Raw genomic sequence first — 288,358 nt, 5'->3', positions numbered from 1 at the left:
TTAGCATTACTGATGCTTTGGGAAATATTTGCCCAGGGAAGTCATCTTCATTGTTTTTAAAACCATTTTCTGAATTTCCTCTTCCCCCTGACTGCATGGAAATTGTTCAGCAGCGGGATCAGTCTCAGTGTTGGGATAGGCAGATGTAGATTCTTTCACCACGACACACAGGGTGCCTTTTAAGAGCCTTGCTTTTCACCTCATCTCCTGCAGAGAAGTGAAAAGGTAATTGCTCCGAATGCTTAACTATCACCTTGTTACGATTCCCTTTCAGCAGTGCGTCATTTTTTATTTTTGTTCTTTTTTTTTTTTTTTTTTTGGGAGGGGGGGGGTGCAGAAACGCAGAACGCAGGAAGTCGAGGAGGTGGTGCATAGTCGGAAATCGTTTTAAGACCCTTGGGATGCAGCAGATGCCTTTAACATTAGGATGATCTCAGAGCTTCTCCTATCCTGCTATTTTCTGATGGTACTATTGCAGAGAGCTGCAGGTCCGTTCAGTGTGTGTGTGTCTTTAGGATATTAAATAGTAAAGGATGGGGATTAATAATGGAACCTGACAGCTCATCTCCGGCTTCTATCTGCCTGACTGTCCCCCCAATCTTGGCTTCCATTCCCTCCCTACCTCTTTTTCCTGCCGCTCAGTTTCTAATCCGCTGCGTTTCTTTCTGGATGTGACCCTCCTTTGTGCTTCCCTCCAGCTCTTTTCTCTCTGTCTCCCCTTCTCCGGCTCTCTCCCTCCCTTCCCCTCTCTCTCAGGGCCCTCGGTCTTTCAGGGTCATGTCAGGAGAGTAGAAGAGCACGTTGGTGTCATCGTCGTCGTCATCGCTGAGGTCGGCCAGGTCAGCCTGTGTGTAGCGCACCGCCCCGGGGTGGTACTCTCCGATTCGAGTCCTGTCACACAGCCGCGACTGCAGAGCCAGCTACAGCACAAACACCAACAAACACACACACATAGAGTTCAGAATTAATTGATTAATTGTTGTCACTCTTCATGTTTACAACCGAGCGCCACACTGTGAACAGCTTCCACTGGAAAATGTCTGAGGCACAGAAACATCCTCATCCTATAGTGTGAGTGTTGTCATAGGATGTTTTATACTGATTTTGGCAGACAACTTTGCAATCATAAACCTGCCATTTGATCGATGTCTGAGTGTTTCAGCGCAGGAACAGATGTTTGTCTGTGGATTTTATGACGTGCGATTCAATTAGTATTGTATTCTTGCTCAGTTGTGTGGTAACTGAAGAAGAAAAATATTAATAGGGAACAAGTAAATCATGACTCCAACTCTGTTAAACCAGTATAGATGATCAAAGCAAATAAGGTGAGATAACACTGGCTTTAGCTGAACAGTGAGTGACAAGGATGGGATGAAGAATACTTTGACATACTACTGTGGAAAATAGTGTCTTTATATGTTAACAGCACTTATTTAAAAAAGAAAAAAAAAAAGCCGGTTTTGTGTAGACGTGGTCTGAGACGGAAATGATATGACGATATGGGGATTGGGAGCAGCTTTCGCCTGCATGCACACTCGCATACACAGAACACAGAAGGAGGAGTGAGAGGTGAGCTCATTGCAGAGCCACAGGCGGTTCAGCTGTATGGCTAGAATGCAGATCAATATCAGGGAAGGAGCGAGCGCAAAAGAGGGGGAGAGGGAGTGAGAAAGAGAGTACACAGGTGGGAGGGAGACGCTACACAAAGAAGAGCTGCAGAAATAATGTAAGAGAGATAAATGCCAGAGATGCTGTAAGAGGGTACAGGCAACAGAAGAGGCAGGAGAACAGACACACACAGAGATAGAGAAAGAGATAGGCAGAGAGAGGGAGGAGAACAATTGTCAAAGCCAGCCGCAGAGAAAGAAAAACAACTGAGGACACGATAAAGCAAAAGATACAAGGCAGGGATGTGGTAGGAACGCTTACAAGCATAAACGAAACACGGGGGAAATTGGGTTTCACTTGGGTTTTCATGCATGTAGTAGCCATTATAGTGTAAAATCATTATTCTGTGAGTGGTCTGAAGAGGTTAGTTGGTGTTAACACCTTAAGTTTCAAACCAAACATTATACAAAAAAGTCCAAAAGTCACTTTTTTTTGCACAGCAAAAAGTGGCATCTATCATAGGTACTTTAAGATCAGTTTGGATTCTTGGTGTCAACATTCAATTCCAGATGCTTAAAAAAAAAAAAAAAAAAAAAAAAAAAAAGATACATTTCTCAGCAAAGGCAGCATGACGTGTGGATAGGGTGACCTGGTGTCCACTTTTATGTGTGACTCCACAGCTTTCTTATCTCATCCTTCAAATCCCACATGTTGAGAAAACACCCTCTCTTTAGACTGATTTTGATAGGAATACATGAGTGCATCCAAGCAGTTTGTTGTGATGCGGTCACTCTACCTCTACAGCCACAGAAGTCATTTTTGTGAGGAAACAGCCCCAGACTGATCCACAGCAAGTTAAAGTAGTTTAGTATGTTGGCTGGTCAACTCATACCTTATACAGTATCTTTTATTTGCAAATTGCTGTTAAGTAACTAAATCTAAAGCTTTTTTATGGTCAGCATATTTGACAAATCTAAACATAGAACATTCAAAACAATTAAAATAATACAATTTTTGTTCATTTACATTAAAAGTAAAATATAATATATCAAACAATAGCCCTATTTCCAAGGCAGGAACTTTTATCATTTACCTGGGACTTTGAAAAGCCATGGTGCATTTACACTGGAATTATAGGGATAAAAACTTTCCCTTAAACCCAAACTTTGTAGTACAGGGGTAGGACTTTTCTGATTCTCAGGAATTCTTCAGGGGCAGGGCTGTGTGCTGAAGAATACTGATTGGTGGAACAGACTTGCAGCATTCCACCATTTTTAAGCCAATGTGTGGCTGCAAACTTGTTTAATTTCTACAAGTTCCATTTCAGTGTAGTAAAACATGAGGAAATACTTGAGCATCTTTTATCCTGGTGTCATATATTTGTGTCATACAATAATGATATGAGGTTATTGGTCCCTGTTTATGGTGTCATCATTTGGCCTTTTTCCCAGAACTTTGCAAACCACACAGATCACACAAATTTCTTTTAACCAAGTAAATAAATTCCTGGAAGTAAAAGTTCCTAGAAATGTTGATGGAAAATGAGCTGTGGAGACATGTTTTACAATGCAAATAACATAAACCATAAAGATGAAAAACTAAACAAATAAAACAAAGCGTTAAATGGAAGAACTAAAAGATTACCAGGAAATAGTAGTCTGAACATTAGTATTAACTGTAAAGCACAAACTACAAACATTTGCAGATAAGGTGCAACCTCTTCACTGTCAAATACCACCATGACCTGAAAAGGGCTGCACTGTCCAACAGCTTCATTGCATTTCTACACCCAAATGTATTTGAGCCACCAGGTCCAGAATGCAACTTGGCAGCATATTTAAGCTCCATTTTACCAAGTTAGCAATATATATTTATAACTAGCATGACATAGCTAAATAAAGTTAGGTTTTCAATAAATAACACAAAAATACCAGAAAAAGTCATCACCTGGATGTCAAGCAAATAGTACAGATCTTCCATTGGATATTTACCGCAGCGATTAATGTGTTTTTTAACAAGTTCTTTAACTCTAAATGAGGCAGTGAGCACTTCTCATTTTCTACATCAACCATTAGTTTGATCGAGAGCATAAAGATTGAACTGTGTTTCAATGGAAAAAGGTCATGTGGTCTAATGAGTCCAGACCGACCCTGTCCAGAGTAATGGTGCAAAGTGAGAGGAGAGGTAGATGAAGTGATTATCCATCATGCCTAGTGCCTACAGTACAAGCCTGTGGGGGCAGTGTTATTGTTGGAGGTTGCTTCAGTTGGGACAGGTATTAGCTGAGCAATATTATGTCGAAAAACTGTTCGAAATAAATGTTGTGGCATTGCAGGAACTTGTCAAAATGTTGCCACAAATACATGCATGCGTAGGACTTTTTTTGTCCAGGCTTTGTATTTTGTTACGTCTCTCAGAGTGTTAGGTACATGGTGTAGTAACTCGTAATCAAGCAGGGGAACACTGATACAAGTGAGTGTTTTCTTTTTTTTCCTCTCTTTTTTTAAAATCATAGTGTTTTTGGAGGGGTCACACTCCAGTGCATCGTGGAGCTATGCTTTCTATCCTACCCAAAAAGGACGAAAAATTGCTATGTGATTAGATGTCTAGCTCCACAGGTCAATACTAGTAACTATTTTTAATGTATAATATAGAAACAAATCTTTGAATTTTCTTTATGGACCTTTAAAAAAAAGATCATTTCTAGCATCTGTGAATCTATCAAATTGATAAAATAATTTTGACTTTACAGTCCTCTCGCCTTCCCTAGAAAGAAGAACTTCTAATTTCTTCTGCTGTAGTCACTTTATGCAGCAGATCACTTCACAGGGAGTATAGCGCGGAGGGATGATTACTGTGAGCCAACAAGTTTTTCAGGGCACATTTGGAATGTGAGGGTGTGCTAAGACAGACTTGAAAAAAATCTGAACCTCTCTTCTAAATGCATGTAAACACACTGCAGAGCAGGAAAAAAGGAAGAGGCAGACAGCGAGTAAGAGAGAAGAGAGAGACGGTAGCAGAGAAGGCACTATTGGTTGTGGTGGGGGCGGTGGGCTCGTGTCTGGTACGAAAACGCAGATTCGTTGCGTTGAAGGAGGAATGTTTTGACGCTGTCACAACCCTCCCCACCATCCACAACCTCCTTCGCTTCTCTTACCCCTCCTCCTCCCCCACCAATCTCACACCTGATGTGTGGGGGCTGCTGGGAGTCGCATGCCAAGATGAATAACAACCGGCTGTTAGTCACGATAGAGCACGAACACACACGCCGCCTGCCTGTCTCTCTCTCTCTCTCTCGTATTCCTTCTCTCTTTTTCTCTCTCTCTGACACACAAACAGCATTTTCTCTGTGATTTACGAACACACTGAGATTCCATTTCACCCCTCTGTCTCACTCTCCCCACTCACTGCAACATCCAACATTGACATTTGGGTTGAAGGTCATACCACACATTCCACTCGTCCACGTTGTGCACATGACCTGCTATCAGCGTAGTAGGCGATACCGACTAGGTGACAGCACATGTGAATTTGTGTACACGAGAAGTTGTAGAACGGAGAATTCCAGGTGGTTCTGTATTAGCACTGGCTCAGATACTGTCAATGTTTGTAGATGGAGACAAATCTGTGGAGAACAGTATTGATTGTGGTGTTCACTGAAATGTAACAATGAGGTTTGTGGTTCAAATGCAAAAAACATCATGCCTCTGGTAATCTTATCATCTTACATTTCCCTAACAGCTGAATTTGAGAATGAGATGGAAAATAATCATCATCATACATTTGAGAGGCAATTTTTGGTTTTCTGGTTTTGTGTTTGAAGTGGATCACACTAAATAGACAAACCCTTATTTTAAAGGATGAAGTTGTCAACACAGGCTGCATGACAGGCATAACATACTCTATTGCCGTGTTTCCACTGCGTGGTGCCGGCTTGACTCGACTCGGCCTTTTTGCGTTTCCATTACGAAAAAGGACCTGGAATCTGGTACCCGGTACTAGTTTTTTGGTATCACCTCCGTCGAGGTTCCAAGCGATACTAAACCGTGATATATAACACAGCAGACCACTGATTGGCCAGACAGTTTTCTCTGTGACCCGCCATTTTACCAAAAAACAGATGCGGAAGTTGACAGTAAATATAGCGGTACATTAATCCACATGATAACAGCCCAAAACTACACCATGGTCGGTCGAGGAGATTCGGTCTTTGTGGCTGACGTAAAAATTCAGATGAGACAACACGCAACAAGCGAGTTTATCAGCAACTCTCTGAGCAGACGACATGGAAATAACACGCCGCATCGCTATGACGTCCAGGTACTGTAAAGTCAGTAGTATCCTGTAATGGAAACGCTCTACAGGAATACCGAGCCGAGCCGAGTCGAGCTGGTTCCACATAGTGGAAACGTGGCATATGTGCAACTTGTTAATATTCTCTTTAAACATATACCTTTAACTGTACTGAATGTGTAACAAGGCATAAGCAGAGTAAATTGGTTCTGAAGATAAATTATTTTTAATAAAATATAAAATTCCTGCCTTGCACAACCATTAATGGTTTGTCCAAACTTATATCACATATGCAGTGAAGGATGAAGGAACTTATTAAAAAGTATTGGTTCCAGTGATTTCTGGTGACAAACATTCTGTCTTGATTTTGAGACTATTTTCACAAGGTACTGTATTTGGGGACAGACAGGATCATAGATTGTAAAACAAGAAGTAGACATAGTTACTATGACATTACTTGTTGGTTTTTAGACTGAATGAAGCCCTGAGTTTGCATCTTGGCCATCACCATTGTTTTTGTAACCAGAAGTGACCATATATGGACAAAATGATGGAGCTGGGGAAGCTAATGCTGTGCTAATGCACAAAAACAGAGCAAACATTTATTGGTAAGGCTGGATTTTCTACAATACTAATCAAATGGGGGTTTTTTTTCCTCTTCTTTTAATAATGAAAGAGTGACCAACAGGGTAATCACATGGATGTCAATACTGGACAGTTTTTATAATACTAGCTTTAAATTAAACAAGAAGTGGTACATGCTGTCACAGAATTCCTATCTTTGTTTAATCATCTCAAAGATGGTTAAGAACAAGACCGTTGATTGGAAATATTCCTGTTTCAGTGTCATGAGGGTTTTTTCACTGTCCCACCCCCTTAAGAGTCATGAGATGGATTCTGCTCCATTCATTCCAATTTTAAAGGTCACTGCAATCATACATAAAAATTGTGCAACTCTTATATTTTTGTATTTTGACCATATTAATCAGCTTCCATCTACACAATGCCACACTTATTTAGGAGACAGGATGTGAACAGAATCATGTCAAGCATACCCTGCACTGTGTTTGTAAATGGTGAGTCTTTGGTCATCTTAAGCCAGCAACTCCTTTCACTCAGCAGGCATTAAATACCTGAGACATCCTTGACTCAGAGTCATCATTGTTGGTTAAATATGACAAGTGGAATAATTCCATCATCTGTCAATTATTTCGGTACAGTTACTGCTTTACTTTATGATCGTGGTCAGATGAATAATCATGGAAACTTTTAATTCAAGACACAATGTAACATGATCAGTAGTGGGTGTAGGGGTGTCATATTTTTTTTTAACTTAACACACAAAAGTGTATTTTAAATAACTAACTCGACTTCAGAACCTTCATTTTTAAAGTCCTGCTCCTGCTGTGGTTTTGTATAATCCAAGAATATAATGGTCTGATTGCCAAAAACACTTCTACAAACCTATAGCTCTTCTGACCAGCCTCCTCAGTCCTTGATGTGCATTTTAGAGAATTGAGACATCCTTCAAAATGGTACACCGAGATTGTTTTCTGAGTCACAATCAACAATTGAGAAGTCAAGGAGGTGAAAAGTAGGGAATTTAAAAGACCTTACGGTGTCTAGGCTTCACCTCTCTGAACCTTGGGTTATTAGCATTGCACTCACAATTCTAGCAGGTATATTTCAGTCTGAGTGTCAACTCTAAGAGTGCATGGTTCGTCCTCTCTAATCAAAAGAATTTGGTGTAAAGTGTTTTGCTGCTGTGCTTTGCTGATGCAGGATAGCTTCTGTAAAGAAAAGGGCATTGCCAAATCTCTGCCACTGGTCACTTATCTACCATAGCGCAGTATCACTGTATGCCCAAACATAAGCTCCTTTTCCCATCAACATTCTCAGAAACTTTTATTACCTGGAAATTATTTACCTAGGTAAAAGAATTCCTGGTAATTGTGTGTGGTTTGTATTTCCACTGCATCTCAAAGTTTCCGGAAACTTATTCAAATCAAGTCGCAAACCTCGAAGTCCCATTGAATGTCAGTTGAATGAATTCGGCAAATACATTTGATGAGCTCCAGGCTCTTTTGAGCACTATTATTGAATACACTCTTTAATGTATTCAGAAGAACAGACTAATTACAATGCACAATAATGTAGTCCACTGGGAGTGGGCCGAATACACTGTAGGAGTGAGCAGAATACGCTCAAATGAGTGTATGTGGCAAATGGACTTTGTCACCCGTCCACTTCTTGTAGCTTCTTTTCAACTACATTTTCCCAAAGATCAAAACACAAGTGAAGCTTGTAGAAATGGAATAATAAGTTTGCAGCTACACACTGGCTTAAACATGATGGGTGAACGTAAGTACAGAATGCTCCAAGTGTGTTCCACCAATCACGGTTCATTAGCACACAGCCCCGCCCTTCAAGAATTCAGGGAATCTGAAAAGTCATTTCCACCTACTGGGAACTATTTTCAGGGAAAGTTTGAGGGTGAGGGAAGGTTTTTTTTTTTTTTACCTAATTTTGTTGGAAATGTGCCAAGGGTTTTCAAAATCCTGGGAGAAGTTCCTAGGATGGAAAAGAGGCTATGTAGTGGTTCTCCAGTTGTTGGCAGCAAATATTCAAAGCTTCACAATTATATAAAATAGAATTTTAAGGGAAAGTGAAGCATAATGTAGACTGTCTTCACACTACCCTTCATTATTCACATGCTTGTGTTCATTCTAGTGCTGCAGTGCCCTCACTTGCAACAGTTTCAACAACCGCACATACATTTGACATAATGTAACAACGTGAATGGCAAAGATAATAAAACAGAACAATGTAACATGGCAAACTGAGCACAGCAGTTTCAGTAATGTCATCTGTGGGGGCTGTCACACTGCGTACCTGAGTCCGTATCCGCGTACATTGGGCGCCAAAGTCCACTTAATTTTATCAGTGTGAATGCAAATGTTCCATACTCAAGTACCGTACTCGAGTCCAACTGAGGAGGTAGTCCTGAGTATGGACTGTGTGGACTCCAGTACAGTATGTTGCAGTGTGAAAGCAATCTGTGCCTGAGAACGGGCGTGACCTAATCACCACTCTGACAATGGAAATGACCTAATCACCACGAGACCATAAATGGTGCTCCTGTTGTCTCCTGAAAAAGCCTCGAATCTGCGCAGCACGGGCTCACCTTATCGACCAAACCACTCTGTGATATATCAGGGACAATGAAGGTCGCTCTTCTTCATTTTGCCTCAAACAGGCTAACAGATAGACAAGCACTGCCGCCATTGTAGACAAATGAACAGAACGGTCGCTCGGTTGATGGTGTAAGGTTTTGTCTTCTTCTGACTTCCACGCTTGTTGGATAGTGACAGAATTCCTTCCACACCGCCACCTACTGTTTTGGCCCTGTAGCAACCACTTGTACTCGGGCACAGGCCGCAGTACGCGCTTGTGAACGCAACATCTGAGGGAAAGGTGTGAATGTATTCAAGTATGGTACAGACTTGGGTACGCAGTGAGAAAGCACCCTCTGACACTGGAGATCCAGACTCGCCATGGGTCAGACATTCACTCTCAGACATCTGCAGTTGAACCTCACTTCACAGCATCAACAAACACTTCATAGAAATTTCTGCAGGTTAAGGAGAACAAACTACTTTTAGCACTGACAGGCTCTAAAGAAAGGGTATGAAAACAGGCTGAAATAAACCTGTTCGCCTAGCCACAGTAATGCTGTGCTAGCAGGCTAAAGATCACCCTCCCATTTTAACAAAAACATGGTGTGTGTATGTGACAGGATGCCACTCTTTTTTAATTTATAAGTAAGCTGACAGAGATTGCAAATTAGTGACTTCTACATGACTACCTTATTGTTCACCACAGTACAATAAAAAAAATCCAAATGTTTGAGTATCAAAACTCTACACCCTCTGAACAAGTATTCAAATAGTCAAAAATTCAGGTCCAACCCTAGTCAAAATGAAAAAAAAAATATTTTGTGAAATGTGAGACACGAGGTAAACAACAGAGTATAATATGAAAAGACAGGCATTTCCCTATCATCACACTCTTATTCCAAAATACCAATTTAGAATAGAAATAAGTTGACAAAGGTGAAAATAAAACTGTGATTTTACAGTTCAATAGTAGAACATTTAGTTCTCACTTAGTTGTGCATTTTGCTGTTCTTACACTAAACTGGCAGCAGTAAAGGCAGTCTGCACCTTCTCTGTTTTCCCTCTGACTGAAAAAGATCAAACATTAACAACAGTATGTACATTTACCCTTCAGTCCAACATGTAAGTTGACTGTTTTAACTCCATTTCTGTGTTGTTGACAATGACAACCTTATGGGAAATCAGTGTTGCCTCTTAAATTTCAGACTGATTAATGTAAACTCAAAAAGAAATCCAAACTATTACATTGTTTCATTGTTAAAATGGGAGGGTCGTCTTCAGCTGTTTTCACTCAGTGTCAAGGTTTCATTAGTCTGACAAAAAGGTGATGACCACACAAAATGATGACCTCAATTACATGCAAAGTAAAATACAACACAGAACAAAGCAACACCACAAAATTTATTTACTCGAGAGATTCTTTGGAATCTGTCAACATTCTTGTTCAGGTAGCCCACTTTAACCTGCAGGAGTTTGTGCAATATATTTTTGCTGCTGCAAAGTTATGATGTTGTAAGAGATATGGTGGGAATAGAGTGATAAAGAAATGTCCTATTCTGTTTGTAAAACTGAAACCTTAATATCACCTAATTATAAGTGGTTTAACTTATTCTGCAACATAATTAAGAGTACGCAGAAAATTAATCATGCAATTTATGTTTTGTTCAAACTAAACAGAATTTGTTATATATGTGAGCAGCAAATACCTGAATCTCAAATAGGCCCATATATGTAAATTTATATGTCCTACTATCTACATACATGTTCACATGACCATATACCACAATTTCCATGGTGAATAAACATGTGAAATGCTTATTGTTCCGAGCTACAGTTTATGAATGCTGCTGTCCACTGGCATTTATCAAAACATAGAAATATACATGTTTCAATCTCGCTGTTGTCAAGCACATGGTTACCAAACACAGTCCTGGAAATGGATGGCAGCAGATAGTCTATTCGCTAGCTCATCAACTTAACATTGCATCCACTATTCTTGCATCATGATCTATTTATGCAGTTCTCTCAAATACCAGCAGTTATGACCAAAAAAGTTTTTGAGTTTGCAATGACCTTGACCTTTGGCCACTAAAATATAATCAGTTCATTCTTGAGTCTGAGTGAAAATTTGTGCCAAATTAGAAGGAAAAAAAATCCCTCAAGGTATTTCTGTCATATCATGCTCATAAGTACATCTAACCTCAGTGAGAAACATCGTGTCAGAGAAGTGTATTCTGTTGAATAATGGAAAGAAAAGATGCCACAGCAAAGCTGACCTTTTGAATATCAAATGCCATCCAATCATTTTATCCAATTACATATTTGTGTAGCTTTGTATTCTTATGTGCAAAAAATATTTTGTTAGGTTTTGTTGCTTGACCTTTTGCTTCAGTTTATCCTTACTGTCATGTGGACATTTGTGCCAAACTTGATGAAATTCCTTCAAGGCAATCCAGAGACACTGTGCTCATAAGAATGACAAACACTAGATTAGAGTGACCTTGACTTTGACCCTTTGTCAAATTCTGTATCATTCTGTCAAACCATTCAGAAATGTTACGGGTTAAACATAATGAGGATCAATTAACCAGCAGACATACTTTCTTACAGAAATATAGCATGGATACAACTACAAACTTGAAGAGTTTACCGTTGTCCTGTTTCTGTAATTTGCTCAAGGTATTTATTTCTACTTTTGTCCCCATAGTATAGTTCAATTTCCTTCTTCTACAAAACTGAATATATTACAGCTTAATGCCAACTCACTTTGACATGATAATGAGACTAAAGTTAGTTATCACAGTGTGTTAAAGAGTGAACGTCATGAATTATTCAATAGTATGTATTATTTTTATTGTCTTAGACAAGATCACAGACGTAATTTTGAATCTTCTGATGTGACCAATAAATTTAAGACCCATCCAATGTGAATTTTAAGGCTTAACATAATAATCTGGTTTTAAATGTATTATAAGATTTTTAAGCATTGTTACTGCATATGCAAATGTAGGAGTCTCCCTGACAGAAAGTAACATTTGGGATGGAGAGTATTTCGATGATTTGTGCAATGTGATTTCTTAAGGCTTGAAGCTGTCAATTTACTGCCAATTGTGCCATTATTTAATGCTGGAATAACCACATTTGTGCAAGACATGGCTCTGATATTTGCATATGGAGGAGGCACTGCCAAGAACGGTGAGCATATCAGAACATGTCAACTGCAGAACTTGCTTTGTCCATGGTGCTGAGGTCATAAATGGGAAGTGTGCCTTACCAAATGGCCAGGAGGCCTTCCAAGAAGTCAAACTAAGGTTTAACAAGAACCAGAAGTTCATTCAAATGCATCTACTATCTTTGCATCCTGATCTGAAATCTTGAGTTATGGCCTAGAACATGTTTTGTCAGATCACAGTTACATTAACCTTTAAACAACAAAATATATTCCATTCATCATTGAGTTCAGGTGAACATTTGTACCGAATTTGAAGAACTTTCTTGAAGGTTTTCCTGACACACAGCATTCATAAAAACAACCAGATATAAAATCGCCACAACCTTGACCTTTGACCGATGGAAGTAATTAAGTAATGTTTAAGAAATTTTAAGACTCTCTGCCCAGCCATTCCTGAGATAAAAAGTTTTTAAATATAATGGGACCACAATGGTTGACATCCTTTCATTTACATAAGTGCCAGAAGGTTTCATGTCATCTGTGATATGGTAATGCTATGCTAATGCTATGCTAATTCTGTGGTATGGTATGGTATGGTATGGTATGGTGTGAAAAACCAATACAATACCAACCATACAGAATAAAACAAATCATGTACTCAGGTTTGATCACAAATACAAGTCATGAATTGTGAGAGTCAGTATTCACAGCTGTGGAAACCTAAACATGTGACTTATGCATGCACCTCATTGGCGATATGCAATCCATTTTTCATTTTTCTATGGAACATGCTTTTCTTCTTACTGCATTCCTACTGCAAAATGTATGCTTTTGTTTGCCAGATTACAAGTAATAAACTGTGCTAGTATTGTTAAAATCCCCTCATCTTCATTTGCCAATATACAGTTTGATGCCGCACTAAACTTTACTAATATCGGCAAACTGTGTTGGTCATTACTGATGTGAAGTAGCTGTGATTGTGTGTCTAACTGTTCACATTGTTAAGAGATCAGCCGCTAAACTTGTCATTCCTGAGGACAACTTTTTGGATACACTAAATTGCTCAGATTAGTCAGTCTATCTACAGAGGAAGTTCAATGAATGTCTATGAAACCCAGGTTTTTTTTTCAATCCAGTACCTAGTGGCTGTCAGAGGCATTCCACTTAAAACACTTCCATACTGGCCTAATTTTCAAGCTGAAGTTGTTGCCTCGTTAAGCATCAAAGAGTGAGGATGACCTTTGACCTTTTAGATATATGCCCTGTCCACACTAATGAGGATATTTTGCGAAAGTGATATTTTTTGAGAAATTTTATGAGCGCTTTCTAATCTGGTGATTATTAAAAAGGCCTGTTTGTGTGCATCCAAGTGGACAAGGAAATGGAAGAGAAAACATTGTGTAGTGAACATACACATGAACAAACACATCAAATACACATGTATAAGTTAGTCTACTACCTACAGGAGATCAAGTTGATCACAGATATCATTGGGAGACAGACAGTACCAGATATGTACTGGGGTTGTAGCAAAATCTGTATCATCTAAAGAATACAGAATACAAGAATTTGGCATTTCAAACAAGCACTTGTGGTAACTTAAGTTTGTAACATAACTTGTCGTAGCTGCTCAAGTTCATGACAGATAAAAGCTGCTGTGTCTGCTGAGTCCAATATTACCTGTGGTGTCTACAGTTTAAAGCCCGTAAGAAACAACTGGTTTATCTGAGCTTTTACACCAGTCTGGAGTCATTTCTGTGTTGTAGCATATACAGAAATATTTTGTTAAATGTAGATTATGTGGACAGAATGTTTTTAAGAATGGAGGGGATAATATCTGTATTTGCACGAACAAGTCCTGTCATCATTTTACCCAAAACCTTGTCATATTTCCCATATGAATACTTAAGTATGGCCAAAAAGTGGCTTTGTGCTGTCTCAGTGATCAAAGAAAAAAAGTCATTCCTAAAAAAAAAAGTCATGAATATTCTTTGATATTTTTTAGCTTCCAAAAGCCTCTCAGAGAGATACTGAACATTGCATAATAAATAAAACATGCATGAAATAGAAAAAAAACATTGTAGGATAATATAACAGAAGTCAATTACTGACTTCAGCCACACGTGATTCTTTTAGAAAAGAAATGTATAGGATTGCTGTCTATGTGTGTCGCTTTTTGATAAACAAAGACATATTTATTACTTGAAAATAAGTGATGAACACAACCTCTATGAAAAGGAAATATCTAAAATGGTTATAGATGTATGGGCAGGTACTGTACCTGCATGCCTGTGGGGCTCAGTAGGCTCCACCAGTCCCTGTCCAGGCCAAACACAAAAGCGTTGGCCAAGCCGTGGAGTGGCGCAGACATGACGTGCAACAGGGTGAGAGAAAACGATGGATTCAGGGGGTAGAAGGCATTGTGAAGCCTGGTGGGAGACAGAAAGAGAGAGAGACATAAGCGTTGAGTTCATCTATAAAAAAGTTGTAAATAAAGAGACAACCTGCAGGAGAGCTTCAGAGGTGAGAATGGAGTAATTGAAGGAGAAGTCAGAGGGAGAAGAGACACAGCGACGAGAAAAACGGGAAAGTCCTGGAGTGAGAGGCTGACAGACACCGAAACAGAAAGAGGGAAAGAGAAGGAGAGGACAAGTGAGTGACAGGGTGAGAACGAGAGGTAATGAGAGCGAGCGAGTGGCGGAGGCAGAAAAAGAGGGAAAGAGAGAGAGGAAAAGGGGAGGGCGAAAGAGCGAGTGAGCTTTATATCAGCGTTTAAGAGCCCATTAGGCAGCGTGAGACGGCTGGGCTGACACATTCTTGGCTGCTGCTTCGACAGCACGCAGCACTTTACAAGGACAGGGAGAAGTGTAGCGCTCAACTCCCTTCCTCTCTTTCTCTCCCCTTTCTCTCATCTCAGTTTTCTGCGTCTCCTGACCACAATTTTACCATCCCATCATCTCCTTTGTTTTCATTCCATGCACGTTTCCTACACACTGCCCACCCTCCCTCCAATATCTCTCCCGTTTCTTTGCATTCAGTTTCATCTGTCTGGATATCTCATTTTCATCTCGACTCATGAGGGTGATCCTCTATTCTTTTCTTTTCAATTCCCTGTGTCTGTGTCTCTGGGAGCCTGGGGCATGACTAGGAGGAGAACCTGATATTGTGTAGTATAGCTGCGAACTAATGGCTGCCTCTGAGAATGATGCTGCTCAGCCATTAACCCTGGATTAACCCTGTATTAGTGCTGCTCGCCGGGTTAGCCCGCCGCTAATGTCTTTTATTGATCTATTAGCAAGAGAATCAAACCGCGCACGCCTTGCAGCATTTTCCATGTGCTCCGTTCCTGGATTGGCCGAGCAGTGTGATCTAAGTGGCCATGGTGGTTGACCTTAGGGTCAGGAAAGTCATCCCCAAGCTGCTTGTGTCCCACAAGGGCAGAAGATGCAAACCAATCCATTTGATGCAAAGAGCCACTTTCACATTGAGGTCGTAAGGAGATGCTGCATTTACTCAACTTTACATGAGTGACTGTTAGACAATGAGGCAGGTCAGTAGCTGTAAGCACATTTTAAAGCATTGCACTAGAAAAGGCTGACAGAAATGACTAATTTACAAGCACTTGCTCACTTTTGCAAAAATGCTTTATACTCACGAGGTGTTTTTGTGCCCATTTCAAGAAAGGTTGGCTGCATTTAATGGAAGTGATGGAGAGAAAAAAAAACTTAGTGAACGTTTAACTCACATGACCAATCTGTTCTTGCCGCTTTTAGAATACTGAAATGGTTTCCAGCATCTACCTATAAAGCGTGTAAACACATGGCTGCTGGTAGCAACAGCTTCGTGTGGACTGATGAGAAAACCAAATTATTCCTCAGTCTCAAGCATGAAAAAACATCACCACCATTTTATATGGAAAGCAGACACCAAATGCCACAATCCACCCCTACTTTTTTTACTCTGTTTATTACAGTGTAACATTGCCAATAGCCACACCTTCTGATGACACTACAGAGCTTAATTTACCAGCTGACAGAAAATGATTAATGTGCTTTTTCTTTTTCTGTGACATTTCAAATATTTTCTTCAAATTTGCTTGACATTACATGGAAATATAGGCAGCATCAGGTTATATAGAGTGATGGTAACTATGCTAAAATAAAAAGCGCTGACATGATATTTTGAACTATTCTTGACATTAATCACTACACAACTGTCTCACCAATAACAATGTTGTCACTGGTACTGGCACCTTGTTCATATCTAAATGCACTCTTTAATAATCAATCAATATTCAACTGTTTCACATTTACTGAGCAGAAAGTGAACCACAAAGCTAAAGCCGAGTGCTATGGTAAATATTAAAAAATATCACATTAACAAGAGTATTTTACAGAGTTTATGTTTTGTTTTTTGCAATTAGCTGTCATATATTTAGCACACAATGATAAATAGCAATAAATGAAGAGTATGTCTTAAAAATACTTGTCTGCCCATATATACACAGAAAGCTTTACTCACTTGTGCTTGTTTCTCATGAAAATACTGGTCACAAATACATATTATCAGAGCATTCTTAAAACCTAGAAAAATATCAGTGTAAATGAATGATGAAGGACTGAATTCCTAGTCCAAAGTCTGTGTAAGAATGCATTCAGTAAAAGTTTATGAAAGGCTTCGTCATTCCAAGACGATTTCCTCCAGAGTTGCAGTCGTTTAAGTTTTAAATTCTCTTTTTGTTTGTGTCACTCTGCCATGGTTCAGCACAAAAAAGAGGGAATTCTGTACTAAAAAGAGCACATTTGACAGATCCCTGCTTGATTTGTCTCTCAGCCTGCTGAAGCCACATGTCAGCATTATTACACAGAATAAGTGCTGTGGATTTTGTCGTTATGACTAACACTGAAATAACTTCGATCTCGTTACTGCATTTTAGGGTAATGTTTGTACATATTTGTCTTAAGTACATCTGAAACTGACAGGCTGCTGTCAAGAATGACTCTGTCTGACTTTAAGGTGATGGTAAAGCTGGTGCCATTTTTCACAAGTATTTATATCTATCTATTTTTCTCTCCAACATGTTTACAATTGTCACAGTGTGCCCACATGACATGAACACTCAATTGTCGACGCCAACTCTGCTTCATCTGAACTTTTATTCAAAGCTCTTCTAGGAATGTCCACAATAATGTGACTTTTAGTTATCAACACTGAGACACTTATTCTTTCTCACACAAAGCCACAAAGATTATGCACAATTTTTTATTTTTTTTTTAACTTCTAGACAGAACTGCAGGTGAACGGCACAGAAGATGATTATGGAGATTCTCCCACAAATCTGCTTATAATCCTCTCTTATCCTCTTTTGCAGCACGAGGTTGCAAGGTTTATTTGCTATTAATCTGTTTCCATTTACCTTCAAACTACCCTCTGAAAAACTGTGACAGGAGAGACACCAAAGGTCAGTTTGGCCAAGTGTTGGAGACAAACCTGTAATAGAAACCTACCCACTGTAAGTCATACGGCTAAGGGTATCAACTAAATGTCTAAATGCAGTTTAAAATAAAACCAATGGTGCGGCTAGCGGAGCGTACAGTGCCGTGTCCTGGTGCTTGTCAAAGTAAGGACCATTTTAGAGCGGCGCTGCCTGTTTTCTGGGTTAGCCTACTGCTGTATCTCCGAGGACCAGACCAGCTGCTGCTCACATTCATTTCACTTCCCATTAAAGGTGAAATAAATCAGGAGTCCCCACACAACCTCCTTAGAGATGCAGGAAAAACACACACAGACATACACATGAAGGAAGTTAGACACATACAAACATACATAAACACACACACCCCTGCCGTTGTGTGCACAGAGGTGTGTACCTACAGTATAACCTAGGTCATATGCATTGAAGATGTCAGGTGGAGAGGAAATGCAGCGGATGTGTGTGCGCTTGTCTGTGTGTGTGTGTCTGTGTGTGTGCTTCTCTGACAGCGCAGCGGTGAGAGTGAGCGAGTCTGTGTAAAGGGGGGCTATTTCTGGCGTCTCATTTTTTTTCCTGCTGCTGCAAAGAAACGCGATCGGCGTCCGGGAAACGAGAGCTGGCAGCAAGCAATCATCTGCCTGCCACACACACACACACACACACGCACACACACACACACACTCACACACACACACAGCACCTCGCAGCGCCGAGCAACACGCGCCATGGCAACGGAACAGCCGCAATTAGAGGCGAAGAGCCTTTCCCCTCCATCGAGGGAGAGACGGAAAGCGAAATGAAAGGAAGAAAGAAAGAGCAGGCGAGAGAGAGAGGAAGAGAGACAGGAAGGTGGGGGGGCCGGCAGAGACGAGTGTCAGAGAAACAGCACTGCACAGGAAGGAGAGAGGGAGAGTGGAAGAGGAAAGGAGAGCACGATAAAGAGGTGAGAATGTGCAAGAGTGAGGCTGTGAAGGGGAATGAGGGCCGAGAGCAATGGAGGGGGTGGAGAGAGGAGGGGAAAGGCTGAAGGAGTGAGGCTGAATGGAAAAGACTAAAAAGCAGAGGAGGCTGAGTGCGAGGAGGAGGAGGAGAGATATCCAAAAAGACAGATTGCAAGACATGAGCGAGACAAACAAAAGAGATTACTTGTGAGAGAAACCAAGATAAGAGGGAAAAAAAAGGCAAGGAGGTTAGAGAGAAAGAGAGAAAGGAGAAAGAGAAGCCGGAGAGAGATGGAGATACGGGTGGAGGCGTGTAGAGGGGGGAGGTAGGCTGTTTCTCCTGTGTGAGCCAGGCTAATGAAAGATGAATGAGGGAGGCAGTGGTGGGAAGGAGAGTGTGGCTGCGGGCGATGCCTGGCTGAGTTACTGGGTGTGTGTGTTTGTCGGGGTTCGTGTGTGTAGCGTAGTCAGACGAGTCTCGCAGTTGGCTGGCTGGTGTTGGACAACAGGGATGATATTGTGTGTACTGTATGACTCAGGAGCAAATGGTCAAGAACAATAGACACCAAAACAGACAGTTATGCAGCTTTAAGTCTTAACACTTTAAGTCTGCTACCACCTGTAAGCAAGTAGTCAATCGTTAGTACTCGCACAGCGTCTCTGAGCCCTGCTTACTTATTCAGACCTTCCATCTATCATGCTGTCAGTCACTCTTTGAAGCATCCCTCTCTTACCCTCCAGATTCGGAACAAAATCCCTCATCCGCTGCCTCTCCCCATCTCTTCCAATATCCTTCCCTGCCAGTCTATACCACTTTCCAGCCATCAATACTCAATGCACTTTCTCCATCACCGGTCCTCCGTTGGAGTTCACCTATTTGTATCTGTCCTCGGCTGAGGGTGAAACGTGTGTTCAAGCTCAAATGGTTACCACACATCCTTCCCAAGAGTGGAGGACAGCCAGACAGAGAAGTCATCCTGACCCCGATCGTACTTCCTTCTCTCTTCGACTGACTGCCTGACATTTTTTTTCCTTTTTCCGCCAGACAAATCACACGCTTCACAGTGCCAAACCAAGGCCCAACGGCTGCCCTAGTGCTGCTGCTGACAGCAAATCTAAACTTCTCTCCATCTAAAAGGAGTAACTCTGCCAAAAGGAGCATAATGCTTTAACTTAGTGCAAGATCAAGTGTGATTCACAACTTTGTTCAACTCCCATGTTTTTTCACTGTCCAAATACACGACAAAGGAAAATTACTAATCTCATCTCTTTTATATGGAAACAATCTAGCTACAAAAAAATCAATCAAACAATGGTGCACTACCCATGAAATGGAGTAAACTTGGCAAACTATACATTTTCAGATTGTTTTTAGGCCTTGAATACACTGAATATGAAGGTTGCAAAACTGACTTTCAACAAAGTCATTTCACACAGACGCCACAAAACCATCATCTAGAAACAGCCATAGTTGTTAAAGTCTACTTAGACTTCATAATATAATAGTACTTGATAGTATTTTTTTCCAAAACGAAGTAAGCAGTGATTCCACTTTCTACTCAAAATTCTCTAAAATGCATTAACAGATCATGATAGCTTTAACTCTTAACAATAAGAAAAGAGTTTTAAACTAAACCTTCAAGAAAAGACAGAAAAACAGTGATTAAATGGAGAAAAATCACACTGGTGGAGAGCTTGGTTAACAAGGTTCTACTGTGCGAGTGTGACTGCCTTTAAGTCAGCAGACAGAGGACAATGACTGTCTTTGTTCAGTGACAACATGTGATCAGCAGACTACAGAAAATGCGCAAAAAGGGTCTAATAATTGTGGGATATTTGCAGGAATATATTGTAGTCTGTGGGTTCGGATATTGGAAAACTCTTTCCACTGAGTGTAACAATATCTTTATAAATCATTAGCTGCATTGTGCTCATATGTCTCTACACTACAATTGAAAACTGCAACATAATCTACTTTGATCACAGGGTCAACACAGGGATAAACTGTCACAGCTAGGGGTATGACTCCCATTATGCACACACACACACACACACACACACACACACACATACACAGATGGCACATATTCAAGCACAACAACAAAAAACAACAATTTCTTGTCAACATCTATGTGCGAATATTTCTCTGAATATTTTTTGCAATCAGACTGAAACATACAAAGAGGCATGGGGTGAGGAAATGACAAACACACACTCACAAATATGTAAGAAAAGTGCATTCGCACACCTGAACGGATTCACACATACACACTAAGAGACAAAGAGGCACACACAGACCCTGGGGACAAAAGCGGCTAACGTTCACCAACAGAATAAAACCCAAACAAAGAGACATCCTGTTTCCTGGAACACAACACCACTCAACCCTCTGTGCTGGGAGCAGCCGGTAAACACACACGCGCAAAAATCTGTTCATTGTACATTTCAGCGCATGTGTTTCACTGTGCCTGATTCATGTACCGGCGTGTGTCTGAGAGTCCAGCGATGCCACTGGCTGTGCCTTTGAGTGTTTGCGCACGTGAGCTTATCCTAGCGAGCGGCCGTGGCTCCATATATGTGCGTGCATGTGTGTGTGTGTGTATATATGCTGTCTACATACGTGTTTGTGTGTTAGTGAGAGAGAGAGAGGAGCGAGAGAGGGAGAGAGCAGATGATAGAGTAGGCTTTAGCGATTCCCTGGAGTGTGAGGCAGCGTTTACGGCACTCTCAGAGCAGCCAGAGTGATGAATATTTAAAGACGTGCCTGAAAGAGCAGAGGGAGGGGGAGCAGGGTGCGTGCGTGCATGTATGTGATTGCATGCACCCGTGAATGTGTGCACATGCATTCGTGTGTGTGAGGGAGGTTATCTCCTATCTCCTTCAGCATTTGTGTGTAAATGCATGTATAATGTTGTATGTATATGCCTATATGTGCCTGTAGTTTTTACATCTATAGAAGACTATATGGGCTCATAAGGCATATACATTTATAAAGGAATTTACAGAACAGTTTACAGTTTATTTGCCTATATATTTTGGGTTAATGTGTCTGTACGGGCAAGTAGATACTACATATGCAAGTGTGGGGTATGTCATATTTGCATATTTATTTGAATACATGCAAACACATGTATGTTATTGTTAGGGCTGTTCAATATTACAATGTATATGGTGTGCCGATAGAAAACTGGTGCATATCATGCTCCATCATGTATCTTGCTGTGTTAAAAATCACACTCTGCACTGCAATATTTGGACATCATTTGGATGGTACTAGGTGTTCCACACAGCATGCAGTTGCATGAAAGCAAAACAATCAAACATGGAGGAGAGAAAATGTGATGCAGAAAGTTATTTTCCAATTTACCTCTTTATATTTTAGACATTAATATTTCAGAAATTGTTACGAGGTTAACTGAAAATGTCCACAAAGGTACTAAGTAAAAGGAAAACATTTTCAAATGCAAGTTCCTCTATTTCTGACCATAATAAGAAGTCTTTCCATGTGGTCTTTTATTTTTGTTCAACTTAACTGACTGGACAGAAAACGTGTTTCAAAGTGATGTGTACCATTATGTGGATATGAAATTACCTTTTAGAGATCGGACATTTATACAAACTATGGGTATTGGCTGAAGCTGGCTCCAGTTGTGGACAATGGCTGGTATTAGGTTTCTCTGTTACAAATACTGACTTTTAGGGGAAATACTAGCTCAAAAGATAGAACTCACTCCCACCTAAAGATTCTCTGCGGTTAGTTTGATGTTCAGTTGCACTCTTATTGATTGATGTTCAGATGTTACTTCCAGCGTTTAACCAGGTTGTAAGAAAGAAACAAAGTTCAGCCCCTTCCAGTTGTGTTCCATAGGAGGTTATTTCACAAAGAAAAACCGCATTGATGGCAAAGGGAAGGGGAAATAATTATGCCATCATTTACACATATGTTTGTCAGATTGTAAGCAGTGGCAGCTGGTGAAATTATTTTTTGGTGGCGTGCAGTATGCAAGTCAGTTTTTGGATGCACTATAACCATAAATCACCACTAGGATACACCAAAGCACATGCACCATTATTTTGAAATAATAATTTAAATTAACATAAAAATACACAGTATGTGTTTTCAGTTATTTATTTTTTATATGTAAATTTCACCTCTCTATCCTTCAACCATGCATATTTTTCCATGACTCTATTGGTAAACTTATGCATGTCCCTGAAAAGTGTCTTTTCCACTGATACTATGAACAATGCATTTAGACCAAGGGTGAAGGTAGTGCTGGTAGATTGCATGGGATTAAAAAAATTGAAGTTAGCCTACGGACTAAGTGACTTTGATATTGTGCTTCTGCCAGGAATCAAATGCTGGTCTACCACATCATCATCAGTAGTTTTACCCATTAAGCTATCCAGACATGAGGCAAAGTACTAGTAGTATGACTGACTGACCTATCTGCTGATACACAGTGATATATAGTGGACGTACATTCATTCGGTCATTTTAGAAGTAGCTCGCAAGCACCCCTGGTTTAGACGATCTTGTATGACATTGCATTTCTGAGGAGGGTCTTGATTCTTTTCGGGATGTGAAGTTTACTCCTGTGGGTGGTGCTTGAGCAAACAATTTTTGTGGCCCATGGCTCTCCTATCTCTTGTATTGAGGAGTTCTACTGCATACATCCATTTATAACGAGTCTATGGAAAAGGGAAAATGCAGTTTATACACAATACTCACGGGCTGTATCAAGTCTAGCTTGTTAATTTAAATATTCACGTTTTTATAAAATCATTTTATGTGATTCCTATCATCATCTTCTTCATATGAGACAGGTGGGGCGGGGCCCTAGCGCCCTCTATTGACGAGCTGCCACTGTTTGAAAGATAACTTTACAAGTCAAGAAAGTCGCAGTCTATTGCAGAAGTATTTACATATCAAGCTGTGATATGAACATATAAAGACTATACACTTCAAAAACAGAGGTGATGTCTTTGTAACTTTCTCTCTCTACAATATGGTTAGACTCACTGCAGATGTCTCTGCAGCTTCACCACTACCAGACTTGTAGTGATTTTCCCCTGTTTTTTTTTTTTAAACTTAATTTTTATAAAATTTTCTCTTTTTTTTTCAGTACAGTACAATTACACATTCAATTACACAGTTCAATTAATTTCTTTTCCCCCTACACAGCTGCAAATATATTCTCATACACCTCCACAGACACATATAATGAAATTTAAGAAAGCAGTAATAATTATAGCAAACAATGATTACTTCAAAAAACAAAAAAAATATAAATAAATAAATAAATAAAAATAAAAAAGGCTGTAGATATAGATCTTCGACAGAGGTAGATTGACAGCACTTTGATAACATGGAGTGTTCTTGCAACACCAGTAAATATTATTGCAGTAGTAAAGGTAACATAGGTTCCCATCTTTTAGTAAATATGGTTTTCTGAAGCCGGAGCAGGTGTGTGATCTGCTCCATCTGGTAAATATCCCAAACTTTTTGAATCCATGTATTATATGAGGGAGGTTCTGGTTTCATCCAGCTGATGGTTATAGACTTTAAGGCAGCGGTGAATAATATATTCAAAAGGTATTTATCTGCTTTTCTATCCAGACCTTCAGGTATTACTCCCAAAACTGCCACTGTGAAGCTTTGTGGGATGTTCATTTTAAAAACCTCCTTCACGGCATTGAACACCTCCCTCCAAAACACACTTAACTTAGGACAAACCCAAAATATATGAGTGTGATTAGCTCTATGGGCTCCGCAGTTCCTCCAGCATGAGCTGGGATGTTGGGGATCCATTTTAGACATTATTTCTGGTGTTCTGAAATATCTAATGATTATTTTCCATTTGAATTCCCTCCATGTATTAGAATTTGTAACCAGATGTGCCTCCGTACATACATCGCGCCAGTCATCCTCAGATATGTCCACGTTCGCCTCTGCCTCCCATCTCCCTCTTATCTGCGAGGAGTTATTTTGATTCATAAATAAGAAAATATTATACAATTTAGAAATTACTTTCTTTTCTCCATCACCAGTTTGTAACTCTATCAGATACTTTTCTAGGGGTGAAGGTTTTGCGAATTTATCCCATTCCTTGTGAGTCATCAGAAAAGTTCTAAGTTGCAAATACCTAAAAAAATTTGAACTGGGGAGATCAAAGTCATCTTTCAACTGCTCAAATGTCTTAAATATCCCACCATCAAACAGCTGATGCAGGTAAATCAATCTCTTTTCTGACCATTTTTTAAAGCTGTTGTCTAGATTATTGGGTGTAAAAGACTTCATGTAGCCAATATTTATCAAAGGTGAAATTAACTTTGGGAGCTTAAATGCACACTATTTTCCCCTGTTTTAATAACTTTTTCAGTAACCTCTTGAAGAATATGGTGAAATATGCCATTTTGGTGTTGGATACATGTATCACTTGTGACGAGAGATGCAGTCCACAAAGCCGTTTCACACAAAACTAGATACTAATTTACTATCCTTATAATAAACTACAACTTTCTTGACAAATAAAATGGCATAATTTCAAATAGACAACGACCACTGTTTATGTTTTAGCCAAAGTTAAGTCCCAGTGAGCACACCAGAAGGGGCTGGACTGTGGCTGAGAGATAAATGCTGTACTAGCGCACTGACCCGTGGGGAACCATGGATTCTAGATCCTGGACTTCATCACTGTCAATGTCGAGGGTGGGAAGTAAAAAGGGGCAGGGGGTGTTTTTAACATCCACATCCTGACCCTGAGGAACAGTATCCCGGGGACCACATCCCGAGACATAGGGGCAATATCCTGGTCCCCCAGCACGGATTTTTGTTGTGTATTCATGCATGCCGTACCGCATTTGTCCAGTAGTCACCGCCAAAAGCGTTCACGTGATTCTGAGCATAGCAATGTGACTGCAAGGCTATTGTATTCCAAAATTACTAATATCTCCCAAAATACTGTTGCTATCAACTTGCCGTTATTGTTAGTCTCTTCCTTGACCAAAAATACACAAGTACGCCAAACTACAGCAGTCAGCTCTTTCTGGATTTTGCATGATGCCCGAGACACATACACACACATGCACACACACAAACAAACACACATACAGAGTCCACTTCCCTTTTAGATTATTATGTATTCAGTGTCAAAACATTTAGAAGGAGAGGTGAAGAGAACATCGACTGAATAATCAGATACTGTCTTTTCCCTGCTCCAAATTATTGTTATTATACCACCCTTTAAAAATCCACCATATGCCCTCCTCTATTATCCACATCTGGGTATGAGATTTTGGTTATAGCAAACAGACCAAATCGCTGTGTTCATGTAGTTGTTAGCCCATTCCACTACCATGGAAGGGTTCCTCAAATCATCTCCAACACACTAGTGAATCAAGAGATTGTATTTGTGTCCAACATACCTGCCCTGTGTGTGATTGCACCTTTTACAGCCCTGTACGCCAGTTTTCTGTCTAAATTGGGGTGAACAGCAAAGCATAACTGCTGCTCAACAGGAGACGAATGGCTGAAGGGCTCTCTGTTTCCAGTTACACACTGATCAACGCCTGAGGCACACACATGCACACACATAAAAGCATTGGTGACACATAGACAGTAGACATGGTCATATATATCCACCCAATTATTATCAGGGCCAAACAGACACGTGTGGTCATGGTATCACATAGAAGATCTGTGTGTTCAAAAAGCATGACACTCAAAACCACAGACACCTTTGATTTATGGAGATTTGTCTGATCTGAGAGTGAAAAAAGGAAGCAAATAAAGAAATGAGAACATAAGAACTGAAGAGTCATTCTTTGTGCTTATCTAATGTGGTAACATAGAGTGTATGGAATTATTTTTGAAATAAATGATTTACATTTCAGTTCCCTGTCATGGTGACTGGGAGATTGGGAAATCACTCCTGCATAGATTGCTGATTGAAGCAGCATGAAAAAGGATCAATCAGATTTGCCTCCAAATCTGAAAAATCACTCATATCTACATACTATAGAAGAAAGTTCAAAACTTATTTTAGTAAACAGGCCACCGCTGCCACTCTCATAGAGTAAATTGAATGTGAAAAGACAGACAAATAAAAAGGCTTGCAGACAAACAAAGATGAGAGTTGGAACCTTGCATACTGCCTTTGAGCATCTGAGGAGTTAACTTGTTCAAGTAAACAAAATACACCACAAAAGATATTAGGGTATACAGTACAAACCACATAGCAGCCTACACACACAGAGGCACGGAGACGCACATCCATGTGTACTGAATGCGATATATTCCGAGAAGCGAGGAACGGAAGGCAGGGAGTGTAGGAAGTAAAGAGAAAGCAGGAATAAGAGAGCAGGCGAAAGAGAGAGAAAAAGAAAGAGCGTATCCTGGGATGCAGAATGCCGAATACAGTGAGATAAGAGTTAATATATCCCCCCTCCTCCTTTCCTCCTGTTTGGCTCTCTCTTTCTTCCTCCCTCCATCCATCCCTCCCTCCCTCCCTCCTCCTCCTCCTCCTCCTCCGCCTCCTCCCCGTTCTCTTTGAGGGATGAATAATAACTGCTGCTCTGAGATTTCCTCCCTCGTTTTTCAAAGCGCAGAACGGAGATGGGGAAGGTCTGCCTGGCCCGGGTTGCGCGTGCAAGCGTGAGCGCACACACAAATGCAGACGCACAGTGAAGTACACACAGACGCACGCACACACACAGACACAGACACAGACACACACACACACACACACACACTGTCTTGTTCTTGCTGCTTGCCTGGAGCAGGGAAATCAGATCTCCTCCAGAGAAAGGCGGGGGGGCTAAGACGCTGTAGGGAGCCCATACAAAAATCCCCTGCAAGCACATATAGGCCTATACACACCACAAAACCCACACGCAGTATTGAGGGAAACCAAGAATAACTATGAGGATGCAAGCTGCCTCCTGGAGCGACAGGGTGAACTCAAGGTTACAGACACATCACCAGTTCAAGTCCCGCTGCCAATCCATCCATGCTGATGCAGCCCTGGGCAGAGTATGTAACCCCAATTGCTCAAAGACAACTACTGCCTTGGGCCTCTCAAAGCTGGAGGTTAGGGCCTCAAAACAAAGCCCTGAAGATGAACAGAAAGAAAATTAATGGGGATGCCACTTTCTCCCCTTGCTTGGTGTCAAAAGGGGATGGCAGGGGTTTGGTTTAGGCAAAAAGTCCTGGTAACAGATGAGCATGCTGTCCAGGAGGAGCACTTGCACATCAAGCTGCGACGCGCCACTGAAATCAGCAGCTAGGTTCCGAGGAGAGGGCTTATTTATGCAAACAGGCGTACAAGCGCGCACAGTAGGAATCTAGACAAGCCTTGTAAACAAACACACACCCACACCATAAAGCACACAGGGGAGGCGATGTGAGAAGCAGACTGTGAAAACTCTAGTCGTGCCCGGGCAGTGCTTTCACACACACACACACACACACACACACACACACATAAACACACATTCACACAAAGAGCTGAGACTGAAGGGGGCAGAGAGAGGGAGGAAAAGAAGAAAAAAGAAGGGGAAGGTAGAGGAAATAAGGGATGAGCGCGAAGGTGCGAGTGTCTAGAGCTACTTTTCTGCTGCCAAATGAGGGCAAGTGAATGAGTGACAGCGTAAAACGATGTGGGGGAGGGAAAGAGAGAGAGAGAGAGAGAGAGAGAGAGAGAGAGAGAGAGGACATGTACGGTGAAATGATGTATAACTCCTCTCTGCGTGCTCATTCATTCATTCATGTGTGTGCGAGCGCAAGCGAGTCAAAGTAGAAGCGCTTTCCCATTTCAATTCGCAACAGCTGGTGTCGAATTAACACATTTACCAGTGCGCATTTGGAACAGATTAAAATTGCGTGTGGCGTGTGAATGTGTGTGTGCACGTTTATGAGTGTGCGACGGCAGATGAGGGCCAAAACAAGAGTGTGTTTGTGTGTGGGAGTGTCTGTGTATTAACGCAATGGATCGGGGCAGAGAGAAATGGCAGAGAGAGAGCGCGAGAAAGAAAGAGAGAGAGAGAGAAGCAGAGAGGGGTGCAGAGTGAGCGAGCAAGCAAGAGAGAGAGAGAGAAAGAGAGAGCGCGCGCTCTACCCGTCGGCTTTAGTTGCTGCCCTGGGCCGTCTCTCTAAGCCCTGTTTAGGAGGCTTTGGAGCTCAGATAGAAATAATCCCCCACTCAGACACACACACACGCTAGGCATGCACACACAAACTAAACACACACACACAAACACAACAGGACAAGCAATTGCACACAGTGAAGTCGAGGCGGACAAACAAGGGTGCATACACGCGCACAGAAGCACACTCACAGGTTCGCGCGCACATATAGCAACAAGCAGCGACAGCACATTCGCCTTGACACGAAACCAACCACCCGCCCACACACATATACACACGCACACACACACTCTAACACGTACGGAAAACACACGCACTAAAGGCTGTCTGCCGCGCGCTGCTTCCGCACGGCAGAGCACAGCGACATCAGCACGGCACCGTGACAAACACTTTACACACTCCAGCACTCAGCAGAGGGGAGGGAAGGAAGGAAGGAGGGAGAGATGGAGAAAGAGGGGAGTATAGAAAAAGGCGGAGGAGGATATGAGCCAAGCAGTGGGAGGGAGGGAGGGAGGGGAAGGGGGAAGGGGGAAGGGGGAGGGGGAGACAGAGAGAGAGAGAGAGAGAGAGAGAGAGGGAGGGGAGGCTAACAAATTAATAGGAGCCGGAGATATATACAGCCAGCGCTGCTGAACGGGGGAGGAGGAGGAGGAGGTGGAGGAAGACGACGAGAGAGCAATTCATTCCCGTTTTCTCCTCGTTCGCTCTCTGGTGAAAGGCAGAACGGAGTGGAGCGAGGGAGCGAAAGCGTGTTTGCTCATAAGAGGGAGAGAGAGTGCTTTGTGTGGCAAAGAAGAGAAAGGAGAGGAGGAGGAAGAGGAGGTGAAGGAGTGACATGAAATCAGAGAAGAAGAAAAAAAAGACAGGGAGCAAAGAAAAGAGGAAATAAGGGGGATATCACAAAGACATGTTAAGCGGAAATGAGAAAAAGTGAAAGGGAAGGGAGGAAAGAAGGAAGGAGGAGGGGAGTGGGGGGGATTGGACTGGAGAGACTGCTGGGGGGGGCGGTTTGGGGTTAGCACAGGACGTAGTTTGTCATCTTCATCAGCCGACAGCAGGGGCACAGGAGGGAGGATGGAATAGATGGAGAGGTGAGAGAGGAGGAGGAGAGGGCACGAGGGCCAGCAGGGGAGGTGAAGGGGGGGATGGGCAGTGTTTGAGCGCAGCCTTTGAGAGACGTTGACCCTGTAATTGACCTGTGTCTCCGCCTACATTGCCGTGGCGACAAGCAGAGCCGCCGCAGCTAATCACTTAGTAACCCTGACCTGTCAATCACACGTGGAGGTGGAGGGAGGAGGGGGAAGGGATGGAGAGGTAGAAAATGAAAGAAAGTGGGAAACGGGGGGGGGGGGGGGGGGGGACTGACTGAGGGAGGACGGGAAGCGAGTGAAGGAGTAATAACAGCACAGGGGTTATCATTTACTGGACCACCCGCCTCCTCCCACAAACCCTCAGCCGGCGAAGCCCTCGTTTTAAAAAAGCCAATAAAATGCTCTATACTTCTAGCACACACACCCGCAATCTCCTTTAGTGTGTGCGCTTCTACTGGGAGAGCGAATCTTTCTGAGAGTTCAGATAAGAGAAGGAGAGAGAGGACGACGGGGAAAAGTAAAGGGGGGAGACGGGTGACGGGCTCAGGAGAGATAAGATAGAAAACTGAAGCCAACATGCAAATAAGACAACAGTTTAACTTGATGTGCGTATGATGTTTGAGTGTTTGTGCATATGTGAGTCTGCTAGTTACCTGTTGATCAGCGGGAAGATAGACACCAGCAGGTAAACTGAAGGATACCACTTCAACGGCTTGATCTCCTCTGCTAAAGAAACCTGGGGGAGGAAGAAAAAAAAAAGTGACTACTGACCAAATGTAAAATGCTTCACACTTTTTGTCTCAAAATTGCACACACACTCACACACATAACCACACACACACACACACGGTGTCTTAACTGGAACATCAGTGCACTGAGGCAAACAACACTGGCCAATTAAAACCTAATAAAATATTAACCTGCTGATAATACGCAATATCCACACAGATATGAAAAAGAAAACGGGGTTCCAATTAAACTGGAAGCCAATACTCTGCTGTAATGTGAATAGGGTGAATTCAATATCTCATGGACAAGCAGGCAGGCGGGCAGGAAGACAGAGAGATGCAGCAGAGGCTAAAAGAGGAAGGGGGGAAGAGCCTGGCGGTGGAGAGCTTTTACAAGCCGTTATCTAATTCCCAGGAGAGGAGGACTCTTGCGTCCGGAAGAGGCTGAGAAGCGCGGCCCCTGGATCGATTTTCTGCGCTGTGCTGTTTTCTTCCCCCCTCCTCCCCGAGGCTAGCACGCAGTAGCCGAGCCAGCGCGAAGCCTCCCTCTCCCTCGCACACTCACACATACACATACACATACACGCAGTCCAGGCCGAAAGGCAGACCCACAAGCTTTGGTCTCTACCCCCACATGCTGGAAATTAATTACTCACCAGAAAGACCCTGAGGCGTGCGAGCCCTAACGCAGGCATTTTAAACAATTCAAATGAAAATCACAAGAGCCCCCCGGTGGTATTTTATCTCTGTATGTGTATGTGGAGGTGTGTGTGTGTGTGTGTGTGTGTATGGGGGGGGGGGGGGGGTTTGAAAACAAGAGCCAAGTTTCCACAGCGTATGGTGACTGTAGGTGATCAAGTGAATGGAGACTGGCCACATTTCCATGTTCTGTTCTATTACCCACAGGCATACATTCAGCTTAGCCGATTAATGTCTGTTATAATGGGAAGCTCTGACATCATTCACCATGTCAAGATCTGCCTTTTGTCATTTAAAGTGTTGTGTTTGTGTGTATCAACCGACAGACTCTGAATGGGAACGGCCGGAGACTTGCAAGTGTCTGAGCTGGTATTTGTTATTTCTTCCAGAAAAAAAAAAGCCAAATATATATTCCGGATCAAAATTGAGGTGAGGTGTGGAGGTAGGCATTTGAGGAATTTCAGTGAACAAGAGACAGGATGTGGAATAGTGGAGGAGGAGAGAGGGGAGGAGGAGGAGGAGGAGGGGGGAGGAGGAAGAGTCTCGTGTTTTTAATCACAGTCCTCCTGTGTCAGAGGCCCCTGCGCTGCTCGAGAAGCAGAGGGGAATGAAACCGTAATTATGTGCAGCGAGCCTGGCGGTCCCGACGTTAATGACGCACACTAGATTACAGATGGTTATCGGGAGCGAGCCATTCCCTCCGCTAGCCTTGCTCTCAGTAGTCTCGCAGTAAGCAGACCCTAAAAGTAATCACACAAGGATTCAAAACTCCACTTTGACGATAAGTAAAGAATTTAAGTAGATTTTTACAGAAGAGAATTTAAGAATTAAAATATAAAAACACAGAATATAATAGTAATAAAATGAAGTCTTAACTATAAGAGATCAAATCAACGCTTGAGGAAATCTAACAAGACGATATATCATTACATTGACATATTACATTAGACACTGGAGTCTCTGTGTTTTATCGCTTCACAGGTTTTCCCAGGATCATCACAGGTTTTCCCTGGATCCTCTCTGGACCTGCTGCTGTGGTCCTGCCTCTCTCCTCCTTCATCGTCACATTCACTTATCCATATAGTTATGATAGTGTTTATTATATAGTTCCATAGATGTTCTAGTTCAGTTATCTGTGCATCAACTGCCTCCATGTATCTCACCCTACCTCCCCCTCTCCCCCAGTCTCTCTCTATCTCTGTTGCTCTCTCTTTTCTCCTCCTTTACTCTCTCTCTTTAACCCCAACTGGTCAAGGCAGACGGCCATCCTTCACAAGTCTGGGTCTGCTCCAGGTTTCTGCCTGTTAAAGGGAAGTTTTTCCTCGCCACTGTCACCAGTCACAAGTGTTTACTCCTGGAGGATTCTGTTGAGTTTCTGTAAATTGGGTTAGAGTCTGGTTTTGACCAGCTCTCTATATAAAGTGCCATGAGATAACTTTTGTTATGATTTGGCACTATATAAATAAAATTTGATTGATTGATTGAGTATGTATTATTGTTCTTACGTGCTAATTCTAAAGTAAAGAACAAATTTTCTATTTCAAATTGGCAGGCAACATGAACAAGTAGCTCTAGTAAAGACAAAAAACTTGACCTTGTGTTGAGATAAAAAAAAAAAAAAAAAGTAGCACCCCAGAGTAAATTAAAAGTACTGTAATATGTTAAAGTTTTATGGGAAAAAAACTTGACAACCTAATTTCAAATCTCAGACTTCAAATCCAAAAGCATCCTCTAATGAATTCAGAAGTACCGCTGTCTATTTAGGACCTGCCAAAAGATCTGATATGTGTTATGTTGAAGCCATGTGTTCTGCCTGACAACCCTTAAGAGAAAACTGAACTGTCCATGTGTGTACTCATACTAACGTCTTCGGGATGTTGGCTACATACAAAAGTAAAATTAGGTGAGCAAATGAGGATACACACATACACACCCACACAGTTATCACTCACCAGGACGCAACGCACAGGCGCACACACATATAAACAGACACACAAGTTGACACGTCCCATTCTACCTCAAGGCAAAGCTTGTGCGGATCAGAAAACAAACACCCTGAGAAGATAACGAACAAGCAACACTGTTTGCTCAGCCAGCTTTGTTGCTACCCGACAGGACTGAGCTGCTGTGTGTGCAGTTGTGTAAATGTGTTAAAAAAGTGTGTGCATGTGACTTAAACAAGCTATTTTGAATATCCTCTTGCTGACCTGTACTGCTGTAAGACCTTGGGGTGCTTGTGTGTTCATGCGTGACCACAAACAAATCACTCAAGATGCACGCACACACAGACACACTCGCAGATGTGTCACAACCATGTGACTGACGGCCCTGATAACTGCCAGCGCTTGTTATATACGTCATTGCTCCAGCCAGATCCACTCTCACACACAGACACAGGGGGGGGGGGCTGTGGTAGACTGAGTCGGAAAGAAAAAAAGATCAAGAATAGCGAACGCAAGAAACAACATGTGTGAGCGCAGAACATGAGACGGGGCCATGTATGTGTGTGTGTGTGTGTGTGTGTGTGTGTGACACAGTAACACAGAACATGTGAGGCAAAGGGAGGGGGAAGAGGTGGTGAAGTGAATGGAAATCACAGGAGCCAGCGGTCTTCAGGCTCCCAGCAGGAGTCGCTTTCTCTAGTTTACACCTGCTGGTACACACTCATACACACACAATCTAATACACACATGAACCAACGCTCACTGGCTTGGCAAGCACAATTGGGGAGACTGTTGTTGTTGTTTTAAAGCATCGCAGCGCGTGCATAAACTCTCATAAATATTCATGTCCATGAACCTGGCTTGCTGCTTTATTCATGCTGGGTATGAGTACAAGAGTGAGAGAGACAGAGGGAGGGAGGGAGGGAGGGAAGGAGGAAAAGAGGGAAAGAATTAGAGGAAAAAATACAGGATGAAAAATTAAAGGCAGAAAGAAAAACAGATGGAAAGACAAGACAACAGAGTCTGATATAATAAAAAAAAAATAGCACTGCTGGCTTATTTAGAGGCTGCGTTATATACAGCAATTAGCACACATGAGCAGTGTGTGTGTGTGTGTGTGTGTGTGTGTGTGTGTATGTGTGTGTGTTGCTGCCACATATACACACGTGTTAGGGTTACGCTGGTTCAGTGTGCAGTAATTATAGTTGCCACTTAGGGGCAGCATCTACATAACCTTAACCCTAACCTGCCCTCCCCACCACACCCTGCTAGTGTGAACCTGAGCCTGCAGGTGGAGGTGGAGGTGGAGGGAGGAGGACCTCAAAGCAGGACAATGAGGGCCTGTTGCTATTAAACTGAAATATGAAAGTGTCTTGACCATCACTGTAGACTCTGCATTGTTGGTGATTTTAGGCTGTCCAGTTTAATTTGGCAATGGTGATGTGTGCTGCATGGGCAGGTAAGGGTTTTGTCTCTCCTGGATATAACCAACAGATCAATTAAAACAAAATAAAAGTAGAAACATGAAGAAGCTTTCAATCAGCGAAGACAAGAAACATTGCTCAGTGCTAACACTTTCAATGGAATCCATTAAGTGATTTACAAGGATAGGCCACTGATTTGACATCACGCTGCCAGAAAGACACCAAAGCATGGGTTAAATATTCCAATTTCTAGTTTTATTGTGGATTAAACACGGAAAATCCTAGACATTGTAAACAGAGACTAGAGTTTGTGTCCTGATTACCGTCAAGGGCTTTGGTGACGAAAAGAATGTGGTTTGGTTTTAGGGCTGCACGATTAATCATTAAAAGATCGCAATCTCGATTCACGAATGTATGCGATCTCATTTCTAAACACAGATGATCTTTAAGCATTTTATTTCATGGCCTTCACTACAAACAAATGTCCACAATTGCAGAACCGCCGCCGCCTAATCCCTCAACCAATGGTAAACCATCTTTACAACACATGAGCCTGCTGCTGTCGGCTGCAGTTGAGTGAAGAAAGAGTGAATTACAGCGGAGGAACGTCTGCGGTAAAGAGAGTGAAATGGATGAAAACCCCAGCGGTGGTGGTGAGTCACCCACCTGAGCTTGTGCCCAACTAAGGTTCACATTCAGCGGTGTTAATCTCATGTCGGTCTTCTTTTCTGTCGTCCAGATCCAAGTGTGTTTTCATTTTCACTTCTCTGACTTCTGCGCTGCTGTTGTTATTCTCCTTTTCTTTTCTTTGTCGGTGAGGAGAACTCAGCCTTTAACCAAGAATCAAAAGTCTCACCCTCTCTAAAAATTTTATATTAAAAATATTCCATTGTGCCGCCTGGGAAGTTTTTTTGTGCTGCAAACTTTCACAGATCAGCTGACATCGCTTAGCAACCGTAAGTGCAGCGTTTCTGCTGGTAAGGTTTATCCATGCCGCCACACCAAATATTTCATACAAAACAAAATCATCACCGTCGTGTATTATGCATATGTATAATATATAATAGGCCAGGACAGAAGGGTGGGGAAAAGGTAAATGAACATAAAGTTTCACTTTCACTTCTGCAGGGGCACAGACTGCACTGCCCCCTTCCCATTGTACCTATTGTACATGTAGGATGGAAACCGATGCATGCGGGTAACCATCTGAAACGCACACGCGTGCAACCCCCCCCTCCATCCGAACTGCGCACATGCACCAAGTCCCACCACCACCACTGACCAAAACGCACACGTGTGCACCCCCCGCCAAACCATGCACGTGCCCCCCCCATTACACACAGCCACACCTACAGATCAATTCCACAGCAAACACTGCATAAGTGACCGGACTACTTGCAGAGTGATAGGAAAGATGCGAATCAGAAGTAAAAGAACCCATTTTCCTTGACAGCAGTGCAATAAACATTTTCTGAAAAAAATCGTGCCAGAGAATCGTGATCTCATTTCTAAGCAAAAGAATCGTGATTCACATTTTTGCCAGAATCATGGAGCCCTATTTGGTTTGGTTTCACATTTTAGCAGACATTTTATAAATTACACCAAGCCTTATTATCTTTCCCTTAAACTAACAAAGTGCTGTCAATGCCTTTATTTATTATTTTATTATTATGCCTTATAAACCATAACAAACATTGATAAGAACGTAATTTATGAGCAATGAAGAGTGGTTAAAATGCTATAATACCAAACTGTTGATATGAGGTATGTATTTATGGTTTGCAGAAATGTACAACATTTTACCAGGACACATTTTTCACAATTTAATTGTTTTTTCATTGTCAGATTCCTCCTGCACACACCATTCAAACTCCATTTCTATGATTAGATTTTTGCTATAAATGTATGATCTCCCAGGCCAAGCCAAGACACTGACTTTCAGAGCATTAATTTTTATACTACTGAGAGCTCTCCATAGAACCGTATATGACACTTGTTTGGCATAGCTGTTTAATACTATATTACTATCAATATCTATTTAACTGACATTAACAGGCAGAATTGTTAGCATCCCCCTTTGAAATTATATCAATTTTACAAAAAAAGTTGTATTATTTCCACATTTTTCCTCATGTATTTACTCCTTTGGAAAACACAGGTATCATTGCTACCAGATAAACTAACATATATCACTTTTATGCACACACAAAAAGCAAACACAGTAGGTCAGTGCTCACTGCTGTTGACACCTATCCAACTTGAATGTTGAGCAAATCCTGCACACACTCTAATCCTCATGCACTGTGTATATATGTGTGTAGAGAAATGTGATGGACAGACAGGCCATTTACCTTTCGCCTTTCCCGTTCTGGGTTGAATGTTCCCAACCATGACTGCATCTGTGTAGAAAGACACATATGGAAAGAAAAGGTCAAGGCAGTTACTCTGGAAAAATAAGAAACAAACATTATTTCAATCAGTTGGCTTTTTCTTAGAAAGGTGCACTCTTGTGTCTAAAGGTCTGTGCCTGCAGTGACAAGCTGGTAAAAAATATTTCACACCAAAAATAAAATCCTTACACCTTCTCACTTGTCCCTGCAAACTGTCTAATTCATGATGATGCTTAAAGGCATAGGGAAGCACTTTACCGGCTCTCTGCATCTCATAGGAGGGTAGTGATCAGCTTCAGTACACAATATGACGTGAGTTAAAAAAAAAAAGAACAAAAAAAAAAAATAAAGAAGTGTTGGGGGCACTGAATAGGTTTTATTTTTGAAGTGATGAAGAAAAATGAAAAAGTGGAACAAACATGGCAGATCTGAGATCTCCAGAGAGAAGTGGGAATACTTTTTGCTCTTCCCCTCTCTCCTCTCTCAGGGGAATGCAGGGAAAATGTCAACAGACACAAGCTGAAGCCCACACACACACCCATACACCCATGCACAAGACTGGGATTTGTAATGCTGGGACAAGGTTGGGAGGCCATAGGAACCCAGAAGGTTTATATAATCTGAAAGAAATCACTAGAGGCCCAGTGTGAGCTTCGCACTAAGGACAAAGAGGCAGCACGAATGATACGCAGCTCTTCTGTTCAGCTATTTATTAACTCTATGTTGCCATGGTTTCTCTGTGCTGACGTAATTGTCATTGTAAATCTGTGTGACCATGGCGTGTTTGTGTAGTGCAGGAAAATTAAACAGATCGCCATTTGGTCATTAGACCGAGCTCAGTCCAGCAGCCTTTGGCAGCACCACTATCCATCAAAATTAACAATCACTGATTATAGGTGGCAATATCATTAGGCTATGACCAGGTGCATAAACAGGACTGTTGTCACAATCTCTTTTAAGCACCAAAATGCAGCAATTCAGGGAGTGTTAACTCAACAAGGTGAGGCTTAAGATGGAAAAATGGGCATGTCCAAATCGTCTACCTAAAACAAACACACCACTACACTCCCAAAGCTCTCTGTCTATTAACTTTCTAAACAATATAGGAGTACAAGTTCACACTGTCAAGAATACATGGATGTTTTTGGAAATAATGCTAGCGTACATGACTTTAGAATGATGGGCTCTCCCTCTTCAGTGTGTTTGGATGAAGAAACTTCTCTGTCCAGTTTAAGACCAACCTCTCCTCTCTTTCACTCTTTTTTTTATCCCCTTCTCTTTTGCATCGCCACCTACCCTGCTTTCAAAGCCTTTGAAATTCTTTCAAGTGAGACAGCCTGCAGCTGAAAAGAGATAAGGCTTGAGCTCTTCATAAATATGATAGAGAAAGCAAAACGTCAGTGAAGGGGGGAGAGAGACATTGAGGCAGAAAGAGGGGGGTGGGAGGGGTGAAAATGAGTAGCAATGGAGACAGATAGAGAAAGACAGACAGATGGAGGCGGAAAGGAAAAGAGGAGTAGGAGGAAAATGAGAAGGGTTGAAAACAGACGTAAAGAGAGAGACAGGAGGAAGGAGGAGAGACAGCTCAATACTGTGAGCTGAATGAGTTATGAGATGCAGGTTGCAATCCAGCTCCGTTCATTTATTCTCTTTATCACATTCATGATAAAGAGCTGTGTAGTCTATTTTCCTTTCCTTTCCCTTCAGCTACCTGGTGTCTCTTTCTAGTGTCGTCTGTCTGCAGCCCGGGAATCTGCAAAATCTGTCTCACTGTCCCATCACTCAAGCAAAAATCTAAAAAAAAATGAAGACCGACATTTACAATGACACTTGAGCCTTTTGTCTATTTTGTCCCTTAGTCTCAGTTTTATTTGATGAATCACATCAGAAACTCTCATATTTTTATTCAGAGCCCTTCCTCTGGTGCTCTGTAGCTATTGTACGATGTCACTGGATCAGAGAAATGGTAGTTATGTCAGCTTTGTGGAATGTCGCCTCTGGCTCCTAATGCACCCTTACAATGAAAACATTCTGAATTGTGAGCCAACAATGTTTAATCGATTGACTGAATGAAAGGTGGAGCAAATGAATCACACATGAATTAAAAGAATTTGAGGAGACACATGCACATTTTGTCACCTAAATTTAAGTTCATTACAACTTCAAGCTTATTTTTTATACTTTTCATGGCCATTATTTTTATAGTGTCGGGAATGTGGCAGGTTCTCTAAAAAGCAATAAGAGCATTTCAGAGATTTTCAACAAATCCCCAGTTTAGCGAAATTTATTGAAAAGGAAAACAGAGGCAAACTGTAGAGTCACCCACTTCAAGAATGACCTTGCATACTTGACGTAGTTGTGTACAAAGCGCTGTCTACATATGACCTTGGATATCTTTTAGCTTGTTTATAATCGGTCGGAATGTCATTGACAAATGAGGTTGTGTTAACTGCGGATATTATGATGTTATATTTTCATCAAATTGCAAACGGAAATGATAGCCACAATAACATCATCTTAGTTTTATTGATTACTTTGATTTTATTCTATTATACTGTATTTGTATACAGTGTATCTCCTATTACTGTAAAAGATTAATGAATGAACAAACAGTGCATTTTTTTAATCCTCTCAAATACAGTTTGGGACAAACTGTACAGAGTCTCAAGGTAGACACGTGAACATCTCAACAACAATCCTACCTGACATTTGGATTTAACTACAACGTACTCACCCTCTTATTGGCCACACAGATGATCCTGGCATAGCAGCAGATCATCAGAAAGATAAGGCTGAAGAGAGGCACATACCATCTGCAAAACACACATGTGAGGTATTAAAACACTCCAAATATAGAATGACAAAAGAAACCTTAACCTAACTTCCTGTTTTTCTTTTGTAGTACAAATTAAATGGGCGTCATTACTTCAATATTTAACTGTTATTACATAAAAATATATCAGATTTAATAAAATTGTGGTAAATATGTATGAAATCACACAGTCTGATGGAGTCATAAATACATACTAGATGTCTAAAACAAGATCAGAGCTACCCAAATATTTGATTTTAAATTACTAATTAATTTTATAAGACTATAATCTGATGTTTCTGCTTCTGCTTTAGAAAACTGTATTACCACAAAGTTATCATTACCTGACTAAACTGTAAACTGTACCTATGTTTTTGTCTGCACATACACTGGAAGAAAACAAAAGATTACAGTACAAAATCAAAACACCGGAAACAACATCACATTCCTATGAGACTGGACAGTTGACAACTATGAATGGCACATAGAAGAATGTCATGTTATGAATGATATGTATTCTGAACAAATAACACAGACCAAGGCAACTGAAGTGATGGGTGTCTTTATTATGGCACTCCTGTGTTATGCAACCTCTTGGGAGGTGATGTAAGCTCAGAGGAGTTTCAGCCTCTCCCCTTTAATCACAGAACAGGCCTTTGTCTTGCACTGATAGACAGGTTCCTGGCCACCACTTCTGTGTTCAGCCTCAGTAACTCTGAGCTGTCTCCGCCATGCTGCGCAACACCCTGCCTTTCTAAGTCTTCTGGAGCACCTGGCACAGGCTGCGAGGCATAGGTCAAACGCAAAGAGGTAAACATAGTGGATCATGCAGAGAGAGAACAGCAAGAGAGACAACTACAGAGGTCTCGTCTTGACCTAGACTGAAAAACATGAATGAAAAAAAGAAGGGAGATGCAAACGATTCAGAAAGTTCAAGATTCTTGTTTAGGGTATTTGAGGTCAGGAATCGAACTCAGGTCACTGTGGTGAGACCAGGTGAGCCATAGGGGTGCCCCAGAATTAAGAATTTTGATAAAAGGCCTTCGACAAAGTTTAAATGGCATGTATAAGAAGAAAGTCTGAATTGCTATAAACACACAAATACACACAATTTCTAAGGAAAATGGATGCAAAATATCTCATGTATATTTTCACTATATGCACTATTGTCCTCATGTACTGCAGTACTGGTTTTTATACTTGCACTGTTGCTCTGTGTTGTTATCCTTTATTCTATATATACCTCCACCTGTCTGTCCGTGCGCAAGATAACTCAAAAAGTTATGGACGGATTTGGATGAAAATTTCAGGAAATGTTGATACTGGCACAAGGAACAAATGATTAAATTTTGGTGGCAACTTTTTTTTTTGGGGGGGGGGCACTGATCTACCTTGGTGGAGGTCTGCGCTCTCCGAGTGCTTTTCTAGTTTTATATATATTCTTATTCTATAACATGTGAGCGCTAACATTAAGCCGGGGTCTTATTCCTTGTTTGTGTGCACAAACTTGGTCAATAGAACTGTCCTGTGTTTCTCTTTTTATGTTTTTATGTTATATGCCTGTAGTGAAGAACATTAAGTCTGCCTTGTGCATGAAATGTGCTCTATAAATAAAGCTGAATTAAATAAATTGAATTGAATGATCCTGATTCTGAAATGTGACATCCAACACTATGCCTGAGATTTAGCTTACATTGCTAAAACTGCAATATTTAGTGATATTAAGTGCTTGGCCTAGTTTAACTTCATCTACACTTATTACGAAAGCCTCCAGGCAGAAGGGTTCAACAAAACATCACTGTACATTAACAAATGTAATGTTTTATTGGCAGGGGAATTGGATGTGGTAGATGTGTTATAAAGCTGGAAACTAGGAAAGGAAGCTTTATATATATCATGTTCTTTCACATCTTGCGGCTAACGTCAATGTACAAAGAATAGCCTCTTTTAATATGCAAATATGGGTGTGGATGTGTGCGCCTGTGACCACACAGGTCCAATAATGGCATGGGACTATGATGAAAGCGTTTCAGGGGAGACCTGCACGAGCGTCACCTTGGTGTGATTTAATAACCCGCTCTCCGGAATAAACAGCGTCCAATTACGCCAGCGCACGTCCTGTTAATGATGGAGAGACAGGATGGGGGTGGGTGGATGGCGGAGAGGGGAAAGGAGGGGGTGGCCTTTTTAACGATAGCGTGGGGGGCTGCGAGGAGGAGAGAATGACGGGCGGCAGCTACAAAGTGCTCTAATTAGCATGATAATGATCTGCCATTAGAGTCCGCTGTGCTCTACAGCTGAGCACTACCCGGAGAGTGAGTGCGAGCAAGACGGGAGCAAAAGAACGAGAGAGAGAGAGCGCGAAAGAGAGAGAGAGAGCGAGAGAGAGAGAGAGAGAGACGATGAAACAGAAGCCGCAAGTAAGATTCAGAGTGGGCAGGGGATGATAAAACTGAAGACAGGAATAGAGGTGAGCATGGAGGTGTAGATGGATGATGAAGGATTGCAGGTCAAGACAAGAAAGAGCAGAAAGAAGAGAGAAGCAGTGGGTGATTAAAAGACAGGGAGAGGGATAAGGTCACAGTAAGATGTAAAGGAATAGCTGAGAGAGAGAGAGTAGCAGGTAGTCTGACAAAGTAAAGACAGAAAAACAGATAACCACAGAGGGGCTCTGTCAGTTTTGGGGTAGGGTTAAGGCTGAAACTGGGTGAAAAGAAAGATCATCACAGACATGCACAGATTCAATCAGCTGGCCTAAGCCTGGCCTTCCCTCCAGTGCTGCTCTGAAGTGAAGGATGAGGCTCGGATGAAAGAAGCCTTAATTGAAGAGCTCGGTAGAAGATGAGAGTGCAGTAGAGACCCATCTGTGCCAGTCACTGTTCAAATGCAGCTGTCAACTTTGACCTATAAGATCCTACAGCTGAGTGAAAGATCACGATCTACCTGCTCAACCGCTCGCACGGGAAAGACAAACTGAGACAAAAAAACAGGAAGGGTGAGAACAGTAATGGCTCAGCTTCTACAGATACACTGGTTAAATGCTAAAAGTAAATTAGATTTATACTGGATTGTGCCAACACAGATTATTCTTTAAACTCTACCATTATGTTGTATCAAACATTTAAACATGCTAAAAACCTAGATTCAATGTAATTGAATAATGTAATGTACAAAAACTTTAAAAGGTGATCCAGTTGCAGCTTTAAACTTATATTTGTGCAAAATAAGTTAAGGGACAGATTCAACCCAACTGAGTTTTATGATGCGGCAGAATTTCTCTCAAGACACCTTCTCATAAAGGAAACTGTTATGAAGTTGCCAGAGTTGCTGCGAGGCAGCCTTTTTGTATTACTTACTGTGCTGTTGTCTGATTTAGTCTTCTATTATCTGGCCACATAGGTCCATTAATTTGACCAAAAAGTTTTTGCACAAAGGAGGATAAATTAGAGTTTCAGTGCTGAGCCATCATGAGTGGGCTAACCTACTTTTAAGCCTCTTTGCAAACAATGCACAGAGCAGATAAGGTTTCGCTCTCTTTTATACGTACAAGGTCCTGACAGCGCAATTTTTCTATTTATTTATGCTTTAGACTCAATTGAATTTCTCTTTAATTAAGTAAAGTTTAATTTACTGTGTTAACACGCTAATGTAAAACAGATTGAAATTTGATCTTTTTTAACATAGAAACCACAGAACTGAAATTAAAATGCAGATGTAATGCTGCCGCTGGATGAAAAGTTAGTTTCACCAAAGTGTCACAAAGTCTACAACAATTATTCTCCTTTATCCTCAAGACATCTCACTACAAAACAAAAATGTCGCCAAAGCTGCTAAGCTTCATCCTCTGGGGATCATGAACATCTGTACAAATGGCGATCCAGTCAGCAGATTTTCAGATAATTGAAACTGGACAAAGAACAGAAAAAAAGTAACTGGACAAAAGCGGAGATGGCTCACCCAAATTACCATCTCTAGAGACATACTGCGAGCCGGACTGAAAATACCCTGGTGATCATGTGCTTTCGATTGAAAAAGTAATTTTCGAAGTATTTCATTGCTATGGGATATAATACACACCGACGAGGCCAGCTAAGAGCGGTGACTCAGCTAAGCTTGAGTGCTTCCAATTGCTGACTCAAGCCCTGAAATTCTGCACCTCCGTCACACAGCGCTGTCCTCTGCTTTTCATTCTCCTTCCTCTTTCATCCCCTTTCACACCCTCCTCCTCTGAGCCTCCCCCACCTCCTCTGTCCTGCCCGCGCGCTTCGCTGAACTCTGATGAAGACACACTACGAGGCGTGGGCAGAGACAAGGGCAATCTATTTCTCTCTCTCTCCTCTCCTTTCCGTCAGGCTACGCTGCTCGTCTTTCCTTCTCCTGCTGAGTAATTCTCGGGCTCTCTAACCGTAGCCCGTATGTCTTGTCTCCCACCTTTTCCACTTTTCACCTGGAACACTAAAACCTCTGCCCTCCCATGCCTTTTTCCCTGCCAGCTGTCAGCAGGGTGTGTATGTTTGAGCGTACGCGTTTCTTTCTTGACGCTTGCTGCCTTGGCCTCTAATCTCTCGTCTGGTTTGATATAATTAGAGCTAATGAAGATTCCCTGATCCTCTGAGCGGCTCGTCCCTCTGGGCCACGACGGCGTGGAAAACTAGAAAGAGCCAAGGAGCAGAAGAGCTCTGATAAAAGAGACACAGGCTCGTTTAGCACAGCTGATAGCTATGTGTTGTTCTGCATGTGTGTGCGACTGGTTGTCTGCGAGAGTCTGTCTGAGTGTGTGCAGGCTTATTTGTTTAGAAAGATTGATTCCCTGCTGATGCTGCGAGCAGCAACGCGATTACCTTGGCTCATAGCAAAATGTTGTGTGCATGTGCGCGTGTGTTTGTGTATGTGTGTGCCTGGGATTGGCAGAGCCCTTGCAGACTTAGGGCCAGTTGCAGAAAGCAGTAGACAGGCATAATCCTTCATAGCCATCCTAAACACTTAAATACACAGTGTAGCAACTCCCCTAAATCTGACAAGGCAGAGGCAGACATGAGTACACTCATGTGTGCGTACTTCACACACACACAAATCTTGGCCTTGCACCAAGTGGGAAAAAACCCTCCAGGCTCCCCTGACATGCAACCCTTCACATTTCCCCGCAGAGACAGCCCTCCTCCCTCTTCCTCCTCCCCATCTCCCCCAGTGGGAGAAGCTTTGATGGCAGCGCTGAAAGGGTCTACTTACATCCCAAATCTCCAGGCTACGTGATCGTCTGTGATCCAGCTGGGGGAAGAGAGAGAGAGAGAGAGCGCGATGAGGGGGTTACAAAGGAAAGGGAGAGCGTGAGCGGAAGAGAGACTTGTGTGACTGCAGAGGGGAAAAGCTGTGCAGCTGTAGCTATTAATAAGCCGAGAGTGGAAAGAGAGAGCCGAGCCCGGAGATTAAGGCTCTGTCCCAATTCTCCTTCTACCGCCTCCTCTACTCGGCCTTCTCCTCACCCCCTTAACTACCCTCCAAACAAATAAAGTCTTTCCTTTTCTCCATAAGAACTGGAGTGTCTGAGGGGGTGTTTTTACTGTCTAAAGATTTGCTGATAATTACCAATTTTTATCACATAAAATCTTACGAGGGAAAGAGCCTGTCTAAGCACTGGAACGTGGCCAGAGCTACGGACCTCTATGAAAAAGAAGACATTTAACAGAATATACACTGTCACTGGCTGACACAGCAAAGAATTATACTACAGATGGATGGAACGGTGGGCTGTACTTACCACCAGAATCCTGCTGGTCCGTAGTAGCCCTTGAGCAGCGGTAAAGAGGCCATGACCAGAGGCACCCCCCATGCAGTCACATGATACAACCTGATAAAAGGGAGACATTTATTTCATTATGAGCGTCGAGACCAGTGAGCTTTACCCCTGAGAAAAAAACCCTATAACTAAATCAATTCTTTTCTTCTTCAGTTCATTCTAACTGTTGGCACTCACATCAGGGTCATTTTTCAGGTGCAGACAAATGCCTACACAGCCAGACTGCCAATTACTCAAGGTAATATAAACCATAATTAGCCTCGCTGTTGTGGAAGAGATGATTTGCAGAGATGATGTCTGCATCAAACCACAAACAGGGCAATATGCACACAGCAGGTGCTATAGTGACGTTCAATTTGAGGAAAGTTCAGGGTAAGTTTGGTAGCAAAAAAATATATGTTTATGACTTTTATGTATGTAAATGTGAGTGCATACAAGTTTTTGTGTAGTTGTGTGGACAGAGTCTGTTTCTATTGTTTTCTTTTCTTTTTTTTTGTGGTGAGCAAATTCCAGCCAGGATTCCCACCTTTATTTGTCATGAGGTTAAACATTTGTCTTAGGGTTAAGGTTACAACTACAACCATAACTACTGTATACCTCACCTGTGTGATAATAGCAGATCCAGCTCATTTTAATTTCAATACCCAAAAAAAAAACAAGTTAGGTCTACCATACAACCTGAATAAGAGGTATGTTTGAGATATATCTGAAGCCTCTCTGCAGCAGTGGGATAACTAAAGATTCAGCGCCAAGCCAATTTTTCATAAATGAGATAAGCAGTTCTCATTAAAAACAGACAGTGAAAAGATCTGCTGATTGTTATTGGGGTTTTCCATAGGTTTGGGAGGGTTTGCTGCATTTTCCTATAATTTTGACTACTATCAACACAATATTTATTTTTATTTTGAAAAAAGGAAAACATTTACTGATGAAGAAAAGCAATTCCCTGAAATATGCCTTTACATTTTTATGTGAAATAAAAGAATAAATGAGCGAAAAACACTGCAAAAAACTCTCACTGTAGCTTTTTCCCTTTTTCTTTGGCCTAGGTGCTATGTATAGAATTATATTTGTGCCAGTTTCTTGAGCGAGCAACGATAGATTCTGAGCACACAATTAGAGATTTTGAGCACATAAAAATATATTTTGCGAGCACATCAATTATATTTCAAAAAGAAATTACGCTTGAGCAAACAAAAATCGATATCGTGCTCCATAAATGCGTTTGCATGTTAGTTTTACTCATAACGTTCTCTCACAAATTCTTTCCGTGGCGCACAAACAGACCGCTGCGCTCGCTCGCTTTCCCCTTCCCTCTCTCGCTCAACCTCCCTCTCCCTGCGCGCTCAGGTTGTCGTGTCCGCACGCTCAACTTGACACACACGCTACAATTGTGCCACAAAACCAACCAATCAGAGAGCTTGCAGAAGTACACTCTGATTGGCTGTTCACTCTCCAATTAGCTCACTAGTTACATTTACACGAAAAAAACAGCGCTCGATGAGACAGACACGGACCGGAAGAGGAGGAATTGATTCTACACAAACTTCGGTCAGTATTTATTATTATGATTATTGTCTCATGTCATACCACTACTTTGTTTAGTTTTTGTACTATAGTGCCATAACGTTAGGACTGCATTGTCTGGGTTTACATTATATCTATTTATTTGTATAAGTTTGTGTAGAATCAATTCCTCCTCTTCTGGTCCGTGTCTGTCTCATTGAGCGCTTTTTTTTCAGGTAAATGTAACTCGCGAGCTAATTGGAGAATGAACAGCCAATCAGAGTGTACTTCCGCAAGCTCTCCGATTGGTTGGTTTTGTGGCACAATTGTAACGTGTGTGTCAAGTTGAGTGTGCGGACACGACAACCTGAGCGCGCAGGGAGAGGGAGGTTGAGCGAGAGAGGGAAGGGGAAAGCGAGCGAGCGCAGCGGTCTGTTTGTGCGCCATGGAAAGAATTTGTGAGAGAACATTATGAGTAAAACTAACATGCAAACGCATTTATGGAGCACAATATCGATTTTTGTTTGCTCAAGCGTAATTTCTTCTTGAAATATAATTGATGTGCTCGCAAAATATATTTTTATGTGCTCAAAATCTCTAATTGTGTGCTCAGAATCTATCGTTGCTCGCTCAAGAAACTGGCACAAATATAATTCCATAGCTATGAACAAACAATTAGGGGTTACACCTAAAAGTTTACATAACTGACACCATAGTCTAAATGTCCAAGCTATGACTGTATATGTCAGTCCTGAAAAAAATAATCATTCACAGGAGAAACTAACTTCAATGAGCATATCTTTTACAATTGAGCACATGCATCATAAACTTTTTTCGCATAAACTAAATATAAATTTATAATAAAACTGAACCACACTGATGGTTATTGTGAAATGTAACGTCTAGTAAAAGAGGTTTGTGGTAGTAGAAGTTGTGTAAGCTAGTGGTGATGACACAGTGAAACAAAGAAGTGCAGTGAGGTTCATTGCAACTCGTAAATGGAATGCTTATTCTCTTAATTCCAGTTTGTTTTGTGTTTTTCTTTATCATTTATACTTATTTAAAATAGGTAAAGTTTAAGTTTTAGCAAATTTATGTGAGACTGACTTTTGTAATGATGTTCATTGTTAAACAATAATAACGACAATAATGATACTTCTCACGCTATTATATTTGTATATGATGCCATTATTATGGCATACATTTTTCTTTTGTCTCCAGGGTTACTTTTGTTTACATTAGCAGCATTTTATTGTTTTACTTTTGCTTATGTCAAACATATTGCTGCTTCAACTTTCACTCAGGACCAAATTTCAACCTAAAAATGTGAAAGAAATACTGGATTTGATGTTTGTCATCATAATTATCAATATCAACTAGAGAAAAAAAAGTCAATTCTGACACACTGTTAACTATATGAGTAACTTTTCTGACTATTTATTCCCTAGCGAATGATTCAAAATCATATTGGAGGGATTATTCCAGAAAAATGTGTTATATAAACTCGGCAACTGCTGAAAACATTACTACAACAAAAGATTTTCATACCACTTATCAATATCATTTGTAAACGAAGAAAAAGAGATAATAGATAAAAACATGTACGTAGAGTCTCTGATTTTGTGATTTTGTGCTTGTTTTATTCATTTTTTAAAACATCAAATCAAAATAAGGAAAACGAGAATAATTTGAGTTATTGTTTACAAGATGATAACATTGTAAAAGATGGTTATTTTTGGTTTTAAACTTCAGACAAACACTTCATAACATCAGAAATACAGAAGCTGAACATTGAAAACTATTCTAATTGTAAAAAAAAAAAAAAAGGAAATAAATAAATAAACCCTAAATATTCAGGAATATAATTACATAAAAACAACAAAACATAGAAATGTTTTGTGGTTTATTAGGCAGGTAAGCACAATAAACCCAAAAGACAAAAAGTGTGTGTCAGGAGAACAATAATCATTGCAATATGAAATTATATCATGATATTATATAAAATTCTATGATGATATTCATAACTGTTATTTTATCACCAAATTCTAGTGTTCCATATCAATATCAGAATTTCCTGTCGTGAATCCTCACACAGACATGACTGTGTATGTGTGGTAGACAGATGAGATGTGTGCTCTAGTTTCTTTAGGTGTGGGCGTCGATACTTTATAGACCGTACAGCATCGGCCAGTCAATAGAGTGGAAGTCCTGCCCCTGACTTGTTCCAAGTGCGGTCAATCGAGCTGTGGCGACACAGCTGACAAACACTTAATTCCTCACAAGTCTTGCACCACACACAGACACACACGCACACACACACACACACACACACACACACACACCCACCCACACACACACTCTTTTATTCTGCCTTTCAGCGGGGTGCGCTATATACAACTGCTGCACCCATCTGATGGACAGCAGCATAAGAGGATGCCAGAGGCGGTGGTGAAAGAGGGATGGCAGGTAGGTGACACAGGATATGTATAGATCCCAAACTTAGAGAGAGACAGAGAGTTAATCGAATATAAGAGAAAGCATCAAGGAAGGAAAAAAACAAGGGGAAGAAAGGACAAAAAAGGTACATAAGGCAGAGGTGCAAAAAAAACAAAAGCAATTGCAACCAAGCAAGTAAAAGCGCAAGAGTGAGAGAGAGAGAACAGAGGGAGTGAGAGACAGACACAAAGACGGAGAGAGAGAGAGAGAGAGAGAAGGGAGGAGAGAGAGAGAGAGGGAGAGAGAGAGAGAGAGAGAGAGAGAGAGAGAGAGAGAGAGGATATGGTTGTGGGAGGGGAGATACAAGCGGTGAAATCAGTGCTGCCAGTCTGTAGCGTGACGATTGGTGGAGGAGGGAGGGGGATGGGGGGAGCTTGTCAGGAAATCAATGCTGAGAGCTCAGAGACCCACAGCCAGCCTCACACACACAGGCAGACGAGGGGCACACACACACACCACACACTGGCGGCGCTTTGAGAGGGAGATGACGAGGTCCGAAGCAGCGCTCAACATGGGCTTAATGAGGCACAGCAGGACCGCTATGCGCTCTGCATCTCACACACCTGCACACACTCACGCGCACATGCGAGCCCATATAGAAATTTCTCTGGAGGCTCAATCTCATTTCTCACCTCCATCTTCAGCCTCTCTGCTATCTCCCTGCCCATAACAGATTCAGTACACCTGAAGCCGCCTTCAAACACACATAAAGATGCACGCACACACACACAGTTCCCATCCTCTCTTGCATCCACTTCAATCACTCTTAGATCATCCAGCCTCCATTCTCCGTCTCCTCTGGCGATTTGTTCATTCATAAACCATCACACGGCGCCGTCATTATGTCTATGTGTGTGGAAGAGAGAGGATGGGAGGTTAGGGGGGCTGATGGGTAATTGTGCATGCATGCAAAGACACATACCCGCCTGCCTAAACACATACAGCTTATCTATCCACAGTCAATACATGACAGCCCTCCTGACGCTCTGCCTTCGCTTTGGTCTAGCCTATTAAGCACTGTGCTATTTTCTCCTTCGCACACTGTCTGACCAGCTACACACAGAAAACAAAGACATATCCTCCTCCCATCTCAGTCCCCCTGGACTCATGAGAGGTGTGCAGCTGATAAGGCTCTGGAGCAAACGGATTTTGGCCCCCTAGCAAGCATCTTCCTTGCACCCATAAAACTGTCTTTTTCTGAGTTATACCACCATTTTATCGTCTGGCTTATTGCTAATCAATGCAGGGAAACTCCCATGGGGGGGGGGCACCATCTTCTTTTACCACCCCACACCCTCACATTCAGAAGGGTAGGATGGGTGTGCACACCTAAGCACATCTACAGGATACAACCGTGAACAATCAACTTGACTTAGCAAACAGAGTTGCCACTAACTTGTTAAAGCTGCTACTTTTTTCCGCCCACAGACACATTCATTTTTTTTTTTTTTTTAAGAATGTGTGTTTGTGTCACAAAGCTTTGCGCTAGGCATGGAAAATGAGAAAATATCTCACACGCACACAGGCAAATTCACACTCGCTCTGTGGAGAGTGCTCATGGGAGTTTGAGCGACAGAAACATAGAGCCACAAAGCGTGAAGATGGGTGCATACACACACACACACAAAAACACACACTTAACGGCTGACACTCACTCCCTTTTCAATTAGAGCGTCGGCTGGCTGGAACAGAAAAGGAGGAGGAGGGGGGAAGGAGGGGCTGTCAATGCTCTGCGGGGAGACACATGCTCTGGCAGACCAAACACATGCGCGCACACACTCACACAGAGGGGAACTGGCCATAACAAAACAAGACACACACATTCAAAGGAAGGCGCAAGACGCATAGACAAACAAACATTGACCTGTGTGCACACACTAGGGACGGTCAGTCTCCAACTCACATCTCATATCTATTCGTGCTTATTTCTCTAACCAGGTTGAGGTACAGGTTCAGAGTGATGAGGCAAACCCAGGCCAAGGCACTCCAGTCTGCAGAGACATACACACACAGAAAAACAACAAGGTCAAATTACAGCACAGCTCCTCACCACACAAAGTGCACCTGCCAGAACACACACGTATGTATTGGTGCTTGTGTATGTGCATGCATGAGTTCCACTTTTTGATAAATGAGGGCCCATTCTGCAGTAATATGAGGGAAACCTGTGGCTTAGGGTGATGGATGAGAGGGGGGAGCTCAGAGAGAGATAATGATGAACTGTGGAAAAGCAGAGGGAGATAACGCAAGAGTGGGGGTGAGAGAGGAGATGGAGGAAAAGTGTGGCACAGAGATGGAGGGGGGCAAATAGAGTGGACTAAGGAGAGTGTGAGGAAAGTGAAAAGAAAAGAAGAAATGAAACTAGGAGCGGGCAGAGGGGAGAAATTACGCTATTTCACACAGACAACAAAAAGAATCTGGAAAGCTCACTTCCCCCTTTATGCCTTTGCATTCAACCCTTTTCCCTTGTGTGTGAGTGTGTCTGTGTGTGTGTTTTCGTTGACAGGACAGGCAGGCCAGGTCGTTGTAATGATGGATTCTTTGAACTACATACTCAGTTTACTCAGTTTCACACAACACCCCCCACCACCACCACTACCACCAACCTCTAACACACAAGCACTCAAGAGGCCTTTAGGAATGGCATGCAGTGACTAAGAAAAAAGCAGATTGGCTATCCAAGCTGTCATCACAATAAATCACCATCATTGTGAAGGCAAGTGCATCTTACATAACCAAATGGCGGCTAAAGCTTTGGCTGAACTTGACAATCAACAGTTTAGCTTTGCCACCTGTCCTGACACAGAGCCTGCTACCATCCTTCCCTCGTTTGAAACATATTTCATAAAATTTTATTGGTGGGAGTTAAAAGCAGAGCTGTGCTATGTGGTCCCACTAGACTTGACACTTTGCAACAGAACAAAATGCCTGTTCGGCTGGCGTTTATGTGCAGCCATTTGTCCTCAGCTTGAAAACCCTCATGATAAACTGAGGAGGCATGCCACCGACCCTGCAGCACTAAGTCACTCCCTGTTACCGGGTATTCTTCTGTGTGTGATTATGTGCAACGTGTGTCTACCTGTGAGACCAATAACCCAACCTTTGAAAAATGTCAGATCCTAATGCTAGTCAAAACTGGAATTAGCATAAAGCAATGCCAACTCATCCTGAATCACAAGGACAACCATCACACTCCACTGACTAAAAACCTACAGGTCATATGCAGTATTTACATTTCAGAAAATCACCACCTCATACCTCAGTTTCAAATTTGAGCATAAAAATCCCCAAAACCTCAAATTTCATGAAAAACTTTTTATGCTTTAGGAGAGGTAGAAAGGTCTGAGTGTGTGCAGAAATAAGGAAACAATAGATGGAAAACAACAATGAAATGGAACAGTATTTGAAGAGACCTAGAATGAATATTTGTCTCTTTCACAGGAAATATGAGAAAAAGTTTGAAACAATCATATAGGTTCCAAACCAGCAGATTGGTTTGGTCTAGGAGGCAACAGCTGTCAGACACCTGAAAGTACCCAGACTTTAAATCTATCAGCCCCTCAACCACTGGATAAGGATTCATAAGAAATACTACTTTGAGCAGGCAATCTTTCAGAGGACAATTTTTGTAGAATGTCTAAATATTTGTATAACAATTGGGGATGGAGGCGTGCATTAATGCAAATCTTCTTTTTCAGATTTTCTGGAAATTCAGTTAAAATTTGCATGGTTCTAAGAGTATAACCATAGACTCATGTGTGGTGATCTGTGCATGTGTGTGTGAATACTGCCCTTGATATCTATAACCAATGCTAAGTAAAAGTGCTTTTAAGGAATTTCTGGACCAGACACATTGGTAAAGTCTGCCAAATAAAAATGATTAAATAAAAACAGTAGAATGGGCTCCTGTTCATACATTCAAGTATACAAATACCACATGAGAGAAATACAATTAACATAATATTACCATAGATTTCATATAAGATATGGAAAAAATAAACAGCAAATTAAAGCTTAAATCACTACCAATATCTGCCTACGGGTACTCAACAGGTACAGAGATTTTATATGAGTCTGAAACTGCTTTCTCACCCAAGAAATGACTAATTTAAAATGTAAAATGAATATTTGTCACAAAGCCCATGTCTCATGTGAAAACAACTCCCATGCTGTATTTTCTGGGCTTTGAGAGAGAAATGGTGCTACAAGCTGGAACATTCACTGTCAAGGGACATTTTTAAGCCAGAAAGTAAACTTCCACATTGATATAAGAGATCTTCAGCAGATGTCTTTGTTGGATCTCTGCTCTTTGAGTGAATGCTTACTTGTCTCTATTGTAAAAACCATTAAAAAAAAAAAAAACAAAACAGTGTTCCAGTGAGTAATTAACACTCTTTTGCCTTACCAAAGTATGTTAGCCACCAGGCCTGGAAGTCACACAGAGATCCCTCTGGATGGGACTCACCCTAATGAAAGCATAAAGAAAAGCATGGAGAAACATCTTAGCTGATGCAGAAAAGACAATATATGCGTGCTGAGTGAAAAAGAGTGAGTAACTCACCATGACATATGCTACGCTGTCAAAGAAAGCAGCTACAGTGAGGCTGAGAATCATTTTCTGTATAAGGAAAAGACCAATCAAAGACAATACAATCATATTAATATAGAGAGAAAGAGAAATTATTGATCAAATAATCACTGCCTGCTTGGCATACTGCTTCCCTTGCGGGGACTAATCACAGAGGACTGTCTCCTCTAATTCCTTGTAACTCACTGTATCTTACAAGGAAACTAGAAAAGCACTAAAAGAGCACAGACTTCCACCATGACCACCAGTCCACTATTCTTCTCATCATACAACATTATTAAACCACAAGTTATGCCCTTTCTTTTCTTTCGTTTTGTCAATTGCTGTTCAACCAAATATGACCAAAGTAAAATGAAAGGTTCCAAACTTTGTGTGAATACATGTCATAGTCTTGGGGTCTTCAAAGGGGCTATTCTGTTTGAATGGAGTCCTATGAGAGAAATGGCTCAGCACCCTGATAACAATAGGATGTGATGATCTCTAACATATAGGCTGCACATTTATGATACCACCTTAAAAAACCTAAAACTAACGAAATATTTATTTTGTGAGACAACAAAGAGCTACGTCTACCTTAGATGTTGTGACAGACCTCCTACAGTCTGTCGTGTAGCTGACTGCTTGTGTACTTTTATGCCTCTTTTCTTGTATTTTACCATTGAAACTTAACTTAAAAATCCAAACTAGTCACAAATCTGTACCTCCATAGCTGAGAACTTGGCTCTGCTATACCAAAAGACAAGCTGTTTTAGATATTACGAGAACATGTGATGTCAGAGGCCTGATACCAGTGGCTCACAGTGATACAAATGAACAAAGCTTAAGCTACCTTGCAGTGGAATAGCTGTTATACTTTCATCAATGGTGAAAAAGCTGACATTGGAGTCTGAATAACTGAGGATATAAGGAAAAACATTTTCAGCCCATTGACAGATGAACAGAAGTCAAAAAAGGACAAGAGAAAAGCATAGGAAAATGGGAGTGACCACATAACTTCCTTAGAATTAGTGATGAATCAATAATGTGTGCACCAGCAGCCAGTCTTACACTTGACTTTGCACGTACTGGCTGTTACAAATTCTGGCAGCCATAAAGAGACCAACACAGATACACACAAACGCACAGACGCACAGTGCCTTATCTAATTGTGTCCAGCAATGACCCTGCCGAGGCTACACGAGAAGAGTAGGGGGGGAGGGGGAAGGGAATGGAAGGAGAAGGGGAGGAACTGGAGACAGAAAAAGAGCGTAGGAGGGCCAGAGAGCACTAAAGACTATTGACTGATGGATAAGCTTTGCAAAGGGATAGAGGTAAGGAGAAGGTTTATGTGGTGTAAGAGGAAAAAGGAGGAAGAGGAGAAGGAAGACGACAAGCAGGAGGAGGTTAGGCACTCTGTGACCCAGTCCAGAGGTAATAGGATCCATCAGTCCCACGTTAAGCTGTCATTTTCTTCAGATTAGGAGGATAATGTGAAGCGCAACCTGACAGACCTGCTCGACGGCCTTCAAGCACATAAGCATTCAAAAGCTGCACTCACGCAAACATCATACACAAGCACTAATGTACCTCAGAAAATTCAAACTCTAAGAAGATCTATGAAAAATTACTTCAGTGGAAGAAAAAAAACAAAAGAAAAGGCTCTAAATCAACATTATTTATATATGAAATACAATACAAAAAAAAGCACAAAGAGGAAGACATTACCACAGCAGAACCATGAGCCAATTAACTCTACAATTGATTAATCTGTGCACTTAATTGCATTCAATTATGCCAAGATTTGCCATGGTTAATTGAACATTTTTCCAGTGGCAATGAAGCAAACAGAAATGCGCAAAAAATTAAAAGACTGAGTGCAGATTTACCTGAGCCAAAGAATGATACCTGCGAAGCAGCCAGATCACAAACAGCATAAAAAGGCTGAAAAAAAGAAATGAAAGACCACAGTGAGATGCTTCATGCTAATTACAGGGGCAACAATTTGAGCAGGACAGGCCAATTGCCACCCTAATGATGATGTACTTTGGTGCATGAAAATACATCATTACTTCACACTTATCCCCGCAGGCTGTCTGATAACCTTTACTGTAACTGCTGAGTCTTTAGCTTGTAGTCAGATCACTGACCATAAAAGCAATGTATGTTCAGACTGATTAAACTTGCAGCAGAAAATCTACTAAAGAGCATCTTTCGTTAAGTGTCCTGCCAAGAAAACCAAATACAGCAAAAGGGTGAAGCCATCATTTTAAGCAGCCTGAGATACAGAATATACCCAGACAATCCCTCAGGAAAAAGAAATACAGAAAAATAGGGACAATGGCTTCTTTGACATACAGATGTTGCCGTTTCTGAAAAGTGCTGAAGTACTAATATTAATCACAACTTATTAAAAGTTTATCATTACAAACTGAGTTCCATAGTCAGGTGCATCACATCATCACTTCAGCATTATGTCATTGCACAAACATGGAAACAAAACAAAAACAGGTAGAGTATAAGCACAAGACCACAATATAGTGCAAACCAATACAAAAAAACCACAAACCACAACCTCAACACACCTCTTGACACAGTGTCAAAACCAGCTGAACACTGTATTATTCTACAATTAGAATCAAAGCTGAATGACATTACACAGATAAATATATATATTGTATCTATTATACCCATGGCCCACCTCTTGATACTATTTTTGCAGCAAAGAAGAATGTCTTATGGGTGCAACATGTAGCCCAATATGTTACTTGCTAACTATGTTGCTAACTGTTATTACTCAGACATTACATTCTGTAACACAGACTATAGATCTCTCAAATATTGCTAGCTCACTGACAATTTGCTGTTAATCCTGTTGGTCTGGAATACAAGTCAAGCATAAAAAACATTGATACTAAGATAAATGGAAAAAATATTTACCATCCTACTAAGGAGAAGGTTCCTGTGGCTCGCTTTACTGTTAGTATCACCACCTGTAAATCCAAAAAACAAAATTATCTATAGAATCTGATATTAATATAAATATTTTTTACTTCTACATTGTTACACAGTGACCTGTGTGACTACCTATGCTTTGTAAACAGTGTTATTACTATAAACATAATTTGGACTGTCTCATGGTGAGTCAATGTTTGTGTATTTGTGCACATAAAAATATTGTACTAAAACACAATGACAAGCACCTAAGATATGTATGAATGTCACCTCCACATGCATTTGACCCATTTAAATGTACCATAAAACACAGGGGCCTTTTCAACGACAGCTAAGTGAAATAAAATACTAACTGGAAGTGTTGATGGAGTTACAACCAGACACACAGCATACTTCCATGAACGGAAACTAGACTGAGTGCAACTCAGACAGAAACCAGAGAGGAAAAGAGTACGGAATGAAAAGAATGAAATGTGCACTGCAGGTTTAGGAGCAATGAAGGGGCCTGCAGCACAGAGCAGGGTGTACCCTTACAATCAGATGAGGCCTTCTGCACGTATTGTCAAACACCTGTTTCCTCGGAGCTGTCACAACAAACCCTGTTAACGTGATCAGCTGCATATACCATTGAAAGCACACAGCTTTTGCTCTATACAGCGTAAAAAAAACAGGGACATCTAACACCCAAACAAACATGAAATGTAAATGTCATGGTTCAAGTTACATTTTTTAACATCTTTTAGACTGGAAAAGTTGAAAATGTTTGAATTACGGACACACTGGACTAGTTATTGTTTTGATTATACTTGCATGAAGGCCCTAAACACTGAACTGTGGCTGCTGTAAGTCCATATTGGAGTTCAGTGACAATTGTATAGTACAATCATGAAGATGAGTAAGATAAATCAATACAGATTATTTTAGTTTTTCTTTTGTTTAATAACTACTTCACTTAAAAGGAGAAAGAACGCTGTTGAGTATATGCCTGGGTTCACATAGTTAAAGAGAGTGGAATAAAGAAGGTTTTTGACCATGTATTAGACTTTCTTTGGATGTAATTATAGACTACTAAAATGTTTCTTGTAAAATAACGTTTGGACTTATTTGGATTCTTACCCCTTATATGTCTATAAAATGGCTTAGATTAATCTGATACTTATCAGACTTTGTTAGGAATCACATCTTCACTAGTGTTTTAATAACTTTTTTAACAAGTTTATTGTTCAGACGAACATAAATTGAGATGGAGATTGTCAGTGTTGACCATTTGTTACTAGGTTAGTCAGAAAATAAATAGGACAATATGATATATTGCTTGCCATTAGCAAATATTTGACACTGATGCAAAGATTTTTGCTTTAGGCAGGACAGCATTTCACCTGCATTCCCCCCTGATACAGCTGTGTAATGTGATCAAACGATATCCTGGACCGTCACTCTGTTAGTATGCAAATCACCATTAATCTTGACCTTAAAAATGCACCAAAAATAGAGCTTCTGAAGGGAATGTGTTCTCACTTAGATCAGAAGCAGCAAACATCCTAAGACTAGAATTTATTTAATTTCCTTTACCCTTGTGAAGTAAATGATAATTAGTTCTGTATACATAGGTAGAGCTTATGTCAAGAGCATGTCAATCCCTTCAACACTAACAATTAAGATCATGTTTGGTATTACAGCTTATTTGTTACAGGACTTTTGGTAAATAAGAGCCTATTCCACTACTGTAGAAATGTTCCCGGTGGTGTTCAACAGCAGATGAGGGCTAATGTACTTTTACCTCAACTATTCCATGACAAAAATATGTAGTTCAATTAATGTATTAACAATAGCTGAAGACATTTATCCCAAAGTGATATTTTATTGTAGAAGCACTGAATGAGAATACTACTCCAAAATAAGGAAATCTTAAGAAAAACACCAATTTATACATTTTAATGGGTCATGCAGGGTAATAAACGGACAAATGAAATCTGCACTGACATTGTTATTTGAATTGTCCTATTTAATGTTGTAGCTCTTCTTACTGTTTGAATTGTGGTGATGTGTTTTTGGATTTCAGGATTGTGTTTAATTTTTACATAAATGTCTGGTGGTGTTCATTTTGATATGTCAGCCCAGCTGTGAACTGGCAACATGTCCATAGTGTACTCCTCCTTCCCCCGAAACTTCCTTTTGTTTTCCGTCTTACTGGATCTTGACGGAATGCTGGAAATGTATTTTGAAGTGTTTTCATATTCAACTTGTCCATATTTCAACAAACACTGATGTGTTTAACATATTCTAAGTATAAATAAGGGTTTAACACTGCAAATAACCATTTGGTTTCTTTTCTCTCAGGACCAACAATTACTGTTTAAGTTATTATTTCATTGTGGATATTGACTGAGATGAACATTTCTGATAACATATTTGGTCATATCCCCTAGCCGTAGATGATATTCTAGTAGTTATCCAATTATTACTGATTTAATAAGTCAAAAGTGCACAAAGCATTAGTTATTTTCCATTACAAATATTTGTTTGTGTATATTCTCATAATTCTTCCTGTTCCAGTCCTATAGGCTAAAATACTTCAGTTAGCCACATAAAAACTGTCCCTTTTATAATATCACTGACCAAAACAGACCCAGTCTACATACAGATCTGAAGTTCAACCCTGAAATAACGGCTTATATCAGCAAACGAAAAACTGGATCATGAGCAAAAAATACGCACCTCAGCGGGCGCCAGTCATCTTATCAGATAAAACTAATAAAGGTAACCTGTCTATCAGCGGATAAGGGAGCACAGAGGGTTTATACAGGAGCCAGTGCCTGATAACAAATATGTTAACGGCTAACTATATAAACTATATCAGGACGAGTACCCAGTATGTAGGACTGACAACTTATATATTATTATCTGGAACGATGCCTGTGGTTGGCATCCACTTATCCATAACCTAATTAGTATATCAGCAACTAAATAATCTATTGGAATTAAATTATTGCAATTTTTCATGCAAAAATTCGTCATAAGCTAACAGTGACACGTAATGTAGCTAGCTGCTATAAACGCTAAAATTAGAGTTACGCTGATGGTGGCTACTTACGCATCGATAGTCTTCTGAATGTTCGTTAAAAAATACACAACGGGAATCATTATTCGTTGTCTTTATGTTTTGACTATCCATTTCAATTAAGAAGGATGTATTAATCTATTTGTATATGTTTTGTTTTCTTACAGCTTTGCTTGTATTTCCTGGTTGTACCGTGCGCGTAAAGGGACAAAAGAGTATGAGCGCTAACGTACGCAGTTAAAATTTGGATTCAGTGTCTCCTGAATGTTGGAAAACTTCCAAATCCCACATTGAAACAACATTTCAGAATGCTACTGTGTACTCTTGTTACTCTGTTACTTATCTAATCTAATTACAGTTAGATTACTTAGATTGCTTAAATTCCTACCACTCCCTCAGAAAACGAGATGCACGTGAATGATGACACCTGGCAAACATGTTGTTAGTGATAAAAGATGACGATATATTTATCTTAGATGCTGTGAGCATTTCCTGTGAAATGCAGCAACTAATGTCACCTTTGTCCTAAATGTCAAAGCCATGACTGCCCTTCTGTAAAGAGTTCAAGTGAGGCAAAAGGGAATTTTACTGTTTAGGATATTTAGGACACTTAACCCAGTTTGAAAAATGTCTCCTCTGTTCATTTCATTTCAATTTATTCCGTGTTTTAGAGATGGACAACACATATATTTGGACACTTTAAATACAGCATGCAATAAAAAAAAACAAAAAAAACAACAACTCTGATATTAACATTATAATTTTGTAAAACAGCCTCATTATATTAAACACAATTAAATGGAGGTATCTGCTCTGCTAGAGAGACTGGAACTTTAAAGAGAGACTTTTCACTTTCCTGCTATTGTTTTTCAACAGAAAAGAGTCAACTTCAGTGATAAGAATCTGCTGCACCTTTGAATGCATTGTACTTTTAAAGCTTTCATAGCTCTGTGTGTGTGTGTGTGTGTGTGTGTGTGTGTGTGTGTGTGTGTGTGTGTGTGTGAGAGAGAGAGAGCGAGCAGGAATGAGTGGGTGTGTTGCACCTATTGTGACACTGAAACTCTGCCGCATTCATTTCCCTCAATGGCCTTTAAAGGCTGTCAGTAACTTACTAATGAAATAGATTTCTGTTTTCATTTCTCCACTTAACAAGGCAGTACATAAATAACACATTCACACAAATACTAGTTGTCCCCTCCAAAATATATTCAAATGTCAACATAAATTAAAAATTAAAGGCAAACTTGCTTGCCTGTAACTTTCAAGTGCATCCGCAGGACACATTAAATATTAAATGTGAAAAGCTGACTGAAATTAAATTGGAAATCCATGTTTTTAGTTGATAATTACTGCAGATAGTTCAGAAAATCACAGGTGAAACAAAACTAACAAAAACATCAGTGACAGAAGAAGCCCTCAGATCATTTATTTAAGTAAAAGTAATAATTGCTGGGAAAATAGTACAGTGTCCGAAACCTTAAGTATATTTATTATCAGCAGAATGTAGTCATTGTGCTTCAGTCCCTGCTAGTGTTTTACTATTGTTTCTGGATTCATAGGACTGTTGCATTATGTTGTATTTTACTACTCTAGATCTTAAAGGGTGAGCTCATTTAGTTACTTTATATACTGTTTGTAGGTTAATCTACAGAAATACATTATATTCTACATTCTACAAGATCATAATGTTGGGAGCATCAATGTCCTGTTCATAAAAAAAATACTTTTTATAGGTTTTTATAGGTAAAACAGCCCTGTGTCTATCTTTGAGGACCTAGAAACAAGACCTTTTTCTAGTTAATCCTAGAGCGATAGTTAAGATGTTTTATCTTAACCCATAAAGTCCCAGTGCTACTTATCTGGCAGTACCAAAATAGTTTTTTCCTCTATATCTGCCTTTTCTTAAGTGATCTATCACCATTTATTATGATATTATCCTCTGCATTTTGCATTTTTTCAGTGTAAATCAGGTATTTTTCTATATTTCATATACTGATCGTGCATGTTTATAAAAACTCAGATTAAAGTTGTGATTTATTATATCAGGAACAGAGAAAACTGAAGAAAATGTGACTTTTTCAAGAAAATATATCATTAATTGAACATAAACCAGGTGTGTTCATCCACTGTCATTGATCCAACTCCATGGGTTTTACTGGTGAATCAATGTTATAGAAGATGACGGTGTTTCCACGTTCACTACGGAGCCTCTGAACGTCCAAATGGATCATATCTGATGACCATGAAAAGATGACAAACTGTATTTTACAACAATTATTTATTAGATTAGTGGATCAACAGGTATTATACATTTTAGATCAGTGGATGATGTTGGTCACTGGTGGGTGTTTTGGTCTTTATGGGTTAAAATAAAGAAATGTATCAACATATAAGGAGCATTTCATCCTTCATTCCAAATCAACACATTTGGAGGTGAGTGGTTTTCAGTGGACAGTAGGGGGATGAAAAACTCTAATATGAAATGCTCTCAGATAAATGTAATGGTGTAAAAATACAAAATTTTCCTGTGACATGAACTTGAGTAGAAGTAGCTATAAATCTGCATGAAATGGAAATACTCAAGTAAAATACAAGCACCACATATCTGGACGTGAGTGAATTATATTCAAGTAATGATGTAAAGGTCATGTTTTTCAGCTTCACACTCTGTAGTTTTGGAGCTGAGATGACTTGAAGTGTTGTTATTTGAAGCAAACAAACAGGACACATTCCACAACTTTATCTTCAAATCCATCTGTATAATTTTGTCATTTTCAGGCGATTGTGTTTAAATGATAATGTTTCTTACAGTGCATTTTTGTCCACTTTTTATTACCAATGATTCCAATAACACTGCAGTGTTTGAAGCTATCTTTGTCATTCAACAGGGAGTAATGCACAGACAAATTATCAATAAAATGAAATGAACTGGTTCTAAAATGTAAAATCTAGGGATTTTAAGTGCAGCAAATGTGCAGTTAACTAAAATAAAACACTTGAACAGCATCCAGTCGACATGAAGAGGCCAGCAGTTGGTAATCATTACAACACAATTTTCACTGACGGATAACATTTGTATTCAAAGCTGTGGAAAAGACAGACAAAAAAAATGTTATTTCCATCTTAATGCTTTTGTGTTTTGACAATTTTTATATTCCTGTCCTATATTTCAGCAGAATCCTTACAATGACAAACTGACTCCAGACTGTCTGACACTCATATAAAGCATGCTTTTGACTGACTTACTACTGAATGGAACTTCAAATGAAAACTACAAAGTAGGTAACAGTCTGTTTTGCAGTGCACTTAAGAGAGTAGCAAAAAAAACAAACCACTGATTCATAAATGTTTTATAGATATGGATCAGGGTTTTTCTGTTTCTTGTGTGATCTGAAGCCCATAAAGAGACAGTGCTACTTTTGTGGCAGTCCCCAAATGTTTTTTTTTTTCTCTATTTTTAACTTTTCTTAAGTGACTTATCACCATTTATTTAATATTATGGTCAGTATTTTGCATCCTTAAGTGAAAATCAGGTCTTTTCCTACATTTAATTTACTGATCATGATTGATGGCCGTAGAAGCTCAAATTAAAGTTGAGGGTTATTATATCAAAAACTGACAAAACAGAGGAAAAAGTGACTTTTCTGGTAAAATATATCATTAACTGTACATAAAAACAAGAGTCTCCATCCACTGTCATTTATCAAACTCCATTGGTTTTACTGATGAATCAATGTTGTAGAAGATGACGACATTTCCACATTCACTATGGAGCCTCTGGATGTCCAAATGGGTCATATCTGATGACCATGAAAAGATGACAAACTGCATTTTACACCAATTATTTCCATGTATTAATAGGATTAATGGATCAACAGGTATTTAACATTTTATATCAGTAAATAATTTTGGTCACCAGTGTATGTTTGGGTAAGGGATGTAACGATTACCGATATAATGATAAGCCACTGTAAAAATGGCCAACGGTTAGTATTACCGTTTAAATTCTAATTATCATGATAACCGTGTTTGATCACCTCACTTTTCCAGAGAAAACACCTATGTAAAGATCTGCTTTTATGTCAAATATTTGAGTATTGTTTTAATTTATTACAATTTTAATTTTCTATACCTAATATTTGGAACCAATATTCACTTCTAAAGTCTTTGAAAAGGTTCGTTAAGCATCTTTATGTTATTTATGCAATAAATTATATACATTTTTCAAATCGGACTTTATATTTTTTTTGTGTTTTTTGTCCTTTTGTGTTGAATTAGTAGGTTAAAAAGTGAAAAAAAATAATAGGCAGATGAAATAGATGAAGTTGTGCTGAAAAAATATAGTAAACATTTCTGTATATAGTAAATAAAGGAAAAATCAAAAGTACTGAAAAACGGCCAAAATAGGCTCAGACCACTGAGGGTTAATATTTGAATGTTTCTGCCAACAGAAGGTACATTGTGCCAATTATTTTATTTAGGGTTTTTTTTGTTGTTGTTTTTTTTTCAAAATACAACTTGGTTAAATTATTTCCGTGTGTGTATCATTACTTTTTTAACATTTTGAGTACAATTATAACAATACCGCGATAATAATGATAACCGTGGTAATTTTGGTCACAGTAACCGTGATATGAAATTTTCGTATCATTACATCCCTAGTTTGGGTCTTTAATTGTTAATATGCATTTTTTTAAAAACGGAAATGAGAAAAAACATGAAATTCATATAAAAGTTTATTTTAGAAACAAAGTTTGTACAAAAGTGGTACAGGAGAAGAGTGAATACAAAAGCATTTACTTATTTTACAAAAGGACATTTTCAATGATTGCTTAATAGTAGCAAAAATGAAAAAAGGAACAATATATCTCATGGAAACCATCATTATTCTTAATGCAAAAGAATTCTCAGTAGATTCCAGTTCATCGACCATGTAGGACCTGAGGAGATCACAGGCAGCTATACTCAGCATCCGCCTCCTTCTCATTCAGGCACAGTTTAAAGACACACACACACACATCAGATCAGTGGAAGCACTGGTCATACACAGACAGATTGATGTGAACACACTGACTTCATTAGCATTAGACAAATGTAGCTCAATCTTTAGTCAGTATTGCTTTCAGAGAGCTGGTTCAAAACAACATGTCTAGTATTTCATGCACTTCCTTTTTTTCCCCCCAGCTTTGAAATAACATTCGGCTCTTACAATATGAGGTAATAAATAATATCTTAAATAAATCTTTAAATACGTTTCATCTGTGTATCATAAAAGATGAATGCATGATGTGTACAACACCCTGGAGTGCAAACATACAGTGTGAGATTTGGTGTTAAGTACGCAAAATGCTTTCTTCAAGATCAACACATCTACAATCAGAGTAGACCAACACCTTGTAGGCCAGCACACAGAAAAAGCTGCCTTTTCTGTACCATTCATGAAGCTTAGTGAGAAATCGGTTTAAAAAGTCCAACAACAACAACAACAACAACAACAACAACAACAACAACAACAATAAAAAGAGTTTTCAGTTTCATGGGCACAGACTTTTACTGCCCCCATCCTCCAATTCCAATCTCCTGTTTGTAGCGTTTGGTGACACAGTTGGCCTGTTGCGTCAGTTTGGAGAGCACCCCTTGCAACCCGGTCAGATGGTACTGAAACTGCTTCTCCAAATCCTCATCTTCCTCGTATTCTTCCTCAGAGGATGATGATGATGCAGAAGATGTGGATGCAGAGGAGTTTTTGCGGCTGATCTTCATGCTCTCTTTGCGCCTCTCGTCAGCGGCTGCGCACCTGACGCCCCACTCGATGTCCCTGCGGATGGACTTGAGCAGCTGGTAGTAGCTGTACACGTCTCCCTCGTCTTCATATGATCTCAGAGGCAACGACGCTTTGTCCTCATCCAATGGGACGTCCCGCAACAGACTGGGCACCATGATGGTCTGGTCCATGTTGTTGACGGCGCCGATGAAGCGGTTCATGGCGTTGAAGAGGTTGTTTTTCTGGGTGGGGGTTTCTGGCAGCTGCATCATCATTTTTGGCAAGAGTTTGTCTGACGTGAGAGCAGAAATCCGAGTTTCTTGTCAAGCGTAGCGGAGTGTTTTTTTCCCTCTCTCTTCCCTTCGTGCCCTGCTTTAATTCTGCGCTGATCGGCTTAGAGAAGCGGTGGTTTGTCTGGAATTCTGCACAGAAGGGATTGGCTGTCCTCTAGAGTCAGGCTTGTTGCGCACGGTTCTTGAGTTCCCCTTTGGAGATGTTTCTGTTGCTGTTGCTTTTCCTTGTTTGCCGGATGACGGTTGGGTCCCTTTTATAAATCCCATTCAAGGTTGGGACGTGGTTTGAGGCGGTCCTAAAACCTGTTTGTCAAGTTGTTTCAGTGCACTTGTAACTGGACCCAAACGACCTGAAATAGCACACAGCAAGGCAGAGATGTTTGGCACATATTCTAGAAGAGGAGTGGCTTCAAGATGACAGCAAGGTATGTGATTTGAGATGTCAAAGCAGATCTGTCTACAAAGTCTACATCCATAATCTGTTCATCTTTTTTTAAATTTTTTTTTATTGCGCAATATGCCCAACACTGTATGCTGCGCGCAATTACGCACAACAGTTGCTGCTTTACCCAAAGGTGACTTACCAACCATGCATCGTGTTTGCCCCTCAGCTGGTGGGTCTTACCTCCTGGTGACAGACGTGACTGACATTACATCACCATATCCCACATACTATTCCAATGAGACAGGGTAGACACAGACACGCACGTAGGCTGTGGCAGTTATACATATTCATTAGCCCAGCCATCAGCCCACTGCATGGCCTTCCTGTTAAACCAATCCCATGTCGATATGCATTTCCTGGAGGTGGAATTAGTCAAGGTTGAACCAATAACTATGTTGCTGTTGCCGCCCGCAAAGAGCAAACAGAACAAACACATGGTGGAACTTCTTTTTTTTGCTCTTTCATTATTCCTGTCGCCTGTAATTTTATCTAATGACCTTTGTTGTCTCACCTCTAAATGTACATAAGGAAATATACTCTTTCATTTATCAGGTCATTTTGAAAGCTATGGAGAATATCATGGTAGTATTAGTCAGTTCTGGAATGTCTGTACTGTAAAAATATGAGGTTTTGCAACTTCTTACAGTAACAGTATCTCAGAGGTACATTTTACTCCATACCTTTGTCAGAAAGCTCAACTTTAAGTTCTCATTGCCGTAATGTTCACTGACAACCTTCTCCATCTGTAATCTCTTCTTATGAATATTTATGATAAATTAAAGGATTAAGTGTTCATTTATACGTTGAGAAGATTTTCCAACTTCTTAAGCCAAATAAACTCTTAAAGAACCTCATGGATTAGCTGGAAAATGCATTGTTACAAAGCTTAGCACAAGCCTGTCTTCTGAGTTAACATTTTAGACACATGGATACATGGACATGACATAAGTTCGACCCCCCCCCATCAGAAACATGGAACGTACACATTAATGTACTGGTAGAATAAATATAAAAACATAAGAGACAAACACTGACAAGTACCATTTTGTTGTGCAATGGCTGCCTTTACTTTTAACAAATGTTTACTTTAATTGTAGTATATTTGCAGGGAAAAAGTTCCATACTTTTACTTGAATATGATTTTGAGGGCAGTGCTTTTCCTCACTGGGGAGTATTTTCACAGCAATGTTACATTACTCAATAAAAGAATCTACTTTTCCAACATCTAGATCAGGTAAATGTGAGGTGACATTCAGAAGGAACTGACATGAGGAAATGAGCATTCCCAACCTAAACTGCTGCAGTTCACCAAATATGCATATTTACATTGACTGTAAGGGGAATAGATTAAAAAAAAAAAAAAAAAAAAAAGTTACTATACTGAGTAAGTAGACTACATGGAACAGGTTACATATCCATGAAAAGAGGTGATGACACGTACATCCAGCTGCTAAAAGGTGTGCAGGATCCCAAAAAACAGTGGATGAAAAAATAAGATAACGTCCACACAACCTGTGAGCTCCCAGGAAGATATTTATTCACCACAGAAGTGACGTTTTAGGCATCGGCCCTTCATCAGACAAGGGACAGGTCATGACACAGCTGTTTATATAGAGTACTAATTGCAAAATCACGTGACAGGTAATGCAAATTATCTCATGTTAACAGTTTTAAATAGGTGTAAGCGTCTACAGGTTCATAATAATTCACTCAAGTACAATAATCAAATTTCTTTAAATTAATATGAATACAATGATCAAGATACTTTAAATTCAAACAAATTCATAGTAATACAATAAGCAAGTTTCTTTAAATTCATACAAGTTCATGTAACTACAATGATCAAGTTTTTTGTTAAGTTTCTTCTTTGGAGCTCACAGGTTGTGTGGACCTTATCTTCTTTTTTCATCCACATGTTACAAATCCACTCTTATTACCAAACCCATAATAGCATTCCCTACATATGATCTTCAACTGGATAACTGTAGTTTAAATCAGTTACTTTAGACAGGTTTTTCAGATTACACTTAAATCCAAACAGTTGCACCAGCCACTTTGCAGCAATGTTGCTGGAGAGCTGATTTCCTTCACTCTGCTATCTATAGCTGTTCATAAACAGGGGGACTCCCTCAACAGCCCTGCTTTAAAAATAGTCCACCTTTACCAAACGTCACGTACACAAGCATGATGAACTGTTCAGTCTGTAAATTGAGCTTACAGTAAACACTTCCAGTCAGACAGATGAAACATGTTTTTCTTTGTGTCCATCATAAACAACACGACAAAAACAACTGATTCATGAAAATGAAGGTCACTGTTAAGGTTTTACCCATAAAGACCCTGTGCTACTTTTATGGCACTTATATGGCATTTAACCTTTCTCAAGTGATTTATCACCATTTATTGTAATATTATCTTCTTTATTTGACATTTTTCAGCAAAAATCGGGTATTTTCCAATATTTAATTCAATAACCATGTAGAAGTTCATTAAAGCTCACATTAAAGTTATTATGGTTATTATATCAAAAACAGAAAAAACTGAAGAAAAAGGGACTCTTTCAGCAAAATCTATCAATAACTGAACATAAAATAAGTGTGTCCGTCAACTGTTATTGATCAAACTCAATGGGTTTTACTGGTGAATCACTGTTGTTGAAAATGATGATGTTTCCATATTCACTACAGAGCCTGTGAACGTCCAAATGGGTCATATCTGATGACCATGAAAAGATGACAAACTATTTTACACCAATTATTTACATGTATTGATAGGATTAGTGGATCAGCAGGTGTTAAACATTTTACATCAGTAGTGGATTTTGGTGGATGTTTGGATCTTTTTTGGTTAAGGGATAGGCTTGCAGGAATGAAATGAGGAAGGGAGGAGGCTGGCACAGAAATGTGATCTGATTGATACTATGTACCCAGGTAGACACACCAATGGGCACAGCGTGTTCTATAGATACAACAAAATGAATCACTGTTCAAAAAATTGTTGCTCAGCAAGAATGAGGAGAATGTGAACATGGATAGCAAAACCTGTTAAGTAGGTTTGTCCTCTCGCTCTCTCTGCCCATCCCACTTCCGACTGTTCTGGATAAGTCTCGTTTCACATACCTGCATGTTAGTAGCGTACCTCCCACTCCTGAAGTGGTGGAAAAAGTTCTTGAACAACAGTGTAAATTAACTTCACCACACAAATCACTGGAAGGAATTTTGATGATGTTATACAATGTACTTAATCATAAACAATGAATCATTTTAGATTTTCCACATTCTAATTAATGAACTTGGACTTAAAGTTTAACATTTCCTGTGATGGGAGTGTAAAGGCTGGTCAAATTTTAATTATTGAAATTAAGTATGACTTTGTTATTTTAATATGCCTTTTTACTTTTCACCTCTGCCTGAAGTGCGGACTTTGTTTTATCTATATCCCCTCAACCCCAAATGTGCCTTGTAAGCATAGCCGCACAAGCACAAATGGACTCATCTTATCACCCTTCTGATGATTAGCTGATCACAGACCTGGTAAAAAAAAAGCAGGTCAGCAGAGCAGATGTGCACCACTGCTGAGCAGGGATCAGATAGGAACCAGAGCTTGCTCTGCTCTCTCAACAGGGCTGTCAATCATGCCCCCACCTTACTGACACCCCTTATTCTACCGTGAAAAGGCTTTTCACTTGTCAGAGGACGCACTATGCCTGAATGCAACAATGAAACCCAGATCAGTTCAGAAGGGTTTCTCGATTGTGTGTCATGTCAGAAGCTGTGCATCCACCGATTACTGCGGGTGTCATCATCATCCTACAAGCTTCAAAGAGTCAGAAAGGAGGAACAGGTGGTGGGAATGGGAGGGGAGGAGAAGGGAGGGGTATGGTATCGCACTATAAGAACAGGCATCTTGAGTAGGAACTCTGGTACTTGTCATCACAACTGTATGTTACTGAAAAGTGTGAGCCAGATGTGTGTGAGTATACAGCAACGGAGCTGGAGGCAAAGCAGAAACAGCAATTACAACAACAACAGCAGCATGAACAAGAGAGACAACCGCTCCAATCACAAATGGACTGGAGATGTGAGATAAGCCTAATGTATGATTCTGAGCCTGCATATATCTGTGTTTTTGTTTCAGTGGTAGAGGTAAAGCCCATCATAAATGTACCACAAAGACGTCATGCTTCTCAGAATTTTAAAGAGTTGTAAATCCAACACTTGAATATCTGCAAATAAAAATTAAACATGGTGAGTATAACTTGGCTTCTTTTGTTTTATTTCCCCTAAAACACACTTTTTCATGCTATTTTTCTGTGTGCTTGAATGTAGTTTTGTTTGTGGAAAATGAAAGTCAGACTAAATATTGATTTTAAGAGGCGACACTCTGTGGAAAGATTAAAATGCAGGAACACTTTATCTCCATCATGAAATTCTTTGCTACTCAAAACAAACCAAATTGGTGCAATGAAGCTAAAATGTGCCAATAGTTTTATCTATGTAAACACTCTTTTATATTCTCTCATAAAATAGGAGATCATATCAATATATTAACTTTAAAATATATATAATTTCATTTGTTTTATGATATATTTTACTTCAGATTTTAAAAATGGCATTGGGCCAATAAACATGCAGGAAATTTTAGGATGTCAAAATCATTCTATTCAGGGGTCACATATAGCCCAATATGATCTCAGGTGGACCAGACCAATAAAATAATAGCACAATAACTTAGAAATAATGACAACTCCACATTTTTTGATTTGTTTAAGTGTAAAAAAGTTAAATTACATGAAAATGTTTGCATTTACAAACTATCCTTTCATAGAAAAATTGTTTAACCATGACAAATATGAACAATCTGAAACAGTTTAAAGGTGCGGGAGACTTCCATGACCAATTTTTCATGAAATCTGTAAAACCTCAGTCATATCCTCAGTATCATGAATCTGTAAGTCTCTCTGTGATTATTCACCTGAATCTCTTGCATTGGGGTGAACAATTTCAAAGTGCCATCCACCATAAACAAACCATGTGTTTACAAACAGAGCCCGTAGGTAACTTGGGCATCTTCAGAATTTTGTCGCGACGTGCACTGTGGGAAGCGAAGGCTCGCTCTGCTGCCTGACAGCGGCAGTGCGACCATATGATATTATATAGATGAAACAAACACATCACGGAAACGTCTGAAACGCGGAAACGGCTGGAGGAATATGCATAGTCTGAAGGGAGCTCCTGCCGTTTCTGCCTCATGTCTGTAACAGCTGCTGCTGCCAGACAGCGGAGCGAACCAGCGTTTCCCACAATGCACATCGTGACAAAATTCTGAAGATGCCCGAGTTACCTCCCGGCTCTGGATGTAAACATATGGTTTGTTTATGGTGGATGGCACTTCGAAATTGTTCACTGTAATGCAAGAGATTCAGGTGAGTAATCACCAAAAGACTTACAGATTCGTGGTACTTAGGCTATGACTGAGGTTTTACAGATTTGATGAAAAATTGGTCACGGAAGTCTCCAGCACCTTTAAGAGAAGTATGTACAATTTTGACAAGATTATTCCAGTTATTAAACGTTTTGTGCATTTGTATAATGTGTAAATGATAAACTGAGGCATAATATTGTTACAATTGCACTTAAATTTCAAGTTGCTCATAATTGTCAGATAGATAGATAGATAGATAGATAGATAGATAGATAGATAGATAGATAGATGTACCTTATTTATCCCAAACTGGGAAATGACAGTGTAGCAGCTGCATGACACACATTTAATAACAATATAAAACCACAGCAAACATGAGTAAAGATAAATATAACATAAGAGCAAACACTATACACTGTACACTATAAATTATAAATATAACTAACAGATGTAAATTTTACTTATTTCACTCCAAAACAGAGAACGTTTGGAGTTGATATTATTTATGGGTTATTATATTATTAATTTACTGGTCGTATTGGGCTTTATGGGGCCCCTGAACTAAAATGACTTTGGCATCCCCGTCATAGAGTTTCACCAATTTATTTATAATAAAATAAATATGATAAAATTATAGCTGCATGTGATATAGCCTATTATAAACTCTTTGTTAGCTGTTGCGCGTGAACTAATGGTGGTATAGCTAAAGACACGTACGGATTTTCTTCCAATCTTTTTTCTGATCGCAGTAGAATTCATGTAAATTCACTAATCCTGATTCATGGTGTGTGTTTTTAGAATTCCTAATTTGATTGGCTGCACTTGAACGCGTCCGTGCGCCTCTAAATCCGACTGTGTGTGTCTGTGTGAGTGAGTGAGTAATAGCGCTTCCCTGGTGGATGACTCCCTCCAGCCTAGAACCCATTAAGCGTATTCAGGAGGAGGAGAGGAGGAGGAGGAGATGAGGAGGAGGAGGAAGAGGCAGGGCGCCGGAGCCAACGGCACGCACGCTCCATTAGCGGACCCACTGCCGCGCCGCTCTGTCGGTAATTTGCGTAACGAGATTGCAGCGAGCCCGGTTAGTGAGGTTTCCCAGAGTAACGGCCTCTCTTCCCGTCTCCCCGTCGCTCTTTCCGGCCTTGTTTTCAATGTCGGCATCGGCGCAGGACGACGGGCGGACGGAGAAACAGACAGAGACGCGGTCACACCGACGTCTCTTACATGAGGTCTCGCGGCGCCGTGTCCGTCCGCAGCGCCCGCGTTACGTTTTCCGCCGGTAGTCAAGCGCCATCATGCGGTGGAAGCCGGTACTGAACGTTGCGCTGTCAAAACATCTGATGGTGTGGTTGTTTTACAATAAAAATGCAACGAATAAAAAAGAAAATAAGGGCAAGGCAAGGCAAGTTTATTTGTATAGCACATTTCAGCAACAGGGCAATTCAAGGTGCTTCACACAGGACATTGAAATACAACAACAGGGAAAAAGAAACACATTTAAAACATTAAAAGGTGATTAAAAACAGCAAGTAAGAAAACAAGACATAAAATCAAAAATAAAATAAAATTAAAAATAAAAATAAAAAACAAAAGAAAAGAAAATAAAAACATACACATTAAAGTAAGAATTGCAGTGCAGAGTTTCGAAAGAGAATATAAAGTTTAAAAAGTCAAAAGCCTTTTAGTCAAAGGCAGCAGTGAACAGGTGAGTCTTTAACCTTGACTTAAAAGAACTCAGACTCTCAGCAGACCTGATATTTTCTGGTAGGGAGGGAGAAACTGCTCAGAACTATTAGTCAACTAATCCAGGAGTGTCAAAGTGATTTTAGTTTAGTTACATTTATATTTATGCTTTTGGCAGACGTTTTTTTCCAAAGCGACTTACAGGGGAAAACCAATCAAATCACTCAATCAATCAAATTTTATTTATATAGCGCCAGATCACAACAAAAGTTATCTCATGACACTTTATATATAGAGTTGGTCAAAAGCAGACTCTAAGCCACAGGTGTCAAACATACAGCCCGGGGGCCAAATCCAATCCACCAAAGGGTCCAGTCCAGCTCCTGGGATGAATTTGTGAAATGCAAAAATTACACTGAAGATGTTAACAATCCTTTTAGTTCAGGTTCCACATTCAGACCAATTCAATCTAAAAGGGGCAGGACCAGTAAAATACTATCATAAGAACATAGAAATAATGACAACTCCAAATGTTTCTCTTTGTAAATGTAAATATTTTCATGTATTTACACTAAAACAAAGTATAATTTTGCAAAAAAATGCAAATAACCTGAACAAATATGAACAACCTGAAATGTCTTAAGAGAAGTAAGTACAATTTTAACAAAATTCTGCCTGTTATTAAATGTTTTGTGTATTTGTAGATCCGCTTTGATCTAAGTTATAATGTACATGTGGAAATGATAAACTGAGGCAGAATATCATTAAAATTACACTTATTTTTTCAGTTTCCTCATGTTATTCACATCTTTATACACTGTAAATTTACTCTTTTCACTCTAAAACAGAGAAAAGTTTGGAGTTGCCATTATTTATATATTATAATGTTATTATGTCACTGGTTTGGCCCACTGCAGATCAAATTTAGCTGAACCTGTCCCCTGAACTAAAATGAGTTTGACACCCCAGCTCTAAGCCAATTTACAGAAACCCAACAGAAGTTACATACCCAGATAGCAAATATTTTGGCAGTATTATGGCATACATTTGGCATTTTTGGCTTTCTTTTGGCATTATGAAAACCTTTAGGTTTAACTGTGGTATGATTAAGGTTATCCATAATAGATATGGAGGCACCAGCAACATATGGCTGAGTTATGGCATATGTGTGCTTAACTAAAAGACTGGGCAAAGAGCAGGATCAAGTATAGGGATGGTATGGCATGTTTATGGCAAGACAGAAGACTGACTAAAGAGCAGCAACATCTTATTCCATATATGGATGTTTTTTGGTTGTGTTTTGGCAAATTTCTGTAAAGCCAAAACACTGCGCAAAGAGCGGGAATTTCTACTCAGAAGAAAACCACACTTCATTTTAAAAGCATGATCAACACAAATTTTGGGTGAATTTTGGCCTCCTTTTGGCCTCTCTTTGGGTCAGTTTTGGCTACATTTTGGCTGGATTATGAGGATTTGGGGCTTTTCTGGGACAATTATGGCTATATTTTGGAAGTCCGCAATTAGTTTTGGGCGAATTTTGGCTTCCTTCTGGTTTGATTTTGGCTTGCCTATTTTGGGCCATTTAGGGCTCATACGTCCGCCCAGAACTTTGCCAAAATGGCATGCCAGTTTTGGGCCAGATTTAAGCCATAATGATTTTGCTATCTGGGCAACTAATCTGGGAGTATCAAAATTATTTCAATTTAGTTACATACAGTTCAACATGATCCCAAATTAGGTCAGACCAGTAGAATAATAGCAGAATAACCCATAATGTCAGCTCTAAACGTTTCACTATGATTTAGAGCACAGGTGTCAAACTCATTTTATTTCAGGGGCCAGATTCAGCTAAATTTAATCTGCAGTGGGCCGAACCAGTAAAATAATAACATAATAATACATAAATAATGTCAACTCCAAACTTTTCTCTATGTTTTAGAGCAAAAAAAGTTAATTTACATTATGAACAGGTTTACATCTACAAACTCTCCTTTCAAAAGATGTGAATAACATGAACAAACTGGAAAAAAATAAGTGTAATTTTAACAGTATTCTGCCTCAGTTTATCATTTACACATGTACATTATAATTTACAGGTCACTAGTGGATCTACAAATACGCAAAACATTTAATAACAGACAGAATATTGTTAAAATTATACTTGCTTCTCTTAAGACATTTCAGGTTATTCGCATTTTTTGCAAAATTATACTTTGTTTTGTTGTAAATACATGAAAATATTTACATTTACAAAGAGAAACGTTTGAAGTTGTCATTATTTATATGTTATTATGACAGTATTTTACTGGTCTGACCCACATGAAATTGAATTGGTCTGAATGTGGAACCTGAACTAAAAGAATTGTTAATATCTTAGTGTAATTTTTGCATTTCACAAATTCATCTCAAGGGCCGGATTGGACCCTTTGGCGGGCCGGATTTGGCCCCCGGGCCGCATGTTTGACACCTGTGTTTTAGAGTAAAAATGCAACGAATAAAAAGAAAATAAGGGAGGGGGAAATGGCTCAGAACTATTAGCCAACTAATCCAGGAGTGTCAAAGTGATTTTAGTTTAGTTCCATACAGTTCAACATGATCCTAAATTAGGTCAGACCAGTAGAATAATAGCAGAACAACCCATAATGTCAGCTCCAAAGGCTTCACTATGATTTAGAGCACAGGTGTCAAACATGTGGCACAGGAGCCAAATCTGGCCCACCAAAGGGTCCAATCTGGCCCCTGGGATGAATTACACTGAAGATATTAACAATCAATGGTGTAAAAATAATTTTAATTCAGGTTCCACATACAGACCAATTAGATCTAAATTGGGTCAGATCAGTAAAATGGTATCATAATAACCTATAAATAATGACAACTGCAGATTTTATCTTTGTTTCAGTGAAAAAAAAGTAAAATTACATGAAAATGTTTACATTAATAAACTATCATTTTACAAAAAATGTGAATTACCTCAACAAATATGAACAACTTGAAATGTCTGAAGAGAAGTAAATGCAATTTTACCAATATTTTGCCTGGTACTAAATGTTTTGTGTATTTGTAATTGTAATGTAAGTTGTGTACATGATAAACTGATAAACTGAGGCAGAATATTGTTAAAATTCCACTTGTTTTTCTTAACACATTTCAAGTTGTTCATGTTATTCAGATTTTTAAGGAAACATTGTAGATGTAGATGTAAACATTATCATAATGTCATTTTACTTTTTTCACTGTTATTATTTTACTGGTCCGGCCCACTTGAGATCATATTGGGGTGAATGTGGCCCCTGAACTAAAGTGAGTTTGACACCCCTGGTTTAGAGTGACAAAAAAAACAAAAAACAATATAAAAATCTACAAACTATAGCCTACTTCAAAAAATGTGAATAACACAAATAATCTGACATTTAAGTGCAATTTTAAAAATATTATGCCTCACCTTATCACTTACACAACTTGCAGGTCACAGTGAACCTACAAAGGCACAACACATTCAAGACCAGGCATAATATTGTTAAAATTGCACTTACTTTGCCAAAGACATTTCAGGTTGTTCATATTTGTTCAGGTTATCCACATTTTTTGTTTGTAAATGCAAACATTTTCATGTGATTTTACTCTTTTAAAATAAAACAAAGAGGGAAAAAAATGGAATTGTCATTATTTATAGGCTATTATGATAATATTTTACTGGCGCGACCCACTTGAGATTGAATTGGGCTTTATGTGGCTCTTGAATAAAATCATTTTGACATCCTTGACTGTTAATATCTGTGGTGTAATTTTTGTATTTCACAAATTCATCCCATGGACAGGATTGGACCCTATGGTTTTGGCCCGAGGGCTGTATGTTTGACACCCCTGAACTAATCTGATTATTTCCCTTTACACTATGACAGTATCATTATACACAACACATGGTTTTACAGTAGTTTTTATCCCTGCCATGGTGAGATTAATGGCAAAAACAAAATAATCTCTGCAAAAACCCCTCATAAAATATCATGTGTAATATTTGTGTCTGTTTACAGTCTCCACAACTCAGTTGCAGCATTTTTAATTAATATATATTTTTTCTATTAATATTATTTTATACATTCTACATTCTATACAGTATTTTTAAGTACTTTTTCAGAGAATTTCCCTTGGCTTTTAACCTTTTTACCTGACTCCAAGAGACCCTGCACAACAAAGAAAAACCTTGAATCTCAAATCTTGACAGGCTTTATCTGCTTTACCCAATTAAAAATGGATTTCTGACAGGGTTAAACTTGTAGTATTGTGCTTTACGTTTGCTGAAAAAAAAGTGCCAGCTGTTACTTTCAGAGGCCAGGTTGTGATCATTGAATTAGCATAGCGTTTCTGGTTTCTGGACGCTTTCGGTTGCCAGATAATTGGCCACTTGGTATTGTCTATTCAGCGCTCAAAGCTGCCATCGTACTTCATCTTTTCTTAAGCAGAAGTGGACCAATGGGACTCCTCTCCTTCCTATTGTTCTGACAACACACACCTTTAGAGGCTGGATCAGGTGGATTTTATGTTTTTATATAACAGTAGCAATACAACCAAACTTAAGCTCAGCCTGCACTTTGTTATTATTCACTATAGAATCCATTGGTTCAGTAATTTTAGACATACTAGAAGCTAAAACATACATGTGGATATTTCTAATTTGAGTAAGTCTACCTCTTTTGTCTCTTGGATGTTGGAATAGAAAATGCCTGTAGATGCACTTCACTATTCACATAAAGTTTTCTCGATATCTAACATTTCCTAACTAATTTATCAGATTACAATTTGCATCTTAAATTTTTTCAGTGCAAAGCAGGTATGTTCTAGCCGACATTTAATTGACAGTGATCAGAGTAAATTCAAAGGTTTATAGCTGAAAAAAAACAAAAAAAACCCCCAGCAAAATATATCATTTACTGAATGGAAAAACATGTGTCTACAACCACTGCCGTTTGGCATGAATCATTGACGGTGTTTCTGTGTTCACTATGGAGCCTCTGAACGTCCAAATGAGTCATATCTGATGCCATGGAAAAGCTGAGAAACTGCATTTTACCTGAAATATTTCAATATCTTCCTACATTTAGTGGTTCAAAAGTGATTGGGAGTGTTTTAGGTCTTCGAAGATTAATATGTTTTATGTATATGCATGTTAAAGGACAGAGCAGTGGAGTCACTTAGATGACTTTAACAATGTCATCTGGGTTTCTTTGTTTTTGGCTTCTCTGAGCTGCTTCCAGGCGCCCCGACATGTGGTGCTCTGTTAATTGGCACCTTTTAAAAAAAGCATGTCTATTTCTGGATCGACAAGCCCCTTGTTTTCAGTTGTCCCACACCAAATTAATAAAGAACTCAGCAGCATACCTCACATGAATTTCCCTGCCCTGCATTCACTGCTACTTCATGTCTATATTTAGAAGTACACCCTACAACACACATCTTCATCCATACCATTAAGGCTATTGTCAACATGCCTTGGAATACCTTTTCTAAAGTTATTCCGCCATGCTGTTTTAAGCCCTCCACATTGCAAACAATTTAAAATATACATACTAATGGGTGTGACTGTATATCTGCATATCTAAAGCACAATTACACCAAACAAAAGTGTTATTCTGTATATTTATTGATAATAAGACCACTGATGGTGACTTAGTCAATAGTAGACAGCATGGTACAGTTTCTTTTTGAGAGTCTGGTGACCCCATGTGTAAGCTGGATGATATTACAATTTAGTATTTACAGGACAATATCAGTTTGGGGAGCAAAAGTAAGTGTCAGGGTGTTGAAAACATACATTCACCAAATAAATTTACAGCTTCAAAAAGCATTATATTTCTAAAAGCCACAACCAAATACTGACCAAAATTGAATAAAACAAGAGCCACAAAATCATGTTCGCTTTCACACACACTCACGCACACACTTGCTCATACAAGGGATTAACAAACTTAAAAAGACAGTAGAATAAAGAAAAAAACTTGATGAATGCCAACCAAACCAGAATAAATATACAGCTAAATTGAAACAGTTACAAATTGCACATTACTCTCAACAGAACATTGGCCACAACTATTTTCCAGTGCGAGTTTCCTATAAACTATTGAACAAATACAGATTAACAGCACAATGTGCAGAATCATAACTGTGACACAACATTTATACTGATTAGTGTATTAGAATGAGAAACATTACATCATATAAATTACATATCCAATACATATCTACAGATGAAGATGATGTCATGTTGATGCACTACAGAAATTACTGTAAATACTACATGAACACTGTTAGAGTCCTGTGCATCTCTAAATGTTGACTGTGCTTCTCTCACTGTAGCCAACAGTTGATATTGTTTTCCGTTAGATTAGAACAATTTACGTCCCAAGTAATTTTTTCCTAGAGCACCACTTTTCTGACTGCTTCTGATAAGAACTTTCAACTTTAATACACTCTGCATTCTTGTGACTCATGTAACAACACCAAACAGATGTCAGGAACACATGTATCACTGCTGCACATTGTCCTGTGGGGTTAAGATGCTCTTAATTCTGACATTGCTGTATTTGGTATCTTGACTAACCAGACAGGCAGTAGAGCACTGAGTGTTTTAGTATCTGGTGATGGAAAATGACTAAACATCAAGGTATCAGTATGCTGCAAATGGTTTACTCCAATTGCTTGACAGCCTTCACTCCTTTGAACTGAAAATTCTTATTTTCCCAACAAGCATGCTCATTTTACACAATGCTGTGCATAGTGTAGACTTGAGAACTCATGTTAAGTCGTTAATTTGGATTTTTCCCCCCTCAAATTTGTTGACAGTTGTGTCACTTTCTACATGTGTGACTAATTGCATCATGAAGTATAAGTAGTTACATAGACAACCAAATATTTTTTTTGCTTTTAAAGGGACCTGTATCCAGTGTTCCTGCTTTAAAATATTCCACAGTTACTTTAAATTATCACTGAGTGTTTAGAGAAGAAGTTAAGTCAAAGATGTCATGGGCAATTACTGTCGATATGAACCAAATTTACTCACAGCTGCGGCTCGATGTGACCACTAGAGAGAGTAGCGAGTCACTCTGGTGGTCTCTGGTGGTGTTGGTAACTAATTCCACTAATGAATTGAGGATGCCAACTGGTTAAAAACAACTTTCATAGTTAAAGAAAGTGTAAATAATCATAGCATGGCTGATGTTTTCACCACTAGGCACAAGCTGCCAAATACAAAAATGAAGTTTGTTGACGACACCTCAACTGTCATCTTCTTTTAGTGTAGCGACTGCCAACACATACTGTGGTTTTACTGTGGCTGTTTCCTGTGTAAAACCAGAGCTAACAGAGGTATTAACCATACAGTCTGTGGAGGCTTAGTGTCAATTCACTGATTGTAGCCGTGGGTGTGTTGTATTTCCCCTCGTACCTTGTACTTCCCCTAGTTTAGAATATCATTTCTGCACTGAACTCCTTTAAACCTGTTGAGAACTTTTGTGCAAACTCCTGCACACAGTGTGAAGCATATTGACACCTCAACGGTAACTGAGGCTTAAATCAGGGCCTGCTAGTGTACAATGCAGCAAAGTTGTTCTATATCTGACCTTAAAGTGGAAACAAGAAAAAGTGGACCATTATTATTTAAGAGGAATTTGGAATTGGTTTTAAAACTTTATAAGCTTTTAACTAGTGAATTACAGTTTTAGCTGATCTGGCATTGAGTTAAATTAAATATTTCATACAAAAAATACCATGCCTTGTCAATAGGTAAAAATAATCTTTCCCTTTCTTTTCAACTGATAGTTTCCTTATTTCTCAAAAAGAACTTAAGATTTCATCCTCAGTACACATAATCAGTTCACAAAATATCACAACCATAGGAATATACAATGGTGAGCAATAGCAAAGTCAAATGCAAAACTAAAACTATCTATTAAAGTATTACTTTCAAGCTTTAGTCATGTCATTCTGTACAAAGATGTGCAGTGACCTTCTGTTGATGGTCAGTGGAGCATGCTGCAACCAACTGTTAAGCTAAGTTGCTCCCAATCACCTATCTGACTCCAGTGCAGCGGTTAATTCAGAAAACTGCTTACTGTAAGCTGTGCTGATCTCAGATATGTGATTAGGAGCGACTTCTACATTATGCAGCAGTGTAATGTGTAGTATAGAAAGCTTTGACGCAACAGCAGTGAGCCAAGGAATGGTGCTTTACAGTAAGATACATTAAGATATTACATTAAGATCACAGGCAGAGAGACGGAGGGAGGTAAATTCCAATTTTGACATGTGGTACTGTTGTGGGAATTTACTCTAGTTGGGTCAAGGCTCTTTGTCTTTTCTTCTCTTCATCTCCCTAAAGAAAAAAAACAAGACAAACCAAATAAAGACGAAATCAGTTTTGAATGATTAAGACAATCTGTGTATGTGTGTATGTGTGTGTGCGTTTTCGACTGTCTCTCACCTGCCACATCACATCAGCTACACCATCTCATACTGATTGGCTGTGATGATCCTGGACAGACAGCAGGCCAACAACATGCCAATGAGCTGAAAGAAAAACAGCATGGGGTTTTCTCTTATTTCATTTATAAGTCAGTGGTTCTCTCACAATCCTGTTCAACCAACATAATCTCCTGTTGTAAAATGGTAACTCCCCCTCAGCTAACACTGAGCCAGGCTTTGAAAATGATAACACGACGATAACAGAAGGGGAAGAGAATACTGACTGAAGTAGTCCTGGAAGTCAGTCAATATATACTGGTGAAAAAAGGCCAAAAAACCCCTCAAAATCTGGATTTAACTAAATTATTTGGTTTTGCATCAGATAATTACAGCAGTGATGAATATGTTCCAGATGCAACATGTTCTGTAACCCTTACTGATGCAGTAGCTTCTTGTTTCTTTAACTCTGTAAAACCTGGCCCACTAAAACTAGAAACAAAATTCGTATTTTTTAGGATTTAAATGTTTCTTAGCCCTTTTTAACATAATCCAAACAAAACTTTTACCATATGTTTTTGTTTATGATATATCTTTTGTATTGCATTCAATACATTGGGCGCTTTTGGCAACTTTTTGTTCAACAATGTTAACTTTAGATACAAAAATAACTTTTACTAGAAACATTTTGAAAATACAGAACATCACAGGAAGTTTTTTTTGCTTTTTTACATAAAAGTTTTTACAGCCTTTTTTAAAATTTCCCTTGAATAGCACTGTAATTTCAATATTTTTAAATTTTCAACCAAATAACCATATACATGTTCTTAACGTAACTTTTTGAAAATTACCAAAGACATTCCTTCAAAATGTGTGATGAATGATTTAACATTAACAGCCATGTTGAAAAGGTTAAAAAAAATTAATACATTCTTTCCACTGGCTGCAGTGGGATGATAATTCACCAGGGGGGCAGAAAACATGTATCGACTCACATACAACAAGTTTTTTAGGGAAAGCATTGATCTTGTTGATAAGACAAAGGTCTCAGAACCTGGTGTAGCAAATATGATACAAATAGTTTTATAGGGTTAACAACCATCAGTTTGATAGAAAGCATAAAGATTGGACTGTGTCTCAGTGGAAAAAGGTTATGTGGTCTGAGTCCATCTTGACCCTGTGGCCACATTAGGGTGATAAGAGAGGCAGAAGAAGTGATTACCCATCATGCCTAGTGCCTACAGTACAAGCCTGTGGGGGCAGTGTTATGATCTGGGATTGATTCAGTTTGTCAAGTGTAGGTTCAGCAATGTTAGGTGTCCATAAAATGAGGTCACCTGATGACCTGAATATAGTTTGGATTGGCCACCACAAATTACATTCTAAAACAGGACATGACATCCCTTTGTTCTAGAACAGAACATGACATAAGTACATTATAGAATGTACTTATGTCATGCTCTGTGGACCTGAAGCCCATTGAGAATCTTTGGGATGTGATGGAGAAGACTTTACACAGTGGTCTGACTCTTCCATCATCAATACAAGATCTTGGCCTAAAACTAATGCATCTATGGGTGTAAATAAATGTTGTGACATATATCGTGAATTCATGGTATGAGTAAAGCTAAATGTGGCCCAATGAGTTATTGTGTGTCACTTTTTTGGGGTGATGCAGTGCAATACTGACATAAAATGTATACTGCACCAGTATAAAAAGAATCTAAACATCAAAAAAAGTAATGGGTGTAAAAATATTTTAAAAATACCTCCTGCCAATGACCCATTACGAAACCTAGTGATGCCAAAAATATTTACCACCACACTTTTTTTAGATGTGTCATTCACAAAATTGTACTTTTTAAAGTCTTACCTGTGAGAAGGCAATCCCAAACGTCACTCCCGCAATAATAGCCATGTTGGTTTCCATGAATGAAGTGACAAGCTCATAGCATCCCTGAAACACAGGGGGCAGGTTAGTTCTCAGAAGGGACAGGGAGAGGTTATATGTACAGATTAAGGGCAAGATGGATGTTTTGGAGAGAATCTGAGTCAAATATTAGTGTATGGAGAAGGAAAATAGCACATGAGGACATGTTAGTTGTCAGTACAGCTATTTATTCACTGTGACTATTCATGTACTTGTGCAAAAGACAGGCAAGAAACAGACAAACTTTCCAGCACACTGACCTGGTGATAAACCTTGCTTGGGGCAACAGTTGCATTGTGGAGGTCCTCTGGTCTGCAGTCAGATGAGTCAAAGCAGCAGCTCTCAGGAATACCTTTGGTTGTGTAATACACGCTGGCAAACCAACTGGTGTAGTTATACACTCCACAGCAACGCAGCTAAACATGAACATACAAGTGGGCATTAGGGAAATTAAAAAATAATGCAGAGGTTATTCATTTTTTTAAACTGTCAACCAATCCAACAGGACTAAGACCGACAATTTTTAGGTTAAGATAAGATAAGATAAGATACAACTTTATTTATCCCACCATGGGGAAATTTCAGTTAGACAGGTAGAAAAACCACATGTGTGAAAATGAAAAATATAAAGAGAACTAGAAGCACTCGGAGAGCGCAGACCTCCGCCAAGGCTGATCAGTGGCCCCCCCCCCGTGGGCCCCCCCACCCCCTATCACCACCAAAATTTAATCATTTCTTCCTTATCCCATTTCCAACAAACCCTGAAAATTTCATCCAAATCTGTCCATAACTTTTTGAGTTATGTTGCACACTAATGATCAGTGGCCCCCCCTCGTGGGCCCCCCCACCCCCGATCACCACCAAAATTTAATCATTTCTTCCTCATCCCATTTCCAACAAACCCTGAAAATTTCATCCAAATCTGTCCATAACTTTTTGAGTTATGTTGCACACTAACGGACAGACAAACAAACAAACAGACAGACAAACAAACAAACAAACCCTGGCAAAAACATAACCTCCTTGGCGGAGGTAAAAATAAGAAATTTGGTATTTACATAAGTATTTATAGAAATAAAGAATTTGAATTAAAAAATAAACATTAAATATTGTTTATATATTTAAGTCTCTTCCTGACTTAACTACACTGCCACACTAAGCCGTAAGCCTGTTTATTCTTACTCGGCACAGAAACGTTGGCCTTGTATTGGTCCATTTTTTGGAAAGTAATGGGATTAGACAGCTGGACATTTTTATAGCATACACTTCTCAAACAGGAGTAAATAATGAATTTGTTAAGGAATATTTTCAGTTGCAGCTTAATACATGTTTGCACAATGTGAGACTGAGTCAAAATAAACCACAGTTCATTTTATCCAATAGTATGGCTCACTGATGTGCTTTTAATATTTTTTGGACAACACTACAGATTAGCAACGGTGCATCAGGTTTTGGCTGCAAAGGAAATGCTTGTTAGTAGATGAAAACATTACTGGTTTTGTTCTCTCTGGGGATTGGCTGACAATAAGAAAACTGCACAGTGTATAAATATGGATAATGGTTGTTGCCTACGTTATCCTTTGCATTCTTTCTCGGTGTGTTCAAACATTTACCTTGCGCTGTAAGTTGTCAACAGCGAGGCTAGCTTCATCCTCAGCATTGTAGTTCAGGACTGCATCAGTGTATGTCCTGTGAAAGGTTCCCTTTATCTGCAGCATACAAATATGCACTGAAAATCATACATGCAAACTTTCCAAGGTCAATCTATGCAAATTTGTTATTGGACTTTAAATGGTTGTTTTGTGGTGAACTGTGCACAGACCTCATGGCGAAACACAAATCCAGAGATCCCAGCCACCAACTCAGCGAGGAACACCAGGGACAGAAACATGGCATACTACAAAGAACAGAGGAAGAGGAAAGAGATTTGGATAGTTTACATTGTAACACTGTTTTATGTGTGCATCATTTGCTTACACTTGCACACACACATACACTCAAACACACACACTTGACTGCCATTAACTGAACAAAGTGCCCTGCGGCATCTACTGGATTTCTGATCCTCTCAACTGAACAGAGGTCGGCCATTATTCCTTTTATCATGTGACCTGAGGCAAATTAATCAGCATCTATAACACTCCTGTCACTCCCAGCTGTAACTGAACACCACAACCTCAAACACACAGTCCCTCACCAGCTTCAGCATCCATGGGCTTCCTCTGCAGGTGGCGAAGCATCCAAACAGACCAAAAACAATGATGACGGTCCCGGTGCCGATGAGGACATACGGAGCATTGGTGGAGTTATCAGCTATCAGAGAGATGTACGGGCCCAGCATCAACTTCCCCCATACTCCAACTGCCAGCAGGATAGCTCCTGTTATCTAGAGGGTGGGGATTGCACAGGTGAAGGTAACAGAGAGAGTGCAGGAAACAGAATGAAAGGAGGGGACAAGCCTTTATCTTTGCAATTCTGCAATATTACAATAGCTGTATTTTTTCAGCGTGGTGAGGGGGAGGAGGCGAAAGAAGATCAAGGTGGAACAAGAAAGGAGAGCAATTAGAGTAAGGAGGAGGAGACGGGAGACAGAAGACACAAATTTATCTGGAGTATGGGATAGCGATCACCTGCTCTATGAATATGGGTGCACTCACACACACAGAAAGAGAGGAAAAGAAAGGGGACAAATCAAAGAAGCTCTTTGATCCGAGGCGAGACGCTTCCTCCTGTTGCGCCTCTCTTAGCATTTCAAATGAAGGCTGGAGATAAAAGAGTGTGTTGTACGAGGCAGCTGAAACGGCGTGTGTCTCAGCTGGGTATGTCTTACTGGCATCTGAAAGCGAGCAGGGTGTGGAACGGCTGCTGATGATCTGTTGCTAGTGAGGGCCAACTTTCCACATGGACCCCTTTCCTTCCAATAAGAGGCTGTTTGCCGTACTGCTGTACAGGCCTCTGACTAGAGAGGAAGCCGTCTGCACACAGTGTCTTTGTGCAGCCTAAAACTTTTGAACCAGTCATTTTTTGTCTTTTTCTTCTTAGTCAACAATATCCTGAAGCCTACGGTATATCTCATACAAGGCTACATAAAAATGACATTGACAGAATTCAGCTCATAAACAGATTTCAGGACATAAACGCAGGCTGCCATGGTCTCTGTGACTGTAGCCCATAACTCTGTGAGTTAATGACTCTTTTAACAACATTTACACTTTGCCCTGTTGACAGGGTGTGCACAGAATAATTGGGCAAAGGTTTTATGCCTTGACAAATCACCAGCCTCTGGCCTGCCTGTCTTTGGACTGCTGTAAAGCTGGTTAAAGTACTTAAACAATGTCATATAGAGTTCTAAAGACTTAACCACTGTGGAGAAGATCATAAAAAAGAGAGATTGAGACCAGTGACTAGATTTCCATATCAGTTCAATACTGTAGCATGCAATACGTTTTAGCTCAGGGGGAGATGACAGTAAACAGACACAATGGTTTAGTTCTATTAATAGCACAAAACACAAAATATACATTTAAAACTATTGTGCTACTTTATTTAACACATACTTGTGGCTACCATTATGTAAATGGAGCCTGTAAAATTTCATTATTTCTCCTTAAAAACCACAAAGACTGGTGCAATCTTTACAAATTCACTGAAACTAACAAGCAAGAAAATAAGTAACATGTACCGTATTGAATAGCTATTTCTTGATCATTTGGGGGCAGTGAAAACAAACAGTAAACACAAACTGACATATTACGCCCATAACAATATGACACAGTAAACATACTAGCAACAAAATTCCTGCTTCCACACTAACCAGACATGAAGGAGTGTTTGCTTTCAACTAGATCCCTAACTGGGTTTATTTAAAGGCTGTGGAATATGATGATATAAACTGAATATATAAAGCTGTTCATATTATTATTATTGTTTAACATTATGTTCATGTATTTCATTGTCGCAAATCTCTTTTAACAGCAATGTATTAATCACCTGGACCACCCTTTGCTTTCTACACAACATAATAACAAGAGGGACATACACAGGTAACACCAAGATAATAAAATTGAACAGTATAATTGCAAACAGCAGAAGGACTGTGACCAGCCGAGACAAGACAATGAACTCTGACGTATGAAAAGAGCTAAATATCACATGGATGGAGTTTTTGTGCATAAAGTCTGGCACAAACCACAAAGACTCTGCATAATATACAGACTTAAAAGACCACTGAACACTTTTACCACCAACACCTAGCCCACAGATAAATCAGAATCAGAATACTTTATTAATCCCGGGGGAAGTTATTGCGTGTTACAGTTGCTCCATGCAAGTATAATTAAAGTACCAGGAAAAAAACCCACACACGCGCTAGAGATGTAACAATATGAAAATTTCATGTCATGGTTATTGTGACCAAAATTATCACAGTTATCATTATTATCGCGGCATTGTTGAAATGTGCTCAAAATGTTCAAAAAGCACAATACAAATAATTTAACCACGTTGTATGTTGAAAAAAAACAAAAAAACAAACCCAAACACCCCCCCCCCAAACTACTAAAATAACATGCACAATGTACATTCTATTGGCAGAAACATTAAAATATTAGCGTGTAAACATCAAACATAGAAATGTGCTTTAAAGATGGCACCTTATGGCCATAAGAGATATCTGCATACGGGGTGGGAATTGATAAGATTTTATCAATATCAATGCCATTGTCAATTCGGCTTACCAGTCCAATTCCTTATCAATTCTCCTATTGATTCCTGAGTGTTTTTTTGAGTGGGAAAAAAAGGAGTTGGACAGGTCATAGTGGAGCTTATTTGACCATTTTCAATATCAAATCATTCACAATGCCACATTGAGCGGAGCGCGTATGTGCATTCGGACCGAAATGAGGAGTATCACCGTGAGTTTTAAAAGTGCTGTAATCAAACACAGTTTTAATGATAAGTACAATTGAAACAGTGTGTGTGCGTGTGCGGTACAGTGGTACATTTGGGTGGTATCACTCTCTCACTGAACGTGCTCCTGTGACTGACCAACACATCATGGAGTGGGTGCGTGGAATTGTCCAGTATTGTCTTGATCTTGGACATTTACCAAAAAACAAACTATAAAAGTACAGTCTAGTGCTCATAACAAACCCCATGCTCTGATACTATAACAGGCTTTTGTTTGGTCACTTTATTAAGTACAATTGAAGTACTGGTCCTTATCTCACCTTTTCTGTACATTAACTCAAAACCCAAAAGCAATTTGGAAGTCATCAAAACTAACAGAAATTACTTTTCCTGCATGTAATTTGTTCAGTTCATCCCATTGGACATATTTCGGAAGTTATGTTTAGGTTTTTAGGCATTATTCTTCATTATCTGTTGGAGCTTTTCTAAACTTTTGTACACAAATGTGGTGACAGTAATTGATCAAAAGGATTTGACATTATATTGGCTATTTGTATTGCAAAATGTCTTTTTTTATTTTCTTACTCCCTAACCCTAACCCTCACCTAAGCCCTCTGAAAACCAAACAAAAAGTCTTTAGGCTAATATTTTAGATTTTGTTACATGGTTGCTTGAAAAACAGTATAAGCAAATTATCAAATGACCATGTTTGATCAATAAACGATGTACTGTAAGTCAAATTGCAACAAATCTTTGTGAGTAATCACATTATATGACCTATTTATCAGCGTATCCTTATCTGGATAAAGATAATTTAAAATAAAATAGAAAAATGACAGAAAGAAATGAAAAAAACATCAGTATCACCTATAAGCCAAATTGTAATTTTAAGTACTGGCCCAGAAGCAGTGTATCCCTAATAAATCACTTACTGGCAAAAATGAGCAAATGAACAGAAAAAAGATATTTGCAGTAATTTTCACAATTAATCATCTACAAAAAAAAAATTCAGAATAGCAAAAGCCCTGTGGGCAATATAAAAACATAATGCCCGACAACAGCTGTTTGCCTGAACAGAGGCAAATTCTGAGAATAATCATTAACAATGATATTTCTGAGGTTCACATTAAATTTTAGCCAATAAAACTCACAATTTAGACCTAGTTATCCATAGCAAAACAACTAATACAGTATCACTTACTTATATCTCCATTGTATAGAGACAGCAAATCAAATAATTGACAAAACAGAATGCACAATTAACATAATGTAATGTTTAGTGCAGTGGGCAGGATCTCTCCTTTTCATCTGTTGCAGTTAAAGTGAAGGACGCAGCGTTTGATTCCTCAGTAATGGCACATACTATTAACACCAATTCCAAAAGCAAGAGCAGACTGTCATTCCAGAGAACAGTCCTCTCGATGACGATGTACTCACTGTTTATGGCCTACATCAGTGACAAAATGTCTCTCCGCCTTAGAGCTGCTGTTGCATACAAATACATAATCAACTTGTCAATGCTAAGTGTTCATTTTAAAGCCAACAGGGAAATCAAGTCTAAGGAAGAGGTGGAGGAGGGGAGGAGGGGTTTATCTAGACTGTGTGTCTGTTACTGAATTCCAAACAGCTTCGGGCCCCCTTCTTCTGCTCCGTGGTGCTGAGCAGCCCCCCTACACGTTTTGTTTGAAATTCAATGCCAGGACAAGCCACCCTGGTTACAGCGCAGGGTTTAAAACAGGTCAGCCCTCTTCCCTCCTCCCATACTCTAATAAAGAAACAGAAGGTCCGATGATAAAATATGCTGGCAAGGACATGACACAGCCTCCACCACCTGCTCTGCATTTAACCATCCCGCGTTTTTAGTATGATGATACCACCATTCACTCTTTATACAGACATTATTGAACAAGCTGATGACAGTGAGGCCAGGGCCTGACATCGAGGCAGCTCCGTCACTTCACCAACTCCCTCTCTCTGCTTCACCCTCCAGGCTGAGCAGCAGCACTAGCGCTATGAGCCGCTTCTGCACTTCAGACATCTGAAACCTGATGCTGTAGATGTAAGGGAGTGCGAAGAGACCATCCAATCCTGACTAAATATAAAAGTTCATATCCCCTAACACCGACACATGGGGCACGGTGCTGGGAGTCACACAGGTCAGCTTTTCTACATGGATATACTCAGCTGAAAGGCTGGTTTCAGTTCTGTAAAGTTTGGGGGATTGTTAAGAAGCTAAGAAACTAAGAAGCAGTGATGAAGCTGGTTTCACTTCCTTCTGTTCAGGGTGAGAGAGGGTAGAGGAGAGAGAGAACTCATCATATTATAAGCAGATAAATTCCTTTAACATACTACCCACTACTTATCTGGCTGGACAACTGTCTTAATGGACAACACTGGACTACAATTTTTTTTTTTTTTTTTTTTTTTTTTTAGAAATGATGTGCCTTGGAGACTAAATGTGTTAAATCTAACACACTTTAATAAGATTAATTGGGAAACAAATGACAAAAGTGCTGGTTAACTGATGTTTTAAATGTATATGATAAAGTGTTATTACAAATACATATTGGTTTATGTACATTTATACAGTAGATACAAATCTTCTGCTAGAAAGAACTTGTAAAGTGAATGAATTGTAATGTGCAGAAGTAGATCTGGTAGCTCTAAGACAAAAATTTCTTTTAAGTAATACCCATTTGCTCATTAATTCTCAGATTTTCAATTCTGACCCAAGACTGTATCTTGGAAACTACAGCCAACAAGCCTTTTTTACTTATTTTTTAGTTTATTAATGACTCAAACCTGGGGACATTTTACTTATAGACCAGTGAAATCAGTTAGAGCTGAACCTTAACCCATGGAATATATTCACACTTTGGCGAGAACACTACTAAACTGGCACTACTTGTGACTTCTATATACAAGTTTGCATTAACTAATGTGTTGTTTCAGATCCAAAAAGAATGGTTTGCACTTTGATATGAGTGAATTCAACTGGTAATCGCAATGTAAACAAATGCACATCCAACACCAATGATAGTTAGACTCCATCACTCCTTGAATTAATCCCAAAGAAATTCATCGGATAATAACTTCCTGAATCCTGAAGACAAGAAGCAATACTTGCAATGCAAACATGTGGAGAATGAGTGCACTTTTGTAGATTTACATAAATTAAAATACAGCTTTGGGCCAACAATCATCATCAATCTCATTACTAGTACTATAAATGAGATTGGTTTTATTATAGCAGGCTCAGTATAACAAAACACCACCATAAAGGACAGACTAAAAATATATCAACACAAGTGTAGTCTCAGTTTACTGCACATTTAAGCCAATGGCAGGCATTTACTGCAGCAGGCTATTCTCTATATTGTTTATTTATTGTGTATTATCCTAATAAGCAGCTAGAAATAGGGGCGTGAGGTCTGTGGAAACGAGCCTAAATGCAGTATAGGTGGTAAAATGTGTTGTAAAGGGGCCTTATCAAAGCAAAGCAGGCCTGTATGTGTGTTGTGTTGGAACAAACACGAGTGAAATGGTTGCGGTGATGTTAACATCCATCCACCGCGCTAACAACCATGATGCTATGTGCGCTATGTACTGATACCACTAACGCCCCAGAGCCAAAAATAAAACCTATATATGAAGCTACGGAGCAGCAGGAGGCAAATGTACGACTAAAATGTAAAAGAGGTGGCGTAAACCTGACTCTGTGGATGATTTCTGCTCAAATAACGGCGTGATTTCGTCGATGATGCTGCGTCCGTCCACCCTTTTATCAGCGCGCGCAACAAAAAAAACACAGCGTTATGTAAAAAAAAAACAACAACCAAAAAATAAAAAAAATTAAACACAAATACTGAATATTTACGTACCCAAAATACGAAGGAATACACGATGAGGAGGGTTTTAAGGCAGGTGATGACCGGTTTGGTCTCCATTCTGTACCGTGCGATGTGGACCCAGTGTGATGATAACGGCAGTGGAAAAAAACGTCTCTCCCAAGTGTCGCGTTGTGACCGCGCGCTGATGCAGCCACGCAGCGTCACTGAGGAAAAGCATCCGCCACAGAGCAGGTTGCACCGTGGGCGACGGGAGGGTTTTATTTAGCAGCATATGACTGTGCATACGCCTGATACATAAGATCTACCCGATAATCTTACACTGTTTGGTGTGGGGTTATACTGGCTGGGAATGGGTTGGGTCTGTGCAGCTTTATGGTACATATAGTAGGAGCTATTTGTCGGTTTAGTTTTTTGTTTACAGTTAATTTACCTATTTTTGTTTACTAATTTAGTTTTTGTTTTTTGTTTTTTTTTGCTAATTGTTTATTTTGATTTGTTTATTTTTTGTTTGTTTAATATTTCTTGATTTTTGTTTAATATTTCTTGATTTTTTTTAATGGTTATTACTTTCATTCTTTTTTTTTTTTTTAATTTTTTTTTTTTTTTAGACTTGCTTTTATGTGATGTTTGTCCCTTTTAATTTTAATTTTAAATTTTAATTAAAAAAAAAAATTGAATCTTATCCTGTTTGATTGTTGGTTTATATTCTCATACATGATGTTTTATCTCACGCCTTTATTTTTGCATTGATTTAACAGCATCATGTTACGTTATTCCTGCCCTCTTTATTCCGATTCATTTAATTTATTCGAAGTGTCATGTTTCTGCATTGTTGTACACGTCTCTCCTATTGTGTTGCTTCTGTTTTAGTGTTTTTACTTACATCTTGTATCCTGCTGTTGTGCCCTTCACTTGTTTGTCAAAAGCACTTTGTAAACTTTGTTTTTAAAAGGTGCTATATAAATAAAGCTATTGTTATTGTTATTATTATTATTATTATTATTATTATTATTATTTGGTATTTAGCACCTTTTTGTTTTGGGTTTTCTTATTGGTTTAGACCAGGGGTGTCAAACTCATTTTAGTTCAGGGGCCACATTCAGGTAAATTAGATCTGAACTGGGCCGAACCAGTAAAATAATAACATAGTTATATATAAATAATGTCAACTCCAAACTTTTCTCTGTGTTTTAGAGCAAAAAAAGTACATTTACATTATGAAAAGGTTTACATCTGCAAAGTATCTTTTCAAAAGATGTGAATAACATGAACAAACTGAAAAAATAAGTGTAATTTTAACAATATTATCATTTCCACGTTATAACTTACAGATCACAGTGGCTCTACAAATACACAAAACATTTAGTAACAGACAGAATATTGTTAAAATAGTATTTACTTCTCTTAAGACATTTCAGGTTGTTCATATTTGTTCAGGTTATTCACATTTTTTGCAAAGTTATACTTTGTTTTAGTGTAAATACATGAAAATATTTACATTTACAAAGAGAAAAATTTAGAGTTGTCATTATTTATACGTTATTATGATAGTATTTGACTGAATCCTGCCCACTTGAGATTGAATTGTTCTGAAAGTGGAACCTGAACTAAAAGGATTGTTAATATTTTAATGTAATTTTTGCATTTCACAAATTCATCCCAAGGGCCGGACTGGACCCTTTGGCGGGCCGGATTTTGCCCCCGGGCCGCATATTTGACACCTGTGGTTTAGACCGTGGGCATTGTGTTTTGACTGTTAAACCACAAACCCATGGTGCACCTAGGGGTTATTTGAGTTATTTGAGTCTTAAGTTCAGTCACCTTTAAGTTGATTTAATTTTGATGACAAATAGCCGCTACATGGGTGGCTCACACAGGAGGTTATACTGCAAGAAAGGTACTCACTCTTTATCGGAAAAGTGACTATTTTTGGTCATTTCAAAGTCAATTTTAATTATATAGCATATTTGAAAACAACAGACGTTGACCAAAGTGCTGTGCAGATTCAAAGCAGGAATAGAAATAAAAAACCAAAACAAAACAGATAATAAAATTCACATAAGTAACATAGAATAAAATGAAGTAAAAAAATTTTTTAAAAATGCCAAAATGTTCATTTTCAGTCCGGTTTAAAAGACAAAGAATAAAAATGGGTTTTTAAATGACAAGACAGTGACAGCAACAGTTACAGTGAGGACAATGAGGCAACAATCTCAGGTCCAATGTGGTCTACAGGGTCTGTAAGGTCCACCTGTGCATGAACAGTCTGTGTTTGGTACCATGAAGTAATGGTACTAATGTAAGTAATGATGTTCAAAGGGATAATGTGTATGTTGACAGGTGTCTGGATCACCATTTGTGTTCTTGTAATGCTCTAAAAGTGAGGTTCTAATGTTCTAAAATACATGTTCCTTTCACCTTACATGTGTTTTTTTTTTTTTATTTTCTAGTCTATCTATCTATCTATCTATCTATCTATCTATCTATCTATCTATCTATCTATCTATCTATCTATCTATCTATCTATCTATCTATCTATCTATCTATCTATCTATCTATCTATCTATCTGTCTGTCTGTCTGTCTGTCTGTCTGTCTGTCTGTCTGTCTGTCCGTCCGTCCGTCCGTCCGTCCGTCCGTCCGTCCGTCCGTCCGTCCGTCCGTCCGTCCGTCCATCTATCTATCTATCTATCTATCTATCTATCTATCTATCTATCTATCTATCTATCTATCTATCTATCTATCTATCTGTCTGTCTGTCTGTCTGTCTGTCTGTCTGTCTGTCTGTCTGTCTGTCTGTCTATCTGACAGGGACAATGCAGTTAAACATTGTTACAGGCTTGCAGCTGATGTGATGCATAGAGTTTATAGCTATTGCTAATTTTCAACTCTTGTCCCTGCTGGACTTTTCTACAGTACTACAGTACACGATATATTGTAAACAAACAAACAAACAAACAAACAAACAAACAAAACAGAAAAACCAAACACTGTTCTATATAAAAACCCTATTAAATTGTCCATTATTACTGCAGTACATTTACATATAAAACATTTATTCACTCACTCACCTACATATAATACACACAATTTACAATTATGGTAAAGTAAAATAAAGTAAAATAAACTTTATTGTCCCCTGGGGGAAATTCATCTTGGGCACAGTGCTACATTGCTTCACAGACAAGATAAAAAACATCATCACATGGACACATTATAACAAAGACAGTTAGTCTGTCATATAAAACAGACATGGACAACACGTGACAATCACAACACAGAACATATAAAGTGGTTTAAAACAAACAAACAGAAGCAAAGTAGCACGAGCCCGGGTCGCTACAGAGCAGCGCCAACAACCACACTTTTGGTACACTTTCGTTTTTTCTTTAGCCATGATTTAGTTCTGATGGTGAACATTTTAAACTCAGGAGTGGATTTTATTTCAAGTGGCAGTGAGTTCCAGAGTTCAAAGCTCTTACAGGAGAAAACTGACTGTCCTAATATTGTTCTGCAGAATGGGATTTTGCAGTTTTGGTTTGAGGAGCTTCTGGTAGCTCTACTGCTGTTTTGTCTCTCAATAAATCAGTAGAGTGGCTCAGGTGCTAAGTTGTTTATACACTTCAAAATTAACTTGAGAAAACATACGTCACTAAAGCTTTCAGAGCTTAGTAGATTATATTTTTCAGAATGTGGCAAGAATGATGCTGGATTGTTTTTTTTTAATCCATCATTTCTAGGGCTTGATTACATATAATAATCAAGCTTGGGGCTTGATTATACCTCTTGGATATTTTATTTATTTTTTGCCACTTATGGGCAAGGAACCAAATATGGTGACTTTATTGAACTTAATTTTCTACATGACAATACAAATTTTTGAAAAATTTCCCAAAAGTCTTGTTATATCCTCCAATAACACACTACAGTTGAAATTTTGAATTTCAGAGTATTTCTATGAGTGAACTATAAAGGGTTAAGAAAGTTTTTAAAAAGCCTGGTTTCTGGAAAAATAACCTTATCAAGCATGCTTTGCATTAGAAATTTTATATTCATTTATTAATATTGCACAGATCACACATGGATCAGTGTTAAGTTAAAGCCCACACTGCAAGAAAGAAATGATAAGGAATTAAAGTCTTGTTTCTAGAAAATTACTTTTTCAAACATGTTTTTCAGTAGAAAACTCATATTAGCCTGGTCTTACTAAAATAGTTCAGCTTAATACTGCTCAGATCACACAGGGATCAGTAGCATACACTAGAGGAAAGGCATTTAAGACATTAAAAAGCCTTGTTTCAGGAAAAATAACCTTGTCAAGCATGTTTAGTATTAGAAAACTAACAAATTTAGTAATAAACTCGCTAATACTGCACAGATCACCCATGGATCAGTGTTATGTTAAAGCCCATACTGCAAGAAATTAAACAGCAGTGTTTTAGGAAACATAACTCCATCAAAGATGTTTTGCATTGGAATAATAATGTCAACCATGCCTTACTGATACTGCACAGATTGTTTATGGATCTGTACTGCAAGAAAGGTATTTAAGTAAAAAAAACTGTTTTTGTTAGGAAAAAAAAACAAACTTTGTCAAGCATGTTTTGCATTAGAAAACTAATGTCAGCTTTTTCTTAAGATATTCCCTAAAATATTCCAGCTTTACACTGCATAGGTTGTATTTAGTTAAAGCCTACTTTGCAAGAAAGGAAATTTTAAAGCATAAAAACCCTTACCTCTATAAAAACATCCATGTCAAGCATGCTTTGCATTAGAAAACTAATATCAACTTTGTCTAATACGGCACAGATCACCTATTATTCAGTACTGAGTTAAAGGTCACACTGCAAGAAAGGAAATTTGAGTAAAAAGCCTTGTTTCTGGAAAAATAACCTTGTCAAGTATGTTCAACATTAGAATAATAACATCACCTTTTTCTTACTAAGATATTAGAGTGAATATTGTGTGACACTGTCTCATCTATAAATGTATTTTAGGTCTGTCTTCAAATCTGCATCTGTTAAAAATACACAGGTAGTTACAGTCTTCAGTCTCATGATTTATTTCTTCTGTTTGTTCCAAAGGATCCGAAATTAACTGTGAAAATAAGTACGTCTGGTTGCTACCCTGTAACCTTTTTAATTATGTTGCGTCTTATCTTAGCTAAGACACTGTGGTAAGAAAAAAACTTTTAATCTTAATGAGTCTTTCCTGGTTAAATTAAATAAATACATTCCACCAGCAAATTCAAATGGTTTACATAACAACCTTGCATATCATTACCAATTGCACAGCTTTTATTTTTAAGAATATTGAGTCTATATCCCCACCAATGTCTTGTAATTGCAATTGGTTCAAAAGTGGGCCTTTTTTTTCTATTATTAAGTCTATTAAGGGCTTTCCGTTGCTACAGTTTTATTCTAGTTTTCAGACATCTAAGAAACCCATTGGCAGGTTTTTAATTTAATGACCTACCAGACAATTTGGTCATATTTCAAAATATTTGGTAATGCTCAGTTGAGCTGTTTAAACATAAAGTTGAATAGAAAGCAAAATTAGGCAGATATCATGTAAAACTGCATGAACAACAAATACATTAACCTTCTTTTTTTTGTTCTGTTCCCTGACATATTTATCATACAGTAAATCTGACAATAGTTGACAGTGAATTTTAACTTCAGGCAGTTTTATTCGTACCTGATGTAGCTGAAACCAACCATATTGACAATTAAAGTATCACTACAGAAGTCGCAGTAAAAAGTTTCTGATCCTAAATGAAAATACTCAAGTACCTCAAAACTGTACTTAGGTATAGTACTTGAGTAAATTTATTAAGTTACATTAAGCCTCTCAGTAATGCTGTTCTTTAATAATTTAAAGATACAATATAATCACAACTGAAATAAACTTTTATGCATGTAAAAAATAGGAATGAAAGCAAAAAGTGAAATATCACATGCAACCGTAACACCTTAACCATATCCTGAATACACAACATATAATCAGAACAACAATCTCTTCCTGTATCATTTATTTTGCAAATAAAACATGGATTGTTATTTCCCATGAGCACATTCACCAGTAGACAGTACACCAGGAAACATAATGTACAAGGATGCATGAATGTATGTGCAGTTTTAGGGAATATTGATTCTAATGTAAAAGAATTATAAAACACAATATTTTTTTACATAACAAAATGCTTTATTCAGATGAACCATATAAGACTGCGATATTGAACTACAAATGCATTAAATTACTGGGAAAACACATTTCAGAAGCAGATTTCAGTGTAAAACAGAACAGTACAAATAAAACACAGTGCAGTTGTTTTCACTGTAGGGAAACAAAGAGCAATTAATCAATTACTTGTCAATAACTGAATTAATTGACAACTGTTTTAGATCAACAATCAGTTTGAGCCATTTATTTAAGAAATATAAGTGGAAAAACTCCCAGATTACATCTTCTTAAAAAAGAATATTTCTTTCATTCTACTGAAAATCTTTGGGTTTGGACCAAACAAGACACTTGAGGAAATTATTTTAGGCTTTGAGCAACACTTTTCTACCATTTTCTGATATTTTATAGAACAATTACTTTTGATTGATTGAAAACAATAATTTCTACACTGAAAATAATCATCAGTTGCTGCCAAACTTGACAATAAAGCCACCAATGATAAAATCCCTTTAAGATATAAAGGCCAAACAGTCAAAAGGGCTGTGTGCCTTCAAGTAAGGAATTAGCTTTGTTTATTTTATGCTTTACCTGATAACCTACACACATATGAATACATTTTAAGTGTCAAATCATCATCTGTCTGACTAGGGGGGGCAATGATGTGTAAATATACAACAGTGCAATAGGAGGGGAAACAGCGATGCAAGATAAGACGGTGCATCTCGCAAACCACTGACAATAACATTCATAAAGGGAGATACACTCTGTCTACACTCTGCATCACCATGTACATATCAAGGCACAGTCAGTACACAAGGTCAGAATGATACAACAACATCCTGATGTATATATGATGTTACCTCAAACATTTCCAAATGCACACAGACAAATCTGAACATCTTTTTGCAGAGTCACCTTTGAATGTTGCTTTTATAACAGATCTATACAGGTAGAGTACAGAGGAGTACAGTCATTGTCTTATTCTTTGCTAAACAAAATTGTAGGGTGTGGGGGTGTGGTAGAGTGGGTCATCCAATAACCGAAGGGTTGGCAGTTCGAATCCCGCTCTGCCCTAGTCATGTGCTGTTGTGTCCTTGAGCAAGACACTTCACCCTCCTTGCCTCCAGTGCTGCTACTCACACTGGTGTATGAATGTATATGAATGTTCGGTGGTGGTCGGAGGGGCCGTAGGCGCGAATTGGCAGCCACAATTTTAGCCACACTAAAATTGTAGTTTACCACCACCAGAGGGAGAATGTGAGAGTGAATGAATAATGGATCCACTGTACGCGCTTTGAGTATTCATTCATAGAAAAGCGCTATGTAAATCTAATCCATTATTATTATTATTATTATTATTATTATTATTATTGTGTGCTCTCAATTTACCGGTCAATCTACATTCCTACCCTCACCTATGGTCATGAGCTTTGGGTCATGACCGAAAGGACAAGATCCTGGATACAAGCGATCGAAATGAGTTTCCTCTGCAGGGTGGCTGGGCGCACCCTTAGGGATAGGGTGAGGAGCTCAGCCACCAGGGAGGAACTCAGAGTAGAGCCGCTGCTCCTCCACATCGAGAGGGGCCAGCTGAGTTGGCTTGGGCATCTGTTTCGGATGCCTCCTGGACGCCTCCCTGGGGAGGTGTTCCGGGCATGTCCCACCGGGAGGAGACCTTGGGGAAGACCTAGGACACGTTGGAGAGACTATGTCTCTCGGCTGGCCTGGGAACGCCTCGGGGTCCCCCCGGAAGAGCTGGAGGAGGTGTCTGGGGAGAGGGAAGTCTGGGCATCCCTTCTTAGACTGTTGCCCCCGCGACCCGGCCCCGGATAAGCGGTGGATAATGGATGGATGGATGGATTATTGTGTGCTGTCACTTACATTAAATTTACCACAAGCGTAACTGAAAAAGGTCATGATGAATATGTGCTAAAATGCAGTTCACAGCAAAAAAAAAAAAACAAAAAACAAACACTGATCTGAACTGATGTTGAGCCATTTTTATACCGTAAAGGTCATGTAAAACCTGTCAAGGAATGATGGTCATATCAAAATAATCATTCAATAGCTTGACCAAAAAAAAAAAAAAAAAAAAAACAGGGATTTTTCTAGAGCTTTTAACCATACCAGTCTTCACTACACACAATTTGCTCAGTTGTCATGAATATTGTATTTTTATTTTATTCAGGCCTTATTCATGTTGGTTTACTGCAGCGTTTAGGAGGGCTTGTTCTAAATAAAAGAAGTAACTTTACTGTCATAGTTGTAAGATAATTGCGCATTGCCTAATGTTATTTGAAAAATATTGGCTCAGGGAGCGGTCTTGTTGAGTTTATATGTATTGTTCAAGCAAAAATATAAGTTATTTTTCATTTCCACAACAAATTATTCTAGGAAAAGCATAAAGTATTGTTACGATATTGATGTTTCTTTCAATAAAAGTTATAATTGCACCACAGTTAGAATGTTGTTGGGGTTGAGGGGGGCCTGGAGATTTTTAATCCTCCAAAGGTGGGCCCCACAGAAAAAGACTGAGAACCACTGGTTTACAGTTAGACTGTGAGCTTCTATTTCTACAAATTTGTCATTATTACAACTGAGCAAACTTAGACTTGTTATATAGTTGAAAACTAGAGAGTGAACCCCTATTGGAATTGTGCAGAACTTATACCTTCAAAGTCATGTATAAACAGTCACACTTTACATTTGATGAACCTGAGTTTCGTAGAATAATTGAGTTAAAATGATATGTTAGTTTGGGTACTGAATGAATATATTCTAAATATCACTGGGAATGTGCACTGAAGGAACCTTTTAGCTTTGATTTGCCTTTGCACACTGACATTGATAATCTATGCGAAAAGGCAAAAAAAAAAAAAAAAAAAAAAAAAAAAAAAAAAATACAGAACTAGTCAAAAAAACACAGAAAAACGTCCAGGAAGAACAGATTCCGTACAGATTCAGCGTGTTTCTCTTCTCACTCAACACACCGCACCATCTCTGCCTGAAGGTAAACTGAGTCAATAGTCCGAATAATGAAGAAAGTGATAAAATCCAATAATATAGATCTTCATCATTCTGCCTACACTGTAAATGCACTGGGACTGTTAAGCAGGTGAGAATTTAGAGTGACAATTAAATTATTATGAGATCAACATCTCATCAAGGCCACTCTTTGTTTCTTTAATGAACAATCCACAAACCTGGTGGCCACTTCCAGCTTGACTACATTTTTCTGTCTAAACATAAGTTAAATTGCAAACACATATTTAAACCAACAACAACAAAAAATAACACAAACAAATGAGCCGTCGCTACATACAGTAACACAGACGATGTGGTTCTTCAAGTGTGATCAGTCAGTAGTAAATACATCAGCTCCTGGGAGGAATATGATAAAAGTGCTCAAACATACAATTTACATTTTAAGACAATATGTAAGTGTGACTAGTGCGCTTTTCTACCCGTGTCTGTATGTCAGGCTACTTCTTATATTAAAAGTTCAATGTAGGAGAAGGGGTCATCCCATTCTTTACTCAGCAGCTGAATGACTGATGGTCAGGGTAACTAGCAAGGGGATATGGAAAGGATGGTGCAAAGTCAACAGTCCAGTATCATCTCATTCCTTTTGAGATGCATACTCCATCCTCTCCAAGCGTACCTTTAAACATCCTGTTCCACGTGAGCTTACGCTGTCTCTATACGGACCCAAATTCTGCCATCCAGGCTTCGTATTTTTCCAAATCAGCAGCAGAGACAGACTTTGAGATCTTCTTGAGTGTGAGGGTGAAGTCCTCCATGGTCACAGGCATCTGCAGCTCATCTTTAGACAGAGCTCGGATCTCCTCGGGGCTCAGGCCTTGGATACGACGACGCATAGCCATCATCGATGCATCCCTGATGTAAAAACACAGGCAGGTATGTATACAGTGTATATTTACTTCCATTTTCCTGTTTGAATATATGCAAATTTTGTATTTTTCTGCTTTATTAGTGTACTCTGTTTATATTATTTATTGCTTTATCTCGTCACACTAACTTTCCTTTCTTGCTAGTGTTTTTTCCACAGTGTTTTTATGTGCAACTGAGCTATTGTGACCAAGTAATTTCCCTCGTGGCTAAATAAAGTTTGTTTAAGTCTAAGAGAGGGTTAAGGCAAACTTACTTTCTAACAAAGTACTCACACGTACACACAAATGGATAACTATGCTCCCTAAATTCTACAATCCATAATATTTCAGCCGGGTTTCGAAGCCAAAAGGCACACACACATATTCAAGGACCTTCAAACAACGCAAAGAGAGATGAGAAGAGAAGGCCTGAGTAAAACAAAATACCTGCCATCCCCAACACAACTATGGGAGAAACATTACTCAGACCAAGGACGAGACAACAAAGAGAAAAGTGTTCTGTCAAATGTTAATGTTCATCCTTCAGCACATAAACATATTGTGATGCACACTTTGTATCCATCACCGCTGCATTGCATTTAACTAGACCTGCTGAGTGTTCCCTTGGTAACAATAAAACTCAAAGCCTGTCCCCTGGTCCAAGAACATCAATATTTTCAAGATCAATTTGAATATGCATCGAAGGTTGTGTAAAAGCCCGATAAATACACATATTGGCGTGTGTTTGCGAAGTGAGAGCACTGATGAGACAAACTGCGGTGAGAGTGCATCCAAGGACAACAATAGACGGCCTAGAAGAAAACATTTCGAACAAATATGCAGTGTTCTGACAGTCATTTTATCTGATGTAAAAAAATCCCCTGCATAAATCTGCATGTACAGGGTCTGAATCTGTTTATGCATCTGGTTTAACAGTATAATCACTTTCACAATAACCTCTGCTCCTGATTTCCTTTTTTTTAAGCACACCTTTTCTACTGAGCAGATAACTTCTACCACACGGAACAGTGATGCCTGTGACATTCACATTTTTTGTACATCAGGTTCACTTTCTAATGCAAACACTTGTAAAGGTCCATCTCTCACACATACACATACATATACACTTACACATACACTAAAAAATTACAATGTCTATGGTTAATATGATTTAAATGGCAGTTTAACAAAACCTGCAGCTATTTACATTTGCATATCATTTGTGTAACAGTTGTATCCCCACTTCATATTTACAAAGGGATGTATGTTTTAATAAGAGTTACACATCCAGTAGCAGTGTCAACACATTACAATTTCTGTGCTTTTAAAACTGCCAGTGTGTAAAGCAAGGAAGTGGTTGGATTTTATAAGAAAGCAGGCTATGGTGTTTCATGAAGGCGACAGACTGATAATCCATTTTTCACTGATGATATGTCACAACTTGACATGTCACAGTAGGAAAACATCTACTAATGAAATTACGTTCTATTGCATTGCTCTTGCGTCAAAGTCAGGTAGTGTTATGTATGCTGACGTTCACACTGACATAATGACTTTAAAATGAGACTTAGGAAACAACAAAGACATTGTTATTAGTGACGTGTGGCTTTTTATGTGACTACGACAAGCCAAGTCCTTCCTCTATAACAGTATATCTGAAGGTTTCCTTTTTTTCTTTTTTGATTTTTATGAAATCAGGAAACGGGCCCCGAGGACCATGACCAGGGATGAGGGATCCTATGTCTTATCCCACAACTGGGAGGCTGTCCTCTGTGGGATGCCAGGCAGCAGGAGACATAATTGTCCCCTGTTGTCTGGCAAACCTGGATAAAACAGCTGACAACGACACGTCACAGTAACATCAAGGGACCCTTCTGAGGAAGGCTACAGGTTGTAGCTGAAACATGTCAAGGTAAAAAAAAAAAAAAAAAAAAAAAAACCAACTTTTTCTATTTGTCTGACAAAAAAGAAAACCTTTATATTTTCAGTAGACTGTATGAACCTAAACGGACTAAGGGTATATCTGGTGGGATTTTGGTCTGTCCCACGAAAAACATGGCAAAACTGAGCTATGATTTTGCTGTTTTTAATTTCTTAACAGTCAATAGGAATTCAATAATAAATGATGTAATTAAAGTGACACATTTGTTTTGCTAAAAACCCTAACCTCAAACTTTATTTGCAAAATTTGCGTCCCAACTTGACCTCATTCCCAGTGTCACAAATGGGTCCACATTCTCCTCCCATCTCTCAGTTTTGGATTATTTTATGTAAACAGAAGAGCTGTAGTTTATTAAATCACAATTGCAGCATTAGCTTCTGGAATTATAAACGTAAATGCAAAAGGCTACGATTTAATTGTCCAGTTTGTCTGTGGTGATAGTTTGCATTCAGTGACACAGAGAAAAATCTAAGTCAAAGTTTTTTTGGTTTTTTTTAGCAAGTTTTTTAAAAATATTTTTATATTGGTTTATATGATGTTTGTACAACATAAACCAGTATTGTGATTTGCAGCTGCATATTGTCCATATTAATGGTAGTATGACGTTTTATGATGCAGTCATAGTACATAGGAATACCACTTAGCAACAGCACAACCATCTGTTTCGTGTCATTGTTTACACCTGCAGCAGAACGGGTGACACGTGCTGATGATGTTTTACTCTTGTAGTCTGACTTGCGTTGTAGCCTGAGATTGGGTAGGTATTATCATTACAGAGTCTGCATACACGTTGCACCCAGATTTAATAGATCCATGTTTCACAGTGTAGCTGAAAATAAACTGCTGAAATCTCACAGTCTGTAGGAATTACACGCACCTGCAGACGTTGGTGATGTCAGCTCCAGAGTAACCCTCTATCTTTTCGGCAATGAGGTCCAGGTCCACGTCAGCAGCCAGCTCCACCTCCCTCAGGTTGATCTTTAGAAGCTCTACTCGACCAGAAGCTGCTCTCAACACACACACGCAATAGCATTAATTAGGTGTCAGAATGAAACATCTGAGATTTGTTTAGTCGCAGTATAAGAGTACAAAAACACTCCGTAGTACAAATCGAAGTTAATTAAACTTGTGTAATGTGCATCCTATGTGATAAGTAGATTAGAGGTGGGCACCTGTGGGCAGGGGGATGTAGATACGTTTCTCTAGGCGTCGCCGTAATGCCTCGTCAATGTCCCAGGGGAAGTTGGTGGCAGCGAGGACCATTACCATCTTAGAAGGGTCATCATTCTCCAGGGCTCCTCCCACACCTGGTTGAGAAACAAACACATTGAGCATAGTATTCACAGAATAAACAGTTTAGGAAAAAATTAGCTTTGGACCCCGAAGAAAACCTCTAGAATGTGATCAAGAGGAAGATGGATGGTCACGAGGCATCCAATGAAGCCGAGCTGCTTATATTTTTGTTCCAGCAGTGGCACAAAGCAGCCAACAGTAAGAAAGACTGGTGTTGGCTGTGTCACAACGGGGGGAAAAGAAAGGACTCAAATGCTCGGTACTGAAGGGAAAAAAATAACAAGTTTATTTAGCAAAATATAAAAAAAAGAAAACCAGACAACGAAAAACCTAACACAAAAAACTAAAGCAAAAACAGAGTCCAAAAAAACATACAAAACCTGGGGTCAGAGTCCGTGGATGAATATGGAAAATTGTCCGGGTTATGGAGAGGATAAGGAGAAATGGACCAGCGCTGCATGGCTGCAAACCTAATCCTTAAATAGGCCAGTGGAAATTGGCTGCAGCCACGCAGCGCCAGCAGGTGAGTCTAATGATAATAATGATTATGACAAGGAGGAGCTGAGGGTCACAGGCACAGATCCTGACAGGCTGCTTTATAAAAGGCTGAGAGAGAACACGCCAAGACGCATGAAAGCTGTGACTGAAAATCTGAATTATACTACCAAATATTGATTTATAATTCGTCCTGAAATTAAACATTAGTATTGTGTTGTTTAAAAATAAATCGAAACTTTAAGTCTGCAAATGAATGCTGTGTGTCCTTGTTTTTATTCTGAATTACAGAGAAATGTTATACTTCCCAGATATAAAAAAAACAAAAAAAACACATACCTATAAGTAGTAACCCTCCATTAATGACAGATACTATTTACACAAGCATTTTTAAATTCTAGATCTCTAAAGTTGAAAAAGTCCTGAGTTTATAGCTATTCAGGCTGATTATTGTCAAGAATAACAGAGGGACACTCCTACACGTTTCATGTTTCTTGACCGAATCATTTTTTTAATTACTTTCATTTCTTGCATAAAATCCAGAAGCATCATCTTCATCTTCACACTTACAAACTCTACTCACCATCCATTTGAATCAACAGTTCTGATTTGACCCTGCGGCTGGCTTCGTGTTCATCAGATGTCCCTCTTCTCCCACAGATGGAGTCGATCTCATCTATGAAGATCGTTGTTGGTGCGTAAAACCGGGCCTGAAGAAAACAGTGGTTTAGAAACTTGTTATCAGGCCTCTACGTTAACATACTAATTTTATCTTTATATTGTTGGATTTTTGTAGACAGCTCACAAAAACATACACACCATTTCAAACAGCAGACGGACAAGTTTTTCAGACTCGCCCCTGTATTTGGATGTGAGCGTGGAGGAGGACACGTTGAAGAAAGTAGTCCCACATTCTGTGGCCACAGCTTTGGCTAACATGGTCTTCCCTGTGCCTGGAGGACCCACCATCAATACACCCTAAGAAAAAGGTTACACACTGTTAACAAAAGCACATGCAGACTTCTACACTGATAAAAGCTGCATGAAGACACAAAGATTAAGAAATGTATGCAACACAACAAACAGTGTTGTGTCAAAAGTATCGCTGACTTCTGAAGTGATGTAGTTAATGCTAAGAAGATCACATGATCGAACACATCGACACTAATTAGACACTGAGCACGAGCAGATGTGATGTGACTGGAATGGTACATTTGTAGTTCAATACTTATCTTGTAACTAATTAATAAATCCTTTGTTTTATCTGGTAATCTATTACAATTCAATAAATACCACAATTATACATGCATACATTAGATAAATGTGAAGCACTGTGCTGTTTTAATAACCGATGAAACATTGACCCTCACATGGTGGTGGGCCTGAGGGGAAAAGGCCTCACATGATGATGTTCAGCACAAGCTGGTACTGAGGAGCAACCCCAACTGGTCACTGAACAGAGCCACACTGAACTCATTTCAGCAAATACAAACAACAGCTATCAGAGGGTGGCATATCCCATGGCCACCAGAAAACTGAAAATTTGTTGGACAATGGACAAAAATAGGATGAGGACCCATGCCAACACATATCTGAAACTGTAGAAAGTTTGATGAAAACATTATTGAATGGTTATATCATTTGTTAGGGAATATGTTCAAGAAACTAAATGATGATGAACAGACAGACACTCATGCTGACTGCCGTCATTCATTTAATAAAAGGTATCTTTAAAAAAAAAAAAAAACTAACTGAAACTAATTTGGTATTCAATGTATCAATTCAATTATCAGTCCCACCAGGATTTCGCGGGTTTTTTTTTTTTGACTGTTGCAGCCTAAAATGCCTGATTTTACGGATGCTTTTCCAAAAAATTGTGGTGAAAGTTATGATTATTTGAGGCTTTTATTAAAGTCACAGGAACATGGGCATTTGCAACTCCTTTTTGAGTTTTTAGCCTTAAAAAGCACCAGGAAGCAATGATTTTAAACAAAACAGGCTTTTTTTCATTCATTCATTTATTTGTTTTGAGAAGCTAATGAGAGAATAGCGTCACAGGACGTCAGCCAATGAGAGCGCACCGTCACAGAACGCCAGCCAATAAGAACGCAGCGTCACGGAACGCAAGCAAATGAGAGCGCAGCGTCACGGAAGGCCAGCTAATAAGAGTGTAGTGTCACAGAACATCAGCCAATGAGAGCGCAGCATCACAGAACGTCAGCCAATGAGAGCACAGCGTCACGGAATATCAGCCAATGAGAGCGCAGCATCACAGAAAGTCAGCCAATGAGAGCACAGCGTCACAGAACGTCAGCCAATGAGGTCGCAGCGACACAGAACAACCAATCAGAGCGCAGTGTCACAGAACATCAGTCAATGAGACCGCAGCGTCACAAAACGCCAGCCAATGACAGCGAAGCGTCACAGAACGCCAGCCAATCACAGTGAAGCCTCACAGAACGCCAGCCAATCAGACCGCAGAGTCACAGAACGCCAGCTAATGAGAGCGAAGTGTCACAGAATGCCAGCCAATCAGAGCACAGAGTCACAGAACACCAGCCAATCACAGCGAAGCCTCACAGAACGCCAGCCAATCAGAGCCCAGCGTCACAGAACGCCAGCCAATGAGAGCGCAGCGTCACAGAACGCCAGCCAATCAGATTGGAGTGTCACAGAACGCTAGCCAATGAGAGCGCAGCGTCACAGAACGCCAGCCAATCAGATTGGAGCGTCACAGAACGCCAGCCAATGAGAGTGCAGCGTCACAGAACACCAGGCAATGAGAGCGAAGAGTCACGGAACGCCAGCCAATCAGAGCGCTGCGTCACAGAACGCCAGCCAATGAGAGCGCAGCGTCACAGAACGCCAGCCAATCAGATTGGAGCGTCACAGAACGCCAGCCAATCAGACCGCTGCGTCACAGAACGCCAGCCAATCAGAGCGCAGCGTCACAGAACGCCAGCCAATCAGAGCGCAGCGTCACAGAACGCCAGCCAATCCGACCGGAGCGTCACAGAACGCCAGCCAATGAGAGCGCAGCATCACAGAACATCAGCCAATGAGAGCGCAGCGTCACAGAACGCCAGCCAATGAGAGCGCAGCGTCACAGAACGCCAGCCAATCAGAGCGCTGCGTCACAGAACGCCAGCCAATCAGAGCGTAGCGTCACAGAACGCCAGCCAATCAGACCGGAGCGTCACAGAACGCCAGCCAGTCAGAGCACTGCATCACAGAACGCCAGCCAATGAGAGTGTACCGTCACAGAATGCCAGCCAATCAGAGCGCAGCGTCACAGAACGCCAGCCAATGAGAGCGAAGTGTCACAGAACGCCAGCCAATCAGAGCGCTGCGTCACAGAACGCCAGCCAATCAGACTGCAGCGTCACAGAACGCCAGCCTATCAGAGCGCAGCATCACAGAACGCCAGCCAATCAGAGCACTGCGTCACAGAACGCTAGCCAATCAGAGGGCAGTGTCACAGAACGCCAGCCAATCAGACCGGTGCATCACAGAGTGTCAGCCAATCAGAGTGCAGCATCACAGAACACCAGCCAATCAGAGCGCAGCGTCACAGAACGTCAGCCAATCAGAGCGCAGCGTCACAGAACGCCAACCAATCAGAGCGCAGGGTCATAGAATTAGAGGTCGACCGATTATCGAAATGTACAATATCTTAAAATGTATCATTATGTGGGTATGAATTTAATGATACAGGGATATGAGATTTTTGGCATATCACACAGCCCTTGCTAGTTCCTTGCAACAATATAGGCAGTTAGAGAGATTCAACAATTGTTTTTACTTTACTATGTGATTTTTTTTTTTTTTTTTAAAAAAAGGACAAGTACATTTGTGTGTGTGCACACACCTTCCAGGGGCGACGAATGCCCTTGAAGAAGTCAGGCATCCACATGGGTAACACGACTGCTTCTCTCAGCAGCTTCTTAGCATCTTCCAGATCAGCAATGTCATCCCTGCAATTCACCCAGAGATTTCAGTCAGCAATCTGAAGAAAAACGGCCCCAGCAGCAAAATAATATAATGTGTGTGCCGCCATACCAGTGTACATTAGGGTTCCGGGATACAATATCTCTCTCCAGTGAGTCTACCAGGTCACTGTCGTATCCTGTGCCATCAAACTTTTTCTGCTCTACATCCCCTGGTGTCTCTCCAGACCCTTTCTTTGTTTGCTGAAAGAAGACGGAAACATAATTTAACCCCCCCCCCCAAAAAAACGTGCTTTGACAGAAATAAGATATGCCTTTATTAGTCCCACAAGGAGAAATTCCAGGAATAGAATATCACAGAATAGCTGAGAGCGCTGACTGCTCATGGTCAGTACTGTCACCCACCAGTCTCCTACTACTGTCTGACCTTATCATCTTTGGCCTTGGTCCCTCGGGCATCTTTATATCCCGGCCGTTCACTTTTAGGGTTGCCCTGACCACGGCTAACAGGCCCCGCCCCTCGATGTTGCATAGCAGGGGAGTCCTTCTTCTGCTGCTGCTTCACGGCACTATTAGGACGTTTCACTGCAACAGGATTTCTACAGACAAACATACACAGAGTAGGTGATGGCAGGATGTGACTGCAAACACAGCTGTCAAGAGAGTTAAATTAAGCTCACATCAGCTCTGCCTGTGCTCTGTGATTGGATTTGTCCACTTCATATTAGCATGATTAGCCGCAGTGTGTTGCTACATGTAACAGAATATGCAAAATGTCTCACAACACAACCAGCTGAGCCCCAGAATTTCATAATGTTAATAAATAATAATGGCTGGCCCCTGAGCAGGCAGCTGATAGGAAGTATATCCAAACAAGTTATAGAGCAACTGTCAAGATCTAGTAGATGTGCAGTATATGACCATAATAATTTTAAAATCAATACAACTATAACAACAATGTCTTTAATCTTACATTTATTTAGATAAATGACAGCACGCACAGAAATCCACAGGGTAAAAAAGGACAGTCTCTTGAAGAACCTCGATACTGCTTGAACAAACTTGAACCTACACTTTACATTCAATTACAGAATAGCAAAAGACTGCAGTTCAAAAGTCCATGGTGGATATGAGACATGCAACATGAAAGTCACAACATTTCTTTTAGGTTCTTGTATTTTTTGCACTGCTTCAAATTTGCATGGTTGGGTTTAAAAGTACACATACTTAATAAATGTGGTAGCACCTGCCCCATAAAATATAGCAATATATAGTGTTAATAAGTTCAGTCTGAGTATAACAACTTGAGCTGGGTTGTAACATAATATCATCCACATTCATCACAAAATAACTATTTCACCAAATTTTGAAGCTCTAGATAAAAGCCTAAAATGGGCCTTCAGTACAGGAAGTGGTGACTGTTTAGCTCTCGCATGCTCAAAAATGTTGCAAATGACTGGTTTGCAATCTCAATGACTGGAATAGCTGATACATGTACTGTTTGGTAATTCTCCATTTTTGTGTTCTTATCTAACCTATGCAAAATAACTCTAAAGCTGACTGTTCACTTGTGTTTGAATTGTCCAAAAGTACCAAACCAAGTGTAAACAGGCTCAGATAGGCTGTTCCACATACATAAACACACATACCTGTGTTCTGCTGGTGTGGGAGGGGGCCACACTGCTGGGTCCTCAACTTTCTCCTCTAACTGAGGGGTAAGGATATCGACTGGCTTCTCTGACTTAAAGCTCTCAAGTGTTCCCATGATTCCCTTGACCTGCTCATACTCCTCAGTCAGCTCCTGTCTGACCTGGTCATAAACAGTTGAACCAAAGCAGAGAAATGTGTAGATGTCAGAGGTACAGTATAATAACACACTGTGAAGGGAATAATAACAGTCAAGGATCCTGGGCATTATTTTGGCCTTACCTGTTGCCACTTGACTTTAAGTGCAGGGTCTCTGAGGGACTGACAATGCTTATGAATCTGCTGAATGACACCTTGGTAGTACACGATGGAGGAGTCATAGTTCCCCAGCAGAGCATACTCACGGCCCTTCTTGGCATTGTCACATATGTCTGCCAGATTCATGTTGAATAACAGCTACAATATGCAGAAAGAAACATCAGCACAGTTTGAAAATGGTTGATAGCAGTAGAATGTACAAAAGTACAAATCTGAGCAACTTCTACATCAGGGGTCTCAAACTCATCTTCTTTCAGGGGTCACATTCAGCCTGATTTGATCTCCAGTGGGCCGGATCAGTAAAATAATAACATAATAACCTATAAATAATAACAACTCCAAATTTTTGTCTTTGTTCTAGTGCAAAAAAACCCCATTAATTTATGAAAATACTTACTTTTATAAATTATTCAAACAAACAAAAAAAAAAGATGTGAATTACCTGAAAAAAACAGAAATTTCTCAAGAAAAATAAATGCAATTTTTTTTTACAATATTCTGCCTCAATTTATCATTTCTACATGTGCATTATGGAACCGAACTACAAAGACACTAAACACTTAGTAACAGGCAGAAAATAGTTAAAATTGTACTTAATTTTCTTTAGACATTTCAGGTTGTTCATATTTGATCAGGTTGTTCACATTTTATTGTTACAGGATAGTTTCTAAATGTAAATATTTTCATAATTTAATGTTATTTTTTGCACTACAACAAAGACAAAAATTTAAAGTTGTCATTATTTATAGATACCATATAATATTTTTTTCACATCAAACCAAGAAGAAAATATGGAGTTATTATTTCTTGTAGGTTATTACGTTATTATTTTACTGAAGCTCATATTGGTATGTATGTGGAACCTGAACTAAAATGAGTTCTACAGCCTTGACTGTGGAATTTTTGCACTTTGCAAATTCATCCCAGGGACCGCATTGAACCTTTGGAGGGCCACATTTGGCCCCCGGGGCGCATGTTTGAGACCCCTGTTCTACATTATTTTAGGGTACTTTATATTTGTTCTTCATTATCTCTCAGAGGCAAATATTGTACTTTTCACTTCATAACATTTGTCTGACAGCATTAAAAGCTAGTTACTTATAAACTTTAACACTACGGATAACACAACAAGCACATAGTCAAACATTAAACCAGTCATCCCCAACATTTTTGAATGATGAAGTTTTATAAGACCCAGTCTGTAGTCAAACACAACATAAAAATTATACTTCCTCCCCACAAATACAACAGTATTCTTTAGTCTTTCTCAAATTGTCCAGTGTTCCTGCAGATGAAACTAGATATAAAGTAGTTCAAGTTAAATCTAAGTCCAACATGCTGCTCACATTGATGTTTTCATTCTAATAATCCAATGTCACATAGGTCTGACTCACAGCCAGACCAAAATACATTCACTCCATATTGCTGTACATGCAGGATTTGACTGCATTTTAAAAATCTGGATCAGAACTTCACCAGTTAGAGCAGTCTCTTTATTGTCATCCTTATAATTACATGATAGTGCAGCAGCTCCCTTCATGTCACCTGTTTACCAGTGAATGAATGTAATGACAACCCGGCTAACTAACCGGCAGTTTAGTAACGCTAAGCTACTATCAGAAACTATGATTTACAATGAACATATTCATCCCATAATTACCATTACAAAACACAGTTTAAGCCGCCGTTCACCTTCATTCAACTCGTTTCTACTCGTGTGCTGTTCCTTGCTAGCTTGCTAGCTAGGCCACAGACTGAAAACAAAACGAGTCGCATGGCAAATAAATAAGGTAAACGCTACTTAATCCTCCCAGCACGTTATACAAGCAGACAGACACACAGCATACGTCTAGAATCCTAATTCTTTTAACTACATACCCCATATGAAAATAAGTCATATACCTGCATGTAAAGCTCTTGTTAATGTAGATTAATAGAAGCAGAAGTCTGTATTGGGAGCAGTGTTACCATGGCCGCGGAGAGACGCCGTGTGAGGAATACAAAGAGCTTGATTTACCGCGGTGCCTTCAGGAACGCACCGGACAATAGTAATTTCCTCAATCGAGTACATGTCCCACGTCGCAAATCGAGGCGCAAGACAGACGATAATATTTAACCCCTGTAAAACGTGCTTTTATTACTTAGAGGTTGAATTATTGGATTAATGTTTAATATTCAACACCAATCGCTTTCACCAAACCCCTTTGACTACATTTTCTCTAATTTACACAGTTTTGTTAACACACCATAACAACTACAGTAATACAAAGGCTACCCACTAGTCGGCACTAAATCTGATTTAATGGTACAAATTTGGAACATTCACATACATGTACCATCAGATAGAGTGTATTATTTTTTGCCTTTAATAGAAGATATGCCATTAAATTATCACTGTCATGTATTTTTCGATAGAACATATTATTGAATATATTATATATTATGTAATTAGCACAGGCATTACTATTAATACTACAACATATACATAAGATAGATAGATAGATAGATAGATAGATAGATAGATAGATAGATAGATAGATAGATAGATAGATAGATAGATAGATAGATAGATAGATAGATAGATAGATAGATAGATAGATAGATACTTTATTGATCCCGAGGGAAATTCAAGTATTCAGCAGCTTTACATACAGCACAAGTGGACAAAAAACAAACAGACCAGAACACAACACAACAGTGGGTTAGTAGCCAGGTTGACATTAAGTTTAGTATATATACTCTAAAAGACACTTGCTAAAGAACTACTCTAAAAGGGCTTCCTGTACAATACTGCAAATAAAGACTTCTGATTTTATTTACATATTTCAGGGCACTGATATAAAGTGAAACAGTTATATAAAGTGTAGCAGTGATATAAAGTGAAACAGTGATTTAAGTGTAACAGTTATTTAAGTGATCTGCGGTGGTTTGAGAAATAGGTGTAGTCCAATTACGTAAGGTGCTTGGATATTTTAAAGTCTCATTAGATCAATCCTAATGTGGTCATGACTGAGACAGAGACCCCCCCGACCACTCAGTGATGAGTTGTACAGTCATATATGTATATATACATATATATATATATATATATATATATATGTGTGTGTGTGTGTGTGTGTATGTATATATAGATATATATACACATACACACACACACTATTACCTAAACGTTTTAGTTCCAATTTGAAAGTATGTGATACATTATGAAACAGAATCAAAATACAACGAGCCCTAGGAGAAACTGGCTTTGTGACAGCTGCTCCAGTCAAGATCAAAAATATAAAATATGTGCATGCAAAATAACAATAAAATAGACCAAAGATAACATAATATAAAAATAAACTAAATAGTAGTAGTTCTGTCTGACCGGTTAACAGTCTTATCCAAAAAGACCCAGGCAAATGTTAGAAAGGAATGCCAATGGTGCTTTTACACTGACCATATGACAACAAAATACATGCCACCAGAACATCCAAAAATACATAACACAGATAAGAAAATCTTTTTATTGAGTTTGAGGTGTACAGACATCTCTGTACTGTTAGATGCAGTTTGCATTGTAACAGACATGCAACAAGGCTGTCATTTAGAAGTGTTTTCATCTCACACGATCATTTAACATTAGCTAATAGTCACTAAGGTACTTTTCAAGTAAATTATCTTGATTTAAAGACAAGAATTGCAATTTGTCCCCAATGACAGCTTAATGTTTTCAATGATTCTTTTTGTTTGACTACAGTCCCTCCAAAGAACCGTGAATGTGAGTATACTAACATGAAGCTCATTATATTCATATGTTATTTTACTTTAAGATACACATTCAGTAACAGCACCAAAATGAATGCATAAGAAAAGATATTTAAATAACACAGCATAACTCTTTTCTTCACAGTTTCAATTTAGCTCATTGGTCCCTGTACTTATTTTGAATGTCTCTGTTTTCACTTTTACTGTTTGCATGAATACTTCAGATAAACTGCAGTGCTGCTTGATGTCTGATTGCATATGATTTGTCTGTTGACTAAAGTGCCCTCTTTAATGCTTTAATATTTTTTATTTAAAGTGATTTTATGTGCATTTTGAGCTACAAATACTTGGCATAAACTCATATCCATTCATGCACATCACTGAAATGTTGCTTTACCATTTTGCAAACTTGGAAGACCCATACTGTCAAGCTACAGTATAATGCCTTAACACAGGCAAGACAGGGTGCATGGTAAGTGTCTGGAAGCTTTGCTCAACTTTCCTCAGCATTATTATTACATATGAAGGTGGTGAGGACCTTCACAAATAGTCTGTGTGTAACCTCAGCATTGACAGGTCTCGTTCTCTCTCTGGTTCCACATTTGTCCAACATCACTCACACTGGGCTGCTTTAGCCGCAACGTTTTGTGGCTCTTCAGTCTATAAGCCAAAGTCAGAAAAATAGCGTCAACGTGTTCCTTCTCTGTGGGGTCCTTGGCTGAAGTCTCAAACAGTGGGAAGTTATAGCTGTCAGCTACACACTGGGCAGTCGATGTGGGCACCTCCCGGCGGTCCCTCAGATCACACTTGTTTCCCACCAAGATGCGGGGCACCAGGGGCCCCACAGAGTGACGGCTGCACTCCTCAATCCATTCAGGGATGCTCTCGAAGGAGGAGAGGCTGGTCACATCATAGACAAAGATGACAGCGTGGACACTGCGATAGTAGTGCTCCACCATGCTCTTCCTGAAGCGCTCCTGACCTGCAGTGTCCCAGATCTGCAGCTGACAACACAAAAATTGAAATACCTAAATCATTTTGTTTCAAATAATACCATGAATTAGACCAGGGGTGTCAAATATGCGGCCAGCGGACCAAACCCGACCCTCCAAAGGGTCCAATCCAACCTGTGGGATGAATTTGTGAAATGCAAAAATTACACAGAAGATATAAACAATCAAAGGTGTCAAATCCTTTTATTCAGGGGGTCACATACAACCCAATTTGAACTCCAGTGTCAGACCAGTAAAACCATAATCATCATAATCATAATAACCTATAAATACATTTTTATCTTTGTTTTAGTGTAAAAACTTAAAATTACATGAAAATGTTTACATTTACAAACTCATCTTTCACAAAAAATGTGAATAACCGGAACAAATATGAACATCCTGAAATGTCTACTGAGAAGTACAATTTTAACACTATTATGACTGTTACTAAATATTTTGTCCCACTGTGATCTGTAAGTTGTAATGCACATATGTCAATGAGAAGTTGAGGCATAATACTGTTAAAATTGCACTTATTTTTCTAAAGAACTTTGTTCAGGTTATTTATATTTTTCAAAGGATAATTTGTAGACGTAAACATATAATTTTGTTTGTTTTTTTTAAACTAAAATAGAGAAAAAACTTGGAGTTGTCATAATTTAAAGGTTATTTTGCCATTACTTTACTGGTCCAGCCCACTTGAGCTCATATTGAGCTGTATGTGGCCCCTGAGTTAAAATGACTTTGACACCCCAGGAATAGACATTTGATGACTCTAACTTCTTGTTACTAAGATGTGGAATTCCACTATTTATCTTGTGTACCTTGAAATATATGTAACCCAGAACATCAGTGTTTAGAGGATTTAATGCGGTGCTAACTTTTACTAGTGTCGCCTTTATGTTTGTATTGGACGCCATCATCACTTCCATCCAGTTCATGCACACATCGTAGCTCACAGATAAAGCTGCAGTAAAAGGCAGTGTTTGTGCAGTTCTTGTCTCCTCTTACCTTTATACTCTCTCCATCCAGCTCCAGCGTCCTCTCTCTGAAGTCGACCCCGATGGTCGCCTCCGGGTTTTTCAGGAAAGTACCTCCACAGAATCTGTAAGTCAGACATGTCTTTCCCACATTTGAGTCTCCTATGACTATTATCTTGAAAATACGGGCTTGTGCAGTCGCATAATCGTGATGCGACGACAGCTCTAAGGAATCATTTAGGCTGAAAACTGTGTCAAATTCCTCCCCAGGTTTGTTGTGTATTGCCATCGCTCATCTTCTCGCGGTCTCGACGTGAACTGTGCTCAAACATCGCGAGAACGAGTCTACCAACAGATGTCACTGTAAAGGGCCTTTATGGTAGTTCAGTCTTTAGCCTTGTTTTGTTTCACTGTTGTTGAATAAAACGTGTTAGTAAGCCAGTTGTGAAATGTAATCAACTACATTTACTCAAGTGCTTTACATGTTCATATAGTTTATATGCCTTTATCCATTTATTTCAAATGAACTTCTCCTACATAAGTCTGATATTTTTGGTTGCTTCCTATATAAGTAGTTTTTCCATCTCATTCATTTCTAGTGAAAAAGACATATCTACATTTGTGTTGATTTTAAGGTTGATGTGATAAATTCAGGCATTACATTTTCTGTATGGGTTAGGAAAATTGACCTACTTGTTAAGACACTATGACACCCTACCCCCCTCCATCTTTGGTTTAGCTGGAAAACAGATTGTTACAAAGCTGAAAATAGAGCTGTTTATCTGCTGTAAACTACCAAACAGTTGTGAAGTGGTTCTCCTGAGGTCAACTTGAAACATCTACAGCTGCAAAATGCCACATACACAGTAATGCAGCGGTAATATTTAATCCAAAAAATGTCATATAAAGCAGTAACACATCAGGGGCCATTGTGTTACACAATGACACCATTGCATAACTTCAGTCATTTCAAAAACAATAATTATTTTACCTACAGTTTTACATAATTACTTTGTGATTATTTTTACAGTGTGATTTTAATAGTTATCAAAAAGGCTGAACACCTACCATTGAAAGCTTTTACCACAATTTTACCTCACAATTTAAATTCATATTAAATAGGAATAATTAAATATACACTTATATTGTAAAAAAAAATATTAATTTTGTATTGTACACTTGGTGCTATGCACAAACACATTCCAAAGAAAAAAATACACAAGCACTTTATGCCAGACACATCAAAGTTTATTTTTATTTTTTGACACATACACCGAAAACAGCATCATAACTGAGACCCTGTGTGCCTACCCCTCTTCTCACGTTTCCAAAAATATGTTGTAACACTATCGATCATGTCAAACGTGCCACTGAGAGAAAAGTCAGAACTACACCATTACCAGTTTCTACTAGTTAAAAGTAATGCGGTCTTATACAACAGCAGAACACATTCATGAAGACTATGTTCAGTTTATAGTAAAACTTGCTTAAGACAGGTTTTGGTTCAGCTTGATTTGCTTTGGAAGCTGCAGATTGTGTTATCGAACTCTACCAAGAAATGTTTGCTCAGCGGATAAACTGGTAAGTGAATGTATGGGATGTTTGAGAAGACAATGGCTTTGCAAAACTATTACTACATGCAGACAAAATGTCCTCCCAATAAAAACAATTTATCACTACCAAACAATACTTAAAACCATTTTTTAAAAATTGTAATAATCTTTAGTTTTTAAAAAAATAAGGAAAACACACATACACACAAACTTTTCAAATAAAATCCATAAAATGTAGAATTTGTCACCACAACTGTTTAATTTTTCTACATCTCAGACAAAAAAAGTCTATTATGGCATTCAGGCTTTTGCCGAAGCCTAATCCTGAGTCAGTTTACAGTACATTGGCTTCTATATTTCATACAGTAGGTTTCACAACATCACTCATGTGTGATGTCTTGATGTGCATCAAAAACATTGTATAGCCCTGTAAATGACCAGTTGTAAGTCATAAACATGAGGCACTTAAGCTGCCTGATGTCCCAAAAGTCACAGTCAAAAATTCAACACCAAACATAAGCCAGTAAGCTCATGCAGTCACATCAAACACACAATTTTGATAAATGTTTGTGGCAAACACATCTTAAAGCATTTAAAAGGTGAATTGACAGGTCAATGTTCATTTTCTAAATGTAGGGAGAAATGCACAGCCAGTAATGTCTTGTCATTTTAGTGACCCACAGCACGCTGTGCTACATTTGGAGTAGGGTAGAAGAATAGAGGATTTTTAACATCAGGATTCCCATAAAATTTGACGCCGTGATGTTAGAGTGAAAATGTGTCTGAATCTGATCTGAATACAGATGCATTTGCATATCATCATAGTGGAGGTTTGGCAACTTACAGCCAAAACAAAAGAAATTATGCAAGTAAAAGAGTCAGTGCTCTCCTGCTTTACTGGCACTAACCTCAAGACTAAGTTTACTCCATGTTCTGAATTTTCCGATGTGTTTCCGGCTGTGAATGACCATGGCCTTCAACTTCATACCACTGTCTCCTAAATATTCATCATATGACTGTTGCTAGCATCTATTAGAGTTTTCTATATCTGATGTTTGAACTCATTATGTCAACAAAAATACAAATGGAACTAGTGACAGTAATGATGGCTCAGTTCTGCATATTATTGCAAAGCACAAAAAATGGTTTTAGTAACAAATGTATTTGGCAGATTTGGGAACGGCTGCCTTTTCCAGTAGTTGTGGAAAAACTAAAAGTCTTGATAACCTTGACTCTCTTTTTTTCCCCTTTCTTTCTTCTTTACACTGTCTCACACATCAGACCTGGTGGCAGAACTCATAAACTGAGACAGTTTGTGTTGGCATTTGCTCTCACTTTGCAAAAATGACATGAAAAGGATTTCCAGTACCAACTCAGCATATTTGCACCCTTCTCAATAGGTGACCAATCCTGGCCAGGGTGAATAAGAAACATAAAAAATTACTTAAGCTTATCGGTTCTTTTTTACTTCATATGACTGGCTATAATACTGAAATTAAATACTGAAAATAAACTTCATTTGGGATCTCCCTGTCACACATAGAACCCTGTAAAAGTATTTAAATTATGAATAAGTTAAACCTCTATTTGACACTTTGAAGTGATCTCTCTACCAGTTTTCGTCAGAGAAGGAGCTAGAGCTGCCAGAGTCCGAGTCTGCGTCTGTCAACCCATCAAAGTCCCAGTCAGCACTGGAACCGCTGTCGTCGTCCTCCTCTGTAGAGAAACTGTGAGCAGAGCTGAGGCATGCTGGGTACACTCGCATTGAAACACACACAGGCCCCAGGGTGGACACATAGACCGCCATGATGTTCTTCCAACTGTCTCGGGCTGGATCATATTCATGGATGAGGACCCTGTTCTTGTTGTGCTGCAGGAGAGTCTGTGTAAGGAGGAGCAGTTTGTTGTTGTGCTGAATCACCTGGTAATTTAGAGCTCGGCTGTCAATAGGAATGTCACCCAGCCGTTTCCATTCACCCCTGGTCGGGCTGTAGGCCTTTACGACAGGAATGTCACACACACAGATAATCTGATCCTGAAACACACAGGCTTTGTGGAGTTTGTCTCTTCTGAGTGACCCACAGTGTCGCCAGCGGTTTCTCTTTGGATCATAACAAAGCATTCTTCTTTTATTCACCACATACAGGTGGTCATTCAGTGCCACCACCTGCATTTTACCTAAAGAGTGAGGCAGGGGAGCTACAAAAGTCCACTGATTCCTCTGAACGCTGTAACATTCAACTTCCTTTAGTCTGGCATCTGTCACAGGATTCCTCCCACCTAGAAGGTACACATGCCCATTGAGGTAGGCCATCCCAGAGTGAATCCTCCCAAGTGGCCTCTCTGCCAACTCCTGCCAGTTGTTTTGCACAGGATTGTACAGCCAGAAATGTTTGGAAAGGTGGGAGGCAAGGTACAGGTTGTTTTCAGGTGTAGAACAGGCGATTAAGGACTCCATGGTGGAACGTTTATAATCCTGACTGCTGAGGTCTTCAAGAGGAGGAGCCATGAAATACAAGTCTTCTGAGTATGGGTCACAGCACATTATGTTATCATTGGGAAGGCCAAAGAAGAGAATCATCTCCTTAGCACTCACACCTATTCTATGTTTTGGTACGTTCAAAGCAGCAGGCATTCCACAAGTGCCTTCTGGAGACTGGTTAAAGACAGACGCAAGGTATTTCTCTATTAACGGCCTTGCCATGAGGCCCTCCAGAAAACACTTGTCCTTCTCGGTGAACAAGTCCCAGCGCACACACTTAAGCGCTTGCAGAGCATCCTCCCTTTTTTGTGGTGCGTTGGCCTCTATCCACTGTAGAGCAGCGGAGCACACTTTCCTTTCACAATCCACATCTAAAGTGTCAAGAGACAGCAGCTCCTTCAACTGCATCAGGTCCAGCTCACACAGCTCCCCTCCATTACACAGCTGGCTGAAGTTCCTGGCTATGAAAGCCTGTGCACTCTGCTTGAGCTCGGGGTTGTCATATGTGTCTGCAAATTTTAAGACCATGACACAGTTGGAGAGGTCCAGCCTCCTTGTCATGAAGCTGGAGCAGGCTTTCCTGATATACTCCAGTTGCAGCATATTGGCAGCGGCGTACAGTCTCTGGACGTTGCTTTCCGTGATGGTCACCCTTCCTGTGTAACAGTAGTCTATAATAACCGACATGGACTCCGCGTCCACGCCACGGATGACCACCCGCTCCTGCATGCTTTCATTCAACCCCCCGGTGAACATGCTTTTGAAGTACGGGCTGGCAGAAGCGAGGACGTTTCGGCTGCACAGGAAAAGTTGTTCAATGTCACCTCTGGCAGACTCGCCGATGTCGTCCGGCAACTCCTCCTCACTCTCCACTCCGATAGTAACGTCCCCGAGAAGGCGACAGTCGTACAGTAATTTCAACTCCTTCATTAAACCCCGAGCGTGATTTACGTCCTCCAACACCTCGGGACCGCTGAAGCAACTCAGAGCCGAAGCCATTGCTGCAACAAAGTAAACAATTTGCCGTTAACGTCGATGTTTGTTTAGAATAAGCCTCTATCAGGTGTTTAGCATGGTCGATAACGTCAATTCGTACGTATGCTGATACTGACACATAGGTTTATAATTTGAAATCACACATAATGCTGTGGAAAATACATTACCAGCGACTTTAGTGGCGGAGCGATAGCCCGTGTGTCCCAAAGCCAACAGTTCCCAACCCCCAAACGGTCATAATGTCGAGTTTAGAACACAGATAGTCCACAAATTACAAGTCAGGAACGACTGTAAGAGCCATACCCCATTTTTTTTCGATTTATCTTGTCCACTGTGGCATCTGTTAGTCAAATCAGACAGACAGGGCTCCCATAAAATAACACTGTCTACTTGGTCAGCGGTTACACTGGATGTTCCGGTATGAATCGCCAAAATAAAAGCAGATTCATTTACCTGTGTGGCAAATTTTAAAACAACCTCACTCTAAATCCTAGTTGTTCAACTTATTAATTAACTACCACGTCATAAATTATGTGTTTTTACGTTAAGCTTACACAGAATATTGTTTTTAATCGGAATAATAAATGTGTTTTTTTATTTTGAAGGCATTGTCCCCTCCTTTTCCTATCTGGCTGAATTGTCGCTCATACAAGCTTGCTAAGAAAAGCTTCACACCTCTGATTGGTTTGTGAAAGTGGGTCGATAAAGTTTGGTTGATCAAAATTATGAGCATTGTGGCCATGAATATATTAAAGTACACCTAATGCTACTTCTACAAACAATAGCAACAACAACAACAACAACAACAACAACAACAACAACAATAATAATAATAATAATAATAATAATAATAATAATAATAATAATGCCTCATAGTTCAACCTCAACCTCATAGTTGCTAAATTTATTTGACCATGGTCTGACTTTTAGCCCTGTCTTATACCTGTATCTAACTTGGGAGTGATGAACCCAAAAGTCACTGTCACATCAGAATCAATAGTAATGTCACCTAGTTTTTTTCGTGTTATCACAGATGATCTGGTCCCGAAACATGCACACATTTTATACAGATGCATATAATCTCCCCCACCAAGGTTATGTTTTTAGGAGTTAAGTTTATTTGTCTGTTAGCAGCCCATCATGCAAAACTTTGGCCAATTGTTCTGATAATTTGCATTTTGCATTTTTTAGTTCCAGTTGATTGGGACCACATATGGCTCGTTACTAGGTGTTCAAAATGTAATGAAAGCTAAAATAAATAAATAAATAATTCTCTCATTTGATTTCAGTTTATCTCATACATGTATTGTGTCAGATTCAGTGCCCACAAAAGCGTTCAACCTTGAAAGCTACAGGGCAAGGTCAAAGCAGACATTTTTCTAAAAATCACTATATCACAAGGTTTTAATCATATTTCTTGAAAATTAAAACTGATATATCAAAAATATTCACTTAAATGAAATTAGCACATTTATACTGGGGAAGGGGATACATTGTTGTGAGGTATTTTAGCTGCCTTGGTGGAGATTTGGATTCCATTAGTAGTGTGTTGTTACAAATACAAATCCTTTTTACAAGTGCACGAACTCCACGGTTTCATGCATATTTATTCTTCAAGGTACAAAATTTCAAATTACCACAATATCAGTGAACCTCATCTCAGCCTGTCCATGAATACCAATGGTACTTGCAAATTAAATGCATATTTGCATATGCATATATACCCATAAAGACCCAGTGCCACTTTTGCGTCAGTTCCGAAATGAATTTTTATCTCTATTTAACCTGTCTTAAGTGATTTATCACCATTTATTGTAATATTATCCTCTGTGTTTTGCATTTTTTCCAGTGAAAATCAGTATTTTCCTTTATTTAATTCACTGATCATGTAGATTTTCATTAAGGCTCAGATTGAAGTGGAAGGTTATTAAATCAGAAACAGAGAAAACTGAAGAAAAAGTGACTTTTTCAGTAAAATAAGTCATTAGCTGAATATAAAAACAAGTGTCTCCATCCACTGTAATTTATGAAACTAAGTGGGTTTTACTGGTAAATCAATGTTGTAGAAGATGACGGTGTTTCTATGTTCACTACGGAGCCTCTGAACATCCAAATGGGTCATATCTGATGACTGTGAAAAGATGACAAACTGTATTTTACACTAGTTATTTACATGTATTGATAGGATTTGTAGGTAAACATTTTAGATCAGTAGATGCTTTTGGTCTCTGAAGGTTGTTTGGGTCTTCGTGGGCTAATCTTGTTCAATTAAAATCTGGAGCCTTGAAAAGAGAGCATCTCAAAAACATGTTCTTCATGTCTTTTCAGCCATTTCATTTGGAAGTGGACAGTTATCCTCTTCAGTGATATTGAATACATTTATTTCAGATAACTTGCAGTGGTTCCTAAACATACTTATAATAAGATCAATGGATGTAGCTGATTCAGCGCATTTTCTTTCCGGCTTAGGTATATTTGCGATTGAGGTCGTTAATCCTTCTGAGCCCCTCTTGGTTACGGATGGTCTTGTGCACAGTAATGAGGAAAGGGAAGGCAGAGGGCAGTTCCACTCTACGGCTCAGCTTCTGGTGGCCCCAGTGGAGGCAACGGAGCTTCTCAGCCAGATCCCGTCTGCCTGCTCGCTCTAGTCCGTCTTGCAGCAGTTTGGTCTTATTGGGTTTGTCCCATGACTTCTCATACCTATGTACAAAGAAAGAGAAACAGGACAGAATGATACAGAATTTGATCTGAGTAAAAGAGAGTCCAGAAAATCTGAACACAAAGCCTGGCATTGGTGATGAATTAAAACAGTACAAGGACACAAAGCAACACATATTCATACACTTTACCAGCTTTCAAGCATGCTCTTTGCCTGGACTCTTTTGTCTTTGGATTTGGTGTGGAATCGCCCTATCTCAGTTCTTTTAAAGCCAAGCTCATATGCCAGGACTGTCCACTCAAAACAAAGCTGCAAGGAAAGCTCCTGCAGTGTCTTTAGATTAATCACAGCATCCTACAAAAGAAGGAAATCAAATATGACTTTCTGATATGAAAACAAAATGAAAATACCTTTACTTCTACTTTAAATACATGAAATTTGAAATGAGTGATCAAACATAGACATACAAACCTCTTGGGCTTTGTTGGGCATTATCTCAAATCCACGAAAATAGTAGTGCAGGTCCAACTTTAAGTAACTGTCTTTCCAAACGTCAAATTTCAGTGAATGCACAAATTACAAATAGCGGACCATAATACTACCTCTGGTCCTATTTAGCCTGAAGTACAGTATACCGAAACAAGAGTGTGGTTTGAGTGTTACTGGGGAGATTCAACATCAACAAGCTAACCAGTTAAACATTAGTTATTTTAGATCAGGGCCCCATGTAGAGAGTACACACACCCCACATGTAACAAGACAAATCAGTGTGTACATTGCTAAAACTAGGCTGCGTTCTTACATTTCTATTTCAAGAAAGCTGCAGACTGTATTATATTAAAGGAAGTGAAGAAACGTATTTTCAGGAATTAGAATTGTTTGCAGGGAATTATGAAATCTAACGTTGTGAAACTGCAATAACACTGAGTAAACACAAAAAACCTCACCATCAGAGAAAAACATGTGACCAGGCGTGGTGATTCCATATCTGAAATTACAAATACTCCACTGTGTTAGGATTAAAAAAATAATAATAATTGGAAGTTTTTGGGTATTCAAATGCAGACTCTTCTTCTTCTTAATCTCTTGTGCTTTTTCCCACTGTTTTAACATGTTTGGATTGATACCTGCTTCACATTTCTGAAATATCTTAATGAAATCAGTCACCATGTTCATCACTTACATCGAACTGGATGGAAAAAATCAAGATGTAGTTGGAGGAAATCCATTTATAGAAACACAACACATCCATTCATTAGTTACTTGCATATCCTCAACTAGCTAATCATAATTTGGGCTTCTGTGGTTGTCCACTAATGAACTGCTGAATCTGGGGTCCAATGAAAATTCCAGCTTTCAGGTTTGCATAGCATTTTTGTTTCAGTTATTAAGAGCCATCTGACTTTTGATCACTTAGAATTTATAGAACCAAAACACTGGTGTGATATGGTGTTAATAGCTATTCACTGATGTGCAGATTTGGAATCAGTGTACCCAATTTAGGTATTTTATAACAGTATTTTTCTACCATTTGCAACATCATTTAAAGAATCATCTCTTGTCATAAGTTTCAGTCACTTTGAAGCTACTTGATTATTCCTTTATTATTGATTTATTATTTTATAATAAATTAATGATTATATATATTTTTTAAAAGAATGAAAAAAGCAAACATAATTTGAAATGCTTTTTATTCACTTTAAAAATTACCTTCCTCTTTAAATTTTCAACTCCCGTAAAAAGCATCAGGGCTTTATGTGCAATATCACTGCAGCAATTATGTTCATCGAACAACATTAAAAATGTCAGCTGTCATGTAAACAAGAATTAAAATGAACTAGCCAAAAGATAACATATGTACACTTACATTATTGAATGTCATACTTCACTTAAGAAACACAATTAATTTAAAGGTGTTAATCGTGACTCTGATCAAAAAAAGTGCTGCGACAAATGTCCAAGAAATATGAACCCACATGAATCACACTACTTCTTAACAGGCACAGGATGTAACAAAATCCCAATTTCAGGTTTTTCTTCATATGTGAAACCACAATCTGACAAAATTAATACCTGCAAAATTCATCATATGAAATTCAAAGCATGTACTTATACAAAAGCGTGGGCTATAATAGTTCTAAGACTTCAGTTGCAGAGAAATGATGACCCTTTTAAGTGAAAGCCTTAACTATCCACAAAGACAAAACAGAACACACATATCAAAAAGGATCCAGACATATTTAGCAACTGATTATCAGAATATTGCCGGGTTGTTTCATAGTTTATTTCAGCCTGTTTCAGCAGGTAGTAAGCTAGAGGTCCAGCCTGCTGGACCCTGTACTGTTCTCTACTTTGTCCTTCACTGAAGACAAATGCTTTTTAAAAATGATAACAGTCTCACTCTCTTGGGTTGTAGCCCAAGACTGGGCCCTCCTGATGGTGAAGTTTTAAACACGAGGGGTCCCATACAGTGTTACCCTGTGCAACTCTTTATCATCAGTCTTTTTGGGTTCAGTAGCAGCCGTCCTTCCAGCTGCCATCCCTCAGGGCACTCAGGGCAGCCAGGCTCTTTGGGGGAGTCAGTAAACTGAAAGAAACAACAAACCAGAGGTAAGATAAAGTGGCATACACGACCTTATATCAGTGTCTGTATGAGGTCACATTATGGAAAGTAGGGTTTACTATAAAAAGTCTGCACAACTTACTCAAGTTTGTTTATGTGAAGATAAGATTCTGACCTATAGAGGCTTTCCTTTAGATGGGGGGTGTCAAACTCATTTTCAGTGAAAAAAGTCAAATTACATTACGAACATGTTTACATCTACAAATTATCCTTTAAAAATGTGAATAACATGAACAATCACAAACTACCTGAAATGTCATATGAAAAATTAGGGCAATTTTAACAATATTATGCCTCAGTTTATCATGTACACATGTGCATTTGAGCTTACAGATCACAGGGGACCTACAAATGCACAAAACATTTAGTAACACGTCTAATATTATTAAAATCACACTTACTTCTCTAATGCATTTCATGTTATTCAAAATTGTTCAGGATATTCACATATTTTGTGAAAGGATATTTTTTTAAATGTAAACAATTTCAACAAATTTTACTTTTTTTAGACTAAATCAAAGAGAAAAATCTTGAAATGTCACTTTGTAGGTTATTATGCTAACATTTTACTGGTCCACCACACTTAATATCAAATTGGGGTACATGTGGCCCCTGAACTAAAATGATTTTGATACCCCTGATTGTTAATATCTTAAGTCTAATTTTTGCATTTTACAAATTCACTGTGCCACTGGCCAAATTGGACCCTTTGGCGGCCGGTTTTGGCCCATTGGCTGTATGTTTGACACCCCTGCTTCAGATTCCCATTGTGAAGATAAAATCAGGTCTAAGGATTGCATCAAAATGTACAGTTTAAGAACTTAGAACACTATTTTTTTTTTTTCTGTCAGTATTTGTCTCTGTATTTGTTCTTCGATCACCATTTAGTATTAACTTCGTATCTGTTTACCTGTTTGATGTATGTTTGTCCCTTGGTTGTTTATTGTGAAGCGTCTTTGAGTACTTAGAAAAGCGCTATATAAAACCGATGTATTATTATTATTATTTATTACTATTACATTGGACATGTAGTTACCCATACTGGTGGAATTGTGCTAAAGGTAGGGCGATTAGTGCTGTCTGTGTGTTTGTTCGTGATTACACACTATGACTCAATACCAAATACAGCTAAGATCAAAGTCGGCAGCTATGTTGACTATGACCAACCCTGGAGTGAATATTACTTCATAAGCTCGAAATCTTCCACTGATATATGCCTTTACCTGCGTGTGGGTTGTGTAATCTTGCTTGCACGTGGAGCTCCACTTGTTCCTACAAAGGATGCTGGGCGAGGCAGAGAGCTGCGAGGTGCCACCTGCTGGTTAGCACTGGCTTTTAGCGGCTGTGGAACCAAACTGCTGCTGCTGCTGCTGGGTTTGAGGGGCTGAGGCAGTGCAGCACTACTGGGGATGGACTGTAGACTGGTGGACATAGATAGGGCGGTGGAGGTTGGGCCTTGCTGGACAGTGGGGCTTACGTACGCAGTGGCTTTTAGTGGGTGCCGGGATGTGGTGGGGAAATTCCCCACACTCTGGACCCGCTGACTAAGCTGGCCTGGGGAAGGAACTGAAACACAGCAAGTTAGATGAAGGTGACTTTAAGGAAAGTGATGAAGTTGCAGCGACTACTTTTCAAGTTGTCACAACATTAGAGAATAGTGCTCTGTGATCACTTGGAAATGTAAGTGAACCCACTATGGTTCATTCACAGACATGAGATGGAGTTCTTACTGGAGGACTGGAGTCTTGCGAGCCCATTGGATGAGTCAAAGCTCTGGCTGTTCCGGAGTGAGGGCATCGGAGGCAAAGAGGAGGGGCCGTGTGAGGGGTTAACAGGGGATGTCAGGCATGGGATACTGGGAACACTAGGCATGCTGGGAGCTCGGATCAGGTTGGGCATGCTTCTTCGTAGTCTGTCTATAGAGTCATGAACAGACCAGGTTAGATCCTTCAGCAGTGCATGACATGGAACAAGGGTGGTTTAGCACATGTACATCCACTAGTAACACTGAAATCCTCCTTGTACATATAGAAGCCATTGTCTTTCTATTATCACCTCAAATTGTAAGTAACATTAATGACAGAAGTAAACTTAACATTTACAAAATGATAACTTAGCATTGTCACATCACCACTGAAACCTTCTTCTGTCTCTGACTGCAGTAGTATCAGTAGTGACAGTTTTTAAATAAGTTTGAACTGATTTCAAAGATTCCAGTCAAAACAGTTTGGAACAAATGTACACACATTCAAATTTTCTGGATTAACCTTCAAAGGCTGAAACATATGCCAGCCACCAAAAGCATCAACTGAACTAAAATTTAATCAATAACTTTTGAAACACTAGTCCTATCAATACATGTAAATAATTTAGGTAAATACAGTTTCTCAGCTTTTAATAGTCATCAGTTTTGACCCATTTGGACGTTCAGACTTTGTAGTGAACGTGGAAATACTGTCACCTTCTGCAACGTTGATTCACCAGTAAAACCCATGGAGTTTGATGAAATGACAATGGGTGTACATGTATGTTTTATGTTCCATTAATCACGTATTTTGCAAAAAGTGTTTTTTCTTAAGTGTTCTCTGTTTTGATTTAATAACCTTTGAATTTACTCTGAGCATCTATGAAAATCTCCAGGAGTAAATGCGATACAAGAAAATACCTTATTTTCACTGATAAATTCAAAATGCAAAGGATAATATTAGAATAAATGGTGATAAATCACTTAGGAAAAGTTAAATGCAAAAAGGTTGGGCATGCTAATTGCTATTGCTAGGTGCTGTGTGTAAAATCCAGAAACTGAATTTCCGTATGGGTATAGTAAAGTGAGTTAACCTTTAATCTTTAAAAAGAGTTGCCTAATTTTGGCTTGGTAGTGATTTTCAGATTTTGATAGTCTGATTCCCAAAATGATGGCAGATACCATTTTGTACATGCAAGGCTTTATGGTTTATACAGTAAAATAACAAGTGAAATTAATGTTTTTTGAGAGATATTTTTCATGGGAATCATTTTTGGTCATTCACACCAGCCTGAAGCACAGTCCTAGAAGACATTCTATGGTCACAATTATTACACTCAATTCTTTACGGATACGGAAGGATATTAGGCGATCCTGCAGCGACTCTTACCTGTGCTATTTCTGTACGCTGACTGTGTTTCACTGGTCAGGCTTGTGGGTCCAGAGTACTGAGAGAGTCCACTGAGTGAATACTGAGGAGCGGCTGAGGTGCGTCTACAGTCTCTTATACTGGCGAAGGTGTGAGAGTGGGGCAGACCGGCCCGCTGCATAGACCCTGTGCGGAATAGCCGAGGCTGGGGAGGAGGGAGCTGGTCGTACCCCTCGTCTTCTTCATCCTCCTCCTCTAGATCCATCTCACTACGCCTGAGGGAATGTAAGGAGAAGCTGGAGCTACGACGACTGGCTGTGGCTGAGGCTGAGGTAGAGGCGAAGTCCTGTCGGAGACCTACAGGGGGACAGATGGCTGTTATTATTTGTAGTAAACGCGAACATGAACCGATATAGCTTCCCTTCTGGAGGTGCCCTTCATCCATTATTCTGTTACTGAATTGGTAGATGAGTAATACAAAATATTTTTCGCTGAAATCTAATGCATAATTTAAAAGCACGATAAATATATTATTGCCGACTCAAGTTTGACTATCAAAGGGTCAAACATTTATCTTGACTGAACAGCGTCATCTGTTCAGAACGGCACCTATGCAGCACTACCCACTTTGATTTTTCATTATTTAGCTAATTGGATCAAACTACTTCATTTCTTTCAATGCCAGCTTAGATGCATTAGTCAAATGTCACATTGACAGATGATTAAAAGCAGCATTTTTCACCTAGTATTACATTTATCTTCCGTGTTCTGTTGTGCAATGTAGATAATGAACTACCCAATCCCTTCCTATTTTTTTTTTGAGGAACACTTTTTTTTTCTCTTAAATATTTTTCTGCCAAACTGCCGTTCTTTGCTGTTGTGTCAAATCACGGTTACAGTCACATTATGGTTTCATTTTAAGCAGAGCTACAACTAATGATTATTCTCAGTGCTGATTAATCTGTTCATCACATTTTCAATTAAATGAATAAGCATTTGACCTATAAAATGCCAGAAAATGAGTAAAAAGTGTTTCTCACAACACAACATGATGTGCTTAAATCTTATATTGTCTTGGATGTTCACAACCCAGAAATATTCAGTTTACAAAAGTAGAAATATTCATATTTAGGAAGATGAGACCTGAGGATTTTGAGCTTTTATTTTGTTAAAAAAATACTCAAATCAATTGCTGATTGTCATATTGGGTTGTCAGTTATTTTAGTAATCGATTAGTAATTCATTTATTCTTTCTGCTCTAATTTAATAGCCTTCAACTGCTCTAGTCCAGTCCTGATGTACAGTATATTAAGAAACACAATGACCAGAAAAATCATAAAATATGTTGTGTTCATAATATCTACAAGAGAGTACAAGTGAAGGTAAAATTCAATATCAGTGCTCTCTTTTTAATTTGCATTTTCCATACTGTCCCAACTCCTTCATATTTACAAAGCAGACTTTACTGCTGCTACGGAACTGCTTGTAATGCATTATGACAAAAGCTGAGCTCAGCGCGGCAATTTATTTATTGCACAAATTCATATATTTTACCTCTCTGCACACAATGTAACATCGATAATAAGAAAGCTGACTCACTCTCCTCCTGAAGTCGTGCCATGACCTCCACATCTGTCATGTCCTGCAGTTTATATCCCATAGAAATGGAGTCATCCTCCAGCTCTGACGCACCCACCTCGCTGTCAAGGGAAGACTGAGGGCTTATTGCTGCTTGTCGCCGACCCACATCTAAGAACACACAGAAGAGCCACGTCTCTCTCAGTGAGATATTTTACGCACTTTAACCAGGGCAAAGCTAGGAACTGCAGTGCTTTTTAAATACATGAACTGAATACAGACAAATAGACGACACACAGAGAAGACCTTTTCAGACTTTATGTGGATAGCATTTAACTGTTTAATCATTAAAAGTGGATAGAAATCAGGAATAAAACAGCACTAAAGAATGACAAAACAAAAGAGTGATTGTTACACAGTCAGTGGGGTCTTACTGTGGAGAGTGGAGTTTGATAGGAAGGTGGGTGCTCTGTCACTTAGGCTACAGCTAGCCCTGAGTGGGAGGCTCGGCTGAAGAAAAGACTGACCAGATGATGGCGACGGAGCTTGACAAGAGAGACACAGCCAAAAACAAAGGGTGATTTGACCATCAGAAGCCTTGTCAAATTCACAAATACAATCTGAACTTTATGACATTTGTGTGAATCTAAAGTACAGATGAACAGGCAGAAGGAGATTTTATGTTCAACAGTCTCTCTGTCTGGAGGAGTCTGAGCTTGCTCATCTCCATCTGTCCAAGAGTATGACCTTATAATCTTTTATGTGAGGTTTTTTTTCCTGCTTTGCTGTAATCTGATGATACACTGTAAATAACAGGTTGTTTAAGAATCTAGGTTATGTTTATGCAGTGAGTATTTTGGAAGCAGATGCTTTTGGCACAGCGTTTTTATCACTTTAGATGTGACATAAAATTACAACGAGGTTAAAGAAGGGTCAGTTTTAGTTTCATAAATGAAGATTATGGTAGCCGTCATGTTATAAATGCTAGACTGAAGGAAAAGAAAAACAGAATTAACCTTAACAGGAAAGTTGCTGTTACCACACATGATTCTTTTCACACAGATATAGTCATGAAATCCATTATTAATTGATTATTAATACTGGTTTTAGCCATGTTAAATCATTAGTTAGATAATAAAACACTCATTAACCAATTTTAGGTCAATAACTAATGTGCAACTAATTCATAATTTATGTGTTTCTCTATTATATGCACAACAGAAACTGGGACACATTTGCTGCCCTGAGATTTAAGGCACTTCACACCATGTTTCTCTCTCATCTCCTGTTTCTCTGCTTTCTACTTCAATCAATATCAATAGATGATGCTCAGAAGTTAGAGTTGTAGGTGTTTTTGAAGGAGTTGCATGCATGATTATTAGGGGTGTTACCTGTGGACTCAGTTAATGCAGCAGGTTTAGAGTAAGGCAGGATGGAGCAGCTGAGTGTAGACAAACCCTCTATGCAGCTGTATGGACGGACAGAGGACACTCCTCGCCATCGTTTAGCTGGACAGGATTGCAGCAAAGGACATGTTAGTTTGACTGCTTCACCAAGTAACAAGCTCACACACACAGAACACTGATGACATTTAAAACAAGCTCTAACCAGACGTTAATCTGCTTTTTACATGTCAGTATTGATGTTTCAGATGATTGGGTGAAAGCTTGGACAGAGGAGGCTGATACAGTAAGATGAGGTTTATCTTACCACTGTGGCTTACTGGACTAAAATGCTAGGGTTTTTCTGATTTTTGGAGGGATCTAAGGATAAACAGGGATTGTGCACATAGCCTACATTCAATTCCCAAAGTCAGAATTAGATGTTGTAGGCAGTGGTGGCTATACTAGTGGCTATATATATTTTATACTGTTTTACAGTATGAAGTCTATATAGGAAAACTGAAAAAGTTTGTATATTGTGATTAATGGGATCAGTAATAGTTAATTACTAGATTATTAATTATTTATTAATAGATTATTATTAGATCAGAAGTAAACCAAAATGGACTTATTCATCACAGTTTACACTGCATATAACAAAAGTATGTTTGCTTCCTACAAATGATTAATAATGAGCAAATTTCTCTACAGTTAATAAAGTATTTAGTTACAAGTTATAAACTCTTATGAAGTGGCATATTTTATACGGATTCATATTAATTAGTCATTCATCTGTTGAACATGAGTACTAGATAATGTGTATTTCATTTGTAAACACTGTTTTGTAGTCAGTGAGGCACACACCTGACAGCATGGAGCTTTTGGCATGCTTTACACAATTAGTCTCAAATGCTACTGGATAAAACTAGCATTCACAGCAAGTCGCAAAAACAACAGCTACTGAAGCTCAGGGACAAGGATGTATTCATGACCCAGAGGAGGAGAGCCAATACTAACTGAATACAGCTTTAGAGAACATAGCGGACCTTGAACTGTGCACACACACTAATGAACATCCAGAGAAACACCGAAAAACATAAATTACTAAATGACAATATGTAAACAACAAGTTCTCAATACGAGACTAAATCAAAGCACAAACATAAAGTATACTTATAGATGCATGAGTATGAGCTTTCAGTACAAGAGTCCCCTTTACAGGATGTTGGAGCAGTAAGTGCTGGGCAAATCTGACTCAAAACCTACTTAATGTAAGCATGGTTTCTATGGCAACCGTATCCCCTTGCATGTGCATATCGATGGCAAAGGACCAAATATGAAACTAGGTCCAGCTGAAAATGTCATTCGGTACATTAGGATATTGTTAATTGTTCATTATTCAATTTTTTACGACATAAATGACACAAGTGTGTAATGCCCGTGTGGAAAAATGGATGCTTCCAAAACTCAGGTTAGATGTACTTCTTATTTTTAAAAAATATATGATGGATGAGCTGACAGTCTTATAACATGAAAAGAATATGGATTCTACCATGTTCTTCTTGTCTCGTGCTGAGTTCTTCTTATGTTCAGAGTGGTAACTACAGAAGGAGTGTAGAAACCAAAGAGGTTTCATCCTCAACAGCTAATGTGACTCATTTGGCACAGAAATTACAGATTTGTTAGATGTGGAGGCGACAAAGACATGTCTGTATATCTACAGTCCAAAAGCACCACTATTTACTTCAAAGGAAGAACATGTATTTTTATCATTCTCCCTAATATTTGATATTTTATAGTTTCATTTAAACATTTAAGATCTTGCTACTGGAAACTCATTCAGGCCTTCCAATTCTATGTTTATAGTTTGATTAAACCTTTGTAATCCTCTCTGTAATATCTCTATGTAAAAATGAAAAGTCCTTTTGCACGTGGAGACATTTTGTGTCAAGTATGTCACAGCTTACAGTCACATGTCAGCAGCCACAGAAACAGATGTCCCGGCTCCAGATGAAGGCTGTTAATCTGGACTAGCGCGTTGACCCGTGGGGATCCACAGGTTCTAGATGTGGTAGTTTTTATGCTGTTGTGTATTCGTGCATGCTTTACCGCATTTATCCAGCAGTCACCGCCAAAGTGTTCTGGCCATAGCAATGTGATTGTAAGGCAATTGTACTCCAAAATGACTAACATCTCCCAAAATATTGGGCCTATCAACTTGCCGCTTTTGCTACTGTCTTCCTTGACCAAAAATATATTATAATACCAAACTGCAGCTGTCAGCTCTTTCTGGATTTTGTGTGAATCCCCGGACACACATGCACGCACACAGAGGCCACTTGGCTTTTACAGTATAGATGGTGAATACACAGTACCTTGGTCCAGTCTGTGACAGAGAGTCATCCTGGCCAGCTCTACTTCAGGTCCGGGGTGGTCCAGTACCTGCCTGCACCACTGGAGAGGACTGAGGAGACTCTCGCCATGCAGCCTGGCTTTAGGACTCACATACAGCCTGGAATATACAACAGAACCCTTAGTTTGGGCATCATATATTTATAAAAGTAGCAAACAGACATATGTGAGGAAAAAAAGATGCTGATTCAATTAGAAGTATGCTCTGAAATATGCAGTGTAAAAGTAAAAATAACCATTCGAGGGACATTTCTACTACACTTCTACTGAATCTCATATTAATATGACTGAAAAACTATTAAAAACTTCAAATAACTTTAAATAAAATAAAAAAAAAATATATTCTGAAAGTAAGGAAAATTTAATTTGCCTCAGTCAGTCTTTAACTTTAGTCCAGTCGCCCCCTATATGTCTACTTTGTTATGCCTTTCACACTGTTTTCATCTTCTGTTTGCCCTGAGCTGTTTGCACTAATGCATACACCAAGGGATTATCTTCTGTTATGAGTTATTATATAAAATGCACATAATCCACAAGTCCTCTCAAATACATTAAAACTACAGAAAAAAAGCTCATTTTGAAAGCGTCAAGGGTAGAAAATACAGATTTTAGTGTTAAAATGTAAGGAGGATGAACAAAAATTAGTTAGAAAAAAAAATTCTAATGATGTAAAGTAGAGATAGATGTAAAGAAATGTACTTCTTCACATCCTTCCTGTTTATTATTAACAGTCAGAACTTAAATGAAATAAGCTGCACTGATTTGCAACAAATGTACACTGTTGTCCATAATGTTGCAATAAAATAATTTTACCTCTTCTCATGAAATGACTGTGACAATGTGATTTATTCTTGATAGATAAAGCTTAACTGGGATTCTGTATGAACCTGGTCAAAGGTGATAACTGGATGTAAATAGGGCTAAAAAGAGGAATGTGTCTGAAAACAAAATTATTCCAACTTAATGGGCAACAGTGTAGTTCTTATAGAATCAAAATGCGGCTTAAAAGTAGAGATTTCTGCTGAGACTAATATCCATTTTGCTGGTGATGGGCATAAGCAATAAAATCAACTTGGTAGTGGCAGCCTCATTCTGCGCATTGGTGTCTATTATATTACTTCTGTGAGACACAGCAAGAATTGTGATAGTATCTTCTCTTATTGTGGAAGCTATCAATTAAGCTCTAAAGAGATAAAAACCACATCCTGCCCCTTGAATGACTGAGACAAGTAAAAAATAGAGGTTATCGCTGCTGGAAACATGATGCTCAGTGGACTGGCTCCCTGCTAATCACTGAGTAAAGAGGTCAACACGGGCAGCCCCATTCTGACAACTGATCCCTGGAAATAGGTTGTGATTTTACACACTCAGGGGTCGGTCACTCCTGTTCAATGCAGTGGAGGATGGACCAGCGCAGAATGTAGTCATTGGATTCCATCTCTACTGCTGCGTTCAGCTGTGTGCTACATTTTCCACATCATCACATCAGATACATAGACCTGGAAACGCTTCAGTAGTCAGCATGTAAGTGTGAGCTACCCAAGTCAGCAGATATGGTGTTTCACAAAGTAGTTCAGCCCTGGGCTAAACACTCCACACAAAGCCAGGCTGAAGGGGGTCATTGTTTCTAATTTCATCCCAGTGCTGTCTTATGCTGAGTAGATACCTATGCTACATGCACAGTGCATTCTGGGATGCCCAAAGCTTTTTTTTGTGTGTCACTTCATGTGCTGCCTGCAAGTCTACTCCAGTGAAAGATCAATAATAAAATCAATAGGAAGGAGGAACATACAGGCCATAAATACACACTGCATATTTAAAAACACTTGGAGTCTGTGGTTTCTATTTAGATAGATAGATAGATAGATAGATAGATAGATAGATAGATAGATAGATAGATAGATAGATAGATAGATAGATAGGCTTTATTGCAGACTCATGGTCCACATTAAAAAGCAAACAGATAAACACAAACACAATAAAAAACATAAAAAAAACCCCCTCTATACCACAGGTGTCAAATATGCGGCCCGGGGGCCAAATCTGGCCTGCCAAAGGTTCCGTTTCGGCCCGCGGGATGAAAGAGTAAAAATTAACCTGAACAGTCAAGGTTGTCCCAATCATTTTGTTTCAGGTTCCACATACAGACCATTGTGATCTACAGTAAAAATAACAACACAATAACCCATAAATAATGACAACTACAAATTTTCTTTGTGAAAAATTATGTGGAAAAAAATAAAAATTTACATTTACATTTATAAAACTATTCTTTCACATTAAAATGCAAATAAATACATAAAGAAAAACAAAGATAAATAACCTGAAATGTGCAATTTTAACAATATTCTGCCTGCTACTAAATGTTTTGTGCATTTATGGACCCACTGTGATCTGTAGTTGTGTTAATAATAAAAGACGGAATATTGAAGAAATTGTTCAAATTTTAGTTCCAAACTCCAAAATTTTGTTACCAAATGTTTATGTAACATTGCGCGTAATGTACATGTATAAACAATAAGTCGAGGTATAATATTGTTAAAATTGCACTAATTTTTCAAATGAAATTTCTGTTTTTTCAGGTTATTCACACCTTTTTTTGTAAAATGTAAGTATTTTCATATTTAATTGTGTTTTTTTTTGTACTAAAACAAAAAGAAAAACTTGGATTTGTCATTATTAATAGGTTATTAAGTCATTATTTTACTGGCTTGAGATCAAGTTGGGCTAAATATGTCCCTTGAACTGAAATGAGTTTGACAGCCCTGCTCTAGACTTTCCAGAGGCAGTCATACCAGTGCTTCCACTACAGAGATGTGGAACCTATGAAGAGTCAAGTTAACACAAACACACACAAGGGACTGTGTTTTCATTGTTAATTCACAAAGACTGAACATATGAGGATGTTTAGATCCAAACAGAGCAGTTACCAGCTATCAGGCTCTCCGACCGGGAGCACGGTGTCCAGGTCCAGAACATCCACCTCGTCCAGGACCGTGGCGGGTCCATCGGGACCGCTGTCCTCCTCAGCCCCGGCAGGAGACGCGGAGCTCGGCTGGAAATAAGCGAACGGCTCCTCCGGTGGACCTCTGGATCCGGGGGTGCACGGATGCGTCTGAGTCGGACTCGAAATCCCAAAATTGTGGGAGAAATTGTCAGTGGGACAGGCCGTACCACCGTGCAGACACGACAACGAGGTCTGGACATGAGGGCCCACGGAGCAATTGTTTACAGCGTTCGCTCTGGTCCGCAATTGTTCGTTTTGCTTCTCCAATTTTCGGACCAATTCCTGCAGCTTTAACACCTCCAGCTCCGCGTTGGTGATTTTATTGTTGCCATTGACGTCTGCCATCATCTGGGGGCTCAACACCTCTGCTTCCATTTGGTAAAAAGAACATTGAGAGTGGTCCAAACGCACGGCCTGCCTGCCTGCAGAGGGTCCTATTCAGAGGAGAGGGTGTCCAGAATCCCCCCGTTTAGGGCTACTATACACAAACACTCACACACACTGATGCTGCTGCTGCTGCTGCTGCTGCTGGGATGACTGCACTGCTCTGCTCTCATTGGTCAGCAGCGACGAGTTCAACTCCCATCACACCACTGCCGTACAAGTATTTATTGTGCACGCCTCCAAACGCACGCATGCACGTTTTCATCCTGTATTTATCACAGTGGCTCTGATATTGACAGTGCAATGCTTAAATATGAAAAATAAGTGCGTTTCCCTTTAAAAACACGCACCAAATGGTGTCACATCCCATATTCATTACTACCAGGACTATGTTTATGATGGCTGCTAGGGATGTTTGTTTATTTATTTAGAATATGCAAAGAAACAAAATAAAACAAAACGAAGCAAATTAAGACAAAAACAAAATAACATTTAAATGAACAGAATCTTTCTTCAAGCACATACAAGTCTAAATATTGTATGGTCGAAAAGGAGTGGGAAGAAGTATAAACTTATTTAATCCTTCCCCTTGGTGCTTTTACACCTTTATCACTAAGTTAATACAATAATCAAACAATACAATTTTCTTAATTTTAGCATCAAACCACAACAAATACTTAATGCAGTAATTGAATTATACACAACAAAATGTTCATGGGAGTACAGTCATACAAACAGACTCAACAATTCAACAATTTTCTTCAATAATTACAGCATATTTATCAATACAACATTATCCATAAACAAATAACCTTCATTGTCATAATTAAATACTGTACCTCTCAAGAATTAATTCTTTATATCTTTTTTAAACTGAATTATGTTAGATATTTGTTTTATCTCCATTTGTTCCACAGTTTTACTCCACAGTTTTTGTTTATGATGTATTTTTTAACCCTTAAACACCTAGAACTATTTTAGTAGTGACTAGCAGATGAATTGCTCTTTACATTTAACTTCTTCTAAGGGTTTTATTTCCATTTATTACAATATCATCCACTTTATTTTGCATTCTCCAGTGAAAATCAGGTATTTTCCTGGATTAAATTGACAGTTTATGTTGTAAATTCAAAGATTATTGTATTGAAACAGTGAAAACTGAAAAAAAGTTTTGTTTTTTTTCCCCAGCAAAATATATCATTAATCAAACTGAGCTGAACTCAGATTCAGATTCTGAACACTTTATTTATCCCCAAGGGCCAATTCAGTTTGAAGACATGGGTCGCAGTAAAGGACAGGACACTAGAGACATTTTACAATTCACACAGGTCCTCTGTACAGGACAGCTGAAGGGTCCAGCCATAAAGTGCAGCAGTGAAAAAGTGCAACAGTGGCAATAAATAGATAAAATAGATTTGAACTAGATAGAACTGATATCATTCTCTACATTTGGCTTTTTTCAAATTGGAGATCAGGGTTTTTGTTATACTTCATGTATTGACCATGTAGATGTTCATAAAAGTTAAAGGATTAATTCAAAGGTTATTATATCAAAACAAAGAAAACTGAAGCAGTGAGTTTTTCAGAAAAATATGTCAGCAACCCAACATGAAATTACCACTGGCAGTTCACTTGCTGGAGGCCTTTGAAAGAGAATTTTGGCCTTTATTTTCATGCTTTATTTTCTGATACTAGTCATTTTGCTCTATCTGCAAAACTGAGGGAGTTACTGTGTGAAAGGCTAAGTACAAAGGCTGAACCCAAAAGCAAGACCACAAGTAAATAAGGTTTAGTGTTTTTATTAAACACTTTCACAGAGAACAAGGTACAACACAGAGATAATATAATTTCTGTGGAGCCTCTGGTTCCGGGGATAAACGTCTGGGCTGCGGGTGGATACGGCAGACGACCAGCTTGGCCGAGCCGGGAAAACCCCAACGGAATCCCCACTAGGGACAGACAGAGGGTGGTCAAAAAACAAGCCAGGTCATACACGGAAAGACAGTTTAACAAGCAACGGTACATGGGGGACAGGCTGACTCACGGTAGTAATACAGGCGAGGGTCGAAGCACAGGTGATCGTTGGAGGCTGAGGTATTAAAAGGAGCAGGCAGAGACAGAGTCGGGTAAACGAACCAGGTCGGGAACAGGCAGGCAGGATAGGAACAGGCTGAATCGACGGTCGAGGGACGAAAACAGGTCAAACACGGCGGACAAACGAACAGGATCCAAGAAACGCTGGTTAGTGAACACAAACAAGTTGTAGAGCACAAACTGGCAAAGGAACAGGGGAAGACACAGGGTTTAAATACACAAGAGGGCGGGAAGACAATGAGACACAGGTGGAGATAATCAGGGAGGAGCAAGGTAATCAGGTGAAAGGTGAACACAAAAGGAAGTAAAGACAACAGACAAGACACATGAGGGAAACTTAACAAAATAAAACAAGAAATGACAAACAAAACAGAAAAGACAGACAAAGTCCAGAAGCCGACATGACATACTGTCAAAAACTGGGTATTTTTAAAATCATGACCTTGAGTTTGACCCTTCAAGGTCATCGAAGGTCAACAAAATTGGTACTAAATGACAGGCCATACGTGACTTCTGATTAGTCACTAATACTATATTAGTTGATATCTGCCATCATTTCACAGATGTAAGCTATTTTGGGAATTTACACTCAAGTGACATGCAAACTTTCATCCATTGTAACTCAGAAACTGGAAGTAATAAAGGAAAACTAAAAGAACATTATTTCCTACTTTTCCAAGCTCAACATTATGACAAGTCGTATTCTTATATCTTGAACAGTTCAGAAGTTATAAGTGAGTGGAAATTGCCAAAAAAAAAAAAAAAAAAAAAAAAAAAGCCAGAAATAGAGATATTTTCTTCCATAACTCTGAAATGGGAAATGATACAGAAAACTGAAAAAAATATGTCATGTCCTACATTTTCACGCTTTATAACATGGTACTCGTTTTTCTTTATCTGCAAAGCTGAGAGAGTTATGGGCAAAAATTAAGTATCTTGAAAATAATGACCTTGCGTTTAACCTTTTTAGGTCATCCTAGGTGAACAAAATTGGTACCAAATGAAAGGTCTGTCTTCCTATAAGTCAGTAGTACAAAGTTAGTCGATATCTGTCTTAGTTTTCAAGATGAAGCTGTTTTTTGAATATGCAAATTAGGTGTTTGACCCCAACTTTGGCCAATATCTCAGCTGTACTTTGGATTATTTTTGCCAAAAACTGATAAAGTCGACTAGAAACCATGGCAAATCATTTGGTCATGGTTTGATATCAGTAATGCTTGAAATGTGACTGCTAGAGCGCATACAGACAGATAGACAGACATACAAACTGACAAATATGCTTGCCCTCCGGCAAACAATAAAGATAAGCATCTACAACCACTGTCATTTGTCAACACTACACAACTACATGGGTTTTACTGGTGAGTCAGTGTTGTTCAAGATGATGGTATTTCTATGTTTGCTATGGAGCCTCTAAACATATCTGATGACCATGAAAACCTGAGAAGCTGCATTTTATGTTAGTTATTTACATGCATTGATAGGCTTAGTGCTTCAGAAGTTAGATCAGTATGTGTTTATGGTCGCTGACTGTTTCGGTCTTTGAGGGTTAGGCTGATCCTTAAGTACTGTTTTCAAATTTTATGTGCTTTTATTTTTATTTTATATTGTAATTTCCAGATCAGCTTCAACAGTAAGTCTAAAATACACTTTGCACAAAGAAGGCGCACTCATCCTGTTCAGTGCAAGAATGTTCCATTAAACCCATTCAAATCAATGTATAAATTAAGAGCACACTTTTTGTACTTACCAGTATACTTAGCAGAGTTTGAGTATTTGAGACTGCACAAAAATAATGATGCAAAAAACTGTATTGCTGCTAATCATTGACATATCCCAGACTGTAATAATTCAACACAGAAAACTTTACTTTGCATGTAGTATAGTGAAAATAATTCATTTTTTCTGGTTTGTTTTCATCTAAAAACATAATGGTGTCATGACAAAAACCAGACATCTAAAGGGTTTCATTGGTATTTCATGCCAATAATTAGATAAGACGTTGGTGAAAACAAATAGCTCAATGAAAGTAGAATATAATATTAATACATAATATTTTCTAGAGCTCAGTTTTAAAAGCAAATTTTTTTAATTCGTGGGATGAGTGTGACTAAAATTGGAATTGCCCCTAAGGGTTAATGTGTAGTATGCTCTATTTTAAGCCACTGTTTTCAACAAATTGGCAAGAAATAACATAAAAATACAAATAATGCCATAACACAGCCAATAAAAAAGAAAGCCTTTATTGGATTTTTCCTATTTTAGTTTATTTATTATCAAATAAACAATCACATTTTTAGTCTGAATGCAAGACATTGATTTAAAGACTTCCCTGCATTGACTAAAATACAGAGAAATACATATATTTTTAGTTTATACTTTTATGGGCCTAAAACTTTAATATACTGTACTGTGTCAAAAAGTAGCTATGATTTCTAAACCCCATAAAGTACTGAGGATATGACCTTAAAATTCATAGATATAGCTACAACCCTCTGCAGATTTATCATAAAGTTAGACTCTTCTGACAACTGTCTGCTGCACGAGAAAAAAAAGTAATAATAAAAGAAAAGAAAAAAAAATCAGATAATGTCAATGTAACAATATTTATTGCTTTGCAAGATCAGATCACCACTCCATATACGTAAGGATATTGAAATCACATCAAAAAACAAAACTGATATATTTTTACTCAATAGATGAATACATAATGACACACTGATTGCTTATATTGCACAGCAAAAGCCCCCGGCCCTAAATATTACCATATCTTCTGGCATGTTATAAACAAGAGGCTGCAGGCATTAGGGAACCCTCAGAAGTGCTATTACATATTTGACAAAATGTGGGTGTTAAGACAATGTCATAAACAACACAGTTAACATCGGATACAATAGTGCTCGTGTTATTAAAATATCTCATATTTGCCAAAAAACAAAAAGCTTGCCCATATAAGAGGAGACCCCATCTCACCAAAAATGTATTAATAACTAGTAATCTGTGCTTTCTTCATTGCAAGTTTTGGGGTAAAAAACATCAGCGGTGCCATTTGTCTGTGGGAAAAGACAAGACAGCGATGAGTTTTTATGGACATTTGAGATTCGAGATGTTTTGCTTTGTGTAATTTTTATTACCTCTAGTGACTTCAAAGCATCTCTCACAGTGCACCATGTGTTTGTAGATCCACATGGTGTCCCCGGCTTTCAGATGACCCAGAGTGCCGTTACACACCTCACACTGTTAAACACAAATAAACACTCATGAGCAGAGAGAAACATACTGAGCAATCAGCTGCACCATTACCAATAAAGAGAAAAACTGTATCTTAACATAAATACGCTTCATTTTTTTCTTTGTTATTTACTAATTACAGCATTCTCCCAATAGTACTAACACATTTTGCACATTTCTATTTCTGTTTCATGAGTAAATATTTGACTTAATTCTACACTTATAGGCACATCTGCTCACTTTAAAGCAGGTGGCATGGCAGTTAATCTTCATTTCATCCAGGATGATCTTGGCATCACCAGTGAATGGTTTACGACAGGAGGTGCACAGGTCTTTGTCAAGGATTGTCCTGTTTAGGGCAGGGGGTAAATAAGAAATTAGTAGCCTGTGCAAAACAAATATTTAGCTGATATATTTTTTTATTGATTCAGGTATCGAGTGAGGAAGTGATCATATTTTTCCTACCTCTCTGTGCTCTTGAAGGAGGATCTAGTGAAAGAATCTGGTTCATCTGACCTGCTTTAGAACAAATGAATATTAGTATCCAGTATGATTTATTTCTACTTTTTTTTTTATTTCAAGTACAGTCATGATTATACACTATTATCAACCACAGCCACATTTATTCATATACCTGCTGCTCCTGTATGAGGTGTAGGTAGAGGGACTAGTGATACTTTTATAGTCATATCTATACAGGGAGAAAATGACATAAAGTTTACATGTGAGAATCTGAATATTTCTTTTTCTTTTTCAATCAAAGTTTGCTCTATTGTCTTACGTGCTGTCTGGACTGGAGTAGGTGTAGGATTTACGGGTACTGCTGTAGTCATCACTGTGTGGAAAGGACAAAGCATATTAACTGTAATAGGAAAATGCACTGCAGCCACATTTTCATTTTCTCACCTAACAAGAGTGGAAGAGCTATTTGCACTTATAGTATAGGCATAAGAAGACAGCCCTGCATGATGAGTGTGTCTAATGGTGTGAGAGATAATAATCCAGTGATTACCTGGGTGAGGTACTGATACTGTAGCTGGAGGTGCGGGTGGAGGGAATGTCATCAGTGTAAGAGCTGTAGCTGTAACAAAATGTAAAGGGATGAGTTTAAAAATGAAACAGTGACCAAAACATTCATTCATTCATCATCTGAACCCACTGTATCCTCACTAGGGTCACTGCAGACTATCCCAGCTACTTTTGGTGAAGGCGGGGTACACCCTGGATGAGTCACCAGTTTGACCAAAACATTGTTTAGAAATATTTATATTCTGTACATGGTTTTATTATATTTTCTTATAATGATGGCATATTTATCAATCAGTCAATTAATTTTAATTTATTACAAAATTATTCCAAACAGTTATTAAAATCCACAATTGATTTACAAAGTACATTTTATGATAGGACACCTCAGAAGCAGCCCTCAGGTTATAAAAATGGGGCCCCTTAAACATGTAATAAGAGGCCACATTTTACATTATAATACATACATATACATACATTATAATAACATTTGCCTATCTATCTAACGATGATTCATTTCCTTTTCCTAAGTAATATTTTAATCAGCATATTCCAATATTCTCAGATAATTTAATAGTAAGACATGGGGCTTTACCCACATAAATAAAGAGGTTACATGATTTATATATCCAACCATGTGGGGTTTTGGGTTATCAATCCTTTTAATTCTCAAAGACCTAACCAGCCACCAGTGATCAAAAGCATCTACAGATCAAAAATATATAATAACTTATGAGCCTCTAATAATATCAATATGTTTAAATAATTCAGGCAAAACACAGTTTCTAAGCTTTTCAGCTCCATCAGATGTGTCTTTTTTAGACATTCAGAGGCTTTATAGTGAACATGGAAAGGCCATAATGTCCTGAAATATTAATTCCCAAGTAAAACCCATGTAGTTTATGAAATGACAGTGGGTGTAGACGCAATTATGTTGGGTTAGTGACATATTTTCCTGAAAAAGTCACTGCTTCAGGTTTCTCTGTTTTGATATAATAACCTCTGAATTAACTCTGAGCTTTTCTGAACATCTATAATATGGTCAATAATTTAACCCATAAAGACCCAGTTCTAATTTTGTGTCAGTTCCCAAATGAAATTTTCTCCATATTTAGCCTTTCTTAAGGGATTTACCGCCATTTATCATAATATTATCCTCTTTATTTTGCATTTTCTTTCAGTGAAAGTCAGGTCTTTTTCTATATTTATTTTACTGATCATGTACTTAAATCATCATGCTAAGGTTACATTTGAGGGTTATCATACCAAAAACAGAGAAAACTTGAGAAAAAGTGACTTTTTAGGTAAAGTCTATCATTAATTGAATATAAACCAAATGTGTCCATGCACTGTCTTTGATCAAATTCCATGTGTTTTACTGGTGACTCAATGTTGTAGAAGATGACGGTGTTTCCATGTTCACTATGGAGCCTCTGAACATCCAAATGGGTCATTTCTGATGACCATGAAAAGATGACCAAACAATTATTCACATGTATTAATAGGTTTAGTGGGTCTAAGGTAATTAAACTTTTTAGCTCAGCAGATGCTTTTGGTCACTGGTGTAAATTTGGGTCTTTATGTTTTAATATAGAATAATATATAGGAAAACACTGTTTTTCTCTGAATAATACACAATGAAGAGAATGATATAATAAAAGAAAAAAATCCTGATAAATCACATTAGAAAGGTTAGATATAGTTAAAAATTCATAAAGTTGCCACAAAAACTGTTCTATGCCTTTAAAGGTTATTAAAATGTTAATTCTTGTGAGGTTCGGATATAAATGCATGTTATGGGTATATATGCAGATTACAGTGGGCTTTGCAGTGTACTTACCTGGAGGTGCGGCTGGTGGTTTTAATGTCACTGCTGTACTTGTCACTGTGCAGACAAACACAGAAAAGCTATCAGACAACCTGTGATTTTCTATGAATCAGTATACAGTAATTGAGATTTGCTTTACATTCACTTAGTATTGAAAAAGTGATTTTTGTCATTGATTTTGATACAGCGGATTACTTTATTAGGTTTGTAAAATAAACATTTCGTGAGTCTTTTGCCAAATTTCTTTTTTTAACTAGTGATTGCACATAATAAAACCCTAATGGCTTTAACAAAAAAAAAAAAAAAAAAAAGGCATTCCTACAGACAGATGTTTAGGTATAATAGTTAAATTATTACCTGGGCATGGAACTGATAGTGTAGCTAGAGGTGCGGGTCGAGGGGTATTCATCAGTAATAGAGCTGTAGCTGCAACAAAGAAGCAAAACAAATGAGTTGCACAGGACACAACAAGTGAACATATTTACTGGTGTTAACCCTTTCATGCATACTGGTCATTCCAATGGACAGCTATTCTACAGCTGTTCTCTTGTATATTCATGGATTTTGTTGCTCTTTTTTTCTTTTTTTTTTTTTTTTACACATATCTTTATTAAGGTTTTAAGACACTACATATCTTTTCGGACATGAATTGGTAGCATTATGTAGATCTCTCCTGAGCATAAACACCCAGAATCACAAGCCCTCCCCATAGTTTTCACACAATTTATCAGTAAATACATGTTTCTGTGCGTCAAAAATTAAATGTGTGGTGTCCAGCTGAGTGGACATTTTTGTAACTTCATGAAAAATAGGTTCATAAGAATTTTTTTTTTTTTTTTCATTATTTTTTATATGTTTTTTTTTTTTTCAATTCTTAAAATTATTTTAATTTTATTTTTTAAATTTATTTTTCAGAAGAAAATTTTCAATCGCATTGTTTTTTTTTCATGCCTAAAGAGGAATAAAAACACTCAGGAAAAAAAATTTGATTAAGGTTCTCATAATTCGTGCATGAAAGGGTTAATGTAGTTTACATATCATTACACTACGTGGTTTAGCAGTAATTTCAAAACAGATAATGAACTGTAGTGGGTTGGGTATGCTTACCTGGTGGAGCGGGTGGAGGAGCTCAGAGTTGGGCTGTCACTTCTAAATGTCACAAAAGTTATTATCAGATAAAGTAAAGATAAGTTTATATTAAAGACATTGTTTGCCAGTTTTTCATTCATCTAGCTTACCCTCTGCTGCTTTCCACTGTGACAATCTTTGTGACACTTGTGCTGTGGAAAAGAGAAAGGGATGTTTCACAGACAGTAGAAATGTGTGATTAGTTGTCTTTGTCTGACATTATTCATTGTTGTATTGTATTGTTGCATTGATATACCTGGTGGGAGTGGATGGATTAGATGTGATGGATTTGGGCAGAAGAGTGTCATAGAGTGAATCCTCAGTTCTGCAGAGACAAATTTATTATGAAAGTTGGAAGCAATTATCAGTGTTTCAATAATAATTATCTGGAAAATGACTAATGAAGGTTTAGCTCACGTAGAAGAAGTCCTTGTTGTGGTTGCAGTTTTAATACCATCTCTGAAAAAAAATAAAAGGTCTTTATCTGATAGGTAGTGGAATGAAAGTCGTTACACTGCTCCTATCATCCTCCTATATTATAGAAGGGAAGTGGGCTCTGTCTGTGTGTGTGTGTGTCTTGGGCATCACACAAAATCTGGAAAGAGCTGAGTGCTGCAGTTTGGGATAAGTATGTATTCTTGTTCAAGGAAGAGACTAGTGGAAACGGCAAGTTGATAGGATCAATATTTTGGGAGATATCAGTAGTTTTGGAACACAGTAGCCTTACAATCACGTTCTATGGCCAGATGCTTTGGTGGTTACTGCTGGACAAGTGCAGTACAGCATGCATGAATGCACAACAGCATTAAAACTATCACATCTAGCAACAGATAAACAATAGGGCCACATTGCCTTGGTGTCCAATTTCATGTGCAGAAACAGATGTGCCAGCTGAGAGGTTATTCAACTGAAAATGCCAGTGGAATTTACCAACAAAATAAAGAAAGCAAAGGAATGAAATGTATCAGAGGATCTACAACCCATGCTTCCCCCATGGGCCAACGCACTAGTTATAGTTATTCTGGAATAACTCACCCACTGGGCCTTCTTTTCACAGTCACAGTCTCCGTGCTGTAAACTCTGCTGTAATGAAATAATATTGATTATACGTATTGATTGATGTTATAATTTTTCTTTCTGTTTACTTTGAGATTGAGACCACTGGAGAATATTTGTAGGCTTGAATCCAATTATCACCTGTCTGGAGAATCCTCTTTGATACGCTTTGGAATGAGTGAATCATACAGTTTGTCCTCAGGGCTGCGGAGAAATAATTTCAGCGTATGTTAAGTGATTTGTGACAATTTACTGTTTTATTTATATGTTCAGTATGTTATGTTATTATACCCCACTACAAGTCTTGCTTAATTTACATTGTGGTTTATAGGCATGACACTGTTTGTGGTCCTGAGTTAAATATAGATTTATATACATTTACTAATGATAAAAAGCAACTAAAACCCAAGTGTGCGATGTGTCAAACCTCACAACTGAAATGTCATTCAGAACTGAAACACACATGATTATTCACTGTGCAATGTGTCTGTAAACAAAGTGACTAATGAAAACCGCTGATTTTGTGAGATATCAGATGATGTTTATTGTTGAAGTAATGTAAAATGAAAAAATAAAAATAAAAAAGAGCTCACAGTTGACATCAGCAATGAATATGTGTTTGCTGTTTTTGACAAATACATTTGTTTGGTTTTAATTCTATAAAAAGTGGGTTGCAACTTGTGAGGAAATGTGGATGAAAGAAATGTGGGTCAATAGACAAGACCACTTGAGAACCACTGATTTGGGTGATAATATGTAGATAATATATGGTACTGTGCAAAAGTCTTAGGCAACCTTCAGCTTTGTTGTTTTTACAGGGTTGTAATGGGTGTGTGTCTTTCTTTCTAACAAGAAATATGCAGGAAATATCTCCACAGTACTGAAACAAACACACACAAAATCAGAACTAACAGCTTCTGCAGGTTAAGTCAGTATCTAGTGTCACCTCCATTTTAGATTCAGTACATCTTCTAAATCTTCGGTTGACTGGATGCTTTCCTAAATGAGCTTGTGTTATATTGCACACCTTCAGAATGTCTCATGGTCTTTTATCCTTTTCTCTGGCCACATGACCCTGTATAGCTTCTTCAATAATCATATTTTTCATTGTTTATTTTTTAAAATACTGTTTACATATTTGTTATATACTGTATTTCCGTTGTACATACAATTCTGGAAAAAATTATTAGACCGCCCTTGTTTTCTTCAATTTCTTGTTAATTTTAATGCTTGGTACAACTAAAGGTATATTTTTTTGGACAAATATAATTATAAAAACAAAAATAGCTCACAAGAGTTTAATTTAAGAGCTGATATCTAGCCATTTTCCATGGTTTTCGTGATCATAACCAAAATCACTTAAGTTCTTACATTAATAGCTATGGCATTGTACTGGCAAAAACAGTGCTTTTAGGCATTCCATGTTTTCTTTTCTGTCTGTTTTAGTCACATGATACACACAGAAGTTAGTGTTTGGTTGCAAAACCATTGTTTTTGATGACTTTTGATGGTCTAATATTTTTTTCTGCGACTGTATATTACTACAAATACAGAAACAAATTAATACTGACACTAGATACTGACTTTACCTGCAGACATTACTTAGTTTTGAATTTATGTATGTGTGTCGTTCAATAGTGTGCACAGATTTCCTGCATATTTCTCATTAGAAATGAAGACACATGGCCATTACAGCCCTGCAAAAACAACAAAGCTAAAGGCTGCCTTAGGCTTTTGCTCACCACTGTATTTGTGTTTTTATCCTTGAAGAATAAAACACAAAGTACTTCTATTTGACTAAGTGAATGCAATGCTAGAGCATCATATTATATCAGCAGTAAAATAACACTCACTCGTCACCCCTGCTTTTCACAATCACAGTCTCAGTGGTGGAGATGCTTGTTTTACTACAAGGAAATAAATACATTTCATTACACTTATTAATTACGGTATTAATTACCTGGCCTCATTACTAATATGATTCATTTTATAGCCTGAATGGAATTAGGTTTTACCTGTCTGAGGGTGAAGTATCCTTGGCAGACTTGGTGAGAAGTGTGTCAAAAAGATGATCTTCTGCCCTGCACAGAGTTAATTTATATTTTAGATTATATGCAAACTTCAGTTAATTATACAATGTTTCCTTTGTAAATCCAGCAATGTCTTACTCTTTATTGGTGGTGACAGTTGTCTCAGTCACTTTGGTTGTTTTGGAAGGTGAATAGGTTGAATAAGGTGACCTGTGTGAAAAGATGTACATATCATATTTAGTCATAAATCACATTATTTCATCAGAAAAGTCTCAAATGTCAAAATAACACTTTAAGATGAGATAATCTTACACTTTGCTGGAAGACTTGACATCAGAGAAGACCCGTTCAGTGAATGTGCCAGTCTTGGTGGGAGTTTTAAGAGTTCTGCAAAAGAAGTTTGTCAGACGCTAAAGATAAATAAATGTCTGATGCAAATTTATGATGAAGTACAGTATATTCTACCTGACAGTCTGTGAGGTGGTGATGGTGGTCTCAGTAGTTTTGCCGTTCTCTGTGATAGTAGTGGTTGTGGTACTTAAGGAAAAATAAAACAAAACACATTTACAAAATGCTTTGGTGTGATTTTCTTTGACTTGCTATGAGAAACCACTTGTACCTTGTCTTTGGCTCCTCTGTAACAGAAGACCTGGTTGTGTAGGTACTATGGAGACATTAATAGAAATATATTTAGTTTTTCTTTATTGGCTTTTGGACTATATGTAACTATATGTGCTATATGTTCACATATGTTTACAAAGAGACACATTGCTTAGGTGCTTTCTATTTCTGAAGCTAATTATTATTAAATTAGTTATATAAGAAGGAAGTGTACTTTCTGGAGGTCCTGGTGGTAGGGAGGGTGCTGCCAATAGAGGAGAAATGTGATTACGCCCCATTCATGGTTGAAACTACTAAAAGTACCAACAATTAAATGATATAGGGTCATATTGGAAATCTGCACCAACCTGCTTTTCAGCTCATCTTGACTTCCACTGAATCTGCAGAAAAAAATCATATCTGTGGTTTAAATCCCAGTATGTCTGATTACATGTTTTTACAGCTGTCAAGACGTCGTATAAGAACCTTGAATGAACTACAACATCAGCAGCAGAAAAAGGTCATACCTCTTGGACAAAGCCGATACAGATGTCGACGTGTTCAAAGTCCTAGTGGTTTTTGGTTTTTCTGGTTCTGAACTACAAGTAAATGATTAGGAACTGCATTAGTTAAAGGATTATTATAAAAACTTTTCTTTCATTTGATGAGAAATTATAGATATAAGGGTTGGGATTTTGTTACCTCACAATAGTTTCACTGGACCTGGATCTTAGAACTTCTCTGCCAAAGTTTGGATCTCGGCTGAAGAAAACAGTGGAAGATAAACCAAGTCATTCATGCAAGCAGACATGACTCAACACATTAACTTGCAAAAGGAATTCGAACAACATGTTTTATCAAAGGTAACAGCTAAACTGGGGTCAACTATAAACCACACCCAACCATTCAAATCCATTCTGCTTTGTGTTTCAGTCATTACGTTTACATGACTTACTCAACAGCTTCATCTTCATCATCAGGCTTTTTGATCCAACTGTTGTCCTTCAGGAGAGAGGTCTTTTTCTTGCTGTCCTCGATTGCCACACTTGGACTAGTGCTGCTGGCTGTAAATGTCAGACAAGGAAAAAGTGACTCTATCTTGCATATTCAGAGCAGTTGCAGGCCAGAAAAGATATAATCACTAAATAACATACAGCAAAATACAATTAAATATCTAATAATAACAACCTGGTGCCTTTGTCTTTATAATATGTTTGTAGAGAAACACATTTGTGTATCATAATAATAAACACTTATGATTTTATACCAGCACAGGTTATTTAAAATGCTTCTGCATCACATTCTATATTATATTCTATTAATTGTTAATACTTACATGTTGAGTACCTGCTCATTTTGTCACTTCACCTGTGAGTATAAGAGCATGAAAAGAGGATTTTGAGACAATATGACCATTTTGGTATATAAGCCACTAGGTGGTACTGTGGGCTAAGAATCTTCTGTGTGTGGTCTAATCTGAGAACAGTGGAAACACATGTGAAGTTGTATGAATGCATGCATCAATCCTTTGAACATTCTGCATCTCTGAGTCATGTTGACCACTGACTGGTTCACTGTGGTAACAGTATACAGTAACATATGTTCTGCTCAATCCCTGACTCACAGATTAAGTCCTGAACTGGTTTGTCTTGCTCTTTACCCACATGAAGACACACCCACCCACTACAACACACCCTCTTCAAACACACCATTGTCAGCAAAACAGAGTAACATGCCATTAGCCATTGACGATAAAGTATATGCCCTTTACACCGCAGGTACACTCTTGCTCAATAAGACAAGCCCTATATACAGAAGATGGTGTATTTCTAACTGTATGTATCACATTTGTTCAGCTAAAAGTTGAAAAGTGAGTTTGTGCTGATTATTGTGGGTTGTATGAAATATTTTGGAGACACTGACAATTTTTAGAAGATTTGGAAGAACTTGTAAGTTGAACTTGAGAATTACACGAGGAACTTTGTAATAAACTCTGTAATAATTTGTATGTTAAACATTTTAAACATTTGTATATTAATCAGATGTGCTTGCTTAAAATATTTCTTGATCGGTTAGTATCGCAACAAATCTGTGACCTTCTAGTGAGATAGATTGAATACAGCAATCAATCCTGAACAAATAAGATTTTAAAAATGGAAATAAAACAAAGTTAAAAAGAAATGTTTCCTTATCGTCCTGTTTTAAGTCACTTGAAAAGAATGTCATGCAATGAAAAATAGGTTTTTACCTTAAAACTATTACAAAATATTTACGCAGCATTAACGATCTCCAAGCCACACACAAAACAACCATAAAACTTCTACGAATAGTTAAATTTGCAGTGTCACTTCAGAAAATTATTAACAAAAAATGTAAATTGATGACAGATTCTGAAAATTGCAGAGTACCTACCTCCACAGAAATCACTGTTACTTGTAAGAAAGAAAGACTAAACTCTCACTATAGCTCTTGTCCTGACACCAGTCTATTAGTTTGCAGTCTGCAATCACACCCCTTTCATTTCTCCTGCTTTTAACCTTAAGGGAGGTGATTTCAAGGCCACCCAAGGGTGTGGCTACAGACAACAATCAAAGAATATTCTCTGTGTATGTATTTTTCCCTCTGTCATCACTGCTGTTAATGGCTGGCATTCATTGTGTTTGGTGTGTAAAAGCTGAAACTGGGTGGAGTGCTGAAGGACCTGCATTTCAACTTAAGCAACAGAAAAGGTTAAAATAGGTCTTGGATGCTATACTCATAGAACCTCTTACAGCCCTAAAACAATCATATCATCCATATGTCACAATGCAAGAAAAATATTGATGTTTGGTATCGGTATACAATACAACCTACAAGGTCCTTTCCATTATGTGCTCATTACCTTGAGCCTCAGACCCTTGTGAGTTTAGGTTGACCATGGACAGGAATTATGTAGAATATAGTGTCAATGCAGTACGATTACAACACTGTGACTGACAGCACACTTCTCACTTGTCAAAAAAGTGAATAGTTATTTCAACTTTCCTTCCAGTCTCATCTTATGGAGTAAATCGTTACTTGTTGGTATGTGATAAATGTATAAGATAAGATATAAGATGTATAAGATGACTTCAGCTCTTAATCTGATCAAAAAGATGCTTAAATATTCCAATAGCATGATGGTCACAAATCACACCACTTACTTCAAATCTGTGAGAAATTCACACCCTTAGATATGTACTGGCTAAAACTACTCATTTCATATTATATTTCACAAACTGATAAGAACTCTTGATGCTGTGATGATGATGTGAGGTTAATTCATACACAGAAAGCATAGACACTGCTAACTAAACATAATAAGTAAAAATCATGAACTACAAAAGTCTTACAGTAAAACTAATTTTTGGGAGTGCCATGGTTTGAGTGATCACAGGTATGAAAGGTGCATAGCATTCAGGGGTGTGACAGATGATAATGATGGGCGAATCCCTCCTTGGCACAACTAAAGAATGCAGACTGTCCTGCAAAGACCAGACTATTTATGTCACCAGAAAATTACTTCATGGAGACGCAGGGACGGCCAAACATTGCATTTTAACCTCTACCTCACATACATTATACATTCAGCCATTGTTAACATTATAACTGATCACACTGAATTCCTATCTGAATTAAGATACAGAAATCTACACTAAAACCACTCACTCTGAGCACTGTTACATGTATATTAAGAAGCCTGATCTTAATTATTGCACATTTCTTCATTAAAATACATATAACAGGTTGTTGTAGAGTGTGGATGTTCTGATCACAGAGCAGTCACTTTGTTGACTTAGTTGTTCTACTGTCGGAAAGAGATGGTAGAGAGTGGGATATCCATGGTAATGGAGATGAAACTGTGGAAATTATTTGTTTTTTAATTAATTTTACAAAATACAAACTGACACAATTATCCTGCACCTGGTTACAGACATTATCACTTTAATACTGCTGAACCAAAGCACTTAAAATGATAGCCTATTGTGTAAGAACATTACACTGTGTCATTAACTTAACAGAGCTGAAACAATCCAACACTCAAACAGTCCCAGTTCCAAGATACGCATGTAGGGAGTACATTCATCTCTGTCAGCTCATCTAATATTTGTTGCCTGACCTATGGTATCTTCTTGACCTACATATCCTACCTCCCTCCTCCTTTATTTAATCTGACAGATCAAGTAGTGGTTATAGCTATAGTGTATCTTCTGATTACACAATTCAATGCCCAGTCGTGCAACCCTTATAACCTCCCTCCTAAAAAGGACGGGGAAATGAATGTCAGCACTTTGCGATCTACCTAAGTTATGATGCTTTTACAAAAGACTTTCACCATACATTTCAATTCATCTTCTAATGGTGCATCTTGGAATCCTAATAAAACAATCTCTCATTTTGATGTTCGGAAATTCTGTCACCACTCAGTTGTCATCACTGTTCTGTTGGCGTATTGATACTGCGCATGATAATCTCTAAATGCTTCCTAGGTTGCTATGAGAAGAGACTATAGACCAACCCCTCTCTTGCCATTGGGCCATTGCAGTGCCTTACAGCCAATAAAGGTCCACTATGGTCTGTGTAAATCTTTTTCCTCTACTTCTCTCTCTCTCTTTCTCTATTTGCATGCACATCTATACATAAATACATCTACACCACCTTTTGTAAAAGATAACATTACATCGATTTTTGAAATTGGAGACAATACAAAAGGTCAACTAGAAAAATATGTTCTACCAAATTTGTGTTTAGTGCGAATGTTCACCTAAGTGCTCATTCAGACATTTAGGTAAAAATGCATTCCTTGCACCTGCTTTCTGTGTCCATGTTTACCATATGATGTCATTTTGACAGATGCATCCCAGCACATTGTATCTAAATTTGTATTATCCCTGCTCCTCCTGCACCCTTGTGCTGGATAATGAAGATGTATCATGTGCATGTGGGAACTTAAGCATTACAGTGTAATTTGCCTTTAGAAAGTAATATGTCAGTGTCTATGCATGCAAAGATATCAATCACATGCTGTGGACTAGTTAAATCTTGTAATGTTCAGGCCTATATGGGGCATACCTTGTGCCGATCATTGTACCACTAAGAAAAAAATTATCAAGATGTGAGCAGTCTAATGTGTTGTTCAAGCTGTTAAGATAGAATCATTGAAAATAAAATACCTGCACTAAATCATAATAATTAGAATACAATAGTGGTCACTGTTAAAGCTGCTGCTATTTATGGAACACTTTCACATTCACTGCCATGCAGCAGAAAAAAAATTGTAAACTCGAAAGTGAAAACAGTCTTACCATGATGCAACACTGTTTTTAGTAATAACAGAGCGTCAGGTTTCTAAAAGTGCTTTGAAAGTCTCAGTGTGCCAATTTTAGATCAAACTGGGAGGGGCCCTGGATAGACCACTGTAAATTAAATGTCCAGAATTCTAATGTGCAGTTAGGCTGTGCAAAGTAACCTATGGCTATTTTCATCAAGCTACCGTTCTATGATGTCGATTTGTGCTTAAAACAGAGCTACGTAGAAAATGCACAATGTATGCAGGGATTAATTGTTGAAATAAATCAATACGAGCATCGTTCGGTTTTGCCGTATGAAAATATCCCGGCATGCTAGCGACGCAACACTCCGCCAGGGAGGGGAGGGATGATGGAGCTAAGATGGCAGCCCAACTGAGGGTGCTGCCTCTCCGGGGTCAAGAAATATTCAAGGAACGAATGAAACCAAAACACGACAAGGCACTTCTCGGAAATGAGTGATGCGGTTTCTTCTCTTTCACAAGAAAATCTGTTATGGCTTGAGAAGACCTACTGTAAGGAGACAAACGCCGTGTCGACCCTCTGGACGGATCTGACTGTACGTTGTAGCTGCACCACTAGACAGGCTACATTTGCGCTTGTAATAACAGGGGATCCTGGATGCTAATTGTGGTATTTCTGCAACTTGGAATGAACAAATAATGTGACGTGTGTTGGATTTAATGACAAGTGGATTGCATCTAATGGCTAGTTATTATCTAGCTGATATATCGTTTGTGTGATATATGCATTGTTCTCCAAAACGATGATGTGTGCTGCTGCGGCAGCGGCCGCCGGTGGAGGGATTCTGCCCTCATCGTCGCCGTCGATGGGGCTGGGTGTCAGGGTCATTTCTGGAACAGGAGCCGATCTCTCCACCATTGGTTCGGGTATGGGTTCTTGTCCGACACCCGGATCCCAGTCGGATTGTCGGACTCGGTACCAGCTTTTACTCTCAGGGCGAGCTCTGGCGGAAAGATACCGGCGGATTTATACAACTGCTATCAACGATAAAGAGCAGGGGATAAATCAAGGAAGGTGAGTGGCTAATGAGAGCAATATTACAGATATCGGAGAAAATGGTCTGTCATTTGAATGGCTAGCGAAGCTAACGACCGTAAGCTAACATTTACAGTGGCTCAGCGGTATGCCAGCTAGCTCAACCCCTGCCAGCCCATATTGTTTGTAGCTACAGTCATGGTCTTTTTGGACTTATGTCATCTGTGACTGTTATATCTACAGACAATATATCGAGAGGTCTCCCATTAGGGTGCACTGTCTTGTGGGAGTCATCTTACTGGATAGCATTTTGGTTTTAACTTCCCTAGCTTAACCCAGACAACCAGGCTAACGTAACGGGCTGTACATCCATGCATAAATGGTTTAGAGCTCTGAACTGCGTATTTAGGTAAACGTTCAAAGAGTATCGGAGAGGACAACACTTCCAACTTACTCCATGATGTTAAGAATAGAGCACAGTCGACCAAGCAGACTAGCTTGCTATCTGTCATAACAGGAGTTAGTCAATTTGTTTTGAGCAATAACGTTAGCTATTATCAGCTAATGAGCTAAACGTAAACAGACATACTGTACAAGCAGCTCTTCTTTCGGTTGAAACATGTTTACACACACATTCACACTGTGCTTTACATTATTTGGCCATTTATTTTGTTTTGTGTTCTGTCAGATGGGTATATTTAGGCCTAACGGCGTCACTGTTTCGATGGCCAGCTAACGCTAACTATCTAACGCTGAGGAGCATCAGCCCATCCCCAGATTATTTTGACGTTAACTCGTGGGTTTTATTTCCACAAGTTGTAGCTGACAGTCACTGGATATTGATTCAAACACGTATTTAACACAGCACTAAATGAAACCACCCTGACTTAAAACATTTGATATTGTGCGTATTTACATGAGGATGTGTTGGGAGGTAGGTGAACTCATTTGCTTTTCTGGCATAAGCGGGTAATACAGTTACGTCATTCCCGTCAGTCAGTCAAGTTGTAGACTCCGATCATTGCTGCATCAGTCTTCATTACAGCTGTATTGCTACCACATGTAGATCGAGCATGGCCTTATACTGTTTAAGACATTGTCTTACCGACATTCTCCAGAGGCCACAGATTTTACACCATGTAAAAACCATTCATTACTACTCAAAAATTACCTAGATGTATTCTGTTTATCTGAAGTACCGTTACACATAAATCAGAAGCCACTCATTTTTTTTCTTACTACAAATTATGCTCCAATTACAAATATTTTGAAGTATGAAGAGTGATGCAAACAAGCAATGAGGAAACTTTACAGAGAGAATCAGATCTCTACCTACTTTGGTAAATATCAGATGGGTCTTTCTGTTTGTGTTATGAAGCTTGAGAACTAGTACTTTGTGACCAGATCACTTCAATGCATGTCTGGTGATTTAAAGTATTTGAACCACTTTTTTAAAAATTATTTTTTAAAATAATGTTCAAGCAACATTAGGTATGCATATAGCTGTGTCTGGGTATACATTCTGTTACTGTACATGTTGTAGGTGTAAGTACTGCTACTGAGCAGACCAATTTTTTTTTTCAAGCTTGGTGATCATGAAGCATACAGAATTATTATTTACAAATTATTATCATTTTCTGGCCATCTTGGCTAATTGACCTCATAAATTTTAAAATGTGGAATTCAGGAATGTGTTTACAGAATGTCTTAAATTTTGGCACAAATGTTCACTTGGATCAAAGGTCAATGGCTCAAAGACCTCATGTCTGTCCTGTCTTACAAAAACAATATCTCAGTAATGCTTTGTAGGAACTTCTTTAAATTTAGCACAAACTTTTACTCGGTTGACCTGATTTAATATTGGTGGTTAAAGGTCAAGGTCATTGTGAAAACATGTTATAGGCCATAACATAGCATGTCAGATTGTGATGCTAGCACAGTGGTTGGGCTAAACTTATGTCTCATGTTTGATTTTACCAACATGTGTAATACACACACCTGAATCTTAAGTAGGTTTTGCCTGCACTTGTCAGTTGCACAAAATAGATTGACTCTGCAAGAGTGAACATCTAAGATAATTATTTAAGATATTTTGAACTTATTAAAGATTTTAAGTTATTCATACAAAAGTGTGATTAAGGGATCCCCCCCCCTAACACCTGGACAGCCTTGTAATATATTTTGCTGACTACAAAGATGACTTACTCCTTATCCTTCACACAGCATCATGACCTAGAATGAATTTTGTGGTGAGTTCAAACATCTCTCAAGAGTTAGACATTCTATGTAAGTGTTAAAATTACCTAAGTATATATTTCTGCATTACTAAGAGAGGGATCACTGTTTTACAGGGGAAAGAAGGCTTTGAGTAAGAAGAAACTGAAGAGGCGCCAGAAGGTCAAATCAAAAGTCAAATCAAGAACAAAGGTAAGAGATGCCTATTTAATCAACTACTGAGCGATGTCAAATGTGTAGCTGTTATTATATACACTTATTATTGGGTGCGCACTAGAGTCATTACTGCTGGTTTAATTATGGAATGAACTCAAATTAAGGATTAATTCGTTAGGTCAGACTCTGTGCAATCTTAAAGATGGCTGGCACTAACACTGTTTTCATTGGCCGGACTGGTCAGATGCCAAGAAGCCGATCACACATGAAGGTGGAGAGGTGGTGGATAGGCAGAATGTGAGACACATGGGAGTGGCTCTGGCTTGTGCATGATGTCCTGTTGCCGAGCGACCTAATGTGTTCCACATCTCCACGGCAACAGTTGCCTGCCTCCATCTCCTTTATCTGAAGCGGGAACCTAGTCTGTATGAGAGGATGTAGTTTTTTTTTTTTTTTACTTTTACACAGAGTAACTGTTGAATTACTTCCATTTGAAATGTAGGTTATATTGGCCAATTTCCTTGCTCGATGAGTAGAGTTTTCTCTGGTGGATCTGTAATGTTATCAAGTGTCTGAGCTGGATTTAACTTTATTACTCCAATTTTTTTCCTGACTAGTTTTCAGGCAGGGCCTAGACAGACTGATGTAATAGTAGATAGAAGATAGATAGAAGGACATAGCTTTTGTGACTTTTTCATCTTTCACTTCAGAACTATTCTAGACAGGCAATCCAATGTAGAGAAGTCTGGTGAGACAAGCTCTCTTCAGGGTGACTTATTCTGTGAGTTGATGTCTTGAACTGTAAAAAATATTCAACACTGCCATAGAATGGAGTAGTAGGCAAGACTGGCTGGCAGGCAAACATGAAATGTGGGTAGTAACACAGGCAGTCGTGCTGTGTTATACTCACTCTTGCTTTGTCACATCTCTCACACCAACAGAGTCGGAGTGTGGTTTGAAAAAGCCTGTGCCTCTTCTTGTCTGCTTCTGTACTTATAAGCATGTGAAAGTGGAGTCTGAACAATAGATGGCATAAACACTTAGGCTACAATGAACAGGATGATGTAACTTCTTGTGTAACACGTAACGGTGAGGAGCTTCAAAATAATATGGTTTAAATAACAGAAAAACATCTGAACGGTGAAGGTTCAGCTGTAAAACTAACCTGAGCAGCAGACATTTGGTTCTTAAAGACATTATGTTCAAACAGATGACCCACTAGATCATATTTAAAACAGTTTTTCAAAGTAAAAATGAAAAGGCTTGAGTTAGTTCTAATGGTTGAAAATAAAAATACAATACTATTGCTATTAAACTGAATGGCTATTTAGATCTTTATCCATCACCTCAACATTTGTGCTTTTTCTTACATTTCATTAATAGGCCCTTTCCCACCAAAAGGCCCAGGAACTTTATTACCAGGAACTTATTTACCAGGAACTTTTTGGGGTAAAAGAGTTCCTGGTAACTGCGTTTCCACAGCACCCGAAAGTTCAGGGTAATTTATTCAAATCAGGTTGATGATGTATGAGGGAGCAGTAACAGAAACTGTTGTCCAGTTCATGTACATTCACTAACTAACCTCTTGCACAATAAAATGACACAGTACTGTAAGTGGACAGTTTGGGTTTAACATTTTACTGGTTGTTGAATCACTTAATCCATCTGGAATACGTTTTAAATGAAGTTAACCATCATTACATATCCTTAATTTCTATTTAAAAATGGTAGAACATGTATTTTCAACTTCTCATTCCTTAAACTAAATCACATCTAACTTTATGTGTGATGGATGGTTCTGTTTCATTTCTATTGTTTTATAGATATAGTCCAGGTTCAACCCTAAAGTCAGACAAATTTCCTCAAATGCCTGCATTTAATTTGACTGCATATTACTTATAAAAGTACTTATACTCTCCTCATATTTTGGTGCCTTGTAAATGAACAGATAGTATTAGGTTACATTTTTTTTTTATTAAAAATTGAAACAAAACAAAGGTGCCTTGAGATTAAAAGGGAAATAAACACTTGTGAAAGGTTCAGGCTTTTGGACCAGTGTGTGGTCCAGCTGGTCCAGGACCAGTGTGTGGACCAACTGGTCCAGGACCAGTGTGTGGACCAACTGGTCCAGGACCAGTGTGTGGACCAGCTGGTCCAGGACAGCCGGTCTGGAACTCCATAGTCCCGGTCCCTTTTTCACTTTCCTACAGGAAAAGTAATAAAAATGCATAAATGAATAACAGAACACATGATGACAGATTCCTACCAGTGTGATGTGTCAATGGACATGTCTGACCAGGGCCTTTTTTAACAGCAGGAGGTGATGGACCAGTGCACAATAAAGCTGCAGATTTGGATTAAGAGGCATGTCCGTCCGGTCCGTGTCAGGTGGAAATCACAAACATAAAGAATAAATCAGTGTTCAGCTCACGGCGACAACACAAATACATCCAGTTCTCTGATTTAGGTTTAGTGTCAGACTGTTGACCAGTTAGTATTAGGTTAACCAGGCTTCACCTTTGACTAAACAGCTGATGCTGCTGACCACTGTTACAGCATGAACCAACTAAACAGTGAATATTTCTGTCATATACATACCATTGGTTTGTTTGACAGTTGGATCCACTGCGACCGTCGTGGTCCTTTAGTTTCTTTTAATCCTGCATAAATTTCTTCGGCTTTTCTTGTATTTCTTTAGGCTTCTGTCTTATATTTGGCTCTGACAGCTTTTACTCGAACCTTGCTCGTTTCGTGTTGGCGATTCTTAGTCCGTCTGAATTTCTTTGTTGTCCGTCCACTTGTTGTAGCTTCTCTTTTGGTCCATTTTATCAAAATACAAAGCTTGTGGAAATTAAATGAGTTAAATATTGGCGGCTGAACAGAATGCGGAAATGCTGCTAGTCTAGTCTGCCACTCAGTGTTCTGCAGCACACAGCTCCGCCCCTTAAAGTTTCTGGTAATCTGGAAAGTACTACCTCCCTACCAGGAAGTTCTTCGGGGTAAATTCGGGGCTTGGGGAAAGTCGTTTACCCGGGTAATTTTTGGTGGAAACTCACTTTGAAAGTTCAGGGTAATACAGAAAGTTCCTGCAAAAGTTCCTGCGGTGGGAAAGGGCCTAATGTTGCACCACTTCCCATATTGTAACTTAATTTTTCCCTTAACCACATCTGTAATTTTTATTTCACATGACTTCATTATTGAATAAACTAGAGCATAAGGCATTGTAGGAAACATAAGGTTGGCTCTGTACTAGTATCAGAGAAGTCAAGTTACTCTTTGACTTTTGATTAGTAGTAATATATTAGACTACTTGGTGTATGGACTTGCACATGTATAGTGCTTTCCTAAATGGTACTCAGAGTGCTTTGCACTGTGTCACATTTGCACATGCAAACATTCACACACCAGTGAAACAGTAACTGGGAGCAACTTGGGGGTCATTGTCTTGTTCAAGGATACTTCAACACGTGGATAGGAGTCAGGGATTGAACCACCAGCCTTCTAGTTTGTGGACGACTTGCTCTACCAACTGAGCCACAGCCACCAAAGATGATGCATTTTAATAATTTAACGTATATCACAATATAGACACTTAAGATGCCAGTAAATTGTCATACAACAGTGCATTTTATTTCGCTAGTATAACTGTCATTCATTTCCTGAAATCGTGAGGGGACTGGAGCTTGTCCCTGTTTATATCGGCTAAGGTACACCCTGGACATGTCGTCACTTTATTGCAGGGCTGACAGAGGGAGACAAACAACCATTCACTCTCACACCTATGTGCAATTTAGAGAATTTAGAGAATGAAGGGAGTACCTGGAGAGAACCCACATGCATGTAAACTCCCCAGCCAGTGCTGGGTGTGAAACCAGGGCGTTTTTGCTGTGAGGTGACAGTGCTAAAAACTGTGATGCCATATATTAAGTCAACAATTATATTTATACACGGGCACCACAACTAATAAAGGAGAATATTATTTCCTAATAAAAGAGAACGTCAAATGATGGAGAGAGATGTAAAATAGTACATAAAACACACGTAAATGAAGGCAGTTGTCACAGTTATGCAACATAATTACACCAAGGGAAGTGTAATTGTAACATGCCAAGCAGAGCAATTTGTATTTACCATTATAAGAAATTATTAACTGACTATTACAATTAGGGCTTTGTGATAAAAAAGTATTTATAATTTGTTTTAATCCCAATGATTATTGGTATTTTGGTTTTGTTTCTACAACAAAGCATCACTTTTATTATATTTTTTTCTTTTTCCACAACTCTGAATGTGAAATGTGTTGCTGTGTAGCAGTGCATGGTTAGTTTTTTCAGCATTTTCCTAAGCTTTTAGATGGTCATTAAGTCATTAGTAATATTCAGACACAGATACAAACAAAACCAGAAATGCATCATGTTCAGGTTGAGGGTTTGAGCCATTACTTGGTGTAAAGAAAACCTCACAGCAGCAGTCTACTCAGCTCTTTGTGGTGTTTTCTCTGCATGTGTGCATTGTAACATAGCTTGAAGATGTCACTTTTAATGACCAGATTCTGATGACTTGTTCAGTTTCAAAATGGGATTTGTCAGCACTAGTGAAAGCTCCCAAATACGTTTTTTCACTGGCAGCACAAGGACTGCACTTCAGCCTGTTTTCTGCTTGCTAGATCTAGCCTCTGAAATATGTAGCTCTTACCTAATCACAAACATGTTTTGCTCCATGGCTAGGGTCAGAACAAGGGTTAAATTTACAATTTGTTATGTGAAACCGCCCTAATTCTGCAAAAATGAACAGTCTAGGATGTGTTTACTGTAAAGGCTTTGTTCGATGAATGGCACTGCACAGATCGGTTAATTTTGTTGTGTTAGCTTTAAAAATGTTTGGAGTGTTTGTTCCAGGTTGAACCACTGTAGGTACAAAATAGAACAAATTATTCTATAACAATTCTATAAAACTATTAGGCTTTATTAAATTGTGTAATATGCTTCTCCTGCCTTTCTGTTGTTATTTACAAGACAAGGTCAAAAAGTATGTGGTCATTGTTTTATCTTCTTTGATTAGGTCCAGTTTTATTTTACATTTTTACAAAATAAGAGCAGTATATTTTGCTCATAAAAACACTGAAGACAATGAAAACTTTTCATGCCTAAAAAGAATACACAAATATGTTACTTAGAAGCCACAAATAGTTGAGAAACCCTCATTGTGTGGTCTAAACACAAGGCTACCTAGTGGTTAGCTTCACCGTACAGTTTGCCTTTACCCCACCCTTTTGTTTTCCTGTCATCTCCCAAGAAACCCTTAGTTTATTTATTTATTTTTGCTGCAGTGGCTTAAACCATTACAGCATTCCCACTTTGAAAATGGATATAAGTGCCCTTTGTGTATGCTGTACTGTGACTTAGCCACAAATGCAACCTTAGCAGCAAGACAGGAGAACAGTAGACACTACTGCCAGAAAGAGCTAATATCCTCCCCTCAGGTTTGAGCTGAGAATGAATGACCTCTCTTTCCAAATAGATGACATCACCTTTTGTGGTCGTGATGCCAAAAACACAACACTGCAAGAGAGGCACAATCGATCCTTATGATTCTCTAGAGGTTACCTCAGGACAGTAGTTACCAAAGCCCTGCTTGGAGCGATTGAGAAAGCTTATCAATTAGTTAGCTGATCAGGTTTCTCTGTGAAGTGTAGTTTCTCTGATTCTAATCATTAGTCACAAGTGGGTGCTTAACCTTTGTTTGTAATGATTTTATTGTGAATGACATTAAACATTATTATGATTTGTTCATCCAGTTAATGAAGGTAGAATTAAGTTTCATACATCGCATTGTCATGTCTCCAAAATGGCCATTCGTTTGAAAGGGTAATGCATGTTTTTAAGCAGCTTTTTCTGTGACCTCATCGTACCCAATAAGCTGGTCGGTAACCTGGTTTAGTCTTCAGCATCTACTTAAAAAAAGGCTTGAAGCCAAAATAGACTCAGATGAATTTACCTCTTTGAGAGTTCTGATGGACTCTTTATAGTTATTTTTTTTGTCCAATATGAATACTTAAGTTTTTTACACCTTATTTTTTGTATATTACATTACAGAAAATAATGCTTATCATCAAGATTGGCAATTTATATTATGAGATGGTTTACCACACACATACTTCTGTGTTTCTGCAGTCTGTTCAGTAACTTATTGGTTGAGAAACATGCCAGTTTACAAGTCAATTTAGTAATGCTTTTGTCTTCAGATGGTATTTTCCTGTTTACAATCTGTAGGATTTAGACGGTTATCTACTCTTATATATAGATTTACTTGATTATAACACTTGTCGGAATGTTGTATATGGGTGTAGCACCTAAATTTTTCCTGACACTACCTAAGCCAAATAAAAAAAAAAAGGAAATTACATTTTGGATTTGTTGCCAAAAAGATATTATTAGCTTTGGGGCCAGTAACTTTATTGTTGTAAGCTCTAGAAACAATATTTAATTATACTAAAAAATATAAATCAAATACATTTATCATTTTTCACGTGAATTGTGTCTGAGTCATATGAAAATGTACAACTTGAAAGTGTTCTTTTTAAAATAATATTTTTATTGTAGGTTAAAATGATGTGAACATGCACTTTTCAGGGAGGATCTCCAAGGTCCATGACTCCCACCTGAAACCACAACACCTAAATCTTTGGGGAAAAGTTTGATACATGGTTAAATTGAGGGTAAATATCACAAAGCAGTAAAACTGAAAAACCCCAAGCAGGTACACAAATACCTGCTAATTTGCTCATTATTGAAACCAAACCGAGCAAAAAAAAAATAAACAAAAAAAACAAACAAAACATTCTTATTTTTTTGTTTGTGTTATCTTATCAGCTGTTAAACATTCTGTATTTGCAATTTGATTTCTCTCCAGATTATCTTTAAACTTTTACACTTCACACGATTCTGCCTACCATTACATGATTTAGACATAGCATCTAAGTCACTTGGGGCACAATATAAACCACATTAATGTAAAATCAATGTAGAGAGTACCATAAATGACAGTTCCAGATGTAATTGTTGCAGCTGATCCCCAGTGAGCAGCACTAATCTTTTTAGATGATTAAAAAAAAAAAATGCTGTAGCTGTGAATCCACTGGAAGTAAGTATAGCTACATAGTTTTATGAAATATAATACTTTCAATAATAAATAAAAATATATAAATAATAGCCTATAATATACAATGGGGGGAAAAGTATTGAAAACATCAACATTTTGTCCAGTACAGGGTGGGGAAGCAAAATTTACAATGAACATTTAGGTGTTTTTTCTCAGCAGGCACTACATCAATTGTTTTGAAACCAAACATATATTGATGTCATAATCATACCTAACACTATTATCCATACCTTTTCAGAAACTTTTGCCCATATGAGTAATCAGGAAAGCAAACGTCAAAGAGTGTGTGATTTGCTGAATGCATTCGTCACACCAAAGGAGATTTCAAAAATAGCTGGAGTGTCCATAAAGACTGTTTATAATGTAAAGAAGAGAATGACTATGAGCAAAACTATTACGAGAAAGTCTGGAAGATACTATTAAAGAAGAATGGGAGAAGTTGTCACTCGAATATTTGAGGAACACTTGCGCAAGTTTCAGGAAGCGTGTGAAGGCAGTTATTGAGAAAGAAGGAGGACACATAGAATAAAAACATTTTCTATTATGTAAATTTTCTTGTGGCAAATAAATTCTCGACTTTCAATAAACTAATTGGTCATACACTGTCTTTCAATCCCTGCCTCAAAATATTGTAAATTTTGCTTCCCCACCCTGTAAATGTATTTCCATTGGGCCTATTCAAGTTAAATTTTCACCAGACTTTGATATTAACTTAAAAAATCCACACACAAAATCTAGACATCAAGGTAGGCTAAATAAAGTTATGTGCAATGAAGTGGAATAAAACAAGAACAAAATGTAGAACACACTAACTGAATTTAATTCATTATTTAGTGGAGAAGCCTTTGACAGCTTCAAGGCACTTTCTGTATGAAGTAAATTATCACCTGGAGTATTTAGGTGTGACTTTGCCCCTGTTTCTCTACACAGAAGAAGTCTTGAAGATTGTGAGGGGCCCTCTTGTAAATCTGAATCTTTCACAAATATTGAATTGGGTTTTAGTCTGGTGATTGACTGGACCGTTCCAACAAGTTGATTTTCTTTCTCTGAAACCAATTGCAAGTTTCCTTTGCCGTAAGCTTTGGATGCTTATCCTGCTGGATTCCCCGGATACACACGCACATGCACACACACGCACACGCACACGCACACGCACACACACACACACACACACACACACACACACACACACACACACACACACACACAGGCCACTTGGCTTTATGATATAGATGCCCCCAGTGGTGCTTACTAGGAGGCTCACAAGTTGTGAAATATGTCTGTAGCCAATTCCATTTTCATGTTTTGCAATGATCTGGTTCCAAACGTCTTGAGAGCGCTCTTTGCTTTACCCATCATTAGAATCTAATGCTACACAAGAAACGTCTAGATGTTTCTTGTGTAGCACCTTGGTAACAAAAAAACCCTTTTATAACCCATCATTATATTTTAACCCAGCTGACATTAATTACGACAGATTGGAGGTAGTGTTGCCTCCTAATTAGTTATGGTTTTCATCTGGTTCCGTGCTGCATTGTACTGCTTTTTCTTAGTGTGTTCAATACTTTTTTTTCTGTTTCATTCCACTTTATTGCACTTAACTTTATTTACATATGGACTTTAAGGTTTAGTTTTTTGTATGGATTTTTTGAGTTAATGCCAAAGTCTGGTGAAAATTTAACTTTAATGGGTTAATAGGAAATACATTTACTGGACAAAATATTGATGTGTTCTAGAGATGCAACGGTACTTGGGAAAATATTGGACCATTCGGTCCGCCCTGCATGGGACAATCCGCCCTTATGGTTTTTCGGTTTTGCAATTGATTTTGCATTGGTGCTTTGTATACTGCTATACAGGCCACTGAGTGTGTGTGCCTGTCCAGGCAGGCAAAAGCCCACCCCCACAAGTTAATGTCCAATCACTGTTGTGCCTCCACAGCTGTGATTGGGGGGATTTGTCTTTATAACTCATGAAGGTTTAAAGGTGTGGGAGACTTTTGTTACCAATTTTTCATCAAATCTGTAAAACCTCAGTCATAGCCAAGGTATCATGAATCTGTAAGTCTTTCTGTGATTACTCACCTGAATCTCTTGCATTACGGTGAACAATTTCAAAGTGTCATCTACCATAAACAAACCATGTGTTTACAAACAGAACCAGGGAGTAACTCCGGCATCTTCGGAATTTTGTCGCGACATGGATTGTGGGAAAGGGAGGTTTGCGCAGCCACCTGCAGCGGCAGCGCAACCTTATATTATATGGATGAAACAAACATGACATTGAAACGTCTGAAACGCAGAAACGGCTGGAGGAATATGCACAGAGGGAAGGGAGCTCCTGCTGTTTCAGCGTCGTGTCCTGTAGCAGCTGCCGCTGTCAGGTGGCTGCGCGGGCCTCCGTTTCCCACAATACAAGTTGAGACAAAATTCTGAAGATGCCCGAGCTACCTCCCGGGTCAGAATGTATACACGTGGTTTCTTTATGGTGGATGGCACTTGGAAATTGTTCACAATAATGCAAGCGATTCAGGTGAGTAATCACAGAAAGACTTGCAGATTCGTGATACTTAGGCTATGACTGAGGTTTTACAGATTTGATGAAAAATTGGTCACAAAAGTCTCCCACACCTTTAAGTTGCTCCACTGTCACATCTCATCTGTGTAATAATTATACATAGAGTGGAGATGCGGCTGCGGCTTGTATCGCTCTCTCTCTCTGTCTCTCTCTCCCTCTCTTCCTGGACATGCATGTGAGCATGTGAGTGTGCAGCGTGGGGAAGCCCCACCCCTCAATGAGAGACAGCAGACAGAGAAGTGGCTTTAGACTCAACACACATACAATACCGTGACACGCTATTACAAGGAAATGTATATGGTAGATAACCGTGGTGTTTTTATACCACCCTTTTCTTTTACATCCCTATGCAGAACAGGAATTTATTTATTTAAAAAAAATAAAAGGGCACTTTTTTCAACAAGGCAAAAAGGGCAAGGGCTGAAGCACCTTTTGGTCCCTATGTGTTTGTGTACACGTGCCTGTTTTATGGTACTGTATACAAGTAGTCAAGGAATAAGAAAGTGTTGTATTATTCAGTACAGTGATATAATTTGTTCCTACTGTAAAATTCAGTTTTTGCTGACAAGAAAAATAAAAATATAATTTTGGGAGGAAGAAAAACAGTTCTCTTTTAACACAAAACATGTCCCAAAAACCAAGGTACGGACCGCACTGTGTGTGTATATATGTATGTATGTATGTATGTATGTATGTATGTATATGTGTGTGTGTGTGTGTGTGTGTGTATATATATATATATATATATATATATATATATATATATATATATAAATGGTATTTGGAAGCCTTTCAAAACCTCCTCAGATGCCCTTGTAAAGCCAGATGACAAATTGCAATTTCTGCATTGGAATTATCCTCAAGTCTTTGTGATGTAGTTTTACAGCTATTACTAATAAACACTTGTAACCTTTGGCCCAGACCAAGAAGCCAGTATGATACCAGGAAACTGAAGACCATGTTTCATCTCAAAGATCTAAATAAAATTTGCTCTTTTTGTCTTCAAAAAAAAAAAGAATAAAATAACAAAACATTGTAATGAAAAAAAGGCAATGGCAGAAAGAAAATACGAATAACACTTCTACATGGAAACACAATCCAAAGAACCTGCAAGTCTCTGCATTTAGGCCTTCACATAAAAATCTAATATTCTTTTCTTAAAATTACCATGTGTTGTCCCAAATAGCATGCTGAATTAAAGTATATTTTGCCTCTTGTTTCACAGAATGAACTTTGTTGACCACTGTTTTGTCTTTCCACAGGCTGAGAGTCTAGATGGAGCCCTCTGCATACCGGACATCAAGCTGCACAGCAATCCGTCTGCGTTCAATGTCTACTGCAATGTGCGGCACTGTGTGCTGGACTGGCAGCAGAGGGAGGCCTCCCTAGCATTGGCTTCTAGGAGCTCGGTGCAGAGCGGCGACTCAGACAGTGAGGAGGAGGAGGAGTACCGTGAGCCAGCCGTCAAGCTGCCAAAGGTATGTGATGGCGGCCGTATTGGCTGGTCCAAGGTGGTAGCAGTGTGTGATACCAAGTTTAGAGCCAGCCTGTTGTATTTATCGAAGGGATGCACTGATCCTTTGTCTCCCTGGGCTAGCATCTCAGGTTCTTTTTTTATTGTTGTATTGTGATTATGGCTGGATTTACTGTTTTGGATTCCGTTTCTGAGATGTTTGAAACCCACCTCCTTTAAGGATAGCTGCAACTTGAGGTCATTTTCACCAGGTCCACCATCTGTTCTGTGTGCAGAATCATAAGGGGTTTTAAAGATTTAGATCTTTTCTTCTTTGACACCTATAAAAATCAATATCACCCTAAGTGTATGTTATATTTAGAATATTTTCAGTGCTTTATCTTGTTGTCCAGCAGTCCTCATGGGGAACTGATGCCCTTAGTGATCTTCAAACCAACCTGACTTGCCTGACAATAATAGCAATTGTTCACGACTGTCCTTGTGTTACTCCAAATAGAGCAGTATAGTGGCATCAGTTACTAGCAAGGGAGACTCTGACATAAGGGCAGGTAGTACATCCACCGCATGAACACTTCTGTTTAGTATAAATTTCAAACATGGAATACTACCTAATGGTTGGCTCTATCTATGTCAACATCAGAGCAGGTAGGCAGGCAGGCTGAAAATGATTTTAAAAGAGGAAGTGGGATGTCTGTCTGTCCATGTGCAAGATAAGTCAAAACTTTATGGACAGATTTATATGAAAATTTCAGGAAATGTTGAATGTTAAATTTTGGTGGTGACCGGGGGTGGCTGATCTGCCTTTGTGGAGGTCTGCGCTCTCCGAGTGCTTTTCTAGTTGTTTAAGTAATGAAAAGCTACTCATTCTCTCTAAGGCTCTTACGTTTTCTGTTTTCTTAGTTCAGTCTAGGTTGGGACTTTTCATTTTGACAAGGCTGTATGTAAGCATGTGGTGACTTTGGTGACCTGTTGAAATGCTTTGTCATCTTAAAATAATGTATGCCATTATTTTACATTATTAAAATTAGTTACTGTCTTTCTAACTGCCTTATACCGCCACAATAACAACTCCAATTTGCCTAGTAGCTCTCCGAGTTGCATTCAAATTATTTGCAGGATGTTTTTGATTTATTTTTAAGTAGATTTTGTTAAAACTTTATAACAATGGCCTAAGCCTGCAGTTTACTGTTTTAAAACATGGTGAACACTCAGTTAGGAAGACGAAAGCATTATTTATAACTAACGAGCCACACTGGAAGAGAGACTGACATCCATTTCTAGGCCAAACTCCTTTTCTTGCCTCCCCTTTTCATGCAGCAAAGTGGGTCTTTCATTATAGAAAATGTGGATATGGATGTCAACAGCACTAAATAAATATACTTCTGGTCTATAAGTAACTGTAGGTTTTCATGACATTTAACAAAATGTTTAAATAAGCAATATCAATATGTATTATTTTTATATACATCATGAAACTTGTCTACACAGCATTGTGTTATTAGCTCACAGAAACGTAATTTTTCCTTTGTCTGCAGATCATTGGTATTGGCCTGTGTGGAGTATTTGAGTTGATTAAGGAGACGCGGTTCTCTCACCCTTCATTGTGCCTGCGTAGCCTGCAGGCCTTGTTGGATATGCTACAGGGACAACAGCCCGAAGGCTTTCAGACTGAGCCTCCTGATGTTTTAGGTAATGTTGATAATGTGTACATTTTAGAGTTTACTAGGTTCAGATGCGCAGTGTATGGCAATGCAGTGCAACAGAGCTGCAGTATCTCCAACACCTCAGCATGATTCAACTTCATTATTGTTGTGTTAAAAGACTGTAATTTTTGTGAAATGATACATATGCACATTAAGTACATTTGATTTTTTTTTTTTTTTTTACACGTCTGTATCCCTTGTAAGCAGTATGTATGTTTGTGCTCTTAGAATCTCTATTCCAGTTGTTGTTGGAGACCACAGTGCGGAGCACAGGGCCCAATGACCCAACAGGCCAGGCCATCACTGCCCTGTCCTGTGCCTGCCTCTTCAGCCTGGTGGTGGCCTGGGGAGACACTGGTAAAATCTTGCAGGCTGTCTCTGCCATCCTCACCAACAATGGTAGCCATGCCTGCCAGACGATACAGGTAATTAACTGAATCCAATGAATGTAGTAATATTTTTTACACACATGCATTGTATTTTTCTTCTGTTGTTGTTATTTCATGTTAATCAATTATGAATAAGCCATTTTCTTTTCCTTGCACTTGGGCTTTTTCCTGGAACAAGTCTACATCGGGTCACATTAACATATCACGTTTTACATTTATCATTACATAATTTAGATTAAAAAAATATTATGATTAATCACAGTGTTTGATGAACAGAAGTTGGGATTACATTTTCTCACATATTCCATTTCACTAATATAAGCAAGCAAACATGACAATGTCAATCATTTTGAAAGGAGCTTCTATATCTTTCGGTTTTTCTTTCAGAAATGCTTTAAATTATCAGTACATTTTGGTCATAGTAACCTGTGCTTCCTCCATGGATTTCTTTTGAGCAGAGAGGCTTAGGGTGGTGTCTGGGAAACAGAAATTGAGTTTAGGAAAATATCAAGCCTCTCTGTTTCTCCTACTGGATTATGTTACACTGTCTGTATTCTTCATGCAATTAGATGGTGGTCTTTATGCTTTGATCTCCTGTTTGTCTTATCTTTTTCATCTGTTTTGGTTGTTACCTCTGCTTTCCGATCTTTCTGCTTCTTAAACCTTTTGATGCAATTAAAAAAACAAAAAAACAAAAAAAAAAAACTTCATTAACTGTCTAAGGTCCAGGCTTTTGGACCATTACATTGTATTTAGTCATCCATGCATGCAGATACTGTATACCAGACCAGGGCTGCAGAGGCACTTTATCTCTCATCTTTTAGGTATTGGACTGGACAGTGAATCACCACAATTTTATGCAGGCTGGTAGGAAGTGTGTGCGCTTGCTCTACACCTTTTTGTGTTTGTGTTCAAATGGGTGGTATGAGTGTGGTGTTTTGTATAGCTCCCATGGAAATAATCAGTGTTTAAATATGTGTTTAGACAGAACGATCTGGGTCAGATATGCAAGTAAAATCCTATTCAGTATAAAACAAAAATAACAGAACCTTATATGTGCAAACCCTTACATATCCATGTTATTTTCCACATCTCCCTAGGTCCCCACCATACTGAATGCACTACAGAGAAGTGTACAGGCTGTCCTGGTGGGAAAAATTCAAATTCAGGATTGGTTTGGGAATGGCATCAAACGTGCAGCCTTGATGAACAAGTGGGTCTTGAAAGAGGTGGCCATTGATGAGGATGAGCGCTGTCTTCTACAGACTGATGGGTCTTTCCTGTACTTGCTCTGCAAGGATGGACTCTACAAAGTGGGCTCTGGATACAGTGGCACTGTCAGGGTATGAAACACACATAGCTGCAGGTCTATACCCAAGGGAGTAGGTTTGATTTTGACATTGGTGGGGACACAAAAGTGCTCCAAGGCAGCACTCCGGAAAGTTGAAATTTTTTTGCATTTGCAATCATAATTTCATGTCATGCCAAGCTGATCAAACAAGCAAACAATCATAGTCCCAAAAAAAATCAGTAATTGGCATGTTTATAATGTATATCTGAATATCTAAGGACAATACAAGAATTGAATGCATTCTGCAATGTTATTCTCATGATTAACATATCCATTATTATTTTAACCTCACCTGAGAATTTTCAGCCTCTCCTCCTCTACCTCCTCCTGCCTCTCTATTGTCTGTCACTGGACAAAAATATGTTGATGGATGACATATGAACAGATTGAGGATACAGTGATTATAAAGTTTGATGGTACAGTTATTGCCTGAGCAGAAAAGGCTTTTAGTTTCAATTTTTACATGTAATTTATTCCCCAAAAATATGGATAAAATCACATCTAGAATCGCATTTAGAATCTGAAGTTTTATTGTATTTTCCCCACAAATTTTCTTTATGTGTGTTTTTTAAACAGTTGCTCTTCCATATAAATGCATTAAAATAATAAGCAAAGTAACTTTTAAAAAGTGTTTCTGTTTGGCATTAAATATTGTCTTTTATTCAATATCTGTGTCAAGCCTCTACAGTTCTATACCCTTGAAGTAACTTACACTTTGACTCCAATAGAAGTGTCTTATGACAAGTTTTCTTTTCTTTGACATCCTTTACATCCTAATTACTGAGCACACACGCACGGGTGTGTGTGCGTGCACGCAAACAAACACGTACAAATGTACATGTAAATGACACCACTGATATTCAAATCCGTCTATCTGATGCGACCCAGGCAGAACAAATGCCAAACATGTTGAAAACTTACGTTAGCGGTCCAACTAGCAGGTTCCTTTTACAAGTAGATGGCGTGACAGCGGGGATGGCCAATCACATGTATGTCAGCAAAACCAAAGAGCCAATCGGAGAGCGACATTTACGTTAGAGGCCGGACTTCTAGCAGAGACTGACTGTTAACCCTTTGTGTGCCATAATCATTGACTAAACACTACGGACAGCGGTTGGATTGATAGGGACTTCGCAGTAGTGGCTGGATATTGGTAGGGACATGTCCCTAGCATCCCTACGCAATTCTACGCCCCTGTCTGTACCTGATGAATATTAGAAATATTTTGTAGTTTTTTTAGTTTGTCTAAAAAGCAGAGGATAGAATGAGGGAACTATGGTTTTTACATAAATCATTAAGCTTCAAAGATTATTTTGACAGAATTCTCATCAATTGTTGTGTCTTGTGTGCTCATGTGTATTCAATGCCTTGCAGGGCCATGTATACAACTCCACATCTCGCATCAGGAATAGAAAGGAGAAGAGGTCATGGTTGGGCTTTGCTCAGGTTGGTAGTGATGCCTCTATTTAGATTTTATCTGATTGCATTTTAATAAAGTATTTTTGAAATGCCATTGAATGCTTCCACAACTTATAGGTTTTGACATTAAAAGTTCACTTTTTACATGGTTATTTGAAATGAATTATTTTCTGATGCAAAACAAAGAGGACTTTAATATTTACTCCTGGTTACATGATAAACTCATATTCCGTTATTTGATTTTAAAACTGCAGATGTGTTATAGTTAAGGACACATTTTACACTGTTAATTTAGTGGAGCATTAGTTGTTTGAATCTATATTGTGATCATCAGTCGGTCCAAATCAGCAATAGAACTTATGTTAGAGAAAGACCTTCAAAAGTGCACATCAGCAGTGGTGTCTCTGTTGTCTGTAGGGGTACTTGTTATATCGAGACACAAGTAACCATAGTATGTCAGCCATCAAGATCAACCCAGAGACGCTGGAGCATGAGGGGACCGTTTCTATGCCAGGTACTGAGAAAATACCTTTTTTGCTAGTTACGATACATTGTGGAAGTGAAGTAATCAAAATCCATCTAATAAAATATGTCCTAAATTCAGTTCAATTCATGTCTATACAGGTCAGCACTCAGACGGCCAGAACATCATCTTCACAGATGGAGAGTACATCAACCAAATTGCTGCCTGCAAAGATGTATGTTTATTCTTATTCCTTACTAGTGTGTTGACCCATGGGGATCCACAGGTTCTAGATGTGGTTGTTTTTATGCTGTTGTGTATTCATTCATGCTGTATCGCATTTGTCCAGCAGTCACTGCCAAAGTGTTCTGGGCATAGCAACATGATTGTAAGTCTATTGTATTCCAAAATTACTAATACCACCCAAAATATTGGTCCTATCAACTTGCCGATTTTACTACGGTCTTCCTTGACCAAAAATGCACAAGTATGCCAAACTGCCACAGTCAGCTCTTTGTGGATTTTGCGTGATTTCTGACATGCACGCACGCACACACACACACAGAGGCCACTTGGCTTTTATAATATAGATTTTGCCGTTTCAACCTTCCAAAGTGTTGAGAAAGTGTAATTGTAAGAACTCAAATTGAATTAGTATGACTAGTAGAAAATCTTAAATGCTCTCAAGATTTCCCCTGCAGAGACTTTTTCCTTTTGACATGTCTTGGTCTTTTTTTTGTTGGTACACACTAGACAAATCAATCCCTTCTCGTCCTTGTCAGTGGTCATCCTTTCAATCCTTGACTTTCACTGTGAAGCATCTGTCACTTCCTGTTGAAAAGGTCCAAGTGTCACTCCAAAGAGCTGATGCCACCAGCTGTGCTGCAGAGCAAGAGGCTGCTGTGTAGTTACATTAGTGTGTAGATGTGTGTTAGAGTGTGTTCTATATGGGTACAGCAGTGAAGACCCTGGCACCACATGTGGGTATTCTCTAGGGAGCTTAATCTCATAAGCACTTATCTGCATAAGCATTCTGTAATGTGAATGGGGGAAGGGGGAGATATACTGTAAAATCCATGTCTGCTGCTGCAGCTAATGTCCGCCTGGATAGCAGTTTTTCATTTTGAAAGAGTAAAATTAAAAGGAGTCAGCAGCCAGCTAATGCAGTGAATACAGGAGTTTATCTAATGATTTGTAAATTCTGCAGGAATTTAAGACTAACATATGAGTCTTTCATCATTATTACAAAGAGGAGATTGGACCAGCACCATTTTACCATTTCAATATCGCTCCCTCATTTCCCTAACATTTTTAACTAATTTCCTTGTTGTGTTTCTCTCTTTAATCTGGTCTCCTCCATAAATGAGCCCTTTCAGCTACATCCATTGTGGTTTAACTATCCTGCAACTGGCTGCTATAGTCAGTAGTCAATACCTGTCACATTATTTCAGTTAATATAAATGTGTATGGTCTAAATACTGACAACATTGGGGTTCTGTTTGAGCCACTTAAGCTGCATCCACAAGTAATATCTTTCTTTGTAAATTTGTCTTTTAAAAAGAGTATGATCCCTAACCACACTAGCATTTTGGCAAAGTTTCAGTAAAAAAATCTCAGAGCCTACACAACTAAAAGCACATCTAAAACACACATCACATGACAAGAATAACTGATAATTGATGTTAAAAAGTGTTATATATTGCTTGGCCCAACTTTCTCACTGCATTGCTTCAGCCACACAGCAGCTCCAGCTGATAGATTTGACAGCAGTAAGGCTATAATCCATGTGTTAAGTTTAACTTTATCCTGTGTCAAGTACATCGACTGAGAGAGTGTGAGAAATATGGGCTGCCTGGCTTTCCTCATGTCCCACTATTATCAAACCACACATGCTAGTACACACTCAGTGACTCATCGGTAAATGTCTTTAGTCTGTACATTCACAGGTTATGTATATAGAGTATGTGTGATGATCTAAAGCTTCAGTCAATATTTTCCTTGTAATTTAATGCCCTATTGTTAATCATTTATTTCTAGATTATTATTTACTTATCTTTATATTTTTTTCTGAAAGGTTGTTAATCAGAACTAACATAAACTATTACTACATTGCTACTTCATTAAATCCCCAAAACAGATTACTGTTAGAGTTGAACCTCATACAGCCAAGTAAAGCTCGTCACTTTTTTCCTAAATGTGTCTTAAAATGATACAGATGGCTTGAAATGTTATACCATACTCCAAACCTGTTGTGTTATAGAGCTAATTAGGCTCAATCAATCCTGTTTGTCTTGACTTTTGCAGGACGGTTTTGTTGTTCGGATCTATACAATGAGCTCAGACCCGGCCCTGCAGCAGGAACTGCAGCTGAAGCTGGCAAGGAAATGTCTGCATGCTTGTGGCATTTCTCTCTTTGATCTGGAGAAGGATCTGCACATCATCAGTAAGTGACAGAAAATATATAATCCTGTTATGAGTATGTAGTGATGTCCATCTTACATCATACATCTGTACTCCTGCTATAATCACTTCATACTGCATTTGTGTCTACATGGTTGCAAATGGGTCAGAAATATTCACAATATGCACTCGTCAACCTTGTGTGTGTATGTCTGTGGCTCTAAATAGCATGTTGTTCTCTCAGGCACAGGTTTTGATGAAGAGGCAGCACTACTAGGAGCAGGCAGGGAGTTTGCTCTGATGAAAACTGCCTCGGGAAAGGTGAGAGTGAAAATCTTCTACCTGCTGATGTGTCTAAAATGTTTAACAAAGATGGAATCTGGAACAGCATCAGCAGCTGGTCTCTAAGATCTTTTGTCTTGTTAATGACAGGCAGATGCTTTTGAGGGAGAAACTGTGGAAGAACACAAATTAATTGTGTTTCTGTCCATGTTCTTTTTCCTTTTATGTCACGCTGGCCATGTTAAGCCCCAAATTAACATTGTCTATGTTCAGAACATCTGTCGTCATTTAGTGACACTGAAAAGTATAGCAGTAATCTGTCTAATATAAAACAATAATAAGTGGCTTCATGTTTTGGAAATATCTTGTGACCTCAAAGCTATATTACCTTTGAATGATTTAGAGTAAGATGGATACTTTGCATGTTTTGTTATGGAAATAGAAGTCTTGTGGTCTTTTCACTATTCCCTGGACGTGACTCCTGTTAGTGGTTGAATCTACAAGGGGATATAAAGCACCATCTAATTTTTTGAGAACTTTATTTGATTTTAAGTGAATAATTAAGGAAAGTGAGTACATGAAACAGAATACAGATTAAGGCATGGAAGGACTAGAAGTGGTAACCTTAAGCAGTACAAGTTTACATACAGAGATGAAGTGCATTGTATGTTGAACAGCATGTACTGTGTTTGTAAGTAATATTTGTGTACAATGATTGACTGAAAATACATTATACTGTCTCTGTGATCACCTAAAGAAAGCCTAGTCTCAGGTTCCTTTGTGTGTTGAATAAGATATTTAACTTTTTTCTGTAGAGTAGCTTTGTAAGACAGGAATGTTAAGTATGTAGGTGGTGGGGTGTGTGGAGGGTGTGGTTTAGTCGTTCCCTACAGTAGGTACGGTGCAATGTGTGTATTTTCTAGCTATCCAGAGGAGTTGCCTCTGTGTACAGGTCTAATCTCATAGCACACTTTATCTGCAGATTACCCTAACCTGACTGACTGGATGGGTAAAAATAGGAGCAGTTAGCCTGTGTCTTGGCACAAAGTTCACTCATTACTCAGGCAGGCAGACATGTGATAATAGTGAGAAAAGTCAAAGACTTGCATATTTTCATTTACCAGCTGCTCATTCTGTGCTTATTCTGCATGCAGTAGCACTAGGATTATGTACTTTGAAAAGTTAATGACAGATTACTTTTCACCTCTAGAACGCGTTTGTGTGCATCATCACAAGTTGCCTCATGCTGTTTGAATTGTGGAACATACATATTGTTACTGTTGAAATTGTTAAACACACATAAATCTACGTTAAGCCTTATAATGACAGAGTCTCAAGAAAAAGAAGAACATGTTTTTTTCTAGGTAACTTGTTCTCAAGATGTACTATTTTATGAGAAGTTAACCTTGGCTGAAACAGTGCCTAGTGATGATATATGCTGGAGATATTTTTGCTGCTTATTTTAGCATCTTCTCTTATCTTCCTTTCTCAGATTTACTACACAGGCAAATATCAGAGCCTGGGTATTAAACAGGGCGGCCCATCTGCAGGGAAATGGGTGGAACTGCCCGTTACAAAGTCTCCCAAGATTGTTCAGTTCTCAGTCGGCCATGATGGCTCCCATGCCCTGCTTGTAGCTGAAGATGGAAGTGTGTTCTTTACAGGCTCTGCCAGTAAAGGAGAGGATGGAGAGTCCAGTAAGACAAATTAAAAATACCTGCACATATGTACACATGTTCCTCATTATACGAAAATAGATGTACCTGAATCAAACACAGTTCAATAATCAGTTGGAAAGCTAATGTCTGTGTCCTCTGTATCCACTTTGTTTACAGCTAAAAGTCGCAGACAGCCTAAGCCCTACAAGCCTAAGAAGATGATCAAATTAGAGACTAAGACTGCAGTGTACACAGCATGCAACAATGGCAGCAGTAGCATTGTTACTAAGGATGGTGAACTCTACATGTTTGGCAAAGATGCCATTTACAGTGACAGCACCTGTAAGTTGAATGGAACAGACCCTTTTCATATTTTAGCATAACAGAACTTTTCTGAGATATTAAGTTTTTTGTCAAAATGTTTTAAAGTAATTCTATGCCATGGTATTCATATTCGTAATTCTTGCTCTTACCTTCACAGGTCAGGTGACAGACCTGAAAGGTCACTTTGTAACTCAGGTCGCCATGGGAAAGGCCCATACATGTGTCCTGACCAAGAGTGGAGAAGTGTGGACTTTTGGGGTGAATAATAAGGGCCAGTGTGGGAGAGACACTGGAGCCATGAGCCAAGCAGGGAAAGGTGACAACATATAGAGACACTAATACACATATGTTCATGCAACATAGTACATGTTGCATCTGCAGTGTATACTTTGACCTTGTAGTTCACTAATTTAGCTAATTTTGTTGCCTCATTTTGTTTTAGCATTTGGTGTGGAGAGCATGGCCACAGCGATGGATGAGGACCTGGAGGATGAGCTGGAGGAGAAGGAGGAGAAGAGCATGATGTGCCAGCCAGGCATGCATAAATGGAAGCTGGACCAGTGCATGGTGTGCACAGTGTGTGGAGACTGCACTGGCTACGGGGCCAGCTGTGTCAGCAGCGGGCGGCCAGACAGAGTACCAGGAGGGTGAGAAAACACAAACTGTGAAAGGGGTTTATGTTGGCATCAAAATATTTCTACAGCCCCTGTCATTACTGCTTTATAAGTGAGCAGAAAATTGCACATCAAACTGGTTATTATTTATTTTTTTTTAATTTCTTTTCACTTGTTTTGTGTGTGATTGTGCCCTTTCATTTCTTTGCCCACCAGTATCTGTGGCTGTGGGTCTGGAGAATCTGGTTGCTCAGCGTGTGGATGTTGCAAAGCTTGTGCAAGGGAACTGGATGGTCAGGAAGCCAGACAAAGAGGCATCTTTGATGCTGTGAAGGAGATGATTCCCCTGGACCTGCTGCTTGGTATGCAAATTACTATGTTAAATGATTTGATGTCCCCTCCATCTTTTGTTTTATACAAGAAATACACCTCACCTGCATCCCCACTCAGATTGTTTACATTTTTTTTTAAACCACACAGTTTCATAAATTATATAGATGAGATAACGTATGCATGTTTAACCTGGACATACACACAATGGACTGTCATTATTGTTGGTTCCTCCACAACTGAACAAAATAGATTACTGTTTTGGGGGACATCGTGGAATGCTATCTATATTGTTCTGAGCTGTGTCAGTGTGTTGCTTATGCTGCTCACATCACAACGTCTGTCGCATTTGCTTGGATGCAGTATTCCACATGCCTATTTTCACTCATTTATTTTGTTCTTGTGTTGTGCAGAGTCACTGCTTTTCCATCACATCTCTCCACCATTCATTGATGTGTGTCTTGTTTTGTTCTGCTCTGCTCCGTCTCCCTTTCCCCTCCTCCTTCTCCTGCATCTTGTCTGGGCTGCCTGTACCTCGGGCCTTTTGTGTTTTCAGCTGTGCCTGTCCCTCCCCCTCCAGGAGTTAACATTGAGGAACACATTCAAATCCGTCAGGAGGAGAAGCGACAGAGGATCAACCGAAGACACAGACTGGAAGAGGGTCGAGGTATGGATCAGGGCAAGACAGAAATCACCTGAATGGGACTACAGTATGTGTAGGAAAGGGCTGAGTGTTTTTGTTGCATTTTGAAGTTAACATTTCTGCAGAGTAGAAACACAGGTGCAGGTATAGAGCTAGAGGGTGGAGTGAAGCTAACGGTATGCCTTCAGATGCTGTGTGAGCTTGGGTGTTGTGCCTTGGTGACTTCCCCCTTGCTTGTGTCTTTATAATTTTTCAGTGTGTGTGTATTGTTGTGTAGTATTATCATGTGTTCTTTCCCATTTGTGAGCATTGTGCATGCATGTGAAAGTTTCTTTCTCCCTCAGGCCCCCTTGTTTTTCCTGGTCCCATTTTTATGAACCAGCGTGAGCAGGCCCTAGCCAGAATAAGACCCCTTCAGGCACTAAGGCATAAACGGGACAAGCACAAAGGTACTATGGTCTTCACTAACTCAGTGGGTGCAGAGACACCCCTTTGACTCATCTCCCAATCTGGCTGTCCCGCCCACCTCCTCTCTCACTGTCTAAAGGCAGGACTCTTGTATCTTCACCAGGTCTCATGGTAACAAATGTTGCAGCCTGTTGGCAGGAAGGACTCACTTTGACTCACAGTGAAGAAATGACTGTTAAAGCCTTTAGACTGGGTTAAGGATTAGTTTCTCCAGCAGGCTCAGTCCCTTTTTGAATTAATACTCCTAATTTTATGATGTGTTAATCAGGAAACACCCGATGATAGGATTTTTTTTTTTTTTCTGCCAGTCATGCTATTTCGTTTTGGCTGGTCTAATTCTCAGTCTTGGCTGCCTGCTCTGCCCACTGTTATTGTTTAGACCTAAATAGAAATCGATGTCCTTGTCTAACTGGATTTACCATCCCTCCCATAGCAGCTGATTTGTCACTGGGTGGATAACACTGCAGAATGACAAGCAGATAAGTTTTGACAAATGATAAGCTGACAGATGTGACATACAGGAATGGAAGCACAGTTGTTAGTTTTACGAAACATAGCCTTAGGTTTGTTTTAGTTACAGTGGACACACAATGACAGTAAATATTTGCATTCTTAAAAGTTCAAGTTAACAAAAACTTTAAAATGTTCATACATACTCACAGAACACTAGATGAAAACAATGGATTTGTGCCGATTATTGCCTATACAAATGTCTCAATGTTTTTTGTAGATGGTGCATATTTTCAGGTCTTCGTTGTGAAGTGTGAATTTCTTTTTTGTTACTTGAATTCTATTTTGGCTTTAACTTCCTGGCCAGTGTGTGCACACAAGATACTCAGAACTTGCATGTCCTAAGGTTGTTGGTTGTAACCTTCTTGGATGACCATATTAGCTTTGATACCTGTATTGTCATGTCACACAGGTACTTATATATGTTTATGCTACAACTGATCCCACAGTCAATATCTATTTCAGAAAAGCTGTGGCTCACCTCTTTATGCCTGTTAGGAAACTGAGACCTATTTACTTTGCTCAGCAATTTTCTCCTTCAGGAATGTGCATTGTGTTTGAATAGTTGTAAGACAGGGTTATCTGAGATACTTTCCCCAATCATCCCTCTTCATGCTCCACGCCCCTTCACTGGCAAGGCGAGTGTGTCAACACCACATTTTATGATCTGTAGATAATGGCCCCTTGAAACTTTTGAGGCCAGAAACCCTTTACTGAGGATACATTTTTCAAAACCCTTAATATTTGAAATACAGGTGTACATGCTACCAGTTCCACTCTTTGATGCCATTGAAACTGTTTTATACTAAAAGGTTTCAAGCTCAATCATTCAGGCCTGTTTCATAGTAACAAGCAGTGACATGTTTGTGTTTTATCATGCTCTTTTAACTTTCATATTCTTAAACGGAGTGTATTTTATTGGTCATATGGACACAACTTGATAGCATTTATGCTTTAGGTCACTAAAAGTTTCAGAAATTGAAGAGTACCAAGACTGGTGTGATCTAAATAAAACCCATACATCTATAATGTCCAGTCTAAATCTGATATTAAGTAAATATTTAAACCTTGAAATGATGGACTTATTGTTTCCCCTTCAAACCACTGACAAAATGTGCTGAGCTGTTAATGATAATAATGTTGTAGAGCACATCAGGGTAAACCTGGTACTTGAGAATTTTTTTAGCTAGCTGGCAAATAAATGAAACATAGCAAGAGCAGATATGATTTGTTGTGTCCTGAGTAAAATGAGTGACTCATGACAGATTGATGTGACGTGTCACAGTCATATCAGAGTTTCTATTGACCCAGAGCTAATGGGGTTTGAGAAGGAACACAGTATGTCTTTTTCTTACAAATGGTCCACATCTGTAGATGTAAACTTGATACAGAACAATTTTATAATTCAAAGAAAGTTATTATACAGACCTGCTGGGTATGGGTAATGGAACCCCCAGGGGTCCCTGGACCCCACGTTGAAAACCACTGTTTTCTTTTTCAAGGATGTCCACTTTCAGAGTTGGGTCAATGAGCATTAACACTTTTTTGCAGTTTACTTTGAAGTTCAAATACAAACCTTTTGTAACACCTTATAGGTGTCTGAACTGAGTTTCAGAGGTGCTGTAAACCACAGTGCTGGGTCCTGGTTCAAAAAGGTATTGACAGTCATTCTGTTTACTGTAATGCATGAGCCTCAATCCAACTTTTCCACTGACGCACCCCAAAGACGACCTCTTAAACAGGGCTCAGGGTAAACCAGATTTCCTCTTCCTCACTGAACAGAGACAGATCTTGAAAACAAGAACTAACTGATTAACAAATGATCTGTCCTTCAGGAATTTGTAATTTACCTCAGCCTGTTACAGCACTGGTTACCAAAAGCCATTCTGTTATAGAGGTATTGTTCCCTCCCCTTCTATTTTGGCTTTTTCCTTTTCCTATTTTTGTCTTTGGAGTCCTGCTTTCCCTCCATCTCTGTTTTCCAGGACCTTGCAGAGACATCCACTCTGGCGATCTGAAGTATCAGCTAAACTCTCTCACTTTTCCTTTTCTGCTCAAATATGCTGACTTGAATGTGTACCTTACAGATGGTAGCAGTGAGCGTGGCGAGAAGGATGCCAGCAAAATCACCACCTACCCCCCAGGGGCAGTGAGATTTGACTGTGAGCTGCGAGCAGTGCAGGTCAGCTGCGGTTTTCACCACTCAGGTAAGTTAGTTTTCCGTATTGGTATTTTCATTGGTCTGCCTGCATATAATTTCATGAAAAATAGAAAATGTCTAGCCTGAAAAGCCTGCTTTACGGAGTGACGCTGAGGATGGTCTTGCTTTACAGTGGTTCTGATGATAAATGGAGATGTCTACACATTTGGTTATGGTCAACACGGGCAGCTCGGACATGGAGATGTCAACTCCAGGTATGATTGACTGGCAAGCATTAACAAACTATGCTACACACTGAGTGGGAAGGTACTCTAAGCTAATATGTCTATCTGGCAGGGGTTCTCCAACTTTGGTACAAGCCCTTCCTGGTCCCAGTGTCCAGGTGACAGCAGGCAGTAACCACACGGCTGTTCTCCTCATGGATGGGCAGGTCTTCACATTTGGCAGCTTCTCTGTAAGGAAACATTTGTGTGTGTGTGTGTGTACATATATATATATATATATATATATATATATAATATGTATGTATATATAATATGTATGTATATATATATATATAAAATATGTATATATGTGTGTGTGTGTGTGTGTATATATATATATATATATATATATATATATATATATATATATATATATATATATATATATATTTATTCAGTAACTACAGAATTTTATTTGAATCCACAATTATTTTTAGAGATGCACTGATTGATATGCTGCTCTGCTGATTCAGACTTTTTTTCTTTCTAAGAGCTGTAACTGACAACACACAACCATTTTTGCAACTAATTTTTCTCCAAAGCTGCACAATGATACTAGATCTCCAAATAATGTGCTTCAGATTACAGGCCTGAGCTACAAATAAGATCCAACTGAAAACAAATTGCCATATATCTCACGTCATCTAATATGTTATTGCTATATCAACACCGTATCAGTGGCCGATAAGGGATTACTAAATCCTTAATTTAGCAAGCAGATATCACTGTCACAATGATGTGTGACATTCCTGTCCCTTTCACATTTTACATGCACAGGCAAGTCACCTCTAAGAATTTTGTTCTGTCTATCTTCTTCACTCACTGTGAAGAACTTTGTGTGTGTGCGCTAAGGTGTTTCCACCTGTATAACTATGCACAACAGGAACCATCCTGCATTTTAATGTGTGAGGCCAAACATTGGACATTCAAATCACCAAATGTATCAGTGCATTTCTGATTTAGTATTATTTTGTTTACATATAATGACAAAAGTACTAGAGATGTTGATTGATGTAAAACTGTTTTGTTGTGGCTGACCACAAAATACGCTAGAGGGGGAATATAATATATGCCTCCTTGTTTTTCAGAAAGGGCAGCTGGGCCGGCCCATTTTAGACATGCCCTACTGGAATGCCAAGCCATCTCCCATGCCCAATATTGGTGCCAAATATGGACGAAAGGCCACCTGGATTGGTGCCAGTGGAGACCAGACGTTCTTGCGGATCGATGAGGCTCTTATCAACTCCCATGTCCTAGCCACTTCAGAGATCTTTGCCAGCAAACACATTATTGGCCTTGTGCCTTCCTCTGTGTCTGAGCCACCTCCATTTAAATGCCTGCTTATCAACAAAATGGATGGAAGCTGCCGTACCTTCAATGACTCGGAGCAGGAGGACCTCCAGGGATTTGGCTTGTGTCTTGACCCTGTGTATGATGTCATTTGGAGGTCAGTCCATTTCGCTTTTATTTGTCAATTTTTATGTTCAGTATAGTTTATCGTACACTGTTACCACTATGCAGCCCTAGTTTTAATGCTCTGACTTGTTTGCTCAGGTTCCTGCCAGCCTCTAGAGAGATGTGGTGTTACAATGCAGTGATAGCTGATGCCCGAATGCCCTCTGCTACAGATCTACAGGCTCGTTGTAGCATCCTCAGTCCAGAGCTTGCATTACCTTCAGGCTCACATGCATCCACTACTCGCTCTCATGGAGCCCTGCACATCCTTGGTAATTACTTGCACTAATCTCTCAGCATAGTGTCATAGGTCATAGGTCTTGTGCAAACTGTAAATCTCTGCTGTCTATAATAGTGGTTAAGGAAAAGGTCAATTATTCTTACATCATTGCTTAGGAGTCTAATCATTGGGAACCATTGATTTAGTCTTCTAGTTCAATTCTTGTGTTGAAATTCTTTGGACAATCTAAGCAGATTTTTTGCAATACTATATTTTTAGCAGTTTACAAACACACTCTTGCTTAAATCTCAAACCTGACATGATGTAATATTCACAGGATTGCTTGGATTGTAAATATTGATTGTGCACTGGGGTGTCCAATTAGGTTGCCTGGATACTTTGGCTGCCATGCAGGAGCTGAAGATGGGTGTAGCCAGCGCAGAGGAAGAGACCCAGGCAGTGATGAAGGTCTACTCCAAGGAAGACTACAGCGTGGTGAACCGCTTTGAGAGTTAGTGGGCACTTTGTACATGATAATTGAGGCATGACACAACATACTGGGAGATGCATTACATCAGCTATTATATTATTTACTTCTGAAGTTGTGTTTCTATCAAGCCAAGCCATTATAAATCAAAGCTGTTGAATTTGTAAAACAGGATAATTAATATTCAATTTAAAGTAGTTAATCGTCTACATACAAAGCAGCTATATAAATGGTCTTTGTGGATAAACAATGAAACATTTTGAAAACCTTAGTTTGATGTTTTAGGTCACGGTGGTGGCTGGGGCTACTCGGCCCACTCTGTCGAAGCTATCCGCTTCTGTGCTGATGCAGATATCTTGCTGGGTGGATTGGGCCTGTTTGGTGGTCGAGGGGAGTACACTGCTAAGATAAAGGTAAACCACTTCATCACCATTTCTTTATCGGTTGCAGTAAGTCTTGGATTTGTTCAAGGACCAAAACTTAAAAGAATGTTGAACCGCTGTATATTCTACCCAGCTAAGCAGATACATTAAGGATGTGATCTCATTTTCAATGATGCCAACAATAATCATGCCTTCATATGTACCCCATATTATTTACTAGTGTAGTACAATACATTTAATGAGTAGTCAAGTGTGATTCCAGAATCAGATTGTACCCTTTGCACTTTTGTTTTGCAGCTTTTTGAACTGGGGCCTGATGGGGGCGATCATGAAACAGATGGTGATTTGTTAGCTGAGACCGATGTTCTGGCCTATGACTGTGCTGCCAGGTACAGTTTATCTATATATGTCTTCCATTGAAAATTTTTCCCTTCTCAAGCTGTTAGGCACCAGAACAGTGTTTTTGACAGCTCTGACTGTTCGTCTCATCATTTTTAGGGAGAAGTATGCCATGATGTTTGATGAACCGGTGCTGCTTCAGCTGGGCTGGTGGTATGTGGCGTGGGCGAGAGTGTCAGGTCCCAGCAGTGACTGTGGCTCTCATGGGCAGGCTACCATAACTACTGATGATGGGTAATAAAAAATATTCCAGTATATGTTTCCCTCAGATGCAATTTTTCTCAAATAATATTTCACATGAAATAATGGTGATGTCTTTTGGTTTTTCTCTGTAGTGTGGTATTCCAGTTCAAAAGTTCTAAGAAGTCAAACAATGGTACAGATGTTAATGCAGGTCAAATACCTCAGCTGCTTTACAGGCAAGTCAAATTTAAAACATTTAGTTAACAACGATGCTCTTGTCACAAACATCCTGCCAAATAAATGACTTCGATTTTGTATATCTTAACATTAGACTTCCTTCAAATGACGGCAATGCGTCCAAAGGTAAACAGCAGACCAGTGAGCCAGTCCACATCCTCAAACGCTCGTTTGCTCGTACAGTCTCAGTGGTTAGTACTGTTTCCTAATATTCCACTGTGCACAACACTATGGAACTGTGTTCGACCTGTATGAGAAACTGTCTATCGCTGTCTCTATGTAGGAGTGTTTTGAGTCACTGCTAAGTATCCTTCACTGGAGCTGGACCACCTTGGTACTGGGTGTGGAGGAGTTGCGAGGGCTGAAGGGTTTCCAGTACACAGCCACCCTACTGGACCTGGAGAGACTGCGCTTTGTTGGCACATGCTGCCTTCGCCTGCTCAGGGTCTACATCTGTGAAATATTCCCAATTGCAGGTGGGAGGACAAAGATCTACATTATTTTATCAAAGGCGTATTATCTCATTCTCTGTAAACATGGAAAAATTCTATACCGCTGCTCATGAATTTTTATGAATACATCAGAGGTATAGTGGTGCCTGGTGCTCTAAATTCATGATTTGGTTTAAGTTTAAATAAGTCAAAATCATGGGCTTCTTTAAATCAACTACAGTTTTTAATCACAAGAACAAGAAAGAATAAAGTGAAGGTAGAATAACATCATAAATTAATTTTTCATGAATATCTTTTTAAGACAAGTCTATGTATTAACTAAGTACCAATGTAAATAAAACAATAGTCACATGCAACAAATAAACTGAACCACAACTTGAGTATTTTTATCCTGGATTTCCCCTTTGTTTCAGAACTGTTATATTCCATGACTTAACACAACAATACACATTACTTACAGCTACAGTACATACACGTGTTAATTCTGATATAATACAAAGCTGTTGTCTCTGTCATTTGGTTTCCAGCCAGCACCAAAGCTGTAGTGGAGGAGTCAAGCAAGCTGGCAGAGTGTGTGGGAAAGACACGCAGTCTGTTGAAGAAGATCCTGTCAGAAGGGATGGACAACTGCTTGACCAAGCTGGACAATGACCCCCAAGGCTATTTGTCTCAGCCTCTCACTCTACTAGAGGCCGTGCTACAGGAGTGCCACAACACTTTCACTGCCTGCTTCCACTCATTCTACCCAACCCCAGCGCTGCAGTGGGCCTGCCTCTGCGACCTGCTCAACTGCTTAGACCAGGTAAATTATTATAAAAAGTATCCTGAGTGATTTTCATTTTCAGTCTCTCAATGTAAATGTGTTTTGTGAATTTAGCAGTAGATAACATTATATTGTCTAGGTTTTTAAAGAAGTTGAAAATTGGTGTCATGGCTTGAAAATCACCCGTCATATTTTTTCCCCAGGACATTGCTGAGGCAAACTTTCGCACATCCAGCAGCCGCCTGCTGGCAGCTGTAATGTCAGCTCTGTGTAACACCTCTGTCAAGCTGACATCCATCCTGCCCATTGCATATGATGGTGAAGTGCTGCTACGATCCCTAGTTAAACAAGTTAGCACAGAGAATGACTCGGCCCTCGCTCACCGCTTTCCCCTGCTGGTGGCCCATATGGAAAAACTAAGCCATGTGAGTTTTTGTACCATGTTCACATCAGGTATCATTACTTCAAAATGCTGCATATGGGCAGCGCCTTCAGAAAACAGATCCAATCCAAATTTATTTATAAAGCACATTTAAAAACAGCAGACTTGACCGAAGTACTTTGTTAGATGTTTTCATTTATTTATTTATTTATTTTTAGACTGAGGAGAATCTGATGGGCATGACCAGTTTCCGGGAGGTCCTGGAGAAGATGCTGGTGATTGTTGTGCTACCAGTGAGAAAGAGTCTGAGGAAGGAGGTGGAGTTGTTTTCTCCACACCTGGTTTCTAACACCTGTGGCCTGCTGGCATCTATCGTCTCTGAACTCACTGCCTCTGCCCTAGGATCTGAGGTAAACACTTTCTACTTAATTGTTTCCTTTAGAAAGTGAATCCTATTCTGAACATTTTCCTTCATGAACTAAACTGCATCCTAAACATTTTTTAAGCCTCTATCTTGTTCTGTTTTATGGGTAGTTATTTCATTTTTATGGATTGTAAAAATTAAATGGGTGACAAGTAACCGAATTTTGTGACTAGAGTTCCTTTCCTCATACCTTTCTTATCCTCCTTCCCCATTCCACTTCACTTTGTTAATGAGGTAACTCTTCATCGTGACTGTTTTCATGTTTACTTTTACCACCAACATAAACTGTGTGATGAGTCATGAAGTTGATAGGACAGACGTCTGTCACACTCCCTTTTTTGCACTCTTTATTTAATTACTGCTCACATGCAAACCCATGTTGTGCTGTCAAGTCTCTTTAGCTATTGTTACTATAGTAACCATAACTCAGCGGCAGCCCTTATTACCACTAATTTTCACCCCAGTCTGTTGTCAGGGAAACAACTCCTCTTCCCCAGAGGGACCTACATAGGTCCTTTCACAGCTGTGTCTGGTTCCCTGAAGACAGAATGCTGATATAAATAGTAATAGTTCTTATTAACCCATGTTTCACAAGCAATGATTGTAAGAAATATTTTGTTTAGCTTATTTCAGAGATTATATTCAGACAGTCCATTAGCCCTGTTTGCCCTGTTATGGTTTCCAAAGACATTTTTAGTATTTGGTTGTTGCACAGCATTTTCTAAATGTTACCATCTATATGCAGGCTCCTTTTTCTTGATATTGTATAATCTTTAATGCAGATTACATACATTTCCAGGATTCTTTTGTTTACAAACATTTCCATCAGAACTTGTTTGCACACTTCTCTTTTGCTGTATTTTTTGAATCTTATTTGGTCATGTAAGTATGTTTTCATACAACTCTTAATGTGTCCCATTAGGTTGATGGACTAAACTCGCTCCACTCGGTGAAAGCATCTCCTAACCGTTTCACCAAAACAAGCCAAGGCCGGAGTTGGAACACAGGCAACGGGTCTCCAGATGCCATCTGCCTCACTGTGGACAAACCAGGTGTTGTCCTGGTTGGTGTGTGTGTCTACGGTGGAGGGGGCATCCATGAGTATGAACTAGAAGTGCTTGCTGATGATGTAAGACATAATTAATCTTCTTTTGTTTATTCTGGTATAACTGACTAGTTTTCAAGTTTTGGTGTCTCACTGCTTTGTTATCCGTGGTCCTTTTACCGTCCAGGCACAGACAGAGCACCCAGGAGACTCAGCACATTCCCATAGGTGGACGTCTCTAGAACTAGTGAAGGGCACCTACAGCACAGATGATTCTCCCAGTGATATTGCAGAGATACGCCTGGACAAAGCTGTGCCACTTAAGGTACTGTCTGAAGAAAATAACATATAACATGCTGTGGGAATAGAGCCATTTTGACAGTTTAAAATGCATATTTATTGATGAAATTTTTCTTCCTGCAGGAGGGGGTGAAGTATGCGGTTCGACTGAGAAACTATGGCAGCCGGACAGCCAATGGAGATGGAGGTATGACTACAGTGCAGTGCGCTGATGGAGTATCCTTCACATTCAGCACCTGCAGTTTGAGTAGCAATGGGACCAACCAGACCAGAGGACAGATTCCACAGATTCTCTACTACAGGTAAAGACAATCCTAGTGTTTTCTAATATTTCATGTTAGAAAGTTGTTTTTTTTCTGACTTGTGATATATCTTGTTAATGAAGGAGTGAGTATGATGGAGATCTCCAGTCACAGCTGCTGAGCAAAGCCAATGAGGAGGACAAGAACTGCAGCAGAGCTCTCTCTGTGGTCAGTGCTGTGGTCAGAGCTGCAAAAGACCTTCTTCACAGAGCTTTTGCTGTTGATGGTAAGAGCCAATCTTAGACCTGTGTTATAATAGGCTTTCAAACAGTCTGAATTATAGATCTTAAAGCATCTGTGAAAAACTGTACTGATCAAAACCCCCTAATGCAACCATGTTATAATGTGATGTGATGACTGAAGTGATATCTTCTTGAATGAAAAATATCTACTTTTAGAAAAATAAAATTGTTTTTGCTAATGTGACTTCGAACTAATATGGGTATGTCCTAGTTTAGCAAGATCTGGCTTCAGAAGAGTACATTTAGTGAATTTTTGTGTAAAAAGTGTTGTAAACAGCTCCAATTATGAACTTTGGGTAAGTTTCATTGGAAGTGAGAAAAACATAAAACTGCTCTAAAACAGCAAACACTCAACATTGTTCTGTATTAACATCAGGGCATCAACAAAGTCACATGTACTTCTTGGCCCGTATGCAAATACATGTACCCTGTATAAAGCATTGGTATCTAATGGAGTGTGGGTAAATTAAACCTCCAATTTTATGTGTCCTTTGTCTTTTTTAGTGGATGATATTCCAGAGCTTTTAAGTTCTTCTAGTCTGTTCTCAATGCTCCTACCCCTTATCTTGGCCTACATTGGACCTGTGGCTGCATCTGTACCTAAGGTAAGTACTCTTGTCTTCTCTCACTGCAAAATGGTTTGTCTGTGATGTGACATGTTAGTCAAATTATTTTTGTTCCTTCTCCAGGCTGCTGTTGAGGTCTTTGGACTGGTTCAAGAGTTATTACCAGCTGTTTCTGCTCTTAACCAAAAGTATGCTCCACCCACCTTCAACCCTAACCAGTCAACCGACAGCACCACCGGCAACCAGCCAGAGCAGGGCCTGTCAGCTTGTACCACCTCAAACCACTACTCAGTGATTGAGAGTGACCACCCTTATAAGCAAGCTGGTGTCACACAATATAGGGTAAAGTTTTAATTAGTATGTTAATTGCTTAGACAGTGTCTTCATCCAAAAAAATGTAAGTTAAAACAAATGTTAATTATCCCCTCAGGTATCATTCCCAGACTGTGTTCGCTGGACCACTATTGAGTTTGACCCACAGTGTGGAACTGCACAGCCAGAGGATGTCCTCCGTCTGCTCATCCCAAGCCGCACCCTTCACCTGGCCAGCCTGGGAGGCAAACCTCTGATTCATGATACTATCAATACGTGGACTGAGCTCAAAAAGTTTTCTGGCTCCACAGGCTGGCCAACCACTGTCCTTGTACTGCCAGGTAAAGCATGGCATGTTTGCCAAATGTATAAATCAAGTTTTCCACCCTTCCTTAAAAAGCTAAAAATCCTATTATCTGTTTGCAGACCTTAAAATACCTCAAATGCACTTTTGACTGGTTCATGATGTTAATGGTACTTTGGCTTTTGATGTGTTTTGGGTGAAAAACTTGTATCAATCACAGCATGATAGAATTACAAAATGAAATCAACATGCACTATTCATCAGAGTACACTCAGTCCAGCATCTTGTAATGTGGTGAATAAATGGGCTTCATAAATGTAGAAGCTTCTGGAAGTAATAAGATTAAGGTGTTTGTGTTAACATTATTTAGATGTTTTTAAATCAAAGCTATGGAGATCTGCAGAAAGTCTAATAAGCCTAAGAGTCAAATGTTTATAGTGAAATGTGTCGTTAGATGTTGGATTCAGCAATGACAACCCAGTTGCAGTTTGTTGGTCTTTTATTATCCTCATGCTTATATCTCCTTAATGCTTGACTAAGCCACCTGTCATAGCAGCCATTAGTTTACCGATGATTGCCTTTCATCCACTATTGTTTTTTCTGCACTCCAAGGGAACGAAGTTCTGTTTTCATTGGAAACTGCCTCGGATTATGTGAAGGATGAGAAAGCTTGCTTCTATGGCTTCAAGTGTGTGGCTGTGGGATATGAATTCAACCCTGGCCCTGATGAGGTATAGACAATAGATTCTCCTAATTCCTACTTCTGGTCAATATTTTTGTGTCTGAATACTGATTAGAGCTTATGTTCTGTATATGATCTTTACCTTTATGACAATGTGGAATGTTTTAGGGTATCATCCAACTAGAAAAAGAGCTGGCCTATCTGGGCAGTGTGTGTGCTGCTGCTCTGATGAAGAAAGACCTGGCACTCCCTATAGGTAAGGAAAAGAGTGCAAGGGTGTTTCACATGACTGCGTTGAGGGAATAATATATGCCTGTCATCTTGACTGAGTAGTTAATTTGTTGTAAAACCTTTTTTTTTTCTCCAGGAAATGAATTAGAAGAGGATCTTGAGATTCTTGAGGAAGCCTCTCTTCAGGTACATAATCTGTTAAATTCAGGAATTCTTCTTAGCAGCAAATGTGATCTAGTTAATTGGATTTCATATTTCTTTTTGCATTTCTATTATCTTACACAGGTGTGTAAGGCCCACTCAGGAATTTTGGGGAAAGGCCTGGCGTTGTCACACTCTCCCACTATCCTGGAGGCCCTGGAAGGGAATCTCCCGCTGCATCTCCAAACCAATGAGCACTCTTTCCTGGAAGATTTCATCACCTGCGTACAAAACTCAAGTGGTGGACGGTTAGCCAGGTAAATGTTCTAGGTGCTGTCTTAAATGTATAAATATATTGCAGATAAGTACATTGCAGATGTAAGAGCAATACAGTAAATGTTCATTTTACCTTCCAGAAATATCTTTTTATTGTGTAGTCTTTACTGTCTGTGCGTGTCCAGTTGTTTTTATTGTTCCTGCAGTCTGTTAGTATCTCACTACCTTGTCTCTCCCCTTGTTTGTTCTAGGTGGCTGCAGCCAGACTCTTACGCAGACCCCCAGAAAACATCTTTGATCCTAAATAAAGATGACATACGCTGTGGGTGGCCAACCACTGTAGTTGTACAGACCAAAGACCAGTATGGCGATGTGGTGCATGTTCCAAACATGAAGGTCAGGACAATTGATTTAGCATTTATCGTACGTAGGGCATGCATATTTTATAGGACCGAAAATGTCAGTATTCACTGGTGATGTGGAATTTCCAAAATAGTTACTGTTGACCACTGTGACACTGGTGTTGTCTGTCTTTTTATGTGAAGGTGGAGGTAAAAGCTGTACCTGTGTCGCAGAAGAAGTCGATGCAGCCTGAGAATGTGAAGAAGCTTCAGAGGCTCCCTGGAAGCTCGTCTCCTTCATCTTCTGGACCTGATCTAACTTTCGGAGGACTACCAATGCCTAAACTAGAGGCTACATACGAGCCAATGATTGTGAAAGAGGCTCGATACATTGCTATTACCATGATGAAGGTTAGCTTAATGCAACTGGGTCATAAATCTCTGACAAGCTCAATGCAGATACATTGCAACCACTGACAACCTATGCCACCTATAGGAAATGTGTAGATATGACATCTCTGAATTTAGTAGACCTCTGGGTATGTTAGTATAGATAGATAGATAGATAGATAGATAGATAGATAGATAGATAGATAGATAGATTTTATTAATCACAAACTGGGAAATTAACTACATGCAAATTAATAATATTAGCTTTTAGCTTTGTATATGTCCCAAAGTGCTCAGATGCATATTACAGACCTGTAAATTGGTAATTTATTACAATTTTGAATAATTATATTGGGTTCAGATCAATTACTTGTTGTCTTTGTTTTTTGTAGGCGTATGAAAACTACTCTTTTGAAGAGCTGCGTTTTGCCTCCCCCACCCCGAAGAGGTAAGTGAAGAAATGTAGGAATAAAGCACATTCTTTCAGCGAGATACAATATTCTTATTGATTATTCTAACTCAGACCCAGTGAGAACATGCTGATTCGTGCCAACACTGATGGAACCTACAGCGCCAACTGGACTCCAGGAGCAGTAGGCCTCTATACAATCCACGTCACAATCGATGGCATAGAAATAGGTATGTCAATATGACTGTCTGTTGGAGCAGTCTGGCTTTATTTGTCACAGAGACTTAAGGATATGCAATGATGTCCATTAATTCATGTAATAAGGGGCACGTTTGGCTTCAGTTTGTATTTTGAAAGGAAAAAGCACTTAGAGTTGTCAAATGCAGCTTAAACTTACAGATAGTTTGTGTTCTGTGTGTGCTGAAATATAGGTTAGAGACATTTCCTGATGTGTATTATATTATTGCCTTTGCAGTTCCTCCTTTTCGTCTTTATAGATACAGTAGTTCCGCCTGAATTTGCGCACATTTATATTTGTATTATATACACAACTATGCTTTTCAAATGACTACAGTAACTTTACCTATGGTGATATTATAAACAAACTCCTTTCTTTTCTTTACACTGTTGAGTTTTACATTGGCTTTTCTTTTAGATGCTGGTTTGGAGGTGGAGGTCAAAGACCCTCCAAAAGGCATGATACCACCCGGCACTCAGATGGTCAAACCAAAAGCTGAACCTCAGCCCAGCAAAGTAAGCCTATTTTTTAAGCAGCATGCATGACCTTGGATGGGAACATGCACACACCCATAAGCACACTTGCAAACACCTATCAGAACAATGCACGGAGACAAAATACCTTGCCCTGTCTTTTGCTACAACCATAAAACTAAAGAATTACCTAAAAGCTGCAATAAAAATCCTTTTGAAACATGAATATCATTGTCACAGTGTCGCCTGTATTGACATTTGTATTGCAAATTGACATCTTTGCTAAATCACTTAGTTAACTGGGAGAAGTTCTTTTTGCAGGATATTTTGTGGGCCTTGAGCAGTTTCTCAATGAAAATGTGCAAATTTGCAGATTTTACTCCTGTGTCTATGACAGTAAATTGAATAATATTGAAATTTCAGACAATGTCAAAGTGTGAACTTGCTGTTTTGGAAATCGACAGGTTAATTGATTATGCTAATTTTGCCTTGACCTCCACATAGGTGTTGATGTGTTGTGTTGAATGCATAAATAAGTAACTGCTTGTGAGAATGTTGCCCATTAGGATGGATTAGTTGATATGCCTCAGCTGATCCCCCTGATGAGTTTGTTTTGTAGTCTTTTAGCCGCATCGCCAACCAGTGAAACAGAAGTGGCACTTAGTGAGTAGGGTCAGTCATAGTACTGAGTGAATGGCTGTAAAAGTAATGACTCACTAGAAAACAAAAGAAATAAAATGAGTCAGTGGAAATATACTGTAAACAAGATGAATGCATTAAACCAATATGAGGCATTTTCCGGAACCTACGTTGTAAACCTTTTGTGATGTGAGATTTTGTAGACTTAAATGGGGAAACAAGCAACAATATGTGCATTAAATCAACACTGTATATCCCTTCTGAACACACGCTCCATTGTTTACCAAGCGCCAATTTAGATATAGATGAAAGATTATCAACTTCATCTATTTGGTGCTATCATTAATAGAAGTCCAGAATTCTCCCTGTTCTGTCGCTTTGTGTATCTTTATACTCAGAGGCAAGCTCAGTGTGGGTTAATGCATGCAATCTCCTACCGTCAACTTGTCCTGCGTCCTCCTCTTTCTCTTCCTGCTGCAGTTTCTTTTATTCTTTCTCTTCTTTGCTCCTGCCGCTCACAGTCTCCATCTCCCCTCTGCTTCTCTCAGGTCCGCAAATTTGTGTCCAAGGACAGCGCAGGCCTACGTGTGCGTAGTCACCCCTCCCTGCAGAGTGAACAGATAGGCATAGTGCATGTCAATGGCACCATCACTTTCATTGACGAGGTAATTGACTCTAGACCAGGCAGAATATTAGTTGTTATTATTAGTTATTTTAACTAGCCTGGAGCGCTATCCACTCTTATTATTCTGTTATTCTATTCTGTGTTTCTTCTTCTTTAAATCAGTCAAATACAATCATTATTTTAGTAATCTTATTTTTCTTGTAGTTAAAAGGATTTAAGTGATTTGAGTCATCTTTGATGATTTCAATGTTCTCTGTGTAATTACCTCTCTCAATATTGATTACTGCTTTTTTTTCAAAGCTTATAAATTTGTTCCTCTGAATTTATTTTGCTTCATACTCTTGCCTGACACTCTGAGGCTGCAGAAAATATTGTTCAGATACTTGAAAAGCAAAGCTAAAGCATGTGATACATATGAAAACAAAATTTCCATTGGCAAACTCAAAGTATACTAAAATGTTTTACTTTTATCTGCACAATTACTCCGCCCTTTGGTAACAGCGCTATTCACTTTCTCTGTAAGTCTTAACTACACCTTGCAGTAACCTTAACTTGCTATCCTCTAATTTGACTTGAGTCTCTCCTGCAGCCTCAGAGGTGTTGTGTGTGAGGGTTCTGGTCCTCCTGTTTCCATAGTAACAGGGTGGAATGGCTCTGCTCTGCTCTGTTGCTTGTTTTCCCGTAGATCCACAATGATGATGGTGTGTGGCTCAGGCTCAATGATGAAACAGTTAAGAAGTACGTTCCCAGCATGAATGGGTACACTGAAGCCTGGTGCCTCTCTTTTAACCAGCACCTGGGCAGGAGCCTACTGGTCCCAGCTGACGTAAGTAGAAGGCCCACTGAGCTGTCTGACTCAGTTTAGTAATTGCAGAGGCTCCTGCGCTGTTCATTTGGGGAAAAACTCAACGATCATCTTTGTTGTTTAAATGATCACCATTTTAAGGAGTATCTAGTGTTTGGCACCCACTCCCCAAAAGCATGGTAACTTCAGACCATCAAAATATGATTGTTGGGGTGCTCACTTGCATGATATCCAAGCAACACTGAGTATGAAACTTTCACTAACAGAATGTGCAAAGGAACAGCAGCCGGGAGCGTGCATGCATTAACTCAAGGCAGAAGGTTTACCATAACATGACCATCATGTGTTTGGTTGGACACGACACTTAGAAATGCTGACATGTTTGAAGCATTGAAGTGAACCCCAATGCAGGAATTGACAAACAAGGAGAAAGGTAGTAGGAGCAATTTCATTCTGTGGTAAAACGGTTAGTTTCCATTGTGCTAGTTGTATTTTCCATGTTGCTCTTCAGTCACAATTCATAAACACACTGTAGCATGCGACGAAAAGGTTATTCTCTCACATTTTGCTCCATGCCATATAAACCGCCATTTTATGCAGTAAAATCAAAGGAAGGTGACTGGCTATAATTTGGGACATTAACATTTGCTGTGGTATTGCAGTTGTGAAGGCAGTATCTTGAATGCCATGTTAATACTGAGGTGGTTTTCTGTCATGAAGCAATCCCTGGTCCACAAAAAGTTTCAATGGGAAATTGTACCTCTACTGCTCTACAATTCCATCCTTGCATTGGGATGTTATAGGTGCTAGGAGGCTTCCATGTAAGGTCTCTGTCTGAACAGCATGACACACTACATTATCCAAGTGGGGAATTTTTTTGGAAGTTTCTTCTTTAATATATTTATTTGCCTAATCCTTTGAGGTCATTTGATCATGGATTGGAGAATTACGATCGAGCTGTTTGGAGTGAAGTTTCAATCCTTTTTTTACCCTTGCAGATGGGTTTTGTATTTTTTCAGTATTTGATCCTACTCTCATTTATTTAAGATCTGACAGGCTATGCCTGTATTTGCTATTTCTCATGGTCCCCTTTATCAGTGCTCCATGATTTCACTGACAGGGCTGTCTGACACCAGTCAGATCCTGCCCTCTCTTCTTCACTGTCTCAATTAATCTCAGATGTTGGAAGACATGAGCCAAAAAGTTTTTCTTCCAAAAAAATACGTCAGCTCTTCCCCCATCCTGTTTTCTTTCCTCTCTGGAGTCATCTACTGTTTCTTGACTGTCTCACAATCTGTTGCTCAGAATGTCTTTAATGCTAGCCAAGGAGTCAGGGATATCGGCTTTTTGTCGTGGACTCCCTTAACTATATTTCCACCACAGGTGAGTTATATGAAGGAGGGATAAATAGCTTGACTGCCCCATAGCGAATCATCTGTCTGTTACTCTGCTTGTCTTCTTGAACCCCTTGTAACTTTGTAGACTCCCCACACTATGAAAATTAGGCGCACTAGGTCAAACCATAGTTGCATGGTTGTTTGTTTTGTTCATTTTGACTTCTGATGGTGATGATACATGAGAAACGATTGCTTCTATTGACACCTGCAGTGACCACAAAGGAGTTTAAGTAATTACTCAGACTTGTATGTTGCATGGGGTTGAAGATACAAATGTCCAGTCTGTGGCATGAGGTCTTGTTTGAAGGGCTTGTCATGTATAGTCATGTATCCTTGTGTGTCATAGCATGCTTCCTTTTTAGAGCTTGAAATAAATTAACATTACACTTAATTTGAATAGAAACATTGTCTGTCATTATTTTAATTGCATCTAAAAAATATTGTATGAAATATTAATTACTTTTCTTGTTTGTCGAGCGTTTATTTTATTTCATAATATCTAATTATAAACCAAGTATTTTTGCGATGTATGTACCAGATATGCATTTAAAGATTGGGACAATATGGTTTGGTTTTTAGATCTATGCATATGATAAAGCATCCTTGTTATGCAATATGGTATGATTGTAAACCACAGAAACTCATCTCACAGTAATCAAGTTCTTGAGGTGTGCAAAGATTTTAAGATCATACAGCGACTTTTATAGACTTGTTTGATATAAGGAATCAGTTAGGGTTCTCTGACTCAGGCCAAATGTTTAAAACTTCATCTTGATTTATACAGGATAGCATCGCTGATCATACACTCTCTGATAACAGTGCCCCATTTTGTTGCTAACAGTCATTTTCTCCCAATGTTTTTCACAGAATACTAGTAACTGAACTCTAGCACTGATTATTCAAATTTTGGCAACTTGTTGAGGTGTTACTGCACTCTGATTTTATTCATATTCTTACCTCTTGCAGGAGGTCAGGGGCCAGTCGGAGGAGAACGTAAAGGAGGTGAGCAGCTGCCCTTCCCACGAGGCCCCCATTCGGGTGCAGAACAGGGCAGGGCAGGGCGGCGGCCCAGGGCTTTATAAGGTAGTGAAGACCGGCCCCTCTGGTCACAACATCAGAAGCTGCCCAAACCTTAGGGGTATCCCCATTGGAATGTTAGTTCTTGGCAACAAGGTCAAGGCCATAGGCGAGGTACGCACTCACCCCAAATAATGCTTTGTGTTTTTTGTGGCTCGAGATGTAATGGAATAAATCAGTCAATTTAGATCACATAATGAGCTTAAGTTGTTGCTGTCAGATTGAGGCCCTAATTCTTAAGCAGATTCCCTCTTTTTCTTAAACTGAATTTTTTGAATGAGAAGTATGCTATCTTTTCTTTCAAAGGGGAATTCATCAGGTGCTTCTGGGTGTGTTTTCTCTATTTATCTGCTTGTTGGGGTCCTATCAAATACTGTGGCTGCAACATTTTTGCGTGCTTTCTGACTAATTTCAGTTTGTCTGTAAATGCATTGCAGTTTCAGGGTGTCACATTCAGCTGACTGAAGACTTCAGTGGAAGTCTGATCACAAAATGCTGGAGCCATTCTGTGCCTTGAGTGTATCTTTCTTGCACTTTTAACAATACTCTCAATAACTGGTACTTTGAACTTTCTAAATTGTCTCTGATCTGGTGAGGATGTGGAACCACCCCTCTTTTGGATATGACCTGTCATTGACTACTGTGGTGTGTCATGCTGTTCAAAAGTTTCCTCTTTGAGCCTGTACTGGAATGCCCTATCTGTTTCTGAAAGGTGCAGCCTGCATATACTAATGCTTCCATCTGTGTCTGTTTTTCTAAAATGATAATATTTCAGGGAGTTGAGGAAAAACACCCTCATGCATTTACCTTTCAATATGCTACCCCTTTTTTAGAGTAAGTTTTTTATTTATTTAAGCTACGTCAGTTTTGTCCTACAGTGTCTGCTGATACACAAAATCAAATTCTTGTGATCTCCTACTGTGGACTTTATTTGTGTCAATCAGATCAATTGAATATTCGCATGTGAGTGATCTATTGTGATAGGGTTTCGTGTCATGCTTTGTCTTCGCAGTAATAGAAAATAGGTGGGTGTGACTGTTTTCTGATAGATGAGGGCTAGACTGAGTGTGTGTGTATGTGCTGTGTTCGACAGGCGTCCAGTGTGTGAGAGTAGATAAAGAGTGTTTTTGTGCATCAGGTGGTCAACTCGGAGGGAACCTGGGTACAGCTGGATAAGAACAGTGTTGTGGAGTTCTGTGAGAGCGATGAAGGAGAGGCCTGGTCACTGGCCAGAGACCGTGGAGGAAACCAGTACCTTAGACATGATGATGGTAAGCCATATCTTAGCTTGACTCTTTGCATTATTCTCAACCCCCAGATCCACACATAATCTGTACTTGCAGAATTTCGCTCAAAATTTTATAGAAGACTTAGTAGATTTTTTGCAGAATTTTAACAAAGGCAGTATTAATACTTATCTGCCCTAAAAATGTGTGACAGAGTTCTAAAACATTTAGTGAGTTTAATTTGTGAGTTATGGGTGATAAAATTCAATGGTTCTAGTGAAATATTCTTTAAAAGCCCTATAATTGATCATTCGAGTTCAGTTGGATGTTGTATGAAGTCCCATATTTTCTGAAAACAGCCATATTAAACAGAATAAACCCCTAACATCAACAAAAACCATGGAAAAAAATCTGCAGATTCCATTTGGGCTTGATTATAAGCAACAATACTAAAGCTGAAATATTGATGAACGTCACAGTGTGATCATTTGTAAGATGTATGTTCTGATTTGCTGTTATAGAACAAGCTCTGCTCGAGCATGGGGCCCAGACCCCCCCACCCAGCCCCTTCTCTGTGCAGGCCTTCAACAGAGCTGCAACTTCAAATGGAGCCCAGGGCTTTGACTATGGCATCTCCAACAATAAAGGTGAGATCATCTTCTCAAATATTAGGCTTTAAAACATCACAAACACACAAACATATCCTAAAACTGCATATCACTTTGCTTTTCACATACATGTTGTTTTATGCTTTTCATTTGTGAATCCTCTGCCTTCAATCCAAGAGTTTGAGGGACATTTTCCATTGCTGGCCTATAGCTCATCTCTTACTTTACTCTGCCCTCTTGACTGTTTTCTGTTTTATTTCTATAAACTACAATGTATATATGATTTCTCTTCATTCTTAATGTTTTGGACTGAAACTTTGCTTATTCAATAGAAACCCTAGGGCATTAAAAACAACTTAATCTTCATAATTTATTGCAAAACCTCCACAACGTAAATGCAATTATAATGAGTCAGTTAACCTCTTTAAGATATAGGTGCTCTCTCTTGTCTCTGATCTACCATCTCTTTTTGTTCATGCATGCTTTAATGCGTCTACTGTTGCCAATTCATGCCTAACATTGCTGCAGTGTCAGGCATATTTTTGTCTGTGTGCATGGGCCAGTCGGTGTGCTTTCATTCAGTTGGTACATATTGTTGGTTATTAGCTGAGTATTATTTAAGCAGCTTCATGCTATATGAAAGTTGCATTGGGTAAACCCACCACCAATAACTGGCCCTCATGCCACTCTTATCGCTCCTGTTGCCATAACTTACAAACAGTATTTGCATAATCGCTGTTTCCTTAGAAATATAAGTGAGTTGTGAAACTTGTGAGCCAAGAATGAAGGGCATCAACCTGTTAAAATGAAAGATATTCCCAATGTGAGACGCTCATGCTACGCTGAGAACTGTGGTTATGTAAATGAGCCAGCGTTTTCCAATTTAGACTTGTGAAATGAATGCATAGGAGGAGACCCCTTGCTGCGTCTTCTTCCCCCTCAGTATATGTTTTCTACCGTTTGCAAAATGGGAGAAGACTGAAAATTTCTATTTAACTGTTATCATTTTCTTAAAGCAGAAATGTCGTTTGCATAATTTGAAAATAGTGCAAACTGCTCTGGTTGGAAATGCAGTTTTTTTCATTTTAGTTGCATTTTTGTAAATGTTTTTTTGCCAGTTGGAGGTATTTTGACAACAAAGTAGTATTGAGATGATATTGCTTTGAAGAAGTTGTGAGTCAGGATTATAGAGCATACAACTACAGCAGAACTCAAACAGACTCAAAATCTGAAATCAGAATTTACAGTTGTATCGTACAGTATGCCATTCAGTAAGTGAGGTTTCTAGCCTCGTGGCAATCAGTTAAGAGGTTTTGTCCAGTTAAATTTTCTTACTAAAATCCTGTTCAAGAGTTATAATTCAATAGTTTTCCTTATATTTATATTTACACAGACTCGTGTCACCCATTTTATTTCTGAAACTATAGATGGCCAAAACAGCTTCTCCAATTTTCCACATCCATTCAGTTATGGGAGGGGACTGAATGATTGAAAATAAGCACTGAATGACCCTCATTCCCATTTGGAACCCTCAGACTTTAGTATAAGCTATAGTTTTTCCCCTTCCTTTGTCTCATGTTTGCAGGTGACCGGTTGAGTGCCATACTGAATTCCATTCAGTCTGGGCCTTTCCTCTCAGCAGCTCCCTCCTCCTCCATATTTGAACAAGCCGCCCAACCTCCCTCCTCTTCCTCCTCCTCCTCCTCCCTTGTCCACAGTCCATTTGTGTTTGGACAGTCCCCCTCCCAACTGTCTCAGCCACAACCACAGCTTCTGAGTAAGTCTGTCCTGCCTTCTGACAGTGCTTGCTTGCACAGGTGTTGATCCTTTTATACCCACCTTTAGTTTTTAAGGTGTCACCTGATGCAAATTTATTATTTAAGTTTTTTTCACTTGTTTTTTTTAAAACAAGACCTTGAAACATGGAGATTGTCTTGCTGTGCTGAATTTAACAGACTGAGGTGCTTATTTTTGTGCTTGCTCTCTTGTTTAGCTGCAAAGTTCTTTCTACTTTTCCCTCATCATCCTCATTGCTGCTTTGATTTGAGATCTGCATATCCAAGCTTGATTGACACCTTTGCATTTTCCACCTTATCCAGCCCAGGACTTCACTGCAATAGCTCGTGTTTTCAGTACTATAACACAGTGTTAGTGCAAAATTTCACATCATAGTAATCATTTAATAATTCCACATATCACATCTATGCATAGGTTTTATATTTACAAGAAAATAGCCATAGTAACCAAAGTTTAAAAGAATCTGTTTTAGAATAGGACCCAAAATGCCTGTTTGTTTGTCTATTTATCTGTCTTTTTTCCTGGTTATTTTCACTCTACCTTGTTTTAAAAACTCAATCTATTAATCTGTTGCTCTTCCATTTATAATTTTCTTTTTTTTGAGTGTCTATTGATCTCTCCTCCCACTGATCTGTCTGTCTATCGTTGTCCTTTTTGTCTCTTTCTATTTCAATTTCTTGACTTGACTTTAGTGCCTCTATGTGCTTTGTTTCTCTCTGTGGTGGCCACTTGCATTTCATGCCTTGGTTGTTTACCTGCCACTGTTTTCCGCTGTAGATGGTTCATCTCGCAGCCTTGCTTCTCGCGAGCGTGTGCACAAAAGCTCTGTGTCTGTGGCTGGGCATGGTACTGCTCTCTCATCTCTCGCTCTAAGGCAAAAGGGTGGGTAATTACAACATGCATGTCCCCCTCAGACAGAACAGAGGGTGGGTAGGAACTCAGGGAAAGCGTTTTTTTTTTTTTTTGTGGTGAACAAAATGTTTTGTAGTTTAGGTTATGAATAACATTTTGAGCAACTTGTTTTAGTGTAACGTAAATGCTATTTATTGATTTTCTAATATTGTGACGTTAGAAACCTCAAGGCCAATAAGAGAATTCCACCATTGCTTGATCTGGTTGTGGTAGCAGAGGTCCAGGGACTGGGCTGGAATCCATCTTTCATCAGCTCTTCCATGGTCCACAGGCTTTTTCTCATCCATATCAAAGCTGAATTACCCAGCTAATGAAGGAAATGTCATCCAAGTTATTTTTTATCAAAGATATATTTCACTCAGTGTTTATCTTTCATTGATTGGTTTTCTTTTTCAGAATTTCTGGCCTTCATTTAACATTTACATTCTTAATTTTTACCCTTTTTTTGTATCCTATCTAGAGTTAAATGATTACTCTTTTGTAACACGTTTATGCCTCTTTTGTGGTGTAACTGCATGTAATAATTAACCTTTAGGTGAACGTGGGAACCTGATGTCTGGTGCAAGGCCCATGTCCCCAGCCTCCAAACACCGTCAGGAGAATCGCTCACCAAAACAGGAGAGCAGGGGAAGCCGCTCATCAGAACAGAGCAGAATCAAGACGGGTGAAGGTGGACTCTCAGCCAGTGAAGCCCTCATTCTGCGGTCAGACACAGCCAAACTGAGGTCTGACTCTCATAGCCGCTCTCACTCGCCCAATCACAACACTCTGCAGGCCCTAAAAGCAGATGGTAGAACCTCAGGACTTCGGGCTGAGTCCCCAAATCCCGGATCTCGTTCCTCTTCTCCAAAACAAAAAAGTGTATCCTCCTCAGGCAGATCTAGCCCCTCTAGCACCTCATCCCAGCATACCTCTTCCACCCACCATGACAAGAATGTCCCACCTAAAGTTAGTCCATCGTCTAAAGCCCGTCTGGACCCTCCTAGAGAGAGATCAAAGTCAGATTCTTACACTCTGGACCCTGATACACTCAGAAAGAAGAAGGTTCCACTCACAGAGCCACTTCGAGGCAGGTCTACCTCGCCAAAACCCAAACTGTCTCCTAAAGACCCAAATAAAGGAATAACCAACAATGCAGAAAACCGTGTTCCTTCTCCTCACGTGACCCAAGAGAATCTCCACAGTGAGGTGGTGGAGGTGTGTACTTCCAGTGCTCTCCTTTCCAATGAGGATGCCAATGATGAAAATGTGGAAGCCCGTAATGCAGAAGAAGGCTCCTGTAAGGTGCACTTCAGCATCGGCAAAGCGCCTGTTAAAGAGGAGCTAGAGAGCCGCTCTTCACCCAAGGTCAGCCGCAAAACCTCCAGCAGACACACGCGGCCTAAGAAGGACAAATCTGGACCTCTGTTTAAAGGAGAGAGCTCATCAAGACTGGCAGAACCTGCCAAACAGGCCATGTCCCCTTCTGTGGCTGAATGTGCACGTGCAGTCTTTGCAGCTTTCCTCTGGCATGAAGGTATTGTACATGATGCTATGGCCTGCTCTTCATTCCTGAAGTTCAACCCAGACTTAACCAAAGAGCACGCTCCCATTCGTAGCTCCCTTGGAGGACAGGGTGCTGAAGAGAAGGAGAGCAAGTTAAAGAATCGTCATTCGTTGGAAATTTCTTCTGCACTGAACATGTTTAACATTGCTCCCCATGGCCCAGACATCTCCAAAATGGGCAGCATCAACAAAAATAAAGTACTATCCATGCTGAAGGAACCACCACTGCCAGAGAAGTGTGAGGATGGGAAAGGAGAGGCTGTTTCATATGAAATGACTTCTCATCCCTCGATGAGGGCAAAGTCAATCTTACCATTAACATTACAGCATCTGGTGGCATTTTGGGAGGACATATCTATGGCCACTATTAAGGCTGCCACTCAGAACATGATTTTCCCAAGCCCAGGGTCAAGTGCCATCCTGAAGAAGAAGGAACATGAGAAAGACAGTAAAAAGGCCAAGAAGGAGAAGAAGAAAAGGGAGAAGGCAGAGGTGCGACCAAGAGGGAATCTGTTTGGAGAGATGGCACAGCTTGCCATGGGTGGACCAGAGAAGGACACAATCTGTGAACTATGTGGGGAATCTCATCCTTACCCTGTCACCTACCATATGAGACAGGCCCACCCAGGTAAGAGTACATGACATTCATATTGATACTCTTCATAGTCATTACTTGAAATGTATTTTATCATCATTAGGGTCTGTACCAGTTATTAGTCAGCGCAGTTACCAATATTTGAAAAGATATGTTGTAGATTTGCAGAAAAAAATCTAAATTTTGAAAAAATGTTTATTTTGGAAAACAAACTTATAACACAAAATCAAACCATTGAAAGACAGCTTTTCAACATTATTGTAAGCATTTCTTTGTTGAGTTCAAAGTGGAAATATATTAGCCCTTCAAAGTTTGATAAAGTAAATTAAATAACTTCACAATTAAGTAAAAAAACAAAACAAAAACATACATCTAGTAAAACCTAAATTTGTTGAGCAATTCTGCATGCCATAAAGTGGCAGCAGAGAGAAGCAACTGCACTAGACCCAAAGTAGCTCTTTTTATTTGTTTTATCAGAAAAAATTTGATTGATTGATTGATTGATTGATTGATTGGTTTAATTCGAGCTTGTGCACTCTATGTAGTGTTTCAACTTCACAATAAGAAAGAAATAACATAACATCCACATATTATATACACATCATTATGTGTACACAAATATACATGAATATATACAATAATCCACTATTAATATTACTATTAATATGAAAGTAAAGATATAGATCATTGTAAAGATTCTGAATATTGGATAATTAGCCAATTATTGACTGACTTTGGTGTGACTAACATCTGCATTGTGTTCACTGTGTGCATTAATATCCCTGCTTTGCTTTTCAGGTTGTGGCCGCTATGCAGGAGGCCAGGGCTACAACAGCATTGGTCACTTCTGTGGTGGTTGGGCTGGGAACTGCGGAGATGGAGGCATCGGAGGCAGTACCTGGTACCTGGTGTGCGATCGCTGTAGGGAAAAATATCTCAGAGAGAAACAGACTGCCGCCAGGGAAAAGGTAGCTTACTGCTGCCAGATTTCAGCAAATCTCGTCTCCCTTGAGGCCGTAAAACTCAACATGAGTCTGCATTTTTTATAGGTGAAGCAGTCAAGGAAGAAACCGCTGCAGGTGAAGACCCCAAGGGCATTGCCAACTATGGAGGCCCACCAGGTGATTCGAGCAAATGCTTTGTTCCTGCTGTCTCTGAGCAGCGCTGCAGAGCCCAGTATGTTGTGCCACCACCCTCCCCGGCCCCTACACTCGCAGCTGCTTCCCAGCCTCAAGGAGGGAGTGTCAGACGAACTCCCCAATAAAATGGGATGCCTCTACTTACAGACACTTGCTAGGTAACAAACTCCTCAGTTAATTATAGGTCTCTTTATAGAAAAGGAAACTTCGCAGTTAAATGTTTCTACTTGCTTATACATACTTCTCTCATCTCATGCTACAGGCAACACACAGAGAACTTTGGGGCCTACCAAGATGATAACCTTTTCCAGGATGAGATGAGGTATTTGCGCTCCACATCTGTTCCTGCTCCCTACATTTCAGTCACACCTGATGCCTGCCCCAATGTGTTTGAAGAACCAGAGAGCAACATGAAATCAATGCCCCCAAGGTAGAACATCTTAGCACTATTTCCTTAATTACTTCCTCATCCCCTCATTAATGTGCTTACAAACAGAGGAAACAGAGGCTGTTGTACAGATTTTCTCAGGCTGAACCTTAAACACACTGACACTAAATAATCTACTAATCTAGTTTGACTGTATCAGAAAGTATATCTCCCTCTAAAGTCTTCCATATTTTTATTTTTAACAGAATCTTGTTTCCTAACCCTAAGAATATTAGTGTGTCTGAAGTTGATGCCTCAAAATGTCTTAAATATGGACAAAGGCTGTTGAAAACAATGAATTTATAGCCCACTCTACTTTGTAAAAGAAAATCCTCCTCCAGTTAGGAACTTTGTTACAGAGGCATAAGACTTGCGTAGGAAGTCAGAAAAACATTAAGAAGCTGTAAAAAACAAAGCCACAGTGCCTGCAATCATCTAATAGTGTTGTTTTTTTCACATAAACAACAACACCACGGTCTGGCCGTAGTGCAACAAGAATTTAAATATATTTTCCATTCCATTTTAATAGTCTCAAAATGTCTTAAAATTTAGACTTTATTTTGTTGGAGCCTGCAGAAATCCCAAATAAAGAATGTTTGAAACAGACAGCAGCACAGACAACAGCTCATAATGCTGTTTTGTCACATAAATATATCCTAACTACAGGCACTTTGATTCACTCCTATTTCTGTGATTTTTTTTTTTTTACAGTTGAGCTCAATTAATTCTTAAATCATTTAGCTTGTAGCTTGCCATGTCACCTTCTTGCACTGATTAACTTTATATCAGCACATATACAAATACTTACATTAGACATTAAGTTATTTTTTTATCAACAAACCACCTGCTATATCTTGCTGAATCTGAGGTCTTCAGTGATACTGAAATTATTGTAAATGTAATTTTCTCTGTCTGTGTGTCCTCTCTTTTAGTCTTGAGACTAGTCCAATTACCGACAGTGACACGGCTAAGCGCACAGTGTTTCAGAGGTCGTACTCTGTCGTAGCCTCTGAGTATGACAAACAGCACTCACCCTGTCCAGCCAGGGTTAAAGCTGTGCCCAGGCGCAGGGTGCACAGTGGCGATGCAGGTAACTAAACTTTAGAACTGAGTGTTTTTATGTGACAGAGGAAGATGAATGAGTTACAGCATCGTTTGTAAAATGGACCTGCTCTGTCCCCATTGCAGAGGTGGGCTCTTCCCTGTTGAGACACCCCTCCCCTGAGCTGTCCAGGCTGATCTCGGCCCATGGTTCCCTCAGTAAGGGGGAGAGGAACTTCCAGTGGCCTGTCCTTGCTTTTGTTATCCAGCATCATGACCTTGAGGGCTTGGAGGTGGCCATGAAGCATGCATTGAGGAAATCTGCCTGCAGAGTGTTTGCCATGGAGGTACTGCTGTTTAGACTACCAAGTCTTTCTCAATGTTAGTTTAGTCTTGCTGTTAGGCCACAACATAACAAGATTCTGGTTTACTCAACATTTATGTATTTGTATTTAAAGATATAAAGTGTAATATTTCTACATTAAAATGATAAAAATTACACGGCCTAACTTGCATAATTTTGATGACCTATGTTCTTACTCTAAATATCATGTGAATAAATCATTAATAATTTTCCTTCTCTGTAAACATGATTTCTGCCTATGCCAGTTTTCCTTCAACAGTGATAGTGAAAACAACTCCAGTTATCTTATGCTACAAAGTATGCCCTCGGTTATTGTTTTGACTGTTGTGGCAAGTACTATGTGGCTAATTATTACAATTTGATCTTGTGACCCCCATAGGCATTTAACTGGCTGCTGTGCAATGTGATCCAGACAACTTCCCTGCACGACATCCTCTGGCATTTTGTTGCATCTCTCACACCATCTCCCTTTGAGCCAGAGGATGAAGAAGAAGATGAGAACAAGGGGAACAAAGAAAATGTGGAACAGGTGATGACTAGTTTAAAGTCAGACAGAATGAAACCAAGGGTTGTTGCTCTGCTTACTAATTATGGACCCTCTTACCGTCCCGCACCACAGGAGAGAGATCTTGGTGTCTGTGAACATCCTCTGTCAGACATTGTTATCGCCGGGGAAGCAGCTCATCCTCTCCCTCACACCTTCCACCGACTCCTTCAGACTATCTCTGACCTCATGATGTCCCTTCCTAGTGGCAGCTCACTTCAGCAGATGGCTCTCAGGTGCAGTGTCTATTTTCTGTTCTCATTTCTGAACATCATGCACATCACAAGGGAGAGTGTAAATGTTTTCACTCTTCCTTTTAGATGCTGGAGTCTTAAGTTCAAGCAGTCAGACCACCAGTTCCTCCACCAAAGCAATGTTTTCCATCACATCAACAACATATTGTCCAAGTCAGATGATGGAGACAGTGAGGAAAGCTTTAACATCAGTGTGCAGTCAGGCTATGAAGCAATGAGCCAGGTAAAAAAAGCCCCTCGCAGCAGTGTTTCACCTCTGTAAGGTGACTGTATTGTCTGTTTTGTGTCTTCATCTGGGCTGCACACTGAATTTCTGCTGTATTGTCTGTGTGTGGTCATAGGATTTGTGTCTAGTGACTTGTCTGAAAGACCTGACAAGTGTAGTGGACATGAAGACATCTAGTCGACCTGCTATGATTGGCAGTCTAACTGATGGCTCCACAGAGACTTTCTGGGAATCAGGAGATGAGGATAAGAACAAAACCAAAAGCATCACCATCAGTTGTGTGAAAGGCATAAATGCCTCCAATGTGTCTGTTCATGTGGACAACTCCAGGGACATCGGGGTAAGGAGACAAGAGTAAATTGTACATTTACATATTTTAGCCTTGATATTTTAACTGGAATTCTTAGGAAATATATGCCTAATTAAAACCATTGTGAAGCAGATGATGAGAAACTGAGTTTTACTTTGTCATATCCACAGAATAAAGTCACATCAGTAACATTCCTTTGTGGAAAAGCAATAGAGGACCTCTGCAGGATCAAACAGGTACTGTCTTGGGCTTCTCAGGTGCTGAGGTAAAAATATGAGGGATGCATAACTACAATCTGTGTAGTTTGTATTTTTGTGGATGAATGTGTTAGAATTATAAACAGTATGAATGTTTTTAAATGTTTCAGCTGCACCCAAAGGGATCTGCTTCTGTCCCTTTGTTACATGAAGCATCTATTCACTTCCTTTGTCCTAAATTACATCTCATTTTGTCACAAGAGGCAGGATTAATAAAGCATTGAAATACTGTACTCAACATAGATCACTATGATCATCTTTCATTTCAGGTTGACCTTGACTCACGTCATATGGGCTGGGTGACAAGTGAGCTTCCTGGAGGGGATCATCATGTGATCAAGGTGGAGCTTAAAGGTCCAGAGAACACCCTGAGGGTGCGTCAGGTGAAGGTCCTTGGTTGGAAAGAGGGTGAGAGCATCAAGATTCCAGGCCAAGTGTCAGCCAGTATGGCACAGCAAAAGAACTGTGAGGCAGAGACACTTCGAGTGTTCCGACTCATCACCTCACAGGTTTGTCCAGTTCCTTATCAACATAGTGCACAAGATTACCCAGTCACACAAGAATAGTCTTATGTTTGTTTCTGAGTGACTGCATTTTGACCCGAATCAATTGAAGATAGCCAGTCACTACTCTGTTGTGTACATGTAGGTCTTTGGAAAACTTATCTGTGGTGATGCAGAGCCTACCCCAGAGCAGGAGGAGAAAAACTTGCTGTCATCACCGGAGGGAGAAGATAAGGTCTGAACTGTGATATTTAACCATGCTGATGAACAGATTCATGACGAGTGACTGTTACCCTAATTATTTTTTACTTTTTTGAATAGGTTCCCTCTGATGCAGACCTAAAAGAACACATGGTTGGAATCATTTTCAGCAGGAGCAAACTTACCAATCTACAGAAACAGGTAAATTGCCTGTTACTCAAACCATTTCAAATTGAATTCCAAACAGGAACATAAAATGAACGGGTATGATCTCTGCCCTCTAAACTAATTGGTGTGCACTTTTCCTTCCTAGGTGTGCGCACACATTGTGCAGGCCATCCGTATGGAGGCTACACGGGTTAGGGAGGAGTGGGAGCATGCCATCTCAAGCAAAGAGAATGCCAACTCCCAGCCCAGTGATGATGACGCCTCCTCAGATGCCTACTGCTTCGAGCTCCTCTCCATGGTTTTGGCTCTGAGCGGCTCCAACGTGGGCCGCCAGTACTTAGCCCAGCAGCTAACACTAATGCAAGACCTGTTTTCTTTGCTGCATACTGCCTCCCCACGAGTACAGAGACAGGTAAGTGAAGGATTCATGCATACTACAGGTTTCGTCATACACATAATGGTTGATATAAAGTGTGAACTACACAGGGAAAATAATATTTAGGCCATTTCAACTTAAATTCATTTGATATAATAACTCTTGTGTGAATTTTCATTATGCCACTTTTAATATGTTGTACTTTTAATATATCTTAAAAAATCCTTTTCTCCTCCAAGTAAGCAGATCAGCTTTGAAACACATAAACATGCATAAAGGGAGATTGTACCACTCACTTCAACTGTTCAGACTAAAGACTCATAAGACAAAACCATTTAAAAACATTGGTGGCGTGACCTAGTCTATGTCATTGGACAGGTTTTTCTTGCCCTCACACTGGCACAATTATCTGTTTTATTGTGAATCTTTTGCCTGAACTGGGCATTTGTTCGCATAGACTGCAAGTACTGTATATTTGGTCCTTCATGGCAGTGACATTTTCTTGTGTTCAAAATTGTCTTATGTGCCTTCCCCATGGGTTAATATCTGTTAATATATTGTTGTGTCTTATTGCAGGTGACGTCGTTGCTGAGACGCGTTCTTCCTGAGGTGACACCTGTGCGACTTGCCAGCATCATTGGAGTGAAAGCCCTGCCACCTGCAGACATCAGTGACATTATCCACTCCACAGAGAAGGGCGACTGGAACAAGCTAGGCATCCTTGACATGTTCCTGGGCTGCATTGCAAAAGCCCTCACTGTACAGCTGAAAGCCAAAGGAACCACCATTTCTGGTACTGCCGGCATGGCTGTGGGCAAAGGAGTGACCACTGTTACACTGCCCATGATCTTCAATTCTAGGTGCGTTAGTTCTTACTGGGCCTGGGAACGTCACACTCAAAATTACACAAATCTGCTGAGGTGCATTTAGCAAATTGAAGTTCCCATTCTAACTTTATGTCCCATCATTTTCAGCTATATCCGCAGAGGTGAGAGCCACTGGTGGATGAAAGGCTCCACTCCTCCGCAGATTGCAGAGATCATCATAAAGCTGGTTAAAGACATGGCAGCTGTAAGTCCCCAATACTTGAATTTAGCCTCCCCTTCTGACTTTGCAGTTCTATAACATGAAACAACATTGGATGTTTTTGCTTTAGATTACATTTTTTGTGGCGTCTATTGGGATAGTGTCACTCTAAAAATAATAATTTTTTCATTTTTAGGGTCACTTGTCAGATGCTTGGTCCAGAGTCACCAAAAATGCAATCGCTGAAACCATCATAGCCCTGACCAAAATGGAGGAGGAGCATCGGTCTCCTGTGAGATGTATCGCAACCACAAGGGTATGGACTCAGTTTTGGTCGTGAGCAAAGAGTGTATATATTTAAAAATGCTGAATAACGAGATTTTATTTCTTGTTATGTCTTTTAGCTGTGGCTGGCCTTGGCTTCACTATGTGTACTGGACCAGGACCACGTAGACCGGCTGTCCTCTGGGCGCTGGATGGGCAAAGATGGACAGCAGAAGCAGATGGTGAGTTGAACTGTATGAAAACAACATAACAGATTCATGTAGTTCATGATGCTAAAACTAAAATAAAATAAAAAACAATAAAGAAAATAAATTCTACAAAAAACGCTTAAAAAGGAAATAAATTGAAAATACAATAAAAACAAAACAGAGCTGAGGATAAATCAGCTTTGTTGTCATTTTTCCTAATGTTGATTTAACGGGGGAAAAAAAAAAAGATTTTCTGGGAAAAAAAAAGCTGCTCGTGTACTCAAACTGGAATCAAAACCCAAAGTGAAAGACTGAATAAAAATATAAAATTTAATAAAAGTCAATTTTATATTCATATTTCATTTGCTTCTCTCCACAGCCGATGTGTGATAACCATGATGATGGCGAGACAGCAGCTATCATCCTATGTAACATGTGTGGTAACCTCTGCACCGACTGTGACCGATTCCTCCACCTGCATCGACGCACACGTTCTCACCAGAGACAGGTTCGTGAGTTACCCTGTTGAAGTTTTTCTCTATTGTTGATTGCTGATTGTTTTAATGACATAAATAATCAACAACTGATGTTAAATCTCATTTTCACCTATCCTTCAGGTGTTCAAAGAGGAAGAAGAGGCCATAAAGGTTGATCTCCATGAAGGCTGTGGGAGGACCAAGCTCTTCTGGCTCATGGCCCTCGCTGACTCAAAGACTATGAAGGCCATGGTCGAGTTCAGAGAGCACACAGGTAGCGTAAAATCCAGTTGTTTGTATTATGTTTCTAGAAATTTAACAAAAAAAGAATCTAACTTTTGTCCTTGCATTAAAAACAATTGGACTGCATGATTTCAACAGCAAATGTGTTCTCACTTTGATAAATTGTATATTTTTGCAGGTAAACCAGCATCCAGCAGCTCAGACGCCTGCAGGTTCTGTGGTACCAGGAATGGAACTGAGCTGTCTGCAGTGGGAAGTGTTTGTTCAGACCCAGACTGCCAGGTATTTCATTGACAATCACAGGCAAACTGTATCTTGATTTCAAGATTTGTTTTTTTATTTTATTATTTTGATGGACAAAAAATTTGATAGACAAGTTGGAGCATTTATATTAAATATCTACCATATGAAGTTTTGCTGTGCTGAATGCAGTTTAAATAATGATGACTGAACCATAGAATTTTAAAGATTCTCCTCCCCCTCTAAAATATTTGCATTACCGTTGTAAAAGTTCGCCTTATTGTGTGAAACAACAGCCTCCAAACAAGCAACTATACACTAAGAATGTAATGACTAATCAAGGCAGGCCAGCTTTGGAGGCTTTTTCTTTTGCATGGGTTTAACCATTATAATGCGAGGCTTCACCTCCCCTTGTGTAAATGTTTCACCAAATCATTAGCTCCTGCCAATCTTTGCCAAGGAACTGTCTCTGCAGTCTTGGCTTAGTGCCACCCAACATGATTGTGATTGGTTTAAAGAAAACCTTCTTGCAGCACTGGCACAGTGTGTAGATGTCTTTCTATGTGTGACTAGTTTTTAATATGGAAGGAGATGTTGTCCAAACACTTCAAATAAAGCACTTGCAGTATAATAACATCACACACACTACATAATGTAGAATTAAGTTTTAGTTTGGCTTTTTATTAAAAAGAAATCTCAGAGCTAATGATTAGTTTCACCAAAAATGACCAATTACCAATGTCTCTGATGTCTCCACAGGAATACGCCAAACTTGCCTGCAGTAAGACTCATCCTTGTGGACACCCTTGTGGTGGAGTTAAAAATGAAGACACCTGCCTGCCATGTCTGCATGGCTGTGACAAGAACACAGGCTGTTTGAAACAAGATGCAGATGACATGTGTATGATCTGCTTCACTGAAGCCCTCTCTGCTGCTCCTGCTGTACAGGTACCTGAAAATGTGACCGTGTCTCTGATGTTGGGTGTCCTTTAGGATTAAATTGGTCTTGTTTAATGGTCTACTGTCTTCTGTTCTCAGTTGGACTGCACTCATGTGTTCCACCTTCAGTGTACTCGTCGAGTTCTGGAAAATCGCTGGCTTGGGCCCCGAATCACTTTTGGTTTCATGCTGTGCCCTATTTGCAAGGTGAACATGGTTGGAGTCTTTTAAGAGATATTAACTAAGAAACCAAATGAGTGGAGGTTGTATCCACTGTATCTACAACCCTGTTTAGCTCAGTGTGTTTAAAGTCTATGAAAATTCTGACATTTTACATGTTAGAAGTTTAGTACTGAATTGTACCAAACTTACTACATGTATCCTTATGCGTTTGAGTGATTCCTTTTGCTAATTTGTCTGTCATCCAATTCTTTTGTCCATCATGACATTTGTTGTCATTTTGCTTCCAGAGCAAAACTAGAAAACCATTAGATATGCTTTCCAGTAAACTTTGTGAGAAACTAATCATTCGGCTACTGTCAATGGGCCATGTCAAAAAAAAAAGAAAGAATGAACATCACTAACAAGTAGCGCTTTTGGAATTTGTGGGGTTTGGGGGAATAATGACTAGTTATACAATGTGACAAACTCAGAGGACAATCATTACTGTTTCAGTATTGCTGTTGCATGATTTGAAGTGTTTGGTTGAAAACTGTTGATTTGCTGCACTTTTGACCTCTTATAATTGTGAGCATTTTTTTCCCTATTTGTGTCCAGAACAAAATCAATCACTCTGTGATCAAGGACCTGCTCGACCCGATAAAGGAACTTTATGAGGATGTGAGGAGAAAGGCTTTGATGAGGCTTGAGTACGAAGGTTTACATAAGAGTGAGGCAATAACGACTCCAGGTGCACGCTTCCACAATGACCCAGCAGGCTTTGCCATGAACAGATATGCATATTATGTCTGCTACAAGTGCAAGAAGGTATCAGATAAGCCAAAATGTGGAGATATTTTAATTTGAGTGTGTTGAGGCTGGGAGAATTCACATTATTCTGTATTTTCAGGCCTATTTTGGAGGAGAGGCTCGCTGTGATGCAGAAGCAGGGCAGGGAGACGACTACGACCCCAGTGAGCTGATCTGTGGAGCCTGCTCAGATGTCTCCAGGGCTCAGGTCGATCATTTATACCTGGTCATGTTATCATTATAGCTTATCTGTAATCATGTATGATAGTGTGAATACAGCCCCTGATGTCTCACGTATACTTTTCCCAGATGTGTTCCAAGCATGGCACAGACTTTCTTGAGTATAAATGCCGGTACTGCTGCTCTGTGGCTGTTTTCTTCTGCTTTGGCACCACACACTTCTGCAATGCCTGCCACGATGACTTCCAGAGGATGACGAGTGTCCCTAAGGAGGAGCTGCCTCATTGTCCTGCAGGTGCTTAACAGTTCTATTGACTACACTACGTAGACAACATTCAATTAGACAACCTGCTCATGTATACTTTGCCCTTTCTGTCACAGGGCCCAAAGGCAAGCAGCTGGAGGGTACTGAGTGCCCTTTGCATGTGGTTCACCCACCAACGGGGGAGGAGTTCGCTTTGGGCTGTGGGGTGTGCAGAAATGCCCACACCTTCTAAAATAACAGAAAAAGAGACCTTTACTGAAAACCAGTTTGTCTACTGTGATTTCTGGCTGCTGCTGAAGCTCAGCCACGAAGCTTGGCTCTGGCAGTGTCAAGTTTCCTGGACACTGGACCAGGATTCTGCACTAAACCAAGAGTCCTCAGGTCTGCTCTTGTACCAACATCAGTATCCATGCCCTGCATTGAACATGAACGGGGGCTCCTTTGGATTCCGAGTAACCTGAAACATAAAAGAACAATAGGTTTAAAAAAAGAAAAAAGAAAAAAAAGAAAATAACTTGTGACGTGTTTGCATGCGGCCGTTGTATTCCCTCGGCTTCTATAGACGTTGCACACCTCCTGATCACTGAAGTGTAACAATACAAGATTAAACAGTGAATATAAAATGAATTTGCTTAAGGCAACTGTGGATCAGTGTGGGGTTTAAAAAAAAAGGAACAGGCCGTATTTCCAGCTTCCTATAAATTTAAAATATTGTTGTATGTAAACTTTTTCGTAATCTTGTACAGTATTCTCCACTGTCAAGTGCATCATGGGTTGACGGACAAAAGAAAGGAAAAGACTGTTAAGAATATTATGTTTGGGAGGAAAATAGTGTACGATTTATCTAATCTTGTATATAATGATACTATTCAAAATAGCTGTATTCCGAAGTTGCTACTCTTCACTTCAGTTTTGTTTGATATTCTGGGTTATGTTTTGAGCCAGAAATTTTAATGAAGTGCAATACTGGGTGTGCCTCCTATTTTGCAGCTGTTTAACCTATGGAATGTATGTCAATAAAGCCACTGTACATTTTTATACAGTAGACAGTCGTAATTTGCCCTCTTCTAAATGTCAGATCTCTTCTGTTGTCTGGAAATGAGAAGAATGAGCCTGGCATATGCAGTGAATGATGGTGGGTGTAAATCCTATTCGCAGCTCTTTCAAAGGAGAATAGTACCAAATCCTTCAGTAACACAAAAATAGACAAAAAACCTCACAATGAGACTGATTACAACTGAATGATGATGAAAGGGCCAGTCCTCACACCAAATAAAATTGTGCACCTGTAATGCTTTTCCCAAGTAGGAGGCAAGGGGGGTTGGGGTTAGAGAAACAGAGTGTGGAAAAAAAGCAGCTGCTGTTATATAAAAAAGCTTAATACTTGTGAATCTGCTCTGTAATATCTGTGGTGGATGGAGTTGAATGGTAATAAACCAGGTTCTCTGTTTCGCAAGTTTACACTGTGTCATTATTTTTCTTAAGTGTGTGTTGACTTGCTCATTAAATGAACTTAGATGGCCTCTAATTACTGCATATAACGGTGCAAAAAAGCCCAAGTGGAGGTGTTTAAAGTCTGGAAAAGTACCAAGACAAGTTTGACACAATTGTGCCCTGCAGCTGAGAGGGAGAAAAAAACGAAGACGTATCACTCTGCCAATTTTTCCCGAAACCAACTTGCAATATGAAGTGAGGTCTTTTTGAATGGGCATCATCATACACGTGGGTGGAATTGGTTTAGTTGATTCGCATTTTTTTTCTTTATTTTATATTATTTGGATTGATCCAGACTTTGTTTTTTTCTACTATATATGTTAATCAATATGCTATGAGTAAAATTAAAATTTGTATAGTGAGTAAAGGGTCATTCTAGTCAAATACTTTCTTTTGATACGAGCAAAGCACATGTTTACACGTGTAAAGCAATGCGGTAAGAAGCAAATTGCAGAAATTACCAAATTTCTTCAGTATTGTAATACATTCAGCACTAATTTGTTTTACATTTTGACACGATTGATGAATAAATATTTAGTGCTTGTGCAAAGTCTGTTTACACGGATCTGATCATAATGAAAATTAAAATTAAAAAAAATGGAAAACAGGTTTTTTTTTTCAACTTAGGAGTCATCAACTGAATAGAGACGATCTTTACCAACAGCCATTTCGCATTGGATTTCCCATGGTGCACCGCTGGAGTCACAACAACACTTCGCCATTTCAGTTTTGGGGGGGGCCCGTAACTCCCGCGAAGGAATTAGGTCAACTGAGCGGAGGTGCTTGGCTCGGTCCGTTTCTTCACTGAAAACATCTTTTACTCTTGTCGATCATTAACGGCTCTGGTATTGTGCTCCGATGCGTGTTATTTGGTTCGTACGAATGAGTTTTTCTAGCGTGGGCCCGGGCTGAAGTGTCAAGTGAGTTGTCGGATTTTCCTAACAGCTAACAGCTAGCAAGCTAGCTGAGTGTAAACATCAAGGTAGGATGGGTGGCCGACACTGTCTGTCAGTTGTTGTAGTTACACTAGTAAACGTCTCTGTTTGTAATCACTCATCGATTATTCTCTAGTGTGTAATTGTGTTATAACCTAGAAATAGCCTTGTACCATATTGTAGCTAAATACCTAGCGTTAAATGATCCTGTAGCTGTAGCTAACCTCGCTGACTCGTTTACATTCATGTACACTGTCACTGCGTTGGTAAACAGCCGGCAGTGGAAACGTTTTGTGATTCATTTATACATGTCTGGGCATCTTTGCAAAAGGCAAATTGTGTAGGACAGCTGGTGCATATAGAATGTAACATTTCCCCCATTAAATGCTAAACGTGGCCTTGTGCGTATGTACATTGATATCATGATGCTAATTAATCACAACGTGCACTGTTTCTGATACTGACTCAAGTTTGAATTGCATTGTAACTGAGTGGTCAGGTTTAATTACTACATATAGCACCAATGTGTCAGGTTGACGTTGACTTCTAAGAATGGTGAACAATATCTGTTTCATAAAGAAGACAAATGAGCAAGAACCACTCCCACCCACTCTAGGCAGGACAGCTACAGTTACAGTAGTATTGTTATGTATGTCAAATCCAGGATAAACGATAGAAGGGGATATGCATATTTACAAACTTAGAAGTGCTATCACACTATCATCACTTTTACAAAATACTGTGACAAAAATAACATGAGACCTCTTACATAAAACAAGAGGGACCTCATTGAAGACATTGGGATCTAAGCTGAGATGTAGAGCCACTGAGAATAGTATGAGTAGCCACTTGTTAAATAAGTGCTGAATTCAGTAAGTCCTTACTTTCTCGTATATGATGGTAACAAATGTATTTCCTCTGTTCAGAATGAAGCGGATGAAAGGAGGCGAGGAGGGCAGCCATGGTTCCTCAAGCGAAAGCCCACCAGAGGCTCACAAAAAGATGCGGAAGCAGATGAGTGAGGAGTCTGAGGCAGTGGAGGCCAGTGAGTCACCAGACAGTAACTGGGCACGGCTGCCTCAGGAGCTACTGCTCCACATCTTTCAGTACCTTCCTCTGCTGGACCGGGCTTATGCCTCTCAGGTGTGCCGTGGGTGGAATCAGGCCTTTCACATGCCTGAGCTGTGGAGATGTTTTGAATTTGAGCTCAACCAACCAGCCAGCTCCTACCTTAAAGCCACACATCCTGATCTCATCAAGCAGATCATTAAGAGACACTCCAACCACTTGCAATATGTCAGCTTCAAGGTGAGACATGCAAAAGTAGTAGTTTGTGAATCTGGACTGAATTTTTTTTCTAGTTCTGTCTAGTTTATGAATTTGAAATCTACATGTTTGTTTGTACTTGCAGGTGGACAGTAGTACAGAGTCTGCAGAAGCAGCATGTGACATTCTTTCACAGCTGGTGAATTGCTCACTGAAGACCTTGGGGCTCATCTCTACAGCGAGACCCAGTTTTATGGAGGTTCCAAAGGTATAATCACTAGAAACAGGAGGGCTGTGCATGCTTCTACAAACCTGTGTCTCTGATTTACAAGCAAATCAGTTGGAATGCAGTGCAGTTCTGTCCTGTTTTATTGATCACATATCACTAATGCATTTTTACGGTGTTATCATGAGCTTATCTTATGCCTAGTATGGAGTGAGGAGGTTGCTCAAACAGTGGCTATTCTCACACATGTCCAAGGACGAGGAAGTAATAACTCAAAAGATGTTGTTTTTACAAGTGTTATTTTGTCTGCTTAAGTGCACACTGAGATCTTTCCCTGAGCTCTTGAACCTCACATTGCCCTTGGAAACAGGTGCCATTGCATATGTCAGTTTATACCTAAAATAAACAAGCTTTACCATCCTTCACTGCCCTGAAAAACCTCAAATGGTTGGAGAGTTTTAAATTATAATTTTCCGGGCCTGGAAACACCATTACATTTCAATGAAAGTATAAGTGAAAGTATTGGAAACAAAGTTTTAGGGCTGAAAACTCCTTTAGGCTACAAGGTGGTGTGGTGGCACGCAGGTTAATTGTCCTGTTGATGCCCCTAATCACAATGCTGGTGAAGATCTGGAGTTGGTCCCCAAGTGCCCTCAATGGCAGCTCACAGCTAGTCATGTGCTACGTGCTAATGCTAATTACTCATGTTAATGCAGATACTGTGTATGTATTATGATGGGTAAAATGCAGAGACCAAATTTCCCTACAGTGATAATAAAATGAGTTAACCTTGACCTTAATCTCTAGAATACCTTAAATATTGTGAAAAAAATTCAACAAATATTCACAACGGTGGATTAACAGTCAAACATTTCAGTGAAAAAAAGCATATTGCTTTTAGAGCAATAAAATAAATTAGTTTTAGGGTTGGTTTTTCTTTTGAGGGGATGAAGAATGTTTTTTACTGTTTTTCAGTCCTGATAAGCTCTAGTGAAATTCACAAACCAAGACATTAAATCTGTCAGATTCAGACACTCTAGAAAAATTTAAAAATGTTCTTCACCTACTTTAAGATTGTTTGTGAATGAACCTTGTATTTTACATTTTCTAGAATGTTCTAATTTGTTGCCAATCTTGTTCGTCCACAGTCTCACTTCATCTCAGCTCTAACTGTGGTGTTTGTCAACTCCAAATCATTGTCTTCACTGAAGATTGATGACACGCCGGTGGATGACCCATCTCTGAAGGTGCTGGTGGCAAACAACAGTGACACCCTGAAGCTTCTGAAAATGAGCAGCTGTCCTCATGTCTCCCCAGCAGGTACAGTGACATGCCGATGCAGCTTTGTCATCTTGTTGGCATATGTTCATTTTTTCATGCTATTGTTGGTGATGTTGAAAGCAGAATTTCTGTGAACAAATTTTTCAAACCTGTGCATTTATGTTTTCAGTAACATGTTTCTGATTTTCAGTCACAAGACAGCAAATGTTTTCCACATTTTGTGGTTTTCTTTAAAAGCTTGTAATTTTCTTTTCTGCCCTTACATGTTATTGTCATTTCTTGTTGTAGAACGACAACTGGCAAGCATTATATGAGTATATCCTTCTGTTCATACATACATTTTCCTGGAAACATTTTAAAGCATTTCTACATTCTCAACATAGGAGCAGAAATTAGGGCTGACCAGAACGCCTTGAAGATTTGGTCTGTTGACAACAAACTTAAATCTTGTGATAGCTGTTAAAAGTGGTAGTTTTGAGTGTTACAGCACTTATCTAAAATAACCAGCAGTGACACTGTAGCAGTAACAAATGGCAGGCTACTAGTTATGACTAAACTTGCACAATGTCTCAAAAAAGTCAAGCCTCCGGAGTATCCAGAAGAAAATTGATGATCACAGTAAAGAAGGAACTGGCAGACTTTCTGAAAGGCAGGTCAAAACCTGATCCTAGTCCTTTTGGGTGGGGGAGATAAAATGCAGACTGTTATCTGTGTTTAGCAACTGTCACAAAGTTGTCTGCTTTGCACCCCTTATCTAATCAACCCCTTCAGATTTTTTAAAACTGGCTTTACGCTAAACAAAGAATGTGAAGTTATAGATTTTCCTGCTATGCAAACTAAAGCAATTTAAGCAGGAGGCCCATGTCAAAGGTCCACACAGGTTAGCCCCCCCCAACCCAACCCTAATTTTTATGTTGTTGATTTTATGTTTCGTCTCTAATAATGGAAGGTTTTTGGTCATAAACAATAAATGACTAGCGGTATAAAAGAATAACTGTGTCCGTGTTTACAGGGATTCTGTGTGTGGCAGACCAGTGTCACGGCCTGAGAGAACTTGCCCTCAACTACCATCTCTTGAGCGATGAACTGCTGTTGGCCCTCTCCTCTGAGAAACACGTCCACCTGGAACACCTGCGTATCGATGTAGTGAGCGAGAACCCAGGCCAGCACTTCCACACCATCAAGAAGAGCAGCTGGGATGCGATGGTGCGGCACTCGCCCAAATTCAATCTGGTCATGTACTTCTTCCTGTATGAGGATGAGTTCGGCCCTTTCTTTAATGACGAAATCCCTGTCACGCACCTCTACTTCGGCCGCTCTGTTAGCAAGGAGGTGTTAGGCCGGGTGGGCCTCCATTGCCCCCGTCTAGTGGAGCTGGTGGTGTGTGCAAATGGGCTGCGTCCCTTGGATGAGGAGCTGATCCGCATTGCTAAACACTGCACCCAGCTGTCGGCCATTGGCCTGGGTGAGTGTGAGGTTTCCTGTAGTGCTTTTGTGGAGTTTGTGAAGATGTGCGGCCGTCGGCTCTCTCAGCTGTCCATCATGGAGGAGGTGCTGATTCCAGATCACAAATACTCCTTGGATGAGATTCATTGGGAGGTTTCTAAGCACTTGGGCCGAGTCTGGTTTCCAGACATGATGCCAACTTGGTAAAGGCAAGCTAGAGGGGTTTGAAGTTTGTGAAATACAACATCGACGCCCTCCATGTTTGCATTAAATGTTCAGCAGTAGCAGAAGATTTGGTGTCAACATGGTGAACAGAAATTAGTGGAATTCCTGTTCATAGTGGGTGAGGTATGTAATATGGCACCTGACTACTGCACAATGCTATCATGTCATGCAAATACCACAGAAATCTCTGCGTGTTAACTAAATGGAATCATGCTTCGCCTAATCCTGTGACTGAACCCACCCGGCTGGTGGCTTCGCGCATTGAACAATCAGATGAAGAAAGAGGACTTAAAGTAATGTTTTTACAGTTGCGAAGTGCTCTCTACAGACGCTGTAGCCTGGTTATTATTATCTATATTATGAGAGATGTCAGTAAATAAATGTATATGTGTGTGTGTGTGTGTGTGGGTGCGTGCAGGAGTGACTGTTGTTTCAATGTTTTTCAACATTGTGGAGTAATTTGGGATAATTAAGCGCATAATAGCATGTTGTTACACTACCACTTGGCCTACCTAAATCCAGTCTGGGATAGCAGCTCTGCACTCTGTAACACAGTGTGGCATTATTTGTGCATATTATGTGACAGACTGTGTTTTGTAAGGTGTAGCTGAGAAGGAGGTCGTTGATTTACAAAAGCGCAGTTGCATCCTACACCTCACTTCAGACTAATTTAAAGTGAAGAGTAGTGTTGATTACATCTGGCTTCTCCTTATTTGAGCTCTATCATGCTTGGTGAAAAAAATTATACAATTCCAGGAGTTGTGCGTGTGTGTATAATGAAAATGAAAAGCTGGCTAGAACAGAAATGTGTATATTGGTCTCTATTTGTGATGTGAAGGTGTACAGTGTTGACTGATGTCATGGATTTTGATTTTCTCCTAGTTATGCAGATTTTTTTTTCCTGCATCACACTTAAATTGGCTTGACAAGTGAATTATCTTTGTTTAAAAGATAAAGGTGTCTGTACAGTGATAGATTTCCTAAGCACTTTACAAAAATACCAAATACAAAGCAGGACCTTCTGTTTAAGGGCAGTTAATCCTCCTATCAACACAAACATTTAGTGGTCTGTTTTGTCTTAGTTGCATCCAGTTTTAAATGATTATTTATACTGTACCTGGTTCTGATTTATCAGGACAGTATGTCGTAGTAATAAGGGTATTCTTACTGAGGAAAACAATCAAGAGAAATAATTCTATGTATATATAGATAGTGAACAGAAATGTCTGAATTTGAAGGTTGATAATGGCAAGTGTCCGGCCTTCGTGGTCAGATTGTTTCGTATTCATTCAACAATACGCTAGCTTACAACATTGCACGCTGGGAATGCGAAAGGCTTTTTGTTTCTCAGGTGCATTAAATAATTATATTGCCTATATAGGTTTCATTTGTATCTTCTGCTATTTGCCTGTTGAAGCTCTAAACCTTGGCTCTTTGTATTGAATATCTGCCCTCCTATTAGCCCATGTTTGCTCTGTGTTGTGTCATCGCATAGTATAAAAAAAAGAGAAAAAAAAAAAAACGAGGAGAGAAAGCAGTATTCATTTTGTCATTACAAACACTGTCCCGGCAGCCGTCGTCCGTGCTCCCGTCCAAACATCCACTCGCTTCAGTTGAAAGAGATTTGGCAAGTCAGATGAGTGAAACAATCTTTTTCCTTTAAGAAGGAAGTCAATTGCATCTGTATATAAAACGCTGTGTGTTTGATTATTATGAATAGAAATGTACTTATTTCTGTATTTCACCCTCTGTCAGGGTTTGAAGTTTCTTTAACCAATGGCTCTCGTCTTTTATAAACCAGAGTGCAAGTTATCCTTTACTAGATGGATCTTTTTCATACTGTAGTCATTAGAGAAGATGAGCAGTGTAATTTATTGATATGGATACAGCTTTTGTAATTAATTTGTGTTTTTCGGTTATAGAAAAGAAGCAATCATCGTAACCTACAAGCAGATCAACAGCAAGCTTTTCTTTTGGAGGGGTTTGACTCCTCCAGCTCTGTCCTGATTATTTTCTCACATACACAAGGTCCAAACGTTTCGACTCCACCACGACTGAACAAAGCAGAGAGATTTTTTGCAAACAAAAGTCAATTTAATCTCAAGCAAAATCAGACGGATTACAACTATCCGTGCACTCATTTTTGCAGGAAAAATAGTCAACACTTGTGGCTTTAGTTGTGTTAAGGAGGATTTCATTTCCTGCAGGACAATAGCACTAAAAAATACAATGAAGCTGTCGCACAGAATGAGAAAGGACTGCAGGTGTCGATGCTTTCCCTCTAAGGTTACCAGGTTAACGATGGGGAAAACAAACAAACAAAAAAAATCTAGCAAAGGACAGCGCACAACCTGGATAATTCTGCAAAAAGTGGTCAGAAATGAGAAAAAGTTAAATCATGTACAGACTTGACTGTGTTTATTATTAAAGTATATGTGATTGTTTTATTTAAATTTGGCCAAATGCACTACACTGGTGGTGGACAAACATTTGGACATTACTGCATCTCTTTTAGGATCTGTAGGTAACCTGATTTTGAGGTTTCATATTTCTTGCAAGGGTCCGTTTCCTGTAATCCAGATCATATGAGATTTTCACAGAACTGTAACGTAGACTACAGCTGAAACGTGTTAGTATTATTGGATGGAACTAACGTAGTCTATTGATAGTACAGGTCTTTTATCACCAAAAGTAGGCACCTGCTCGTGTACAGTAACATATCTCCTGATTATGTTTCAGAGTTTCTGCAGTGCATTAGACCATTGCCATAACAGCAGCTCTAAAGTTAAACTCATTTTATTGATTGAAGATAAAGCAGTAACTAATAATAAATACTGAAAAAAGGGTTATTTTCTGGCTTTGATTTGGAAATCCAGAAAATTTCAGAAATGCAAAGAGGGAAGGATATTTACTTTTCATCCTTATGCATCTTTGTTTGATTTATTCAAAGCCAGTCTTTGTTATTTGGAGTAAACTGGTGTTGTCCTTTAGTTTTGCTTCTGTATGGCAAATGCTTTGTCTACTTTGCTTTTCTGGTCACCTGTCTTAAAATTCAAATTATTGTTTTGGACATGTGATCTTATACTGGTAATAAAAGGTTGTGAATGTATTCTTGGTGTCTGTCATTGAAACACTGCAATACATCATGATGCACTCAACACACTTTAATTAAAAATGTTAAGGTAAAAAAAATTAGACGTATGTACATTTTTCAAACTGTAAACATCTGATTCATAACATTTTGGTGTAACGGCATTAATGTCATCCATGTAGCTTTGTGTTAAGTTATTATAGAGCTTGTATTTATTCCCAGTATCTGTCTAGAAATGCAAGTGAGAGCTCAAAACAGGATTATCAGTGTGATTTTGAGAAAAAGGATCTCATGTACAGTCCACTTATGAGCTGGTTACATAATATATTAAGTTCAGAGTAGGTTAAAAGTGAAAAATAATTCCAGAACAGCTACAAAAATGGACCTTGATGCTGAAAAGCTGATTGTGAAAAATATTCTCTTAAGTTAATAAAGCAAAAATGACATTCATTTCTTTCACCTTAACCCATAAAGACCCAAACAGCTGCTGGTGACCAAAAGCATTTACTCCTGATGATCCACTAATCCTATCAATACATACAAATAGTTGGTGTAAAATGCTGTTTGTCATCTTTTCATGGTCATCAGATATGACCCATTTGGATGTTCAGAGGCTCCGCAGTGAACATGGAAACACTGTCATCTTCTACATTGATTCAACAGTAAGTGGAGTTGGATCAATGACAGTGGATGGAGATGCTTGTTTTCTCATTCAGTTATGGATATATTTGCTGAAAAAGTCACTTTTTCTTCAGTTTTCTGTGTTGTAAAATAATAACCTTTGAATTTACTCAGAATTTTAATGAACATATACATGATCAGTGAATTAAATACTGACACAAAATACAGACCATAATATTATAATAAATGTGATAAATCACTTAAAAAAGGTTAAATCTAAAAGTTTTATTTGGGCACTGCCACAAAAGTAGCTCTGGGTCTTTATGGGTTAACTTTGAGGATTTCCAGTTTTATTACCAATACTGCTCTTAAATTATCTCTGCTGGAACATTAAGGCAAAGGCACTTCTTCATATGTAATCTGCACATAAGGAGGTTTCATTGGCAGATGCCAGTATTCAAAGTTGTAGTAAAGGTAGAAACTCTTGTCCAACACGACCTTCTCGTAAGCCTCCAACAAACTAAGAGCCAAGTCTGTGAACGACTGGTGAGGTCTGAACTGGGTGGTAAAATTTGCGGATGTCCATCGCCAGGTTCTTGAGAGCAGGCTGTCCGAATATGGCGCTGTCGTTTCCCAGATATGTTGGCTCTCCGCTGTACAAGTAGATCTTTGTGTAGTTGGTTTGTGTTCGGCTGGATAGTTTGGCTCCCAATTCAGCCAGTTTCCTGTATGTGCGGTGGACAAACTGGGAGCAGTCATAAGACTCAAACCACACTGTGGCATTAGGGCTCGGCTCAGAGCGAACAGTCCAGGTCTCATAGTAGATCCCAGTCTGGTTGTCTTCCTGGACCCACTGGGCCATGTCATTAAACTGAGTCCCTACAAAAACAAACATTCTGTTACCAGTTGGACAAGCCACAAGCCCCACTTAAGTCATTTAAAAATCAAATGTGTTTATTTCGTGGATATGGAAACGGCCCAGAATAACTTTTTTTTAGTCTTTTTAAACCATGTCTGCTTCAAGAGTGTTTATTCCTACTGAAGATGTAAACATTTTAAAAACCAAAAAACATGACAACAATATATTAACTATTTAAAAAGGCTGGGTTCTACAAATACTGGAGCAGAACTGTGTACAATACTTGAGACTGACTCTTTCATCATGATGAAGACTCATGCCATCTACTGCCCACTTATAACTTGGTGGAAATATTTAAATACTTAAATAAAAGTACTAATACCACTCTGAAAATACTCCACTACAAGTTCCATATTTTTATAAGCATGTAAAAAGTATGAAAAGTAAAAGGTGTCACTGTGCAGTAAAGCGGTCCCAGTCAGTTGTTTTGAGTCAGTTTACTGTTGGATGTATGTGCCTGTTGTTGTTTACTACTGTAGATGATTAAGGTTGAGCTGATTTTTAACTTTGTTAGGCATTTTAATCATCAGCAATGGACCGCATTCTGTAAAATGATCATATGTTTGTCCTGTGACAACCATGTTTCTTATAAAAAAAAGTCACTTTTTCATGATCTCAGGGCTGTTTTCAACTTTTACAATGCAATTTTACAGCTAGGTACAGCTAGTACAGTTAGGTCAATTCTGTCAATTCACAAAGGAAACACTTCATCCTTCTGTTTATCATGTGGTTTTCATTGCACAGGAAGGAGATGAATTGTAAAATGAAAAGAAATCAAAGCACATTCAGTAAATGTAGTGGAATGAAACAAAAATACTTGCTTCTAAGATATAGACGAGTAAATGTATCATCAAATACAGTACAAGTACCTCCTATGTTTACATGAGTAAAAGTATTTAGTTGCATTCCACTACTGTCCTGAACACAATGTACAGTCTACAGCACAGTCTTTATATGGATCTGTCAAAAAATATGATTGCAGATTCTAAAACACAAATACTCTCAGAAGTGAACTCTTACCAGTAATTTCTCCTACTTTCTCCAATGTGCCATTTTGTGACCAGTGTAAGTCATCTATGCCTTCAAAGAAGCACGCAGCTCCCTGGTTGCACCAAAACGGTGCATAGACCTCGGGTCGAATGTGAGGAAAGGTGCAATTGCCCAGTTGAAACAGCTCATACCACTCCATGGTGTAGTTGGTTCCTGTCTCTGCACTACTGAACCCAACAGCATCATGCATGATATGCTGTGAACGAAGAGTACACCGATTATGTATTGTTTATGGAGCAACAGTGTTAAGAAGAAGAAAAAATAAATCAGATGCACTAGAAAGGTTACACTGCAAAAAATGTAAATATATGTGCAACAAACTGGTGTTCTTAATCTTAATCTTTAAAATGAAATAAAACATCAAAGTGATTTCAGGTGGATTCATGAACTTACTAATTTCCCCAGCACATCCCCATACTTGAACTCCCACACAGGTGTTTGTAGTCGATAGACTGAGATGACATCACTGTCTCTCATGTAGGGTATCCGTCCTTCAGGGTCACCCGTTGGACAGAATGGGTAAAGGGCTTCACAGTAAGAGTCCACATCAGGCCGACGATCAAAGCGTCTGTTGGTAACATCAGAGAATCACTACAAAGACCAAGAAGAGTTTAGGCCTAAATAAACTCCTTATACAGTTGACCACACTAGATATTATTATTATTGTTATTGTTATTATAGTAGTTATATTTATATAGTAAGTATATCTAGGGTTCACAAATACAACACAGAATATCAATATAGGTTAATAGAAGAGCTGTAACAATTATTCAATAACTCAATTCATGGTCAACTACTAAATTAATAATTGAGCATTTTGGTAATCCAGTAGTTACTTCTTGTCATGACGAATATAGTAATTCATAATAAGTAATTCTAGCTTCTTATTCATTATCTGCAGATATGTTCTTGGGGTTTGGTTAACAAAGACTGATATTTTTTTATGAATATTGAACGTTTCATAGAAACAAACATCTAATCAATTAAATAAGGAATGAAAAGATTAACTAATAATGAAAATACTAGTTACTAGTTGACTCGAGTTGTAACCAAAGTTGTGGTTTGATCCCTTGACATGAACCAGGTATAAAAGAGATAGATAGATAGATAGATAGATAGATAGATAGATAGATAGATAGATAGATAGATAGATAGATAGATAGATAGATAGATTAGTTTATTAATCCCAGGGAAATTTAAAGACCATGAGTATAAAACAATAACTCACTTTTTTGCATGGTAGGCATGTTAATACATCACAGATCATAATCTCTAGTACTTCAAAAATAAAAATAAATAATTTTCATACATTGTCTTTGATTTTTCCCCTCAGAATGATTTTTTGTCTTAATAAAAATAACTTACAAAGTCAGTAAAGTCAAGCCGTATATTTAGCTACTTGAAGGTATTGTTGCTCAAGATCCTCCATTTTCTTAATCGTTATACCTAAATAATGTCAGAATTACACTGGAGTTTTTAAGGCAAAGACATTACAAAAATTCCGAAGCCCATAATTTCTACAGTCACATGAACGCACCACCTATTTTTTTTTTAGAAGTTGTCTCCATGTTCTCTCGTTTACAGATATTGTCTTATTTTCCTCCTCTGTACAAAAATTCATAGTTCATATAATAAACTGATTAAACTTCCAGTTAATTGTCATATTTTCTGTTTTTTGTTTAAATTTCCACAACTGTGTCACATGACTAGTAAGTTGCAGAGCAGAAGCAGGGTGGAGGTTGTGTTCAAGTTCCTACCTGTAGGGAACGGGCCACTCCTGCCGTCGGTGTCCATTATTCCTCAACTGTGCAACTACATTAAAACACAGGAACAGAATGAAACACAGGACAACCGTGTGAGTCATATTAAAACCTCGTAAACAGCATGTAAAGCAGAAACTAGCACAGCAGCCACCCCATAGTCCTCTCTGTCTGAGCGCACTTCCGCATTAAGGGTCACATGGTTTTGTTGATGCTATAAGATCACGTGACAAGACAAAAAAGTTACTGCTGAAAACCGGAAGCAAAAATATGTGAGTATGTACAAGTCCTCAAGGCTTAGAATATTTAGTTATATGAAAAAAAGTTTGGTACATTTCTCCCTACTGTTTCTCTAGCATTTTTTCTTTTCTTTTTGAAATTTACTCTCATTAACCTTTTCATGCATGAATTATGAGTACCTTAGTCAGTATTTTTTTCTTGAGTATTTTTATTCCTCCTTAGGCATGAAAACAGCAATGCAATTGAATTTTTTTTATAAACCTATTTTTCGTGGAGTTACAGAAATGTCCACTCAGATGGACACCATGCATTTAATTTTTGAAGCAAAGAAACGTGCATTTTAAACTCATCATCAGAAAGTGATATACTGTGTGAAAACTATGAAATAAAAACATTTTATAATGAGTGCTAATCATATGTTTTCTCACATTTTTTTTTCCCCATATTCTAATACTAGTTATTACTCATTTCATGTAGATAATATCCTCCTGAGACCCAGGAAATTGACAATTTTAGCTTATTTACATTAAAAAATGGTCTTGATTGGAAACGGCATAATGCAACAGTTTTTTCAGATACAGTTAAAAAATTATTTTTATTTATTGATTGATTTTTTTTTAATGGAATGTCCTTTGCAATGGACAGTATTTTTTAAGTGAAACTGTCAAACTTTTGTCCCCTACAGAGGACGAAATGCATTGCTGGGTCTCAGGAGGATATGCAAAAAAAAAAACAAACAAAAAAAACCTTTTTGTTTCAGAAAACTGTTACAGTCTAATGACAATTAGCAATTGATTTACACTAAAACATGTTACTGCAGATCAGGTTTATCAAGAGCAGCAAAGTTACAATAATTGTATGAATTGCAGCATTTGGGATGATGCATCAGCTCCACTGTGTTGGCTGATATGAAACTAAAACAACAAAATCCATGAACATACAAGAGAACAGCTGTAGAATAACTGTCCACTGGAGTGACCAATATGCATGAAAGGGTTAAATACAACTTTTTTTTCTTTTTTCTCTCAAAATATTTTGGTCTTTTTTTTTTTTTTTCCTACATTTTTTTTTAACCTTCAGCGTAGTCCTAACCCTTCGTAATAAATATCTCAAGAAGTATAATACATAGTAGCGTAGCAGCAGTAATTAGATTTGTCCACACGGGGGCGTTCAAGGCCAATTAAACTGGTCATCAGTCGGATTGCAATGTGCAGAAGAAGAAGTACCGCTCGGCTGTCAGTCCACCATGCTCACCCTGCTGCACCACTGTGGTCGGAACTTGGTGACATTCAGGACTTTTCAGGCTGTGAACAGAAGTTACTACTCCACACAGATGGGTAAACGCGTGGCCGTGGTTTTGGCGGGCTGTGGGGTTTATGACGGCAGCGAAATCCACGAGGCCTCCGCGGTTTTGGTTCACCTTAGCAGAGGAGGTGCAAGTGTAAGTTATTAGTCTGATCTGTGGAAGTGTGCTGCGTGTGTTTTGTGTGTGTTCATGGTAGAGAGCTGGCCGTTATTTTTAGTCAACTCTGATGTGACCTGAGATTAAGTCTCAGTTTGTCATTTGCATATTGAGATTATATTCAAGTTTATCTGAAGTGTCAGTCTCTAAAGGTAAAGGACGCTGCACACACAGGTGTTTTAACCCCTCTGTTTCCCAACAGGCCTTAAAAACCCATACCCAATATGCCCTTTCTCATAAAAAAGAAACCAATTAAACAGTTTTATCTCCAATAGAATAAATCAGCTAATTCAAACAATAATGGAAACTCAAACGTGATATGTAACTAAGTACTGCACAGATTTGGGGTACTTCATACTTCTACTCTACTACATGTTGGAGGAAAATATTGTACATTAACTGCACAACATTTGTCTGACAGATTTAGAGATTCTCCCAATGACAGTTTTTCATCCCCTCACTGTTCACTGAAAACCTCTAATTTCTTGATTACCTCCGCCAAGGAGGTTATGTTTTTGCCAGGGTTTGTTTGTCTGTTTGTCTGTCCGTTAGTGTGCAACATAACTCAAAAAGTTATGGACAGATTTTGATGAAATTTTCAGGGTTTGTTGGAAATGGGATAAGGAAGAAATGATTAACTTTTGGGGGTGATCGGGGGTGGGGGGGCCCACGGGGGTGCCCACTGATTAGCCTTGGCGGAGGTCTGCGCTCTCCGAGTGCTTCTAGTTATGAATGTAATAAACTGATGCATTAAATTAAAATTCTCCTCCTTAAGTTTAATAAATTCTTTAAAACCTTGGATTCACTGGTAGGCTAAATCCATATCCAAGAAGTTTAAAACAAAACTGTTTTCCTTTGCTCATAAAAAGATTATTTAGGTCATGCTTTCTTGCAATAATATATATATAATGATTTTATATGTAAAGCATGTTGTGCTACATTTCACTGGATGAAAAAGTGCAGTATAAATAAAGATTTGTTGATTAATTGATAATCTTACAGAATATGATGCATTGCTGTAGCTTAAACCACCCAATAGTTTAAGTCACAGGTGTCAAACATGTGGCCCGGGGCCCAAAACTGGCCCGCCAAAGTTTCCAATCCGGCCCGCGGGATGAATTTGCAAAATGCAAGTTAGGGCATCGAACTCAAAAAATAATATCATAATAACCTATAAATAATGACAACACCAGTGACGTGCAGTCAGAGGAGGCAGGGGAGGCAGAGCCTCCCTTGTCAATCTTGAAAAGAAAAAAAACTTCACTATAAAATATAATAAATGTTGATCATTGTCAGCTGGTATGTCCTATAAACTCATTTTCTGTTTGAATCCAATATTGTTATTATTATTATTATAATTATTTTTTTGTCAATTAGAATAGCAGAATTTTCGCATGCTCCGTTCAAATACAGGGAGGAGATGCGCTGTGAGGCAGCGCTGTGCTGTGCCTCCAGGAGAACTGTCTACTCCCCTCATGAACTCTGCTGGTACCCGATGAAAATATTGTGTCGCTGTCCCTGTATATATTGCAGTTAAAATGCTTTCAAACACTCTGATTATATGCTCTATCCTTCCATAATCTGCATAACGTATGGAATGTATTTCTGTAATGTGTTTAGGCTCGCAGATTAAACATAAAACCGCAGTGAAAAAGTCACTATGGGAGGCAAACAGTACCCCTGCCTCATGATAGATGGCGCCAGTAAGTCCACAGATTCATTCGCTTATAATCTTCTTCGTTCTTTTTTATACATTTTAATTCACCTCAGCAAAAATGGAGGATTACATTTCATGTACAAATAAACGTAAGACCATAAACTTTTTTTTATTTTTAGTTTGAAATAGCTCTTTTTGAAGGTTCCCTGTTGAGTTCCTGCCAGTCTACCTATGCTGACTTGATGCACAGCCCATATACCCAGGCCATTCCTTTTGCTCACTCTCTCTATTCCAGTTTCTCAGGCCACCATATATTTGTAGATCTGGCTCTGAAAGAGTCAGTGCCTCCCCAGCCATGAACCCCACTGCACGTCACTGGACAACACCATATGTTTGTCTTTGATTTAGTGCAAAAAACATTCAATTATGAAAATATTTACATTAACAGACTATCCTTTAACAACAAAATTGGAAAAACCTGAACAAATAAGAACAACCTGAAATGTTGAAAGAAAATTAAGGGCAATTTTAACAATATTCTGCCTGTTACTAAATCTTTTGTGCCTTTGTAGATCTGATCTGTAATGCACATGTGTAAATGATAAGTTGAGGCATAATATTGGTAAAATTGTACTTATATTTCTTAACAAATTTCATTTTTTTCCCAGGTTATTCACATCCTTGTTGTTTGGATAGTTTGTAAATGTAAATATAGGCATAATTGAATGTTATTTTTTGCACTAAAACAATTTGGAGTTGTCATTATTTGTTGGCTGCCATGCTATTATTTTACTGGTCCAGCCCACTTCAGATAAAATTGGGCTGAATGTGGCCCCTGGAAGAAAATGAGTTTGACACCCCTGGTTTAAGTAGTTAAAATGAGCCCACCTTTAAACAGATATAACCGTAACACAAAACATGCACATTATGTCAGCAGACACAGACTGCATAATGACTACTTTTACTTTTCACACTTCACCTACATTTTTCAGGTAATATTTAATATATTTTTTACTCAAGTAAGATTTGGAATGTAAAATGGGTGGCTGCTGTAGAGCATTAGACTGCCTCGAGGCAGTCCAGTGCAATAACTAGAGTTATTTTAATAAATTAATATTTGAACAATGCAGTGTATGACTCAAAAAGCTGAAATAATATTGACTTAGCATTCTGTATGTGGGTCTTGTATTACCATGTATATTGCACACCTGTCAAAATGTACCTGGTGAATATTTCAAAGTATCTTTCACAATTTAATCAGAGAACTGAATGTCATTAATGCCATTACATGATAAAATTTGCATCCTTAATCCATGGACATAGAATTTTTGTCTTTTCTTCTTAGATACATGCTAATTATTTAAAGAATAAATTGATAAATAAAAGTGGAAATATTAGCCTTACTTCGTAGTGAAACCATATGTGAACAACAGAACTCAGGTATACTTTGAATAACTACAGTTGTCCATTGGCCTCTCATCCATGGTCTTTCTGTCTGCAGGTGAACATGTTTGCCCCAAACATTGACCAAATGCATGTGGTGAATCACCTCAAAGGAGAACCATCTGAGGAGAAGAGAAACGTTTTGGTGGAGAGCGCCCGGTTAGCCCGTGGGAACATCCAGGACCTGTCTAAACTCAGTGTCAAAGACCATGATGCGATTATATTCCCAGGTTTAGACTCTTTTTTTTTTTTTTTTTTTTTTTTTTCCCTAACACCTAACAGAACAGACGACTCATTATACATTGAAACATTTTAGACTGAATACACATTTGTCCTGATCAGGATCATAGGTGTTAATTTTACCTCTTGATTGTTGTTGTTTTTGTAGGTGGCTTTGGGGCAGCGAAGAACCTGTGTACATGGGCAGTGCAGGGGAAGGACTGCTCTGTAAATGATGAGGTGAAGGCTGCACTGCAAGCGTTTCACGGTGAAGGCAAACCCATCGGCCTCTGTTGCATCTCACCAGTCCTCGCTGCCAAGGTGTTTCCTGGATGTGAAATCACCCTCGGCCTTGAAAAGGATGAGAAGTATGTATTGTATGCTCTCTAAGGCAACTTTCATCTTCAACAGTACTTACTACAGTTTTATTTTATTCACTCGTCACCAGGTTGGATCTGAGTATAGAGAAACTTCACTAAAAATAAGTCAGCAGGAAATGAACTGAAAATAGTCCTGTAGCTTTAGATTGTTTACCATACATCCTCAAATACAAGTAGTGATTAGGGTCCTTATTTCCCTCACCTGCAGAACATACCAGGCCTTTATTTGAAGGAGGCTTAGAGTCTGCCATTTAGTTCTAATTTCCCTTGTTTTTTCCCTTTCATGCATGAATTATGAGAACCTTAGTCAATATTTTTTTCTTGAGTATTTTTATTCCTCCTTAGGCATGAAAAAAGCAATGCAATTGAAAATTTTTTTATAAACCTATTTTTCGTGGAATTACAGAAATGTCCACTCAGCTGGAAACCATGCATTTAATTTTTGAAGCAAAGAAACATGCATTTAAAACTTATCATCAGAAAGTGATATACTGTGTGAAAACTATGAAATAAAAACATTTTATAATGAGTGCTAATCATATGTTTTCTCACATTTTTTTCATATTCTAATACTAGTTATTACTCATTTCATGTAGATAATATCCTCCTGAGACCCAGGAAATTGACAATTTTAGCTTTTTCACATTAAAAAATGGTCTTGATTGGAAACTGCATAATGCAACAGTTTTTTCAGATACAGTTTAAAAATTATTTTTAATTATTGATTGATTTTTTTTAATGGAATGTCCTTTGCAATGGACAGTATTTTTTAAGTGAAACTGTCAAACTTTTGTCCCCTACAGAGGACAAAATGCATTGCTGGGTCTCAGGAGGATATGCAAAAAAAACAAAACAAAACAAAGCAAAAAACTTTTTGTTTCAGAAAACTGTTACAGTCTAATAACAATTAGCAATTGATTTACACTAAAACATGTTACTGCAGATCAGGTTTATCAAGAGCAGCAAAGTTACAATAATTGTATGAATTGCAGCATTTGGGATGATGCATCAGCTCCACTGTGTTGACTGATATGAAACTAAAACAACAAAATCCATGCATATACAAGAGAACAGCTGTAGAATAACTGTCCACTGGAGTGACCAATATGCATGAAAAGGTTAAGTAGAAATAGCCATAATTAGTGTGAAGCCTCATTTTGATCAGCTCCCATTTGCAATGTTGAATAAATAAATAAAAGTCCTCCAGAGTTTCAGTGAATATAATCTGTTCCTTGTTCAGTTTCGGTTTTATTGGCCAAAAATCTGTTGTACTTGTAAGTTTATACAAATAAGATCCTCTGAAAACACAAGACATACATCTGCAGTGCTCTAAGTAGAGCAGTAGAGTAATCTAAAACAAATACAGTGTTGAAAATAGTGGGAATTTTTAAGTGAATTGAATTAAACGTATAGATGGTGACGTTGTGTATAACAGGCAGTACACTGTATGACAGACACCATATTCTTTTTTTTACCTGGCCTGTATTTAGCCGTTTAGTTCATGCCGACCTCACCCCCGGCTTGTAACTGACTCCTGGTTTTTATTTCCATCTTGTCCCGGTTGACTTGTTCATATGCTTTCTTGACAATGTGTGTTGTCAGATCTTAAAAGTTCCACTATTATTTTATCACAAAACGAAAAAGTACCTGCAGTAATAGGATTCACGGTGTAATAAATTGTAATTTTCCATTGAAATAGAATAGTATTTCACAAAACATAACATAATAGAAAAATGAGATGTCTGAGACTGATGTGGTGTGACCCTCAAGGCCACGGTACAGTAGAGTTAAAGTAAGTGTTTAAGTATCTTAACACTCACTGCAGTTCGTCTTTCTTCCCTCAGGTATCCATACACTACTGACAGCGTTGCAGGTGTTTCCGAGCTCGGGTGCAAGCATGTGAATAAGAACGTCAGCGAGAGCCATGTGGATGAAAAGAACAAACTGGTCACCACCTGTGCCTTCATGTGCGAGGCACCGATTCACGAGATATTCGATGGGATTGGAGAGATGGTGAAGGATGTCCTGAAACTTGCTTAATTCTGTTGATACCTTGAAGGTGGTGGAAACAGAAATAAAATGTTGGTGAGCTAACGTTATAGCGAGCATTATGGTTGATCTCCGCTGTGCTGATGTACAGAAATAGGACAGTGATAGATTAACCTTTTGATTAAAAGCACTTCCAGACACAAATGAAAAATATATAAATTTATAGTTGTCATGTGCACAACGTGGTCTGATTTTTCAGGTTTATTATTTTGTTCTTTTTAGTTCAGTTTTACTGGATTGTATCATGAGGCAATGAAGAAACATCAGATTGGAATGGAAAGAAATAAATAGTGATGATATAAAAGGCAATTGCAATAAAACAACAATCAAAGCACAGTTTTCATTTCTCTTTATTTCAGACTCACTTAACTGAGGAGAAAGACATGTAAAATATAATTACAACATTATCCAACACAAAGTTTTCATGTCATTTACAAAAATAGTTGCTCAAAGTACGTGGCAACAAATGTTGAAAATGGAGCACCTCTTAGACTAAAAGGTGTCTTGTTTGAGGTCTTTGAATTCCAAGAAACTCTAAAAAATGTTAAAATGTCTCCATGGTTACAGCGGGGTCAAGTTATACCTATAAAAACAGCTACACTTAAACGCCATTCAAGCCTCAGGAAATCAAAAAGTGCAGTGGAATTCTTTGTTGTTTCCAAATGCACAAGTCAAAGTCAGCTTTATTGTCAGTTTTGCCATATATGCAACACATACAGAAAACTGAAATTACAAGACTCTAAGGCAGTGGTTTCCAACCTTTTTTGGCTTGTGACCCCATTTTAATATTACAAATTTCTGGCGACCCCAGACATTCAAAACTGAGACTTTTTTTTTGTCATTATTTGCTAAAATCAATTTGTTTTTGATCATGTAATAGTTTGCTATAATATGTTGCAAATAAACATTAATTTTAGACAACATTTAGGCTATATAATGTAAATTTTTATTAGTAAGTTTTAATTTTTTAGATTTTTTTTTTTTTTATCAATTCAGTGCTTCAGTTTTAGCCTCAGAGTTTGTCATGTCTTTTATGCCTCTCTCAACTCACCATATATTTTTTATTAGTACGTTTTTTTTTTTGTCTTTTTTTAAAATCAATTACTAGAAATTTCAGGTGACCCCATGTGGGGTCCCGACCCCAAGGTTGAAAAACACTGCTCTAAGGCACCATGGTGTAAAGTGAACATAGTAGAAAAAATATCAACAAGCATAAAAAAATAGGACAGAATATAACTATAACCTATAAACACTACCACACTGGGAGGGTGGAATCTAGAGGGGGAAGGAAAAAAACATCAGGAACACCAAAAGGCTATTAAGGGGAAAGGAAATGTTCAGGTACTTCATCTGTGGACAGTGTTTAGTCTCAAAAACATTAACATGTACAGTTCACATGTATTAATTATAGCTCCTCATTCAGATTTCTTGTCATTCTTACATATGATCCCAAAGATGAGCATTCTTGCATCATCTCAATGTTTCCTATTGCATCAATCACTCCTTCCACTCCCTCTGAACTCAGCACCGTAGAGGCATTCGCCCTGAATTTCTCCACCAGGTCGACATGACTCAGTGGCCTCCTCCAGTGGCCGTAAAAGGTATCACACCTGGCCCAGAAACACTGCCCTCCGCTGGTCTCTATCTCCACTTCACAGTACATCTTATCAAAGCTGGCTTTGTTATCATCAGGGGTCTCCACTTTGACCTTTGATAGCAGTTCCTTCAGAGATGTTCTGTTTATTTGTGCCTCGCTGAAAGAAGATACTGTCACTTTATTATCCAACAGGGCGGAACAGGCGTTGAACTGAAACGAGTGCCTGGCCTGGTGCTCAGATGTAGGTAATGGGCAGTTGATGTACTTAGATGGTGGTACTTTGAGTTTAATGCTCCTGATCTGGCTGAGGTCAAAGGTCATGACTGCTTCAAGCTTCGCCCGGGCTGCCAGCGCTGCATCCACAACCCAGTGCATCCCCAGATGAGCAGGGATGCGCTTGAAGGCCACATCCTGATCTTCCAGAATCCAGTTAAAGCCACCAGCAGTAGAATCAGACATTGCATAAGGACTGTAGTCTTTGTAGTAAATCCCAAACCCACAGTCCATATCCAGAATGGCTGGGTTCCCTTCCAATCCCATCTGAGCCAGTTGCGCTGCCTCCAGGCCTCTCCGAGCAGCGTTTCCTATGTGGAGAGGTTTGGTTTGTGTGGCAGTGTTTGCCAAAGGAGCCCCAGCAGAGGAGGCTGCCACAGCCAAAGCGTGACTACACTGTGCAGGAGACAGACCCAGGAGCTTAGCTGAGGCTGCAGCGCTACCCATCACCCCAACCACACTGGGAGGGTGGAATCTAGAGGGGGGAGGAAAAAAACATGAGGAATACCAAAAGGTTATTAAGGGGAAGGGAAATGTTGGGGTACTTAATCTGTGGACAGTGTTTGGTCATAATGCCACTTTATTTCATTGTTGCTCATGCTGCTGCTACATTCACCATCACTTTAAACTGCACTGCTGCTGCATACTGTGGAATTTTATACATATTAAGAAGTTATTTTATTATCTTTTATTTTGTTTGCATATTTTATAGTAGTTTTTATTCTACCCTATTCAACTTTTATATATTTTATTTCATATTTTATCCTTTAATCATCTATGCTACAAAACTGAGATCTGGGTAACTATATTTCATTCTATCATGTACCATTGATCCAATGATGATAAAGCTGAGTCTGAGTCTGGATTATTCAGGATGGTTGTGTGCTAAAAAGGAAAGTGGCATTTTTAGTTGTTTCACTGAAGAGTGATGCTACATTCTACAAACATATTTTATAAAATATGATGCATTCCTGCAGATTAAACTACCCAATAGTATCTAAAAAACTAAAATAGACTTGTAAAATGTCACATACACATGCTGCCACAATAGTATTAACCTAAAACCATAATACATAATGGATTAACACTTGGTATGGAACAAAGCTAAACTCTTTTTAGGTGTATTTTAAAGCATTTCCTGTAGGATGTGTTAAAGAGAATTAGCAACACCGCTTAGTGTGGGGTGTATACTGTTCATTACATTTGTTGTTTTTTAGGTTTTTAAATTTATTTTATCTATTTATTGCTTCTGTTACACTTTGTCACTGCTGCATTTTATGGCTGGACCCTTCAGCAGTCCTGTACATTGATGGATCTGTGTGAATTGTGAAATGTGTCTAGTGTGTAATGTCCTGTTCTTTGCTGCGACCCATATCTGCAAACTGAATTGCCCCCTGGGAATAAAGTGTTCGGAATCTGAATCTGATTCTGATTCTGAGAATCCAGAACATCATACAGCTGGGTGTTTTTAACTGATGTCTTTTGCAGTGAGTTCCATGTGGGATGACAAATGAAAATGCTAAAAATGTTAATATCTTGCTATACTGTGAATATCAATAACCAAATTCAGTTCACTATGTCCCCTTCCAAAGTCTGAAACTGAACACGAAGAGCTGAAAACACAACCATAAATATGAACAAATTGCAAGACAAACCACAAATTCCGATCTATGTTTTCTTCCTGTTAGTTGGAGCTGCTGGTTAGTTTAAACCGTCTGTAACCATTAACACTTTCCTACAGTCTACAGCAAAATTGATGACATAGCCATTCAACTTCCCACAAAATACTGATCTGTGGGTGAAAGCATGTGAATGTGGCTGTTGTGGTTACATATTTCATTTGTGGAGTTTCCTGTTTTCAGTCAAATATCTGTGTAGAATTGAAATATGTTTACAGCTTTCCTGACTTCTGGTAGTTTGTACTAGCAGATATCACATATATCTTGGCAACAGATGCAAATTAAAAGTGGTGTAGCTTTCTTTATTTCTTTTTTTCATAGTCATCTTGTTTACAAGCTTCATGAAGGTGTGTCCAATCCTTTTTTTCCCTTCATACTGTATATAGAGAGCTGACAACAATGAAGTATTGGAGGTTATGGCAACTGGGACTTGTGGTGGACTTTCCTGTCTGAACCAAAGATACCACTAGAGGTAGATGTTGTACCTTTTATCTTTTTAGTGACTCAATCCTCATAACGTTCCGGCTACTCTAGTGGATAGAGGACCTAATTTACTCCACTGAATGTCGTACCTTTTTGGAATGTTGTATGCCTCTCTGGAGAACCTCATGAGTCTGCCTTGCACCTCGATGCCGACGTTGAAGGCGAGCAGCAGGTCTAGTCCAGAGGGCCTGCTGGGTAGTGCTTCTGCCAGGGCCAACAACGCAGGTAGAACAGCCCCAGAAGGATGAGTAGCAGGGTGCCAAGTGTCATCAAAGTCCATGGAGTGAACCTATCATCACACGGTGTGTCAAAAACAGTCAGCATGAGTCAAAACCTTGACATATAGGTCATGTTTATAGTATACAGTCTCGGAAAAAATGATTAGACCATCAAAAGTCATCAAAAACAATGGTTATGCAATCAAGTACTAACTCCTGTGTGTATCATGTGACTAAAACAGATGAAAAAGAAAACATGGAATGCCTAAAAGCACTGTTTTTGGCAGTACAATGCCATAGCTATTGATGTAAAAACTGAAGTGATTTTGGTTATCATCAAGAAAACCATAAAAAATGACTAGATATCAGCTCTTAAATTAAACTTTTATGAGCTATTTTTGTTGTTATCATTATATTTGTCCAAGCAAATGTACCTTTAGTTGTACCAAGCATTAAAATGAACAAGAAATTGAAGAAAACAAGGGCGGTCTAATAATTTTTTCTGTGACTGTATATACTATACAACATATGTTTAACTACACTCACCGCAATACCGTTGACAAAAGCAGCGTAATGAGGGGGTAGACTTGTTCCTGATTTTCCCCAAACACTGCTCTTTTCTTCAGAATGAAATAACTGCAATAAAAATGACAGTATGAAGATGAGCATTTAAGTGTGAAGTTCAGATGTGGTCACAGCTGTAGACTCATAAAGGAAGTTCCAATTTCCATTCAAATGTGTCAAGAATTATATCAATTAACATAACTATTGACAACTATCAAGCGAGATTTCTTATTATAAGTATTAAACACTGCACAAAATAGACATAATGGACAATACCCGTATGTCTCAGAGTAATACAGTGGTAACAAGGCCGACAAAAGCAAAAAAAAAAAACAACCCATAACAAGTGGTGCCAGGCACAACAACCCCTGGCCCTAGCATATATTGAAGCTTATTTTGGCATCAATCCAGCTGATGTCATCATGTCTGTGCATATGCTGCTGCCAGAATATCAGTAAATTGAAACAAAATTGATGTTTTCATAGACATGTGAAATTTCGCCCATTATAAGCAAATAGGAAAAAAAAAAGATTACAAAAATTCATAAAAAAAATTGGAACTTCGATCTACTGTTCCCAAAATGTAATCACATCTATCTTGGGTCACTGGCAATCTACAAACCCAATTTGGTATGAATTCAACTGATAGTTTTGCTGCTACAGACATGTGAATTTTCGCCCATTATAAGTAAATGGGAAAAAAAAGATTTAAAAAATTCAGAAAAAATTCTAACTTTAACCTGTTTTTCCCAAAATGTACTAACATCTATTCTGGGTCACTGGCAATCTATAAACCAAATCTGGTATGAAATCAACCAACACTTTTCCTGCTACAGACCTTTGAAATTTCATCCATTATAAGCAAATAGGGAAAAAAACAGATGACAAAAATTCATAAAAAATTTGAACTTTGATCTACTGTGCCCAAAATGTAATGAGATCTATTCTGAGTCACTGGCAATCTACGAAACAAATCTGCTATGAATTCAACCAACAGTTTTGCTGCTAGAGTGTTAACAACAAAGAAACACACTGTGAAGACTAGTGCATACAGACATTTACAACCCAACTTTTAATTAGTTCCATATGATTATTTTTATGTGACAGTGTAGGTATTAATGTTGTTTATATCTTTTTTTTGTATACAAATATGAGGTTTTCCTCGGCTGTTAATTTTACCTGGCTGTACTTAAGAGCCTTGTTGAAGACAGCTGTCGTGGAGCCTATCAGCCCAACGCCAAGGGTGTCCAGCATCATCCTTTTGCTTCTGTTAATCACACCATCTGTCAGCTGAGAGGTGTTAAGGGCATGGATAGCAGCCCCAAAGCTCTCCGTAATACCCTGGAAAGGTGAAGCAAGGCTAGTCAGTCCTAAATTCTAAGATATTAACCTTCCCATGGTGCAAAAATGTCTGTAAAGGATCCAAGCTAAGAAACTACAATAGGATGGATTTATTTACATTTAAACCCATTTGAAAAGCTGGAAATATGTAAATATAACACAATACATGATGCATGAAAGAGCAACAATACCTTGCGTAGCATTCTTGTATCTCAACCACGTTTTCAACTGACAAAACTTTCATCTCCAGGCGTCTTTTATATGTAAGCATGGTGTGAAGGCTGGATGACGAAAATTTCCAAAGTGGCAAAAACTAGCATGATGAGAAGTAGGAACTTTCACAATGACTGGATGTGTCCTGATTCATTTTCTCCTGGTTTTGACAGTATTCACATCTGTTTGAAAGGACTCTAATCTTAAATATAAAAGAATTAAAATCATCCTGTGTTGACTAAATACTGAAATAGTTTTATTCAAGTATAGTATTTAATTGGAAAGAACTTGTACTTGGATATTCTGCATCTTAGACACACTTAACAATTCTTATATCTTCTTCTCGTCTTGTAAAAATCAAATGTGTTATTTCAATGCTTGCGATAATTCAAGGATGAAATGTTCCTTCATTAATTGAGAAAATTCTTATCCCTCTTACACTACATTAAGCTCTTTAAACTTTCTTGGTTTAGATGGAAAATGTAATGTCACAATACTGAATACAGGGTTTTTTCTGATCTTGTGAAATGTTGACTTTTTATGAGATATGTAGTTCTCACAGAAGAGTGCTCCTACAGCCATATTTTACTGAATATGATCCATTCCTGTAGATTAAACTACCCAACATTACATTAGAAAAAGCTAAATATTTCAGTAAAATACTACATACAAATGAATGCAATTGTAGTATTAACCCATAAAGACCCAAACATCCACCATCGAACAAAACTGTCTACGGATCTAAACTATTTAATACCTGTTGATCCACTAATCCTATCAATACATGTAAATGATTGGTGTAAAATACAGTTTGTCATTTTTCATGGTCATCAGATGTGACCCATTTGGATGTTCAGAGGCTCTGTAGATACCATGGAAACACCATCATCTTCTACAGCATTGATTCACCAGTAAAACCCATGGAGTTTGACAAATGACAGTGGATGGAAACACTGGGTTTATTTATTTATTTATTTTATTTCGAACATGCAAAGAAACTTAATAAAACAAAACAAAATGAAACATTTAAATGGACAGAACCTATCTTCAAGCACATGCAAGTCAGAATTTTGCAATGGTCGAAAAGGAGTAGGAAGAAGTGTAAACTATGTTTATGTTCAGTTATTGGTATCTTTGCTGAAAAAGTTACTTTTTCTTGAGTTTTCTCTGTTTCTGATATAATAACCCTTAACTTTAATCTGAGCTTTTATGAACAGCTACTTGATCAGTGAATTAAATATGCAATAATACCTCATTGTCACTGAAAAAATGCTAAATACAGAGAATAATACAGAGAATAAATAGTGATAAATCACTTAAGAAAGGTTAAATACAGAGAAAAATTCATTTGGGAACTGTCATAAAAGTAGCACTTGATTTTTAACCTAAAACCATCATATAATTGATAAACACTGAAAATTAAGCAAAGCTAAAATATTGTAACATATTACCTGTGGGATATTTGTTAGAGAATTAGAATACAGACCTCAAAGGCTTTGACTAAAACTGTACATCTTTGTTTTTCTACAACATTTCCCATTTTTACTGCACAATAACCACTTTTACTTTTCATACTTTAGGACATTTGGCTTATCTGAATATGTTTTCCCACCGCAGTTATTAAAAAAAAAATACAGCCGTGTGTTTCTAAGGGATATATACAATATAATATGCCCAGGGTCAGCCATTTTAGGAGTTGTATCTAAGAAAGATTTTTTATTTAATTAATTTTTTATTCTATTTTTTTTTTTTCATTTCAAATATAACAAAACCCATAAACAACAAGGAAAAAAAGTTTTAAAAAAAGCATTTGAAAAGGAGCAAGATGAAGTACAACTCATCAGATCAGAAGAAGATCACATAACAGCTGTGGACAAAGATCAACAATCAACCATCAACTGACGTCTTTTGCAATGAGTTCCCTGTGAGATGGCAGACGAGGGAAATTCATGTATCTGCAATGGGAAGTTTTGAACAAGGAAGTGACACAAGATCTTTCAGACAAATGCATGACAAGTGTGTGCCTGGTTCAAAACATCTGGGATATGATATTTTAATGATCTCAAACTGGAAACACCAAGATATTTCAAGATGGCATTTTTTATTTATGCACAACAGAGCTCAATAAATAATTCTGCTGTATCTTGTGGGATTTTTGTGGATGTTGCTCTGACTTTATCAGCATTTATGGAGACTAAATAAATGATTGTGTAAGCCAGCAGGCTCACAAGACCCACAACTATTTTTGTGGCAACTTCCACATAAATTTTTCTCTATATTCAATCTTTCCTAAGTGATTTATCACCATTTATTCTAATATTATCCTCTGTATTTGGTATTTTTGAATGAAAAATTTCATATTCTCTTTATTCATCATTTATGTATATGGATTATTATATCAAAACAGAGAGAGACAACCGGAAAGAGGGAGTTTTTCGGCAAAATATATTAATTTAACATAAAAACAAATGTCTACAACCAGTTTTTTTGTCAAACTAAATGGGTTTTATTAGTGAATCCATGTTGCAGAAGATGATGGCATTCCTATGTTCACTACAGAGCCTCTGAACATCCAAATGGGTCATTTGGTTTTTGGGGTTTAACATATTGTCCTTGGAATGACTGCATTGCACCACATGGCCCTCACGTGTGGAGGTTTGGGAAAATGCATATGAAACCAACATTAATCCAGCTATGCTGCAGAAGGGAACAATAACGATCAGAAATTGATCTAATTATTAGGCACCTACCAATATATTATTTATTAATTTACATGGATTAAAATTTCATAATTTGGTTGATTTTAAAACTGTACAATGATGTGTAAAGTACAAAATAATTTGTTTCCAAATGGTGGTCAGAGGTTGTTGAATGTAGAAGAATAAGTGATTTATTACCATTTATTATAATATTATCCTCTGTATTTTGCCTTGTTTTAAGTAAAAATCATGCATTTTCCTATACTTTCATTATAATTTACTGATCATGCAGATATTCATAACATTTCAGATCCAGTAAAACTTAAGATGAAGGTGGGAATTACACTCATTAATACAGGTGTAATTTTTTTTGACAGTTCCAGACTCTCTGCAAAATAATGTAAATTGTGTATAAAAGAAGTTAACCCATAAAGACCCAGTGCTACTTTTATGGCAGTTCCAAAATGAAATTTTCTCTCTGTTTAACCTTTTTTAATTGATTTATCTTCATTTATTGTAATATTACCTTCTATATTTTACATTTTTCCTGTGAAAATCATGCATTTTCCTCTATTTAATTCACTGATCCTGTAGATGTTCATAAAAACTCAGCTGCTCTTCCGTATTCATATCTCTATGTAACGCTGATATTAATTTTTTTTAACCTTTGATTAGAGGCAAATGCAAGTATTATGTTTGTCAGGGATAGGATTGAAAAGTACAGTGTGGGAAATGCAGAAGATACTTTATATTCATATGAGTAAGATAAGATAAAATGGACACTGTAGGATTTGAGTAACTCCCGGAGATGACAATAATGCAATATTAAGGATGATAGATAGATAGATAGATAGATAGATAGATAGATAGATAGATAGATAGATAGATAGATAGATAGATAGATAGATAGATAGATAGATAGATAGATAGATAGATAGATAGATAGAGAAGAAATCCTTCATCCTCACCAATATCAGACTGACCAACACTTCAGTCAACAGAGGATATATTGTTTTCTCTCTTTTCTTTTCTTGCACTGAGGAAGACCCACATCCTCCAAAGGGATGAATAAAGTTGATCTTAATCTCTATGTGTAAAAAGGATGTGTAGTGGTGCTTGGGAATGGGTACAGTCTGTATGTGGAGTGGAGGGGGTGGGGGGGGCTGGCAGTCCCCAGGGCTTCAAAGAGCAGTTTGGCTGCATTTCCATCAGAGCTGCAATGGGTGTCACTCTTTCCATATTTTCAAGCAATTTCATTATTATTTTAACTTGGAGTCATTCACTGGCAAGACCACTAGTTTGTATGGTTTGTGGGTTTAAAAACACTACAAAAATAATTTCATTATTTCATTAAATAATCATTAGAAGATACATGTATTTGTCAGCAAGGACAGGGAGAACTAGGTCACATGATCATGATCAGGACACTGTTTTTTTTTTGCACATTTTCTTGCAGTTTCTCCTGTTGCTGCCTCCATCTGTGAATTTCCCCATGTGGGATCAGTACAGGTTCATCTGATCTTATTTACTGTCAGTTTGTGTTTCTGTGTGAGCTGTGCACTCACATGCACCAACAGCTTGCATGTTTTTTTTTTCACAACACAGTCATGCAATAGTTAAATGTTAATTTTGCGCTCACTACTCCCCCCCCCCCCCCCGACACACACACACACACACACACACACACACACACACACACACACACACACACACACACACACACACACACACACACACACTCCCCTCAACGCACGCGCTCTCACGCACATGGCAGGATCCAGGCTTCATAAACACGCCGCTGCCACTTCTTCAGTTCACTTTCCACTGATCCCACATCAGTGCAGCGGCTCAGAGAAGATGGCACTGGCCGACACTGAGCGCGGAGTGTCCAACTGCGGCGACTCCTGCGCCCCTTTCTCAGAGATCATTGAGCTGAACGTCGGAGGACAGGTTTACGTGACCAGACACAAAACTCTGATCGCCGTCCCAGACTCGCTCCTGTGGAACATGTTCAGTAAGAAGTCCCCGAAGGAGTTGGCGAGAGACAGCAAAGGGCGCTTCTTCTTGGACAGAGACGGGTTCTTGTTCCGCTACATCCTAGATTATCTCCGAGACCTTAACTTGGTGCTCCCGGACTATTTCCCGGAAAAAAGTCGACTGCAGAGAGAGGCTGACTTTTTCCAGCTGCAGGATCTTGCAAAACGTCTGAGCCCACGGATGAGTAAGGACAATTCGATCAGTGAGGAGATCAGCCAGAGTGACACCGAGGAGGGTGCGCAGCAGTGCGGCTCCTCCGGCGGCATGGAGACTTTACGCACTATGTCAGTGAGCGGAGCCATGCGTTCTCCGTCTCTGGACTCTAGAAAGTCGGGCTATATCACGATAGGATACCGCGGCTCGTACACCATTGGCAGAGACATTCAGACCGACGCCAAATTCAGGAGAGTGGCGCGCATCACGGTCTGCGGCAAGACGTCTCTGGCCAAAGAAGTGTTTGGAGACACGTTGAATGAAAGCAGAGACCCCGATCGGCCCCCGGAGAGATACACATCCCGGTATTACCTGAAGTATAATTTTCTAGAGCAGGCATTTGACAAGCTGACAGAGGTGGGCTTCCACATGGTGGCCTGCAGCTCCACGGGCACCTGCGCCTACACCAGCAATGATCCAAACGAGGACAAAATTTGGACAAGCTACACTGAATATGTCTTCTGTCGGGAATAACTCAAAAATAATGATGTCGTGTTAATGTAAATAAACATTTCAAACAAATTTAGAGAGGAATGTCTTTACGCATAAGAGGGTTACAGCAAAACATTGCCATACATTATCCTAAGAATAGCTGAATAGTCTACAAGTGTTTGTGCGCCTGAGACACCAAATGCTCCCCAAAATAGATCATAGGTAAATGATTTTGACAGTATGTGAAGAGTGCAAATTGGATGTTCAAAGCGTGCAGAGCATTGCTGTAGTTTACACACATCAAAACAGCAAACGCGTGGAAAACAGCAAATGCCATCACCTATTACATCTCATAAAACTGCATGTCAGTGTTTCAGTCATTTCTGACTAAGTGCTGTGTGAACTGAGCAGAATCCAAGAGGAATCCGCCAACTATTAATATTCAGTGTCATTGTAACTTCTAGGCTTTCTTGATCACTTGTTTGGGCAGGTTTTGTATTATTATAATAGGCTCAGATAACAGTTTGATGACTGACATGATTGTAAGTGTATGTGTTTTCTTGGTAGACTTGTATTTGTTAACCCTGTTCAGATGAAATAAACTCTTCTACTGCTATGTTCTACAGAAGTTTGCCAACCACTATATGTTCTTCTTAAAAACTGCACAAGGTCTGCAGTGTTCAAATGGATTGATTGTCATCCTCTACATCCTTTCATTGGTCATTGGAGAATCAAACAAGTAGTCCCAAACAGAGGTACCTTAAGGTCACATCAGCCCTGCTTTAATGCTCAGGATGTTTGCATAACTGAGGTGCATGCAGCAGAAATGTGGCAGTAATTGTCATGTTTGAAACTGACCATCAACTTTCCCGACGTTGCTACTTGTGCATCCCCTATTTTCCAACCTTGCCCTGTTATTAAATTGCACAAGCCGAAACCATCTGAATATAGTTGGCATGTAAATGTGGCAGGAGGATCTGTCTGTACCTATTCATTTTGTAACACAAATTCAGCTGCATGCCTTATGGATGCAAATAGTGCAGCTGTGCACACATGATGTCATTATCATTTCAAGTGTAAATAATGAAAGGGTCCAGCTGCACACAAATAGGAGGGTTCACCATGCCAGGGGCAGTGGATGAATGGAGAGTCGATTGGTGAACCTCAGAGCAGAATTATTTGACTGACCAGTGTACAGCCAGCCGTGGATTATGTGTTTCACTCAAAGCAGACATGAAAAAAAAAGGCCTCAGATTCAGGGTCATGTGTAAGGATTATTGAACAGCAGGGGCTTACAGTGACATAACCTCTGTAGGGGTCCCAGGACATGCTCCCACAGGGAACAGCTCTGATTTTTATGCGCTAAATACATCTGGAACTGTGTTTCAAGTAGGAAATGAAATTATATCTTTTAGAGTTGTTGCGGATATTGGCTTGGAACGAGTTAATTAACTTTACTGTAACTGTAATTATATTGTAAATGACACAGACAGACAGTTTATAATGGACCTAAATAAACAAACAGAACAGCTGCTTTTTTACACTCAACAAAGTAAAAACGGAATATAAGAAACTATCCTCTGTTGCAACTTCTTTTAAAAATAAAAACATAACGCTGTAAAAATGTAAGAGAACACAAGTTTTAGAACTTACGATATGGGAAAAATTCTGACAACATCTCATTTGCCCCCAGGTCAAAATAAAAGAAAAAAAATCAGACAAGGTCATGTTGTTTTTTACGTACTATAATACTACTGTTTAGCTTGGAAAATACACTTGAGTTCAATTTGTTGGAATGACCCTGACTTTCGATCAAAGTTTTCATGCATTTTTTAGATCAGTCTGTCGCTGTTGGGTACTTTAAGACCTTCTACACAATGTTTTATTAGATGCGTCTTCACAATCACATTCCTGAGCTTTCCAGTGGGTGTTAAGTCTAATACTTCTTTCCCCAACTACACACCGACACTGAAACTTCAGTTTTATAAACAAGCAAATTCTATGTCTACTTTATATTTATATATACAAATCAGAATCAGAGTACTTTATTAACCCCAGAGGAAATTATTTAACCCATAAAGATCCAAACATCACTGTCGAGCAAAAGTATCTATTGATCTAATCTGTTGATCCACTAATCCACTCAATACATGTAAATAATTGGTGTAAAATACAGTTTGTCATCTTTCATGGTCATCAGATATGACTCAGAGGTTCCGCAGTGAATGTGGAAACACTGTCATCTCCTACAACATTGATTCACCAGTAAAACCCATGGAGTTGGATCAATGACAGTGGATGGAGACACTAGGTTTATGTTCCGTTAATGATATATTTTACTGAAAAAGTCATTATTTCTTCAGTTTTTTTCTGTTTTCTGAACTTTTATGAACACCTACATGATCAGTCAATTATACGTAGGAAAATGCATGATTTCCGCTGGAAAAAATGCAAAATCAAGAGGATAATATTATAATAAATGGTGATAAATCACTTAGGAAAGGTTAAATAAAGTGAAAAAATAATTTGGTAACTGCCACAAAAGTCACACTGGGTCCTTATGGGTTAATTGAACAGAAATGAACTGAACTGACTCTATTTTGAGCTAGCTGTGAATATACAGAAAACCATGTTTTGCTCTAAAGACTTGAACTGTCTCAGTGGTTTTACAACTGTTTCTATTGTTGGCTCTATCGCTCTGCAGTTGACTACACCTGTTCCTCTTGGTTGGCATATCACAGAAATAGCAACCACACTAACCAAGATGATTAGTCACATAGATCTGCAGTAATTTTTTCTTAAATAAGCTCAAATGAATACTGTTAAAAATGTGTCTCAGCAGCCAGTACAATGTCACACCTCCTTGTTTATGTAAATTATTCCGCGTTGGAAACAACCAAAGCTGGCACAAACAGAATGAGCACAATATTTTTCATAAAACGTGTCCCGACAATTATACCTTTGGTGTGTTTGCATACCTAAGGTGATCAAAGAAATCCAGTCATGGTCAAGGCCAAGGTGAGAAATTATTAGATGAGAATTTTAATAAATGTCATTCTACTGGGACCGCTGCACAGGCTCCTCATTACAAGAACACCAACCTTTGAAAAGAGACTCAAAAGCCAGGCAGATTTCTTTTATGTTTTAGGTCAGAAGTGTGGATGTAGAAAGAAAGTCCTGACTAATAGATCAGTATCAGGCTGAAGAAGGGAAAGCCCTGGATCTGTCCTTTACAGATATCGTGCTGACTAACACCCACATTTACACATAGTATTACAGTATGAGCAATTTCAAGTCTCCAAAACACTCTCTGGACTGTGGGAGGGAAATCTACTTGAACATGTGCAACAAAGGTTGTCGTTAATTGTTGAACAAATTATTCAAGCTGTTTCAACACATGCCCATGCATTCTCATTATGATATGATTATGCTTTCTGTAAACAGGCAGCAGGTTTTCACTCACTATTTTTTCATTGAATAAAAGGAATTAACAGCTATACGTGTTTCATCCAACACTTTAGAAATACCTCATTTCATTATGAGACCGAAGTTCATAATTTAATAATAGATCTGTGAAGAGCAACAGGTAGGCAGCACTATAAATCCCTATTGATGTATGATGGGGAGGGTATTTCAATTGTAAAATAATTCCCCAGGCATAACCATTATTATTAATAAATAAAATTCCAGATATTATGTTGATAAAGACTTTATAATTCCTCCAAATGCGTGTCTGATCTTGATTTCATGCATATAAATCAATCTTGATGACAATGCCATCTATGTTGTGGTTCAGATAAACCACTTTCCGGAGATTGCAGATTTCTCTTGGGTTTTGTGTTGTGCTGCACGAACAATTTTTTTTTCTGCCAAAAAAGTGCAAATTATTTTTGGTCTCAAATAAATGTAAGGCAACAATAGTTTCCTGTCTGAAACACTGAGGGCTATAACTGTGTCAAATAATGTCCCCTGAGGAATAAAAACAGTGAAAGCTTTTGGAATGGACTCATTTGTTGCATTTTTCTGCCGATGTTTGTGTTCTTTATTGCAGATTGTAAAAAGAGAAGACTGACAGAGGAAAAAAAAAAATTATATGTAAATTTTGGTTTGTTTATCATCCTGAATTGATTAACAGCTGAAAAGTCGAACAGTCCTGTTTAATGTAGAAAAATAAGAGGAACAAAAATCAATAAAATTAATCTGAACATGAAGCAATTCTCCTCTTAATCATCCTCTTATGATCAGTTTATGACTTAAAAATCACACCATGACGTGATATTGTAAGATACTATGAAGGAATGATAGTTAAAGTGTGCCAATAGAGATGGTTATTATTGTATTACCTTGGGATGGAAGTGAAATGAAATAAATGGGTTGTCGGAATATTCAGTAAAGTGATAATGCGATAACATAGAAGAAAAGACAAAGGCTGTGACACAAAGTCAGTCACGGACTAGAGTTTAATAAAAAAGGAATAATAGCTTCTGATTGCCAAACATTGTTTCTACTTTCTCTTGTCTTATGTGCTCATCTCTGGAATATTTGTCCTCTCTTACACCCCACTAATGTTTGCATGGTCTGTGTTGAACTCCCTGATGTGAACCTCTGCAGATCAGGAATTATTTGAATTCCATGCATGGGTCCAGGATGCTTTTCAGCTTCCTGAGTTATTTTAGATCAAAGTGAATTTCATTAGCACATCACAACAGTAACTCCAGACCACGAGCTTCATTATTCTAATTACATTCTGACTCATTTTAAACTTCACATTGGGATATACATCAGTCAGTGTTCATGGGAGGATTGCCCTGGTTTTTAAGTCAAAACACAACATTATGATGTTCTGGATTATGACGTTCAGAAGCATGGAGAAAGCCCAGTAGTGAGTGTGTTGGTAGATGATCAAGCGCACATGTTATTTAGCTACTTAACAGTTTCAGCCACAAACAGCTGTTACAGTACAGTGTGCATCATTGTTCACACTGCAAAAATCTAAATCTTACCAAGTGTATTTTTCTCATTTCTAGTCAAAACATCTCATGACCCTTAAAATAAGACATAATCACCTGAAGAGTAACTTTTCAGTGAAATATAATAACTTCTTTTTAGACAATAGATCTCGAAAATCGTATTTCAAGAAATCTTACCAAGATAATTTTCACTTTTTCCACTGGCTGATTTTTTTCTTAATTCAAGATTTTTTTTTTTTGGCTTAATTCAAGCCAAAAAAAAAAAAAAAAAAATCTGTCAATGGAACAAGTGAAAATTATCTTGGTAAATTTCTGGAAATAAGATTTTCAAGATCTATTGACTACAAATAAATTCTTATATCTCACTGAAAAGTTACTCTTATAGGTGATTATGCCTTATTTTAAGCGTGATGAGATATTTTGACTAGAAATGAGAGAAATACACTTGGTAAGATTTTGATTTTTTCCAGTGCATCCTGCAGTAAAAAGAGGTGTATATATGTGTGTTGGAGGGAGTTGTGATTATTGAAAAGTAGCCTTTACACAGCAGGGTAAAAATTCAATATTTTTTTCTTTTACAACCTCAGTCAAAAATATAGTAGAATACCTGCAGTGTAACTCACCGATAAAGAACCATTAAGACTCCCTCCTAGCATCTGTGAAAGATATTTCCACAAAGGAATAAATGAACAAACCGTACGACTAGATAAAATAATCACAACTGTTCCTGAACGAGAGTTTAATATGAGCAGAGACAACAATAACACCTGCATATCGATTTAAAACACAGACATGGCAGGAGCAAAAATATGAGAATAAAAAACAAAAACCCTCTTTCTGCAGATAACACTCCTGCTGGATCACTACCGTTATAGCTCTAACACAAATAACATCAAACTAACTACATCTCACATCAGGCAAATGATGCGGTTGGGGTTACATTGCAAAGAAAATACATGTTATGAGAATTTCTAATGCGTGTTGTGTTCTTATGTTATACTCCTTTTATGTTAGAGAGCTGTAAGACAGTTGCTGATGCCATCGTTTATCAGCAACCTCCCGACTAATGTAATGTGTCCTCATCACCTGAACTGAAATGCTGTTTTATCCATTCACACAGCCATTAAACCACCTACCTTTCATACCAGCTGAGTTCTTTTGAAAATTATAGTCATCAGAAACAAAGATGCTCTTTCCACAGCTGCAATGTACTTCGGTAATAGCTGCCCTATGCCAGGGCCACTCATCTCACATAAAGTTCTCTTATTTGGCCGTTCTTTATGTTCCTAGGGTTATTTCAAATTAGCTGTGTTAGTTGCCCTTTTACGAAAGCAGGGCATTTCTTATCTGTGTGATTGACTTTGGCATTTGTCGGAAAATAGCGTTGAAATTTCTGGGAAAAGGGAGTAAGTAGGCTTTATTTATTTATTTATTTATTTTTCGGAAAGTGACGTCCAAAGCTGGAATTTAATTCTGTTTTCAGATAGGTATCCTACACAGTTTCATGTCTTTGATTTAATTTATGTTTTTAAATCCGTGTGTATGATGTGTTTTTCGCTCAGTCTAGGTGGTTGTGTGTCTGATGTCACCCTGTGAGAATAGAAGTCTACGAAAACAGGGTTACATCTGCACGAATGCGGTTTCCCATTGGTACTTACATGAAGTCAGAGGTTTGGTTATTGTAGCCATTTCTCCAGTTTCAGGTTTTTCCACATCTGGTTTCATTTTTTGGGAAGTGGTTTTTTTTTCTGTGTAGTAAACAGAATTACAGGATACAGAAGAGAAAAAAAAAGAAAAGTTGTTAGGATATCAGCATTAGTCTTAAACAAACGTTCATCTCCTTACAAAACAATGCATAGTAATTACTGAGCTTTCAGAGAAAACACATCTAATTTTTAAGCAGTCGTCCAATTAGCATTTCCAGCTAATCTAAAATGAATTCCAATAATATTTTAGGTCTCATTAAGAATAGCTGTACTAGATTTATCTAAATTAGAAGCCTGAGTATAAACCACCACATGTCCTGTTTACTCCACAGTCTCATCACTGGCCACTGATGCTGGTTTTCTGCAGTGTACCGAATACTCACAGATGTAAGCTCCACTGGACCTTTTTTATTGCTACAATATGCAATATTGTTTTTGCTTGTGTAAAATATACAGTAACAGCAAAGATTTTCCAAGAGATGATGAGTTCTAATGCATAATAATGGGTTTCTCTGAGGGGTTTTGTTATTCAAACCAACCCCTTTGTACTAAAATAAGCCACTGAAAACGTACATGATTGGAAGTGTTAGATCAAATAACAACACCACTCAAGTGATATTACAAAACACACTGTAATAAGCACTCATGCAATACAGGAAGGGTCATTTTTCTAGGTAAGTATACTCTAAGAATATACATTATAAGGAACAAATGCTTCCCCAATGTTATACTGGTCAAGACGTGGTCATTCCTGTAAATGTACCCCTGACTTTTAAAATCTGGTTTGGGTTTCATACCGTCTTGAATATATAATTATGAAGTGATTCAGATAAACAGTATTCCAGGGCTTGTAGATTTCTGCTGAGTACATTTTCTGCCAAAACGCAAATTATTTGTGGTTTCTAGTAATGCAGTCCAACAATAGATGTCTGTCGGAATAACTGAAGACATTATTATTTGCGTTTGGTTGATAAAATCTCTGTAATGAAGAAGAAAAAACAAAGAAATAAGGCAATTAAAAGATGTCAGAAAGGACATATTTGTTGCATATTTCTTCATGAACATTAGTCTTTCTTCTTTAGTTATTATTGATCACAGATTCCACTTAGGCATATGTGATACATTGCAGGGGGGGCACCAATTACAAAAAATCTATAGCAATTTTGTTCTTCCATCTTCCTTTCATTGCATCTAAGATTGTATTGCATGGTATAATAAATACAAATGAGGAAACAATAACAAGCAAAACGGGGTAGATACAAAACCTGGCAGGCCTCTCAGGAGCACTGAGGCAGCTGTGGCGTTCAGATAAAAAGGGATATGTGTCTGTAGGTGTCATATCAGATTTAAAGCAAGAACAAGTGTAAAAAAAATGTTCTGTTTACAGCATTTCACAGGTGATTTCAAAAAGCTTACTTTGAGCTTTGCTGCATTGCTCATCTGCACACTGGCTGTCTGACAATCCTCTATTTGTAGCAAGAAAATAAGCACTGGAGGAGTTGATGGAAGCCCCTACAGATATTATGTAACACATGCTAAATCAATATCTGTCAAAGGGACACACTACAGGTGCAGAATATTTCTGTTTAAGGTTTTTTTTCTCACTAATTTTGAAATGCCTTGTTGAGATTGGAAGGCCAGTTGGATCTCAACAAGGCTGACAGCATATTATGTGTATATATATATATATATATATATATATATATATATATATATATATATATATATATATATATATATATATATATATACATACATACATACATACATACATACATATATAGACACACACTCAGAGATAATCCATGACGGTGATAAAACCAGCATTAAAGACGGATTCATTGTCAGAAAAGAATTAATACATGGGCAGTGCATAACATCCACTGTAATGTGTGATCACAGTAAGCCCGATGAAGTGCTGATGTAGAGGAGAGAATTCCTGGCTTAGTAAATGGATCTAACATCTGCTTGACTCTTTGCTGACAGATGTCTGCTGCCTTTGACATGTTTACAGGTTACAGCTTGATTAGATAACTAGGTCGAAGACACTTCCTTCCTCAAAGACGGCCCTTAATTTTCATGACATGACATATACGTGTGCACCAAATCTTAATAGATTTGTTTTGTTCTGGCAATTAACATATAAGATGTGGCTTAAAGTGGTTGCTGGGGATACAGATGATGATGTAACAGGTTATCATTTGCCTCAAATTGTCGTCTAGGCTTTTGTAAAAATGCAAATATCAATTTGTCAGTGTTGTGGTTCTGTGTACAGATGCAGGCAGACAAGTCTGTTTTTGACAGAAAATACAAAATCAAATGTTCTGCCACTGCAGCTTCATGCTTGAGGCAAAGCTTAGGCTGCATGTTCTGGCAAACACAGAGGAGTTATTTTGATGCTATGAAAGCATCACATCAGAAAACAACTTTAAAAAAAAAAAAAAAAAAAAGTATATCCGTATGCCTTGCAACATATAATTAACACTCATTTTCTATTTTATTTTAAGATTTATATGAACATTTCTTGTTTACTTTACTAGTTTTGGCCTGTTTGTTGGTTTATGTGCTCAGATTTGGTGTGTTTGTTCTGTTCTACAATTTGTTCTGCATTTATTAAAGTTCTTCTGAAAATACTGAATGATGTAGAAAAGCTTAAAATTTTATTTATTTATTTATTTTTAAAATTTTTTTCCTTTTACAAAACTAATGCGACACACATATTTTATTCTATTCTGTAAACATACCCTTCTACAATATTGAAAAAAATTTACAGAATCCTAATTGTGTTCTTCTAATAGTCAAGGTAATTCACACATTTTGTTGTAATCAAACTATGTCAACTTAAAGTACAAGTAAGTAAGTAAGTAAATTTTATTTATAGAGCACTTTTCACAGACAAAGAGTCACAAAGGGCTTTACAGTGCAAAATACAATTAAAATACAATTAAAATACCATTTAAAAACACAGTAAAGCACAATTAAAACACAATTAAAATATGATAAATACATAAAGTGCAATCGGTTGTAGCAGCCCTGAATCAGTTAGGAATTAAAATGCCTGCTTGAACAAGAGTGTCTTAAGATGTTTTTTAAAAGTCTCAACAGAGTCCATGGACCGTAGGTCAGTCAATCAATCAGTCAATCAAATTCTATTTATATAGCGCCAAATCATAACACATTTATCTCATGACAACTTTACATATTGAGTTGGTCGAAACGAGACTCTAAGCCATTTCACAGAAAAACCGAATCCTCCAGGAGCAAACATTTGGCAAAGGTAAAGAATGTACTGCATTTACCTTGCACACAACAATTAAACTGTTTATTTATTTATTTTTAGCTTTCTACACGATGCAAATATTTTATATGTACCTATATCATATGTTATATTACATGTAAAAAAAAAAAAAGAAAAATGGATCATTCAAGAAAATAAATAAATAAATAAATAAATAAATAAATAAAGAAAGAAAGAAAGAAAGAAAGAAAGAAAGAAAGAAAGAAATACATAATTTTCCCCCAGAAGAAGAAATCTTAAATAGACAGATAAATAAATTTTCTATGTGGTTTGTAAAATTTTAACAACAGGGGGCAGCCATGGCTCAGATGGTAGAGTGGGTCGTCCAATAACCGAAGGGTTGGCGGCTTGAATCCCGCTCTGTCTATGTGCTGTTGTGTTCTTGGGCAAGACACTTAACCCTCCTTGCCTCCAGTGCTGCTACTCACCCTGGTGTATGAACGCGTATGAATGTTTGGTGGTGGTCGGAGGGGCCGTAGGCGCAGATTGGCAGCCACGCTTCTGTCAGTCTGCCCCAGGGCAGCTGTGGCTACAGATGTAGTTTACCACCACCAGAGTGTGAATGTGAGAACGAATGAATAATGGATCCACTGTATGCGCTTTGAGTATCAGTTCATAGAAAAGCGCTATATAAATCTAATCCATTATTATTAACAATAAGCTAACGAGGCCGTGGAAAACATTAATTAGAAAATATGAAATCACCACGTCATACATATACTGTGCAGTCCAGCTGTAAGAAATCAGTGTCATTTTAAGCCTGTTTTTCAGGCTTTCCTAAACCTGATCCATGTTATTCTCAGAGCAATGACCCGACTCTCACAGAGAAACCTTTAACTCGGCATCAATCTTGACCATTAATACAGAGGTCCCAGCAGCGTGCAGTCAATACCAGTTATGTATTGACTCCAATACTGTATTTTTTCTGCTTACAAAAGGCTCCCACTTGGGTCCCCTACAGCTCGTCAGAAAAGCGGCATGACTTTTTCAGGTGGTCATATGGCTCGAGGCAAAAACCAATGAGCCGTCATACTTTGACAAAGAGCTGTGAGAGCATTGATCACTGCAACTACAGTCCTTCTAAAGCTGTCAATAATACACTGATGCATTTCCCCAGAAGGCAAGACTTGAGTCATTGCTCAGAGCTCATTGTTATTATGTTAAGAGGGAATTCTATGGAACCGCTAACAAAGGACAACACCTTGGTGGTATTGGCTTAGATATAGCAGTGTCTCATCATTTTATGTGGAATAAATTCAGCTGGAGGATTGAATGGGTGATGGAGGAAAGCGAAAGATTTATGAGCACTGAGAAAATGTTGCTAGTTTGGTTCTGACTCTTTGTTTGAGGAACTGTTTGGGTACATTTAATTTGTTTGCTTTCAGGTTAAATGGTTTGAGCCTCAGATGATCCTCGGAGATGTTGCCTGGCTGTAAATAATTGTTTCACACTGATGCACACAGATCACATCACTCACACATCAATGACGACAGAGCGACAGGTGGTCTAAAGAGTTCCACTCAGTACATTCCTTGTTTACTGTGAACCTCAGAGAACACGGAGACAGGTGACATTTAAATGCTGAGGGAGATTTTTCTGGAAATCCAAAGGTCATTTGATGCCAGGGTGGCATAAAATATCAACAATATGCCGTCCCTCGGTGTGATAATGTGACAGGACAGGGTTTATTTATGGTGGAATACACTAAGTCAGTTTTAGTTTCAACGCCACGGTTTAATGTCTTATTGATTTAAATAGAACTGAGTGAAACTTATAATGAATAACCTTGATCTCTCTTCATGCTCATCATGTGTAAAACTAAGTGTAAATCATTTCCAAACTCAGGGCTCAGAGGAGACCTCACTTAGTTTTAAGGCCTGCATCTAAGAATTTGCATGTGTGGTAATAAGATGGAAAATAAAAACATGTTTTTGAAAAATAGTATGGCGACCCTGAGGGTTATATCACAACTTTTCAGACAACACAACAACATTTCAGTTTATGTAAAGGTTAGGGTCGTACTACTTGGGATTGCAGAGAAGCCAAGTTCCTGAAGAAAATAATGTTAATTACTTTTAAATAAATAACAACTAATCCAATTTTTTTTTTTTTTTTGCATTTAACCCATAAAGACCCAGACACCCACCGTCAACCAAAACCATCTACTGTTCTAAAATGTCTAATAACTTCTGATCCACTAATCCTATCAATACATGTAAATAACTGGTGTAAAATGCAGTTTGTCATCTTTTCATGGTCATCAGATATGACCCATTTGGATGTTCAGAGGCTCCATAGTGAATGTAGAAACACAGTCATCTTCTACAACATTGATTCACCAGTAAAACCCATGGAGTTGGATCAATGACAGTGGATGGAGACAATTATTTTACATTCAGTCAATGATACATTTTGCAAAAAAAAATTATGCTTTTCTTCAGTTTTCTCTGTTTCGATATAATAACGCTCAACTTTAATCTGAGCTTTAATGAACATCTACATAATCAGTACATTAACGCATAAAGACCCAAATATCCACCGGCGACCAAAAGCATCTGCTGATGTAAACTGTTTAATACCTGTTGGTCCATTAATCCTATCAATCCATATACATAACAGGTATAAAACACAGTTTGTCATCTTTTCGTGGTCATTAGATATGACCCATTTGGACGTTCAGAGGCTCCATAGTGAACGTGGAAACACTGTCATTTTCTACAACATTGATTCACCAGTAAAACCCATGGAGTTGGATCAATGACAGTGGATGGAGACACTTGTTTTATGTTCAGTTAATGATAGATTTACTTCACTTACGTCACTTTCTCTGTAGTTTGATCTGATTTTACTATGAATTTTCATGAGCATCCACATGATCAACTAATTAAATACAGGTAAAAATGCATGATTTACACTGATAAATGCAAAATGCAGAGGATAATATTATAATAAATGAAGATAAATCCCTTAAGAAAGATTAAATAGAGGGAAAATTTCATTTGGGAACTGCCACAACAGTAACTCTGGGTGTTTATGAGTTAAATATAGGAAAATACCTGATTTTCACCAAAAAAAAAACAAAATACAGAGCATAATATTAGAAGAGTAAATGGTGATAAATCACTTAAGAAAGGTTACATGTAAAATTCCTTTGGGAACTGACACAAAAGTAGCACTGGGTTTTATGGGCTAATTAAACTATGATTCTCCTTTGCTTGTCTTTTGTCTTTGTCAAGGCTCAGTAAAATGCAACCTGAGACAGTTAAGGTGCCATAAGCTTCACTGTGAAGGAACTCAAGCCACAACCATGAGCTCCTCCACTGGCTGGTTGTTTTCCCCTGTTGATAGTCAGTACTATTTTTCAGCTCCACGACTTGACTTCCACAGTGACTACCTGCCCAGGTTTTTTACTCTATTAGACGATCCTCCTCTAAAGATCGCGCATTGTTCTTTTCTCCATCACTTCCAATAAGGTGTTCTCTGTTCTCGTTGTTCTCCACACAATCCAAGTGGGCCTTGATTTTACATTCACCAGGTAAATGGGGGCGGACAGAAAGGCACACTGACTGCTCAGCTGCCAGTATTAACAAGATCCTGTGGGAGATATACTTACATATAACGCTCAAGGGGATGAATCATCGGCCAATATATAATTAGAAAAACATTTACTTACATTTTATTCCCCATTGATACTCCTGTAGTGTAAAGAAAGTTCAGTCAAAGCAAAAATTTGCCCATAAAGTTGGATTCATTTTGTCCTAGTTACACGTGATCCATCAAGAATAAATCACATTGTCATAAAAAAATCATGAGAAGAGGTAAATATATTTAATTCCAATTTTATGGGCAACAGTGTAAATATATACTCCAAATCACAAAAATATAGAATTACACTTACCCTTGTTATGGCTGACTGCAGGGTCTTTAGTTATTGACTTTAATTTTCTTCTGTTTGTTTTAGCAAATAAACAATTTCACTGAAAACCGTCTCCAGTGAGGTGTGGTGGTAATAGTGAACAGGACTCTGAAGAATGCATGGAATGAGGTTTCTTCTGTGTGTGAGTGTGTGGAAGATATAAATAGGCTTTTATATTGTTTGTTTATACTACTGTTTATTTATTACTGCTATTTTTATTATTATTATAATTGTGGTTTATACTGTACATGAATGTGTTCTTTGTTGAAAGTCCAACCAGGCAAAGGAGTTCTATATAGGCTACTGTTGGAGCAGAGCATCAGATGTTCTATATGTCCACTGTTTTTGTCCCTGATAGATAGATAGATAGATAGATAGATAGATAGATAGATAGATAGATAGATAGATAGATAGATAGATAGATAGATAGATAGATAGATAGATAGATAGATAGATAGATAGATAGATAGATAGATAGATAGATAGATAGATAGATAGATGGATAGATAGATAGGATGGATGGATGGATGGATGAATGAATATATCAGATTTTTTTGTTGTTGCTGCTACATGAACCTGTATTGTTATTATGAATGGGGCATCTGAAGCTGTTTCTGAACAGCTCTGAATCTTCTTGTTTTCAGCTAACCTTTAACCTTTAGCCCCCAAATGCAAATGCATTCTCTGTACACAGGACAGAGTGGTCAAACCCCAAAGCATTGTCTGGTTTTATTAAACAGACGTGCACTTTTTAGGTATGCAGAGTTTTAATGCACTTTTAATAGGACATTTGAAAATCAAATCATCATTGTGCATTAGAATTTATGCAAATATTGTAATTTGAATATATTATAGTGTCTCAGGTCTTATATTCATCTCAGAAATAACTCATAGATGGTTCAGTTTGATGGTGAGATTTTTGGGATTGGCTAAGCCCCCAGTGTTCCAAGATCCTAGCTATGCCTCTTGATAAAACTTGAAAAGAAAACTCTTTTTTAATTTGCATGAACTGAGACTCAAAACGCTTGTGTTTTAGCCGCTGTGTGTTTATGTGATAAACATTATCAGGTTAAGATATCTCTCAAATCTCTAACCTACATCTTGTTTTTGTGATGTTTTCTGCCTTAATTAACAGTAACAAATTAAAATTGTGTTGCATCCAAGTGTGTTCATTGTTGTGTGTATACACATCCAGTAGTGGTGTGTGCCAGCTCAGCTTGCTTTGAAGCTCAGTGCTCTTTGGTTAACCCTCTTTTGTTGTTTGTGTGGTGCTGGTGTGTAAAAAAGCTCCTAGGAGGAATAGCTGTCCTCAGTGTGAAGTAGTGGTTGTTTGGGTTTTGGCTCTGTATAAATGCTGACAGCGGCTCAGCTAGGGGAGACAGTGTGTGAGTCATGATAAATTAATATCCACTTCAAGCGCATTGACCCATGGACCGAACAGATCATCCCTTACAATTAAAGCTTGTTTGAATTGGTGAGGACGTAAATTGAATTTAGGAAGACCTAATTACCGGTTTCTGTTTCCTAGTACGATTCTCTCAGAGTGTTTCAAGCAGTCATGTTGTTTCCTGCCTTATTTTTTACATGAACATTTATACAGTCATCATTACTTTGCTGTAATTCTGAGACATTTTAGCAGCCCTACCTTTCAGCTTTTACCCTCCTTTTTTATTTTTTTCTTGCAAGATTGAGGAGGTAATATGTCACCATGAAATGCAGCTAATTTCTAATTCTATGGCCTCTATACTATGGAAAGAAAAATGGCCTTTCTTCTGCTCTAACATGCCTTGCAGGATATACTTTGGAAGTTACAGGGACTATTTTCAAATAGAGAAAGTTCTGGCCCTTCATATATTCAGCCATTAAATATTGATTTAGAACAGAATAATAGGTAACTGATATGACTATAAAATGCAGAGGATGGGTTAAATATCACAATGAGTCATTTATGACCAAATCCTTCTGCAGCATGATTATAAGCAAAGCAGTGTATAATAGTCTTATGTGGTTTGAAGATGTTTTTTTTTTCTTCAATTGAACGATGAGTGGTATATTCATGCTGATTTAAATTACAGGTATAATCAAAACTGACTGGGACTTGGCTGTTAGTTCGGCTCTCTCTCATGTAATGCCATTAGGGAACAAGAACAATTATATAATAAAAAAAATTATGTAATGGCCTTATGATAGTGCCAGCAAATGCAATTGACACTCTTGTCAGTGACTAAACGCAGAAATAGTACAGCCTGGCAATATCTACATACTGTTTATTGTATTACAGAATGATTCATAAATAAGAATCTCACAGACATGACTGATTCTGACATGATGCAATTTATCCTCTGAAGAGATGAAAGACCAAAATGTTTTTTATCGCTGAAAAACATACCAGCTCCAGGTGCAGCTGAGACAAAGAAATCCCAATTTTGATTCTGTGCTGTAGTTCATTCGTTATTTTTCTTCTGTACATAGCAACATCTGTGTCTGTAGAGCAGCTGCCCCAGCTGTGCTCAGAAGAAACAGAGAACAGCAGGTTTCCCATCAGCCTCCCACCAGCCCCATACAAGACTGAGGTAAGCAACCTTCAGCCTCCTCTCCCAGGGTGCATCTTCTGCCTCATCCTGCTCAGTTAACCCGCTAATCACCCCCTACCGCTCCTTCTACCGAACCCATACGGACATTTGTAGATAGATAAGGCCAGATGGAACAGCATATTTCTTGTATTGATTACCTATTAGATTTCAGTGGGTTTGTCAGGAAGGCCAGGGGTGGTGGTTCGGTGCACTGGCAGGCTCCATCAGCTGTACTCCAGCTGGTGAATCAGCAGATTATCTGTATCTGTTTTGGCATGACCTACAGTCAAAAAAAAATAACCCATTTCAAAATCTGAGTTGAAACTATTTCCAATGTAGAGGTCAACAGCTGCTACTCGTCACTCAGGAAACCAGGCTGTCTGGGGGAGATTACTAAAGGGCACAGGAGGATTAATGAGCACAAGAAAGGAGAGATGAAACAACATGGAAATACAAGAATGCACTGTACTAATCCAGCCTTAGCTTTTACTTTACCAAACATCCATCCAGTTGGGAGGCTATTGACTGTTGGGTCAAATGTAACTAAATAAAACCAATATTATAAAATAGGACTAGTGGCCCTGTAGCTCATCTACATGTTCTATCAAGAATCAAAAACAGCTGGAATTTGCAGGAGATCAGTCTTCCAATAAAAGTGGGTGGTACTCTCACCTGTTATCTGGAGGATAACTTAACAAATTCATTGAAAGTCCATATATGCACATGTTTGGAAATGCTCAAATATCCAACCCTTCTGGGGGAAGGTTCACTCAGCTCTCTGTGATGTGTTGGGCTATGCACTCCCAAATTCTTGTCTTGTTGTGTACCTCGGACATTTGGAAGAATCAGTGCATAAAGAAGACAGATATCTTGTCAAGATCCTCCTGGTGGCCGGGAAAAAGGCCATAACAAAGAACTGGCTTAAGACTGATGCTCCATCTTCTAAACAATGGATTTCAATCATAGATGATATACTTGTCATGGAACATCTGACATACAAACTGAAGTTAAAAGAAAATCTCTTTATGGAAAACTGGGGAAAATGGCTGACATTCAGAGACAAATATACCTATTAAGGGTCCTTAATATGACACCAACACAGGCTGTTCTTTTCATCTGTTTGTTTTTCTGTTTTTTTTTTTTTTTTACTCTTTTCCTTCTCCTCAACCTGAGGAGATTGTATTGTACTGTTAAAAAATGAGAAATAAAAATTGTAAAAAAAAAAAAAAAGAAAGTCCATATTTGACTTTTTATCAGTGCTCAATAGTAACTATATTGATATCTCTGAAAGGCCAATTGTCTAAATATTATTACCTACTTAGGTCAAATTCTAAAGATTCAGCAATAGGCACACTGAACACATGGAGAAATGACATACAAGAAGACATATCAGACTGGAACAAAAGCCTGCTTAATGGCCCAAAAACAAACTATAAATACACGACTGAAGTTACTACAATATAAATGGTTAACAAGGGTTTATATAACCCTGAGAAACTCCATCATATGTCAAGTCGTATTCCTGATACATGTACTAAATGCCAAGATAGTAAAGGAACTCCTATTCACTGTCTATGGAAATGTCCAAAGATACAAAGACTCTGGAAGGAGGTTATCAGCTGTATGTCTGAGGTATTTAACATCAAGATTTCATTTTGTGCCAAACTTTGTAGACTGGGAATATATCCTGAGGATTTTGCACATAATACATAAGACTTTGGACTGTTGCATGCCAGGAGAGCTCTCACTTTGAAGTGGAAGAGCATGGAAGCTCCTTTTATAAAACAATGGATAAAAGAACTATTAGAGTGCATTGGACTGGAAAGACGGACTTATATGTCCAAAGGAAAAGTGGGGGAATTTGTACAATTATGGGAACCTTATATGAACATTATGGTATCTGGAAAATAGGGACATGACATCCAAACTATTACTGTTTATTTTTTATTATATTGAGTGCTGTATTTTAATTTTATTTCTACATATATGTATACATGTTCATAAGAATATACGTTATTTATATATATCATTTGGTGCAAGTTTACCTGGTGTGAATAGATGTGTGTATGGGTGTTTGTGTTGTTTTGATTCCTGTTTTTTATGTATATTATTATTTACTTTGTTTATCTTTGATTATAAAACTTTAATACCAATAAAAATATTGCGGAAAAAAAACATTGATATCTCGAAGAATTTCCATTTTATAAGCTATGACAACATGTCCCAAGTAAAGGCACATTTTTAATATTTAAAAAATTCATCAAAAATTAAAAAATCTAAATTTCTCAAAACTGTGAACCAACTTTGTAGACATTGCCCCAAGGAAGCTACATAGAAAATGGGAAATTAATCCAACCAGTAGCTTTGGCAAAGAAGATGTTTGAAGAAATGGCTAATGAAGATGATAACGATACCGACACCGGCCACACCACCTTCACAATAGTTCATGGCCTATGGCTATTGAGCTAATAAGATAACCAACATGGAAGCTTGGCAGAAATATATTCTTTCTCTAGTCACTTCTGCCACCGGTAATATCTGACAGCTTTAAATTTTCAGTGTTGGTAATCATAAAGAGTCAAAGCCCTCAGAAATCAATCAGTGGTTTTGAAGAACAGCCTGGATCTATCATATTCAAGTGTTTTGCATTACAATGAAAAGTGGGAGCTTGAACTGCTTGGTTTAGTGGCAGTGTTAATTAAGAAAAAGGATTACGCTCTCCAAAATCATTTCAACAGAGCCACAGGAATGTCGCACTATGGAAACTTTTATTACAAGAAAATAATTTACTGGTGGCTGGAAGATGTTTTGGTTTGTAGAACAGCTGACTTTGAAGATAATGTGGTTGACGCTGGTGGAAACGGTGATGGGACTTGTTAATATCTTACTAAGGATAGGAAATCAGAGAGGCTCTCAACCCTGAAACAACATGTAACTATGGTAACAATAAGAGGCTATACAGATTATAAGGTCTGGTGGTGGAAATGAGATTTAAAGCCCTACATGTAGATATGTATAATCATGAACAGAAGAGAAGTATGCAGGTTTCTGGAGGGCTTAGGTGCTGCTGGTTGCAGTTGGGGGTTGGGGGATCAGGGGTCCTTCCCTAAGAAAATATTTTTGTGTAAATTCTGTCTAAGTAAGAACTGCTTTTATTTCCACATATTTTTAGATTTGACTTGGACATATGGGTGGGAGGTTTAGGCCTGCTCTTCCAAGAAAATGTAACATTTTTCTATAAAAATACATAATGCCCCATCATTTTGGCTACAACTGCCATATCCGTGCACAAAAACAACCAACAACAGAAAGCCTAAAAAAATCCCCCTGGGACAAACTCCAACTATTAGATCTTAGAAAAAAGCATGTAGTTGGTTCGGATGCTTGTTGATTTAAATTCATTTGGCATAGGAGGTGCATAAAATGGTTCTGTGCCCAAGCCTCACAATAGTAAGGAAAACATATTTCATTTCACATTTCATAAAGAGGAGCATGATGAACAAAATCATATGTTTGTCAAAATCACTGGAAAACATTAATATGTACATGAACCATGTGTTAATAGAACTGCATACTCTGTGTAAAATATATGACCATACTATACGACACACATTACACATAATATCATATTCACATCTATAAAGACAAATAAGTTAGTTCTTAACACCTCAGTAAGCCTTATTTCCAGCTCATTATAAGATATTAAGATGGGAAATTTTATTGAAATAAAGATGTAATAATCTTCACTAAAGCCCTGTGATGACCCAGTTACACATCCAGGGTGTTCTTTGCCTTCACCCACTGGTAGCTGTGATAAGTTCCAGCCTCCCCACAACCCTTCAGAGGATTAAATGATTCAAAAATTGAATGAATGAATGCATGATCTTCACTTAAGTTTTCATTTGTATAACATGGTAATAGGTACTACAGTGTAATGAAATTCACAATTCCATTTCATGCCTGTTTTTCTTATATAGTCTTCCACTGGTGTTCAGTTTGAACTATAAATGGTGCAATTGGAAGATGAGAAAACCTGAGAGGATGCGAATGGTTCCAAAACTCAACAGTGAAATTTCTTCTGGTGTAGGTTTCTCGCTGCACATGTTGGGTGTGTGGCACAGGAGTGATCCACTCTGCTCATATCTCCTACTCCTAAGGACATAAAGTATCAGCTCAGGAGAGCATGAAATTGAGTTTGGAGACAAATGGACATTAAGTGATGTTTTCATGATAACCTAGAGCAAACACATAGCCCATTAGAAGGTTAACAAGGCAAACACTCTAATAAGCTTAGCTTTTCTCTTTGCTTTGTGTATGACTCTGGGGCACTTAGAGGGTTTAATGATGAACAAAGGTAACGGCTGATTGCAAACAGACAATAAAGACAAAGAGAGGCAGCAGGGTTTAAGCCATGGGCCAACGGCTCTGACTATATAGTTTTCTGACTTCAGAAAATGTGGCCAGTCAAAAGCCTACTGAGAGAGCATGCAGTGGTTTGTACATTAATCAATGTCTGCACCCGTGTTTAATCTAGACTACAAGACCTCAGGAAAATTAATTCATTTGTATAGTTTGCATATGCATAGTGACATTCTAATTTAGAAAGAAGTGAGACAGGGCCTGCCTAGTAATAAAATACAACATCACACAGCATTTACCTTTGGTCCAGAGGTGGAGAATCTTTTATTTAACTTGGTTTACAGTGATGCAGTAGGAAGTTTAAAGAGACAAGGGTTTGTATTTATATTAAATTAAAAAAGGATGTGAAAGGGTAAGATATTGAAATTTCATTTCCTATCTCCAAACAAGGCTTTCAGAATGTGAATATGAATTGTGAGCATTCAGCCAAAACAAACAAATTGTCAAACAGTGATTTAGAGGCCATGGTTCTGGAGGAATCCCTACGGGGCACCCTGTCCCGGCTCCAGCTTCAGCTTCATTGCCCCTGGGCCTGCAGTCAAGTATGAAGTATGAAGATAGCAGCTGGCGTATCATCATCCTGTTCGCTTGGGACTTAAGGGCAAAAGCCTTAGAAAGCTTAACTCACTCATTTGCAGCCTTGAAGTCCAAATTCAATTTAGCCTGTCAGGAGAAAATCTAAAAAGTAACTTTTTTTTTTTTAAACTAAAGCAAGTGGTTACGGCGTATTTCAGGCCCCTCGGGTGTACATCATGCTGCACATATCATGCCCTTTTACAGTTCTCTTCATTACAATGAGAGCAGCTGAGGTCAATTTTTTGATATGCCAGAGTTGGTACCATTTCATCTGCAGAGTTCTCACTGGCGTCCATTTTCATCCCCAGTATATAAATGACACAGGCACAAAGTCATCTCTACAATGGGAGAGTCACAAAAATTGTTAATATCAATATATTGACAATAACTCAGCTCCTCTGTTGTAAAACGAACAAAACAAGAAGCTTACAGTGCAGGAAATGATGGGTTGTGGAAAGCTATTCACCATACAGTAATTACAGCTCGGCAAGGGAGATAATGACGTTGAATGGACCACAAACAAAAGAGTGGACTGACAGCTTCACGTTCTAGTGGTGCTTTCAGATAAAATATTGTCTGCTTTCTCTGGCAGCAACAATAAAGTCTCATTCTGACTGGCCTGCAGCGTTTCAGGAATCTATTCACTCTTGTCTGTCACAGACTCGTGTGTCTTCATGGAGGCACAAAGTCACTGTAACAAGAGTTAAATCCAGCAAGACAAGACAAGGCATTATTTAAAGCTGGTGCTGAATCAATTAATAGGATGAGCAGGAACCTCAACTTTTATCTGCATTTTGCCACTTTTGCAAAATCCAGTCATTGTTAATTAATGTAGCAGATAGTGTGAATAATTTCTTTTTCACAGTTTTAGAACTTTTAAAAACCACTATGTATGACAACTAAGGCCCAGTGCAAATAATAAAAAGGTACTGAGAAAAATCTTCAGTTTTCTGTGGTATGATGTTGTTCAGTGTCTCCATGGTTTTATAGTTAGATGGAAAACATAAAACAGCAACTGCCAGAACCTCTGAAGGAAAGCAACACATAAAAATAAAAGTTGCAATGATGCACAGTTCACAGAAAATTGAATCAAAGTGGGAAATTCTTTACACTATTACAGAGAAATGCGTGAACGCATGTAGCAAGGACAATTCATCTATGTCAGAGTCCTAAATGCACGCGTTCTGTTTCACGCTAAGTGACGTTTATGTCCCTGAAATGATGCAGTGACAAAAATATGCTTCAAACTGAGTCATCAGTCTGTTCCTTGCATGTCTTCAAAGGAGCGTTCCACACAAACCGGAGGCTTACAAAAATAGCAAAAATACTCACTTCCGATTGTGACATTGAATGATTTCATCATCCGGAGAGAATTCTGTTACACTGTCTGGTTTAAGAGATATTCAGACTAAAGAGTAAGAAAAGGTACAATCTGCTCTTTTTCCAGTCTCATACGCTTCACCATCTATCGTACTGTATTATCTTCCACTGTCTGTACCTGAAGAGATAATGCTGAGAGCAGGTAACAGTGTTGAAAAATGTAGAAAAAAATAATTACCTAAGCCAGATTAGAGTGACATTCTGCTTGGATATATGCTTGCATAAGTTAGATGTGGAATCTGAAATACAGACTCCCTCTCAAGCTCAGTCTAAAGCTCCTCTAAAACACCGGCCTGTGCCTGTAGATCTGGATCCAAATGTGTCTCTATACGAAAAGTCATCAAACCTGTAAGAATCATCTTGGCTGTGAAAACCTGGCAAACCAAATTGTCTACTGCACTGAACTCAACATTTGAAATTACATAATCTGCAAAACAGACTGTTCTGCCTAAAGTGGTTGGAGTTCCACAAAAAAGATCCTATTTCAGGCCAAATAAAAAGACGGATTAGAACAAAGCAGATCAAATATACAGAGAATGTCCTGTTTTTTTTTTTTGTTTTAACCCGAAATAGTGCATGAATGCCATTTACTGCCATCATTCCAGATCTTTTAACAGGTTTCTAAACTTCACAAAACAAAACCTTTTAAACTGACAAAGCAGCACATTCTGGCTCCAAATTCTAGCTTGATTTATTCTCGTATGTTATATAATCATTTTGAAACAAAGACAGTAAATGGCTTTACTGTCGGTGATGATGCTGTTTTAGTCTCTCAGGTTGGCTTTAGGCTATCCAGAGGATTACTGAGTTGCCCATATGGCTACTCACAGAGAGAGAAAGTGGAACAAAGCTGGCATTACTGCATCCAGTGGTGAATGATCCGCACTCATGCACAGTCACAAACACTCTCCACGGCTCCCTGCAGTACAAAGACTGTGACAGTAACCTGCCAGGGAATTTAACAGCACTGCTCCATTTTTGTCAGTCCTGCTCCTTTTGTAAAACCAAAGCCACTCTCATTCTCATACCCTTCATCATTGCTATACTGCTGTGTTTCCCAACATTTGGGTTGGAATCTAAAATAGGTTGCTGAACTGTTTTTATTGAGTTGGCAACTGGCAGAGGAAAATACGCTGACTGAACAAAAAAGTCACACATAATATTTTGTTGGAACGTCTTCAGCTTTGCATTCACTGTGGCATTGTTTATACTATGGGATGCTTATACAGTGTGACATTCAACGTCAAAACATACATTTCTTACCAGAGTTGCATTAATTTTTGGCCAAGAACTTGGGTCAGTAATGTGTAAAGTTTTTCTCTGCACATCCAAAAGATTCTCAGGGGAATTTAGCCCATAAAGATCCAAACAACCACTGGCGACCGATATAAAACAGTTAATAACTTCTGATCCATTAATCCTATCAATCCATATAAATAATTGGTGTAAAATGCAGTTTGTCGTCTTTTTATGGTCATCAGATATGACCCATTTGGATGTTCAGAGGCTCTGTAGTGAATGTGAAAGCACCCTCATCCGCTACAACACAGGTGTCAGGTGCGGCCTGGGGGCCAAATCCGGCCCGCCAAAGAGTCCAATTCGGCACAAGTGCAAAAGTTACACTGAAGATATTAACAATCAGTGGTATCAAAATCATTTTAATTCAGGTTCCACATACAGTCCAATTAGATTTTAAGTGGGTCAGACCAGTAAAATATTATCATAATAACCTATAAATAATGAACACCCCAAATTTTCTCTTTGTTTTTTGGTGTAAAAAGTAAAATTACATGAAAATGTTTACATCACCAAACTATACGTTTACAAAAAATGTGAATAACCTGAACAAATATGAACAAACGGAAATGTCTTAAGAAAAGAAAATGCAATTTGACCAATATTCTGCCTGTTACTAAATGTTTTGTGCTATTGTAATGCACATGTGTAAATGATAAACTGATAAACCGAGGCAGAATATTGTTAAAATTGCACTTGTTTTTCTTAAGACAATTCAAGTTGTTCATGTTATTCAGATTTTTAAGGAAACTTTGTAGACGTAAACCTGATCATAATAGAATTTTATTTTTTCCACTGTTATTATTTTACTGGTCCGGCCCACTTGAGATCAAATTGGACTGAATATGGCCCTTGAACTAAAATGAGTTTGACAGACCTGCTCTACAACACTGATTCACAAGTAAAGCCCATGGAGATTGATCAATGGCAGTGGATAGAGACACTCGATTTATGTTCAGTTAATGATAAAATTTAGTTGAAAAAGTCATATTTTCTTCATTTTTCTCTGTTTCTGATATTATGACAATTAACTTTAATATGAGCTTTTATGAGCTGAATATCTACAGGATCAAGGGATTAAATATAGAATAATACCTGATTGCTATTGAAGAAATGTAAAATACAGAGGATAATATTTTAACAAATGGTGATAAATTGCCTAAGAAAGGTTAAATAGAGAGAAAAATTCATTTGGGAACTGACGGAAAAGTAACACTGGGTCTTTATGGGTTAAGTCTCTGTGGTCATTCACTGATGTTCAGACCTGATCATTTAGATTATTCAGGTTCAGCTGACCTCATTTTATAGACACATAATGTTGCTGAACCTAGGAACTTTAGGTCATAACACTGGCCCACAGGTGTCCTCTGTAGGCACTTAGCATGATGGGTAATCGCCTCTCTTCTCCATCTGCTGCGCTCTGGAACAGGGTCAGTATGGACTCATTAGACCACATGATCTTTTTCCATTGAAACATAATATAATCGTTATGCTCTCTATCAAGCTGATGGTTGTTTAAGAAATGAGAAGCTCCTGCATCAGTCAGGGTTAAAGAACACGTTGGACCTGGAACTTATTAATTATTGCAGTAATTATACAATGGAAGGCTCTTATTTTAATCCTGTCATTGAATTTTTATTTGCATATAAAAAATAATAATGTAAATTCATTTTACTAATTGAAATAGGGGATTGTTCTCAACAAACCATGTGAAAAGCAGAGAGTCATTTGTCATTTATAAAAGATACGAAAATATTAAAATGACATAAAAGACAAAACAGGATGAAAATGGCAAGACAGACACAATGTAAAAAATGTAACAAAAAATATATGAAAACCTAAAAATAACATAAAAGGTACGAAGATGAAAATACTATGTAAAAATAAAATTAACAACATAAATGACTTTCAGTGAAACTTTCAGAGAAAATGTTTTCACTGTCAATAAAAATATAAAAATAAAGCAATTTCCTCTAGATTTTTTGGGTAAATTTTTGCTTTCAGGTCTTAAGGTATAGAAGTTTTGGATTCACCCCATTCTGTATTTGACAAAGGACATCTCATGTACCGTGAAGTCAATGTTTATCATAACAGCTCTGTAACTGGTGATTCACAGGAGGATATGTTTTTAGTGTTTGTAATTTAACTTTGACATACCAGACAGGAAAAGACTTAATTGTATCATGCTTCAAAGTTAAAAGTCTTAAATTGTCGATTTAAAGCCCTATTTTCACAGCTATTTTCTGCTATTGAATCTGCAAAAAACAAAACAAAACAAAACAAAACAAAACATTCAATAAAGTTATTTAATTCCCAAATAGTCAATGTCATCCTAAAGGTAATTCTTCTGGTGACTGAGAAAAGAACTGTCAGTAAATATGTGTATGTGATGGATACACCACATGGCATTTTGCTAATTTACTGGTTTGCAGTGATGGGTAAGAAATATCCACATGCAAACTCTTGCTTTTATAAATTCGCAGTCTTCTTTCTTTCCTTTAAAAGAACCCAGAAACATGTTGGTTATTCTGTCATGGACATCTTTTCATCACCGTTCAGAGATAGAAGACTATTATTTTCTGAGATATTCTGTGATATCGACAGAAACAAGGTAAAGGTAAAGAGAAAAGTATCAGTTGTTTTACGTCATAGTTTGATATTATGCAGTGTATACAAAACCATGTCAAGCCAAAAGCAAAGATATCTTTGAATCAACCACTGAGCGTCATAGGGATGGAGGTTGAACGTATCAGGTACAAACAGGATTTCCATGGCATCCTGTCTGTCTCTGTAGCAATGCGTGCAGCGCATACGTCAAAATGAACATCCTGACATCAAATAAAGGGCAGATTAGAGTGTGTGTCATCTTCCCTTTCTTGTTTTTCTATGATTAAATTCTAATTAACATCAATCGGGGGGTGTCAAGTCATGACGTCAAGTTGCGGAAACATAGACAAAGGGTAATATGGATGAAAGAAGAGTTACTGCAGGTTCTATGTGATGCAATCTGTGAAAAACAGTTTGTCTGCTTTTCCGAGTCAGTCAGTATGCCTGCTGCGGTAACTCATGAATAACTACTTTGGTCAGCATGACCAAGTTTGTATCTAACAGCCAGACCTGAGAGCAGCTGGAAGCTTTAAAACTGCTTCTTCAGCCTCACGTTTGATTAAGCATGGTTTGTGTATGTTTCAGGTTTTACATTTATTGCCATTTTTATTCAGAGGATACAATGAAAATCCTTGTGCCTGAGTTAGTCTCCTTAAAAGGACAGAGTACAAACCAGTTCACGAATATGGTGCAGAATATGATTTCAGAATGTTCTTTATATTACTCCTTTTATTACTGATTGGGTATTTCTTATAAATTCTATTTGTGCTATAAAGTTTTATACTATTTTGTCTAATTTGTTTGTATTTTAATCGATTTCATGCTTTTATGGTTTACAAATTCTCTCTCATATTACTGCCACCTCAGTCATCTGTGAAGCGATAATATGTGAAGCATGATTGTAATATAATAGACTGGTTTTCATACACGTTAATATTTGAACTGATAAGAGCACACTGTGAGGTTGTATACTGAATAGTTGCTACGGGCAAAATGTCAACAGAGCAGAGAATATTTGGAAAATTATCATATCCAGTCTTAGGGAATGAGTTCTCTCTGTCATTTATCCTCTGTGTATTTAAACACACAAAAACACCAGATGAAATGAGGAATGCTTAACTGAACATCAGCATTCCAGGTCATGCTCAGCTATACAAGTGAAGCAGGATGAATTAAAATTAGGAGAAAAACTTGGTCCCATCACCCCAGGCATAATGCAGTCTCAAGCATATCAGGATGCCCCAGCTGTGACCATGCAGTCTTATCATTCTGACGCCATGTAACACTGTCTACTTTCTTTTCCTCTTCCTTGCAAACTCTAAAAGCAATTCCAGTGCATCTTGTTGCCAGTGATATTTTCCTTCCTCAGCTACTAAGTAGAGGAACAAAAATAAATCAGAGTGCTCTTTAAGGTCACGGAGTGAAAACACAGATGTTCTTGTTCCTGATTGTAACATGGCTGTGTGGATTATACATGCAAAAGGAAGAGAGACAAAGAAACACTTTAAGCAGTTTCCTTTTCCTTATCTCAAGGCTATATTTACATGTGTGTTCCTACAGATACATTTCTTGTTTCTTAAAAAGAAGAGGAAGAAAAGAAAGAAAAACTGAAGTCTGAAATGTTGTCGTATTGGTCATGATGAGTCACACTTATTATTCTTCATACAGTAAACAAACCTGATCTGGTGAATGTGTTTTTACTGTGTTCAGCCACAGGTCTCTGGCTATTCGATGGATATTGTCTTTTGTTTTTTGTTTTTCACACCAGAACTGCTAGAGGTTTCTAACTGTCAAACAGATTAAATGTACCCATGTATAAAAATCAAATCTCTGTAAAGTATGAAGGTGGCTGGAATATAATCTATCATCTATAGGGACACAAGAGCAAACTGACCCTTTATTTGGAGGTGGTGAAGGATGGTAGAAATACATACAAAGAACAATACACATGTTTCTTACTTTTCTTAACATACAACCACTGGGTAGGGGAGGTCTTTAAGTCATATAACATATCAGGTAAGAATACTGAGTGTTAAAAATGAGGCATTTAACCCATAAAGACCCAAATATACACCAGTGTCCAAAAACATCTACTGATCTAAAGTGTTTCATAACTTTAGAGCCACTAATCCTATCGATACATGTAAATAATTGATGTAAAATGCAGTTTGTCATCTTTTCATGGTCATCAGGTATGACCCATTTGGACGTCCAGAGGCTCTGTCGTGAACATGGAAACACCATCATCTTCTACAGCATTGATTCACCAGTAAAACCCATGGAGTTTGATCAATGACAGTGGATGGAGACACTTGGTTTATGTTCAGTTAATGATATATTTCACTGAAAAAGTCACTTTTTCCCTTAAGTTTTTTCTGTGTTTGTTATTATAACCCTCAAATGTAATCTCAGCATGAGGATTAAAGCACATAATCCGTAAAATAAATATAGGAAAATACCTGATTTTCACAGAAGAAATGCAAAATAGAGAGGATAATATTATGATAAATGGTGATAAATCCCTTAAGAAAGGTTAAATAGAGAGGAAAATTAATTTGGGAACTATTGCAAAAGTAGCATTGGATCTTTATTGGTTAATTGTTAAAACTGAATAGATTTAACCAGGATGACACAGAGCACAATAATGTCATCATACCCTATAACATGTGCAATATCTGTCAAATGTATACAGTCTTCCATATTATTTTATCTTTTCACACTTTTTAGCTCACAATATTTATTTTCTCATGTCATTTGCACTACTCTCATGCTATTTGCACAACTTAAATATATACAGGGTGGGGAAGCAAAATTTACAATATTTTGAGGCAGGGATTGAAAGACAGTGTATGACCAGTTAGTTTATTGAAAGTCATGAGAATTTATTTGCCACAAGAAAATTTACATAATAGAAAATGTTTTTATTCTATGTGTCCTCCTTCTTTCTCAATAACTGCCTTCACACGCTTCCTGAAACTTGCGCAAGTGTTCCTCAAATATTCGGGTGACAACTTCTCCCATTCTTCTTTAATAGTATCTTCCAGACTTTCTCGTAATAATTTTGCTCATAGTCATTCTCTTCTTTACATTATAAACAGTCTTTATGGACACTCCAACTATTTTTGAAATCTCCTTTGGTGTGATGAGTGCATTCAGCAAATCACACACTCTTTGACGTTTGCTTTCCTGATTACTCATATGGGCAAAAGTTTCTGAAAAGGTATGGATAATAGTGTTAGGTATGATTATGACATCAATATATGTTTGGTTTCAAAACAATTGACGTAGTGCCTGCTGAGAAAAAACAACTAAATGTTCATTGTAAATTTTGCTTCCCCACCCTGTATATGTATTTTTTTTTTTTTTTTTTTTTTTACAAACATTCCTAGTTGCAATACTTTCATTTTTAATTTTTTCTAATGTAAATACGTGTGCCGTCTTACTGTTTTTGTTGTGCTTTTTAATGTATTGCGCTAAACTAGAGAGCTCTACCTCAATTTCGTTGTACTTGTACAATGACAGTAAAGACATTCTGCTTCTGGTTCTGATAAAGGTAAAACTTAAAGATAAAATAAAACTAAAACAAAAAGCAAAACTAAACTTACTGATAAATCCATATTGCTATCTAGATTTAACTTAACTATATTTAACAGTATGGTATGTAACATGCTTTTAGAAAAGGTTAAAAATAGGGAACTTTAGTATTGTATTATAAAGGAATGCACAATTAAAGAACAGCTGTAGGTTAATTTTACTCTTAGCATTTTTAAGCCTTATAGATTGAGACAATTCCTTTTGGATGAGATTTGCTGCTCTGTGAGTTAGGGATTAGAGTCAGAATTTCTAATGAGTACAAGTAGGGATCCAGGATGATTATTTCCTCATTGAACAAAAGGTCACAGATCAATATCTCTGTACAAGTTAGAAAAAAAAAAAAATTTCAATGAGTGCAGAAGAGAGGTTATAATCTGTTGACACTCACTGGCTGATCACCACCTGTGGCCCCCATGAGGAACCTAGGCAGCAATGAGCTTGGTTTATTGGTTTATATATGATGAATACTTTTATTTAACAAATTCACGACATGGAGCTCCTGCAGAAACAACATTTGTGTGTAGATTGATAATATTCGTCATGTCTTCCATTCCAAATGTTAGTTACAGAACATCTTGCCTCAATTCTACAAACATCTGTGTGTTACTCGTACTACAGGTGTGTACAACTAATACAACTCTAAATGATATAATCACATTGAAGTTGGCAACTATGAACATGAATCAGTTAAATGATAATAGGTCACAGATATACAGTACATGTTGATAAATTTGAGGAAAAAAACAAGGGCCTTAGTATGGTGTTGGGCTATTACATGACCACACAACAGCTTCAGTGTGTTTGATTTTACAAGTCTGTTAACTCTACTCTAGGGATCAACAACACTCTTTCAGAAGACATTCTCCCCTTCTGGTGTATTTACACTGCAAAAAATCTAAATCTTACCAAGAGTATTTTTCTCATTTCTAGTCAAAATATCTCATCACACTTAAAATAAGACATAATCACCTAAAGAGTAACTTGTAAGTAAAATATAGAACTTATTTAAAGAAATCTCACCAAGATAATTTTCACTTGTTCCATTGGCAGCTTTTTTTTCCTTTTGCTTGAATTAAGAAAAAAAAAAAAAAATCTTGAATTAAGCAAAGAAATCTGGCAATGGAACAAGTAAAAATTATCTTGGTAAGATTTCTTGAGATAAGATTTTCAAGATCTATTATCTAAAAATAAGTTCTTATATCTCACTGAAAAGATACTCTTTAGGTGATTATGTCTTATTTTAAATGTGATTAGATATTTTGACTAGAAATGAGAAAAATACACTTGATAAGAATTTGATTTTTGCAGTGTATGATGATGAAGATGAGCACTGTCTAACACACTGGTACAAAATCTCCCGTAAGTGTTCAGTTATGTTGAAACTACGAAGGCCAAACAATATGATCCACATCATTTTCATAGATCACCAAACCATTCAATGAGCCATTGTACGAGGTCACCGTCATCCTGGATGAGAGCACTTCCATTATGTTCTTCCTTTAATTTGACACTTGGCCATAAGTAAAAACATCCTGCAGAGCAGAAATCCACTAATCTCTTTAGAATCAATAGGGTCATCCAAGGATATAAGTCACTTAGCATCATTTACATTCACACTGTTCCCAGCATCATCTAATAGTTACTAATTCTTTCCAATAGCTGCAGATATGTGCTGTAATCAAATCAACACGGGACACATCATTACGCCTGCAGAGCTGTAACTGCCAAAGTAACAGCCTCGGTTAATAGATTCCAACTTCTGTAAAGGTCATAAGTTGACAATTATTGTAACATCACCTCCTTATATTTTAAATGATATCTTAAATTGCTGCACTATGTTTTCTTTATAGTATATTCTCCAGTGACAATTCAACGCTCTATACACTCACTAGATCATGTCCTCAAAGATTCAGTCTAATGTGGTGGGAATTTAAGTGCATTTTCTTTAATCTCTGTACTTAATTCAGTGTATGACAGTGCTACAAGCTGTAAGTACGGTGTCTTTAAGCCTTAGCAACAGGTCTGGTGAGACCGGCTGCAATTATATGACTAATTATAGAATGAGTTGACGCTGCAGGTGAATTAGTACTTGGTGGCTTCTTTTAAGTGTGTAAAGAATTCCTCTCTAAATGTCAGATAGCAGGAGGTGATGCATTTCTTATGTCTTCAAATGAAATGTTTTTTTTTTTACTTTCAGGAAACTTAAAATGTTTTAGACTGGCAACTAATTCAGTGTCACAGCCTGTTAATGACATGTAAAGCATTATGCATAAATGACAATGTCAAGTACACAGCACTTTATTCTGCTTTTCAGAATGTAAAGGTAAATAAAAGTCATTCTTTTTGGTGCAAGTGAGCTCAGCTACAGATTTTGCATCACAGTCTTGTCATGCTAAAATCTTGGATCACAGTGCCCCCTTCTGGCAAGGGCAAGACAAAGTCACACCTGATACTGAGGCTGGACTCTGCTGTGG

At 38.6% G+C, this 288,358-nt stretch overlaps 16 protein-coding genes across 43 annotated transcripts in view; 4 read left to right on the top strand and 12 right to left on the bottom strand.

Annotated features, from left to right (window-relative positions):
• The window catches only part of LOC115412731 (BCL-6 corepressor-like), a 49,188-nt gene extending 48,478 nt beyond the window's left edge, over window positions 1-710 (bottom strand). The window contains exon 1 of the mRNA XM_030125360.1: window positions 623-710. The gene's annotated coding sequence lies outside the window, so the exon portion shown is untranslated. The remainder of the gene's footprint in view (window positions 1-622) is intronic.
• LOC115412733 (cyclic AMP receptor-like protein A) overlaps window positions 1-60,475 on the bottom strand; it is a 60,765-nt gene extending 290 nt beyond the window's left edge. The window contains exons 1-15 of one of the 5 annotated variants that reach the window (XM_030125362.1): window positions 60,310-60,475; window positions 57,201-57,253; window positions 56,150-56,204; window positions 54,258-54,314; window positions 54,102-54,162; window positions 51,600-51,687; window positions 45,656-45,745; window positions 45,127-45,165; window positions 39,820-39,898; window positions 37,047-37,094; window positions 30,555-30,637; window positions 15,903-15,938; window positions 14,754-14,855; window positions 14,531-14,678; window positions 1-920 (exon numbers count right to left, since the gene is read on the bottom strand). The exon at window positions 1-920 is cut by the window's left edge and continues 290 nt beyond it. In XM_030125362.1, the coding sequence (XP_029981222.1) occupies window positions 753-920; window positions 14,531-14,678; window positions 14,754-14,855; window positions 15,903-15,938; window positions 30,555-30,637; window positions 37,047-37,094; window positions 39,820-39,898; window positions 45,127-45,165; window positions 45,656-45,745; window positions 51,600-51,687; window positions 54,102-54,162; window positions 54,258-54,314; window positions 56,150-56,204; window positions 57,201-57,253; window positions 60,310-60,390 (1,188 nt within the window). In that variant the 5' untranslated portion in view covers window positions 60,391-60,475 and the 3' untranslated portion in view covers window positions 1-752. The remainder of the gene's footprint in view (window positions 921-14,530; window positions 14,679-14,753; window positions 14,856-15,902; window positions 15,939-30,554; window positions 30,638-37,046; window positions 37,095-39,819; window positions 39,899-45,126; window positions 45,166-45,655; window positions 45,746-51,599; window positions 51,688-54,101; window positions 54,163-54,257; window positions 54,315-56,149; window positions 56,205-57,200; window positions 57,254-60,309) is intronic. The other 4 variants (XM_030125363.1, XM_030125364.1, XM_030125365.1 and 1 more) reach the window with 4 other exon arrangements.
• A 4,519-nt stretch (window positions 60,476-64,994) lies between these two features.
• LOC115412613 (mid1-interacting protein 1-B-like) lies at window positions 64,995-66,623 on the bottom strand. The gene has a single exon (XM_030125211.1). It carries the CDS (start codon window positions 66,313-66,315, stop codon window positions 65,827-65,829), a length of 489 nt encoding a protein of 162 aa, XP_029981071.1. The 5' UTR covers window positions 66,316-66,623; the 3' UTR covers window positions 64,995-65,826.
• Window positions 66,624-79,508: 12,885 nt separating this feature from the next.
• On the bottom strand, window positions 79,509-93,214 carry tspan7 (tetraspanin 7). Its single transcript, XM_030124662.1, has 8 exons — window positions 93,059-93,214; window positions 86,467-86,655; window positions 86,092-86,166; window positions 85,883-85,978; window positions 84,530-84,685; window positions 84,213-84,296; window positions 82,362-82,447; window positions 79,509-82,253 (listed from the first exon to the last, which is right to left on the bottom strand). Exons 1-7 carry the CDS (start codon window positions 93,122-93,124, stop codon window positions 82,379-82,381), a joined length of 735 nt encoding a protein of 244 aa, XP_029980522.1. The 5' UTR covers window positions 93,125-93,214; the 3' UTR covers window positions 79,509-82,253; window positions 82,362-82,378.
• Window positions 93,215-102,138: 8,924 nt separating this feature from the next.
• On the bottom strand, window positions 102,139-114,754 carry katnal1 (katanin p60 subunit A-like 1). 3 transcript variants are annotated; one of them, XR_003934357.1, is made up of 12 exons: window positions 114,645-114,754; window positions 112,707-112,880; window positions 112,427-112,587; window positions 111,205-111,376; window positions 110,890-111,020; window positions 110,699-110,804; window positions 107,650-107,808; window positions 107,414-107,540; window positions 106,215-106,349; window positions 105,920-106,046; window positions 102,383-103,107; window positions 102,139-102,297 (listed from the first exon to the last, which is right to left on the bottom strand). XR_003934357.1 is itself a non-coding variant. In XM_030125226.1 (11 exons), the coding sequence occupies exons 1-11, from the start codon at window positions 114,648-114,650 to the stop codon at window positions 102,909-102,911; spliced, it is 1,497 nt and encodes a 498-aa protein (XP_029981086.1). In that variant the 5' UTR covers window positions 114,651-114,754; the 3' UTR covers window positions 102,373-102,908. The 3 variants fall into 3 exon arrangements, 2 of the variants coding, with proteins under 2 accessions (XP_029981086.1, XP_029981087.1); XM_030125226.1 differs by lacking the exon at window positions 102,139-102,297 and having other exon boundaries at window positions 102,373-103,107; XM_030125227.1 differs by lacking the exon at window positions 102,139-102,297 and having other exon boundaries at window positions 102,373-103,107; window positions 110,890-111,017.
• Window positions 114,755-116,225: 1,471 nt separating this feature from the next.
• On the bottom strand, window positions 116,226-118,771 carry LOC115413033 (ras-related protein Rab-33B). Its single transcript, XM_030125764.1, has 2 exons — window positions 118,496-118,771; window positions 116,226-117,493 (listed from the first exon to the last, which is right to left on the bottom strand). Exons 1-2 carry the CDS (start codon window positions 118,751-118,753, stop codon window positions 117,053-117,055), a joined length of 699 nt encoding a protein of 232 aa, XP_029981624.1. The 5' UTR covers window positions 118,754-118,771; the 3' UTR covers window positions 116,226-117,052.
• Window positions 118,772-119,690: 919 nt separating this feature from the next.
• On the bottom strand, window positions 119,691-123,889 carry kbtbd7 (kelch repeat and BTB (POZ) domain containing 7). The gene is made up of 2 exons (XM_030125094.1): window positions 123,663-123,889; window positions 119,691-123,500 (listed from the first exon to the last, which is right to left on the bottom strand). Exon 2 carries the CDS (start codon window positions 123,496-123,498, stop codon window positions 121,627-121,629), a length of 1,872 nt encoding a protein of 623 aa, XP_029980954.1. The 5' UTR covers window positions 123,499-123,500; window positions 123,663-123,889; the 3' UTR covers window positions 119,691-121,626.
• Window positions 123,890-125,643: 1,754 nt separating this feature from the next.
• On the bottom strand, window positions 125,644-127,143 carry LOC115412625 (p53-induced death domain-containing protein 1). The gene is made up of 3 exons (XM_030125225.1): window positions 126,626-127,143; window positions 126,345-126,508; window positions 125,644-126,195 (listed from the first exon to the last, which is right to left on the bottom strand). Exons 1-3 carry the CDS (start codon window positions 126,644-126,646, stop codon window positions 125,961-125,963), a joined length of 420 nt encoding a protein of 139 aa, XP_029981085.1. The 5' UTR covers window positions 126,647-127,143; the 3' UTR covers window positions 125,644-125,960.
• A 685-nt stretch (window positions 127,144-127,828) lies between these two features.
• Window positions 127,829-140,826, bottom strand: slain1a (SLAIN motif family, member 1a). 2 transcript variants are annotated; one of them, XM_030125578.1, is made up of 9 exons: window positions 140,193-140,826; window positions 137,226-137,362; window positions 134,860-134,976; window positions 133,903-134,013; window positions 133,490-133,639; window positions 131,912-132,247; window positions 130,508-130,693; window positions 130,001-130,343; window positions 127,829-128,741 (listed from the first exon to the last, which is right to left on the bottom strand). In XM_030125578.1, exons 1-9 carry the CDS (start codon window positions 140,642-140,644, stop codon window positions 128,666-128,668), a joined length of 1,908 nt encoding a protein of 635 aa, XP_029981438.1. In that variant the 5' UTR covers window positions 140,645-140,826; the 3' UTR covers window positions 127,829-128,665. The 2 variants fall into 2 exon arrangements, with proteins under 2 accessions (XP_029981438.1, XP_029981440.1); XM_030125580.1 differs by lacking the exon at window positions 130,508-130,693.
• Window positions 140,827-145,334: 4,508 nt separating this feature from the next.
• scel (sciellin) lies at window positions 145,335-156,182 on the bottom strand. Of its 3 annotated transcripts, none has more exons than XM_030124045.1 (28): window positions 156,059-156,182; window positions 154,983-155,014; window positions 154,602-154,710; window positions 154,349-154,408; window positions 154,174-154,245; window positions 154,015-154,047; window positions 153,882-153,911; window positions 153,666-153,710; window positions 153,512-153,583; window positions 153,359-153,433; window positions 153,185-153,256; window positions 153,032-153,097; window positions 152,870-152,923; window positions 151,158-151,220; window positions 150,996-151,043; window positions 150,378-150,419; window positions 150,217-150,285; window positions 150,071-150,112; window positions 149,940-149,981; window positions 149,190-149,258; window positions 148,845-148,889; window positions 146,991-147,059; window positions 146,760-146,813; window positions 146,613-146,669; window positions 146,444-146,494; window positions 146,219-146,327; window positions 145,882-145,984; window positions 145,335-145,800 (listed from the first exon to the last, which is right to left on the bottom strand). In XM_030124045.1, the coding sequence occupies exons 2-28, from the start codon at window positions 154,999-155,001 to the stop codon at window positions 145,784-145,786; spliced, it is 1,587 nt and encodes a 528-aa protein (XP_029979905.1). In that variant the 5' UTR covers window positions 155,002-155,014; window positions 156,059-156,182; the 3' UTR covers window positions 145,335-145,783. The 3 variants fall into 3 exon arrangements, with proteins under 3 accessions (XP_029979905.1, XP_029979904.1, XP_029979903.1); XM_030124044.1 differs by having other exon boundaries at window positions 146,444-146,497; window positions 150,996-151,040; XM_030124043.1 differs by having other exon boundaries at window positions 146,444-146,497; window positions 156,059-156,181.
• Window positions 156,183-159,316: 3,134 nt separating this feature from the next.
• Window positions 159,317-223,498, top strand: mycbp2 (MYC binding protein 2). 17 transcript variants are annotated; one of them, XM_030124839.1, is made up of 85 exons: window positions 159,317-160,011; window positions 162,324-162,399; window positions 173,364-173,579; window positions 175,111-175,264; window positions 175,507-175,703; window positions 176,768-177,010; window positions 178,393-178,464; window positions 178,855-178,951; window positions 179,062-179,135; window positions 181,205-181,343; window positions 181,545-181,621; window positions 183,075-183,279; window positions 183,418-183,582; window positions 183,722-183,880; window positions 184,007-184,211; window positions 184,395-184,540; window positions 185,089-185,175; window positions 185,496-185,600; window positions 188,217-188,336; window positions 188,463-188,544; window positions 188,627-188,744; window positions 189,642-190,000; window positions 190,108-190,280; window positions 190,614-190,739; window positions 191,001-191,128; window positions 191,396-191,487; window positions 191,597-191,731; window positions 191,833-191,916; window positions 192,012-192,108; window positions 192,201-192,393; window positions 192,897-193,171; window positions 193,336-193,557; window positions 193,733-193,924; window positions 194,861-195,067; window positions 195,171-195,308; window positions 195,407-195,585; window positions 195,669-195,811; window positions 196,332-196,432; window positions 196,517-196,735; window positions 196,824-197,046; window positions 197,622-197,740; window positions 197,860-197,947; window positions 198,059-198,108; window positions 198,208-198,380; window positions 198,591-198,735; window positions 198,885-199,091; window positions 199,463-199,518; window positions 199,594-199,709; window positions 200,135-200,232; window positions 201,378-201,494; window positions 202,140-202,280; window positions 203,565-203,642; window positions 204,623-204,847; window positions 205,872-206,004; window positions 206,481-206,606; window positions 208,153-208,344; window positions 209,142-209,246; window positions 209,812-211,449; window positions 212,215-212,384; window positions 212,466-212,713; window positions 212,818-212,985; window positions 213,915-214,072; window positions 214,171-214,370; window positions 214,767-214,916; window positions 215,007-215,167; window positions 215,252-215,408; window positions 215,527-215,751; window positions 215,892-215,957; window positions 216,248-216,487; window positions 216,627-216,716; window positions 216,803-216,883; window positions 216,996-217,262; window positions 217,803-218,086; window positions 218,201-218,297; window positions 218,449-218,568; window positions 218,657-218,758; window positions 219,105-219,233; window positions 219,343-219,475; window positions 219,623-219,726; window positions 220,444-220,632; window positions 220,723-220,830; window positions 221,401-221,610; window positions 221,693-221,800; window positions 221,902-222,067; window positions 222,154-223,498. In XM_030124839.1, exons 1-85 carry the CDS (start codon window positions 159,740-159,742, stop codon window positions 222,267-222,269), a joined length of 14,349 nt encoding a protein of 4,782 aa, XP_029980699.1. In that variant the 5' UTR covers window positions 159,317-159,739; the 3' UTR covers window positions 222,270-223,498. The 17 variants fall into 17 exon arrangements, with proteins under 17 accessions (XP_029980699.1, XP_029980705.1, XP_029980703.1 ...); XM_030124845.1 differs by having other exon boundaries at window positions 185,065-185,175; window positions 204,623-204,658; XM_030124843.1 differs by having other exon boundaries at window positions 185,065-185,175; window positions 204,623-204,739.
• Window positions 223,499-224,243: 745 nt separating this feature from the next.
• On the top strand, window positions 224,244-232,019 carry fbxl3a (F-box and leucine-rich repeat protein 3a). Of its 2 annotated transcripts, none has more exons than XM_030124150.1 (5): window positions 224,244-224,451; window positions 225,393-225,774; window positions 225,878-226,000; window positions 227,107-227,278; window positions 228,252-232,019. In XM_030124150.1, the coding sequence occupies exons 2-5, from the start codon at window positions 225,394-225,396 to the stop codon at window positions 228,890-228,892; spliced, it is 1,317 nt and encodes a 438-aa protein (XP_029980010.1). In that variant the 5' UTR covers window positions 224,244-224,451; window position 225,393; the 3' UTR covers window positions 228,893-232,019. The 2 variants fall into 2 exon arrangements, with proteins under 2 accessions (XP_029980010.1, XP_029980009.1); XM_030124149.1 differs by having other exon boundaries at window positions 224,246-224,513.
• An 820-nt stretch (window positions 232,020-232,839) lies between these two features.
• Window positions 232,840-236,533, bottom strand: cln5 (CLN5 lysosomal BMP synthase). The gene is given in 5 exon segments (XM_030125847.1): window positions 232,840-233,183; window positions 233,185-233,501; window positions 234,562-234,787; window positions 234,985-235,159; window positions 236,349-236,533. Coding segments are annotated over 5 exon segments (996 nt in total). The 5' UTR covers window positions 236,456-236,533; the 3' UTR covers window positions 232,840-233,012.
• Window positions 236,534-237,795: 1,262 nt separating this feature from the next.
• LOC115412334 (glutamine amidotransferase-like class 1 domain-containing protein 3A, mitochondrial) lies at window positions 237,796-244,134 on the top strand. The gene is made up of 4 exons (XM_030124769.1): window positions 237,796-238,032; window positions 241,212-241,383; window positions 241,542-241,740; window positions 243,597-244,134. The coding sequence occupies exons 1-4, from the start codon at window positions 237,838-237,840 to the stop codon at window positions 243,790-243,792; spliced, it is 762 nt and encodes a 253-aa protein (XP_029980629.1). The 5' UTR covers window positions 237,796-237,837; the 3' UTR covers window positions 243,793-244,134.
• Window positions 244,135-245,063: 929 nt separating this feature from the next.
• acod1 (aconitate decarboxylase 1) lies at window positions 245,064-261,731 on the bottom strand. 2 transcript variants are annotated; one of them, XM_030124766.1, is made up of 5 exons: window positions 261,656-261,731; window positions 249,794-249,955; window positions 248,598-248,687; window positions 247,923-248,122; window positions 245,064-246,146 (listed from the first exon to the last, which is right to left on the bottom strand). In XM_030124766.1, the coding sequence occupies exons 2-5, from the start codon at window positions 249,869-249,871 to the stop codon at window positions 245,207-245,209; spliced, it is 1,308 nt and encodes a 435-aa protein (XP_029980626.1). In that variant the 5' UTR covers window positions 249,872-249,955; window positions 261,656-261,731; the 3' UTR covers window positions 245,064-245,206. The 2 variants fall into 2 exon arrangements, with proteins under 2 accessions (XP_029980626.1, XP_029980625.1); XM_030124765.1 differs by lacking the exon at window positions 261,656-261,731 and adding an exon at window positions 250,147-250,167.
• Window positions 254,630-256,174, top strand: kctd12.1 (potassium channel tetramerisation domain containing 12.1). The gene has a single exon (XM_030124767.1). It carries the CDS (start codon window positions 254,635-254,637, stop codon window positions 255,589-255,591), a length of 957 nt encoding a protein of 318 aa, XP_029980627.1. The 5' UTR covers window positions 254,630-254,634; the 3' UTR covers window positions 255,592-256,174.
• Window positions 261,732-288,358: the final 26,627 nt, after the last annotated feature.

This window comes from Sphaeramia orbicularis, chromosome 21 (genome assembly GCF_902148855.1).
Source record: "Sphaeramia orbicularis chromosome 21, fSphaOr1.1, whole genome shotgun sequence".
NCBI classification, from domain to species: Eukaryota; Metazoa; Chordata; class Actinopteri; order Kurtiformes; family Apogonidae; genus Sphaeramia; species Sphaeramia orbicularis.
This window is presented reverse-complemented; position numbering and strand designations above follow the sequence as displayed.

What these genes read in the sequence shown, in the direction of transcription:
- mycbp2 (XM_030124838.1), top strand. Translation starts at nt 159,740, where the DNA reads ATGATGTGTGCTGCTGCGGCAGCGGCCGCCGGTGGAGGGATTCTGCCC. An exon ending in TAAACGGGACAAGCACAAAG is followed by an intron (nt 185,601 to 188,216) that starts GTACTATGGTCT and finishes TGTACCTTACAG; the next exon opens with ATGGTAGCAGTGAGCGTGGC. An exon ending in TGCTCAACTGCTTAGACCAG is followed by an intron (nt 193,172 to 193,335) that starts GTAAATTATTAT and finishes TTTTTTCCCCAG; the next exon opens with GACATTGCTGAGGCAAACTT.
- kctd12.1 (XM_030124767.1), top strand. Translation starts at nt 254,635, where the DNA reads ATGGCAGGATCCAGGCTTCATAAACACGCCGCTGCCACTTCTTCAGTT.
- fbxl3a (XM_030124150.1), top strand. Translation starts at nt 225,394, where the DNA reads ATGAAGCGGATGAAAGGAGGCGAGGAGGGCAGCCATGGTTCCTCAAGC. An exon ending in TGCAATATGTCAGCTTCAAG is followed by an intron (nt 225,775 to 225,877) that starts GTGAGACATGCA and finishes TTGTACTTGCAG; the next exon opens with GTGGACAGTAGTACAGAGTC. An exon ending in GTTTTATGGAGGTTCCAAAG is followed by an intron (nt 226,001 to 227,106) that starts GTATAATCACTA and finishes GTTCGTCCACAG; the next exon opens with TCTCACTTCATCTCAGCTCT.
- scel (XM_030124043.1), bottom strand. An exon ending in GTGAAAAGCAGGGGTGACGA is followed by an intron (nt 151,221 to 152,869) that starts GTGAGTGTTATT and finishes ATTTCTCCGCAG; the next exon opens with CCCTGAGGACAAACTGTATG. An exon ending in TACTCCAGTCCAGACAGCAC is followed by an intron (nt 146,670 to 146,759) that starts GTAAGACAATAG and finishes CTCCCTGTATAG; the next exon opens with ATATGACTATAAAAGTATCA.
- kbtbd7 (XM_030125094.1), bottom strand. Translation starts at nt 123,498, where the DNA reads ATGGCTTCGGCTCTGAGTTGCTTCAGCGGTCCCGAGGTGTTGGAGGAC.
- LOC115412613 (XM_030125211.1), bottom strand. Translation starts at nt 66,315, where the DNA reads ATGATGATGCAGCTGCCAGAAACCCCCACCCAGAAAAACAACCTCTTC.
- LOC115412334 (XM_030124769.1), top strand. Translation starts at nt 237,838, where the DNA reads ATGCTCACCCTGCTGCACCACTGTGGTCGGAACTTGGTGACATTCAGG. An exon ending in TTAGCAGAGGAGGTGCAAGT is followed by an intron (nt 238,033 to 241,211) that starts GTAAGTTATTAG and finishes TTCTGTCTGCAG; the next exon opens with GTGAACATGTTTGCCCCAAA. An exon ending in GGCCTTGAAAAGGATGAGAA is followed by an intron (nt 241,741 to 243,596) that starts GTATGTATTGTA and finishes TTCTTCCCTCAG; the next exon opens with GTATCCATACACTACTGACA.
- acod1 (XM_030124765.1), bottom strand. An exon ending in AGGCTCTTAAGTACAGCCAG is followed by an intron (nt 248,688 to 249,793) that starts GTAAAATTAACA and finishes TTTTTATTGCAG; the next exon opens with TTATTTCATTCTGAAGAAAA. An exon ending in GCATACAACATTCCAAAAAG is followed by an intron (nt 246,147 to 247,922) that starts GTACGACATTCA and finishes TCCCCCCTCTAG; the next exon opens with ATTCCACCCTCCCAGTGTGG.
- LOC115412625 (XM_030125225.1), bottom strand. Translation starts at nt 126,646, where the DNA reads ATGCCCAACAAAGCCCAAGAG. An exon ending in TGCCCAACAAAGCCCAAGAG is followed by an intron (nt 126,509 to 126,625) that starts GTTTGTATGTCT and finishes CTTCTTTTGTAG; the next exon opens with GATGCTGTGATTAATCTAAA. An exon ending in AAGAGCATGCTTGAAAGCTG is followed by an intron (nt 126,196 to 126,344) that starts GTAAAGTGTATG and finishes CTTTGTACATAG; the next exon opens with GTATGAGAAGTCATGGGACA.
- slain1a (XM_030125578.1), bottom strand. Translation starts at nt 140,644, where the DNA reads ATGGAAGCAGAGGTGTTGAGCCCCCAGATGATGGCAGACGTCAATGGC. An exon ending in TGCATTAACTGAGTCCACAG is followed by an intron (nt 134,014 to 134,859) that starts GTAACACCCCTA and finishes TCTCTTGTCAAG; the next exon opens with CTCCGTCGCCATCATCTGGT. An exon ending in ATCAAACTCCACTCTCCACA is followed by an intron (nt 133,640 to 133,902) that starts GTAAGACCCCAC and finishes GTGTGTTCTTAG; the next exon opens with ATGTGGGTCGGCGACAAGCA.
- tspan7 (XM_030124662.1), bottom strand. Translation starts at nt 93,124, where the DNA reads ATGGAGACCAAACCGGTCATCACCTGCCTTAAAACCCTCCTCATCGTG. An exon ending in TGTATTCCTTCGTATTTTGG is followed by an intron (nt 86,656 to 93,058) that starts GTACGTAAATAT and finishes CCCACCCTCTAG; the next exon opens with ATAACAGGAGCTATCCTGCT. An exon ending in TTGGGATTGCCTTCTCACAG is followed by an intron (nt 82,448 to 84,212) that starts GTAAGACTTTAA and finishes TTTTTCTTTCAG; the next exon opens with CTCATTGGCATGTTGTTGGC.
- LOC115413033 (XM_030125764.1), bottom strand. Translation starts at nt 118,753, where the DNA reads ATGGCAATACACAACAAACCTGGGGAGGAATTTGACACAGTTTTCAGC. An exon ending in TGGATGGAGAGAGTATAAAG is followed by an intron (nt 117,494 to 118,495) that starts GTAAGAGGAGAC and finishes TTGTGTTGTCAG; the next exon opens with CTGCAGATCTGGGACACTGC.
- katnal1 (XM_030125226.1), bottom strand. An exon ending in CGGAACCCTAATGTACACTG is followed by an intron (nt 110,805 to 110,889) that starts GTATGGCGGCAC and finishes GGTGAATTGCAG; the next exon opens with GGATGACATTGCTGATCTGG. An exon ending in CTACATCCCCCTGCCCACAG is followed by an intron (nt 106,047 to 106,214) that starts GTGCCCACCTCT and finishes TGTTGAGAGCAG; the next exon opens with CTTCTGGTCGAGTAGAGCTT.